The sequence below is a fragment of the Lathamus discolor genome, chromosome 2 (genome assembly GCF_037157495.1).
Source record: "Lathamus discolor isolate bLatDis1 chromosome 2, bLatDis1.hap1, whole genome shotgun sequence".
Taxonomy (NCBI): Eukaryota; Metazoa; Chordata; class Aves; order Psittaciformes; family Psittacidae; genus Lathamus; species Lathamus discolor.
This window is the reverse complement of record NC_088885.1, coordinates 17,698,179-17,910,174: the sequence shown is the minus strand read 5'-3', so window position 1 is coordinate 17,910,174 and position 211,996 is coordinate 17,698,179. Positions and strand designations below refer to the sequence as shown.

The 211,996-nt window shown below is 41.1% G+C and overlaps 2 protein-coding genes across 3 annotated transcripts; both read right to left on the bottom strand.

Moving 5' to 3' along the window:
• Positions 1 to 32,574: 32,574 nt before the first annotated feature.
• Positions 32,575 to 36,031, bottom strand: PRR15 (proline rich 15). 2 transcript variants are annotated; one of them, XM_065665963.1, is made up of 2 exons: positions 35,883 to 36,031; positions 32,575 to 35,425 (listed from the first exon to the last, which is right to left on the bottom strand). In XM_065665963.1, the coding sequence occupies exon 2, from the start codon at positions 35,414 to 35,416 to the stop codon at positions 35,048 to 35,050; it is 369 nt and encodes a 122-aa protein (XP_065522035.1). In that variant the 5' UTR covers positions 35,417 to 35,425; positions 35,883 to 36,031; the 3' UTR covers positions 32,575 to 35,047. The 2 variants fall into 2 exon arrangements, with proteins under 2 accessions (XP_065522035.1, XP_065522034.1); XM_065665962.1 differs by having other exon boundaries at positions 35,851 to 36,030.
• A 6,908-nt stretch (positions 36,032 to 42,939) lies between these two features.
• Positions 42,940 to 209,650, bottom strand: CHN2 (chimerin 2). Its single transcript, XM_065665960.1, has 13 exons — positions 209,452 to 209,650; positions 138,162 to 138,200; positions 130,814 to 130,869; positions 115,328 to 115,359; positions 112,180 to 112,293; positions 109,897 to 110,182; positions 68,067 to 68,144; positions 61,348 to 61,432; positions 58,753 to 58,926; positions 56,939 to 57,016; positions 50,036 to 50,173; positions 48,350 to 48,455; positions 42,940 to 44,787 (listed from the first exon to the last, which is right to left on the bottom strand). The coding sequence occupies exons 1-13, from the start codon at positions 209,498 to 209,500 to the stop codon at positions 44,616 to 44,618; spliced, it is 1,407 nt and encodes a 468-aa protein (XP_065522032.1). The 5' UTR covers positions 209,501 to 209,650; the 3' UTR covers positions 42,940 to 44,615.
• Positions 209,651 to 211,996: the final 2,346 nt, after the last annotated feature.

Sequence of the window (211,996 nt, the reverse complement as noted above, 5' to 3'; positions counted from 1 at the left end):
TCCCTGCCTGCGTACAAAAATGTGGTGGTGGTCTCTGGGGGTCGTTTACTTCTTCCAACAATCTTCATCACTTCTGGCAGCCTTTGAAGCACGTGCAGTAGATGATGCTTACACCAGCTTAATTGGTTCGGTAGTGCTGCAGACATAATCATCCTGTCCTTCTACTTATCAGTTAGTTTAGCTGCAGCACATGCTGGACATCTGCTATCTTCAGATACTCTTCATCTACATGTCCTGTTTTTCTATCCTGTTTTCTTACACTTATTTTTGTACTAAGGTCATAAGGACCTAAAACTACATCAACTACAACAGTTTATCTTATACAAGGGTTCTCATTGTGTTCTCTAACTGCACTCTATGTATTTTTTTTCTTCTGTGAAAAATGTACCTCAGTTATTTTCCATTACTACTGTTACAAAGCCATCAAACTTAACATTACTTAGAACTGATTCTACTTATTTGCAAAGGTTTGTATTTAATTTCGTGCCTCCTTGTCTCAGTACATGTGAAGCAAATGACACATGAAGTAAATGATACAGGTAATGGTGTGACATTCAGGTACTATTACTAGCCATGATACGGCAGGGCTCAAAAATATTATAATGGATAATTTCAGGAGGAATGGCTGGAGAGGGGAAAGGGAGTGTGTTTCAGTGGTGAGGAGAGCCAGAGAAACAAGCTTGCCATGTGCCAGAGTGCAGAAATGCTGCTGGACTTGAGTCTCACAGGGATAGGACATCTCCAGATATTCCTGGGAGGAACTTGAGTGGTTCCCTTATGTTTATGTGGTTTCTGAAGGCACCAGACTGAAAGCAGTCAGATAAGTGTATGGAGGGAAAGAATAGCTTCTGTTTGTGATATTCATTGCTTACTTTTCTTTCTCTGTAGCTGTATCCCTTTCAGACTGAACTTTCAAAGTGCAGAGCTAACAGAAAAATGGAAATGAGGAAATACAGCAAGTGTCTATGACCAAAAGTATTTCCCTCTCCCACACCGATCTTGAGCTCACTCATGCTGTAGACAGCACTTAAAACATGGAGATCAGTATAGAACAATGCACTGCATGTTTTTTTTTTTTTTTGTGGGTTTTTTTTTTTTGTTTGTTTTCCCCATAAAATCACTTAAAAAGCCTTCAGAAAATGTGTTCAAGGCCTCACATGTGTGGCAGGAGCAGTGTAAATTTGACTGAGATTTTTATCTCACTACGTTTTTTTGCAGAATAAAACTTGACAATGTATTGACAATAAGCATCAAAAGGAGAGGACTGGATTCTCCTCTTCATTCTCTTTCTCCAGTAATCCTTTTTTTTTCTTTTTTCCTTTTTTTTTTTTTTTTTCTATTTATGGCAAACTGACATGATAATTTCTGGGAGTTGGTGGCGTTACCATAGAAACAGCCTTGATTTGATGATATCACTGCAGGTTGCTGCTGTTATTCTGCTGTGTTCTAATTAAAATGAAATCTTCCTAGATACATTGCACTTAAGTCTTTGGGTGCTTTTCTAGGTTAGTGGACTGGTATAATCTCAGTTTTTCTTTTGAGGCCAAAAGACTTATGATGACCAAGACACCATTCTTTTCAAAGCAGTCTTTTTGTCTCAGTTCTGCAGCATTCATAAAACGCAAGTGGGCTTTTATAGCTAATAATAGTAGTTATAAGTGGCTTTAAGTGATTTGTGGAGTAAGAGTTGTAACTATTACATGCCACCAAGGAGCTGCTTCTTTTTCTCAACGTTTAATACTTCGCAATAACAATTGTTTTTCTTTCAGAATCTCAATGCACTTTCCATTATTAATTATGACTTAAGGTGCTAATGAATTCTGCATAAAAGCCAGATGTTCAAGTATCTGGGATAAAACTCTCAAGAGAAGGAGTTCAATTGCCTTGCAGTAACTGTCCTGGAAGTGTTGTAAAAGGCCTCCTTTTTAACTTCTTGTTTACATTCACTTCCCCTGTAGGGCACAAAAGAGGCTTAGTTGCCAATTCATTTTTTCTAGATACTGTGATAAAAATAGAATTGTGGGGTTTGTCCACTTGTGAATGATCTTAAAGGATGGAGAGGCAAGTGGAATGTGGTTACTGGAGCAGCAGGGTTGCTTTGAGGTTTTGTGACCTTGAGAGAGACCCACTACAGTTCTTACTGATGCAAACAAAGATGCCTCACCTTCTTTGGCAAGCAAAACCTGCTGTTGTGAGATTTGCTACTGTCCTGTTTGAGGAGACAAACCACAAAGAAAATAGCCCAGCTTTCATTCTCTGATTTCTCCACCTGTGGCAACCTAACCCACATCCCCACAAGCATTAGAACTTCTCGATAGAAGGCAACACGATTAACACTGCAACTTTAATCTCTCTTTAGGAATACTTAGATTAATAATCTTTTGCAAAGGAGATGGTAATTTATGAAATGGTAGAAATCCCACAGGTGCAACATCTATGAACAGAATTTGGGGCAAGATCTTTCTTTTTCACTTTATTAGAGACTCGCCATCAAATCCCCCTTCATTTAGTGCTTTTATTGTGTTTTTTATTTGCTTTTGATAATATATTTATCAAGTCACAATGTTCATCCACAGATAAATTCTCATAAATAATTTACCTAAATATGAGCTAAAACAGGCCAAAGCTGAACACATTCTTAGGAAATACTGGGAAATGAAATGTTTATTCTGAGGTAAGAGTGTACTGTTTATGGTAGGTTCAGAGAAGGCTGTCTGAGGATCCTAGATATGGCAACAGGAAAAAGATGTAAGAGTATTTATTCTCTCAGAAAGTGTTGCAGTATCCAGAACTGCCCAATCAGCTCATCTCATAAGCATGGCGTGCACTTCAGCTCAAAACCTAAATGAATAAGTAAACAGAACAAGCCCAGGTGAAATAATTTCTAATTGAGTTTCCAATATTAACAAAGACACACTGTGCAGAGGAGCAGCTGAGCACTAATCAGGTTGATTATTCTGGCATTTAGTGTTTAGCACCAGAGAGTGCAGAATGCTAGTCTTCCTCTGAAGCTGTGCAGGTAGCTTTCAGTTCCCTTGGCCTCTAGAGAGCTCTGCAGCAGGCTGGGTGCCAAACTCCACAGTTACCCTGCAGCAGCCAGCTTCGTGCAGCTCCTTTCACCAGCTGAATTAGCCTCAATACAAAGGACAGAATGACCCTGTAGAAAACAAGCCACCAGCACACAGCAATCAAACAACACCTCTGGGTTGTATTGGGCTGCCAAGTCTACACCAGCCAACCGGAAGGTCACTAACAAAACTCACTTTAAATGTTTCCAGGCAACAAGGTCATCACATCTTCACCGTTTATGCCATTTGCTTTTTACCCAGCAGGCAGTTACTTTGCCTTAACAGCTAACTTCTGCTTTTTCTTTGCCTTCTAGTAGTTTGCAGCGTATTGAATACCACCCTCATCTCCAGTTGGGAACCAGTTCTGGAGTCCCCACTAAAAAAGAAGGGATTTTGACTTGCTGAAATCAGTGATTTTACACCATGTGGCTTCTACCACAGCTATTGCATTTAATGTAGTTAGTGATCTTTCACAGATCTTTTTCTTTACTCATCTCTGAAGTCACACATCTCTTTCATTCTGATTTATAATGGATTGTGCCTTTATTTCACTCCCTTCTAAGATATCCAAATTTTTATTTTTGTATTTGAAACAAAGGCAAAAAATATTTATTTTTTAATTTACAATTCATAAATATTCTGTGAATTAAACAAAACTAATTTTAAAGAAAAACCTCTTTCTGAGTTTTGATAAAAGTATATACAGTTTGGAATAAAATGAGATTCATTATGCAACAATGTTGTGTTTACACCAAGTTCAGCTTAAGGCATCTTAGCATCATCAGTAAAAATGAATTTTGCTGCTTGGAGAAGAGGTCTGGGTTCTGCCTACTGCAGGAAAGGAGGAAGGGAGGGAGGGGAAAGACAAACCTGTGACGATGAGTGGAGAGGGCAGTTCAGGAGAGACAGACTTGCTGCTGCCAGAGGAATGGGTGAGGACGACAGCTACTTATTTTGAAATGGCTCATTCCCTGTCCTAAGCAGCAGCCCTGACTGGGTTTTCAGGCTCTGGCTTTGACAAAGTGCAAAACAAGGCCATGGGTTTCTGCTGCCCAGGGAGCTCTTGTCTCTGCTGCTTGTACTGGACCTACCTACATATCCAGCATTCACTCAAGAGTACAGGAAGGTGATGTTCAGATCCCTTCCTTGACTGACTTGGAACAAGGAATTATATTTATGTCTGATATTACAGGAGAGTACCTTGGTCAATGACTCAGGGAGTGTTTGAACATCTATCTGCTCTTGAAACTGTCCACTTTTTCTAACTCCAGTCATTGGGACTGGCCCTGGAAGTCACACATGAGTGCTTTGAACTGCACTGTTTGTTGCTTTCTGATCCAAAGAACATTTGAAGTGTACAAACAACTCCTGTGGGAAAGACACTGATGTAACTGTTTTGTTTCCATGACTCTGGCACTAAACCTGGATGTTGTTCATTTTGCCCAAAGCATGGAGTTGTTCTTGATTCTCACCTAAATGTCCATGTCCACATTCTGCTTTTCATCCAGTTCAGCACCAAACTGAAATTTATGTTTAGTTTTACATTATTTCTACAACATGATTTCACCTCATTGACTTCCACCCTTCTTGTAGTGGTTCATTTATTATATCTCACATTACTGTAAGGTGAAGGTGTTGCAGAAATTTGAACTGCACCTACAAGAGACAGAAGAAAGTGGTTTTCTTTGTTTCTGAATCAAACCCAGTTTTTCTTTCCTAGTTTTTAAAATTCTGCATTTTTCATGGAACTCTGCCAATCTGATCTAGTGTGTTTCTGCAACCTTAGGGCCCACACACGTGATTGACGTATGAGAGCTTAAGTTACTGCAAATCAGCTAAGCCATGGCAACTGTCCTGCGTTCAGGCTTAGCCCACAGCAAATGCAGTGTAATGTGAGTTATCTTAAGCCTCTTTCATGATGGACTTATCTCTCCTCTGTACCTCCCTGGGAGGCTGCTGGGTGTCATTATTCCAGCTGCACTGATTCGTCTGTTTGGGCTTTCTATCCCCCTATCCTGTAAGTAATTAAATCACCTCCTGCTACACATTTAACCTTCAACATTTTTCCTTTTATAATTCACTTTAATCGTCTGTTGCTGCAGATACCTTATCGTACTTTGCTCTTATGTGGAAGTCTGTAGTAAACAGTATCGGCTGGTTAGAGAAAGGTTTTCAGTACAGAGGAAAGAAAGAACAGGAGTGGATGCAAACAAGTCTGTAAACAAAGGCAGAGAATCCCTTTCCAAATGAATTCCTGCTGTATATCAGACCTCTCATCTTACCTGGCTGCTGATGCATGAGACTCCAAAGGTATCATCAAAAATGATGGATGAGGACAGAAATATGCACCCAAGAGCAGGAGGCTTCCTGCCAGATGCAAGACTGGTGTAGTCCTCCTTTGGCTATAGGGCAACCCTTGGAGTCATTGCTGGGGCTTCGGGCCACACATCAGGTGCATTTGTATTGCAAATGGTAGAGATGCAGATTCTGCAGCGAGGCACAGGTTAATGCAATGCAAAAAAGGGCTGGAAAACAGCTAGTCTAATTATTTCAGTTGTGCAACTGAAGTAAAGTGTGACTGCTAAGGGCTCAGATACCAGACAAATGAGCAGAATGTCTGTAGCCCATGCAGGGACTAAGAATGATCTACAGAAGATACTTGTGTTATTGTGTCTGCAGACTGGGACAAGTCCAGCTACAGCATTCAAAGAAACATAGCCTGATCTGAGTACCCTTCACTGCTGAGGCCTGGGGCTTGTGTGCCTCGCTAGGGGTTAAGTATGTAAACATTTAGAAAGGGCATGATAAAAGATAATACCCAACGATATGCTACATGAGTCTAAAATGTGTATATATGAAATGAAATACCTTGTATCATTGCTGGAGCAGGCCCAGAGGAGGCCATGAGGATGATAACCCCATCTCTGGCAGTGTTCAAGGCCAGGCTGGACAGAGCCTTGGGTGACATGGTTTAGTGTGAGGTGTCCCTGCCCATGGCAAGGGGATTGGAACTTGATGATCTTAAGGTCCTTTCCAGCCCTAGCTATTCTATGATTCTATGATTCTAAGATATAAGGAACTAAATAAATGTGTACAAAAGAGACTTACTGCTTGAGGGTTATGGGATTCAGATAGCTGGACAACTGACCACTACTTGATTGACAGTAAACTGTTACTGGTTGTCAACCTGTCTTAATAAAGTAAGCCTAGTGATAAATCTGGTGTCAAGTTGGGTGCTGTGGCTGAGCATGGCTGTGAGTGAATTTCCTGGAAAAAATAGAATTTAAAATCAATTTAGGATAGCCAATTGTAGTTTAGCAGCTGCACCCTGGAGAGACAGGAGCACAAGTGAGGGGGACCTTCAGGGAGAAGCCAGTGCATTGGGAGCCTGTGGAATGAATTCAGTTGAGTGCACTTTGTTCTTATAGCATGAAACACAACAGGTCAGAAAACAATGAACAGAACTGTTTTTGAACAAATGTCTTATCCATGTTTTCAGCCTCTGGGGCCTTGGCTTACTCTGCTAATACACAGAGGTAGAACTAAAGTAATCCTGACATCCAAGTCCCACTAGGGTCCAAACTCTAGGCAGCATTAAGCAACTTAGCCTTTTCCTCATCTTCACTCACTAGGTTTCCCCTAGTATCCAGCAGAGGATGGAAGTTATCCTTGGCCCTCCTTTTATTGCTAATGTATTGTAAAAGTTATTTTTATTATCTCTTATGGCAGTGTGACCAGATTTAGTCCCATCTCTGCCTTCGCCTTTCTAACTTTCTACATAACCTAACAACATCCTTGTACTTTACATAGGGTGACAGCCCTTTTTTCCACAGGTGATAAATTCTCTTTTTTACCCTGAGTTCCAGCACTATCTCCCTGTTCAGCCAGGCTGCTCTTGTTCCCCACTGGCTTGATTTTTGGCACACAGGGATTGCCTGCACCTGTGCCTTCAGGATTTCATTCTTGAAGTGTCTAGCCTTCCTGCTTCCCTTTGTCCTTCAGTAATGTTTCCCTAGGAATTCTGCATCCTAAACAGGCCAAAGTCAGCCCTCCAGAAGTCCAAGGTGGAAGTTTTGCTAACCTTCTTCCTGACCTCTCCAAGGACTGAAAATTCAATCATTTTGTGATTCCTTTGCCCATGATGGCCTCCAGCCATCACATCACCCATGTGTCCTTCTCTGTTGTGAGCAGCACATTTAGCCAGGCATCTCTCCTAGCTGGCTCACTCACCAGCTGGGTTAGGAAGTGATCTTCCACATCCTCCAAGAACCTCCTGGGTTGTTTCTTCTCTGATGTGTTGCGCTTCCAGCAGACATCGGGTAGGTTGAAGTCCCCCACGAGAACAACGGCAAGCGAAGAACACATCAACTGTAGTTTCACCCTGGCTGGGTGGTATATAACAGACTCAGGATATCAGCTTGGTTGGCCTTCCCCCTGATCTTTACTCACAAACGTAAAGCCTTCTCACTCACAACTTTGAGTTCAAGGCAGTCGATGCACCCTGTGACATACAACATAACCCAGCCACCTCTTTTTCCTTGCCTATCCCTTCTGAAGGGCCTGTAGCCATCCATTGCAGCACTCCAGCCATGTGAATCATTCCACCACTGCTGCTGTATAAACTGACCTATGGTCAAAGCCCCCAAATTCTGGCACTGACACCAGTCACAGAGACAGGAATTAGTGAGATTTTTCTGATGTAACCATTGTCATTGATTGTGACTGGCAAGGTCAGGTGACTACCTTCTGTAAGAGTTTTTATCTCTTTGACAGATTGCTCATTGCAGCATTGGGTCTGGGAAGAGAAGACAGTTGGCCTACTGCACTATTTCATTACTTTAATATTAATGAAATTGTATAAACACATTATAGTCACAGAATCACAGAATCACAGAATCCCAAGGGTTGGAAGGGACCTCAAAAGATCATCTAGTCCAACCCCCCTGCAAGAGCAGGGTAACCTACAGTACATCACACAGGAACTTGTCCATGCGGGCCTTGAATATCTCCAGTGTAGGAGACTCCACAACCCCCCTGGGCAACCTGTTCCAGTGCTCTGTGTCAAGGGAGTTGTACAGATTAGATGGAAACAGCCAAACATTGACTTAGACCCATGAACAGATCTTTATATTCTGAGACAGTTGCCAAAATTGTGACTGTTTTCATCATACTCTTCTACACAGAGAAATAAAATCTCTGCTAAACATGTTAAATTTCCATTAATGTGTATGAATATGTAAAAAGAAAAAGGGTTTGGCTTGACATACATATGGTTGTCATTATTATAGTTAAGTATACACATACCCAAACACAGGAGGATGCTGCTAAAGAAAGCCTATCCTCATTTTCTGCTTCAGTCTCTCAACATGGCTTAAGCTGACAAAAGGATTAATAACCTTGTCACATCACAGAGGTTAGAAGTCACAAATTGACACTGCTCCCATTGCAATAACTGTAGGAATGGGAATAAAGGCAAAGAGATGAAGAGACCATTTTGATAGTGTTCTTCATAGCTATTTATTCATTAAACCAGTAGAATTTTAAACACATCAGTTCATTGTTCAACCCCCTGGCTAAATATCATGTGCTTGAGGTAGCTAGACTCAGATGAAGTGCAAACGCCTCATGGTATGTGATACAAATCCCATCTGTGCTGATTCACACAGGCATTTTACAGCCCACAGCTACTCTTCAGCTCAAACTGCAGCAGCACATAGATCCTCGAGGTTCGTTTACCCCAAGGTCCATGGTTCATTCCTCAATGTACCAGTCAAGGCAGCAGCCTGCACATGAGCTTCCATTGCAAAAAAGAAATTGCGTGTGGGACCTTGATATGATTGAGAAGATAGCCTAGTAAATATGATTAGACAACACCACATCTTAGGCAAGTCAGCATCAGCAGCTTTTGATGTATAAGCTGTCCACACAGTGGACTGGGGCATTAACATTGAATGGTACCTTCACCAAGTAAAGCTTTACACTAATCAAGAAATTGCAATTGTGTGATAAATTTTGAGGCATAATTATTACAAGGTGCACAAATCAGGCAGTTTAGTCCAGCAACAGCTACATGAGTAGAGGACAGATAATACATTGATATGCATTGATATGCGTCTTTATTTCCTGCTGCTACCCAGTTTCCCTGTAGTTTTTATACTATTTAAGCTATATCATCTTAAAAGCAAATATGATTAACATGCTAATCATCATTCTGCTAAAACAAGGATGACCTAGTCCCTTGAATTTAGAATTCATTTCTAGCTAGCGTTCATGTGCACCAAGACCACTGTCATAATACAATATAATCCTCACCGGTTTGTATGCATGCATGAGTGGAGGAGACTTACATCTCCTGCACTCTTTAGGCCTGCATCCTGCCCACTACATAACAAATTTCAACAGTACCCTGCTCCTTTAAGCAGCAGGAAGCAGGAAAATACAAGTCTGGCATTCCTCCCAGGTCCTAAAAAAACACATACCTGGCTACACAGTTTAATGAACACATTCCAACTATGAGTAACATTTGTATAACTACATGCATGATAAAGCATTGGGTATTTTAGTTTTGTCACAGTACCTTCAGGACACGAATTGTTCATGCCATAACAGTGTGATTGTGACACTGGTAGTGGCTGCATCCTGAGCAGTTTGCTCTGATACCCAGGGAGTGACTGGAGCTGGAGCTTGCTTTCAGGTTTGAGTTCCAATGCTACTGCCAGAAGTTGGACTTAAGTGTGCAATCTGCCTTGAAAGATAAAGTTATTTCACAAAGCAGCAATCTTTATGTAAAATTCCCTTTGGGTATGCTCCTGAGAGGCAGCCGGCCCTTGCTGCTCAACAGGAAGCCTGTTGGTATCAGCAGTTTGGAGAATGGCCTTTGCTGAAACACAAGCCAGGATTCCCTGGCCAAGGTTGTCTGTGTTGGATCACTGCCTCAAAACAGGGTACAATGGGGCTGCAGGAGGCTCTTTATTCCAGAGAATGGAGGAAAAGTCATCTTGTGTATGTGTGTGTTTTTCAATCTTTGGAGCTGATTGCATTAGGTGATGTATGTGGTTGGTCACATCACAGTGAATTACCAACACGAACATTTCATGGCGATAAGGTTCATGGATCACTGGAGACACAAAAGACTTTCTTTGTTTAAGTGCCCAGAAAGAAGTCGCTGTCTGGCAATTTTATTTTTCCTTGAATAAATCACGTGAAACTAGAGACTTGTCTCCCACTGTGTAAGTGACATTTTAAAACTCTGGGGTAAACAGGAGAGGATTAATGATTATGCAAGCACTGCATTTCACAGAGGGCAGGATCCCAAACACCCTCGCTTTTGTTAGGTGGCAGATCAAAATCTGCAAAGTTCTGGATGAAATTAATTCTCATGAAATCCAGACACACAGGAGGGAAACACCACTTATACTGAACTCTGTGGCTGCGCCTGAACATACCATGTGGATCATAAGGTCCTGAAGATTGTATTTTCCTTCTGTATAATTGGCTTTTATGATCAATAAACAATGTGGAACGAGATAAGCCCTTATGATCGCAGAGCCCTCCAGCAGTACTGTGGAACACAGAATCAAGTTGGTTTAAAAATACTATTTTAAGATGACCTAGCTTTAAAGAAGTTGCTAGTTTTGATCCCAAGCATTAACATAACCTAAAAGTGACATGTGAGGTATGTCAGCTTTACAGAAGAATCCATGATGCTGGATTTGTGTGTTTTTCTGACTTTTATCATAGAATACAGAAAATATTTTTGAAATGGCAAACAAAAAGAATGAATAAAGTAATTGAAAAGTCATATTCAGTGGACTAAGTACATCAACCACTACACAAGCTACATAAGATGTAGCTTATCAAGTTCCTGTTCTCCCCTCTTTTAGCACTTTCAAGTTGACAGCTTCTTTTTTTGAATCAAGAACTTCACGTTTAAGCAATAGCTCTGCTAAGCTAGCTGTGGTAAATGGAAACAAACCAGATCACTATCCTACCATAGAATCACAGAACAGCTGAGGTTGGAAGGCACCTCTGAAGGTCATTTCCCCAGCTCCCCTACTCACACGGGGTCACTTAGAGCCACTTACCTAGGACCATGCCCAGACAGATTTTGAATGTCTCAAGAGAGCAAGACTCCACAACATTCCTGGGCAGCCTGTGCCACTGCTCCATCACCATCACAGCGATGTTTGAACTAGGTATCTTTAAAGCTCCCTTCTAACCCAGACCATCCTGTGATTCTATGGAAATGTCCACAGTCACGGGGCTTTTAGCAACCTGAGCTAATGAAAGTTTTTCCTGCCTACAGCAGGCTAGATGATCTTTAAAGGTCCCTTACATCCCAAACTATTCTATGATACTATGAAAAGTGTTTCCTGATGATCTGAGAGAGACTCCTGTGTTCCAGTTTATTGTCCAGTCTCTGGACACCACTGAAAAGAGCTCCATCTCCTGTATATCCTCCATTCGGATATCTGTACACATTGATAAAAACCCACTCCGAGCCTTCTCTTCTCCAAGCTTAAGCTCTCTCAGCCTTTCCTCGCATGTGAGATGCTCCAGACCAGGATACTGCGCTGGACCCTTTCTGCAAAGGCACACTGCTGGCTTATGTCCAACTCGTGGTCCAGGACTCCCCCCGAATAATCCTACCTCTGTGGCAATCATGCAGCTTACAAGTAACATTTATCAGTCCAGAAGAACCGTGACTAAATAATAGCACGCTAATTTCTCAGAGACTTAGCTACTTGAAACCCAGCCAGCTAAAAAAGGTTGACGTGCTAATGCAATCATTTCTATTGAGTTTTCTGAATGGTGATAAGTAAGAGTTGTGGAGTCCAGGAGGTTCCTGGCTTCGTAATAACCAATGTCAGTAGTTCAAATAATGTTATCTACTTAGGGGCTGTTTCTTGTAAAGCAAGGCATGGTATGGAAAGCTATGCCATGTACATTTCAAATGGTTTACCTCCTCGATTAATCCGCCCAAAATAAAAATTCATTTGATTGCATGATCCTTAATATTTACTTTGCATGTGTTATTATGGTGGTATTGTGATCCGCACCGTAGTTTCCAAGCTGAGCCATACACACACTGCAGCTACCCACAGGAGCTGAGAAATGACACTAACTCTATTTTACCACTGGGTGGCGACCTCTTAAAAATTATAAAGGCTGGAAGTATGATGCCTGATCTTTTAATTCCGGTACAACTAAAGAAAGTCAGACTTTGATACTTCTGAACAGCAGAGGCAAAGTAATTCTAAAGGAAAAAAATATCTAGAAGTCTGCTTTCTGAGCGTAAGACATCCCAGCAGATCTGGCTACACTGAAAACAAATCATTTTATAACGTCACCTGTGCCAAAGTGTTCAAATGCTGCAAAGTTTATTATGACTTAGAAGCAGCAAACAGCTTTCAACACAGCCAGATATAACTCACAGCTTTGGAGAAATGTTTTAGGTGTTCAAGGCCAGGTAGGATGGGTCTTTGAGCAACCTGGTCCAGTGGAAGATGTCCCTGTCCACGGCAGGCAGGGGGAACTAGATGGTCTCTAAGGTCCTCTTCAACCCAAACCATTCTATAATTCCACAAAGCCAAACAATTAGGTTTTCAGGCTTCACAGCATCACAGAATGACGAGTCTAACATGTAGCCTTAAAACACCACTGTCCGTACAGGAGCATTGCTGAATACTCTGAGTTCACTTACCTAGCTGAGCTATCAAGTTTATCAAATGAGAGTTAGGTGTAGGTTAGGTACAAAATTAGCATCCAGTCTTGCGTCCCTAGATGGGAAAGGTTTAAGAAAGTTTACAAAAGTGATACCTCGTGAGATGCATGCGTTATTGTACTGCATCTATTTGGAAAGGTACTTGTAGTTCAAGGATAATTCTGATTCATGTTGAAATACGACTGGAGAAGTCTTTTATATATAGCTGTGCTTCTCTTTAAGTTTTTAAGGACTCTTTAAAAACTCCAGCAACACTGAGCTCCACATTTGGCCTGGATGGCCCCGCAGTCCTGCAGCAAAACACCTAGATTTAATTTAAGGTGCCCACTACCTTTTCCCAACCCAATCAGGAGCCACAAGACATGCCCATTTCCTTTTGACAACAACTAAACACAGAGATATGGTTTTCAGTGAATAAGATAAATAAATTGAGCCCGGACTCTGCCAACTGCAAACAAAAGCACATGAGCAAAGGTTGGCACCACACCCGGCTGCCTTTACCTCTTTTATTTTCATTTAGTCAGCTTAGTTACAGCTGAACAGCTTGTGATATGCCTTCTTGCAGTCACAGGGCGTGCTGCAAAGGTCACAGGACCAAATGGACAAGGGTGTTTTTGGTTCTCCAGAATCTTCCATCTTCTGCTTATCCGAACAAGATAAGAAAATAAGTGCTGTAATTTTTTGAGTTCATAAGACAGTGTTCAAAGTATGAAACAATAAAAAAGCAATACCATAGAAGGGGAGAAAAAGTCCTTAGCTACAAGACTGCCGCTCCTCTACCAGGGAACTGTTTCCAAAATGTTTGTCCATATGTAACACGTCATTAGGACAGTAGTAACTGGTGCAAGGCATCTCACAGACTTTCTTCTTTCTTGCTGGCTTTTGGATTTCACTGGGAAACGTAACCCTCTGGATGCTGTGGAAATGCATAATCACCCTTCTGAGCAATCACTTGGCTTACAGCCGAGACATTCTTGCCTTTGCTAAGCAAAATGGAAAGGAATTATGACCACAATAAAGCGTTCAGCTTACTAATTGCTATTTAATTGCTGTTCAGCATTCCCAATGCATTAACTAGCAATGATGGTGTTACATAAATACTTAAAAGCACCAGCCAACTCTTTAGAATGCATAATGTGTCTGAGTGCATGTGTATGTGTGTTCACGTGCATGTTTGGTGGCACTGCACATGAAAAGGGTTCCTTTCCCCACGTTGCATGACACACAGGCATGAAGCATGTGTGTCCCCTCCATATGGATGTCCCTTACATATGGATGTCCCCTCCAAAGGAATAGCCATCGACTCTGGGTGGTTCTTTCCTACAGACTCCATGTCCCCAAAGGATGCATATACATTCCTACTCCAGAGTTCTCTGACAGTGGGCCTCCATTTCTTTAAGTGAAAATCCTGGGTTTTGCTTCCTCCCCCATCCAGAAACACCCTGTTCAAACTGTTCAGCTTCACTGGAAATGCAGTCTGAAAATGCAGCATGACAAAAAAAAATTAAAACAAAGGCAGAGAAGAATCATTTCCTCTTCTGTAAATGCAGGGAACAAGGAAGACAGGGAACTAATTAAAACCTGAAGAGATTCAGTGTTTTGAGGAATAGCTGTCAACAAAATCCAGTTCAGCTCTTGAAGAATGCTCATTTTTCCATGAAAAATCATTTCTATCTCTGCCTGCCTGCCTTGTTAAGAGCTTCTATGTACCAGGCCATCCACACACAGAGGACAGACCTGGAGCAGTTATAATCTCAGGATGGGTTAAAGACCATTCCTTGGGAATGTATTGGATGTGTTGGGGGCAAGCTGGTGTGACCTGTGACCTCTCTGTGTACCAAGCACCTCTGCCTTCATCCCCTTGCATTGTTGTCAATGCACAGGGAACAGCACACACAGGGAGAGCTGCGGGAAGTAATGGGACCAAGACCATAGGGCACCCTACAATGTACATCCAAAGCCCAGACGGTCAGTCTGAGGCAATGGCTTCCCAGGAGCAAAGTGTGGTTGTGGTTATAGTGAGCTGAGAGGTAGCTGCTGGGCTGCATTTCCAATGCTTTCAGAGCAGTACGAATCCTGAGAGCATCCTCAGCTTTGTGCACATTAGGAGCATGGACCTGCCTTTCTCATCCCCCCACTCTGTGTCTCAGTCTGGTACTGACAGGTTAACAGCTAATCCACATTATGTGAATCTTATTTGACTGTCCTCTGCAGGCGCTAATAAAAAGAAGAAACACTGATCCAGAAATCCCATCAGTATTGACCCATCAGTAACAGTCAAGACGCCTTCCCTGTGAACCATGCGCACATGCCAGTATTCCTCACCCCTTTCCATCTGCAGCCTCCGTTTTGCAGCATAAGGGGTGAGCCGCTATAGCAAGTGGGCACTGCAAAGAGCTGAAGAAGGACACTCACTGTGGGAGCACTAGCATCCGCAGATGTCGCAGTGGATATGGATGTGTCAGGTGTGGATGACATTTTAGTTAAGATAGGGCTAAGGACTATGTAGATCTGAATGAATTTTCTGCCACAATCTTCCTGTCTCATTCATGACAAATTACTTAATCTGCAAAAAAGGGAATTAATTAATTCCTTTTAGAACTCCTTTGGGGCAGAGACTTTCTGTCTGGGCCGGAGCTGTGTAGTACTGACTACCAAGAATTCTGGACTTATTGAGTCTCTTGACATGCCTGTAACATATAAAGAAACAATAATGTAGCAGTCATGGGAAATTTTCTTAGTAACCCATAGATTATCTGGTTTGAGGGATTATTTTGGTTATTGAATCTGACTTCATATATACCATGAATTAGGAGGTTTTCATGAACAATTTCTTGCTTGAATTAGAGCCTCTTTTCTATAAATAATTCTATTACCAGCTTAAAACTGAAACGATTTTATAAAAAATTACATCTTATTTATAATCTCAGTTTGCTGCCATCCCATCCCAGATCTTGTTATATCTTTCTCTACTAGATCAAGGAACCTGAGATCAAAGTTTTGTCATGCTGTGGCTCCTTTGTTAAACTAAATAGATTGAACTCCTCTTGTCTTACCCTATGAGGTATATTTTGCAGTGCTTTAATCATTCTTGTATGATCTTGTATGATCAGTCCTCTCTCTAATCATTACCAGATAAATGAACTAAATGTTCTTTTAGAAGTGGCTACACCAGTGGATTGAGGGAGGCAGTATGCCTTCCCCCGTCATTCTCACCTTTCTTCTGCTCACACATCAAGGTTTATAGTAGCTATTTTGGCCACTAGAAGCTTGCAAAGGCTTGCCCTTCATGGTCTGCTTGCCCTGTCATCTTCATAAGAACTAATTTTTGTTTGGACACACTGTTTGATGTGACCAGAAGACCAAGACTGGTCTCTATCTGTAACGTATCTTCCTCAGTTTTTACCCGCTCCCTCCAGTCTTTGCATCAGCTCAAGTTTCCAGCAATCATTAAGACTGTGAATTATTTTTTCTTCCATGTCATTGATGGAAAACGTTAAATGCCATGAAAATACAACCCAGTTCATCTGAGATTTTACTGGTAATGCAACCATGCAAATGTCCCACTGACACTCTGGACCTGTCAAGTTGTAACTACTAAAAATATGTACATTTTTTTTTTTAATTCTTTTAATAAAAACCCTAGGGTCTTTCCATGAATATTTCTGTGCATAAACCTTTTTTATGCCTTACAGGTCATACTCTATAGTAAAGGCATTTAAGGATCATTTTTTCCCCCTGCAATTTCTCCATCCTGTGTTTAAAACTGAAATCTAAATGCATTTGGAAGGGAGAAACTACACCTGTTCTCACGTGTCCTGTAAAGGGGCAGGGGCATAGCTCAGTAAGTGCCAAGACAGCACCCAAATCCTGTCTAGACGCAAGCCAGACCAACTCCACATCAGCAACAGCAAGGATAGCTGGGAGCAGGCTCTCCTTGCAGAGGTTGTGCTCCCAGAGGAGCACATATCCGCACCTAGGTCTCCCTGCTTCAAGGACTCTGCAGCCTCCCTCCAACCTGATAGCTTTGGCTTGCTCTTGGACTGCCACTAGTACTGTAACCAGCTCCTTAATTTTTCCATCTTATTTGCAGACACCAATGTTCTGGTGTTCAGACAGGACACCACAGGTTTACCCAGGCAGTTTTTAACCTGCTCTCCTTTTTCCATGAACAAGTGAGAAATCTGTGAAACCTGTTTGCAAGTAAGCAGTGAGAGCTTCTCCTCATCTTGTTGTAAGGGGACCCAGCCACGCTAGGGTGGTTCACAGCTGAACCTCTGAACTGAATGGGCAGACCATAAATGCTAGTTCTTGCTCCATGATCTAAAACTTCTCAGCTACAGCCTTCTGCTGCAATTTAATCACTGAATTTTTATTGCTAATCGCTAATCTGAGTTGGCAGATTTACTGCTCCAAGGCTGTGCTTGCTGCTGACAGATGTGAATGTGAATATTTGATGTCTCCTCAGATTTGTGCAGCTCGAGGGTGGGCACTTTGTTGCCCACTGTGTAAAGGAAACATCCAGGGACCGCTGCAAGTGGCTAAGCTAAGGCATTCCTTCATGTTGATTCATGCCTCTTTTAGGCTTCTATAGCTGCAAACTATCTGAACAGCATTTTTGCTTGGTTAGGAAATGACTGGCTTCAGCTCAGGCTGGAAAGGGTAAATGTTTGCGGGCACACTGTGAGTAAAGCACACATGCTGGTGTGAGATTTGGAATCCTCCCACACTGGTTTGTTCCAGACCCTGGAAACACCTGCGCTGGCCACTTCTTACAGCGCTTTTATCTACTGCTTCTTCAACAAAGCCACTAATTCCTTTAACATGCATTTTGCAGAAGTCATTTATGGCTTCAGCTTCCACAAGGCCAGATGGCTGCACTCCTCAGAGTCATTCTGGATAGGGCTGGGTTTTGGCACCTACATCCACTTACAAATCTTACTGCTGAGAAAGATCCTGCATCATCCCCAGAAAGAGGCTTTCCTCTGTATTACTCTACCTTCCTGCAGTACGTCAGGTATGGTGAAGGTGGTTACGGTCTTTGCTGGTGTCAAAATTACCCTAGGTCTATACAGGGATTGCAGTCATCCAGTATGTTTCCCAGGACCCAATAAATGCTCTCAGAAAGATCAACTTGGTATAAATTTCTTTCCTCAGTGGGATTGCTCCTCCTGTGTCCATAAAACAGCCAGTAGAGACAGATAGCCATTATTTCTCCCTTTACAACCAACTGCTTGGAAGGCTGGAAGGAATCCAAAGAGATCCCTGGCTCCAGCCTCCTGCCCTAAGGCAGTGTCAGCTGTATTTCAGGGAGGCTCTTATCTTAAAGCCGTGCATGGCAAAAGCAAACTTTCCAAGCTCTGCTTTTTAAAATGTCAAATCTAAGCTCCCTTTTTGTAGTCAAGACCTATTACTCCTTGAATTAGCTACCAAGGACGCAGGAAGCAGATTATTCTTTCTTGCAGCAATTTTGTAGGTGTTTCAAGACCATTTTGTTTCCTTCTCTTTCTTTTCCATTCTAGGTTAAAACCAGCTAACTTCTTCAGTCTGTCCTCATATATCATGCTTTCTAGGCTTCTGCTCATGCATATCAAGTACCTCCTGTAGACTCCCTTTACTTAGCCTCCCTCTTTATTAATGCCTGAAGGATTCAAACCTGGGTGCATGCTCCATTTGCCATCTCATCAATGCAGAGCAGACTTGAAGTATTGCTTTCTAGGCCACGCTACTCTTGATTCAGTGTTTTTTCTGCAGCAGCTTCAAGGCACTGTTGGTGGGTAAAAAATGAGACACAGTGTTTAGGGGACTCCAAGTATCAACATGGCATTCCTGGAGACAGGGGTCAGAATGCAACTTTAAGAAGAAAAGAGCTCAGAGGCCTGGACACAGAAGACATCATTACTTTTCTGTAGTTTTCTTGTTTTGCTTTCAGAGACTTCCTGCTGTTTCTGCAATGAACTGGAGAACAGTACATCAAATGCATTGTCAGTAAAATTACAGGGATCTTATGCTCATTAAGGATATAGACTCTTTGGTAAATTACTGTCATTCTTCACTTTCATTGACTTACTTCTGTAATGCAGTTCACCCAGACTGCAGCAATTCTCGCTGCCCTAGTTCTGCTACCGCATCCTGCCATTTGTATGAAGTCTTTGCACTACTTTCCTGGTAAGTTCCATACTACAGCAAAGTTCTTCCTAACAGCCATATTCCCATGGTCCTGAATGGTGATATCCCTGTAAATCAACAACTACCCTCCCCCTTGTTTTCCTTCAGTTCATTGAAATCATCAGGATGCTTCATTTGAGGTGAGCTGGATGGACTAGGAACATAGAAAGGATGCTTCAAGAATGGCTGAGGGAAATTCCCTGGAAAGCAGCAGAAGTTGTGTGGATAAAACCCACTGAAAATTGCACAGAATCACCTAAGAATCCTGTAAAGCTCAGTTGTGAGGCAGCCCTTGGCCTCTGGATTACGTGACAGGTTTTAAGCTAAGTGGCCAGTTGTTATTTGTAACAGATGTTTAATCCTAAAGGCTGCTGTTTGTAACTCCCTGAAAAACACTGTGACTACTTCCTGAATGTTCTGCCTACTTGCATGAGTAATTCCATATTTCATTTTACAGAGAGCATAAAGCAGTGTCACCATGAAAGGAAAAGGATTTGAAAGAAAGATGGGCTAACTCTTCGCTCCATCTCACTCTGAGAAAGCCTTTCTTCTATTGCCTTTCTTCATTGAAATGTTCTTCATTCAAAATAGAAGATGTTTAAACATATCCCAGTACTCCACAGAAAACACCAAGGGATTTAAACAGCTACACAGACATGAGCTGATCACTAGCTAATGCAAGGAGCGGTGACTCATGACTTGGGTACTCAACTCGAAAAGTAATTTCAAGGGACTGAATTTTCAAGGAGGAGCTCAGCTTTCTCTGAAAACCACAGCTGCCAAAGGAGAGGCAGAATTTACCATTCTAGCCAGCTCCGCCAGCTCTGAGCTTGGTTGAGTTCCAGGCTTGTTTTCACCCGCCTTTTAATTTCCTTTGGAAACTTCCCATCCATTTCCTAGGAAGCCATGTTTCCCATGCACTTTGCAAACCTCTGCAGGGCAGAGGTGAAGTTATATGGCTGACCAGGACTAGTCTTACCCCCGTGCTCTCCTGCAGCTTTCCCTCCTTGCCCTTCCTTTACTGTTTACATTCGCAAGCCATTTGGCAGGGGCACAAACTGGAAGTTTGGTCATGGGGATATTTGGCTTTGTGGGTAATTTTTGTTTAAAGCGGAGTGATTCATCGTCTTCAACCCCAAAGCCTGTTTGCTAAAACATCTCTAGTTACTGATCCTCTAGGTGAACCCAAACATCCATTTTCAGTAGCTCATAGTAGCGAAGGGCAGCAGCAGCCACCAGCTTTGCTCACCTCAAATGTCAGCTTCCAGCTTCCCCGAAATGCCGTACTCTCTCTCCCCCCTTTCAAAAAGGGAATGTAAGTTGATCAGTGAACAATGGCTTTGCTGTTGCAAGTATGTGAACTTCACCTACAGGGAATATTCCAGAGAAAGGAGTGATTTCTAAGCTAGCACTCAGGATTGCAGAAGGCGGCACTGTGTGAGTCACGAGCTCACTGGAAGTTCAATTGCAGAAGTGGTGTTTGCCAACAGGAACAGGATTGTAAAGAGGGAAACTCAGTTGAACTCAACCACAGCTATAAAAGGTGGTTTTTGTGACAAAATACAGAATTCTACCTGAGGGTCAGATACCCCTTTTGTAAATAATTGGTATGCTGTTAATACAAAGTGCAACATATTAAAATAATGTGAATATGCAACACAGCAGAGGCACGGACACAAGAGAAAGGTGCTCCACTTATGAGAGGAAGGCACTTTTGGTGCCTTTTGCCAGGGGAAATGTTTTAAACCACGTGCGTATCCTGCAGTGAAGTCTCCTCATTCTGAAAAGGTTAGTCTGGTGTCTGCCTACATTAGGTCTTAGCTAAGTCACATTTGTAAAACACTTGGAGTTCCTCACATAATGAATGGTACCACATGAATGTGAAAATGTGGTTGATCTCTATTAAAGATAAACCACTCTTTGGACTGGATATCCCTATAATAATGGAAAAAAAAAAAATCCTTTACTCAGCCCTCTTTAACACATGGGCTCAGGATATTAATTCATTCAGGTTTGCAATATTTTGTAAACTCTTAGTTCTTTGAAGTCATGTTTTGTTTTCAGAGATTCGTCTAAAACAATGAACTCTAATGCATCCCAAACCCACGGTTTAAGCATATCCTAACTTTTGAGATGTTACATATTTCAATTTTGTTGTTAAACCAGACCGATTGGTAACAAAACCTTGATCTCAAAGCAACCCTTTGACTTTAACAGAGAAATAACCTTTTAAACTATCATAAGTTCTGGCGCCAAGATTCTGCCATGGCCTGTGTTACGAAAATAATATAATCTGCATCAATAAACAGTACTGAGTTAGTGCTGATAGTCTGATAAGAGCATAGATAACAAGCACATCATGCCAGTTTATAATAGCTCCCTGCAATATATTTGCAAGAGAATGATAAACTGCTTGTATACTTTTTATAGGACTCTCATATGATAGCATGTATCACCCAGCACTATCTGATGCGTAAACTTAATTTCAGTGTATTTGCCTGTCAAACAATCAGGTTTATGGTGCCCACATGCAGTCACAGTGATCTGAGCAAAGGTCCATCCAGGCCAGTAGCCAGCCTCTGTGGCACTCAGTAGCAGATGTTTATGAAGAATAAAGTGAGTGCACAATTATATTCCTGCACTATACCCTACAGACCCTAACAATTTTGCTGGGGACTACCTGAGACAGAGATCTAACCCGTATCTTTGTATTTAATAGGTTTTGACGGGTTATTTTTACCTGCAAATTTATTCATAACACTTTTCTCAACCTACTTATATGCTTTGTCTCCACAGCACCCTATGATGATGAGTTTCACAGTTTAACTCATTGGCTATGAAGAACACATCCAGATTGCTTTAAAAAAACAGCTTTCTCAAATCTTTTGCATAGAGGGAGAAAACAATTGTGTCCTGCTCACCCTTCTTTGCTGTTCATGATCTTGAATAGCTGTGTTATCCTTTACTGCACTTTTTCCCAAGCAAATCTGTCTAATCTCATCTTGAACAAAAACCTTTCCAAAACTCTGATCATCTTTTCACCTTTTTCTATACCTTTTCTAGCCCTGCCATACTTTCCCTGAAATAAGGACCAGAATTGCCTTCAAACAAAGTCAAACTGTGGTCACATCATGAGCTTGCAGTTTTCAGTTTTGCTCTCTGTTCCTTTACTGATAAATCTTCACATTTTATTTACCCTTCTGGACTACCATGGACTACTGAGTTGGCATTCATGCTGAAATAGCCAACACAACAGTTTCAAGCTCTCTTGACTGAACAGTAATAACTTCTGGAGAGTTTACCATTGTAAGGATTGTCTTCCCTGGATCCATTACTGCACGGATTTTGAATTTTATCTGCCATTTTATTTGCCAAGTCTTGAGACTGTTGTGTAAACTCTGACTTTTATGAATAATCAATAGACTTTCACCTTGACCTCCGCTGACTTTTCACTGGGAGCCACTTCCTGCACTTGGGAAACTGACCATTCATTACCCTTTGGATGTTTTTGCTTTGTCTTTTGAACGACTAACGATTCATGAGAGGACTATTTCTCTTGTCCAATTTAATAATTTATTTCCCAAGTAGCAAGGGAATCATTCTGTTTAGATCTGGTTGCTGTGGAAGACACAACTTCTTAATCCCATGCCCTTTATATATTTACAGCCTCATTCTTCACACCCAGAATTAAAAGGAAATGTCTTTTCTTAAACTTAACATCTCTGGATCCTGCAGTCAAATCCGCATCATTTTATAACACACACAGTGGCAGCTGCACACTCAACTTAAAGCATTGGTTTGGCTGTATAGTCCTATGGTCCAATGATACCACAGTCTGGAAGCACAATAAAGCTATCAGTGTATACACCAGTAATTATTTGTTTTCCATGAGTAGCAGGAAATACAGACTTTTACACGTATAAAACTTGGAGCATAAAAGCAGAAAAACCTCAGAGTTACTGTACAGTGGCTGAGATCAGCAGGAACCATTGGTATACTCCACTGACTGTTAGATATCAGCAGTCCAATAAGAAAGCTTTTCCATCCTCAGCAGATTTTCTCAATTGGGAAATTAAATGTCCTTTCATCCACCAGCCATGGATCAGGATCAGCCTTAGTACATTACTACTTAAAATGCCAGTATAGGATTTGTTAATAGGTGTTGAGTCATGCTTATAATGCAGGTAACAATAAACACAGGCTGTCAACCCTACACTGATTCATTATTGGGCCATTTTCTCCGACTGTACCAAATGAGATTGCTTGCCCATCACAGAGCATACAACATGCATAAATACTTACATCCAAACCTGTTTTATGATGCATGTCACTTTTGAAGACATACCATCACACCTTATTCCCTTCTGGCAGATTACCCTGCTGCATCTATAACCAACACAGAGCATTTATGTTCTACTCCTTAGCTGCTGGAAGACCTACTCCTTCTACCTTTCATCCCTGATGAAATTTACAGTTGAAAGCCACCAGCACTTGCAGCAATCATAGCAAATGCACAAAGATTTAACTTTATTCCTCATGCTCTGGGTAGGGGAAAGAAGGGGGATTGGCTCAAGGTGCCTTCTTGGGTATTTTCAGAAGCAGACCATCAATCAGGTACTGGCCTTGTGCAGCCTGACATCACTTTCTGTGGAGCTGGCAGTGTGTGTAAACACACTGTGGGAGACATCCATCCAACAGCTTTCCTAGACCAGTAAAAAGCAGAGTTGTTTAACACATGAAAGAGCCAACTCCTCTCACATATGAAGATGGGAAATTAAAATGTAGATGATGTAGAAAGTTCAGGATTTGGAGAGGGTGAGAACGAAGGATCTTTTACCTTTACCTTACCTGGCAGCTACATACAGCTGAGCAGAGGACAGCAGCCACCACATGATGTGAATGGAGTTACCAGGGAAGGTGACAGAGCAGGGATTAAAAACTATTGGTGCTCACTGAGATTGCTCCAAGCCCAAGACAAAACAAGGCTGATACATTGAACTGGAGAGAGACCTGTGTGCTATTTCTTAAAGCTCTGCTTCTGCCACATTTGGCAGAGTGAACTGTTTGTCCCTAGTAGTGCCTTGAGCACCCAGACATCTTTTGTACGAGTGTTAAAAACATCAGATTAACTCTCTCTCCCCAAGGAATCTAATAAAATTATAGGCCAGTCTTATTCCTGATTTAATTATACACAGTACTCTTAAATTTAAGCTAAGTTAAGCTATTCCTATAGTGTATGATTAGTTGTGGATAGGAGACAGCTTCAGAAACCTCTGAAAGCTGCGTCTTTACCTGGGTCATCAGTGTCAGAAAGAAGGCCTGCAAACACAAAAAATTACCATTTATATGGCTGTTCCTAATGAATAAAGCTTTTAGGATATTTATGTTTAAAGTAATTAAAAACCTGATTAAAACCTCTTGGAATCTCATGGATGCGTTTTCCCTTGAAGTCCCAATCTGCAATTTCAGCATGCCTCTCAGAACCTTGGAGGACAAAGTGAGTGTTGAGACTAATACATCAAAGAGCAAGAGCTTTAAATGTTATGGAAAGCTTAAATCCTCCTCACAGGATCACTCCTGACAGAGAGCCAGAATCAATAACAGCAGCTATTATCAACGCCCAACACAAAGATTGTGAACTGCGTAAGAGGGTGAGAAAACAACTTGTGTGAGCAGTAGATTGAGCCTGGGATTCATAATCCATACAGGATAAAACCTCAGGAGTTACTAAAAGTTGGTGGTCTGATCTCCTTGCCCGGAGTTAGTCAGGCAACTTGCAACAACTCCTGCTGCACAGGAAGTCGTCGATGTCTTTAAAAAAAAACCCCTCAAACTTGGATTTAATTTCTTTTCCTTTTTTTTTTTTTAACAGATCTTGAAGTACTGATGACAGAAAAAAGTATTATTAGTGACTTTTTTCCCCTGGGTTTATTACGGTGCCTCAAAAAGACAGCCAGTTTCCATGAGACTGAGGCTGTTGCTGGAGACCATCAATTATAAGATTGCCAGCTCAGGAAAAGATCAATGTTAAGCCTATTTTATGTACACACAAAGGGGACTATGCAATAGGCAGCCTTACGCAGCTGGAGTTGTACAGGTAAAAGTCCCACTCTTCTCGCAGATTAAACTTCTACCAGGGCACTCCAGATCATCATGAGGCTACACCATAGCTGATACAAAAAATACTTCCCCTGGTAGGTAGGTTTAAAATCTGGAGAGTCACTAGAAAGAGTATAGGAGTGTAAGAACTGTCAGCTACTGCAAAAGGAAAGCTCCTGGAGCTGACAGGCTTGGGTGTCTCCGTTGGGAAGGAGGTTGAGGATGCGACATCCTCCTGAAGGATGTGGGTGAAAAGCTTTTCACATCAGCCCCTCCCTGCAGCAGGAAGGACATTGTCTATTGCTGTGTAATTGTGAATATTTTATTGTTTGAACATTGGACAGTTTAGCTGCTATAAGAACCAGCATGTCATGTCACCCTGCGAGCACTGGAGCTGGCTTGCTTTCTTTTTCCTGTTGAATAAGACAAGTCATTTTAAAGATACTTCATGTTCTAGTGCAGGCACAGGAACTCCTGCCAAGTACTCATTCACCCCTAGGAGCAGAAAGCCATCCCTTCTGCTCATGCAGCTCCCATGCAGAGGCATTCAAAAGCATTTAGCGAATATTATCTGCCTACAAATTGGTACACAATGTGCAAAAGTACAGGCACATTTAGATAAAACATAGCAATGATACAGCTCATCACAGCAGCTGCAAAAGGTGCCTGCTAGGCTTGAACCACAGAGGAATCAGCACTCACAAGTGCAGACCTTACTGTACTTTGTGTAAAGGGTCCTTGCTCTGGTGCAAGTAAAATGCATGACTTTTGGCCTGCTAGCAATCCCAGGTTCTCTAAGGAGCTTTGCTTTTCAGACTCCATTCCAGGCTGGGACTCCTCAAAGTTGAGGTGCTGGGCTCAGGTGGAAGTCCTGGGAACAGACATGACATTTTTGTGTCCTCTCTTTCTGCTGGGATGTGCTTTCATCAAGGCATGCTCCAGAGACCAGGATCGCCTCCTGAGCTCAAGGGCCAGCACCATTACTTCCACAGAACTTCATAAGGCTTACTTTTATTTTGCTGTAACGAGACAGAGTTTTACCAGGTCAGACCTAAGTCCACCTAGCTCAGTACCCTCTGACAGTAACTGACTGCAAATAGTCCCATGTCTCGTTCTCATTTCCTGAACAGGATGAACACAGGATAACTCCTCTGCTATGCTCTCCCACTTCTGACAAGAGACCAAGGCTTTCTGTTTGTGGTGTTCCCATCGGGGGGTTATAACCCCATTTCTGTGTTAATAGCTCTCCAGGGACTTTTCTCACTGGAATTTGCCTAATAGTTTTTGAGCCCCATCAACAGCACTGAGATAGCTAGCCTGACATTTAAAGCTCTTATCAAGGAACCTGGCTACCTCAGCTGTGTTTCCCTCATGCCTGAGGGGATTCAAATCTACCTCTGTCGGGAGAGTTACCTGAGGCTGCAGATATTCCCAGTCTGTTGGATGGGCAGGTTTCTCTAACTACCTGATAGAGCAAGGCATCTTCCTCCTCGGGCACACTTTTAATAGCCTCTAGGCATATTCAGAGTGAAGATAAACAGCACAGAGTAACAGAGCAGCTGTCCAAAGCAGAGCCATCAGCTCGCCTAATGAGCAAACACCACAGCAAAACTAATCTAACAGCGATGCTACCCCGCCATCAGCATTAAAAAGGACTATCAATGTGCTTTCTTAAACCTATCATTTGAGTGAGAAGTTCCCTACAGGTTGGGATCTAATCCATTAGCAAGGAAAAGGAGTCTCAGTTTTAAGGCCCCTCAGAATGTGTACAGCTTCTACTGGAGTGAAAGAGCATCTAGATCAGCTGCATCTTCAGGTAAGATACTGCAGCTCTCATTCACAAGAATTTCACTGGTGGTTCATTAACAGATATGGACCTTAGAGAGGGGGAACTCTCCCTAAAACATATAGCTTTATTTTATCACATAAAAATGTCTTCTCTCCAAGCTCTTTAGCCAAGCTTCCAGTGAACCACATCTCTTCCCAGATCTGTCAAACATATCCCCATGATAATATTACCACACTACTTAAAGGCAGATGAAAGCAGGCGGGGGAGCTGTCACAGCAAAAGGCAGCAGCAACACAGCTCCCACAAGCCAAAGCACAAGTAGCTTTGATTTGGCAAAGAGGATTCACTAAGACCTGCTCCTCCAGAATCCCTGTGGCACTAACTCCTCCAGCAGCGGCTTTTACTTTCCGTTTTGCTGGTTTAGCAAGCCTTGTTTGCTCTCAAGGGACTACCAGGGTGCTCCAGGAGAGGTGTGGTAGACTCCAAGCCTTCTCAGAACAGCGCCCTTGTGGAGTCACAGGGGGTGCGCAGGGATGCTCCAGCCAATGCCACCATCCCCAGGCAAGACGGGAAGGACAGCATTTTCAAAATGCTTCCTGCAGGTAACCAGCTAGGCTGATTTGCACAGGTCCACACCTAAATGCAAATCCTTCACACGTATTGGCGGGTGGCATCTTAGGAGCAGATACCAAAGGCTGGGTGTCTGATACCTCCTGGGAATACTTCACTTGCTAGTGCACACTGGCCATTCACATACGTAAGTTATCAGTCTCAGGAAGCCCAGTTTGTACTGCTGTTTTGGCTCGTCCCCAGACAGCAGACTTTTCTTGGTATCGCTTCCAGAAACCACGACAGAGCATGCAAATTCCTTACAGGACCTGCAAAGCCTTGGCAAGTGACCTTTCCCCAGCCTTGGGAACAAGCTGAGGATCTACATGGTGATGGTTCAGACCTAAAAGCAAGCTGAAATTGTATTGCTGGTTTCTGCTGTGGGTTGCAGGGTTTGGAAAGGTGTCGTATGACTGCTGCTTGACACGGGCATTTGTTGAAGTAAACGTTTTTAAAAAGAGCCTGAATAGCTCTTAATGAAATGGGTTTGTATTGTGCTGTGTGAGGGTGTGCCCATGCTGGCTGGCAAAGCAAAACAGGCAAAGGCCAAAGCTGTAACTAACACCGAAACACAGGGAGGGATGGGGGGCTCCACACACCTCAGGACTTACAGTAATCTTCAGCCTTTGGTCTTGTTCTCAGCAAAGACAAAAAGCACAAGAGGAGATTTCACTGGAGTTTCAAAGAAGTGGTTTAGCAGTAAAAGCTGATCTACACTCAAAGGACAAAAGAACAATGGCTCTGCCGAAATGCTACACGGCGCTGAGCTGAAACCACCTCACTGAGAGGCTCTGTAGGGACTAATTTTCGGTCAAGACTGGAAAAGATCAAATAGCAGCTGGAAAGCAAGAATATAGCAGGGAAGAGGGGAGAGAGGAGCTACACTGCTTCAGCACAAACAGCTGAAAATACAGAATAAAACCCCCACGTGTAATTAGGCAGCTCCTTTGCATTGTTAACTCTATTTGCCTTGGTAAATAAACGAGAAATGTACCTTTGCAACTGTCTCACCTCAGTGCAATTTTGACAGTTTTGTGTAACTACGCTCCCTCTTCTAAGAGGTTTTACTGAAGCTTAGATCCACAAAGGTACTGAGACACCACTGAAGCAGGTGGAATCAGACACCTCAACGTTTTTGTCAACGTGACCCTTTGACCACACTGGAAATCTGCAGCTGAACAAGGGGAGATACTCACACAACCACGCTAGTTCAAATACACTTCTTAGGTTATAACTAAATCGTTTTTCCTACGTGTACAAGTGGGATGTCAATGCCACAAATAAAACTACAGTTCCATTTCTGCCTGTGTCTGAGGTTCTCATTAAAATCCCAGCCATAGTTCCCAATGCACAGCACCACTAACTGTCCTGGAGGTAGCTGTGCAATGATGCCTAAGTTTAAATGATGTTAAAACTCCCATATATCCAAAGGTTCCTCTCAGGGATCTAAAACCTTAGAAAGTCCATTTGAACATCTTGCTACCACCTACTGCAGATTGGTTTTCTTAGGCACTTTCAGCACAGCATGGTCTCAGACTACATGTGTCATTCTGTTCAGGTACTTACAAGCTTTACTTCAGCCCTGCATCTTGAATTTCCTTTCTTTAAAGCAGAGGCGATGCACGCTTCTTTTCAGGAAGATGAAAGGAACAGTCTTCAGTGGTGAGCTCAGTTCTGCAGAGCTCTCCACCACTCCAAGGTATTGTTATTAACTTGAGCTTAGGTTTAGGCATAGGTCTTAGGAGTATCATTTTGTGTAAATATTTTGCAGGGGACAAGGCCAGCAGAATTCGGTTTTCAGCACACACAAAAAAAAGAAAACCAATAAATGAAACTAGAAAGGTAATATAGTGCATATAGTATATAGTGTATTTAGTATATAGTGTATATATTTTATATAGTATATAGTGATTATGATTCCTCACTGAAAAGGTAATTGATGGTAAACTATTACAGCAGAAAAGTAAAAACATACAAATGAAGGAAAAACAGCTGTCTATAACAGAAACACGTAATTTTTTAAGCGCTTCAACTGGTCACTTACAATGGGGCTTCAGCTTTCCAATGCTCATGTGGTTTCAGTCATGGTCAGCAATGTTTGCTGTTCTAATGTGATTCCTCACTTTCTCACCGTTTTCCATTTCAGATCCAATTCAGCAGATGTTAATTAATACCTGCGATAGCTAATATACTACCTAGAAGCATTTTTCATATGTACTGTTAGCCAGGTGAGAACAGACCATAGCTTCCCAGCCTTGCAGGAAGAATTAAACTACCTTTAAATGCCCAGTGTAATGTCTAGTCATTGGTTTGTCTCTTCCTCAAGAGAATGCCAGTGCAAAATGCTGTCCATGTGTCTTCTGCACGCCTGCCTATTTCATAACTTCTACTTCTGTAGCTGCTTTAGGGCCCACCAAGGAGACTTCTCTAGTATTGGTATGCCAAAAAAAGAACCCAAAAATAGAGGATCCAGAAAACAGGTTTTCTGTCTTCCTCGCAGAGGTCTGAGCTATATAATTTCTAGAAGTACTGTTGGTAGGACGTCTCTTTTAAGTTTACACCATGCTCCTAGTCCTGAACCCAGTGATGTTAAACAGGACAGGTAAACCAACTCTGATTTTTGGAAACCTTTGTCACTGAAAATGCACACCAAGATAAACACAACTAAGGATGTGCAGGCTATGAGGCTCCTTCTGTTCCCAGGTAGCTGTGTTTCCAGAATCAAGATCAAGGCTCAGTTCTGCTCCTGTTGACAAGATTGAGTAGGAATGTGCCCAGAAGCACATGCCGAAATGGATCTATTACACCTTTTCCTTTTCCCTTGGCCACTCTCCCATCACTGAGCAATTCTTGTGAGATGAGTGAGTAGTTTATCTGCTCGCACATTCACAGGCTGGGGATAAACCAAAGACCTGGATAGCAAAATGAACTTGTCAGCAGGGAACAAAAAAAAAAGTAAGCCACCAAAGTTCAAGTGCCCAGTACCTCTCATTTTTTATTCTAACAGACAATACATAGGTATGGTTCTTACCTTCAGTAATGCAGAGGAGCATGCTTTTTATTTCCTTAGTGTAAAAGAAGCTACCATAATAGCTAGTAACTTTGGATAAAGACTTTAGGCATGGCACACAGGTGGCAGAATATTCACAGCACACACAGGTTTGCACCTGAGAATCGAGCCTACTTCACACATCCCAAACCATCTGATAGTCTGGTAACTAATACCCTGAAAAACATTCTAACCCATTCTTACTCACACGAAACATGATGTTTAGATCTGATGAAGATTACTCACCAGAGTAAATTTTTCATTTAAAATCATGCCTTACAGCTATCATGGAAAACTGTTTGCTATCCCCAAAACACGTATTACCTGATGTTATATTGCTTTATCGAGATAGATGGGTACTGAGTCAATTTTGTAAGCTGCAGCTGCTAATCAATATGCTTTAGTTGAAGACTACATCCAAATATTGTTTCTTAGAGCTATTTGCGGATTTTAGATGTGTCATCAAGGATAAAACAGATAAAAAGAGACTACTTCATTACTTCTGGTGTTTATAAAATTGAGCAACTTTATCCCTTTTGGTTTATTCTGAAACGAAAAATCAGAGCCAGCAGGTCTCCCATCTAACTTACAATAAAAGAGTGATGAAGGGAAAAGGTTTGATTTTCAAAATGGTGTTAATTATATGGTTTCAAATACAATTCTATAACCAACCCTCTCTCACTCCAGCTTTTTTAAGGCATCTTAGAAAATACCAGGTTTGTGTTTCTTTGTTTCTTTTGCCCTACCAGATATGATCCCAAAAGGCAACAAAATGAGCTTCCAGTTTGGACCTGCACTTGAAACAGCTTTTCTTCCAATTAAATATAAGATGTTTAAATGAGCTAAATTAAACACTGGCTTTAGCATGCAGCATCCAGCTGTGCTAGCCAGGCTAAGGCTGGGAGTTCTGCCCTTCAGATTCTAGCCCTTGTATGAAGTTATCTTGCTAATGCACAGGTGACTTGGTATTTCAAGTATGAGCCTATCATTGGTTGTACTACAGTGAAAAAAGCAAAAAAAATACCCAAACCAGTGGATACCCCTCTCCATTCTTTCAGCTCAGTTTAAGTCATACCCTGACATAACATCTGAGGTTAAAAGTCTTGACGCTTTCAAGGCATCTATTCCAGCGTTTCCAATTTAGGATCATTTTCTGCAGGTGCTCCCTATAATCTTTGTTGAGGTCCAGACTGACCAGCCTACAATAGCAGGGAATGATTCACCAGGCAGCTAAGAGATTTATATTTAGTTTTGGCAAGAGCAGGAATAAGCAGGCATATACTTTGCAAGTGTATTTGAAAAGTTCGCTCTATTTACTAAATGTCTCTTTTTCTGCCCCAACCCTGCAATCCTTGGTAGTATCTAGAATTAATATCAAGAAAATTGCACTACAGCTGACGTAGCTGAGGTTGAACCTTGTCTGCTTATTTCCATTTATTTTGTCAATATGTCACTGCTTGCTTTTCAAAACAAACAGCAACTACTTTCTCAGCTGCCCTGTTTCCTACACTTACCTTGTGGTGCACGATCTTTATAAAGGAGATGAGGAAAATACCTATATTAAGAATGCCAAGAGGCTTTTAATAATTCAATGCACAGAAGTGCACTATTGTTATAACTGAGCAAGTATTCCCCAACACAAAAGAAAGGTTGAACTTTCTCCACTCCAAGGGTTAAAAAAAAATGTAATTCAGGTGCTCCATGAAATGCCACCTTTTTCTGTATCAGCTTTATTCATTTACATGTGTATAGATTAATTAAAGCTTTATCTGATGATCAGAAAAAAAAAGAGGACTGTTTCTGCACTGCAAGATGGTTATGGCCAACGGGGCTCCTCACTCCTCGCTGGCATACATGGGTCAGCACTAACCTAAAGATACTGCTGCGTGGCCCTTGCTCGGAGGGTGGGGAAAGTGAGACGAGGCAGTCAGCCCATTTTCTCATGGATCTAGTTTTTCAGTGGCTGCTATCAAATTCATTGAAGCAAGGATTTGACTGAGCAGGAAGATAGAATTACGTCTCCTCACCACAGCTCAAGGTCAGGATAAAGATGGAGGATGGCTGCAAGTCATTTTACGTGCATTTATTGATTTGGTATCCTGACCAAATTTCCAAGCTGAAAGGATTAAGTCACAACGAGTATTTAGTCACATATTAACCGGTATTGATATAAAATCTTAACAGCAGCCATCTCAACAGTGTACCAGACTTCTCAAATAAAACCCAAACTGGGAGGTATCTTGTGCCTTGGTGAAGACTGAAATGTTTACAAAGAGCAAACGGATGTTCACTGTAGAAAGAGGTACTCGGAGGTGCAGAAGAGAGGAAACTGTATTTTCACAGTAGTGTAGGATTAAAAATGCAGAAAAGCATCAGCATGAGATATGCAAAGCACTAGCCTGCATACTCAGGCCTCTGAAGATCTGACCCACACAGAGCTCGCACCAAACACAGGAGTAAGAAATGCACCAGTGCAGTATCTGCTTACTTGTTCTTCCATTTTGGACACACACATATAACAAAGGTTCTTTGGGCCCTAGAATACATAAACACAGGCAGATCTGTTCACCTGAAATAAATGTTGCCTTCCAAAAGGCAGTATGGCAACCCTGGCAGCAAAGCCACCCCTTTCCACCTCCTTTCCCCTAGCCTCAGGCTAGCCATAGCTGAAGTACAGCTCTTCTTCATCTCTCCCTCTGTTCCCAGGTTTTAAACTTCCCTCCTTCTCTCTTGCACCCCTTCATCTGAGGCTGCATTTGCTCCAACTGCTGCTTCTCAACAGAAGGATTTCAGACACCCCTTGAATGAAGAGGCTCCATGTAAGAAAAGCATCTCCAAGGAAAAACATTCATGAGCTCCCCACACAACCCCCCAGTTCTTTCCTTAGTCAGCATGCAGTCAGGAACATCAAAAAGGCAGTCCAGACCCAGAACCTTGTAGTTTTACTAAATAAGAAGAGCATATGTCCATACATTGGGTAGATAAAAAGCTTTCATGGAAACAGACTTGATGCTACCATCTTTCTGTCCTTGGGTTTCAGAGTCTGGAGGAGCAGCTGAGTGACAGAGCAGAAAGTAGGTTGTGTTTTATCACACAGGAGCTTTCAAAGTCCATTATGTATTATCACACACATTGAACCACGGGGCACTTGCCCAGATTGTCAGTGACTGTTTTACTTGGTATTTTCACCTGGAACTCAGCTCTTGTTTCTTTTGGGTCACTTTTTATTTTTTAATTGACCTTGAATCATTAGCTGCAGCCAAACAAAATCATAACTGTGTAATACCTGACTCCTAGGAAATGATTTTCAGTCTCTGCCACTATGGAATATCTTATCTCACATTCAGAAAAGGTCTAAAAAATAAAAAATATATTGGGAATGCATTTAAAATAAATAAATCAGTTGTTGCTACATTACTTACTATGCAGAAATGTGTAAATTGCTGAGTGCTTCTAGCAGAGTTTTCTCGGTAAGGCACACCACCAGTACAAATCTGGTTTATAGTTTACTTTGTCCAAAAATCCAGGAGCTCTCAAAAGAAGCAGACAGTTACCAGCGTTAAAGCACATTATTTTGCTGTCAAAAGAAATCCTGGGAATCTTTAATCTTGCTTCACAAGCCTTGGACATGGTAAACAGTAAAGAACATTTCCAGTGGTGCCCAAGCCTATATCCACATTAGTACAACCCTACCTGCGCTAGCCTCATCTCCCAAAAGAGAATTTACGTTTTATCACACAATTCCTTCATCTTCATTACACAAAAATCATGTGTTCCCCAGGTAAATAGCACGAATCGCTTGACAACAAGCTGCCTCCCTCTGTAACAGAGCTATGGGAGACCAGCCTCTGAAAACCCGTTTATCATTACACAGTAAGGAGAGGGAGAATACCAGCACAGTCCTGCTTTTTGCATATTTAAATACAACGTGGTGTGGGACATGGGCAATGCGAGCACCTGCCCCTCACAGTACCCCTCTTTCGACCCCTACAGGGCAAAGAGGATGGGCTCCCGGACTGTCATCGAATGCAAGGCAGGAGCCCACACCAGAGGTCCTCAGCCCTGAAATTAGATAAGAGCACTTTGTTCCCCCTCCTTCGATAAGACAGCGTGTGAGATGAGAGCAGCAAAGCGCCTCCTCGGCCCGAGAGCCGAGAGGAGCTGGCTTACAGGCCTGGGGCATCAGCATGTTGGCTCCTGGCAAGGGCTGGGGGAAGGTGGAGGGACCCCAGCATCGGCCCTGGGATAGCACCTTCGAGTCCGCTCACCACAGTGCAGGGAGTGGGGTGTTTATTGGTGTCATTTTAAGACAATCACAGCGTCCCGTCACCTGGGGCTTTGGTCTTGGCGGTGTTGGCGTGACACTGCACGCGATTCACTCGTCCATGCGGGGTGCCGGGCTTCCCACAATGGCTGGTCAGGCCGGGGGGGGCGCAGCTCCACGTTGCCAATGGGGCCAAGCGAGGCCAACGTGGGCTGTGGGGCAGCCGCGGGCTCCGGCCCCCTGCCCAGTGGCTGTTCCGGGGCGAAGCCCTCCTGGGCTACTCGCCGCCTTGGGCGGCCTGGCCCGCGGCACCGCCGCCGTCGAACACATCGGGGCTGTCGGCCAGCAGCGAGGTGCGCACCTTCCGCCTCTCCTTGAAGCGGCCCGAGTGCGAGACGCGGAGGCTCCGCCGGTTGCCGCCGCCCGCCGCCGCGGCCTCGCCGCTGCCGAACGGGACCGACTGCTCCTCGCGGCCGCCGGGGTTCGGGGGCTCGGCGGGGGCCTCGCTGGCGGCGGCGGGGGGCGGCGGCGCGGCCGCCGCTTCCTTGTGCTTCTTCTTGCTGGTCAGCGACTTCCACCAGGGCCCCGCCGAGCCGCCCTTGACGCCGGGGCGGGGGGCGGCGGTGGCCGCGGCGCTGTCCGCCATCTCGGGCTCCTGCAGGGAGGAAGAGGGCGAGGGCGGGCTGGCAGCCGGGCACACGGCGCACCGGGCCCCTCCGCCGCTGCCGCCCAGCGCCGGAGAGACGGGCAACGCTTCCGGGGGAGGCGCGGGTCTGGCACCGGCAGGCGGGTGCGGGGATGTCGGGCTGTGCCCCCGGCCGAGCCGCGGTGACGGGCTCCGAAGCGCTGCCCGCTTCCCCGGGAGGGGCGGACAGCCAAACCAAGCCCCGGGCCGAGCCGCGGGACACGCTCCCTGCGCTCACCGCTCCCAGCCCCGGAGTGGAGCCCGAAGTCCGGTACCTTGGGGCTGCTGCCTCCCGCCGGGACCCCGTGTACCTCCTGCGATGGGGCCTCCCTCCCTCCCTCCCTCCCTCCCTCCCGCCGGTTCCCGGCGCAACAGGTACGGGAGGCAACACTGACCTGCCCGCCGCCTGCGGGAGCGCTCTCCTTACCCCCGGGGAGGAGCGGCCGCCCCTACCGCTCCATTGCCGCGGCCGGGACGGAGGCAAGAGGCCCGCGGCGCGGCGGCTCCGTGGCCGCGGCAGGTGTCGGCCGGCCCCCGGCTCGCCCCTATGGGCGGGGCCGGCCTCGGTCCCCGGGCGGCTCCCGCTCACCTGCGCGGCCCCGCCGGGGCGGGGCGGGGCTGCGGGAGGGTCGGTGACCCCTAAAGGGACCCGCGGCTGCGGGGAGGCGGCGGGGTTTGGGGCTGAGGGGGTCCTTGTGCGGGCATAGTGAAACCGCGGGCCGAGCGGCGGGTGCGGGGGTCAGCCTGCGGGGCTGGCGCGGTAACGCGTTCTGTGCGTGCGCACAGCCGGTGTGCACAGGGGAGGGCTTTGCAGCGTTAGGGAAAGTAGGATTGTCTTCAGTTGCCTCTGCGAGAAAACAAGAGGAACGTAGCTGAGCCACTGAGAGAGGCAGTGCCACCTCATGTCTTCACTTGGGCCGGCTTAAAATTGGGATTTGAATTTCTGTGTGGTGATAGGCAGATTGAGAGCAGCCCAGCGGAGAAGGGCTTGGTGGTGCTGTTGAATGGAAACTGAACATGAGCCGGCTTCAGTGTGCGCTCGCAGCCCAGAAAGCCAACCGTATCCTGGGCTGCATCAAAAGGAGCGTGACCAGCAGGTCGAAGGAGGTGATCCTGCCCCTCTATTCTGCTCTTGTGAGACCTCACCTGGAGTATTGTGTGCAGTTCTGGTGTCCTCAACATAAAAAGGACATGGACTGCTGGAACAAGTCCAGAGGAGGCCATGAAGATGATCGAAGGGCTGGAGCACCTCTACTAAGAAGACAGCCTGAGAGAGTTGGGCATGTTCAGCCTGGAGAAGAGAAGGCTCCAGGGAGACCTTCTAACAGTCTGACAGTACCTAAGGGCGGCCAAAAGAAATCTGGAGAGGGCTTTTTACAAGAGCATGTAGTGATAGGACAAGGGGGAACAGCTTTAAACTGAAAGAGAGGAGATTTAGATTAGATAGTAGGAAGAAATTCTTCACTGTGCGGGTGGTGAGACACTGGCACAGGTTGCCCGGCGAAGCTGGGGCTGCCCCATCCCTGTCAGTGTTCAAGGCCAGGTTGGACGGGGATTTGAGCAACCTGGTCTAGTCGGCATTGGCAGAGGTGTTGAACAGATGATCTTTAAGGCCCCTTCCAACCCAACCCATTCTATGGTTCTATGATTCTGTGATACGGCCGTACAAATGTTTTTACCTTTTTTTATTAATCCAGAAAGGAGAAGGAAGATTTGCTTGTGCCATGCCATATGTTAGAAATGGTGATTTGTTCTTTGGAGAACTCTGCCCTGTAACACACATTTGGTGCCTAACACCCCTCCCATGACCTACACAGTTACTCAGGTGGAGGAGTTTGTGCAAGCGGTGGTATTTCACCTTCATCGTCTGCAGATCACCTTCTACTTGCAGCTTCTCTGAATAGCCCATAAAGATGTATGGAAATTGGTGACTGCAGGCTACTGAGGGAGAGGAGCCTGGGGTGTGCACTTACATTACTCTCTAGATTACTCTCTTCAAACCCAAAGGCTTTTGGACATGGATGCACACACCACTTGAAAGTGCTCTAAACTGTCTATTATACTAATATCAGCAGCAAAAAAATCTTTCCTATGGAATAAAACAGTAACTTCCAGTGAGAAAAGACAGACTTTTCATTCCCTCCTAACACATATGCAACTAACATTTTCTAAGACACATAGCACCAGCGCATTGGGCTTTCTTGGGCTAAGGACAGTAACAGATCATAAGGTCAAGTTTCCCCTACTGAATACGACCTACTCCTTTGCTACTTATTTGTATCTATAGAGAAAGAGAGCACCAGCATCTCTCCTCATCTTGTGTCCCAGGGGACTGCCTAGGAAAAAGGGAATTTACGGAGAAATAAATGTAGTTATTATTTTTAAAAGCCTTTTTCACAATGTTATTTGACATTTATAGCTTCCGTTCTGGTTACAAGCTTACACAGAACATTTGCTACTATATTACTTGTATATATTATTTTGATTACCATGGACCTGACCTCTTAGCTCACATAAAGCCAGACTTACATCAAATTGGTGCATTTTTTCCCAGTCAAGCCTGTTTCAAAGAGTCTCCCAGTGGAAGAGGTTTGTCCTTTTCGACACTGCTGAAAACAGGGTCTGCTGAAAAGAGACAGGCAGGTTGGAAAGCTTTGTAAGAGACGTGTGTGTGGGAGGGTGCTGCCTGTGTGTGTATGTGGTGGTGCAGAAGGACAACAAAACCTGCTCTGCATTTCAAAGTCACTGCTGGGAATCAGTCACAACATGCTGTTCCGCAAGATTGTCACTGAGGTTAGTGTTTATATGAAAACAGCTCTGACAGTGAAAATGTATGTCCTGCCCTTTTCTTGCTGCAACAGCACTCACTGCGTTCCTTCACTAGGCATAAATTTACAGTGTTGATATAAAAAGCAATCCACTCTTTTCAATACATGGAAGTCAGCTACTATACTCATTAATAAAATTGCTCCTCTATCATGGTATCTGAAGATAAAACTAAGGTCCTGTTCCTACAGCAGAACAGAATACGGGTATTTGTGGCTGTTGACACAAGTACCCTTCCCTCCTAGTTCTGCAGGCCCTGCAAAAACCCCAATTCATCTAATATCCATACTCCTGAGCAGAGAACCCACACACTGAATAGGGGAAAGGAGTTGATCATTACTGAGACCAGCACGCTGCAGTTTTTGCAACTTCAGTAACAACTTGGTTCTTTAGGCTTTAGATTTCCAAAGTCTGTCCCTGATCCCTACCTTAACTGTGAAGCTAATGTCTGTAACAACAGAAACCCCCCTAGATATTAACTGTCCTGTACTGACACTGGCCCTCCTAATACTGAGGACTGGGCAGCATGAAGTAGTTAAGAACACAGGTTCCTCAGTATTTAGGTACCTAACCTGTTACCTTGTTATGCATACCTGTGGAACCCCAATCTCTTAATGTTCTTGGGCAGCAGCATGTGGTAAATAATATGGATCTTCATGCACATTGGTCATACCCATGCCTGCCATACAGTAGAACAGAAAATAAGGTATCACCAAATATTACCAGCAGCAGCTTATGTTCTTCAGTGTCTACAGTTTAAAACCCTGGAGCTAACCTTACTCCTCATTCTAACCTTTGTATCAATAACAGATGGCTCATGCTTTCAAGAGAGAATACTCTGACCCTCACCTCATCAGGCCCTGCAGAGCTTTGATGAGCTTGGATCCTGCTATCCCCAAGTCTACTGCAAACTGAACCCTGACGGGTTATAAGTGAACTGAACTGGTTATAAGTAGCTTCTCTACTTATAACCAGCTTCTCATTTCTGTTGTAGCTTATAAAGCACTGGCTCCAGCTGGCACAAGCTTTCTTCCTACCTGTAGTCCTTACAACATCCTGCAATAATCCAGGGCCTTGAGGCTTTGAACTCCCAGTCCTGGCTCTAGCTATAGCATCAGCATAATTATATCCAGAATACCATGGCTTCAGAGAAAGATAATGTAAAGTATGGCCCTCATGCAAGATCCATTGATGTCCTGAATCTGCAAGCCCCAGAGCATTCAGCTATAATCACAGTTCTCTAAGGTTCAGATTTCTGAATCTTAGCCATGATCTTTAATCAAGGAATTAATCTCAACAGCTAAAGAACATAAAATGGAGATAAGATTGAGAGCATCAGTGCATGAGCCCTATAGTCTCCTCATTGCCTTTAGATAGCTGTGGGAGATATAGCAATATAATTCTGCTTTGAAGATCCAGTTAGATGGCATTCTTCTCCTTGTGTAAGTGTTTGTGAATTACCTTCCTACTCAGAGTTTTCATCAGTTCCTGGTTATTGGCAGGGGGGTCTGTTGGCACTCAAATCATCCTCCCTTTTCTGCAGACCTTGACTCTGTGCTTGTCAGTAAAGAAATAAAAGGGAGCTGGGCCTGTTCAGCCTTGAGAAGAGAGTGGGACCTGGTCAATGTATGTATTTGATGGGAGGGTGTCAAAAGGATGAGGCCAGATTCTTCTCGGTGATGCCAAGTGACAGCACAAGAGACAAAGGGTGTGAACTAAAACACAGTAAGTTCCACATGAACACAAGAAAGAACATCTTTACTGCATGGGTGATGGAGCATTGGAATAGATTTGTGGCCACACAGGTTCATGTGTAGAGCAAGATTTGGGGGGAGTGCAGCATCAAGGGAAAATGATGTAGCCTCTCCAGCTGCTGACACTCTGGGCAGCTTGAACAGCTGAAAGGCCCACTTGTGGGCCTTTCTGTGAGCCTTCCTCCCAGCCCCATCTCCTTTTCTGCCCCCTCTAGCCCCAGCCACTAGCAGGATCAGGGGAGCAGGCTGCCCTTGCCCTCTGTACTCTGCACGTGGGAGTGTGATGCTGGCAGCAGCTGAAGGTAGAGCAGGAGAGGCTGTCGGCTGTCTCCATCTCCAGGTGGGAGGGACAGGGAGAGAGCAGCAGCCTAGATAGGTTAGGAAAACGCTCTCCCTCTGGGTATGGCTGCAGGCAGGGCCCTGTGCAAACACAGTTAATCATCTCACAGTGTCTCATTTGTACTACACTGTGCAGTGTTTGAGCTTATCATAAAAGACACAGCTGCTCCATGTACTCTGCAAACCACTTTCAGTACCTACCTTCACTTTCACCTTCTCACAGTGGGACTTTAAGCCTTCCTTCAGCCCAGCTGTTGACTTCTGCCACCTCTCCAAGGTCTCACTAAAACCAGTTTTGCCCAACACTACACACACAGTCCCTCCTGTATCCTAAATTTCACAGTAATACCCAGCTCAGGTCTTTCAAGTACCTTGTTTCAGAAGAGATCCCAAACCTGATACATTCCTCCCCAGAGTCTCAGGCCATGTGCCCCTGCAGCCCTGTCTCCTTCATTAAGCATAAATGTTGTGTGAGCTTTGAGCCTGTTAAGTGTATAGCAAAGTGTAGTCTTACCTTTTGCTTAGAAATAAAATGAATGTGGTACCAGTTCACCCAGTTTTGTGCTCTGTTAGACCCATTGTGCAGCTTAATCTGACATCAGCTTGCAGAACGGTGAGTTGAGAGCAAAGCTCTGTCTGCTTTGTAGTTTCATTTTTAGGAAGTCTTCCTGAGGAAACAGTATCCGCACTTACACTCTTTGTTTCTCTTGTTTTGCAAATTCTTCCTCAGAAATTTCTGCATCCTTTGTCCAATTCTAATGGTATTTGACAGCAGGAGAGAGATCATTAAGTTTCACAACACTGGTGTCTGGGTAGAGGAGCCCCATCTCGGTGTCTCAGGGAAACCCTTCAACAGTTAGTTCCCTGTTTGGTTTTGACTGCCAGCTGCCTTTTCAGTACACTTTGGATTCAGGGAGCACATGCTGCTGTGGCGTTCTCAGGAAACAATTCCTTCACTCAGCTGCCCTGGAAGGTTTGAAATACTTAAACCTGACAGCAATGAGTGTTGCAAAGACAGGTATAAAGAAGAGATTTCAGCTGTTCCTCAGCACTCAGGGAAGTTGCCACCTTACAAACCATTAAGGTCAGGGCATATTTTAATAACTGTGGCTAAGACACCTCTGCTTTATGGGGGTCAAGTAGTCTCACCCCGCAGCTCCAAGCATGAGCTGTAAGGGGGTGCAGAGTTGCCTTCATCACGTCAGAAGATGGGGCTAGCTGAATGGCAGGTGGGATTCATGGGTGGGTGCCTGCAGTAAGGCACTGCCGCTGCACCCACAGCACTCCACCAAGGGTCTTCTCCAGTACCTGGAGTGGAAGAAGGTTACTGCCTAACACTGGGCTGCAGGCAGGCTCCAGTGCAGTCAGACACAGGTATCTCACATGCTTCCAGAGGAGCAGAGCTGGTTCCACTCAAGATGAAATGACTTAGCAGGGAAGTTACATCAGCTTGAACACAGCCCCTTGGAGCCTCTCCCAAATTACTCTTACTATTCTCTTGTAGTGCCCCCTGTAAGAGAAGTTATGCTCTTACTGAATGCTCTGAAGTAAAGGAAAGGTTTTGGTGTAACCCATTTTTTTCCTGTGTACTTGAGTATAGGCTTCCCTAAATATCCTTTTTCTTCTGTTTTAGCAGTGAGTTTTACAGAAGTAAATCTGCTGCCTTTTTATTTCCTTGAATGGTGGATCTGGAACAGAGACAATCCGATCTCAGAGGTCCTGTTTGGCCCCAGGAGCAGCAGTTATGGCCACAGCATGTCTGACATGAGATGAAGCGTGAGCACAAGGTGGTACTAATGAGGTATGGAGGGGACAAGGTCCCTTCACCTCCATGCTCAGTAGGCTGCTGAGGATGCTGGACATTGTTAAATCAGTTAGCCAAGACAAACATGAACAATTCATGAGATATTTGTGTTTTAAGATGCATAATCATACCCTTCCCACTGTCCAACAGCTTAGAATGTTGCTCTCTGAAGACACTAAGCATGGGTATTTTTAAACACACAGGTTTATACTGTCACTGAATCCTTAGGATGAGATGTGTGGAAGACCCCACATGGTGAGACATTTCAAAGCTACCAGTATGCTCATAGTAGAGGGAAAGGGAGAAGCAGAATGGCTTGCTTGTCTTCCTACAAAAAATAAATAAAAGGGTTCTAAAATACTGCTCCTGCCTTAAAAAAACCCCAACTCATTACTGAACTGACCAGAAAAAATAAAGAAAATCATTGGTAATTCAATAAATATTGAACACAAATGTTTGTGTTCAAGGGAGTGGAAAAGTGCTCCGATGGCATTTTTGGGTATTGGTTGGATTGATACTGTGATTCATCGCTCACTTGAAGTTTTACACAGAGGTGTTTCAGGATAGTCGCACAAAACAAATGTGTGCAATAGGCTTGGCTGTGGTAGTGTGGGCATCCAAGTGCCAGTCTGGAACTGCTGACGTTCAGTAAAACTGCTCTAAGTTTTCCCAGTAGGAAAGTTCCCAGCAATGTCAGGATCGTAATTAGCGATTGATTTTCATCTGGCAGCTTGCCATCTGGTCAGAGCAACAGACACCAGAACTCTTTAACACATTTAATGGGATTTCTCCTTCCATTTACACTATCATAAATTACAAAGCATATTTCACTTCACAAAATAAAACCATTTCCAGATCATTTTTATGACAGTATTAAGTAGTACATAACCTACAACAAATAGTCCTGTACAAGGCAGGAGGATCTATGGAAGTATTGGGAACTCAGACTATTTAGCATTTGCTCTGCAATCTGGGTTAATCTATCTAGCCCTTAGTTATTTCTCTAGGAGACGACAAGTTTACAGCCATACCCTCCACCTCCCTTCATTATCATAGTTACACGTATTTTTCAATTTGAATAGAAACATGTGCTCCCTGAAATAATTCAGGAAATGGCATCACTGAGTTACCAAGCATATGATACAAATGATCAAGATGAAGGGTTATTAGGTATTTTTTTGTACTGAAAATTGAGTTTGGTAGTAAAGTATATGTTGATTTTCTATGTTTGCAGAAAAATCTCATGCTGAGAAACAGTTGTAACATTAGGAATAAGTTGCAGTTAGACTATGAACTCCATAGGTCAATGTGTGAGGGGTGAAAAATAGTGAAATTTGGTAATAATTAAATTTACCAACCCCCACATTTCCTTTTTTTTTTTTTTTCCTTTTTTTTTTTTTAAACAAACCATTGGGAAACACATTCAAGATAAATACCTACATTTTTAGCAGATTTACTGTACATTTATAAATACAGAAACATGACAAAACAGAACTCACTTTTTACAGAAAAACCAAATCCTTCATATTGAACCCAAAAAAGTGCTAACTTTTCAACAAGGCCAGAAAATATCCAGTGTCCCAGCATCACTTAACTTACGTATTTCTGTAATCCAAGAAAAATCTGGCATGTGAAATTGATTCTACCACCAGGACTTTTCAGAAGTTCTCAATACTGTATTTTATATGGGAGTTAAAACAATAAAAGGAGAGAAAATACTGTGTGTTTTGGGAAACAGCAAATGACTAAAAGTGTACAGTCTTAGGATGCTAGTGCCTAAATGCAAAGAAACTTAAGGAAAGCTGGAATACACACAAGAAAACAAAAAATTCGTAATACAAGAGGTATGTCAGGATAATACTGCAATAGTAGTAATTGTTTTCATTATATCGTAGCAAAAATGCAAGAAAAATTATGTGGAAAATAATCAATGCACCGCATTGATTTATAGTTTGCTAAAATAAAATGCTGTTTTTTCAGCTAGGTAAAGTAAAAATATCTTTATAATATAGGTTCTGTTTCACAATTGACATATATACTTATGTCTCATGGAAAGGGAAATGTATAGGCGCATACAAGTAACACTGATTAAGTACCTTTTTGCTTCGCTAGCCATATTAAAATACGTTTTATGTTTCTTAATAAGTTAACAATAAAATTGTTTGCAACCTCTCAAAACAAATATACATCTGAGGCAAGGCAAAAGACACAAGATAAGAGGATTTTTTCTGACCTTTTTTTTTCCCTTCTACGAAGAAGCATATGTCTATGAGACACAGGCTGTCCCTAACCATTTTGGCATCCATCTGCAACTTTGCAGAAATTGAAGTGCAGTCAAGGAACTTTTTCCTTTCTGTTTGAAAAAATTTAAAGAGATGTTTCTCCTTCAAACGAATTGTTTTAAAACAAATGGCTTTGAAGATTTGCCTCTCCCTGTCTAAAAGAGAACATCTTCATTTTCTATTAAGATCTGCACAATTAACTTCTGGTACCGCATGTCATTCAGCGTCGCAAGGGTACTGTCCTCTGGAGGTCTCATTAAAGTAGGCCCAAACACTATTCCCAGGTTTTCAGCATTCATAAAATTATCCTTTTCATGCAAGGTAACCCTGAAATACAAGGGAAAAAAAGGAAAGGTAAGTAGCTGCTTACTTCTAGAAGAAAAGGATATATGCATCACATCAAGCATTGGTAGATAAGGACATTTTTCAGTAACAATTTTTACTTTCCCTCATTATAGTAACTGTTTCCACAGCAAGTCCAATACAGCTATGGTGGAGCTGAGATTTCCAGTGCCTTGAATCTTCCCTCATGTGACTCTTAAGTGATTTTTCCACCATTAGAGTATAAGAATTAGTGGCAATTGCTTTTTTGAAAAGCATAATCATGATTTAAATGATGATGTGTGGAAGCAGTCCCCTACGCTACAGGGACTACAGCTCTCTGGCACTTTGTGCTTGGTGTGCATCACACCAGAGGTGTGGGTGGGCTTCCCAAATATAAACCCAGATTTTATATTGATTACCAATGCCCCCCTTGCTCCCAGACATGCTTCCAGCATGCAGGAACCTACCCCTTCCCACATTTCTGCCTTGCTGAGTGCCTCAGGCCAACTAGCAGCTGAGTGATTACTTGTTATACTTTAGGAGCAAGCTCAATCCTGGAGCAGCTTGGAGAGGGGGCTTGCTGAAGTCAGGCTGCTACAAATCCCATCGATCCTTGACAGAAAAAAGGAGCACTTCTAGGAAGGAGCCCAGGCTGTTTTGTTCCCTGACATGGGTCATACAATATACGAATACAAGAATAGGTAGACTATGTGTGACTGGAGCAGAGACCACCAAGGATTGCCAAGCTGCAGAGAAGTCAGCCCTGACTGGAAAATCAGTCAGGCCTGATGGAAAGTGTGCTCAAGGTTTTCCTCTAGGTAACAGAGCTGGGCCACATCCGTGTTGTCCCAGCAAGCCTTTGGCATTCAGGTTTGGTTCTGAGAGCACTTCTGCACTGCAGTGTAGACACAGCCACAGTCCCTTGAATGGTCACTGTCCCTCCTGGACCAGATACTTGCTATTACTAAGTCCAGCATAAGTTCTCCGTGGAACTCCTCTGCCATGGTGGACCGCTTCTGGTATTGGAGCCAGCTCTCCTGGGAACAGCAGATACTGCCCTGGCCATGGCAATTCCAAGCTGGGCAGCAGTGGATTCACTCATGCCATAAGGGGATGAACAGGCTGAAACCAGAAGTAATCTGATCTTCCCTTGATTGCAAGGTCTTTAGATGATTGGGTCCTGCTCCTACTATTGGCTTTCTGCAAGGAGTGGCTCTGCCACAGAAAAACACTGCTCCTCTTTGCCTTCAGGACAGAAGTGCATTAATGGCCCTACTCACAGATGCATCCTAATCTTCTAGCACAGATACATTGGCTGGGCTTTGCAAGGAGAAAAGACAAAGCAAGGCTGCCACCTCTGTGCAAGAGTATGTGTAACATTCTGCTTTCTGTCTGTGGATGTCTGCAGCACAGATGTTGAACAGCTATTCAGTGCCACATACATCTTCCTAGCATCTCTGTGCAGGAGTGCTTGCTGGCATAGGGGGAAGACAGAGGAGATTCACAGTTTCACTGCAATGTCACTGTGGATGGAGCTGTACGTATTTCACCACATGGGGGTCTTCTCGTACTATCGTATTCCCTTCAGTTTTGAGCAAAAAGTTATCACAGAGATAAGTGAAAAAAAGCAATTAAGTCATTGACTGACAAACTCAATTTTCATTGCTGACATTGTCCTTTGCTGGATTTCCCTGTGCTTTTAACAAGAACTCAGTGCAGTTCCTTTTCTGTTGAGAAACGGTGCTGGTGTAGAGGCTGTGATCCTGCAGTCTTTACATAGACTCCTTGAGTGGGCATGTGTTTTCTCCATGCAGGAAGAGCCCTATGGGGGTGGAGTTGGGACTCTATGTTTAATCTACAGAACAGGATAGGCTGAACCTAAAGGATCCTTTCCTCTTTCATATTCAGATCTCTCAAACAAATTCTCTATAGGAACTAATATGCATAAAAAAGTAGGCTCTGCTTGATTCTTGGCTTAGCCGTGATGTGAGCAAACAAACGATTTCCTTGCAGACACTGAACGGTATGGTCTGGGAGAGGAAATACATTGCATGACTTGCAGGTATTTGAGAGAGAAGCTTGATCAGCTGTTTGGACTATTTCTGTCTCATCCATAGCTCAGCTCAACAGCTGAACCAAAGCCTGTGCTGCAGTTCATGAAAAAGAAGGAAGGCAAGTTAATACTTGCCTGTTATTGATTCTGTGTGCAAGTTGCTTGTCTACAGCTTCCATGGGCTTTCTTAAAAGCCAACATAGTTCATCCCTAGTTGTCCATGTGTACGTGCTGACAAGGGTTTATACTTGCACATCTCATTTCTGCAGAGTCCGAAGAAGTTCCGGCATGCCCCAATAACGTCTCATCGAAAGGAAAAATTACTCAGTTGTAATGACCTGAGCTGACTCAAAATGAGGAAAAGTCTTTGCATAATGAGAACCTGATTGAGCATGAAATGCACTTCACACAAGCTCTCTGATGGAATGTTACGTGACTTAAGGCCTTTTTTTTTTGCAGGTTGGCATTAACAGTGCAGAATGGTGCAGATCAAACCCAGAAAATACTTCAAATTTGCAATGTGTTGCAAGTGGTGGGACCACTAAGCAAAAATCAAGGATTTGCTGTATAAAGGGTAAGTATTCTATTCCTGCCTTATCCCCTTTTCTGTTGATTCTAAGTAGCACTACAAACTTTAACCAGAGACAAGGGTCATCTTAGGCAATGCATCTTTAGATGAAGGCCTGCTTTGAGATGACAGTGCCAGTCTTTACTCAGCTTTGATTTTTGAAAGCTTACGAAGAAGACTTCATGGGGCGTGTAAATACCCAAAGTAGCAAAGTGGAGTCAGCATGGTTTGCAAAACAGTTCTGCTTGAAATTAATGAAAGTGGGGCATCCTCTTTGGAGCACTTCCTAGCTTTTCTAGGTATCTAGCTGAAAACTTAGAAAACTCGGCAGTACACTCCCAAGTTGCTTCAGAAAATGAAATATAGGCGTTATGAATCTGTATGTATGCATTATGTATTCCTAAAGAAGCTTTGTAAAGTGAACGAGGCAGAGTGTGTTTAAAACTAAAACAAATATAACGGGTAAGGGCCTGTATTTCTTTTACTAGTCATATAAAAATAGGCCCTGTTTGATTCTTGGCTTAACTGTGATGTGAGCAAACAACTCACAAGAGACAGCTCTTTCCTTTTAGGGTTATCATTCAAGAAGACAAATCAGGAGGTAAGGGGAGGCAGAAGCAAAGCATGATCTAGTGACTTACTGCAGCACATCTAGTACCTACCATTCCAGTGTTTTTCAGATATTATCTGTCTCAGAAAAGCGTGACAAATCTCAATTAACTCTTCAAAGGTTTGCACTGATCTGCCAACAAAAGGATCTATGCTGTATATGTGCACAGCTTCCGTGCATTTACACAAACACAGCTTGTCTGCTGATTTATAACGTTATCGTTTTGGTGGCTGTGCCCTAATGGAAGCTTTATTGGCACTTTCTGTAATTCTCTCTTTCAAAGCAGAAAATTGTTAAGCTCTTCAAGAATTATCCTGCATGTCAATTAACTTACTTTTTGAGATGAATCATTAGGTATCTAAGTGTCTCGTAGTGAGCAGCAGGGAGTAACATCAACACTTCGTGTATTGCTTCTAGTCGTTCATCAGGATTGGAGATTTCTGTTAAAACACCAAACAGGATTAATGTTAATAGGGCTTTCCATTTGTAAACAGCCATAACTCAGGAAGCGAACTTATTATTATGGAGTCATTTACAAGCCATTGAGTGTGCTCAGAGGGATAAATATTAAACTCATAAACATGGAGCTTATCAGCAACTGCTGAATCCTCAAAGGAAAAAAAATGCTTTACAAAGAAGCCAGCAACAAAGACCACCCAATAGTTATCTTTATGGTGTGTAGCTCTATCTACAGGCTTGTATAGGTACAGTACCTGAGCTTTGTTAAGTGCTTCATAATACTCTGCCCAGAACTGACCCTCTAAAATCTTATGTAAAAGATTACTTCCATTAAGCTTCAAAACCAGATGAGAGTGTGGGTATATGCCTTTGGAGACTATGCTTGAATATGTAAGTTTAGCTAGAGATTGAAATGACATGGAATTGCATAAACAAAGATTTTTGAACATATTTAAATATGCAGGTATCAGTGACGAGAGAGCATCAGCGCTCATTTAAGAATCTCTTTAAAAATCTGATCAGGATTTACAAGTGTTTTACATGAAAAGTATAGATTCCTAAGCTGTGAACCGGGTCAGAGATATTTGCTGCATGACTTCTCATACAAATGGCACCAGGACCCCAAAATTTCAGAAAATTAAGAATCTCTATATCCTGCTTTTAAGAGATTGTTGTATTGACATGATAGGAATTGCTTGCTCTGGGCAAGTTCTTTGTTGGACAAGTGACAAGAAACAATAATTTCTCTGCCAAGGAGGGAGAGGACAGTGCAGGAGAGAGGTACCTGTGGTTGCAGGTGGGGTAAGCCAGAGGGGAAGGGAAGGCAGCACAGTCACACAGACAGACCACTCTTCCTGATGCTTATTGATACACAGGGTACCATTTCAAAATGGTTACGGATACTTTTTTAAAGAAGAAAGCATTTTACTTCTTAGGTACTTCAGGTCTTTGACATTTTTGCTAATAAACTGAGTTCGATGCAATCCAGATGGTGAGTTTTCATTAAGGACTATTATTAAGTGGAAGGCTGTGCCCTGGAGAGCAGAATTTGAGGCAAAATGGTGGGGAAATGGGGCACACACTCAAGGCTCCCACTGTTCACTCAACCCTTACCCCTCACTCCTTACTCGGTCTTGCACTGTCAGCCAGAACTGTGGCCATGACACCAGCCCTGGGATCCTCCCAGTGTCAGATGCAGTCCTTGCAATGGCAGTGGACATTCTCCCTCTTGGCACAGGATTTGAGTCATTTGCAAGAAAAACCCTATCCCAGGGCATGCCTTGGCTTCGCTGAAGTGAAGTACTGAAACCACACTTTCTGAAACTGCTCAGTTATTTTGATACCCTACGTTTATTTTTATTTTTTCAACCTGCATGGTGTCCCATCTGATTAGCAATTAAGCAACAGTTTCTGGTGTAAGATGGGAATAGCAGAGAAGCAATGAACAGAACAATGCCCTTGCTTCCCAATTTGTTACCTGTCTTCCTTTTCTTTAACATGGACAGCTTTATGGATGGGAAATGTAATTAAAGATTGGTACAAATTACTATGCAATACTTACTTGCTGCCTCTATGAACTTGGAATAGGTGTCGTAGGTGATCACGGGAATGGGTAAGTCTCTGAAGTATAGCTTCAGTGCTCCAGCAATGATGTTTATGTCTGGATAAATACTGGCAGAAATATCAGCCTTGTCACCATCTGGAAGAGGAGGAAGAAATCTTTTTGAAACCAGGCTAATTTTGGCTGAAGCAAGGCAAGGCTTCTAATGTAGATTTATTGTGTCCAATCTGACAAGAAAAAACAACCTGATAGCATTTGGAAGGCTTAAATGAAAATATATTGCTACCAAATTTACTGTATATGAATGAGGAATGGTAGGTTCTTTATCTTTTAGCAAACAATTTATTTGCTTACATCTTTTGGAGGGGCTGATGATTACATCAACAATATCTGCAGTTTACCATCTCACACATAATGTTCTAATGTTGGATGAAAAATCATGTTAATAATATATTTATTGAATTTAGCCCATTCAATGAAAGTAAGCTATTAATAACTGGTTCTGATGTTGTATTTTGTGTCTGCAGATCAATGCACAGGAGTGTGAGCCACTCTTTTCATTTTTCACTCAGGGAAACAGAGGCTCAGAGAAATAAATTTTCAGTGATCCTCAGGAGATCAGTGGGTAAAGTCAGAGTAAACATCCAAATCTTGTAAATCTGCACCAATCTATCTATACTGATTAGCTAGGAAGAAAGCTGCCTTATTTTCTGGATGTCCTCTAATCTCTTAATAGTTGACTTACTTATTGCAAAGATTTGAATGTAAATAGACATGCTATGGCATTTAGCTGTACAATTTATTCTGAAATGTGGATCAGAATTTGTTAAATGAATATGGATGCTTGTAATGCATGAAGAGTTAAATAGATGAATTATGCGACTGAAATGACATACATTTTGTTTGCCGCATACTGTAACACAGTCAGAACTTCATTATGAAGCACTTTTAATCCCATGAGCTTAACATTTACAAGTGTTGCTGATAAACCCTTGACCAACGCATGGCTTGCAGTGAGTGACATTACAAGAACTAGCAGTGAGGCTGATCACTGTTATTTTTCAATTTCAAATGACTACATCTGTTCTGAACTACCTAGTACCCTCATGCCCACATTTTTCTCCAGACCGAGAAATTCTGCTGTCCTCCCTTCCTGGCCCTTCCAGTAGGAAGATGGGATAGGACACTGGTCAGGCAGGGGCTGGGGCTGTTTGGATTTAACCCCTAACTTTATCTCAGGCTTCTTTGACATCAGTTATACCCCATGGTCCTTATTTCCCACCTTCCAAGTAAAGATATAAGCACTTTCCTCACAGGAGGTGGTGAAGATTAGGAGCATACAGTGAGTAGGGTGATGTGAGGTTCTGCTTGCTTGAACACCGGAGAGGAGTTTGTTATGTACCTCCCAGGAGGTGAAGCACAAGCTTTGGCTGTCACCACCGAGGTGCTGACATGCAGTAAAGCCATCGCCTTGCTTGTCTCTCAGTAGTACTTGTAGACATGCCCTGATACAGACAGATGAGTGGGTATGCTTGATAGATGGTGTCTAAGACGGTGATAAAGACTTTCACAGCAGAGTAAAAGAGTTTATATTGATTGTAGACATTTTATAGAAACCTATGGCATTAATCTTGAAGGGATATGTCCTGTCTGATGTATGCACATAATTCTCATTAAGACTAATAGCACTACATGGTCTCATCAAGAGGAGATTATATGCTTAAGTGTTTAAAACAAACAGCCTTTCTTGATGCAGCTGAGCAGTCTGAATACATCCATCAGCATTTAATTTAATACAGCATCAATAAGCCCTAGGAGGATGTTTACACTGCCCCAATCTTTTGTTTAATCCACACGTTCCAGGCACAGTAGCATTAGTCTTGTAAAGCTTTGTGTGGAGAGCTCTATTTAATTGATGGACACTGAGCACTCAAAATGCTCCACTGAAAACAGATACCTCTAAGGAGCCAGCAGCTGCATCAGAACAAATATAGGAAAGCAGAAGGTTGCATCTATTATCCAGGTCACCAGTATACTAAATGGAAGTGTTATTTATTTAGTACTTTACAAAGCAGCCCAGCAAGCTTCCTTAAAGGGGTACTTCAGCTAGAGGTACTTCAAACTACAGTGTATTTCTAGCATCCCTCTTACTTACATATTTGCTTACTGTAGGAAAAATGCATTAATTCCTAAGTCAGAGATTTTTCTCTTCACTTCAGAGACAAATACACAGCTATTGGAAATGCACTGAAGATTATTTTAAAGTGAGTGTAACAATGCGGCTGCTGAAATACTCCTACATGTTTCTGCAGTGGGTATGTAGGGGGAGGGAGATTTTTACTTTACTTTCACAGAATCATAGTTTGGTAGATTTTGGTTTTTCTTTTCTTCTACCTTTCAGTTTCAGCAATTGAAAGCCCTTGAAATTCATGTCAGTAAAGTCATGACACATGTTTCACAGAGGATCTTCTGCAGTAGCATACTGTATGAGCCACATCTATTTCATATGGTACCTTCTGCATTACCACCATCATTTTTTTTCACCTTTCAGTACAGTAACTCAGATTGTAATTTGTATTTTCAGTATCACTGCAGTGACCATATGTTCATATAATTTTTATAAAATTTTGTATTTTTTTGTTCATCTTCAGCTTTACAAATGTAATACTACTCAAACACTGTCATTTCTCTTTCCCTGTTACTCTGACTGTCAATGTATTTTGTTGTATTATGTTGAAGTTTGAACAGCTCAAGACAAAGAAAGTCTTTATTCTGTTCCTTAAAGGTTTCAGCTGACTTTGGACGCTATAGAAATATATATCAATAGTTTTATTAGAGAACAAAACAGAGTATTACATTCTTAAAGCCTCAGCTATGCTTTCTGAATACTGAATTACATTTCTATATAAGTGCCTTTTTCCTTAATGCTTTGTTTTCATGGCAGAGCCTTTGCCATGCTAACATGCTGCTTTGTGGGGGTTTTTTTTCCTTGCATTTGACAGGTTTTCAGTATATTGGCAAAAAAGTGCATATGAGTTAGGATGCCTCTAAGTACTCATGTAATATTTAACAGCATCATATTTTTAGCAAGTGTATTGTACCAGCCAGTCACACAAACAAGTGGGAGGACAGAATGCATTGGTGACAATGGCAGCTGTGTGGATAAAGTTCACAATGAGGGTTTTCTGGATGCTAAAACACCACAGCTCAACAATGCTGACAGAGAGCAACTGTCGTTCTACAGCACCAACATTCACCAGATTAAATAAATCCACATTATTCCCCTCCTTCTCATTACAAAAAATCACTAAAATGGAACATTGTCAGTGCCTCAGAAAGCCCAATGCTAATTTACAGTAGGGGTATTTACACTGCTTAAGGCTTTGGAAGGGAGTCTTAGTTTAGATCTCCCTGTTTTAAAACTAACTATCACAGCTTTATTGAGCCCAAATAACATTATGTGGGATCCCATTCTCTTCGTGCGATGTTAACTTTCAAAACTGCCTTTGCTTTTTTGTTCTTGCTACAATTCTTTGGAAGCAACAAGTGCGTGTCCCTTTGGCAGAGCAGAATTAGTCAGAGGGAGGGCTGGCTTCTCTGCACTGTGCCCCTTCAGCTGCACATGAAATCAGCAGGAGAGGTGGGCACCCTGTGGCCAAATCGGCTCTGCATCATCCCTGTATCATACTGTCTTCTGGCTGCTGTGGCTTGACAAAGAGCTTGGGAAATGAGAAAGCTTGATGGCATTATTTGAAGGGTGCATCCTGCACATTAAAATGAGAGGACTCCTTGCTTGTTTATTTTCAAACCCATTTATTAAAAGCTGTATTTCCAGAGATGCAAAAAGCACACTGGCATTCCAGCCAGGTGCCTGGGGACTGACTCAGAAAGAATGGGCTGGGAGGGAACTTTGTAATGGCAGCGTGCTCTGCTACTGCAGGCACCATGCCATATAATCCTTCTCATAAACCCCTCAACTTCCATTTCAAAACTAGTTAAGGTTTTTATCCCTACTCTTATTACAAGGTTGTTTCAGAGTTAAAAATGGTCTTTAAATTGTCAAACTAAATCTGTTCCTGGCCAGTGTACATCCTCTAGTGTTGTGCCAAGACTATCCATTAGATTAAAAGAGTTCTCTTTTCTGGTTCATACCCCTGCTTTCAGCTTCTCCTTTGACAGCAACTATCCCAAGCTCTGTTGAAACATATTTACCTTTTTGCTACACAATGTGCTCCAGAGATGTCTGAGCTAGTGACGTGGCCACAGATATGGCTATTTCTGCAGCAACACCTACCTATTAATCAGAACCAATCAGGAATTTTCCACTTGATATTTCAGACAGGTTTTCCTTTATTTTGCCATTTTTTACTTTTGCAAAAAATATGTTCATTTCCCGTGATGAATGTGGAAACAACAGCTCTGGAACCCCCAGAAACTTCACCTTATGGGCAGAAAGTGAAATTTGAACAAAAGCCTTCCAGGCACTGCTGGAGGTGAGACCTGCTACTTGGCTCTCAGCTCCCTTCTGTCCCAGCTCTATCACCTGCTTCAGAGATCTGGGATACTCCACATCCTTGGGATAGTCCACTCACTGCTGCTCTGGCTTCTAGAGCTAAGCACAGGTAACCAGGCAGCAGAAAAGTGATCCTCCTACTCATTGGGCTGGGATGCTAAGGAGCGGGGGGTGCCAGTCTCTGTAAACTTGGATCTGACAGGGAAGCAAGCCCTGAGCTGTCAGGGTGGAAGCATCTTGCCAATTCAACCTTCTGCCAGCTGACATCCACCTTCTAGCTGCACAGCCCTCAAGTCAGAACAAAAAGTGTAGTTTGGTTTTCTTTAACCCCTTCCTGCTAAAAAAAAAACCCAAACCCCCAACTCCTTCTGCTTTTCCATCTCTGTTCAGGGGAAAAAAAGCATTTTCAAAACTTTGCAGTTTTGAAAGTTCTGAGCTTCCGGTCTCTAGTCATGCAATTTTCATAACAAGGTTCCCTGTTCCACTGCTTTTAGCATTATTCATGGCAACACTCTCCTTTCTTAGCCCTTTTCCCTCATGAGACTGTTTAAAGAAAATTAAGACACAGCTTTTTATTAACTTACGCTCAATGGTTTTCCCCACAGCCTTTGTATGCAACTTGGTTCTTGCTTTCTCTGCTTCCATATTTATCCATTCTCTTTTTCCTTTGGAAATCTGATACTGCTGCTGACCTTACTCTTTCTCTTTCTAGGTGCTGCCTTCTTTGCCAGTAAATCACACTTTCTTCCTTGCTGTGGGTCTAATTCAAGTATGTATGGCCAGATTAGGCCATGAGCAGAGGCAATAATAAAAGATATGCTGTCTGTAAAACTGAACTGACTCCAATGGTTCAAAGCATTTGCAAAGGAAGTATAGCTGCAGCAGTATTAAAGTCATGCTTAGACATAAATCTCCATTTGCTTTCTTCAAACTCTTTCCTCTCTAACCTGTGCTTCTCCTTCTGGGTTTCATTCAGGTTAGATACTTAGAGGAGAATTAACACACAGAACAAAAGGGTTTGCCAGGCCAGGTCTACCTGCTGAGAACAGAGTGGGACCTATGGGGACTGTGACCCTCCCAGTAGCACTGCTTCACGTGGCACGCCTGCAAAATGTATCTTCCCATGATAGAAGTCATATATCAGTATGTATCTCTTTCACCTATGTGTGTTTATGTGTTTATGTTCACAATTGCATCATCCAAGACATTTTCAAATATGTGTTATTTTTTAAAGGATATTTCAATACAGCATGAAAACAGTCACTTTGGAAATCCCTAGTTGGAATTTCCAGTGATGTATTCATGACAAACCGTCTTCAAACAAAGAAGTATTCAGGCACAGTAAATGTAAGATGTGCCACCCATACGACCTTGCTGGTGCTGCCCAGACTCCCCTGGAGCTCCCTCACCGCTTGCCTGTGGGACCCCAGTCCCTTCCTGAGTAACATGTAGCTGTCTTCAGCTGCACCATGGCCATGCCTGTGCCTGGCCATTCACCCTTCTGGTCAGTCCCCTCACGCACAGGCTGACACTCTGGCTTGACTTGGACCTGCCTCATCTCCACAGGCTTACAATCATTGGACTATGTCAGTCTCCCTAAACATGTTACAGGTAATAACTGATAAAAATCAAGTAGGAAGGAAAACACTATTTATGGGGAAGCAGAAGAGTATTTATGTAACTTCTTAAATGTCCTTGAAAATGTACTTCTGTTGATGATCCATACTCTGCACCCACTTACATGTATACTTAAATGGGTACTGACACAAGAGCAGAGATTGTGTGCACAAGCAGAACCAATGTAATGAGCTAAATCATTTCAGAAGGGCTACTCGGATGGTAATCAGGCAGTGTTTTAATTATTAGATTTTCAACATGGTGTACAATTAATCTCCTTAATGCTCCTCTCATTTGTTGTGCAGATGCAATCACATGCACAGTGGTATGGTGCTTTCTACAAGGCTGCATACAGAATGATTTTCCAGTAGAAGTTCCTGGTTCTCATAACTAGATTATTGTACTGCAGTGCACTACTAAATCTACTAAAGATAGGACTAAGAATTTTTCCCCTGGTACTATCTAGGCTCATACCTGAACTAGGAGCCCAGGCCGTGCTGCTAAGTTGAGCAATCATCCAGTCCCCTGAGCACTTAGCCTTCTGCCTACCATTACTTATTGCTTAATTATTCCTTCCAACGATGAAATATGATTTCTTCTTATCAAAAGGACTACAGATTAATTTAAGAACTCGGAAAAGACAGGATGCTTTCTGTACTAATGCTTATATGCCTGTTTTGTTGCAATAGTACCTATATAAACCTCAGAAGAACTAAAAAGTCCTAGAACTGAAAGCTTAGATTAAAATTGTACAAGATTAAAAAATGGTATACCTCGATCAAAGGCCATTTTCACATCTTCAATGTGCTCAGTGAAGCCAGAGACTCTATAGAGGCCCTCGGACTTTAAACCTGAAACAAAAAGTTCTTGGTTAACTTAGTTTCTGTAACCAACATATATTTAGCCTTAAAACCAATAAAGCAAGAACAAGAGATCTAGTAAGTGCAACAAAGTATTAATTATAATGTGAAACTCTGGAGCATTTAAGGAATGACCAAGATAATTTTAAATAATTTTTTAAAGGATTAAAGAATTTTAGAATTCATGCTTCCTGATTTTGTTAGTTACATGGTTGATTATGTTAGAGGAAAATATTGCAATTTGCTAATGGTGGGGCATGAGATATTATCATGATTTATTCATTTTACATGGGAGATTTTCCTGGATTTGGCTACAATTAACAAAGCTTTAGAGGTGACCTTTCCTTTTACTAGTTGCTTAATGATAAATAGCAACGCAAGTAACAGACTGTCTTTCCCTATAAGCACGTTTGTTCCCAGTTTAGCTGTCAGCTTTTACTTATACACAAATTGATAGATGTGACGGATATTGTTCTTCTCCACCTCAGTATGTCCCTTCTGCTTGCACAACTCTCCCCTCGTTGCTCCAGACCAATATTAAATGCATGGCAGCCCAGCAGAGCAGGCAGAGCAAGGCAAGCAAAGTTACACACACATTATTTATTTTAAACCCAGAACTCCTAATTGTGACTGTGCACAGTGAAAACCTACTTATAAGATTCAATACACTTTGTTTTCTTCAGAACAAAATCTGTATCTTATGTAGTTCTATGGCAATTAAAGAAAGAAATTTAAAGATGTTAAAAAACCCGAAGCAGCCACAGATTTTATCTTAATAAATGTACAAGTGATTAGATCTCAAATACAACATAGCTCCCTGCTATATCATTGCAGTGAAGCTCTTCCGTTTTAGTCAAAACTATTCTATTTGTTCCTGCAATGATGATATAATCCCGGTAGAGCTTTACGGAGCGGTGCAGGGGATTTATTTGTAAGTCTTTGATTCATTTCAGTAGATGATGCGTGGCTTTGAAATCCCTACGGCTAGCATCAGCATGTTGCCATGCAGATTACTGGGATGCCATGAGTTCAACATTATGGGATACTTGTGCTGAAACTACGACTAACAGGGAAATTTAGGCAGCACGACATAGACATTTGCTTTCCAAAGCAAAAATAAGTGATCATTACTGTGTTGTGTTGGAAGGGATGTGGCATTTCTTCAATCTGTCACTCATCTGTGTACCAAAAACCTGTCAGAAGATGGAGTCTTGGCTGCGACATAACACCTGATCTATGGTATCCATCAGTCAGCAGCTTAGCATCATGCGAAACCCTGTGCAGTTTGTGACATACCACAAAATGCCACTGCCTGTGACCTCACTTATCTGATCACTTCTGTTCTCTTGCCCATAATGTCTGGAAAGGTTATTAATAAGGATTTGATTTAAACTGATTACTCTGAAATTGGAAGTGTCCCGAGGTATGTCAAAAGAAAATAATGAAAAAAGACACACAGACATGAACTTAAAGTTCACTTTAAAGTTCACCCCTTTCAGAAGTGTAACGTAATACATGTTTTGACATGTTTCAGAAAGCATTTCAGGAAACTGCATTACGAAATGCCATGATTTAATTTTACTACTTAATGGAAAGCAATGTATCACCTACACTAAGAAAACCCTCCTTTCATCCTGTCTTTAGTGCGCATGAGCATACTACCCTGTCCTGAGCTTAGCACTTAAGTCATCTCCATTTAATCATTCATTTAACCTAAGCACACAAACCTCTTGCTTCAATCTCTCGAATGCATGAGTCCACAACCATCGGCCTCTGGGTATTGTGGGCTTTCACTAGCGTGGTGAGATCGCAGCAGTAGACTCGCTTTATCCTCTTGAGGTCTGGCTGGCAGTCGTTGGGCACGTATTTGGAGCACTGCTTATGTACGTTCAACCCACAGTCTGTAAGCAAAATTAGCAAGGTTAATTAATACTAATGCTGATAGGTCTTATTTAACAATTTATTTCCTTGGGCCATATCAAGCAAGAGGCATAACTTCCCCATCAGTCAACAAAACTAGAATAAATAAAATGGAGATGAGAAAGATGAGCATGGAAATCTGTAAAAAAACTATGGTGAGCAAAGTGAGCTCCAGCAGAGCTGTCAAAAAGCTGTAAAACCTTTAGATGTCCCTCACACCCCTTTGTGCTGTCTGGGTCAGTTCACTGCCAGACACATAGCTCTAGGTGTTGCACTTGAACCCGTGGGACTTAACTACTGGGTATTATAGCCTTAACTACTGGGTATATATTAGCCTTTTATAAGATTAGAACAGTAATGATGGTCTTCTGCTGGCCAGCTTGTGGCTTAGTGCTGCTAATGGATGAAGGACCAAAAATTCACCTGAGCACTCAAACTGGGACAGTGCTTTGAGATGGAGTGCCTCCCCTCCCCATTCCTGCAGTGTTGCATTTTGGCTCCCTTTGCCACATCAGCAGTCTTCCCATCCCTGTCTCATCACTTTACTGGTGACTAAAGTGTCCCCTATATTTAGTCTGTAGGTCGGTTTAAGAATACAAAGTGCTGTGAAAGGCACAATGTAAAAAAGTGATTCACTTTACAAATGGTTCTTGGTATCTTACTACAGTGTCAAATCCTAATCTTGGTTGCACTAGTGGGTTTCTATTAACTTAAAGATCACTGCTTCACCTCCACAAATTGAATTTTTCTAATAGATTCAAATATTCAGCCAAATGGATTTATAAGCCTTAAAGCAAATGCTACCACTGTGAGTTACATTATCTCACATAACTCTGATTCCTAATTTAATGGCTTCCCAGTCATGCCCATCATTGACAGTACCCTTTGGGATAACTTCACACAACTAATATCATCACTAGCAAGTTACTTACTATTTTTTTCATGTAGATTTGTTACCTGAGCTATTAAAAATGTAAATATGACACTATTCCTTGCAGCACATTTCAGTGTTATTCTCTATAAAATATTAATCGAGCAAAATAATATAATCACTACAAACACACCTACACATTTAATGGAATTGCATTGGTGTTTGTGTGTTTTTCCATACAGTTATTACTGCATAATACATTATTGTTCTGTGAAATCTAAACAAATGTGAGCAGCTGCAGTCAGGAGCCTCCCTGTATTGTTTTCAGTGCTGTTCTCCAAGCATGTAAAGTTAAATACAAATGCATCTGTTTACTTAGAGTTAAATGTTTGCAATTTAATGAGGGAGAATGTTAGGTTCCATATTAAATAAGCCTTCTCATAAGTTTAATATTTTATGCATGTGAACAAAAACAGTGTTATGCATTAGTGAGGTAAGTTTTTGCATGTGTTTAAGATCAGATAGCTTGAAAAGCAAACTACTATTCCTCTTCCTCTTTTTTAATGTCCTCATATTCTTTGTGTTAGCATTATTCATCTACAGGCAGACCAGATAGCAGTAGCTGAGACTGCACTTATTAAAACTGTGCATCTGTAAAAGGTATTTTGATCCTTCAAACTGTGGTCTAAATTTTATGTAACAACCAACTCCTCTATCCAAGACAGGCAGACTTTAGGATCGGATATGTTCAGTGCCAATTTGAGATCAGGAATGCCTGGAGGTCAGGGCAGGGAGAGGTAAGACAGAAGCATATTCAGATGAGACATGAAAGGGATTGAAGGTCCATAGAAATAATGAAATCCCATTTGCAGTGCACTGAATACTTTTCCTTGCTGAATCCAAAAGCTCATGGTGTGATGATTATTGCACTTTATCAAGATGATTATTTTCCACAAAAGGAAAAACAAATTTTAAATAATTAAAGCACGATTAAAATGCTAATACAGTTATAGTGGCATGAGAAAACCAATCCTTCTATGAAAATGAAGGTTGCATTTTCTGCTTTCCCTCAAGGTGGGATTCTTCAGGCTTGCAGCAATGCATGGTATTTTTATAGGAAACATGTGACAGTCTTTTTGCAGACAAAGGCACTTCTCAGCAATTGGTGGCAAAATGATGAGTTATGAAGCCTAGTTGCCATTTCCAGGGCTTGTTTCTTAAGACATTCAGGGATAACTTGATCATAAAGATCAATCCTTTATGCTTAAGTTATCAACAAAGATCAATACACCAAGGCACACACATGACCAAGGCACTACCGAAAGGATGTCATCCTCAGTGACCAGTGGCTGATGGCTTCATTTCTAAACCAGCTAATGGGGTAAATGACAACAGTCTAAGTTACACAGGAGGATTTCATGCCTTGTTCTGTAAAGTAATCCCTACCCTGCCTCCAGCAGGGAGTGCAGGCTGGGGGCGGGAGAGGTGTCTGAGCATTTCAAGAGAATGACAGAAGATGTTGAAGGGCTACCTGAACACCTCACTCCCTGAGCGATGAGACCCCACATGAAGTTGGCGCAGTATTCACACCAGTGTGGACCTCGAAACGTATGGACCTGTAATACAAACAGGAGGGGAAAAGAAGAAGAAATGGGGTCATTGGGAGGCAGATGGTCTGACAGATGGAACAGCTGAAACAGATAAACAACAGCAGACTCAGGAGGAGTAAATCTTTAGCACACAGTGCCCACATCTTTCCAAAGTCTAGATGAAATAAACCACGGGAACAGAAATTTGCTTTGATCTTTAAGTTTATCTTTCAATAGGCTTAACATAACAGAGAACTGGGCTGTGTACAACATTGAAAACAAATCATTTCTGCTAGCTGACATTTTAGCTATAGCAAAGGGCAGGAAACCAGGTTTACTAGGCAAAGGAGAAGAAAGTAAAACTAATAACCCAAGGAACTGCAGCCAGTGCTTTTATTTGAGTAGCTCAAACAAAACAGGAATGTTTCTGAGATTCAAATGCTCTTCAGCTGATCACTTGAAGCTAGGGAACATGCAGTGACAGGGCGTCCCTTTGAATGCATCATGTTTTGGTTCCCCATAATCATGCGTGACCACAGATCCGGTGTGAGACCCATGTTCCAAGAGCACTGCTCAGGTTTGAACACATTATGACTATGGTGTTACATGTGCATTTCTATGCAACAACACTGAAAAAAACCTTGAGGTGATTGCTCTAAATACATATCAGGGGTATTTTTTATCATTTGTGCAGCCGCTCCAGGCAGCAGTTGGGTAACGATCTTTGCACACTGGAATCCTTTAGTGGTAAAAGCAAACGATACTCTTCCCCATTCTAGTGAGTGAACTGAACTCACAGAGGGAAAAGATGTCAGGAGGCTCTTTTTCAATAGACCAAACTTCATTTTGCTACAGTCCAAATATAAGTAAATAAGGAGGAATAAAATGGCCTGCTAACAGAGCCCACAGCTCCCTGGCCAGGTTTTGCATACCACCACTGCTTACTCCACTGCTTTTCCAAGGCTACAGTGGAAGACTCTTTTATTTAAGATGCATGTTCTGGTAAAGTAAGCATTTCATTTTCATTGAAACCAAGAGTAAATAGTGAGGTCTATATCCGTGTGAATGGATATGGTATGAGCTAGTGCTGGCCAGAGACTTAACTGAGCTTAACAAAACATAAATCATGCACACTCTGGCTGCTAATGCTTTCTTTTCCTTCTCTCTTTTCTTACCCGTCGGGTGGATGGCTGAAAGGCCACTTCCACCCCCTGGGCTGGAGAGAGCTGCTCTTTTCTTTTCATAGAGTTAAAAGAAATGGTCATTGCCCTTCTCAGGCAAACTTTGTGAAGTTTTAAGCCAAGCATTTGGCTTGCTAATGTTTTGGCCCCGTTTGCTTGCAGGATCACACCTATATGAGCCTGTACTCTTGAGTCCATTCCCCAAGAATGATTTTAACACAGACCTCTCTTTCTGATTAAAGATAAAAATGTGAGCGTGACCACAAATGACTCCTGACCAACTGCTCACAGTCAATAATTGAATTGCATGAATAAGCTTAAAGCAATAGTAATTCTTCCTCCCTTGTGACAGTAAAAGGTCAAAACTGGAATGTCTGACTGGCCATATTTGTTTTCTGAAAAGGTATTTTACCCCTCAGAAAAATGTGTCATCTTGGGAAGCAACACTTTGCAGTACAGTTTGAGATAGATTGACAGATACAGACACATACTTCTTTTGCATTCTATCTTATTTTTCACGGTGGGTAGCATGAATTTTCAGACATGGCTTTTAGTGGGGGTAAGCATTCATACCTAACATCAGCTGATGACCTGAGTTTCAGGCATACACTTTATGTGGCCTTCAGTGGATACAAAGCTATAGATACAAATAATTATGCCTGCATCTTCACCATTTTTAGACTGATAACCACATAATTAGTAGGTCTGCACCTGCATTTAATTGTGGGTGAAAATCATCTGCTGTGGGAAGATCTCTGTCTTCTGCTTTGCAGCCGTTTACAAAAGCCAACCTTGTGAGAGGAGGCTGTAAAAGCTCACTCAGGATTTTTAAAGCCACTGCATTTCACTTTTAATGTCCATCACAGTTGCTAGGATATTTGGGGCCTACTTGCTCACTTTACATAAAGCTTATTTCAGCTGATCTCACTGCAGCATACTTAGAAAATACCAGCTGATTATTCCTTGATCTCCGCTGTCATTAACATGAAAGTCATCAGCGCTGGCTGAGGGCTCCACCTGAGAAATGCTGACTGCATATCCTTCCCTTGTTCCCTTCTGTTTGGTGGCCCTCAAAGGTTTAGCTCTCTTTATTCATGCACTTCAGTTTTTCACTGATCAGCATTTCAGCTCAAATGGCCAGTTCCCAGCTGGAATGTCCTGTGACAAGCTAGTTTTGGTGGCTTCCGGTCAAGTTGAACAGGGAAATATTCACTATCTCTAACTGAAAAAGGGAGATCTTCCGAAGTTTTTAATAAAGGTGCAAAAAATCTCTTAAGATGCAGTTTTGAACTAAGTCTCTTATGGCTTGCCATTAATTTTAAAGAAATAATGGGAAGTCTGTTATGAACACAACACTCGAACGCAGCCCACAGTTTGCACGCAACACTTTTGAATGGTAAATAGGAATTTTGCCTGCAAGACTGGCCTCATTTCTATTTTAAACAAGAGAGGAAGCAGCTGGTCTTAGGTCTGTGAGATGGGTTTTTAGATTTTACCCCATCCTTTGTAACCACATCATTACAGATGGGCTGGGCTGAGGTGCTCTGGAAATGTGATGAAGATCTATTTATTACTGGTCCCTACCCCATCCTGCAGTCTTGGGAGACCTCTCTGTGTACACAGACCATGGGCTCAGGCTGCTTGGGCTACAGTTGATACATCATTCTGTCTTTGAAAAGAATTTACAGGGAAGTATTTCTTCATGTAAGCCAAAACATGATGTTTCAGACTATACATTGTACTTCTCTTGTTCACTCTTTCATCTTCTTTCCATCTTCTTCACTCTGTTTCCTTTCCAGCTCTTTCAATGAAAAATTGTTGCTTACATTCATCCTCTGTTCTCTGTGGGACAAACCCCATATTATGCTGTGTGACTCTTACTGCCTTCCTGTGCACTTTGGCCCTTTGGCCATCTGGTGCCTTTGCTTCCAAATAGCAGAATTCCCCCCTCATGCCATAGGTGCTATCTTGTTCATTTTTAGTTTGTCTGAGCCATTTTCACAGAGGAGAGAAACTGAGTCCAAAGTTAAGGAGTGCCAATATATTGGAAAAAAAAAAAAAGAATAATCCCTTAAAGCAATATTGCAGACACAAACTAAAACATTGCCTTCAATTGAAATGCATGGGTTTTTTTGGTGTTACATAGTGCTGGTTCTGAGACAATTTTATTGTTTACGTGACCTGGGTTTGAAAACTTTTCTATTTGGCTCCAAAGAAAACAAGTGTTTCTTCATACTTTCACCTGAATATATGCACATTTGTGCTCTCCTGTGGACTCCTGCTGAACCTGAGCTGTTTGCAAGGAATAGCTGACTCTGCTGCTATTTTTGTCTAAATGCATACACATGATCTTCATGATGTCTGTAAAAATGCCTCACCCAAACCCTTTGTTTCCCAGAAGCAGTGTTGATCTGCAGTGATTAATACAAGGAGAATTTTATCCCGGAGTATCCTTTCTCCCAGCAGATCTTCTGACTTGTATGCAATCAGCTGCCTTTACTCTGCTGGCCTGCCTGCAAATGGGATTTGCCCACGCCATACCAGCAAACAGGCACAATACTGTGGTAAATGCATATTATTCAGCTGTATTTGGCTCACTTATAGCAGCACAGAGGCCCTCTCATTGATTCTCAGCCTAGGACAAAATGTATGGAGCATCCCCAAACCCCACACTGCTGTCCTTAGGCACGAGGCTGGCCTCACCACCAGCTGGGACCGCACTGAAGTTGTCAGGTAAAGCACAACCCAATGACCCTGCTGGATCCTATCGGTAATGAGATGCAGGAGGACCTTGTTTATCCAGTTAGGCTGACACCCACAGAGTTACAGAAATACCGGTGTGTTTTTCCTAAGCAGGGCTTCAGAGATTCATTCTCTTTCCTGAGTTACGGTGTGTCTATGCTGGCTTATGCAAAGTTGTCCTGCCAGACAGACACCAGCTCCAAACCTAAATCCATGTGATTGCGTTGTATGCTCAGGATGAACCCAGATTAACAAATCAGTCTGGATACTAATCTTTTTTTTTGTTCATTTGTCATGAGTACCTTGAAATTTGGAAGAGAGGCTGAATGAGGAAGGGGATGCTCAGAGGGGCATAATGTGGTACCCCCATGCTTCAAACTCCAGCTCTCCTTTTTATTTTGTATTAGCTTGGAAAGGATGGAGGGAGAACTGTCCTTGCTCTGAATTTGTGCCTTGAGTCTACTTCTTTCTGTTGTTCCTTCTCTCATCCAGTAGGTAGGATCTTCACTGCATGGTCTACAAAAATCTCATCAGCTTTGCTGAAAATGTGCCCTACATTTTTAAGATTCTTCATGGCTAAAGGATAAGAGCTAAAAAGTGTCTGTTCATGAAGAATTGCCTATGACAAGATTATGAGGGACACTGACACATAACCTTTGTTCCTATGGAGTAAAATGAATGATACAATACACGTCAGTGTTCACTTAAAAATGGGGAAGACAACTCATTGAATGTCTGCAAAATAGCTTTCTCCTTCAGATAAATCCCATATCATCATGGCCTGAGTGCTGTCAAAAGCCATTAAGAATTTTGCCCCAGGACCCATGAAGCTACTCTTCATGATTTCTTAACCCTTTAACGTAATGAATATATTAAAGATATTAGATTTAAATTTATCTGTCTTCTAAATCTAAAAAATTCTACTCTAAGCTTCTACCCACATTTTTTGTTCTACAAATTTTTTTAATATATTCCTTTGTTTTAATCCATGTTTTAGTATATTCCTTTGGAAAACTAACGGTATTTGCATAGTGAACATATTTGTTCAGTAAGTAAATGTAACACTTTTGACTTGCCTTTCTGGACAATGTTTCTTCCCTAAGTTTTTTATTGCCTTTACTAGGATGAAACAATAATTTTCTCCTGTCAAGCCTTTGAATACATATATACATGAATCATGTGATTTTCCAGTTGAACTATGACTCTTTTGAAACAGAAGGGACCAGAGACTATACAACAGCTAGATTGTGCAAACGCAAAGTTAACTGGGCACATGTCCAATTATAAATCAAAGCCCAAACAGGGGAATTTTGAAGAGGAAAGAATGCATGGGTCAAAGTGGAAAAAAGTCTCAGTCATGAGAAAATATTTTCTCATTAAACTAAAATAGTTTTGATATTAAACGATAATGAGGGCAAAACCCAGAAAAAAATGAAAACTGGTTTAATCAAGCAAGAAAACTCAGAGTATTTCCCCATTTCCTTCAGTGCCAATCAGTGAGATAAATATTGACTTTTCTGTAGACTGGGTCAAGGAGGGAGAATGAGAAGAAGGATGCTATTATTTGCTTTTCTCACTAATATGAAATTATTGATTTACCAACTACAGCAGAAGCACTGCAGAGGAGCGCAATGTCTGCACAGTGGAATACATAAAAAAATACGAAGTGAAGCTCTTTTGCTAGACCAGGAAATCAGTGAAATAATTTTAATCAGTGCTCCTCCTTAATTTTTTTTCTTTGACAGGCCACAATAAATACCATAAAATTCTCTTTCTGCTAATGAGTTGAATTATCCTGACCGTGACCCAGATCAGCATCCTCAAGGAGCATTAAGTAAACTGAGGTTTCAAAGCTGAGATGCATTCCTTTCTTGTCTTGCTACAGCCTCTTATTCTCTCTGTATCCATCCCGATAACCATCAAACCACAATTTGACAGCATTAGACACAGTAACTGGCTGGCATACTCTGAAACCAGCACGGTCCTTTTGGCAAAACATTTTAGTACAAGCTGCCTGGAAGGTCTGTTTCCAAAGCTGAGTCACTTCCCTGCTGCAGCATGCCAGACACAGCACTTGGGGCAAAAAGCCCCAAGAATCTGATTTTGTATGTATAAGACAGTCAAAAGATGATCCATTTAAGCATCCCTGTGTTTGTCCAGCTATTTGGTTTAGTTTGACAAGCAAACACAAGCTCAGATCCTATAGCTCAGTGGGACTCTGAGAGCATTTCCTTAGCATATGGTGGTGGAACAAAAGCTAGGAAACAATACCACTGCTGTGCTCTGCTTTATTGTTGGGGAGCACCCCAGCTCCCTCAACTTCTGAAAACAGAAACAATCAAAATGTTTGCAGGTAAAATCCTACTGGCTTCTGACAATTGCTAGGTTTTGAAAAGGGGCCCTTTTCTCATTTAAAAATAGTTACACTGTAAGATAAAAACTATCAATATGAAGTACTTTGTTTCTGAACAAAAAAGAAAGAGAAGCTGGGCAAAAGGAGCTAAAATGACAGTCAAGTAGTGAAATGAGTAGCAAACCTGTTAGTTGGATTAAGTGTCTATGTAAAGACATATTAAGAACGCAGTCAAGAGGACTTAAAGCAGAAAGAAAAATGATCTTTTTCAACACTTTTCTCAGAGCTAATATAGATGGGCGAGTGAAAACCCCATCACAGTAGAAATCCAAATGTGAGGCATCTAAACAGAACTTTTTATCCAAAAATAGGAAGTTGTGCTTACCTTAAAGTTGTGTGCTTTTTCATAGTTGAAGTGGTTGTCATTTTGGGTTAAGGCTGCTCTTCTGACCAAGGAGGTGATCTGTGAATAGGCAAAGAGTTTCAGAGGTTGCCACAAAAGTGCCCCCTTGACTCCCACCTTCACCCCCAGGGCTACAGCCAGAAGCTCTTGGCGCTTCCTTGCTCGCTTCGACTTGTGAACAACAGCACAGTTTTTCTCATTTTCCAGCCACAGATCCTCTGAGAACATTGCGCTGGGATCCCAAATCTTTTCCCTGTCTTCCTCGGCGCCGGGGAGCCTGACTGTAGTCAGTACAGCACAGTTTGTCCAACTGCTTCTGATGTTAGACAGCAGATTTGAAGCAGCTGCAGCCCATTCTGCTGAGACCTCTGGCATGTGACTTGAATGGGCTGTCTTGTGGGACGGAAGGAGCTTCTGCATCTGAATAAGTAACGGCCTGTGCCGTGTGATTTCTTAAGGCAGATGTGTGCCTTGAACAATAGACCAAATTCATACACTGAGCAACTTTCCTCCCCACCTCCCCTCCCCGAGCAGTGGTCTCCAGCTAGGTGCTGCCAAAACAGACTGGGGGTGGGGGGTGGATGACAACGTTACAGCTTCACACCCAAAGGCATTTCCAGGGACAGATCACTTCAACTCTGCAGTGTGTTAAAAACGAAGAGACAAACAAAAAGCCCCAGGAAAGCCCACAGAAATGAATCCAATGCTGCATCCAATTACACTCAGACTTATCAGCCAGCAGTTTGCATGCCAGCAGATTAAGCCCTTAAAACCATGATGACTGTTTAATCTTATAGGGCTAAAAAATCTTTTCTTTTCCCTTTACTTTTCATATCCTGTACAAGGGGAAAAATCCTGCAGCACTCCAAGCATTAATAGCACTTTTATGCCATGTTTTAAACTACAGCATTTTCTCAGTGTGTGCTTGGCAGCAAGCAGCCAGCTCACTGTCACGGAAAGTTGAAAACCCAGCAGGTTAGGAAGCCTCTGAGCCCTGTGCAGCGCCCAAGCAAAGGCAGCAGGGGAGCTTCACATGGATTGAGGAAGCCCATGTGCACAGCCCTGTTTGCAGAACAGGGTCTGCAAAGTAGCAAGAGCAGTTGTCCTTTGCTCTGGTTATGTGCTCTATAGATCTGGAGCCCCGAGACAGGAGGGATCTGGACCCTGACCAGTCTGCACTACAGCTTTTAGTGTTACTCTGGTCACCTGATTCACTTCTTTATGGGCAGGCAGTTCCCCATCCCAGGACATAGAAGATGGGTGAGACTGAGCATCCCATGGGGAGCACATTCAGTGCCCCCACCCTGCCAGCTCCCCTCTCCTGCTCCCTTAGTGAGTATGCCCATTCTCCACTCATAAGAGGAAGATAGGGGTTACCTCCTCAGCAGAGCAGTCTGAGGTTTAATTCTCTAACGTGTGTCTAATGCTCGAGGTGCTGCGACAGGGCAAAGCGGCAAAGTAGGGGGTTACCAGTGCTTCTGGGAAAAACTGTGTCTTTTAACTAGAGACACTAAAGACCATATCAGCCTTTTAGAGTCTGCCCCACTTCAACTTACCCAGAAAATACATGAAATTAAAGTATTTAATTCACTTATGCTAATTTGCGGAGTTGAACATGACTCTATTTTTTACCTCAGGCTGAAAAGTCAGAAGGTTCACCTAATTCACTTACTCCACCATATAGACTGCCTGCTCTTAGTAAAAGCGATGTTTTCCTGATTTGAAAGCCCGTGGGAACAGATGGTTGGCTGTCAGTAACATCAGGCCATGCAATTTCATATAGTGCCCTACTTAGGGTTTTCAAGAAGTTGTGCAACCTTCAAAATCAGCTTCTAGGCTATAAAACGATGCACTTAGTTCTATGTATAGCACACTAAATTCCTTTCATTTCCAGGTAACCCACAGCAGCTCTTTTTATGTGCTCCCATCTCCAAAGCTTCTGCTCCCTGGCAGGGAGGACTTCTACACAACACCATTGCTCTCCAAGCATTTGCTGCCTGGCCTTTCCGCAGGGCTTGGCACTGTTACCTGACCACTGTGACAACTGATTGTGATGTTATGTATGAACATTGCTCTGCCTGGATGAAATCCCTGCTGCTCTTCCCATATGTCCTCCCACTAGTGAGTCCTGATTTCTGCTAGCTCAGGAGCTTTATCTGCTTTCCAGCAGAAAGACTATTGCTCCCCAGCTCGCTCTCAGTGTATATCAAGAGATGAGGAGTGCTGGCTTTAGGGATCTTTCTGACTCCAAAGGCTGCAATTTGGTCCACCACAAAGGATACTTTAGAGCAGCTTGAAGTTCTTACCACACTCCAATTTCTTTCCCCAGTACCATTTAAAATGTATTTACAGTTGTCAAGAACAAAATCTCCAAACTAGCTCTGAGTTGTTAAGATATCTCTGAAGCTGTAGCATCTAAATCCTTGTATATATGTAAGCTACTTTCTCTCTGACTTCCAGCATAACAGATTCAGAGAGAGGCTGGTTTCCTAATAATGCTCTAATATTTGCACTTTTGCCACTAGACTTATTAAAATCTCATTATATAACCAACATATATTATGTAACATGGCAGATTTGATACTCAAACTACAGGCTTATGATGATACATTTTGGAATTTCTATTTATTAAACTATTTTTGGAATATCAGTGTCATCCTGAGATCAGACGTTCAGTACTATACGTAATGGAAACTCTGAGTGTTCACACAGAAGCATTAAACTTAATAGACTTGGACGAGGACAACTCAGCCAAACCAGTTCATATGACTAAGGCAGATCAGTATTTACTGTTTATCATATATGAAATTATATTTATCCCCTAGATTGCTTTTTCCGCCTTGCTTGGGCCCTGTTTAGATAGCTGTTTAATGGGATCCCTTGCAAACACAGGATGTATACAGAAAGCCACAGTGAGTGCTTCCTTTTAAGAAGCTTAATCATAAGACTGGAAGAGGGTAGATTGAGATTAGATATTAGGAAAAATTTCTTCCCTGTTTTGGATGCTGAGGCACTGGCACAGGTTGCCCAGAGAAGCTGTGGCTGCCCCATCCCTGGCAGTGTTCAAGGCGAGGCTGGATAGGGTTTAGAGCAACCTGGTCTAGTGGAAGGTGTCCCTGCCCGTGGTAGGGGTTTGTAACTGGATGAGCTTTAAGGTCCCTTCCAACCCAAACCATTCTATGATTCTATACAATGCCCTACCAGGTTTGGTGTCTAAAATGTTGCTGTAAAACTGAGATGAGCTGGACCACATATATAACCTCTTCCCTCTCTAAATACGATGTAAACAGCAGCAATGACAAATTCACCGCAGCAACCAGTTCCAATTTACTGATGCCATAGGTCAACCCCAGTGCTCTCCTTCATTGATCTTCTTTTTCTGAATACAAAATTTACTGCACGTGGTGTCAACTCACTTAAAGAGGAACTGTCATGGTTTAAACAAAGTCAGCCATAAATCACGCAGTCGCTGTCTCACCCTGCAACCCCCCTCCCCCCACCCCTTGCCCTCCCTTTACTCCTGGAGGGATGGAGAGGAGAATCGAAAAGAATGCAACTCCCACGGGTTGAGATAAGAACAGCCCAGTAACTAAGGTATAACACAAACCACTGCTGCTAACACCAACAATAATAATGATCAAGGAAATAACAAGGGGAAAGAATACAACACCTCAGCACCAACCGACAGATAACTCCCCAACCTCGCCTGACCGAGCACTGACCGATACCTTGCCCAACCCTGCAGTCCCCAGCCCTTCCGGATAACTCCCCGTTACACCCTGGGCATGACGTGCTGTGGTATGGAATACCTCTTTGGTCAGTTTGGGTCAGGTGTCCTGTCTCTGCTTCCTCCCAGCTTCCCCTTCTCCCTGGCAGAGCATGAGGCTCAGAAAGTCCTTGGTCAGACTAAAACATTTGTGTTATCAGCTCTGTTCCCAGGCCAAAAGTCAAAACACAGTGCTGCACCAGCTACTAAGAAGGAGAAAAATGACTGCTACTGCTGAACCCAGGACAGCATCTCTTGATCAAGTTAGCAAGTTAGCCTGCAGCTAAGGAGAAGAACACCAGTGGCTAAAAATATTATTGCTGGCTGTCACTGAATGTCTAAGCTCGTGAAGGCTGAAAGGCAAATATTGGTTGCCTGCATTTTCAGACCAAAGGATTTCTGCATAACGTATGATTCTAATTTCCTAGTCTCTCTGTAAAACACATGCACTGCGTAGCAAATTGGGCATTTACAGCAAAATAAATGTCACTGAACCAGAATAATAAAAATAAAGTGGGGGGAGAAGGGCGACTCAGCTGTGGGCCATTTCCAGCATGCCTTCACAGAGTGAGCTGAACCACACCATTGTCTCTCCCCTCAAAGACTGGCGTCTTGTTCGCTAACAAAGGCCTCGGGGGTAGGAAAGAACAAATTGCAGTATGAAAAGCTTTCGGTTTTGTACATGTGGCATGATTTCTGTTGTAGTTGTGTGGGCAGCACTGAGAACTCGCTGGAAGCAAGCCATGGGGGATCTTCGCATGCCACCCGGCTCCTCCATGCCAGCGTCACCATGGCAGGAAAAGATGCTGGAGGAGCAATGGCTCTTCTCCTGCAGCCACTGCTGTGCCTGCCCAGGGCTGGCAGGGAAGGAGTATTCAATGGCATGTCCTTGGCTCACCGCTCTACCTGCCGAAGGGCACAACTGTTGCAGACAGGAGCAGCATGTGCATGTCTCCTTGGACAACACCACAAGCAAAAGGGAATTTGCTCCATGATGAGGCATTGTGACAAATCAGTGACTGCTCACTAACTAAATACACATAACACTGCACATAGATACAGTCATAGGTCAAAGAGAGGCCTGTTTCCTTGCAGGCACGGCGTACTCGGTAATCTGCCAGACAGATTATGCAAACACACCATGGAGATGACACACGATGCAGGAATCTCCCAGCTATCAATATTTTCCCAGTTTTCTCCCACGAGCTCTTCCCACAACGTACTCAGGAGACAATGCCAAAGAAGAAGCTGTCTCTTAGGAAAACACAGGGCACAGAGGGGAAATGGTGGTGGAGGCTGGTCAGATAAAGGCCTTTGCCATACCACACTGCCTCCAGCCTATGCCTCCCACTGCCAGTAAAAGGCTTCTGTGCTGCTGAAACAGTGGGAGGAAACAAACTCCAAGCAGAAAACACAGTGTACATGAAGCAGAGCACAATGCCTGCAGAGTGGCGCTTGCCAACCTGACCTTGCAAAACCCACTTGCCTAAGAAACCCTTCCTCTGCCGGGAAGGCTCTTGATATCAATTAGGTGAACAGAGACTGCAGAGGGGAGCAGCGCCAGGAAGCTTCCATCAGGACTTCTCTAGTCTTGCCCACTGAAAACCCAACAGTCTCTTGTTCCCAGCACAAAACTTCCTTTCAGGTGCGCTGGTGCTCAGTAAACTGTACACTGCCATTAAAAACAACATAACAGATGGTTTTTTTAATGGATTAAGACATAACTATGATTTTGACTTTTACTCCACTGAGTTTCAACTTTCTTTTTTTAATAACCACCTCAGACTCTGCAAGTCATGAGTCTGAGGAGCTACCAAAAATATGCATGAGTGTTTGTGGCAGCAGATGATCTACACTGAGCTCCTATTCTGGAGAGCCATCACCACCAATCACACTTATCTTTTGAGGATAACTCACTTCAGAGAGTAGGAACCACCCATTTAGGAGGACTCCTGCAGTAAATGCTCTGAAGATAAAGTTATTAAATTTTAACCTTGACTTTTAACCTCTCCTATACCAATGTGATTGACTGTTTATTAGCTTCACAGTGACCAGCTGTCATTTATATGTAATTCTTTCTGATATTTGGTCCCCTCTCCCGATGATAAAAGATATCATTTACCTACAGCAAATGGAAACATAATCTCCCTTAAACTTCAGATCCCCATTCTAAATCCTCCTCAAAAAGATTTTTCTCTATGCATCATCATTATTTTTCCCAAAACAATGTAGTGAACCAAAAGGTTAAATGCTGTAGAATCAGCAATGCACTGGTGAGACTATTATTAAAAATAGTAGTTGCTGTAAGCCTCTTATAGAGTATTAAAATATAATAAACTATTGTCTATTTTGGAACAACAACTGGAGGTTACATTGAGTGGTATGCAAAGACACAATCATCTCCAATTAAAAAATAATGGGTGGACTAAAACCTCTCGTGATGTCAGGCAACTGTATCATTTAATATGTTGTGTATTTCACTTCCACCACCATATTTAATATGCCTGAAATGGTATTTTGATTTCTTATTTTTATGAACTATTATAAATATGTATTGTGTTACAAACGCAATGTCAGTATCGAGGAAGAACCAGTCCAGAATTAAGGGAAGGATCTAGGTATAGTATGAACTAATTCAGCAATTCCCTCAAATAACCGTGTAGAGATTAACATGGTAACAGCAGGTCCAGCCTATTGGTTGCCTTGACTTCCTTTCCTCCCACTCTCTCTTTTATCCTTCCCAATCCATCTCCATACTTGTCAAGGTTATTAATGACATTTTCCTGGCGAAGTTCATGATCCTCTCTTCTGTGCTTAATATTCATGACCCAAATGGCAGCAGAGGGATGAAAGAGCGAGTGTGTGAACGCTAAGCAGGGCGGATGAGAGCAGAGCTGGACACTGCTGCCATTGCGGCTGCCACAGCAGAAAAGATACATCAGGTCTCCTGCGGTAGGGCTGGCAGGAACCGCTTCATCTGCAAATAGGACTTTCTCAGGGAAACTGCACCGAATTTACTTCTGAATTACTTCTTGTTCTCTGTGTGGATACAACAGGCAGTTGACTGCAATGCATGTGAATGAGTATTGTTATCACACTTCAAAATGACAGTGTGTCTATAATAACATCTGGTCTGCAGGCAAACAAAAATTCACACAATTTTTATCCTGATATTTGTAAAAAAATCAGCAGTGATCCCACTATTCTGTCAATGAAGTTGCTTTTGCTGGCAACAAAACAGAGTATTTTTCTAACAATATAGCCATTTAAGGATAGGATGGATGGATGGATGCATGCATGGATGGATGGATGGATGGATGGATGGATGGCAGATGTCTGATCTAAAACAGTAACCCAGACTCTTTTTATAACCAAAGGAGAAAAAACAGAAACCTCCAGACAGTGATTCATCCTTTTATATGACAGATCAAGTTTAAAATGGGTGAGCACGCATTGCCTCCTTGCAGCTTTCTTATGGGTATTACAAAGAAATTAGATGACTCAAGTAGAAACAGATAGATTACTTTAAGATATTAAAAATTAGCTAAGATTAATGTCTCTCCGAACTCTTTTCTATTTCTATAATGTATTCAGTATAAATTAAATAAGGGATCATTTATTTCATCAGCTTCAAATACACCTATAAGTAGTTATAGAGTAATAATTGTATTTTGTTTTGGTTATCAGTACTTCCCATACTTCAGACCTGACTAAGACTCATGCTCTGGCAACATGGAATACCTGGTTTACTGTATAATTTGTTACACTGCGTGTACTTTTATAGGGTTATCTGGGCTCATTGGATGAACTTCCACAAGAAGTATAACTATAGTGGAATCAGTTTGTAATTAATTCAGATTTCTGATGCTGACTATATAGGTAGCCAGTATTTCGACATTTCACCCACAGAGGAAATAGCCTAGCAATGTAATGAACTTGATGGGATATACAGTGGCCTTTCTGAATTAGGAGGGAAGTGACTCATGCTCTCTGCAATATGTGTGACTTTTAGTCAAGAGACAGAGATTTAAAAAAGTATCCTAAACATTGTAGTTTTCATCCCGACCCCAGTGGGTGCTGGCCCAGCACCATGTAAGCTGTACATGTACATGATGTGTTCATCTTTTTATGTTTTTGCTATGAAGCTCCTGCTTTCTGAAGAAACAGCACTTTGTTTAGGAAAGCCAGCTTGCCATTGATCAAAACTGTCATTGCCCTGCAAGGAGACTGCAGGGCTTGAACTAGAGCCAAACCTGCTGAGCTACCAGAATGAAGTGGAGCAGTTAACGTACTTACTTCCTGGTCTGGGAGGAGAGAGGAGGGCAAGAATGTCCCCAGTAAGAAAGGCGATGCCTCTGAGTGCTGTGCAGCACCCTTGAAAGGATGGGAATGGGGCTAGGGGCACCATAAGTGCAGCAGTCCTGCCCTTGGGGCCCTTTCAGCTGGCTCTGTGGGGTTGTCATTAATAACTGCTTGTGCACTGAAGGAGCTGGTTGGGCGCCACGCTCAATCACAGGGTTAAACTGAGGACCACGTTTTGTGAGACTGCATTAAGTCTGTTTCGTGTCAGGACATCAAATGAATGAGCTTGATAATAAATCCCAGCGCTATAGCCGGTGGGCATAAGGCCTGCATGTTTGACTGTATGCCTCATTACACACCTCAACACACACACACAGAGCACTGTACACAAACACCTACATCCTCATATTCGGGATAATTCTGATTTCTCTGCCTCAATCACTACTACACCCTACAGGCAGGTATTACCCCAGAGCAATACAGTAACCAGCTATCTGCTCTGTACACACTAAAACTTAACACAACAAATATAAATACCATACAAAAAATAAACCACATAAATTTCTTTTTTTTTCTCACTTCGAGTTCTGATACCCTGTGCTGGTGGGAGTAAAATTCTGTAAAAGTGAGACCAATTCAACCTTGCAGCATATGCTCCAGGCTGAATCTTACAGACCACAGTCAGAGTTTCTGTTCGTACAGGGAAGCAAAAATCCTCCCCTCCTCGGATTGTGACAAAACATGGAGCAAAACAGGCTTCAGGAAAGTTTCCCAGAAACCACAGACTCAGAGAGCAATGGGATTTATGTTTAGAGCCACTAACCACTCAGCAGAGCCAGCTGATCTCTGGGGGGGGCTGTAAAGCAAAACCAAGAAAACTGCCAGAATGTAAAGTATGCTGTGGAAGTCTTGGGAACCAACAGCAGTGCCCTAAGTTTTGCTCCAGCTCAAGAGAGCTTAAAACAAGGGAATTTAATGTGCGTTAAAGAAGACATTTATGTAAGTGAAAGAGAACAAATAATTTTCGAACCAGCAATTCATGAACCAGTGATCATCTTGTCTAAAGTACAATGGAAATCTATACAATTGTTCCTGGACAGTAACTGTTCAGGAGCCGAGTTTCAATGGCGTGGTGCTCTGTTCATTTAGCACTCACAGGGACATGGGAATAATAAGCAATTGGAAGGGAGGACAGTGCAATCAAGCATCAAGCATGCAAAGCATCAAGCAGGCATCAAGCAGCAAACAGGATTTTGGCAGTTTCTGTGTGGTGTGGAAGAGCTCTAAAGCTTTTCAAACCTATAAACAGTGTGACTGAGTTACACTGCTGCTCCGCAGGCAGGACACTTTCGTAAAATGCACAATAAAGGACCTAGAAATGTAGGCATGTGTTTTCCATCATCAGTAATATTTCTGTCCCTTTTTACTGCAGCATCTTGTGACTTCTTCCTGTAAAAACACACAAACTAGGTAGACAATCAGTGGTGAAAGGAATTATTCATGCCATTTAGGACACAAAGTATGCAATTAGCAAACAAGAACACAAGTTTTCAGTTTGAAAGAATACTTTTTAACAAGCAGGAGTCATTGTACTTTACTAAAAATACTGTACTTTATGTCTGAGAACTTCTATTTCAGTATCCTTTATGAACTGCATGGCAAAAAAAAAAAAAAAAGAGAGGGCAATAGGGAACCATTTTCCATGTGCGTAAGTGGAACTGTGGAATGGAAGGGATCACTGGCTTTGGTGCTGAGCCAGCCATGGCTGTCTTATGGCCTGTCTGAGCTAAGCTGTATATCCATGAATGCCTTTGCATCCCAGAATGTGTTCCCCTGAGGTGGGAGCATGCAGTGTTTACAGCTTACCCACTTATGAAGCATGTGCTTCTGTCCCATCAAGCTTCAAGGAATGTCACCCTGTCCATGAGAGACAGGGTCAAATCCAGGATTCTCATCCCAAAAGAAATATGACCCCTGGTACATCTCTGACTAATGGCTCCAAAATGCACGTTTGCTTAGAAACAGAGCAGGAATCCATGCAGACAAAAGTGGTGTGGTGTTAAAGAAAAGATAGGAGGGTCTGTACTCGACTATGATCATTACCTATTTCATTACATGTGTGAACTTTACCCCATATTTTATGTTTCCCCTTAGAAAGGTTTCTATCAGCTTCTGTTCTCCTTATGGACCCAGCACAGAAAAAGAATAGCTGGGACAGGACTAGTACCACTTGTTGAAAAGTAGAAAGCTACCTGCAGGAATGAGCAATTTCATCCTGTGGAGTATGTACCCGCCTCCAAATTACCATGCAGAAAAAGCAGCTCAGAGCTTAACCAACTTCTCCTGGATGTGGCTTCTGAGCCGCACTCAGCTTCCCTTTTCCCACAGAGGAGCTAGGGAACTACCGTGTGCTGCAGGCTGCACATGAAAAGCATGGTTCACTGCGCTTTTACAAGAGCGTGTTATAGGATATGCACTTGAGATCACACTCTTTGAACTTGTATAAAGTACCAGAATGAATCCAAGTTGTTTTATTTTCCCTTCGAAAGCACTGTTTTGTGTCATGTTTGCTTTGCCTGCTGCTTGAAGCTGGTTTTGTTACTCTATTACACTGTGGGTAAGTAGCAGTGTGCTAGCCTTGAAAACACACATGCATTCCCATGGCCAGTAGAGAGAAACTCAAAGACTGACGCCACTTCTCTGCTAGTGAATGAACACATAAAGGCTGCATAATCCATGTTTTATTTTCCTGTACAGGTGTCATTTGACCCTGATATCCTTATAACTCCCTATGACCTGCAGCCCGCTGGCCTCTGGTCTGAAGCAGCGGCTTTTGTTCCTGCTGGCACACCATGCACAGCTGCTTCCATCATTGTTTGGAGGGGGACAGATGGCTGTTCTCAGCACAAAAAGGAGATTAAAAAAGAACTGAGCAAATGACATCACTATGCCCCTTGGGATTTAATTCACAGGGCCTATGGGGCTATCACCAGTACAAACTCAAACTGCAGTTGGCTCTGCCCACGGAAAGAAGAAAGTTTGTGTTTCACAGAATACACGGCATTGCTTTTGAGAATGTTGTTTCCACCACCCTAATATTTATATTCTTTAACAGCTCTCAAGACAAGCTGAACAGACACTGCCCTATCAGCAGCAGCACGTATAAAGTATTCTCAAAGCAAGACTGATACTGTACCCTACCGCTATCCAGGCCTGTAGTTCAACTGCAGTTAACATGATCTAAAGCTTATTTATTTTGTTTCATTTGTGATGAGGAGTTAATCAGAAATGGTTGGGGAAACAGGAAGCACAAGGAGTTGCACCAATCCTGCTAAGACATTTTGTAGGTAAAACAGTTCATCCATAACTCATAGCCCCACTTCAGTCAATGGAACTAAACAACACAAAGTTTGAGTTCTGGAAGTAGTTGGCTTTGCAGTCACTTTTCTGCCTTGAATTCATTGCCAGATCTATAAAACCACTCTCAATTCTTCCCTTCTGGTCAACAAAGGACAGCAACCACTGTGGTGCCCCACAGTGAATTCTCTGGGGAACTACAAATACCTTCAATGGACTGTGTATACAGCGATCTTGTCCAGCTAAAGTATTTTCTGCAGCTAGTGTTTATCTGAATTTATGTTTTATCTTGAGTATATTACTTGATCACTGCTTGGGACAGAGGAATTTGGCCTCTGTGTATGCATGGTACTTGGCACCATCTGTACCAAAGTTTTTCTGCAGAGCAGAGAATTTTGCTTTTCAACATGTCTCACTGAAGACACTCATCAAAGTGGCCACGTAGCTGCTATCACCCTCTTTATGTTACTTACAGTACTAGATATGCAGGAATGGTGCCGTGTGAAGATGAAACCATTCCACAAAGAACAAAAAACTCCTTCAAGGTGGCTTTGGTTGTGTGGGTTTTTGTTTTGTTTTGGTTTTATTTGTTTGTTTGTTTTCCTTTAAGGAAAAAAAGGAAGCGATTTCTTCTTTCCTTGAGTGACTGGGAAGAGCAGAGATGCACTCCCGCACTCAGCCCGAGCTGGGGCTGGGACCTGCTACCCTACAGCACCACACCGCAGCTCCTGCCCCAGCCCCTATGGCTGAGCCAGGCTCAGATTAAGGACGGTTTTACTCCTAAGCACAGATCAGCATCCGTGGGAAATGTCACTGTCTGTGGTTTAGCTCAAAGAACCAAGCTGAGCCTCCTTCTTCCTGCATGTAACCACACAGAGTAAGGTTCAGATTATCCCCTTGGGCGCAGCTGTAGAAACCACCTCTCTCTGGGAGACCACTGGAGCAAACCCATGGGTTTGCACAGCTGTGGCCAGGGGATAGGAGCACAGAAAACCATGATGCTGATGAGACAAGAGATGTAACAGCTCCAACCAAATGTGCTCTGAGTTTTACTGTCTCAGCAATGCTGACGGCAGCATCAGCGTACACTAGAAGGGCTTGAACCAACAATGCACTGCACGTCTTCCACTAATTCATACCTGAAAGCATTCAGCACACCACAGAGTTAGACCAGAGGTTATGATAAAACAAGAGGGAGGACTCTTTGCTTTATAAAGTATCATCGTTTTTTACTTTGCTAATCTGAAGAGTAGAACAGCCTATCAGTCAGTCAGTACACTTGAACTTGGAGGGGGATTTTTCAAGGAAACGTGTTTTGTTACAGAACACGTGACTCATCAGACCAGGAACTTTACACAGGGAAGTTCTAACCAAGACCCAAATTCCCTTTTTTTTTTTTCAAACTGTGGAAACATTTAAGTTTGAAATATTTTAAAAAGCAGTTTTCTGTTTGCAGCTTGAAACATTTCGTTAAAAACAGCTAATAAAGCAGTAAATCCACTTGGAACAGTTTCAGTCAATCTAATTTAAATATTTTTCTGCCTTTAATCCTGCTTCCTCAGTGCTCAGCCATGAGACGTTGAGTGTTTTATCACAACTCACAACAAAGTAAGAACACAAGTGCAGAAATTGCCCTTTACTGTTATAACCCTCCGCTACAGTCCTTTCACAAAATGTTAGTTTCACAGGTGATCCTCTACCCGAGCAAAGTTCTATTCCCCTGCATCAGCTCAATACAGAGACACAGGGGCTTTTCATTCATTTTTTTCTGTTAATCTGTTGTTCCTCAGTGCTCTTCTAGTCTGCAGTGACAGCCTCAGTCCCACTGAGAACACCTTTTCTGCTACTAAAACAAAAGGCATGTCTCTAATACTTTATTAATTCCAAGCAGAGAAGCGTTTTGGTTGAAGAACGCAGTAACAAAAGGCTCATGTCTGAGCAGGCTGACCTGGATCACAGCCTTCTTCTGCTTTCAATTTTTCTCTCTTGAGACTCCAACAGAAAGACAGACTTAATCTAGCCAGCCCAGGAAGAAGGAACCCCACTGCAGCCATGCCCTTGTAAAGGCCTGTTGACAAGAAGCACCCGTGAAGGAATGCCTTAGAAAGACCCTCAGCTGTTTGTAAAGTATCACACTTCGGCCCCAGTGGAGGGGACAGACACACTTAATATAGAAGGCATTAATGAAGGATTTATTCAGTCAGGAGTAGACAATGCAGCATTTTAAGCCTCATGTTGACACAAACTAGTCAAAGATTTGCCAAAGCACAAGAAAACAAATAAATCAGATTAAATTGCAGTGAAAGAAACCTATAGTTCTATACATGTCTTTTTGGTGGCACATTTTCACACTGCATTAATTGCCTCCATTTACATCAAGTTCATTCCCAAATTAGACAAAACTTTCTTCTTTTTCTTTTTTTCATTGCAGCATTAAAAATAACAGCTTGTCAGCTCTACATTTTGAAAAATAGGCTGAGCACTGAATTGCCCATTCAGACAAAGTAAGTTAATTTATCACTTAAATGCATTTTCACTTCATTTTAAAACCATCTATTTTCTTTTAGCAGTTTAACAAGTTGGTTTACTCTCGCTCTAATACAGGGAGATTTCATTAAATGTCCTGCCATCTTCTATCAGCATCATCATGATTACATGTGGCCCTTGTTTAATTTTAATTCATAGCAATTTTTTGCAACTTGCCAACATGCATTCTTAGTAATTTAACAGAAGTACAAGATCAGCATGGAACACAAGCCACCTGCTTCCATTTCCCTTGTGCTCCGCATTTCCTTCGCTCCCCAATTTCACAGCTTTCAGTGCTGCATGGCACGCGCAAGGCACCAGACCTGGAGACTTTCCTGATGTATAGGATAAGGGGGCTTTTTGCTTTCTTACTCATCTTCTTCATTAACTTCAGCAGTGACAAAATGTTACAAAGAAAAAGGTTATCAGGCAACAGTTCACAAATCACCTCAAGCTTTACAGGCCAAACTTCAGCATCCTGAATTTGTTTGCAAGTTAACAGGCAAAACGTGCCTTACAAGATATGCACCACTTGCTCCGCAATGCTCAAACCACTGAAGAGGCTGCTGCTCTAGCAACGGTTCCTAGCTTGGTTTTTAGGAACAAGCAGCTTGTAGCAGCAATGGGACAGACCGTGGTGGCAAGGAATGCTTCTAAAGGAAACCACTGCAATCCACAGGTAGATGCAGGTTAAAAAAATAAAATGTCCTTACTAGATACTACCACTTATAAATGCCAAAGAGCAGGGGAGGGTGTAGTAATAACCCCAGCTGCAGGCTCTAGTAACACACGCCAAGCAGACACCAGCACTTGAAGGAGCAGCAGTAATCCCCTATAGACTTACAGGTTGCTTCATCACATCACCCAGATTAGCTTCCAAGTCTAGAGCTTGACTTTGCCACTGACTGCCACACTGCTGCCTCTATCCACATGATGCACTGAACGCTGGTGAGATAAAGCCCTGCACCTCTCTATCGCCTCAGCTACATGGACTCTGTGGGGCAGAGGCAAGGAGGAGCATCTGTCCCAGGGAGTCCCTGCTACAAAGAACCAGCTCCTGGAAATGAACAAGTAGTTGCTCTCAACTAACAACAAAGCCACTAAAAAGCAATTATAGCTTTTTCTCTAGCTGTTTGCCCCAACAGTCCAATCAATGATGGTCTCAACAGTATGAAAAACATACCTGTTTACTCATAAGGGGAAGAGTTAAGAACCATCTCAGTTCCAGGTCTCTACCCCCAGCCAGTAAGGGCTAGGTACCAGATTTTGGCACACTGTGTGCAAAGGGAAGTGATGAGGGGGAGGCATCACTTGTCAAAAACCACAGCAGTGTTAAGCACCAAACGAGATCAGAAGGGATAAGGAGATCACTCAGGGACAAGGAGATTAGCTCCATGGTTTCCCATGGGCCAATGTCATGGGAAGTTTAGGCTACAGGTGAGGAAGAACAGTGGTGATTCTGGCAGATCAGAAAAATACCAGTTAGGGAATCAGAAAGTTATCCTGAGCAGCCAGAGCTATATGACTGAAACACCTCCTACAAAAGCAGTGCATCAAAGACAACGTACAACTGCAGTACTTTCATTTCTTGTTTTTGAATGATAAAAAGTTCCACTTGAAAGGAAGAAAAATTCAGTGAATTTTCTGCTGAGACTCTTCCGTAGTTCAGCACCAGCTCTAAACGGGATCTCTGCCATTTCATAATGACAGATTTTCATCCTATGCATTTTTCACCTTCTGCTTCTTGCCCTTTTGTAATTGCCTGTCTGACATTAGAAGTGGGCCGTCCATCCTTCTGAATACTTTTAGGCCACTATTTTTAATGCACTTTTACATACTACCAATATACTTGTAATTTTCTGCTCATAGTCAGCTGAGATGGTCCCATAACCACATGAAACATCAAATGAGAAAAACACTTACTGAGCTAATTCCATTGGTAAAGTTTCATTTTTATGCTCTAAGGTGAACTAGAGAAACTTACTTTCTTTTTATTTTTCAGAAAAAATGAAACGTCCTCTATGGTTAACTATACAGTAATTCATGCAGTGAATCGAATAATCAGACACTCTAGCTTTACAGAAGTACTTTAATGTATGCTTTAGCAATTCTGCAGTGATTTATATTTACAGAAGCCCTTTAGGATTCAAGGGCTTTTAAAATGGCAGGGTCACAGAGTAAGAAGAAATTTCCTTTGTTTATTTGGTAAATGTGTACAGTCTCGCCATTTATTGTTCAGAAGAAACTGTCATCATATTTATCATCAGTAAATTTTCTAAAGTCTGCAAAATATCAACTAGCTGCACAGCTAATTTATGAAACTCATTGCTATTTTAAATCGTTGCTATGTGCTGAACAACCCATAATGGAGCGCATTGATTTTGACACCTAATTTCCTTGTGTTCATACTTGGGCAAGACTCCAATTGACGGAACAGACTATTTTTCAGTAGTGTTTATTATTTGCATTGCAATAGTGCACAGGAGCTTGAGCCTAAGGCAACAGCGATGCTAAAACATGGAGTAAGAGACCGTTCCCTGCCCTGAAGAGCTCACAGTCTAGAAAGCTGTCCCACCTGTGTAACAAAGGCTTTTTTTTCACACAAGAAAAAATACGAAATGAAACATAACCACAACAGACAAAGACATTCATGTTTAAGCCTGTGAAAAAGAATTTGCAAATATTGAGCAAGGACCCAACAGCAAATTACCAGTGTGTTTTAAAAGTGCACTATACATTACACCTCAGGTAAAGATCGTGTTTCTCCTTTGCTTAAGTGCTGAATTACTGATTAACATCCAAATGAAGAGGAGGAGGGAAGCAGAAACCCCATTTTAATTCACAGCTTTTTCTCCTTGCTGTCCCAGAATAACCAGATCCCTTATTTCTTTGGAGAATAAATCTGCACAAGTTCAGGAGAGAAATGTGTGCAACAATGGGCAGTCAATTTATTGAACTTTTATAAAAGTCTTGAGCTCTCCTTGAAAATTATAATGGGATGCAGATTGTTTTACAACCCGATACTCCAGTTTGCAATTCCTAACAAACCCCGAACTGCCTGAGAACCAACCCTTGCTATTGCAAAAGTTGCTGCCAACAACACATACACAATAAAATGTTTTTAGAACATCTACTGAAAAATCACAAGTATCTCAGTTCTAAATGAGCCTCTCTTAGACTTTCCATTAAAATAAATCTTTAAAATAACTTCCTAAGTATATAAATAGAGCGCAAACTAAAACATATCGGAGCCAAGAAATACCAAAGCTAAGAATTATCTGAAGAATTCCAGTACTGCCCTTCTGGGTACAACACGAATCTACCAACTTACAGACAACATATTTTGTCTAATTTTGTGTGTGTGTATATATATATACATACACATATATATGTATTTATAGAGTCTGTAATTCCATGGACATAATAGGAAAGCGTCAAAAATTAAGATAAAGGTGATAGTTTATCAAAAAGTGTGAGCGGATTAGACTTGGCTGAAAAGCAAGGTGGTTTCTTCTGTGTAAAATCTGTCATCTTTGCTTTCCAAAACGTTAAACCCCAGTGGAAACAGTGAGCTTCTGGTGGAAGGAGTTCTATGGCAAAATTTACTCAGTTTCAGGTCTGCCATGTCCGAGGAAGATCTGCCAGCCAGCCAGTGGTTTGGGTTCTCATCTTAACGGCTGACTGCCTGAGGCCCAGGGATCATTAACTTCCAACATAATTAGCCAATCTATCAGGCAGATTACACCAAGGCTGAGGATACCTAAAGAAATCCAAGGAAGTGGTGAGGTGTGAGTGCTGAAGATGGAGGTGTGATGTGAGAACACATATGGTCACTTGGATTGAGTATATTTTTTGTTTTGAATGAAATATTTCAGGCTCAAACATACATTTCCTGGAAAAAAAAAACAAGAAAGAAAAAGGAAAAAAAAACCCTAGGTGTTGCTGGAAAATTTCCACATATATCTAACCTGGACTCCTGCCGAAGGAGATAGATAGACTGTGCTTACTGGAAGAACCAGGATTAATTTAACGAGCAGTGGGTCTACTTTTTCAGCAGTGAAGGTAAAAATAAATAATGAGCAGCTGCCTACTTCACTATGCAGTGACCAGAGGCCTTAATCCATTTGATAGACCATAAATCTGCATGGAAACCAAAGAACAGTGGGAGCATTTTTATATTTATGAATCCATTATACTCATGTAATATAACATTACCCTATTTTTCTTTAATACATCTGCATATGTATATATCTTTCGATATGCTAAGCACATACAATATATATGCATATAACATGCATATCAGTATAGAAGCATCTCTGTATCTAAATTTAATTAGCTCGTGATATTTGAAAAACGTACTAGAGGCAAAAGAAAGACTTGGCATGCCGACTGGAGCCATGCACTGTAAACACCACCCTCACATACCCAAAGTCTGTCTCTAAACCAGACGTTATTGTGCTAAAATGTGTACAGGTAAAATACAATTATCAGAATATTTCATCAGAAATATGCAAATATTTAGACTTTTGGAATCACAGTTCTACCTATTACAGCCCCATACAACTGTATTTTTAATAGTGGATATATAGGGATAAAGTACAGCAGTTAGAAAGACTGCACGCATTTTTTATAGGGATTGAGGTTCATAGCCAAATTAAAATAAAGCTTTTATTCTAAGCAAAACATGTCACCTGCTCCTCTTCCTGCATACCACTCAAATGTTATTGTTGAAATAAAGACAGTGCTAGGAAGTATACTATTAAAATAGCTTTCTATCTCGAGCAGCTGCGTACATTTACTGTCAGCAAGTGTGTTAGCTAAATAAAAGCCTGAGCTGCCTACCAAAGGAAAAGAAATTATCTTTCCTGATATCAGCAATTAGCAGAATTTATTAGAGCTATCCCTTCTCAGCCATCAGGGAAGAATAGTGCCTTACATCACTTAAAATGCCAGCAAAGACACGATTTTTTTTCTCTCTCGTAAACTTTGCAAGAGACTTCCTTGCTTTACCCACTTTCAGAGTGAAGCCCTGAAAACATGTTTAGGTTTGCTCTTAAACATGCCATTTGCTTAGGATCAAACCTGGAGCAGCCACCAGAGACTCTGCAGGACACAGGTTGCAGCCACCACCCTCCTTGGTGGGGACAGGATGCTCAGAGCACCCAGCATCTGTGCTGAGCTCTCCGCCATTTACTTCTCTCGAGTGGTTCCCCATCAGCACCAGGAACTTTGCTTCTCCCATTTCCTTCTAACATATACATTTGGCAGGCTTATGAAACATCCGCTTGGCTGAGTTTGAGATGGCTACATTTTGGAGGCTGAACAGGAAGAAAACGAACCAGGCAAGATTGATCTGTGAACGCCTTTTTTAGGGGTTTGTTTTTTCCCCTTAAAATATCATTCCAGCTGCAGGTCATGCTTTGATTCCACTGTGGATCACCCACTGCGTTTTAGTTTTTGTAAAACAAGAGCTGTCACAGCCAGGCATGCAAGATAAATCGTTACAAGTAATAGATTAATAAATACATCTCAGAGAGATTCATTTTACACTACTTCAGGCAAACTCCTATTGATTGCAAGTTTCTAGGAAAAGTAACTCGCTTCCTTATTTGTCTGTAAAGTGCATAGGACACAGTGGTGCTCTTATAGAAAATAGATATTAATAACAAGGGAAAATATTAATAGTAATCCTCAGGATATCTGTGAAATGAGCAGATACTTGCTTCTGGGTGATGAAAAGCAAGTGACAATTGAGCACGGTCTAGGGAGAAAGCTTCCAAAGCATTTTCTGAAAAAGCTGATTCATTTTCCTTTCTTTTTATTACAATATTGTGACTAAAAATTTTGCTGCAACAACCACAATGTTGGCAGACCACTGCCTTACCCACAGAGGTAAGAAATGCTCTATTCAGCCACATTATGCTCTTAAAAAAAGCATCAAACACCCCCTGTGTCATTTGTTTTATTTGTTTCTTCCCATGACTTTATGGAACAAACTGGTGGCTATTTTTCCATCATGTTGACTTGCACTCAGTGGACAGCTGATTACTCACTATCATGCATGTAAATCTTTGAAGTGATAAGCAAAGAAAGGAATGTCCCTATTTACATCTAAAGTGAAATTCCAGCATCCAGCAGAACTTTAAAACTGATTTTTCTAGGGCAGTGCTTCTTTCATCTTCCCAACACTAAATATTAAAGAAGAGAGATCTGTCTTAATTCAAGATGCGCTCTGACCCTTAAAGTCTTATGCTGTCTGTGTTTACATGAGCACAGACTGCTTTTTTCAAGCCAGTTCTCATCATGCATGTTCCTCTCAAACTCTCTTCTAAGTCATAGAATCATAGAATGATCCCGAATGTTAATGTCCCTGCCTCATTCCCCAGCTCTCCAGGGAATCAGGAAGCTCTGTAGTCTGGATGCTGCATGACAATTTTCATCAAAAGGCTGGTATTATTCCCATTTCACTGGCAAAAGTCTGACTTGTTATGTAAATCTTTTCTTCTTTTTGGCACCTAATTGAAGTTGCAGCTTGCATTTCTTTTTTAATAACATTTAATAGGGTATATTATTTTCTATATTCAGATAACAGATCCCATTACTTTCACCTGCATTTATTCAATACTCCTGCAGAATCTAATTTGTGCTCTCAGTAACAGAAGTAGCCTCATTAGCCTCTGAACATGTTTGAGCTACTTGCCAAAACGAAATGAAGGCTCTGGGCAGGGATGTAATCCAGCCCGTTGTGCAACTTTGAACCAGTTTCATCACTGCAGTAGACTTTTTCCCTTCTCGTCACATGCCTTTCACTTCCATAAAGAGCAAGGCAAAGCCGCCCACAGTCACCCACGGACCCACAGCCATGACCTAACAGTCATCAAGGAGTGGAAACAGTAGAAATTGTCGTCATCTACAGCTCTGTTATTCATGGAAAGCAAACTTTGGAAATTCTTCCTGGTTTTAAACTGCTTGAATCCAAACCAGGGGCAGCAGCATGTTTAACTACATAACCATGCTGAGCAAAGCGTGCTGAAAGAGGCAGAAGCCACACAGCGAACAAATGAGTAACTAAAAACTCTACCATCATGTAAACACACAGATGGGGTTGTACTGGAGAGCCTTCGTGTGGCCTTCCCTAGCTTCCCCTCCTTTGTGCCTTCAAATCTCTTTTAATGGTGACTATTTTTCCTAAATTCTTTGTACTCCTGCAGCAACATGAACCCCTTTCCCAAGCTAAAAATACGAGCTGCGAAAACCCAATGACCCCAACATTAATCTGGTTAGTCACCCGGACTGGACCAAAGCTTAAAAACCCAAGGACAGACATCTGCAGTATGAGCCAGCACAGTGACTGCCAGCCAGGAGCAGGTGATGACTTTGTGGGTGGGTCAGTCATGAGACATCATGAGCGTGAGGCATCAATGAATTTTCACTACTTTTTACTGACAGCAGGGCAACGATGAGACTTTGGACCCAGAATTTTTAAGCCCTGTGAGGGAGAGAGTCATGGGGTACAAACACCACCCTGCAGGCACCAGCCTGAGCCCAGCCTCTTCTACCTTCAGGCTGTCTCTGTTAAAGTGAGTCATTTGTTGGAACTGACCCTCCTCCACAAGGGGCTGGCATTTTTCAACAGAAAAACCACTGTGTAGAGAAATTCCCATTGAACTGATGTAGCTGCGATCTTTCGCGTTCTGTCAAAACCTTGTACTTACCCCCAACTTAATCTGAGCAGTTTTCTGCAGTCAGAGAAGAAAAGCCAGCTTGACATGTGATGTGGAAACCTTCCAGCCAAATGGCTGACCAGAAGCATTTGTGGGGTCTTTTTCAAATGGAGAAAACCAGACATTAACCTCTCTGCACAATCAAGACAATAACTCACTAGGAACAGTCTCATTAAAGAAGTCAAAGATTCACTTCAGATGATTCACAAAACAGATTCCCCTGAATGATACAGTGATTACTCAGCTACAAAGATAAGACACACTCTGAAGGCCCTTCTTGCCACTGCAGCAAGGACACAATGTGGGCTTCTCAGCCAGGGACCTAACCGTATCACGGAAGGGTGATGCCCCTTGTCCACCCCCCAGAGCCTTTACTTTGAAGGATGGAGGTAAAAATGGGCAGTTTCACAGGGATATCTGCTAAAGGAGGACAAGGTAAGAGATTCTCTTTGTTTTATCCTCTGTAGGTAAAGATAAGGGCACTTAGCCACTTCCAAAGCTGCTATTCCCAGGTGCTAGAGACAGTAGCAAGTGCTCTCCTCCCTTCAGTCCACCCAAACAGGAGGAGAAAGCTGGGAGCCACATGTTACTCAAGAGCATAAAGAACAAGCACAGTAAAACCTTTTTTTCTCCATCCCATACAAAACCACCAGCCACTTTCTGGAGAGGCGGGAGTCAACCACATCACAGGTTCAAATGAGCAGGTCTCAGATGCTATCAGTGAGGGGCTCAACTCACCCACAGCCACATCATCTCCCAGCAGCCATCAAGCAGTAGAAGTTGTACTCAACTACAGCTGTGGCATCAGGGAAAGGCAAAATCTGTTTTTTTTTAAGCCACCTGAAGCCAGTCTGTGGGATATTATAAGTATGCAAGTTGCAAGGTACCTGGTTAGCTGTCTATAAAGCATTCAGAAGGAGTCTGTGTAGCAGTGGTGGAAACCAGAGGAGCTCAAGCAGTCAGGTATTTTACAGAAGAGGTATGTTTACAAAGATGGGTGGAAGGGAGAAAGAAGAAGAGATGGGTCTTATCACTGCATTTACACTCACAGGGTGGTTAAAAGCATGTGTGGAAACTGTACCTATGGAACTTAAAAAGTTATGAGTAAAAGGTAGTACCAGCCTCTAATCAGCCTGGTTGCCTACAGAAATGTGCTTGTAGTGGCAGTGCACGTCAACCCGTCTTGCTGCTTGCCCTATCTTCTGAACCAGCTGGCTAATTTTAGCTGAAGTTGATGGAGCAACAGACAACTGAGTTTCATGAAATTTCATAGCTGGATGGAGGTGAGAGATGCAGTCTGAGCTCCTGTGCTCTCTCCTGCCCAGCCTGGAAGCAATGGTTTCTGTCTCCATTGCACGTATCAAAAAGGAAGCGTTGAGGGGAGAAGAGGGTACGAAAAGGAATGGGGCTGAGGAAGAGATGTGTGAAAGTTCTGGAGGGATGGCTGGGCTTCCTACCAAAGTGGGAGTAAGGTGTGCAGGAAGATACAGCACAAATGAGTAGAAAATCCCGTATCACCCATTCCAGTGCTCACATTAAAACCCAAAACCCTTTAAGTGTTTTGTGTCAACCACAAATATCTGGAATTACAAAGATTTATTCTCTTATATGTTCACAGATTTTAGTGCTTAAAATTTCAAGGCATTGCATATCTTTGCTATGGGACTCCCTTTAACCCCTTTGTTGCTGGTCCTTCTTGCATCTTCTGTGCTGCGGCAGAACGTGACTGTTTTCCTTTGCTGTACCGGTGCTCCATAGGTAGAAACCAGGGTATCTGTGTTGGGGTTTCTGAAGCATAAAGTGGGAAAAAGCCAAAAGAAAGTCTTTTTCTTGTCCTGGGAAGGCAAGAGGGGAAACAATGAGGAAAAATAAAGGCGGCACACAATGTTTTTTAGGATGTTAGCTTAAAGAAAGGGAAAAGAAAAATTGAAGGAAAAATTGCAGCAGGGAGGTGAGGAACTCCAGTGCATCAGATTGGAGAAGAGATTTTTGGTTTCTCAAGTGATGTTTTTATTGCAGAATTTAAAAAGAAGGATCTTAAGTGTGTTAAGGCAAAATTCCTACTGGGGGGTGCTTTTGAGAGACAATTTTATTTAGCGATTGAATTTGCAACTGTTGCTGACTTTCTCACAGCCAACTGGGGCAAAAGTTGTCTTCAGTGTCATTTTCTCCAAGATTTCTCAGAGCAACACCTGAGAACTCTGCAGGCAGTATCCCAATGTAGGACCCTGCTTGAAAGACCCTGTATGTTGGAATTCAATGTGTTTGGTTGCTGCCTACGAATGGGGAAGACCGAGAAGAAGCACAAAGCGGTGTTCCCAGTCATGACAATTCCGCTGCCAGAGAACAGGTGTGTTAATCTTTTTTAATGGAGCAGCTCTGAATTGCCTTCTTCCCATCCAGATCTCTGCTGTCAGCAGTACTCCTCCTCTACTTTCCATGCTCCTCTTCCAAAAAAGCTACAAGTAGAAGAGCATGGAGGCAGCCATGCATGCTGCCTCATGAGCCTCAGCTTCAGGGAAGGAGACCCAACAATGTGCTGGGTCTTTCATATATCTCCCCAGGGCATTCTTCTCTCCAGATTCTCTGAAGAGCTCCCATTTCCACTGGGACATCTGAAAGAAGGTAGCAAGGGCTTAGCAACCTGGTAGAGACTGTCTGTTCTGACGTTGCTCTGATTAATCCTGCTGTGGCCAACACAGTGTGATGTCCAAAGCTCCCTCTGCTAATAAGGGAAAAGCTGAGATTGCAACACACTTGATGTGAAATACTAAAATATTCCCTTTATGAGGTTTTTGCACACACAGCCTGGATGACCTTGCTGGGGAAGATAAAAAAAGGGCAATATCGACAATGCCAGCCTTTTTTTTTCTTTCCTGACTACCTGTGTACATGAATACACTTTTTTTTAAAAAGGGTTGTTTTTCTAGGAAAAGATAAATGTTATGGACATAGAATTCCCTAAAAGTTATTGTAAGAAAAAAAATTTGTATGCATATATATATATCATGACCCTAAAAATAATGCTTCGAATTCTGCAATGATTTTTTTTTGGCAGGCAAGTCTTACACCAGCCTCAAGCTGATGCAAGCTGTTGGAGAGCCAGATCCAACAGTTTCTTAATAGAGAACTTCTTTTGCCTAATGTAATTTTCACATTCACATATTACCGACATTCAGTACTCACATAATAGTTATGCTATACATTTGGGGCCAAATATAGTTTTATTTCTTCATAACCTTGTTCCTTTAAATGATGGCAAGTGTAGCATTTGTTACCATTCCCAGATGTGTTAAAAGGACTGCTCCTGAAAATTAATACTGTAGCTTAGTATTAGCTGGATCCAACCCTTCATTACATGTTATGTATATATTTGTAAAATATGGCCATTTTGTTCTGAATTTGAAGACTTCTTTCCTCTTGTTCCTGTGCCTTCAAGGTGACTTAAGACAGGTAAGCAGGCAATTTCTGTAAATCCTTTAACAATTCACAACTTTGTTGAATAGTTTGCTTAGGAATGTGTCTACATCTTTAATGAAAAGCGAAGTCAATGGAACTAAGATCTGCCAATGGATGGATCTTTATTTCATATTTTTGAGCTTGCCTTCTTCCCTCTTTGCTTCTCTGGAAGGGATGTCACTTGTCAGAAGAAATTAATAATGCTCTGTTCTTTAGCAATAGCAATAGGAAGCCACATTTCTTACCATGTGCTTCTCTTTAGAACAGAATCTGGATAAACCTCAAGTCTCATTCTTGCCAAAATTATCTGCCATTTCATCCTGTGCGGGAGATTTATGTTGCAGAATAGGGACTGAGGCTGACCTCCTGCCTTTCAGGGTGGTATCCAATGGGTGGGGAAGATATGCAAGTATTGAATAGGAAGAGGTACAGATAAGAGCTGGTGCTACACCCTCTTCCTTCTGTGGGATTACGATAAATGCCACAACACGGCTATGATTTTTATCAAGTCTGGTCATTCCACGGACAAGCAAAGGATGAGGCAATAGGACATAGTTTGGGGTTGTCTCTTTGCAAGGTCCAGGTACTTGAATTTATTCTACTTTCAGCAATGGCCTGTTGTTGGAGTTTCCCCTTCACTGAAGGGTGGCCATGTCAGTAACTTAATGTCTCTTACCCTGGGGAAAACTGGTGGTGTACACAGTACAGGAATACAGGCTGGTTTCAAATCACTGCTTTCCTATCCCTCTTGCCCAGTGGAATAGGCTGACTGTAGAATCATAGAATAGGGTTGGAAAGCACCTTGAAGATCTAGTTCCAACACCCTGCCATGGGCAGGAACACCTTCTACTAGACCAGGTTGCTTCAAGCCCTGTCCAACCTGGCCTTGAACACTGCCAGGCATGGGGCATCCATAACCTCTCTGGAAATAATATTGGAAAAAATAATACTAAATTTTATTTCTTCTCCCTTTGACCAGAGCAGCAGAACCTCTCCTGAGGTGACAGCACAGCACCTGCATTTTTAGAAAGTTAGCAGCACAGATTTAAAATAGAGGAAAAAATGGTTACTGAGGTAGGACATATTTTCTTATACAGACCACATGGTCAGATTCAGCTACACTTCTTTGTTTTGAAGAGTCTGCCTCAGATGTGGAATATAACCGTGGTAACGTTTTTAATTTTTTTAGAGGCTACATTTCCACAGCTTCTGGCTTGGACAGTCTCTTTTGCCAGAACAAGTTCCCTGGACTCCTTTATTACACCACCAGAAGTTCTCAAGCTTGATTGTGAGAGAAAAAGTAAAGACCTGTAAAGGCAAATAGATTGAATGGAAGGGCCCAAAGCTAAGGAAGTTAAAGCTTGAAGCACCATTACCAGAGATAGACCCATGAGGAGTTAGCAAAGTCATAGGTGAGAAAGCTGCGAAGTGTTTAACGGAAAAGGATGCCCTGGCCTTGACTACAATGCCAGACTAGGCCTGGTCCTGTCTTGTCACAGACACTGGCCTTCAGTGACAGTTCCACTAGTACAAGTATGCCCCCTTAACATCCTCCCACCAGACCCCCTCCTTTACAAAGTGACTTTTGAAGGCAGCTAGACATACAAAATACATCATGCATCAATATTACTATTCCAGATAAACTACTATGAGAAAATATTTAGAAAACTACCCTATTACCATAGCCACCTCAGTGACATGTCATTCTCAAACAAGACAGAGCTGTAATTCCATCCTAAATTCACTGTGCACTTTTGCCTTCCTATCTGTGAATGGAAGGAAGAAAGTATCTGCCTATGAAGCCATATGTGCAATGGTGGCAGAGATAAGGACATGGTGGAAGCCAGGAGAGGGGACTTCACCAGCTGCTGAGATACTAACATTAATTCAGCTGGGTACAGCATTTAACCCTACAGTGATAAAGAGCAGATAGTGAAGAATGTCCAGTTATTTTGGCTAGCAAATGCCAAACAATGGGTTTTCAGTACACTGGGCAACATGACCACTGACAGAGCAACTGCTCTATGTAGAAATGGTGAGGCAGAAACCAGCTCAAAATCCTGGATTCAAGTTCAACAGAATATGTGCTGCTAATGGAAGGAAAACTGAGAAGGACAAAGAGCAACAACATGCTTTCTGGGAGCAGAAAGACATCCTCTGATGCTCTGTGTGACAACTGTTTTCATTAGGTACAGTGAAAGCCAGCCCAAAACCCCCAACAAGGCATCCTGCTGAAAATAAAACAGATAGTTTGAGGCTCATTATTGCATATTTTGCCTGCACCTATCTGTTGGCTGAGAATCCTTTTGTGCTAGGTTTCTTGCTTTTTAACTATATCACACACAGAGATGAATCATGAGGCATAGACCTGTCAGGCAGCAGACTAATGTCATCACTCCAGCTTCCTGGCTGTCAGGTCTGATTCCAAATAACCTTTTGTCTTCTTGCTCCAGCTACTAAATTACAGATCAAGTGAAAAACATAATTATTCCCCAAAAGGCCATGGCTAACTTCTGAAAATACACTGAACTGTGAACAGAACAACAATAATAAAAAGATAAGCTAGGATTACCCATGGTGCATAGCCAAAATGCTCCATGGTCCCACATGTGTTATTATAGAACTGTTTCCTATTTGATGATTTCTCTTTTGCAGGGACAAGCACGTTCTCCCTTCCCCCTACCATTTTTAGTATAATTTTTGTATTTGAAGTCTTGTGAAAAATACATCTCCCCTGTTGCAGTAAGTACTTTGTTATTCTGTTTCTGAATCCTACAGTATTTGGTGCTGTTTTTTCTGAGATGATGCAGAACTTGAGCATTTGCATTTTTTGAAGTAAAATTATTCCTAGCAGCACCTGGCAAGGTAAAAATAGTTGGTGGTATTAAAGAGTGTAAACCTCGACAACTGTTAACTCATTCTACATACAATCAGAAAGGCTGCTGATGGCTAAAATTTTGTCTCCTCTTTCTTATTAATGTCATGATTCTTTCCTTTATTCAAGAATCTGAACTCATGTTTTAAAATTAAAATAGGCAATAAAATGGAAAATCATTAACATTTCAGTCACTGCCCCTTTATTTGAAATCTTCTACCTCAATTATAATTTGCAGAACAATCAAATTCACCATCCCCATCTGTTTGCACCAAAGAGGGTTGTCCTGAATTAGAGAAGATACGAATATTTATTACTCCATAGATAGCTCACACACTAGCCAACATGGTGCTCTCTTCCCAAGTTTGATCTTGAATTCTGCTGCAAGTAAGATGTTCTGCTTGTGCAGTAGAAAAATACTAGATACTAAATTGAACCAAATACTGATATATTCCCATTACAAAAGTCTACTTAAAAGACACTGTGGTAGATTCTGAGCTCCATGGGTGTTTTAATGTGTAGCGCTTTAATCTCCCTCTTACTGTCACCCAGTAAGAATCATGTACCAAGATCTCCAGGTAACCTGGTCACAGCACTAGCCCACATGCTCTGTGAACTGCACTTGAGCTGATGTATGACCAAGCCACCTGAAAGGGCTCTATGAGCTGCCTACACTGTACCTGCCCAGTAGGCTGGCTCACCACAGCCCCAAGGCACTGGACTCTGTAGATGTGTATCACAGCATACTTGTCCACATTTTTAGTTCTGGGCAGCTCTAATGGGAAACCTGCATACCTTGACCTGTGCTATGCAGGCTTCCTCGCATTTCAACACAGGCAGCGTCATGCCTTCATTGTAAGCATACACTGTGACCTACAAAGGAAGGAAAGGCTATGTGTACCCTAACTACTTCTAACTACGTTTTTGTTTTTATTAAATTTGCAACATGAAATTTAGTAAGAAATAGAATAAAGGGAATGTCTGAAGATTTTTTATTTTCTCATGAAACTCAATGCCTATAGCTAGATGCTACAGAGCTTGTACACTGCTCACATGTGGAGAAGGAAACTTAAACTACTGAATTGAGAGCTTATTAAAAAAACACTCATGGAAAATTTCTCTACAAAGCATCACATGGAAGTTATATGCATCCTGCACTGAACACAGTGCCTCATAAGAAGTAAGTTATATCAAATGATGACTTGACTTTATTCAACTGTGATTCTGCCAGGCCACAAAGAAACCACAATCCAGCCTTTTCCCTTAATTCCTAGTTCTTTGAGGTCTACAAGAAATCAAATGATGTGAACAATGTCCTTGAAAATGCATTCTCTTTAGTCCAATTTCTGCCAGTATACTTCATTTTCAGCCATTCTGAAAGTGCCTTAAGCTTTGTCTGTAAATTCACTTGGCCTGACATTCGGCAATGCATTATAGACTAGATGGATTTAGGGAACTTCACTGACTGGATTAATCAAATTAAAGGGAGAGGAAGAGGGAAATAAAAGGAAATAATTTTTTCCTTTACTTCCTAAAATATATAAATAAATGGAATTCATTTATTTGAAAGAGTTGCCCAGATGTCTTTCTATGTACTTGTATTGTAAACCACAGCTTTGTGAATGCAGCCCAGCAGCAGCAAGGGAGCCAGCCAGTGTGCAGGACAGCAGACCTCAGTTCACTGTCTGAATTACACACTGGTCTATTAGTGTTTTCCTGAGAGCTGGGAAAATTACAGACATAAAAAACTTTACACAATATAGGCATCAAAAGATACTACTGAAAATGAAAATAGGCATAAATTCATCTCTGTGGTACAAATCTGAGTAGATTCTCCTGATGAGAGAGCAAAGGTGCTTCGGATACATTTTTGATGTCCTAAAGCAAACTGTAAGATGTTCAGCTTTTGCCCCGCCACATTCCCTGGCATCAGATAATTCAATAGCTACAGCTTACTTCCTGTGGGTCAGGAGAAGATGGAAAAGAGAATGGGACTTTCTTTTCCCCTTGAAGAGGACAGGCATGTCTGGGGCACAGCCAGTGTCAGACGAGGAAAGGACTTATCCCCATAATCATGTTCTCATAGCAGGATCTATTTTCCACTCTCCTCAGCCCTGGCATAATGAGCACACCCCAGTTCAGACCTATGCACTTAGCTTCCTTTTTATACAGCCTGCTTTTTTTGTAAGAGCTTGCACTGAGCGGCTATAACCAATTCTGTTGATTTAGAGGTCCACACGCAGAATCATAGAATGGTTAAGGTTGGAAAGGACCTTAAGATCATCTAGTTCCAACCCCCATGCCATGGGGTTACATGAGTTACATACATGAGTGACAGCAGAGCTGTCATCATCTTGGATGACAGGAGTCGTCCCAGAAATTCGGCTGCTGGTGGATGGGGACCTACAACTCCCAGGGAGAGCTGCAATAACCTATGCAACAAGCAGCATGGATTATCTCCTGCTCTAAAGAAGATTATCTTTGCAGTATCTGCAGTTAGTCCAAGGTATCTACTTGTCTTCTGTAAACATCCATAGGAAGAATGAAGAATTTTTAGAACAGACACACTAAACATGGGGTTTTTTTGGTAGAGACTAAGTGATGGCTGTGGCACTGGGTCTTCTCCAGGATGAACCATGTAAAAAGGCATTTCTGTAAGGCAGTTGTATTTATTCTTTCGTTGATGGAGAAGCAGAAGCATATGGAAAAAACTGGAGCCTGGCTGAGTTAACAGCTGTTACATAGACACAGAATAAAAGCATATTTTCTGCTTTTGGGTATTTTATCCTAACCACTGGATATTACTACTTAAAAAACCAGCTCTGAAATCAAAAGCTGTGTTCTGCATTCACATAAGCAGAAATGTTAGGTTTTCTTAATTTGATTTTTTCAGTGCATTATATATTCTTACATTCAGCCTTTCAGACAAGTGAAACAAGTAAATCATACCATGTCTTTGCATATTAACCCCTCTCACTATTTACAAAAGTCCTCTGAGACTGGACTCTGTATGATCATTGCCATTTTCACATTTTCCTTATTGCACGTGTAATAATCTGCATTTATACAGTAATGACTTTAAAGCTAAAGACTAACTTTAAGGCTGAAGTAAGCAATGGTGTCCGTGTCAAGACTTTAAAGAACAAGATGAATCCTGCTTGTTATAAAAAGGCATCAGGTGGTCATGTTCACATGAAACCACACTCATCACACAAGCATAAATGGGTGTCAACAGTGTATGATACCCTAATACAGTCCCTAGAAACTCTAAAGTAAATATGCCACCTAGTGTTTAATTGGGACAATTTCATTCATAAATCATCTTGATCAATCCTCTCAAGCTCTTCCCTACAAGTCTAGATCACACAAAATCTGGCAGAGGCATCTGGATATGCCTTTCCTCCTTTGTTCCCTTCTTCTCCCCTGAAAACCCCTCACTCTAAAGCATTCTCATTGAAGACGTATTTTCCTCCTCTCGCTCCTGATGGACCCTGCCAAATGGCCAAGCTACACTCCCAGCCCATCTTTTTTGTTTGAGAAACCCACACCTCAGACTGCTGCAAGAGATGCAGAAGGCAGCAAGAACTGACACAGGAGGGTCACCCCACTGTTAAGATCCCAAATATGCCCGATGACTTCAGAAAAGCCGCTTCGTACACATGATACCTGGACCACCACATAAGGCAAGGAGTGCACCTCCCTGCCCGCAGGTACTGGGCACAATCATTCCAGGAAGCAGAAACACTATTTATTCCTGGCTCACAGCTTGCCAAAATGGGATGAGTTACCACAGTGATAGCTATTGTTTTGCTGGTGAACAAGCAAATAATCAGGGAAAGAGGCTTTCGAAGTGTAACATCTCCTCTCTTGACAAGCAGTGGAGACAATTTCTTCAGCATCTATAGCAATGTTCTTCTTCAGCTCTAGCCCCTGCTTAATAGTGACACACCTGGCTTAAATACAATCCCCTTGCTCTAGACAGAAAAGATACTCCACATACGTGGCTTGGCTCCTTTCATGTGCTTAAAACAAACCATTAGTTGTCTTCTTACATTTTCTAACTGAGACTCTCTTGATGCTTCTGTCATGGACGCTGATTATATCTCTAAGGATTACATTCCTATACTGAGTCACATTATAGCATGAACTGCCTGGAGTTTTTTGCAATGTCTTTTTTACACTTTTTACAGATCAATAAAAACCTTGAGTTAAACTCCTGTCCCTGCCATACTTCATCAGCCACCTTTCCCCAGCTTATCAAGTTGCTGCCTATCTTTATTCTTTGCTTGAAATTCCTCTACCTATTTTGGTCCATGTGACCACGTTCCTGCGCCAACCAATTTGAATTAATGTCAAGAGTATGATTTCATGAGACATTGTACTACGCTGCTAAAAATCCAATTATTCTGCATCTGCTGCATTCTTTTCATTCAGTACTTTTGTAAATCTATCAAAAAGGCAATCAAGTCTAACTGGCAGCATTCATTCTTTATAACTCACGCTGACGACCATGCGCAGTCCCACTGTTCTCCGTGGCTGAGAATACATTACAAGAAAAAGCCCATTGTTACAATTCATACTTTTCACACCACAGCGTCTTCTCTTCCAAATATGAGCAGTTATAAAAACTAGTGGTTCCTCTGTAGTCAAGCCTCAGCAGAGAACCCTGTAAACAGCATGTGCTTTACTGTGGCCATTACTAGCTGTCACCCGGCCCAGGCTGCTGCCTTCCCCTGCCTGGCAGCTCTGCCAGCCCCGCAGCTGAGAGTAATAGCTGCTGAGCCAGCCCAGAGGACATCCTACACCTGGATTCCCAGTATCCCAGCTGCAGGGTGAGGATGCAGGCTGCTGAGTCAGCTCCCCGTGGTGATCAAACAGGGGATATTTGCTTGGCCTGGCACCTGACATCACTCGAGTGACCACATGCCTAAGGGGTGAGACCCACGGCACCCTGGGTGTGGAAGAAGATACTTAGTGGATATGACATACACGTTTTATGCTCAGAAAGGATAACATCCTTGAGCATGATGGGACAAGTGCCAGTCAGTGTGTAGGAACATAGCAAGCCAGGCAAGACCTTCCTTGGTGGGTGTGCAGAGTATATGGAAATAGAAAAACTTGGTGCATTTTAGCCAGCATTAAGCATTCCATGGAAGCCTCCAACATCAGGATCACGGTTGCAGTTAATTTCTCAGTAGTGAAGCAGTGATTCTGAATTGAAGGTGGAATGTACCCTGGTCCAAAGGCGAGAAATCAAATAAAGGCTCCTTAGCTACATTAGTAGGATGTATACATCTAGACAAGATGAATCAGAGGCCAAGTAATATTTTTTTTCAGGCACAGCAAACCATGGAGAAATAGGACTAGAAGGTACTTTAGGAGGTTTTTCTCCAGCCTGCCTCAGGTATCAGTGCTACCTGTGCTGCTTCTCCTAGATGCTTCCTAATGTGTTTTTATGCCTTATGACAAGGGAGATTTTGTCACCCTCTCAAGCTCTCCATCCCAGTGTTTTATTGCTCTTCCTTTTCTTCTCTTAATAGCTAACCTGCAATGTTCATCACTGTATTTCAGGCCTCTTCTCTTGTCCTCTTTCAGAATCTCTTGTCCTGTCCAGCATTAAGACAGAGGACAGGATATATTTTATCTTATAATTAGCCAAGCAAACATACGACCTAAACAAACATGTCAATAAAAATAGTTATTTTCTAAACAAAACACGAAGGACAAATGTTAGTCACTACTTAAACACTTTCCTTTTGACACCAGCTCCAAGTCCTCCATTAACAGAAGTAAGTCTCTCTCTTATTCTCAACACTTGTCTTCCAAGATCAAAACATGGCAGTTTAGAGGTGCTTGTAAAATTCTAGTGCCTATTCCTACACTTCACATGAGACAATCAAATACAGATTTTTACTTAAAAAAGGGGTTTTAATTTTCCAGTGACTAGACAAATGAAATGTTTATGCTGAAGGCTCCACCTCAATCCCTAACAATACTAATTTAATACCATCAAACTATGTAAAGAGTATAAAAGCCAAAACAAAACCATATAAGGCTTTTATTTTTAACACATCAAACTACGCATGTTTTCATGCAACAGTCATTTAGCTTTATGAAAATTATTAATATGCTCATATCAGGAAAATACCCCAAAGATTAATTAATGTTTTCAGCAGAGCCTAGCTGCAGGTACAATACTGTACTTGAAGAGCCGTGTGGCATTTGCCTTAGGACTACTGTAGTATTTCAGGTGTATCAAATCACTTTTAGTACTAATCTGACACTCTTCATTTGAGATAATTTCGATCTACAGTTGCAGTATTCATGTATGAAGTTTTTGCATCACTTCCATTTGGCTTCTTTTCTAAAACACTGGATTGCAAAACTTCTTGGTAGCAACAAACTTTATGTTTACCTTGGTTCCATATGCTTAGCAGTGCCCTGACCTGCTCCAAAACCCAGTGAAACCACTGGAAGTCTTCCCATTAATTTCAGTAGCATTTGGATCTGATCATATTCATCACCTCATGTCATCTGTGTAAATAAATCAGTGTTGCTTCCAACTCACAAGCTCTCTTCAGGCATAATCATATCACTTTTTCTGCTTAAGGCAAAACTCATGAATCCTAAGCTGACAGTAATAGCATAACATAAACCAGGAACCTGGAGAGATGCTAACAGCTCAGGGAAGCAATGTAAGCAAATACTTTGCAATGGAACCTCTTTTTCTCTTGATTCTCTCAATTTCCATTACAGTAAAAATGAACCCAAATTATTCCTCTTGGAAATCCTTGCCTGATCAGGCAAAACACTAGGTAATAGTTAAGAATGCCACAGTCAACCGCAGAACAGTGTCCCTTTCCCTGTGCACAAACATATACAGCCAGAGGGAAGGAATTAGAAAAGATACTTCCCATTATTTTACTTTGGTAGCTTTCTTGTTTTTATTTCTTATATATTGCTTATTTCATATTTATGATGCTTTAAACAAAAAAGGAGCTATAAAGAGACACAACTGGAAAATACAAAAGAAAGCCAAAACTGAAAGGCAAACAAAAATGATCAGCTGGCTATATTTTCAGTAAGATGGTATTTGTCACTTCAAAATATAAAATTGTTTACTAAAATATATGTACTGGTAGATTTGCTGTATTCATATAAAATCCTCCTCGCTGTGCTATAACACCAAAGAATATTCTGGATGAAATCACTACTGAATAGCTAACAGTTACTTAAAGAAGACAGCTGGGTATGTAGTCAAGTAGTCATGTCAGGGCATGCAACAATTAAGTACGTACATGTAGTAACCCGCGTGTAGAATACAACTCTTGCAGAACAAACCTGAGTGACTGATGAAAGGAATTAATTACTTCCAAAGTAATTTTGATGTATAAGTTTGTTGCTTCTAGCCGCAAAATGCCACACACCTTTTATCACTGCAAGTATTGCTGAAATGTGCAGATAAAGGCCACCTTCCTGTACAGGCTTTATCTATTACTGCTCACCCGTGTGGGGTCTGAGCCTCTTCCAGGCAAAATCAGTATTGCCAGGCAGAGGTCCCCTATGAATTCTGTGGCTATGAATACAGGAATGAGACTGTAACCCCTAATAAAAGAAGGTGGCAGGTTGTTAATGTCCCTGCCACTTTAATTTGTTCTGACCAAGTGTGCTGCAAAAACCAGGGAGCTAAAGGCAATCTAAACCACACCAAGTCAAATCATCAGTGTGGATCCAGCTCAGAGTCTGCAGGAACAGATGTCTCTGCCCTCCATCTTCTTAACCCCATGATCTGCTGCTGGGACAGTGCAGTGCCCTGCAGCCCTCATGTGGAAGGAAATGATCAACATCTGGATAGACATCCCAGCAGAGAATTAAACACTAGCTACCAACCTGTAATGGGATCATTAGAGGTTTAGAGGAGCTGCAGAATGGGAAGAATAATGACTAGACGAAAGACTGAGGAGATTTCTTTATCATTGGCTAACAGCAGTACCTGTAGAAAATTCGGTGAAGAGGCAAAAATGGAGTGGTAAGATGAGGCTAAAAGGCCTTCAGAAAGGGACGTGGTGTGAATAACAATGTAGAAGTGTAAATACTTATAAAAATTGAACCAAACCAGAGGTTCTCTTAAAACTGGCTGCCTCCTGTGCACTTCTGATATAAGGAAAATTGCAGTGCCCTTAAAAAATTTAGTTCCATAACTAGATTACATCTTCAATTAAAGGATGTTAGAAAACAGTCTTTCCTGGAAGTCCTATGTTTTCTTTTGTGGGAAACTGTGTGTGAGCAGCATGACTAATGAGGACAGTCATACCAACTACAACTTCTAACAAAGTTACTCTTCCTTTTCTGTCACCTCTGCCTTAATAGGAATAGCTTTCTTATCTCTCTATTATTTGTGGAGGATTTTCTGCTGAGGAAATCTACAACCTTCCAGATTCTGCTCTGTGCTTATCATTTCAGCTCTTTAGTTCTAGATGCAGTATTAACTGTGGGCTCTGTTGTTTTCACTTAAATGCAAACATTTAATGAGTTCAAGCAAAACAGATAAAGATTACCATGTCAAGCAGCAGCACAGTTTTCTGCGCTGTCCTGCTGTTAAGTGAAGAGTCCACACACAGCTCCATCCGGTTTAGCTCAAACTGCTACATCACTCTTTATAGACCATCATGGTTAAATGCCTCTTGCTGCTTCTGGCTTGTACTTGCAACCAGAGAGTAGAAAAAGCCCTCCAAAAAACCTCGTATTTCATGTACAACCAGTATGTTTGAACTGACTGAGCCTGATCCTACTTGGAGAGAAGTTGATGGGAGCTTTGCCAAATCCAAGTGGAGAACTGGCACTGACAAAACCTTCCTTAATCTTTACTGTGTTTACCAACAGTTTGTACTCTGTCAGATAGGTTAAGAATATCCTTTTAGCAAATACCTTAAGCTCAACCACTGCCAAAGATATTCTTTAACTCCAGCCTGCTGTTCTCATCATGTCCCCTGTGACAACATGAATACTCAAGAAGCTACAAGGCACCCCAAACCAAGAAACTGCTCCTGTGTACGACCAGCATAGTAAAGAAACTAAGTGTAGGGCACAGCTTTTGCCTGACACAGGGTACAGTTTCAGAGCAATCCAGTCCCACTCAAAGCATGGGGTACCTGTGGTAGTGCACAGGGCAGGTCACAGGAGTAGGAATGGCAGTGACAGAGCAGGGAACTCTCTCGAGATGGTTTCTCATCAGCAACCGTGACAGCTTTTACCTGATCCAAGCAGTCATGAAGCCTCAGCCTGCATTTACTTACAACATTTGAATTCTTTGAATACATTTTCCCAAATTACACTCACTGGGATAGGATTGGAAAGGAAGATTTTTTTTCTTGCTGGGACACACAGATCACTGATGCAGTAAGGGCAGCAGTTGCAGGATAACATGATATGTGATAGCAATAAACGTTTCAGAACTACATATTTTACTGACAAGACTACTGCATTTTTTTTTCCTACATGTGAAGATTAATCGCTTATACAAGTTACACTTCTGTGTTCACCAGCAATGTGATTAATTACAATACGTACCAGTACCAGGTACTTATCTGCCCGGCATCTTCTAGTATGTGTTCATTTGCCCCAAGTACAGCATTCCATAAGCAGAGTAAACACAAAGCAGGTGATCACAACTTGCCCAAGCTTAAATCACAATCTAGGCAAACAACATGCAATTTTCAAATGTTCTTTGCACAAAACCCCCCTTCCTCTATCCAAAACCCTTTTGAAGCTGGATCCTGTTACAATGACAATTGCCTACACTGCTAAGAAATATATCTGCAGCATGCTGTTCTTTCACAACACTTCATTCCTAAAAATCACTGCAGGTCCTTTCAGATTAAAGATCTGTTAAATTATATGGACTAAAATTTGGACTCTGTCTACAAAACTAGCACTTCTTTAAAGTCAGACAGAAATAGCTTTTGGATGAAACATTGGCATTAAGAATCTCAAACCATAAACATTTTCTTAGGCCTGCTACAAAAAATGTTGGACAAAAAGGCATGAACAACAGCAGCTTAATCCAGCCCATGTATCACACCCCCCTTCTGGAATGGGCATGACTCCACTAATTACAACCTCAAAGGAATTATCATTATGGGAACAGACAGGTACCTGAGGCAATACTAAGACACTCAGCCCGCATGCTAGCCCCTCGTGCCAGCCCGTGCCCTGGTGGCCCCCTTCCATCGACCTACCCCACGGGGAGCGGCGGCACTCGAGTGATTGAGACATGGAATAATCTCTGCTGCCAACGTGGGAGGCGACAGAATGAGCAGACTCCCCGGATGGTGCTAACAAACCCGCTAAGGAGACAAACGCCTTCAGCTGCACTTTCGCACCCTGGAATTGGTTTCAGTATAAAACAAAATCTCACTTGTAAAAAGCCTAATCTGTAAGAGGATGCTTAACCTTAGAAGCACTGAATTCTCACCTTCCTCCCAAGAAACAATGGGAGTTTCTGTCCTGCATGTATGGCTTTCCCCCCACTGTTTCTCAAACAGTCAAAATACCCCGGCCAGCACTTTCAAATAAACGAGCTCAGTTACCAAAAAATGCCATTTGACTGGTTCAACTGGCCAGAGGAAACGCACCTTAAAAAAACCTCAATGATTTTTCACACATGCAGCAAAGAACTTACTCTGCAGAAAAACGTCATTCTGAATATTCATTCACTTATTCCTAAAGGTCTGAAATTTATTGGAGTAATTGAAGTGGGTGAAGGTTTCAGTTTGTGGGCAAACCATGGCCTTTGTCTAAAATGCTGTACAACACATGATGGCCTCAAGCAAAACATCTGATACAGCTCTCTCTCTATCACTTCCCCACATTATTTTTATATTCTAGAGGACTTCTAAAGTTTATATAAAAACAAACATCAAATTCCCTTTATCCTCCTTTGTCCCTGTTTGCTGACAGATGCTCAATATTTCACCAGTTTATTCCAAAGCCCAGGCCATACTTTATCTGAGGTTACTGTGAGGCACAAATGCGAATGATGACCCTTGGGTCTTTGTCTTCTACTAAAACCTCTCATGAGCTTCCCCCAGGAACACATGAATCAAAACCAGACAGAGTAGGCTTTTCCATATAGATTTTGGTGATTTTTTTTCAGGTTTAGTTGACATAATCTTTTATCACATGGATTTGCATGAGTTGATGGAAAACCACCACTACCAGTAGAGAAACCCATTAGGAGTCCTAAGCATCAATAGTAAGGCTTCATTTGCTACAGCAGGTCTTCAACCTGTGAGCAGAGTACCTTGCCTTTTTAGCCCTCCTCCTCTTGTAGCTGGGATTGCTCCTACTTCTCCTGGCAAGGAAAATATGTTAGAAACAGCTGCTATTCCTCCTTCTGCTGCTTCCCCTCAGTGGGAGGAAGGCAGAAAGGGTTGCCAACAATGTAATGGCTTAGCTGGAGCCAGCTATTTTTACACGACAGTGCAGCCATGCAGCCCAGTCTTGCAGCCTGCAACTGCCTGCACGTATGGAAATCTCGAGCACTAATTCTTGCAGGGTAAGGACCTGTGATACTGCCTTTCGCACCACGAGCCACCTTGGAGGTAAATAATACTCTAAACAATTAAATTTCATTCAGCTACAAAACAAAAGATCTAATCACTAAAGAGGTCCAGGGGTATATTTTCACTATCGACAGCAAGTTACACCAAATGCAAACATTTCATCATTTTTTTGAGCTGTCTTCAGAAAAAAAGTCTTGCCCTCTCCTTTGTTCTGTGCTCCACTCATACGAGGTGGATCACATAGGAGATCTGACTGAAAATTCAGGCATTTTTTCTTCTGGCTGAGTTAGTTTTAATCTGGAGCCATTTTCTAGTGTCACCTACTGTATAGCTGCATAAAACTGTATGTCAGCAAGAAGATGGTGGTGAAGGACAGAGGGCAGGGGTCCTTTCAGCTACAGTTTGCCTTCTGTTGGTGTAAAAGAGTTTTTACAGTAATTACTCAGAACTGCCCAGCCTGAAAAACAAGATCCAACCCCAAGCACAACAGAAAACACGGTCAGCTAGGAAATAGACGGTACTAGAAAAAGCACCTCTGAAGTCTTTGAGAGCACTGTGAGAGATACAAAGGACCATTGCTCCTCAACTGCAAGAACTGTGAGTAAATCTGAACACAATTCTGAAACCGTGTCTTTTCCTTGTAAAAAAAGAAAAAAAACAACTAAATTTTTCCTGATTTCTCAGAAAATGTAGCATGATTTTCAACTGTCATGACTGCATTATTTCACTATAGTCATGTAATAATATTTACAGTCATCCCAATACAGTCCACTATTTTCTCGATACAAAAGAAACTTTCCCAGAACACCCTCTGGGCCATTCTCCTACCTAAACAAAGACATCTGCCACACTGCACCATGTTTATTTTTTACTGTGCCTCAAATAAAGTCAAAATTCACCTTCTGGTGCCTATTACAGCATACAAAATCAACCAGAGTCCAATCGCAGGAATCAACTGAACGAGCACAAAGCCTGTCTTAATGGCATCCACTCCTCTTGGATATTGCAGCACCATCCAATTGAACCAAAACCTATTGACATCAATGGATTCATTCTGAAATAAAACCTGAATGGCCGACTTGTTGCTGTGCCACTCTCCAAAGGACTTCCCTGTGGCAATACGCCTTCCCTAAAAAATGTCATTGTTAATGGAATTAATTTGTTTCTATGTCAGGTCAGTTACTCAAGCAATTTTTATTACTGAGAAATCCAAACCAGTATGTAAACAGATATGTGAACCCAACAGATAATTATGCTAAAAATGTCCTAGAGTAATGAGGGTACATACAATAAAGCTGATGTCTTTTCATGCTCAATATCACTATATGACAGCAAATTCACTCTCTGCTTCCCAAATACAAACTACCTCTAGTTGCCAACTAGCTAGCCAGCACACTGAACACTAGAACACTGCAGTGGTATGCTTACAGATGTCAGTAAGTCAATTTAGCGCAAACACCAGACTCAAAAAAAAGTTTTGTTTGACAGTTCTTACTGCCTTACCACCTGGGAAATGAAAATACTCACATGTCACTGCTTACAAGACCGTTTCTCTTATGCAAAAGAATTTCTACTTTTACATCTTCAAATGGCTGCTAACTGCACAAAATTCTCAAGTTATGATCATGTAAGTAAGTTCTAGCCCATACAATGCTATGGGATACGGATGCGTGAGAGAAAGAGATCAAGGAAAGCCCACTTCAAATGAGAACAGCGAGAAGAAAGGGAAGCAAACACATAATATCCCAATTTCAGACCCAAGAGAAGAAAGGAAAGAAAACACACAATATCACAATTTCAGACCCATCCACCAAAGACTTGGTAGAAAAGAGGAGCTTTGCACTGTGAATGGAAAGATAACAAACTTGAGCTGTGGTGAAGGGTCAGTGGGAACCAGTTTCATCATCTTACTCTATAATATGCTTCAGGATACATGGATGAAGAAACACAACTTGTGAAAAATTTTAGATGCAGTTCCTAAGCTAGATGGTATATATACCTATATTTACACAGTGAAAACGTATGCATTTGGTACTTATTAGAAAGCTTTCATCATAAGCCCCGGTCAAATATTACTTTGGAGCCAACTGCATTAACAGGATGCAAACTTTTCAGTGGGATAGTAATACTTAATGCAGTATAGAAAATTGAAACAGGTCTTTGGACAAAATATTTTTTTCCTCTCAGATTTGGCAGAAAGACTGGTATTAATTACCAAAATTTTAAGCTCAGTACTTACCTTTTCAACAGGGGTATTTTCTTCACTCATTACACTTGCTTTTCTTGATTCGCTTTTTGTTCTACTCAGCCTCCGGGACACTTTTTCTCTAAGCAAAGTGGCATATCCAATGTGTTCATAGATGGGGTTTGTTGTCATTTTGGAAATATACTCAGAAGCCTTTGTTTCTATATATAATGTTATCAAGCCATCTGTAACCAGATCGTGGATTGATTCGAATCTTTTCTCCCCAACAAAGTGCTTCCCATCATAGAACAACCTATAGTTCAAGGTCTGATTGCCAAATCTGAAAATACCAGAAAAAAAAACAAATGAGGGAGAGAAGAAAGAGAGAGGGAAGAGTGAGCATTAATACTGGCAAAACTCTCAGGAGATAACTTTGCTGGCAAGTCTATGTCTGCATTACATATTGCATATGTATGTGGCTGCAACTGGATCTCTGTGGAGGGACTAACTTCAGGTTCAAACCCAGTCCCAAACCTCACTGCATCACATGGACTGGGCTACAGAACTGAGGCCAAGTCTTTGCAACAAGTTATGTGACCCATATGTACATGTCTTAAATCTAAATCCTAAAGGGACTGCTGCAGTGACTGGAAAGGTATGTTTGCATTGACAAGACATTATACCTGGATGTATAACTGTGTAAAGGGCTCTTCCATCCAGAAACATTTTTGAAGTGCAGAAAGTGGATGCTCAACCACCATGGGCATATTTACAGTCAATGAAGAGAGATGAGAATCTCTAGCAAGTCATTCAAATCCTAAGGGTCAAATCACGCTCTGTCAGGAAGTCAGGGAGACGGAGCTCCTAATTCAGGGGCCCAATTAAACATCCAAAGTACTGTGGGATAACTCCGGCTCTGTTCATGGCAGGTGTAATCTATGGACTTTTTCTAAAGTGTTTTAAAAAGCAAAGTGCTGTAGTAGCACATTCAGTTTATAACACCAAGGTTGGAATCTCATTCTTGATTAACAGATTCAAAGATACAACACTGAGTTAAATGGTCCTTATAGTGCATCAAATGTGCCTGTCTCTGCATACTTTGTTAGGCATTCAAATAAAACTGTTTAAGCCTCTTATTTTTTTCCCCACAGTTTTCATATAAATTCCCAATTTATAATCAAATTCAGTTTTTGGTTCTATAAAAAGGATTTAGAAACCATGCTGTTGTGTCAAAACAAGAGGCACTTTGCCATAATCCCCATCCTTCAGTAGTTCTTATTCTTTATTTTGAAATTTCTTGCTAAGACTCTAAAAAATTGTGTTTGTTCTTTTTCAGCTGACAAAAGTTGCTTTTAATTTACACCACTTTTTATTTGGCATGACTCACCAGCTTTTCCAGCTCTACCATCTGCACATCAATACAAATCCTGAGGATGGTTTCAGCACTGTATCACAGCTACTTGGGGTAACTCCTTAACGGATTTTTCCTTCTGGCTTTCCAGCAGAAGGATAAAATACACAGACTTTTATTTTGTGCATATCTTACAGAAGTAATTATGCTACAAAACCTGCAAACTATTGCCAGGGAGACTGTTTTGTCAAAGCCCAAAAGAATATCTTGTCCTCTTGCCGCTAACCCACAGCAGCTCTAAGACTGTTGCATGGGCAGGTTTTGAATGGCACATCTAAAGCCAAGAGTGGCTGTATCTTTGAGGAAGGGCACCTGTGTGGGGCAGTGAGGTTGTAGCTTGGGCTCCCACTGAATTTTTCATTCAGTTGAATAGCAGACTCTTATTTCTTTGAACAGCAGCTTCCCATGCTTTACACTGTATTGTACACAGCAAGCTTGAATTCCAGATAGGGAAGAAAACTGAAGTGCAGTATGGTCCTATGACAGCTGCACAGCCACTGGACTTCATGATTTTCCAGGTTTGTCCAGGAATTTTTTCGTGTACAACACATCACTGAGCTCAGAGGACAACTTGGCTGTGTCCTCTGCCGGCACACTCTCCTGCTCTGTTCTCACTCGTCTCTTACACAGTTTTAAAGGAGAAGCTCCATCTTAACAACACTCACCTCTAGGTAGCAAAGATTCTGAAAATGAACACAGTCTGCTTCTGAAAAGGGACTTCCTAGCCAAGCGCTGATGGAGTGGCTGAATTGCTGCAGTACTGTGATGGTCAAACTGCTGCCAAAAGGGTGTAAAATACCCTTCTGATACCATGAAGTGTATTAAATAAGAGTGGACATAGACTTTGCTCAAAAGGGACTGGTATAATCCCCTCCATTAAACACATTTACATTTGAACTATAAGCCTTCATTAAAACATCATTTACCTGAGAGCAAGAGTATAGCAGCCGGGTTGCCGCTGGCTTTCTCTAAGTATATATGCTCCTTCTACACCAGCAAGTATTTCATCTGCTTGCTCCCGAGAAATGATCCCATGAAACCTAAGGGAAGATATCTCAGTGATTTACAGAACAAACCAACCAGAAACACCTCCTCCTCCACCCCAAGAAACCGTTTCAAAACTTCTGCACTGTGGAGCATCATGGTCTAAAAGTGGCAGGACAGCCATACAGCATTGGCAGCAGCATTGAGACAAAACAAGAATTACTCTGTGTATGCAGTTTCAGTCAGCAAAACACTCAACTGCACCCAAAGATTATGTTCTGTAAATGCCCCATCTTTTCACAGCTTTTCTTCTCTAGCAGTCTATGTCCCTCTTCCTTGTTTCCTTTCTACAGGCCCTACGACAAAACTGAAAACTAGGCACAAAGACACTATATTTTTAAATGGAGGTGACTTAAAATTAAAATGAGAGGTGATCCTTGCTATCAGTGTGCTTTATTTTTATATTAACATTGCTTCCTCAAATTTATAAGGGAAACTGAGACAAAAAATGGCAACAATTATTCAAAATTCTATTCTGCATATATTACTTCAATATATGAATATAAGAGTAGCCTTAAGAAAAATACTGTTTTCTTCATTTCAGTGAGTTCTGCATTCAGTGCTGGAAAAAAGCAATGCTTCTCTGATTCTTCTGTCATTGCTATTTTAAGAAAGAATAGAGGCCCTAGGATACAGAATTAACCTTACAATAATCAATATCTAGTGGTGATCTTTCCATAAGTACAAATGCAGTCTTTACAGCAGTTTAAGTCTTAGCTCCTATGCACATTTTGTTAGCTGGTAAGTCTCCAAGGGTCTCCTCAGAGGTTCTGAAACTCCCTATTTTTGCTGCTGTCTGAAAAAATAGAACTAAGACGTACTGGCCTTCAGCATTTTCTCTTTTCTGACAAAACATATGAAGTGGCACATTTCTAACACTGCCTCTGGCTTGGCAGTGAAAGAGAAGAAAAACACATTGGATGCAAATGCAATTGTTCCGTTCTCTTTACAATGTCTTTTCAACTAATACATGTTGGAAGTATTAGGTTTAGGTGATCTTGACTTTCTAGTCAAAATGATGTAAATTAATTCATACTTTCTGTCTGTATTGGTGGGGACACCCTCATTTAGTGCCACATCCAAATTGAAATGAACATCCCCTAGATGACATAATTTAAGCATGTCTTTACCAGTAAACTCATGGCAATTTGTAACTTTAGTTAAAAACAACGAGCATAAAGTTATTTGCTCAATATAAATATAGCAGGTTTTAGGTTAGATATTAGAGAAAAAGCTCTCCTGGTGATCAGTTTAAGAAATCACTGGGACAGGATACATGGGGTAACTGTGAAATTTGTTTAACCATGGTTGGATAACCACTGGGTAATCCAAGATTTCTCAGGGATATGTTTGGTACATTCATATAAGGATATAAAACCAGCTTGTACATGGTACAAGATCTCTTGAACTCAGATGCCTGCCTCTGACAGCAGCCAACAAGAAATGCTTATGGAAAGAGTACATGGAGCAGTGACATATTTCTTTCACTTCACATCCCTGTCCATCCATCACTGGTTTAGCCAGAAGTTGTGTACAATCAGCTGTGACCTTACCCTTCATGAATCTCACTTCTAAACCCTTTGGTATCTTTATGCTTTTAGCCTTCACAGCAACCAGTTGCAATGAACACTGTGCATGTCCTTCTATTGGACACCCACTGGGGAAGATCTGTTCATTTTCCTCCTATGGTAAGAGCTGCATCCCTTTGCTCCACTGTTGCACTTCGCTGTACCTTTAATTTCTTCTATAACCTTTCTAAAAAGGAGGGAGGAAGAAGGAATAGAGAGGGACCAGAGCTACATGAACTATTTAAAATTAAGCCATATCATAGATTCATATAGTAATATAATTATGGGTTGTTCAATTTCTTTCCCTAGAAATCCCTGATTCTCTTTCCAAGCACTACTGATCGCCAAGTCAATTGCCTTTAGAGGACTGTCTCTGTGGTTCTGAAATCTTTCTGAACAATAATAACCAGTGTGATCTTGCCTAGTAGGCAGGTTCACTGCCAGCCCTGCTGCTCCACAAACCCTGAGTATGTCAACAACCAGGCAGATTCCTGGATAAGAGACTGTGGTAATGGTTTTACACATTCTGTTTCAGGAAGTGTGATGGGTTACTCAGCTAGGCACTACCTCCAGCTCTGCAGTACTCTGGTGGCTATATCTGAAATCCTTGCTGATAATACTTAAAAATGAAACTTCAGTAACTATGGGCAAAGCTACTGGCTCTTGAAGTTTTTGATGTTAGAAAAGGATCATTAAACACAGATGAAGTGACTGGGATGGAAGGAAAAATAGAATATGTGATCTAAGTAATTTAACTAGCTATAATGGCTAGGGCCTCAGCAGATTACTCTAGCAAACACCAAATGCCAGATCTGGGTGGCTCCTGCAGTGGCTGTGCCCTTTAATTCCACCTGCCCTAATTTTTATGCCAATGCAGGATCCAGCCCCTTTCAAGCCATTTTACTGGCAAGAAGACTGCTAAGCACAAAGGTCCATTATTTTCCTCACAACAAAAATACACCTCTTCTTTGGATATTTTGTCCTTCGTAACTTTAGCAGGGAGGATAGCACTTACACATGCGGTAGCACATACGCATATTTCCACAACCTTGTAGGGTGGTGAATGTATAGGAAGTCACACAAAATGGTAAGAGAAATGGTGAGAGAAAAGTGTCACGCTTCTCTCCTCTGTGGGCCACTGCAGGATGACTGGGAGGTTTAAGCAACAACCAAAATAAAAGGAAGAAATACTCCAGACATTGGTTTTTTACCAAACTGCCCTGAGAAAAGCAAAATAAACATGCAAGCTCACAGAGCAGCACAGTCCAAGGATTATGAGCAGCAGTACTGGACTGTAACATAGCTAGATTATTAGGCTTTGGTATATTTCACTCCTAGTTGACATGAAAGGTGAAATAAAATATTTTGTTAGACCTTCGTTGTGTCTTTTTTTTGTGCGTGTAGTTCAGAAACCAACTACTTTTGGATACACCCAACATACTTCAAAGAGGAAAATACTTACTCTCTTCCATAATACTTTGGTCTGTTCTCCACCTAAATTTTGAAACAAAGGAAAAAAAATATTAAAAACATACTTGATTTTAAATAAACTATATAAAAATCAACTGTGTTTGGTTACTAATGAGAACTACTGCACCCATCTAAGCGACAAAATTCTGCAGATTCAAAACGCTGACTGGAACATGACTACGTAGTAGAGCAGAAAAATGAAAACACAAGAGGTAGTTTTCTTGATGGATTTCTGGGAAGAATAACATGTATCAGTGGTGGAAAAGTAGAACTACACATTACTGTATAAAACCTGACCAAACAGATAAAGAATAGTTTGCTGCAGTTTTGCCCATCTAGTATTTATAAAGCAAGAGTATTTTTGCTACACTCCCTTTAGCCTCTTAAAAACCCTTTTTTCCTATATAAGGTAACTGCCTGAGGATAAAAAGTTTAGCATCCTTGGGAAAAAGCAAGGTTTCTGGATTTAGACCTCATCTTAAATTCCTTGAAGTACCAAGAACTTGCGGAGCAGATCCAAAGTATGCTTAAGGCTGCTGGAAGGACACCCGCCTATTAAGAGCTTTGAACCCAGATTCATGAACGCCCCGTTGTTACCGAGGAACTCCGGCTGCTGCTGGCGCTCGCAGACGGTTCTCAGACCCCAGTTTTAAGGCAAATTCTCAAGAAGTGGGATTTTCTCAGCCTTTCCCTCCGTCAGGCAGGCCTGCCCGGCAGGGGGAGCCCCAGGCCTTTGCGCTGGGGCTGGTACGCGTTTCCTCTCCACCGTCGGGGCTCAGGCTGCTGTTACACATCTGGTCACCACAAATGCGTTTTCAGGCGGTTTTCAGACGCATCCATAGATACAACCAACTCATTTAAGTGTCTTTATAAAAAGATGCTGCCTCTCTGCCCAGCTATGGCGCTTGTCGGTAGCGTCACCTTCCCCGCAATGAGTTTTCAGGTGCTCTTCAGGTGCATTCATTGATAAATCCACTCTTTAAAGTGTCTTTGTAAAGAGATGCTCTTTCTCTGTCCAGCTATGGTGCTTGTCAGTAGTGTCAACTTTGGCTGGCGTTTCATGTGTAAGCATGAGAGAACTAATGCAAGATATGCATGAAGTCTCCTGATTATTAAAAAAAGGCACCTGAGTGAGTGCATACCTGAGTAAAGCTGTCCACACCAATGGAATTACTACTTCATACACACTGACACGGATGTAGAAAAATTGTAGTTTTAAGACTTTCATCCTTTAGTGTAAAACCAATGAATTTTCACCACTTTATCTGATCGGAAACAAGTGTTCTTGTTCTTATTTTGATTATATCACAGTATTTAACATATAAAAGCTTCAAATTGATGAAGGTTTCCTTATTTCTTCATAGCAAATGCACAAAAGTCACATTCTGGTTCAATATACACGCCACACACTAAACCGGAGCAGCTGACTTTCTACCCTGCAGTCACTAGGGCTACAACACAGAGCAAGATGAACAAAGTCTGCACAAGATAATGAGAATCTTCAATGGAAGACTCATGGGAGTTCAATAAAGTCCTGACTGCGCTTCTTTCCCAGCTCGGCATTTCTTTTCTAGCACGGCAACTAACAATAGCAGTGTCACACCCTTGAAACTCCTGCCTAGGAATAATACCTTGATACAAACATTTCTGAGCTCTGAGGGGCAGGAATAAGAGGAAAAAGCAAGCAAAGAAGTGAAGAGAGAGCAAAAATCAGAGGAAGTGCCAAGTGCAAGCGCTGTGTTTCTATGTGCATATATGGCAGGTCAGATTCCTGTCCTCCTTATAGACCTTAATGACCCCTCAAGCATATATTTAGCTGGCAACTTAATTAAAAAATGGGTATCAGATGCTGGGTTAAGTAAGACCACCACAAAGGCCACTCAGTACATTGAAAATGGTGACAAAAAGATAAACTTTCATTCCCACAGAAAGCCAAATAAAACCTTTACACCACAGAAGATGAAGCGTGACTTTCACCTTGCATTCAGAATCTGCTTCTACTTAAAAATATAGATTTTTCTCGATTGTATGAATACAGAGAATAAATCCCAACACTTTTGATCTCCTTCGGAAAGAATTAACGGCACTGGCACTCACCCTCAAAATTACCTGCAAGCACAAGTTTCTCCACTATTGTATATATGTAACTGTAAAATCAATCTGGAAATGACTGCCTGTGTAAATGAAGGTACATTTTGTATCCTTCTCACAACACCATTTATACAAACCCAGAAATTTATCTGTGAAATTTTTCTCATTAAACTAGCAACTGACTGAATTGCCCTGGACACTGTGATTTCCATTTTTTCCTGCTGATCATAAGCTAAAAGATTTGCTCTTCTGAGAATCCACACAAAGCCTATCAAATCCCATATTCTTCCTCTTCTTCCATAAAACAGAAACCTTTATTCCAACATTTTTAGCATCCATGTGTCTAAAATAGCCACAACTTCAGCTCTTGGCTTTATGCAAGAAAGATACTGTAGTATTTCCCAAAATGGAGCTCCAGATCCGCCAACCCATCTAACTGCCCCAGAATCTAAAAATCCTCTCTTGTGCTCACTGCAATCTTTAACCTGAAATAATCATTTCGCTCCTAACCAACTTCACCAATAGGAAGAAACACAAGGAAACAAAGTTAAAGCAAGATAAAAGATCAAAATAACATCAGGGTCTCTAGATCAAAACCAGAATGTTGGACTGAACTTGGAAATAAACCAAAAGCCTGCACTATTGATAGAGCAGGGGCTTAAAGTATCAAAGGAGCAGACTCTGTACAAACTTCAAGGGAAATTCTATATATCCCAGAAGGCAAAGGTGACTGCAATTCAGTTGGGATTAGCTTTCCCTCTCCTGCTATAAATAGGCTTGCACACACAAAGTCAGGCAGATCTGCCTAAGAGAATTCTTAGTGGTGGAAAGAACAGAAAATCCACAGGTAGAAAAGTGACTGTTTCCCAGTGGTAGGAGGCCAGAATAACCAGCTTTATTCTGAGGACACATACACTCAGGTTTTTTTCAAAGACCTTGGCTATGAAGAACACTTTGATCACTTTCTGTATAGCCTTCACAATTTCCGTGTTGAAACACGGGCCACTGCTCCCAGGTTACCAGCTGGTTTTATCCATCACTCTGGCCCATCTCCCTAGACAATGAGCAATGGAAGAGATCAGAGTTTTGAATCATTTAGAACTCTTCAGCTAATAGACAGAAACAAAGTACAAAACTGAGGAAAATTACATAAAGCAAATAATAGTGAAAATATATTTTGTCTTAAAGACCTCCACAGCTTGGTTTTACTACTCCCATGCAGAGGATAAATTAAATGGGTTCTCTCTCCACTAAAAGTAAGTGGCAGTTATCAATTCAAATGTGAGATGGTAATTTCCTGGTTTAGAAGAAGGTCTTATTGCAAATCTCAGACCAAAAATGTTGCAGAGCTGGCATTTCTGACCGTTGTCCCAGAAACCATGGGGAAAACCCCGAAAATTACTACTGAAATTCATAGTTGTATAAATTGTGAATAGCAATGAATGCCAAAACTGTTGAAAACTAAAGTGAAGTTGACTAGGAAATAAGATGTATGGTGAAGCAGCCTAAATCACTACTAATCCAGTACTCTTCAAAGCCAATGATTCAATGACATCTAATCTTTAAGCATGCTCAGAGAGAATGAAACTCAGCACAGCTCTCCTGGCACTCTCCAAAAGCTTTTGGAAACTTGTGTTTGAGAGACTCTGCATACTCCAGCCTTGACTCTCAGCCTGCCAAACCTGATTGCCTCTCCTCACCCCCAAAAAATCTCCTCACTTGTACACTTAGTCTAGTTTTACGAGTTTTTTTACAATGCCACAGCATATTCTTCAAGGTGTGGAGTTAGTCAAACTGGGGTTTGAAGTCAACACTGAGAAGGAAATAAGTCTTCTTCAAAACATACACTAGTTATCTAAGCTAATTCAATATATTATGTTTACACAATTTTGAAGTTTGCTGTATTTTAATGCCACGGGATTTGTGGCTCCTCCTTTGGCCAGGATGGTTTAGCCCTGGCATGACATACTCCTGCTAATGTACAGATTATTATATTAAAATCCTACACTACTCTGCAAGATAACTCATCACAAAACTACTGGGAATCATGCAGGCAGGAGGTGAGCATCCCCTAATGTGATAGATTTTCATCACAAGCATTGACATCCAAGCCACACTGCAATGAAGATTTGAAGATACCCTGAAGAATTCTTTCTGCCTAAGTACTGCCACAGAAATAAGATAACTCTAATTTCAGAAAATTTAATTTCTCTTCAGCTTCATTGAACTGGACATATTTCCTTACGCGGTGGCCAAAGCTGAAATCTAGAAATGTTGGAATGAAAATTTAGAAATCCCTCTAGGACAGCAATCTGCCTGTAATTCAGAAGGGCCAGCATAGCATAACATTGCATAGCTACGTATTTCAACCACTGCCTTCACACATCCATGAACGGTATATTAAAGGGGAAGGGAAACAATAAGGTGGGTAGCTGCACCTGGCTCTCTGTTCTCTGCAGTACACAGAAATTGCAGAGAAACAAGATCCAAGAGTTAATAACATCAGTGTGTTCACTTAGGGCAGGCAGTGAGGCATTTCCCCAAAGGAAGTTTCATCCGATGTATTTTCTGTTTTGAACAATCCTAATTATTTTTCAGTAATTCTAGTTGACTAGGAATAAATTCGTTTTTTAGCTCAGTTTGACAGAGAGAGAAATAGAAGAGTTGGAAGAGAAGTTTTCAAGACAAGCCCAGTAAAAACAGACTATATAGTTCATTGTCCGAATCATTCAGCTTTTGGCAGAATTGTCATAAGCCAACTGTAAACTTTAGCGTTCACAATCAACAACCAAAAAGGATCAAGGACAATTGTAAGCCTCCATTAAATGTAACAAAGTAAAAAACTATGCTGCATTTCATTACTTCTGTGGGTTTTTTGCATCCAAATTTTTCTTAAAGAAATAAATACTTTGATCAATTAGTATGTCTAACTTGCCCTCCACATAGGACACATTATTTCACATCAATAATTCTTTAGCAATTTAAATTGGGAGAACATTCTTTCTGAAAGAAAATATTTATCTACCTATTTTACTGCCTTTATATGACTTTCTCACCATTACCTATGAGGCTTTCTGGCACCAGTGTTTTCATTGGTTTTGTGGAAAGTATTATATCATAATGCTTGCTGCTAATTTTGTTAGTATGAGTAGCAGCAATGTAACATCTGTACTCCCCAGCCAAGGACAGGCCAATTATAGACACTTGCTATGTACATACAGAATGAAAATATGGTCTTCTCCCCTATGATTTTCAGTCAATGGCATTCAGCATGACTGATGGGACAGGCTTCATTTGACAAGCCCATCCAGCACATGTAACTTTACTTCATGAGTATGTTCATGTACCTTGGCTACATGATGAGGGAGGGGCAAAGACATTCCTCAGAAAGAAACTGGCAATGCACAAGCCCCCAGAACACATTCCACCTGTGCTGCCCATGTTTCAAAGGCTCTCCAGAGAGAAAGGTGACATGAATAATTTTGGAAGTCTGCATCTCCTTTGTCATGCAGTCACAGAGCCACAGGGATGCCAGCATTACAGCCACTCAATGGATGCACTTTCAGCCATGTGACTATGGTGTCTGCAAGAAAGTAGCTGGAAGCAAGATGTCAAAATCATTCAGAATACCAGAGGGGCAACGACTAGACAGGTTCCTACAGAAAAGGATCCTGGCATTGTTACAGATCATAAAATGAACATAAGTCACTGATGCTGTCTTGCAAAAACTGCCCAAACCAGAATGTCCTACCAGGGTATAAAAACAACAGCGCAGTCAACAAGACACTTAGAGCAATCTTCTCCTTGCAATATCCACTCAGAAAGCCCCTTGCTGGAATACTGAGTGTGGATTTGGATACCACATCTCAAGAAAGACTGAAGCAAACGGCAGGGATTCAGAAATTGTGAAAGACATGAAAAGTGGTTGGCCTAAAAAAGCAGGAGAAAGAGAGAAGCTGTAGCAGACAGGTAGGGAAAAAAAGCCGCTTTCAAGAGGCTTACTAGGCAGAGCAACAAGTAATAGGCTTAAACTGCAAAAAGAGAAGATAAGAGTTTAGACCTTAAGAAAGTGTTAAAAACAATTAACAGTAAATAAATAAGCAGGGATGGTCATGAAATCTTCAATCTTGGAAGGGTTTTAGAAGAGGCTAGGCAAATACCTCCTGACGCAGTGATGACAACCTCTTGCGTTTCTTCTGGCCCCGAGAGACCACGATCCAGCCTATTCTCTCTCTGGACTCCTCTCAGGAGACAAGGATTAATAGGAAGCAGACTGAATAGGTTGTATAAATTACATATAAAACCATAATAATACCATGTCTCTAACCACCTCTCTAAGGCACTCAGGAGAGAAGGCAGCAGGGAGAAGGCGGTGGATTGACTGAACTGTTCTAGAGGAGAAAACTGAACCTTCAAGTGATAAACTGGTCACTGCTTCTCTAAATAACAAAACTAAATTTAAATCTGTCGGCATAGCAACACACAAAATTGTGTTTGATATCTTCTAACAAAATAGTCTGCAGTAAAATCTAGAGCACTGGGTAGATCGTAGGAGTGGAGTTCACTACAGGGAAGAAAGAATACAAAAGGAAAGACAAAAGTGAAGAACACAAAGAATGCTTTTATTAACTGCTGCTCAAAGCTGCACAGCTTCTCTGCTCGGATAGCATGCTATAGCCGACAGAGAAGGTAAAATGCCTAATGACCTGTTCATAGGATAACGCATTGCAAAGAAACATACAAAGCTTAGCAGCTGTGGCTGTTACTGTGGCACTTCCTGCAGGCTGGTTGAAACTCAGTCAAGGTTTTTTCTATCGTTTCATTTTTAAAAACAAAGAATTTAAAACTAATTGGGTCTGCTCACTTGCTTGTACCAAACTTTCAAAATTGCTGCTTTAAGACACCCTTTATGAGGGTATTTCTAACTCAGGTTTGTTTCCTATCTAGGACCCTGACCAAACTGTCCAGCAGCCAATAATCAATATACCAGACAAAACACTATAAACTCCAGAAGGCAGCAAAAATCTCCTCCACATGGACATCTGCTATTGCTACTAAACCAGAATACATTTCTGTATATATTCAGGTCTAGCAGAAAAAGAGCAAGACTGAGCAAGGTATCTTCTCACCTAGTAAAGAAAACAATGTGCTCCTGAACATGAGCTAAAATAAACTTAATCAAGAAGGCTGCTGCTGTATAGTCAGGGGTGATAGGGTCAGGTTCAAACAACTTCAACTGCAAAAGCAGGAGTCATCTATTTTATTATGCATCTTGCATTCACATAGTAAGGGCATCATTAAATGTAAGAGGGAATATCAATGTTGCCTTGAATGCAAGATGAAAAATTTGAATATAGCATTTAAACTGTTCTCCTTTTTTTCAAGGATGATGTGTTGAGTCATTTAAATGGGAGGAAAAATATCCCCAGGAGCAGCAGATAAATGCAGTAAGCCACATCAATGCTCTAAATGCTCTTCGCAATTCTGCAACCAGTGAGAAGCACTAAAACATCCCTATGACACATGCCACAACAGCCCACAATGCAACTGCACAAAATTATTGGTGTTGTGTCACCTACCTTAAAGCATCCTCGAAAGTCATGCTTCCTAACCAGCTCACTGCTACGATTTGATGCAAACATGTAGCCTTTTAGGAAGGTTCCCTAGTGAATCTGCTTGTGAAGTGCCAAACAAATGTTTATAACCGTTCTGCTGGAAGACTGGTTATAAACTCAAATATGAGCTGAAGGCGTGGAAGGAAAATCAGGAAACAACCCATCAGAACTGAGAGTGGATGGGGTATGTGGAAAATGAGGAGAGGACCTTGGATAAACCTCAGTGTAGCATCATGGGTGAGAGGCACTACCACTTAACTACACTAGGAGAACATTACTGCGTGGGGAGAGGGTAAGGGTGAAAGCAAAAATACAAGGAAGAATAATAATATTAATTCAGTTTATCTCCTGTTGTTGATTTTATGAATACTTCTGCTCTGTGCTTGTGAACCACAGATATCCTCTTAAGTCGGGATACCTGCAAAGTCTGAAGGGAGTAAGAGAGCTTCGGTAGTGCTAGCTATCTTCCAGAATCTGGAGAGATCCTATTAACTCCTCTGCAAAATACTAAGTAGGAAAATATTTATTTCCCAAATGCTGAACAATATGGTAACTTACAGATGCTTTCATTTCAACAAAGCTGAATGTTCTGATAACTGTAAGACATACTACTCACAAAAACATCTCTATCACATACACACACACATGCACACACACACACACTGATTTGTTCAGGGCATTTAAAATGTGTCAGTATAAAAAAGACATGTAATTGGATGATTTGATCATTCTCTGTGTGTGTAGCTAATATACATACACGTACAAGAAGTGTAGGAAGCAAGACAGATATGTAAAGTTTTTATATTTATCCATATTAGAAAATACAAAATCATCAACTGCTCAATATTCTGTTTCTTGCCTTAAAAAAAGACATCACACACCTCACAAAGTATCAGTCATAGAGCAGAGACAGTAAGATCCCCTTCTACATATTATTTAACCAGACACAAGGAATACTGTCCTAAGTTGGATCAGATATGTAAATCTATAAAAGCACACAGCATTTTCACCTACACACAGGCGTATTCATAAACTTTATCTAGGTTGAGATATGAAACAGGCTTTCATTTATTTTGGCTTTAAAACTACTTACATTGAACATGATGTCAAAATAAAAAGAACTAGATGAAAAGAGTGATATGTAACAAGGATAAAAGGAAGTAAAAAATTAGGAGAATAGCAAATACAGACACACACACACATATCACCCACTTTGAAGGGAAAATGGAGAGGAAGGGTGAGACTTCCCAGAGAAGCTTTCAAACAAAGCCAGAGGGATAATTAGGAAGTTCATCAGTCAATAAAGACAGCTACATACAGTTTCTGCTCATTAGTCGGAAGTTGCCATCTTGTCTTCTAAAAAGACGGCTTTAACTTTTCCATTTCACAGTGATCTTTAAATGCACCAACTGGTTAATACCAGATTCCTCTGACAAACATGAACAGCAGTCTAATTTGCAAATCGTAACCTAGGACATTAGATATCAAACTTGATGAAATTCAAGTGGAACAGAAAAATCTCTTCTAGTTTTGTTTAGCTGCAAATACTTAAATGAAATATTTACTATCATGTCTGCAGAATAATTAGGAAGCTTTCTCCTCCATTCAGTAGTTAATGGACCGTTAAAATGAGAATTATGTGGCTTCCTCTGAGTGTTCCACCACCATGCTACTGCAGCAAGGTGAGACTTCATGGACTCTAGGAGAGATACTTCCTGTCAGTCCTTAGTGTGCCTCGAAAAAAAAAAACCATTGACAACTTTCTCTGATGTGATATATACAAAGGAATTTTGGGCAAGCAATATTCCAGACTCTCTTCTTCCTTTCATCTACTGCTGCAAATCTCAGGCATTCCGTGGGACAACATTCATTATGGAGATAAAGATAAAAATTACACTGGGTGTAACCCCACATTTTTAAACCTGACAGGAAAACCTGCCTGTGGCCAGTTCATAGGAATGCCGGATACAATACATTTTGACATTCCACAGCTCCTCTGCAACAATGTAACTGAAGACACTTCCTGGTCTTCAACTGTTTTCAGCCCTCTCCAGTGCCACCAGGCTTTCTAATTTCACTACGAGTTTCAGCTGAAGAACTTTCCTCCTTTTGTCAATGCCTATTCAAAACTGCTCTTCAGCTTCATTTGTAACCCACAGACTACTGCCGTGTGCTCCTTGTTTCTTTTTGTTTCTATCATAAAGTCAGGATTATAAAAACACAATTAAAGCATCAGCAATATTATAAGAATTTGAAGATATAGGCTCCATTAAATCTTACATGTACAAACATTTTCATTAATGAAAATAGTTTTCGGAACAATTCTACTTATTTTCACTTAATTGGCTAATGGGATCTCTTGGTGCGTCACTCTGTGTGTTGTAAGGTTTCTTTCTAAGGAAAAGATAATACAACATTCTGAATTATCTTAGAGAAGCTCTCAGGACAGACAGTAAGAGACACCTTCTCATGGTAGTGTCTGACTTTTTGCAGTAGAGTGGTTTGAACAAGTGCCATGAAAATTCCCATTTACTCCCATTATTCACCACCAATTTTATGGCCAATTTCAATGCCCTATTACAGCTCTCTAGGACTACCACAGTATAGATAATGCTCTTAGAAAGATGAGGACAGAGGAAAAGACAAAATCTTTGGCTTGTAAAGGTCACTAAGTGAGCAGAATAAGGGAATTCATGGAAGACTTATTGAAATGATTAAATAGTTATCCAGTCAGGTGTACTCTTAGCAAACATTTTACTAAGGCTTAATTTCACCAACCTTGATCAAGCTTAGCTAATCACAAGCTTTTTTGTATGTACAAATACTGAAAAAAGAGCTGACAAAAGTAAGCAGCATTTTGAAAGGACTTTTCAATATTGCTGTTGTCTACATGATACTCTGCTAATTTCTTTGTTCTTAGCTTGAATCCTATGCTTCAGAAGAAACTTTGAGGATGACTGACTAAGGAATAATTTGCAGTGGTTCAGTTTTGGATGCCTGCAATGATTCTGTATATTCTCTGCTAGTAATGTACAAGATGGCAATGTCATTATAAACTTGCTAGTGACCATTTCAACAGTTACGCCCTATGAAATGCCACTATCTATATACTTGTTTCTATAAATCTGGGTAATGGATACCCAGAAGGGCAAAACAGCTCCTGACCCTCCAGATAGTTAAAGACTCTCAGCAGTACAGTCTGAATATGCCATCTTTATTTTAGTCTCCTACAATCACTTAAGCAAAAAAGGATATATATATAGTGGGTTTGGTTGTTTTTTTGTTTTGTTTTCAAAGAGAAGCCTCCCTTTTGTTATCAGTTGCTTTTAAACAAGAAACTGTCATTTTTATGCTTTAAAGGCAAAGACAATAATTTCTACCACTTCTGACACAACCTATTTGGAATTCAGAACGACTAGGAAGGCAATTAACTGACATTTTTCTACATAATAATATAAGTTAGGGCTCTAAGGCTTTGTCTACACTAGGGAAATTTAGTCGAGCTTCTCACCGTTGCTGACACTGGCTTGGCCAAGGCACTGATAGGAATATTCAAGGTCTAATGCAGACAAACTCACCAGCCTCAAAAATTGCTGTCAGCAATTAAGGCTTGGAACAGAACAGGAAGAGCATTCATAGGCATGAATATCTCTACACAAGTAATTTAAAAACTCATGGGTAAGACTCAATCCCTCTTTGAAGGAAATTTTTAACAAGCCTACTGTTTAACCAAAAATATACCCAAATAATGTCACTATCCTTCCTTAACTCTTTTACTTTGTTAAAGACTCTATTTCTTTAAAAAATATTTTAACTTTGATTAGTCTAGTCCTGGAACATTTCTTAAAATTAAGCATCCTTTAAAATAATATTTTTGAATAAAACCGAGAAGTTGAATGCTTGACTTATTTTCTGAGAGTGTAATTTTTTTATCAGCATTGCTGTAAATGTACCCTAAAAGATGCTTTATAATATGAATTCCTCACAACACAAATCTGAGTTTTTTGTGCCCGGTATCACACTTGCACAATATTTAAAAGCTACTCCTCCACCTGAGTGGTGGTTTTAAACTAAATTTTCTCTATTTAAAAAATAAATCATTAAAACATTGCTGGAAGGAATATGGTTACAAATGAGGATATTGGCAGAAATCCAATGTTATTGGGAAGGTAGGATATTCACACTAGTCCCGCTGCTGGTGGTGATTAATTAAAAGCCGTTAGATACCTGAAGCACTAACAGTTCATTCAATATGATTCCCATTGCAGGAATGACCTGCTTTTGCTGACAAGATATTTATGTGGGGGAAAAGAAAAACAGAAAGGAAAATAAAAATCATGATAGCAAAGCTCAAAGAGACAAAGATAGAAATGCTCATGTTTTATTTACAGTCCCAGCTTTTAGTCTCATGGTTTGCATATCACGAGAGGTGATCCCTGTCTCCAAAGTATAGCTAATCAAGAAATCCACACAAATCAGATGGTAGAACTGCAGAGATCTGAGGCTAAAACCCCTGTGACTATGGAGTAACAGAGAGGTAATGGAAAAGCAAATGAATGCAGAGAATCTGGAAGACGGCAATGGAAAAGATTGAGGAATGATGAAAATGCCAAGTGGTGAGAGAAAAAACCCAATCCTCCAACCCTTCACAAGTTTATCTGTTGGTGTTACAGATTTTGTTCGCAGCAGATGCTTCAATTTTCTTGCAAACAGTGCAGAATTTGGCAGTCATGAATGAAAGACATCTTGCCATAGCATGAAGGATTTAAAATTATTTGCAATCTTTACATTTGTCTGAAGCAGTTTGAATCCTAAATTATACAAGAGAACGCCCTCCACAAAGTCCAGTTCCTATGATATGCACATGGAGAGATAAATCTTTCCCCTGTCAGTCACACATCCTGCTGACACCTGCTCTCCAGATGTTGGATGAGCATCATGTTGCATACTAACTAACTATCATATTGCCAATTAATATATTTTCACATACATAACACAAAATTGGATTTTGAGATCTTTCTACATAACTGGCAGAAATTTAGGATTAACAAGGCATCATCTTTGGTGAGGCAAGCCTATACAGTCACCAGATTACACTGAAGTCAAATGAATCAAGAAAAACAAAACATCCAAAACACCCACCTTACAGTCTGTGTACTAAGGAAAAGCTAATAGGTGCCATAGGAACATGGTGCTGAATTTCGTCTCCATCTGTGATGCTCTATAAAACCAGTCTGCATTTCTACTTTATATAAAACTGATAATACGAACCACAAGGAACAATGTAGGTATCAGGACACCCCACCTCCCCAGCTGTATGTAAAAATAAAATACATCATCAGTGCTGTAATGTTTTTTTTTGCTCTTGGGTCAGCAAATCTGAGTTTCTAGCAATCAGGTTGTGAAGACATATAGTTAAGCTACACAAAGATCCCAAATCCAAGTAATGAACCCAAACAAAGACCACATCTGTGGGAGTTCATACTGCTTTATATACATACCCCTGAATAAAATCTCTTATTTTCAGCTGTTTAACTAAATTAAAAAATAAAATAAAATCAAAATGAATCGAAATAGGACTCTTCAGTCAGTGAGGTGAGCCACTGAAAAAGGCTTATTAGTCAGAACCAAACCCAGGTTACGTGAATTAGACATTTTTAACTTACTTTGTCATGTACTGCTTTGCCAATTACATATTAATTTAGTTAATATAATGTGATCTTATCTTCTTTCTGCAAATCTTTGCGAATTATCTGAATAGGCCTTCAAGCATCAGGCAAAGGGAGCAAAGGGTAAGTTCAGTTGTACCTAACATGTTCTTAAATCTAAGGAAATAAGTTTAGAACAGCACACTGGTAAAGAGTTCACAGCTTCACACTTACTCCACTTACTTGTTTAGATAAGCATGTTTCTAGCACAAGAATACGATTGCTACTCCACCTTAAAAGCACATTTTACCTTGATTCGAATTTTCACTGATGGAGGCAAGATAAAAATACTTTAATTTGAGTTAGCAAAATAAATTTTGGATCAAACTTATTCAGACTAAGTCACTTGTATCCCAACAAAGATGAGTTCAAATTGTAGACAAGGGTTCCTAAGCATTTAATGCTTATTAATCAGATCTTCTCAAGACAAGTTGCTCCTCAACATAGTGCCAGCGTGAAACAGACAAATAAAATACTAGGCAAATTGTTATCTCACACAAATTGAGAAACTCATGTAATGCCGAACCAGAAGTAAATAAATTATTTACCTGAACTATTTTGTACTATATCACTACTATTTTAATATCTGTCATGTGATATTCATTTAGTAAAAACCTTAATGTCCTCTCATTTAGAGAATACCAGCCTCAGATACCTACCTAACATTAGTTTTGCATAAGAATTTCAGAGAGGAAGGTCTTGCTAAAACCCCTTCAGCACATGTGCACTGAAGTCCCACAGGACTACAGTATGCTCCTTCTCCCTGAGCCTTCTCTTTGACAGGGAGAAAGGATGACATGAGGATTCACCCACCCCGGTGTTTTGCTTGTCTTTCTCAGCATCCTGCGTTATATGTCTTGGGACCATCCTGAACTGACGGCTTGAAGACTTAGGCCAAGACCCTGTCCTAAAACAACTGGTAGGCAGCACTTGAGGGAAAAATGCAATGGCCTCTTTGTTAAGGCACTTGGTGGACTAAGGAAAACCAGATTAAACTCCTGGCTTCCAGTGGATCTTTTTCACCACCCTGAGCAACCACCTACACCTTGGTACAAAACCTCCTGCCCCACACAAACCTGTTTTGAGACTGTATGTGTTAATATTTGACAGATGCTATGCTAAGGCACCACTTCCATAAGTACACAGTGCAGGAAGCAGGTCAGAGCTCACAATGTTTGAGAGAAGAGCTATATATCACGCTGATGAACCGTAGTTTCTATCTTCTTTCACATCATCTTTTATACCTTGTGCAATCTGTTCATGCGTTTAGTATTTCTATTGCTAGTATTACATGTCTATTTGCACAAAATTTGTCCCTGACATTATAGAAGATAAAGCTATCACAGTTTTATTGATTGAGCAGACATCTACATATGTTTTCCATTACTATTATGCCATGCAGGCTGAGGAATTGACAGATTTAACTAAGTAGAAATGGAGAAATACAGAAAAAGAAAACAGGAAAAAAAAAAAAAGACTCAGCCAAACCTGCAGCCCTGCAGATTTCTAGATATCCTATAAACTTAAAGTTTGTACAATAGAATCGAGCCCTAAGGCTATCATTTCAGTATTTTCACTTGAACACAATCCTTAGCAGAATGCCATCAACAAACTGGAGCTACGGGTATCATGTTCAAAAAACGTAGATGAGGCCCTCAATGATATGCTTTAGAGATGGACTTAGCAGTGCTGGGGTAATGGTTGGACTTGATGATCCTGAAGGTCTTTTCCAACCTAGCTGACTCTATTGCAGGAAAAAATCCACCTTCGTTTTGACAAGGAAACACAAAACTTTAGTTGGTATACAGAAAAGCACGCCAAGCAATGATTAATGAGCATTTGCCTAATGAAATGGCTTCTAGTGGTAGAATGAGGCCTCCATGCCTAATTAGCAAATATTAATCTGCTTTAATTAATCAACTGTAAGAAAAATGATTCTATAAAATAATGGCTTAGAAAAATTAAAGCAAATACTACCCGCAGACTGTACAAAAGATTTTTTGGTAATCATATGCTGCTGACAATTCATCAGCTTTAACAAGGTAGAGAGAAAGAAGAACTGACCTCCCGAGGACAGATGATTCTCTTGGGACGTGGTGCCTCTTGTTGCAACTGATACACTGTCAAACACAAAAGCATACAGATCATTAGAACATGGCAACACACATAAACTTTTATTCAGATGAGTCTTTTTAGCCAGAGGCTGCAAAGGAAAATGCAAATGTAAAGAAAAGGACAGAAAACGGAGGGATTTCAGTGTAGCTAAGTCATTTATATGAAAATTGGTTGTTGACCTGCACACTAACAGAACTGATTGCTAGTTTAATTTTTAGAAGTGTTATCTCCTTTTGTACTTGTTATTACGTCTCTATAACAGGGAAGACCAGCTAGAAAGATTTATTAGATGTATCTCAGGATAAAACCTTACTTTTGATATACCACGCTGTAACAACTCAAGAACAGATTGCATACCAGTAACACCAGTATTTTTTTGGATAGGCCATGAAAAAGTTCAGCATGTTTGCAAGGGTTCACCACAATTTCATAATTTATTTCAAGATCTGCTGGCAATTACTGCCTGCAAGCAAGCATTCCTTTCAAAGCAATTATGCCCTATTCAAATGGCCCTGGATCAATTTTGCGAATCTTCTGAGGGCTGGAGGAGAGAGACCTGAGGCTAGGGGTAGTCGCTGAATCCTGGCCCCTAGCCTCTTCACTGCATGCATTTAATGAGATCCTCTCCTTCCTTTCCACTCCAGAGTCGTGAGAAGAAGCTGACATGCAATGACAGTAATCAATTCCAGCACAGACAGACTGTCTCTCTGTAACTCCAGTAAAAATCCCAGAGGTTTGGCTTGCCTCCCTTGAGAAAGGCCTTCTGTACGCTGACCTTCTTGTATTTGGAAAGATCATGTCGTGCCTATGAATTCTTTTAAAAGACTGAGTTTCCAGGACAGGGCTCTTCACAAGGCTTGTGAAGCTCAGAATTATGCCCTGAAAGGTGGTAGATTATGGCAGGAATATAAATGCCTGCGGGTTTTACAAACACAGAAGCCCTGTTGCATAAAGTGAATTGAAACGATGTTTTACTTTTCAACACCTGCCACGTTCTGCACCTTCTCTTTAAATGGCGCTAGGGCTATGAGCAGTGAAATTCGAAGAGTGAAGTCCTCAGCTTGCTCCCGGGTTTGTCACTGAGGGGATGTGAAAGCTTTTGGGGGCTTCTGTTCTCTGCTAATGAAAAAGTGGAAAAAAGCATAATCTCTTCTTTTCCCAAACCAAACTTCATCTCTGGTTCTTCAGAGGGAAACAGAAAGCATTCGTGGTTTCTTATATTCCCTATCAGTTTTAATGCATATGGATGTGATCCAGTTCTGAATTCACACTAAAGCTTTGGATTTAACCTGCATCATTCATCACTGCCAGATCTCCCACTACTTTTCCTGATAAGTTTTGGTCTTTCTTACCTCTTACAATTCAATGACTAAGATTCAAAACGTTCCTTCTACTCTTCTGTGATCAAATGACTTGTGTATCCATAAGAGTTGCCAAGAAAAGCGTGATTTTTTTTTGCTTCAAAAATCACAGATCGCTTTTTAAAACTGATTATTCTGGAGTCTAATGTTATGATTTTAGAGTCAAACTCTGAATGCCTGAAATCAGCAGAACCGCTGATTCAGAAGGTTACTGATGCTTAATACTAAACATATCCAAGAGGAAAATAGTAACTTTTTTTTTTTCTCCCATACATTTCCAGTAGAGAGAATGAACTCTAAGGATTCAAAATATTGCAAGAATATTACTGCTTCCCATTTAAAGTAAAAGATCTATTTCCCCAATTTATTTACATAAATAGTAATTAAAAAACCATACTTCATAAAAATCCTATTTTTCAATAATGAAACCTGTTAAATAGTAACTGACATAGCAAATTAAGCTAGTAGAGCTGTTTCTAAGATAACCTTGATTGCTTGGTGCAAAACAAGTTGGTCTGAAAATCGCATTATGATGTGCTACATTTGTAAGAAATGAGAAGGGCAAAGAGCTCTCTGAAATGACCAAAAGGATCTCTGAAGCCGATAGCACTGGGGAAGCAAGGGTGGAGAGAAGAGTCAGCATTTCATAAAACAAAGGAAGGAATGACTAATAGGAGAGGGCAGATATATGAAAGACTTGAAAGCAAATACAAAAACCTGGATGCTGATAGGATGCAGTGGGATGAATCAGTGCAGGGATTTGTGATGAATGCAAGGAAGACAAATCATCTTAACAACTGTATTTTGAATAGACTGGGAAAGGTTGCTGTCATTCTCAGAGAGGCATGGGTAATTAATCTGCACAGTAATCTGAACTGAGAAAGCTATCTGATTCAGAAATACATCAGAGAAAAATGTAGTAAGATTATTACTACACAAATAAATAATAGTAATAATATATTATATTATATGTGACTCTAAATGTGCAGGATAAGAAAATGTCCCCAAGTAACAAGCATGATTGAGATTGTGAATGGTGGTAATCACAGAAAACATCATGAATGGGAAATGGTTTTCTGGGAAAGATAAAGAATTCAGATTTGGCCATATTAGCTTTAAATTGAAAGACATTAAACTGACAGAAAGACAACCCAGTGGAACTGCTGGAGAGAGATGCAGAACCATTAGACAGAGGGAGAGAAGACAGATTGGGAGCAGGAAGAAATGACTGAGAACCACCAGTGGCTTTGTGGTAAGGGATGCCAAGCAGCTCAAGGAGACAAACAACAGAGAAAAGTCATGGCATACAGCGGCCAAGGGTACCCAGAAATGGCACACATCAAGGCAAGGGTGGCGGAGATAAAACGGCAGTGAAAATGTAGTCAAGAGAAAAATGAGGAAAAGGCAGTACCTCACAGACAAAAGGTGTTAAGGAGGAAAGCAAATGTGACCCTACCAAAAGCTGTGCTCTTCTCTAGAAAGGTTCTCTCCTGTTTCTGCTTCAGATAATTGCTGTATGAAAGCCTGCTAATGGGCTATGAATACAAGTGCAATATTATGGCTAAGGTGACTTCAGAAAAATGTGCCCTACAGCTAAGTTCCACTGAGCATAGACACTTCATTAAATGACCTCATTTTCAGAAGTGCTGAACATCCTGCAGCTCTGCCTGATTTCATTATACACTTTAGCCAAAGTGCTGGGCACTGGCTAACATCGGTGAGACCCCAGCAGGGTCCAGGGGACAGCCAGAAGTTCAGAAAGCCTGGGCCCTTCATTTACTAGCTTAAATGGCAAGCAAGCCTTGCCTTCCTGGCTCCCCCCTTCCACTCCTGAAAACCTTAAACCAGAATCCAATGTATAAAGATACAGTTAACTGAAATAATTAAAAAAACACACTTATTTAGGACAGTGGTAAGCTGTGATCAACATCCGACCCAGTCTATTCCAGCATTTAGAACTGACAGGCAGGTTAGAGACAAACCCACTCTGATCATAAAAAATACGATGCTTGAACATAATGATAAATTATTATTTTAGCCCTGAGAAAATTAACCTTATAAAAAGTCAACTTCATGCAAAAAGAAAATGTATAATTACTGCTTAAGAGAACAGCGTCAGTCTGCGGTAGCATTTTGTTCAACATCAGATGCAAATGAAATGTGCGGTAATACTACACACTAAATCTGAGACCTAAATGCAGCAATATGCTGCAATATTAAAACACAGTAGCATTTAACTGGTCCTTTAACATCTGTATCAGTTTCATCATTCAGGCAGTTTGTCAGACTCCACAGTATCATAATCACCTGGGAACTTAGAAAGTTAACAAAACTTGAATTTATTTTTTAATTTCTAGGGGAGCATTAATTGGAGACGCAAAGTAACCAGTTAGAATACGGATCTCCTGTTCCTGCTAGAGGATGACTCTTGTCTCATGGGATGAATAAAGGAAATTCTACAATCAGTTTTAGAAAGAACTCTCTAATTCTGAAATCTGCTCTATGAAACAAACAGATGATGTACAAAAATGAACACTTACTCCTTTTCTGACAGAGAAGAAGGCCATCACCAATTTCTTCATACTTTTTTCATTCTGCAGTTTGTCAGGAACTCAAGCTTTCTCCATTAACTCACCTATGACTATTGTTCAGTGATGTTCCAGCAGAGAGGAAATATTCGTATCATCACTTTTATAAAGCAGCAAAGAAACATACTGCCTTCTCTCTGGGAACACTTCACACAGTTCCCTAGTTTTTCATCCTCGTCCTCACCTCGGGCATTTATCCATGCGCTGAGCTTGAACAATATGAGCTGTCCTATTTCTGCTGGATTACTCACATGCTTAATTAGGAACCTAAGTGCCTGGCTGAAATACAGCTTTAATTTCTAGCAAAACTGAGTTTCAGACACTGTGCCTATTATTTGGTGAAGGGCAGAAGGCAGAGAAGCTTTGTGAAGAGCTGAAGCGTGGCATCAGCTGATGCTCTGTGCCTTGCCACGTTGCTTCACGCCAGCAAACTGATATTAAATAATGCAAATAAACACTGACGTGGCATTGACATATGATTTGCTTAGCACATGCCAATCTCAGAAGTGGTAAAAGGAGAAAAAGAGTGGTTTTACATCTCTTCAAAACCCAAGCACGTACATGCTGCAGCTGGAAGTCAAAATGACTACACTGTTTCAGCACTCAAACAAATTGCCTGCTCATCACATGAAGCAGGTAAGATCTTTGGTTCTGTTCTAAGAGAGCACTGGAACAGGTTACCCACAAAGCTGGCAGAGGCTCCACCTCTGAAGGTTTTCAGGACTCAGCTGGATAAAGCCATGGCTGTTCTGCTCTGGAGCTGACTGCAGTTGTGCTTTCAGCGGGAAGCTGGATCAGCTCGCTCCAGAAGTCCCTAACAACCCACACGTCCGTGATTTTTATCTTCCTTTCTTTGATACATCAGTGATGGTAAACAGTCAAAATGCTGTTTCATGCAATATTCCTAACACACAGCAGAGTACAAGAATAAATCTGTTATTGGGTATTTATTTGTTGATCTGTCACTCAGGTATAAATGCAATTAAATCCGCTACCTAGAGACTGCTGGCTGCTAGTACCTTTCCAGATTTCTTCCCCAAGTTCCTTCCTGGTAACACAAAATCATTCTTGCCATTTCTTTTGTTCTCTGTGTCACAGGGCTATCAGAAAAAGTCTGAAAAACCTTGTAATCTGTGAAACCTATGCACCTTCTAACAATTCTTCACAAGCGAGTATCTGAATTAGAAGTGTCCGTCTTTTCCAAATACAGCTGAAACAAGCTTGCACATTATGCCAAAGGGTAAGGCTTGGATTCTGAAAGCTGCTCCACTTTGATCGGCATTTGCCCATGGGTATGTGCAACACTTTAGTTGAATATTTTGCCTGCATAAGCAGGAAAATCTGCCTTTGTTTGAGAAGCTACAAGGATTGAAACCTTGATTGTGATGTCAATACAAAGCAACATAGTGCACCTAAATTTATCCAGGACATAAAAAAGAAATCAAAACTATACGCAAAGTGTCTTACTAGTATGTCAAACTTGTGAAGTTACTACCTAAAATACACTGAAAGTAACTGTTAAATAGGCAGCAAACACAAGCTGCTAAGAGTGAAATAATACATTAAAACTGTGATGGGAGAGGACAGTTCGATTACATCATAGACTAATGCTACAGTTGGATGTAACCTCTGTAATTAATTTACCAGATTGGTATTTTCCTAGGAGAGTAAAGAAGCATACGTTACCTAATACTGCAATGAAAAACGCATGTCTGTGGCTTAGCAGTCTCAGCACCAAACCTCTGTAACCTTAAACTATTTTCTGCATTTTGGAGCTGCTTAAATTTTTCCAAGGTCATTCATGCATGGGGTTCAGATGCTGAGGCCATACTTTTTCATTACCACAATATTGGCATCCTACATATATCTGAACAGGAAATTATATATGCATATTCTGTTAGTTCATTCTGGGGTTTTATCTTCTAATTTTAAAAAAGTTTTCTTGGACTATGTGTAAGCTATCAGGCAAAAGTAACCAACTTTTTCACTGCATGCCAGAGATCTCTGCTGCACCAGTGGGGCAACTAAGAGAAGGTGAGTAAAGGCATATGCTATTCCCTGACTTCTCAGCAAAAGCTTCCTTCAAAAGAGGAAACATCTGTCATTTCAAATCCTGGTCTCAGCAGAGTCAATGGGAGCTTTTCCACTGATTTTGAGTAAGCCAGATTTCTCTGCTAAAAAAAACCCGCTCAAGTGCCTGCTTCTTTACAAGTACCCAGCAAAGTACCCTGGAATGGTCCAACTCAAATCAATACACTTTTGCTGACTTTGGACTTACACATTCCAAATATTGCAATAACAACAACAAAAAAAGCCTCTAGAAAACTGTTCTGAGAAGCAATTTTTATAATTTAATGGTATAATCAAATATTGGTTGAAAAAATTCCAGTCCATTTTAAGGCAAAATATCATTCTCGGGTAACATAGAGGTTATGTCTTTGAAGTCAGCATGGCTGTTTAATGTGCATATAAGTGAAGTCAACAAGTTTATTCCAGTCTAAAATTATACATGTGCATGCATGTAACTACTGTGATCCTTGTCTTTTTGTAGTTCCATTTTGGTAATGGCACTGTACTGAATTTGAAGCTGCCCCAATAAAAGAGATGAATTTTGCTTAGGATAGTTCTATATCTGAAAACAGCAACCACCACCACCACCACCCCCAAACCAAAAAACTCAAAACCCAAAGGTACCATTCCATTAAATTTCAAGTAAGGGTTTAAAATAAAATGGTTGAATTTAAAGGCCATCTTTAATAAGGGTTTTAAAAGCCTATGTTTTGCCTTAGATCTATGCAACTTTACTAGAAAACACATTTGGAACAAAGCAAAAAGCATAAAATATACACTTCTGCACTGCAGTCTATGTAAATGATTTTTCTAAAAGCAGACAGGAAGGTTCAAAGAACTGATAGTGGTGTCTCCAGCTTCTAAACCACCACTTCAAAAACTGGCCTCTACTGCGAGGGATCAAAAATATTATTATTATCTTAGAGCAATCTGGTGACCCACGTCAAAAGACAAGTATACTCAAGCCTGACCTTTAGTAAACACATGAAGCATTAACCTCTACCTCTGGAATCCTTCCTGAAAATCTCAGCAGAGAAACCATGAAACCCAGGATCTGAACATTTGTAAGGCAACCCAGAGAGTCTGGCACTCATAATCCTGTTGTACTCGCTCCACAGAGAATCAGAAAAGCTCAGGTTTTGCTGCTGTCTCATACAGTAACTTCTACAACCACCTAGTACATTTATGTCTTTTTTTTCCTAAACAAAGAAAGGGAAAAGACCTAACAGTGACACCTTGCTAAGGTACCAAGGTTATTAAAAATTCTTGTATACTCACAGTATGATTTCCATATTGGAGGCTGGTATTCTTCAGCATCTGAAATAGAAGTAAAAAGAAGGAAAGAAATCAGTCAACTGGCCACTGGGTCAAAGTGTCAGCATGCATTTTTCTGCTGAGAGACCTCAGCTTGTCAGCAAAATTCACATTTCTTTCCCAAGAGACATGCTAGCTCATTTACAGTACGGTTTCCTATGTGAGAGAAGAATATAATCTTCAACTGCGGATGCATTGTGCTTTTTCCAAATTATTCAAATGTACCATGAATTAATTTCTTACCAATTTGCATAGAGATTCCTGACTCACCAGTATTTTTAAAATAATTAGCTAGACTAGTAAATACATTATTTATTTACTTTTCTTGGCACAATAAACCAACAAATCACTACTGCTTTTCAATCGGGCTTTTAACCCCACTGTTAAGATTTTAGAATGAGCATCAATGAATAACATATGCCTTAGCTAAAAAGATGCTCAGCTCAGGCTGGACTCCAATGCACAGAACCAACAGTTCCAAAACCAAGATTCAGTTACACATCTTGAGCCCACTAGACTATGTAATTGGCATATTTTCCAGAAACTGCATCAGCAAAAATACTAATAAAAAAGTTATCAAAGACTGCAAACCCTGCAATTGGAAACAGACAATTACTGCCCATATCAGTTGAAGGGGCACAAAGGGAGCTGGTGTCTTCTGTTAGTGTAAGAGTTGTATGATGCTCATTGGCAATTTTTTTTGCAGAGGGAATAGAGCTTCTGTGTTTAAAAGTGTAAGTTTCTGGGGCCTCAGCTAACTCCCCCTTTCCACAAGTTAAAAGCTCAGCAAGCAAAGGGGTTTCCAGGCTGGGAAGCAGACAGGCTCAGCTGGAGGGCATGGTGAGTGTATGATCCTGCTCCACAGGGAGGTTCTTCCAGCTCTCTGCAACAAAGGCTGCTGCTTCAACTTCCAGAAATCACAGCAGAGGCCAAGCTTGAGCAGCAGGAGTTAAAGTTACCATACACCAGCCACAAAGGGTGGGGTACTGGGTACTAGTTTGGCTCTGAACTGCCATGTTGCCAAACACTTTGAAGAGTCATTTATGGGGGTTATGTCATTAACCTCCGAATACTGTGCAAGTTAATTAAGGTGTTTGGTATTTACTGAAATTCTACTTAAGTTATGCTAATGTAATTCAATTATAGTTGCATGGTTCATGCTCCTTGTCTATTTATATACACACAACCACTTTAAATATATCCCTGCGAAAGTCTGTTTACTACGAATGTTAATCAGTAACTACCATCTACCACTTTTAACTCAATTGTTTTAAAGGAGGGTAAATCACGCAATGGTCACACTTACTGCCTGGAATAATATCCTGTGACACTTTGCAAATATGTTGATTGGGAAACCCATTCAATGCCAGTTTCAACTGTACCCACTTCACAACTTTGGCAAAATGCAAAGCACTCCCAGACTGACAGAGTTATACTGTAGTGTGGCAATCCAACAGTAATTAGCTTGAAAGTTCATTATACAGAAGGATTATTTTAAATTATATGAAGCTATTCATGAGACCAGTGAAATTTATTCATGCAAAAGCTGACTAATTTTTTTCTCCTCTCACGTTATAATTGTAATATACTACTTTTTTTCTCCCTATACATCTGTTGCTCCACATATATTTACCGTAGCACCATAATATTGTGTATTAAATTCCTCTGTTACACTTCTGCAAGAGAATTTCTGGATTTGCTTGTTCACAATATATTTTTCTAATAGGAGAAACATTGATATAATGCAAATATCCAATTATCTACACTCGTGACTTCAGAAAAGGAAATAATAGCGAGAGAAACAATTCAAATCCAACAGGTATCAGTTGTTGCTTTAGTCTTCCAAATTATTTAGAAAGAGCACAGTAAATTGAACAGCAAAAGCTGATCTACAAGTGGCTATAAAGTGCTTCATTAACTTGAGAAAAATTGGTAGTGTGGAAACACTGCAGCCTAGGTGGAGAACAATCACCCAGGAAATAGTCATAATATGAAACCCCCAATGACTGTGTTAGATCTGTCACGGTTATGAATCTGTCAGCCCAGGAAAGAACAGACAAAACAATTCCTCAATAGTTAAAACCATTCTTAAGGGCAGCACACTTCAAGGAAAACCATGGGTCACTGGCTCCACATTCACCATGCAACCTCCTCTGCAATCCCTTCAGCTGATAACATGTCCCTAAATGACAGGGAGCAAAAACCCATAGAGGTAATAGTATTAATATTGTTTATTGTCAAGCTAACATGCCTGACATTTGATTGCATCCATTTGTAGGGTAATAAGGAACCACTAGTCTAAGTACAACCTGGAGACAGAGGTCATGCTTAAGGATCAGGGAGATGTTTAATGGAGCCCTGATACAGACCTCTTACTCCTTGTGGAAGGAGGCCACTGGGCCTGTCTACACATGGGACATGTACAGTCGAAGATGCCATTCTACATGGCTGTTGGCATGGAAATTAGCCTCAGGACAGCAATTACGATGTCTGAGTCACCACAGAAATACATTGACTCTCCTCTTTGAATGATACAATCTTAAGACTCCCTAACTAGACCAGATTAGACTAAACTTCAGCCCTTCTTAAATCAGAGGTCACATAAGACAAATCCTACTTTAGCAGACTGGTTTACTACTATTTGCCATTTTCTAAGACTTTCATTCTGCTCCTTTTTTTATTAGTCCTCTCTTGTTATAAGGTAGCTCTACTCATTAAATCATACTCCACTCTCCATCACAAGGTTTAATACAGCAGGTTCACAGAAGTTGCCAACAATAGTTTGGGTGGTTGGATAAGTTACTACGCGACAGTTGAACTCCCACAGCTTCTGCTTTCATTCCTGCACACGGCAATGGTCTCAGACCTCAGTTTTGAGGCCGCTTTGCAAAAATCAATCAATCAATTAGCCAATGAATCAGTCAGACTTGGCAAAAATGACAAACGTCCACAATTGATCTCTCATTAAATGATATTCCTACCATGAACTTTGATCATAATACCTATCACAACTGTGATTGGCAGCATGGGAAAAAGGGTTCACTGAAGTACTCTCAGGTGATATGACAGGGTCTCTTCAATTGCTGTTTTCTTGAAGGGTTCACGCTTTTGTCAGTGACTTCCTGTCTAAATGCAGAAACTGAGACAGCTGAGGTTGAAAGCAGTTGTCAAAGGAGAAATTCAGAGCCCAAAATCAGTATTAGTTCTGAAAAACTAAACAAAATGTCCAAGGACATCTATGAAACACCTTTCTGAGTCTAGAGAGACCTGCTGTAAAAGAATTACAGAATGTCTAGTTTAGGTCTTTTATATTGTTTTGACTCTTACCAATACTGTATCAGAAATGACCTTCCAAAAAGGAGTACTCACTGGAAAGGGAAGAACTGGCAAAAAAACATGACAGACTTCCACAAATAGAGTACAGGTGATCTTGCTAATTGAAAGCTTTGAAACATACAAGTTGAGAAGGTTAGTATTTATTAGACAAAAAAAGGAACTAGAAATTAGTTGTGTGCTCAACAGAAAGGCACAAGGAATGGTGAATGCTGACTCTTGGGTAATATTACAGCTACCAGAAGGTTTCTCACTGCATGCATAGTTGACATGAAAAGATACTGGAGAAAAATGTCAAGCCAACTGGAACTGGAAAGTGGGAGTAAGGAAAAGCAGGTTAGCTCTTCACTTTATTTGCTTTACTCTTCACAGACTAGAGAGGATGAAAAGCATTTTAGGAATAAAATATTTTCATAAAGCTGATGGAGCACAGTAAAGCTGAATAAGTATAAAAAGACTACAGTAAAGGGAGTATGAAAAGCTGGCAAAGATTTAAGCATCCAGATAAAAAGTAAAACTACATAAGATATTTTTTTAAAGAAACATGATGACAGAAGACAGCACCTCTGTAAATAATGGACAGTAAATGGTTAATGCATTACTCAGCGAAATTCTTAAGCAATTTCTAAGAAATAGGCTTGCATTAATTATATAGTAAGTGAAGTTATCCATGGACTTCAAAGTTTGTTCTTCACTGTGCCTGGCACTGTACCAAAGTGACACCTTTCTGGATGTAGTTGTGAAAGACACTGGAATGACTAAATTGCTTTTTACTACTTCCTTGTACTTTGTGAAGATGATGATGTAATGCCAATGCCTGTTGTTCTGATAACACTGACCTAGCTAAAGCAGGTCTAGTAAGACATCAACTAAGATAAAACTTTGACTTTTCTCACTACCAAGACCGCTAAGAGGAAAAAAGAAACTGTTTTACAGGAAGGATCACAAATTATGTCATGTGAATCAAATATTTCTGACTTATAAATGGCATTTCTGATTATAAGTGGAACAGTAACAACTATACATACTGTACCTATATGCCATGCCCAGTTCTAGGTATTCTAAGAAGTATTAATGATTTCTGTTCTAGGAGAGACTTATGTGGACTAGTAGCAGGACAGCTACCAAAGGGGGACCACCATTCTTTGCCAATTTCTTCATAGCCACTGTGAAAGAGGAAAAGATTTTTTTGGGTTTTTTGCCTTTGTTCTTTCTAAAGGTTTCTAAAATCTATTCTGCAGTTCACCTTGGAAGAACTGCCACAGTTAGGATGTTTTGCCACCATTGTCTGAAGTTCACACTTCCTTTCCAGTAACAACTAATTTTAAAACTATGACCTACATGTGCAAGAAAAGACACTTGTGTGTGAGGAAGAGCCAGTTGGCTTACTGGCAGTGTGCAGATAAATAATACACCGGATGAACAACCCTAGTTACTAACTTTTTTATCTTCTATTGTTATTTTCAGGACCAAGACTAATAATTATTAGTATTTGAATGGCTTTTGTATATTTCCTTTAAAGATATTTTTCACAGTTTTACTATATACGCTTTCATATTTTTAGCTTTGCTTCCAAAATATTTAAGTATATTATTAATTCAAATTTTTATTGTTTTATATATAATTACATATATAACAATAACATATAACTGTTGAGTAAAAGGACATGTGAAAGATGAAGTGTTTGTACTCTTTAGGCATATATAATATTCTTATATTTTTCTTCATACAGCCAGAATTACAGTATACAATTGACGATAATGGGAACAGACATCACAAAATCACAAAATGGCTGAGGTTGAAGGGCACCTCTGGAAGTTACCCGGTCCAATCTCCCTGCTCAAGCAGGGTCACCTACAGCAGGCTGCCCAGGACCATGTCCGAGTGGTTTCTGAGTATCTCCAAGGATGGAGACTCCATAACCTCCAAGGGCAACCTGAGTCAGTGCTCAGTCACCCTCACAGCAAGGAAGTGTTTCCTGATTGTCATGGTTTAAACCCAACCACAAACCTCGTTCACTCACTCCCCCCACTTCTTGCCCTCCCCCTGCTCCTGGAGGGACGGAGAGGAGAATCAAAAAGAATGCAACTCCCACGGGTTGAGATAAGAACAGTTTAGTAACTAAGGTATAACACAAACCACTACTGCTACCACCAATAATAATAATGATGAAGGAAATAACAAGAGGAAAGAATACAACACCTCAACACCAGCCGACCAATAACTCGCCCCACTCCCCCCAGCCGAGCACCGACCGATACCTCCTCCAACCCTGCAGTCCCAACCCTTCCGGGTCACTCCGTTACATCCTGGGCATGACGTGCTGTGGTATGGAATACCTCTTTGGTCAGTTTGGGTCAGGTGTCCTGTCTCTACTTCCTCCCGGCCTCCCCTCCTCCCTGGCAGAGCAGGAGGCTCAGAAAGTCCTTGGCCAGACCAAACATTTGAGCAGCAACTGAAAACATCGGCGTTATCAGCACTGTTCCCAGGCCAAAAGATCAAAACACAGCACTGTACTAGCTCCTAAGAAGGAGAAAAATGACTGCTGCTGCTGAACCCAGGACACTGATGTTCAGACAGAGCCTCCTGTGTTTCATTTTTGTGCCCATTGCCATTGGCCATGTCACTGGGCACAGCCTAGCTCTGTCTTCTTTGCATCTTCTCTTCAGCTATTTACACGCTTTGGTAAGGCTTCCCTGAGCTCTCTCATCTCAAGGCTGAACAGTCCAAGCTCTCACAGCCTTTCTTCATAGGAGAGATGCTTCAATCCCTGTATCACCTTAGTGGCCCTTTGCAGGACTCTTTCCAGCACGTCCATACCTTTTGTACTGAGTAGCCCAGAAGTGGGCACAGAACTCTAGGTATGGCCTCATGAATGCTGAGTAGAGGGTATGGATCACCTCCCTCATCCTGCTGGCAACACTCCTCCTAATGCAAAGATACTATCATCCTTCTTTGAGGGAAGGGCACACTGCTGGCTCATCTGCAGCTTGGTGTACATCAGGGCCCCCAGGTCCTTTCCTGACAAGCCATTTTCTAGCTGGGTGGTCCTCAGCATATATTAGTGTACGGAGATTAGAGTGAAAGAATAATAAGGGGGCTTCTTTGATAAGGTCAGTTCTACTTCAACACATTAAACATCGCTGCATTATTTAATTTCCACTCTGTGCTTAAAACTTATCAATTATAGAAGCTCATTTTCATTTTATCTGAACCCCTAATGGCTAATCTCGTGGATGGAGAAGGGCTATTTTCATTTATTTTGCCCTGTCACCAATTAATACATATGCATACACAGCTATCTCATGTTGCAGTCATTTTGCAAACTGTTTGAAACAGTCACTTTTTTCTAGGTTTGATTGTCACTTGGTATTATGTGTTTGGGCGTTATGATTACTACTACTACATAAAGTAACTGTCCTCACAGGCACATCTGACTACACTTTGAGAAAGAACACTCTTATTTTTTAAGTCGCAAATAATCAAACTGTCAGATGAGCACCTCTCTCTAACTCCTGAAAAGTCACTGCTCTTTTGAAGAGCAAAATTAATTCTCTTGCAGATAATAATTAGAGATGAAGCTGTTGAAACATTTCAGTGTGTCAAAAGCACTGTTTAATGTTTCATTCAGAGCGCACAGTTGCCCACGGAGGAGCCTGTAGTTGCCAGCTCTGTTGCTGAACTTTCCCATCATCGGTACAGGGACAGCTAAAATATGGAATGAGAATTCAGCTCTTGTTTTAATGAGACACTTCAACTTTCAGCATAAGGCACAGAAATGAAATGATCAAGTTGTTTATTTGCAACACAGTTTATAATTGGTGTATTAATTCAGATGATGGGTGCTTCCCACTACACTGTTCTCTTTTTAAAAAAAAAACAACCCTGCAATATTGTGTAATTTAAAATGTCAAAAAATGCTCACAAAAGGGTTGGAGTTCTCTCCTGCACAGCAATTAGACTGAAACAGTAAGCTTTTAATAACCACAATATAAATTGACAGCTACTTTGTATCTTTTGCTTTTGCCTACCATAAACTTTCTATTAGAAGCCACTGGTGTAAAGGTAGCTCATTTAGTCTGTTCTACAGATCAGAGCCTTTCCAAATTACACTCTCTCCCACTTTTGCTTCAGATTTCAAAACACTATCTTTCCACTATTAGGCAGGTGGTCAGTCCACACATACTGGCAGTTTGCTACAGTGCAGATGAAAGACCATGCAAATAGGTAAATCTAGTAATTTAGAAGAATTACCAGGTATCAAATAAAATAAGTCTGTGAAATAAGTGAATTATTAGGGACCTCCTCCAACAGATCACAGGAGACATGAATCATTTGAATCCATTGCTAAACTTCTAGAATAAAACCTGAAGGACCCATGTTCTGCAGTTCGTAAGTGCTGTTCAGCCAGCTATGACCATCCATTTGGAGCAATATCACACTTAATTAATAAACCTGCCTATTTTGCACAGATTTAAAAGTGTTGGAAGTATTGTTCAAAATTTAGAAATGTAAAGAAGGAATAACAGGGCTCTTAATAGCAATAGGAGAAGTGTAAGAGGTAAAAGGTATTTTGCACAATTCCAGTTTTAGAAGTCTCTTTAGGAGACTAGACTTTCTTAGGGCTACGGTGTGGGGCTCAAGAAATGGAATTAAACAGGCTCTTCCAATGAGCAAAGAACATGACAGGTGTCTAAGCAAGCTGATGCAGATATTCCTAATGCTTGACATATTTCCTGGGGACTATGTAAGGTTTCATAGTGCGTACAGGTATTCCCACTGCCTAATCTTAGGCAGTTAAGTCCTTTTTAGTGCTGAATCCCACTGAATCTATTTGATCTTGGATGGCATTTAAAAGCCCCCATGATTTAGGTGCTTTGAAACATTTTATTCATGGAACAACAAGGAAGAATTTCTTCATGCAAGTCATTAAAGGTTTACGTCTAAAAACTAGAAAAGTAGACAATGAAAAAAAGCCTCCCTTATGTTTAATTGCCAAAAATCTGTTTAAATTAATAGCTGCCATTAAATTTAATCTGGTCACTAAAAATTACACCCCAATGCTTGTTATCATTCTCCATTTTAAAGCCAATGTCAGTGTAATTAAAATGTAACAGTTATTTTCACATTTTCGTGTTTTAGATCTATAAAGCTGAAGTATCGAGACATTAAAATGGCACAATCAGGGCTCTGCATGACTGAGAAAATGACATTTCTTTGGTAGGAATAAACACACGACATAAATTAAATCGCATCACATTAGCAGACCTCCTATCTTATACAGATATACTTTAGCTTCTAACTAAGGACCAGTTAGTTCCTGGCTAAAAATCAAGACCAGATAATCAGCTGGCACAGAAGAGAATAGCTCAGCTATTTTATCACTGTGCAGAATGTGGCAATGCATTTCCAGTCATTTACTTATTGCATCCTAATCCCCTCCCTTAAACCTCCAGCCAGTGATCCCTGTGCTCAGTGGAGCAGTCCAGGCATTGTATGAAAAAGCATGGGACTGAAATAACCATAATAATGCCAAAAAAATATGGCATTAAAAGGGTCACCATGAAGTATTTCAATTGGAGCATTTATGATGAAGCAGAGTCAGCACATTCCCTGTTCCAGAAATGCACTCACACACTGACATGATGCCCGTTTATCTGGCTTGTCAAAGGAGCCAGCACATTCCCTGAAAACTTATAAACCTTCAGCAAAATCCAAATCATTGCTTTTGGTAACTCTGTTATTTTTGACATGTGTCATTTTATCATCCCTCTAAGTAATGGCACAAGTTTTTTTGACTATCCAAGGGTATGGCGTGGTCCTAGTCCTGCAGTTGACTACGGAGGCTGTTCTACAGCTTCTCAGAGATCACTTCGATCTTCCCTATCTAGCCCCATTTTTGCTCTTCTCTGGTTATAGAAATAGAAGTACTCTTGAAGGCTGAAACTGTAGCCTAACTGAAACAAGTGGAAACCCAGTAGGTCATCTCAGTCACCATGTGATTCAGATAATTTACATTGATAACTTCCAAAAATCACAAAATGTGTTGTACTCAGCACAGGGGCTACTCACATACACTGGGGACCTTACTGAACTCTGCAGCCTAAACACAATTTCAAGCCTCAGACATAAGAGATGAGAACTACTCTGCCATCCAGCGCAAGCATAATGACCTGCAGGAGAATAGAAGTTTAGCAAATAATTAGACCTTTCTTTGGCTTCCTTTACAGGTCTGTAGTATTGCTGCAGTATTTGCTTCTATACATTAAAACATGAAAAACAGGAAAAACACCACCCACCTGCAAAACATATTCATCATTCCCACAGCTCTCTGATAAAACTCTGAATAATCAGGGCTCTCCTAGGATAAGAGACAATACTCTATCTGTGTACTTCCTCTATTACAAAACCATGTTATTTTTCTTTTAATTACCTTCTTTGGTGAACAGTTTTAAGTGTGTAAATTGCATTCCATGCCAACTGAATTATTATTTTACGTGAAGTTCCTTGGATCTTCAGTTTATCTCTTTTTAAAAGTTAGTTTTGATATCAGCTATATCAGAGTGACCCACTTTCTGTTTAACTCTGTTGTACAAATGGACAAACATTTTGCAAGCATCTTCTATGATACCACCACCCACCATTTAACTGCTCCCCAGCTATTGTTGTTCCTACAGCTGTTGTTTTGGTTCTAAAATTTGGTTCTATAATGATATGTTTATGCTGACAAGATTATGTCTTGTAATGCCTTATGCCTATGTAACTACACTTCCCTCCTTGCAATCTTAGCAATAAAAGAGTTACTACCAGTTTATAAAATCACCAGAAAACCATCATGGACTATTTCTCCTCAGAAGAATACGGTTTGTGTATTGTTTCCTTACTCAGGAGGAATTTTAATTGCCCAGTGGAAGTCTGTAATTCTTCCAAGAGCTTTTTACTGCAGCCTAACGCTTTTACAGTTGATAATGAGTTCCTACAGTACCATATATTTGCAAAATACCATGTATGACACTATAAAACTTAAAATACACTAATGTCTTCCACAAGCTTTATCAAACTAACCAACAGGGCTGTGAAAAATAACCCGATGCTTGGGCATGTGTGACAACTTCACTTTGCAACTGGCAACGTTGATGGCATTTTCCCTAGAGAACCACTGGTTAATGGCATGTCATATGAGGCAAATCCCATGGATCTCTAATACTTTCATCATCAAAACAAATCCAAACCAGTGCTCATAGGACAGCTGTACAAGTGCCTCCAGTGGCACTGAGTGGGAGGACAGAATTTAGCCACACTAAGGTGTAGAGGAAAAGTGACTACAGCCTGGCTAATATCCTGATTTCCTACTCTGCAATTTTTAAAGATGCATACAACACAATAATAACACGTTTAAGTGTCTCATAACACACAAAGCTTCTGTATGTGTGGTAGGTAAATCAAATACAGTGAAAGCAGTAATCCCCATGTAAACATGGATTTTGCTTCTATATTATCAGATAGAGGCTGTTTTTTCTTACATAAATCACAAAGGAAGTGGAAAGCTCACTTTTTTCCTGTAACTTTTCTGGAATTGTTTTTCACCCTTGTAGAAATCACAGGTTTGTTTCTTACCCTACTTATCTTGCAGATACACTCAGAATACAGTCAAGCCAGTATTTAAAAGCTCATCCATCAGATCACTGACCAAACAATCGGTATGTTAAGGAAAAAATACCATCTTCCTAAGAGTTATTTTTAAAGATACACACAGGTGCCAGAATTTTGAACAAACCCTCTAACTCATTCCACTAAAACACTTTGTGTAAGGTCAATTAATTATGAATAAGCCTATGGTTTTGGCACAATAATATTTAATACATTTCATGGCAGAGACACAGAGAAAAGAAGCAACAGTCATCAAAAGCTTAGCAAATACATTTGCTTTAAGTTTCCAGCAGTTAAATAATAACCAATATTCTGCACAATATCAGTAAGCAAGTACAGTTTTTACTGTGATTTATACTCTGAATAACAAACAGTTTAGACATCAGATATGCTGATCTTTTTCTGTGGGCTAAAACCAGCAAATCTTTATGACCTAGCACAGCCTCCTCTTTAAACAGCAAATGAGTCAATTCTTTAAATGCTGTGACATAATCATGGCCTTGACAATGAAACCTGACTAAAAGCACTGCAGAATTATAGGAGCCATTTAATTCCTGTGCCTCAGTTCACAGGGCATGTATGGAGGTACCAGCATGCTGGCGGATCAATAACTATGGACAGAAAATAAAAGCTTTTCATCAATTGCTTCCTAGTAATGAATCCAAGGAGAGCTTTGTTCCTCTGATAACATACTAGTCTTCATCTAACAAAACAAAGCTCATGTTCAAGTAAAAAATGACTCCCAAAGAAAGAACGTGTGTCTACATGCTCAGAGACTCAAAACTGACTAATGTTACTCCGGAACACAGAGAAGGAAGAACAAAACAACTTCAAGCCTTTCCTCTGGAAAGATCTGGCAAATCTCCAAAGCTATATGATCCAATTTTTTTAGGCTAAAGGGAAGGGTTGCTGCTGAGCAAGAACTGCAAGTCTCAGTAGCAATCACCACTCTTCAGTTCTGCTCCCATCTTGGAAGACACAAAAGCTGTGTAAAAAGATGAGCTAATGCTCTCATTTCCAAACCATCAGAACTAGGATGGATACATCACCTTGTAAAGACATTGATCCACGTGAAACATTTGTTTAAGGTTTTCCTGCTTTTCCAATATGTACAGGAAAGTCAGAGCTTGTCAGATCATTCTAGTAGCTACACCTCCTAAAACATAGGTTTTCTTGAGAATCCTGAGGCTGAGATTGCTGGTTGTCTGTGGGTTTATTGGCAACACTTAAGGTTTGTATCTAATGACTAAGCCAGTGTGCTGCACTACAAGCCACCCCCAATAAAGCCGAGTTCTTGCCAAGTTTTTGCTTCATTTCATCAACATTATTTTATGCTCACAGAGAGACAGTGAGCAACTGTGTCAGCTTCGTACCTCAGGAACTATAAAAATATTCAACAATTATGAAGTATACACTTATTTTAAACACTTTGCTTGTGCTTGTTATTTTCAAGAATAGTTGAAGGTAAACCAGGCTGAGGGATTAAATATACTTGCTTATGACAGCAGAAAATAGACCTGAATATTAAAAAGAAACACATCTCGGAAGGCAAGCACAGTGAAACTTAAATCCAATTTGTAAGATAAAAGCTTAACCGGACCACTTACTATTGCCATCTGATAGCATTCAATATAGCTTGAAGTTCATTAATATGCTAGCTAATGCAAGTACAGTGCATGTATACAAAATTAATTCTATTAATTTCTACATTTGAAAAATCTACTGAAAGAGGAGGAGAATAATTATAAGGCAGTCTTACCCATCTGTGGAAAAGGCACAGCAAAACCAGTCTAAACCTCAGAAGAATAATTATCCCATGAGACTCCCACCTCCTGGGAGTGCCCATTATTGTGTTAGGAGAACATGAAACTGACAGCTATTCAGAAAGACCTCCAGAGCAATTTTGGCTTAGCTCTACTGCTTATCTTACCTTGTCATTGCTTTAGAATATATACAGGCTTCCAGCTAACTTACCAATATTATATTTTATTTTATTTTTAAGTGAGCACTAAATGCTTCTTTCACAGCATATACTTTGCCTAACAGACCAAATGTTGGAAAAATGCTTATGAATCTTAAATAAAAGGCTATTCAAGTTTAAACAGTTTTATAGAGTAATAATATTTCATTTAGATCTGCCTACTAACTGCTGATTGTTTAGTTAGATTAGGTGGAACTCCAAATGAGGCAGAAGCAAAGCATTTTATTGTCATTAAATATTCACATTATGGCAGCATTTAGAACCCAAAATCAGGTTTGGTGTTATGTCCAACTGCTAACAAGTACAGTTTAAAAATAAAACACAGCAGTTGCTGACCTGAAAGTGCTTGTGATTATAGTGTGCGGCAAGCATCCAACAGATAAAAGGCAAAGCAAAAGGGTAGCAGGAGGGCTATCCATGTCAGAGTCATAAGTACCAGTCACAGCATCCTCCCAGCTATTAAGAGAACAGTTTCATCTGAATGCTGTACAAAGATAGCTAGAAAACAGAAGAAGATGGTATGAAAAAGAAATGAAGCAAATTTTAAAACCATGGAGAATCACTAAAAGACACTAGGGATAAATTCAGCTGATTTATTAATACATTAGGAAGCTTTGCTTGTAAATGTTGAGAAAATTGGTGGAGATTTAGTTCCTTCTGAGAGCATAAGAAAAACCAACCTCAATATATTTACGTTACATTTTTACTGAAGTGACACATCACATAAAGAATAACATTATTCTAGATCAAAGTTTTGTAATAACTTATTTCTACCAAAGAGTGAATTATTCTAAAGCAAACTGCAGCTCACCCTGAGCATATCCTTCCTTGCTTAAGCTGCACCAGAGAACAGCACCTGACTTAACTACAGTTTCAAAGATACGCCTATATCCTTTTGCTCAGCAGTTTGTTTTCAGTGCATCATTTTATCCAATGCCAATTTGCTTTCACCACTGCTGTGTGAAGTCTGGTCTAAAGTCCCCAAGTGGTAAACATTTTCAATAGAGAAATGCTTCTTTTCTGAAACTAATTTATTGTCTAGAAGAATCACATTTCCTCCCAGCTTCTTGCTCATTAGGGTCCAAAACTCAGTCCCCACTGAAGTGAGGAGGCCAGATTTGAGAGCAGTCATGTGTATCTGATGAAGTCCACAATACACACGATTGGTGCCATTAGACAGTGAAATTCAGGAGAATGCCAAGTTCTGCTGCAGACAATTTACGATGACATAACCCTTGGCTAAAAGGAGCTGTGAAATGTGAGCTTCCATCTAACCACCCAGCGGCCGTGCACAAAAGCACTGACAAAAAAATCAACGTGAGGTTGTGCTTCATGATCATTAGCTGCAAATCACACCTCCCCAAGAAATGCATTGCAGGTGCTTTTAATATAGCAGGAGAGCTCTGTACAAGTGCTAATGTCAAAACACTCACTTGAAAATGCTCCGTTGGTTTTATAACAATGGAAGGGATGACTGATTAGGTGTCAGAATGGTTTGATGCCAGCTCTGAAGAAAGCCTTGCAGCTCTTACAATTTCACTTAAAATAGGTTCAACTTTAACTTACAGTGTCCTTCAAAGTACAGGTGTCTTTTTGCACCAGATCCAGCTGGGATTTCATAGCTGTTCCCTGACTGCTGCTGCTGTAAAGGAGTGTTAGCCTAGCAGGCATACTACTTTTTGCATATCCTAGACTGGTGCGCTACATTCCTGTACCACTTATTCTGCATCTAAATGACTATCTTTATTGTCTTCTAACAATAGCTGACAAATACTTGCACGGTTTACTTAAGAAGGGCTACAAAATATGTATTAGCTTTAGAATATCAAAAAGTGAAGAAAGACAAGGAGCTACTGGAGAGGGTCCAGTGGAGGCCACAGGGATGATCGGGGTCTTGAGCATCTCTCTTACAAGGAGAGACTGTGGAAGCTGGGCCTGTTTAGTCTAGAGAAGAAGAGACTGAGAAGGGATCTCATTAATGCAGATCAATATCCCAAAGGTGATATTGATGTCAGGAGGATAGTGCCACACTCTTTCTGTGGTGACCAGTGGCAGGATGAAGAGCAATGGCCATAAACTAAATCACAAGAAGTTTCACCTCACCATGAGGAAGAACTTCTTTACACTGAGGGCGGCAGAGCACTGGAACAGGCTGCCCAGGGGGGTTGTGCAGTCTCCTTCTCTGGAGGCATTCAAAACCCACCAGAACACGTTCCTCCGTAATCTGCTCTAGGTGGCCCTGCCTTGGCAAGGGGATTGGACTGGATGATCTCCAGATCAACCGTAATGATTCTGTGATTCTGTGAGTGTAAATGGGACTAAAGTAGCATAATCAGCACTAATGAAATACCACCTAGGAGGTAAAAAATGAAGGCAGTCTACAACAGAGTGAAACCCCCATGATATTCTAATTCAATAAAGATTTTTATATCTGAGTGTGCCAAACATTGATTTATTAAGCTTACAATTGCTTCATTGATTTCAGTAGGGTGGGAGTGATTTATTTCAGCCAGCGAGCTGTCCAGAATTATATATAAGCATCATAGGTTCGAAATCCGAGTGGCATGGTGTTAACAGCTCAGTACCAATGATTAGAATGTATTCTACATTAAAGTATCAAGAACTTATGTTTATCAATTATTATAATTTTATTCATGCACCATACAACAGTAGACAGAGCCAGACACTCTGATTAATCCCTTACAGCCCAGAACTCTTGCCACTGAAAAGGCACTCAATCTTGGCAGCCATGACCAGATCTACAGAAGTATTCTCCTATGACAGAATTTACATGAACTGCTAATTCAGTAAAGATTAAAATGACCTACAGAGCTACAGAAATATATTCCCCAGACTACCCTGGATGAACACAGATTCTGACCATCACCAAAGTAAGTATTTAACTTCATCTTAAGTATTTACTTAATGATGAAGAAAAGGCACTAGAAAAAAACTCTTTAAAAGCTAAGCTAAAAACCTACCAAAATCTGAGGCTAGAAGCAGTATCAAACACTTTTTAACTAGGATCCATTTTAAGTCCAGTTCCTTCATCCATAAATATTGTGAAGATAACCTTATTTCAGAACTGAAACCTGAATCTTTACCTATATGAAAGTAAAACACAGATGCTCTGACACAGCTCAGGGACATACTGGTAGAGAACACTGACATCTGAAAATGATAAAGGATGGTTTTGAAATTAAAGGACAATACTGAAAAGTCAGACATTGAGTTTAATTTCTAACTCTTCCAAATGCTCCCTGTTTTACTCTCCATCCCTGTAAGAGGGAGAAAAGCATCACAGTCTTTCTCCCAGCCTCTCTGAGCTTTCCTGGGGATGGAGCCACCTTGCCCTGAACTTTGTGCAGCCGCAGAATCTCAGTTCAAAACTGACCTTTAGACATCATCATAAAATGAACTACAAATACTTCTGCTGCCTCAAATAACAGAGCACATTTCAAAACCAAGTAGCCCTGTGTGCTGGAACAAAGCAGATACAGGGTAGGAAGACAAAGAGACAGAAGTAAACAAATCCAATCTTCAGTGCAAAGTTCAGTGGAGTACAGATTTCCAATCCAACAAAAACTGCCCTGTAGTGCTGCAGTGCTCTAACAGGGGACACAGAAATTAGTGGTAGCTGTTGAGAGCACCTCTGAAGAAGGGTATGGGGAAGAAAACTGCTGTTGCATTTTGAGTCTCAGGAGCTTTCCTTCAACATTTCCAAACAGAGATCTCTGTAGCAGGCAGTGGAAGCTGAATTCCTGCCCTCCACTGTGATTTCAGCTGCAACCCCTCCATGGAGAAGGAACTATGAAGCTATACCGTGTGCGGCAGGAAAACAAGAAGAAACTTAAGTGGCTGTGCTTGCACTTGGTGGCATGTCCCAAAAAGTGATGGCTCCACACCTATCCCAAAGCAAGGAGGCTAAGCAGGAGAGAAGGAAAGCAGCCAAGAAAGCAGCCGGCCTTAATTCCCTGCCCTCACTGTGGCCCCTGTGAGAAGAGCTGCTTGCCCAAGCAGGCTGGCAGCATGCTGGCAGAGCACAGCCCCAGCAATCTGCTGGATCATACCTGCACCTACCAGCTACCCTCTAACCCAGTGCTTTAATGTGGTTGCTGCTCTCTCACACTACCTGTTTCGGACAAAAAGAGCAGGTCAGGTCAGGTCAGACAAACCTGCTATTGAATGTTTTATCTTGGCGGTTGTTTATTGCTTTCTTTATTTTGAGTAGTGCAATGGTGCCTCGGCGGGCACTGCTGCCTCTCCGGCTCATCCCATAAATGCTTCTGCATGCTGGACTAGTCTCATCTCACCACCTGCTTCTGAGGGCCTTCAGTTCTGACCGCTGAGGTGTTTTCAGCCAGCAGCTTCACTACATCAAACAGTTATTATCACTCTGAGCACTCTTTTCATTAGCCAAACATTTCTCTCCACTCTTATAAGTTGAAACCACCACTTCTACTTAATAGAATAGCAATTAACTTGAAATACTTGGCTTTTTACTGCAATGCATCACTCTTTCACAGTCTGATATGCTAATAAAAATTGTATGCTAACATAATGTATAAAATATCATCTCTGATTTCAAACCAAACCAAAATTTATTGGCTCCAACAGTGCAATACTGATCTACGCAATGAATATTAATGCATTAACATATGTAGCGGAGTCTTATGCCATTGGGGAACTAAATCAAAGCGGAGCAGACCATACAGTGCATGGGAGAAAGTCTGTTTTTCTGTTTCATTAGAATTTCAGTTCTACTCAAACCTGAATGTAGCTCCAGACTGAAAAGTAAACCTGAAATGTTAAGGTATTTTTTGCTACATGGCAGCTCTCATACTCCATATACCATTCCTCCAACCCACTAGTAAACAAATTAATTGGCAATCTTGCCAACAAAAATCCCAAGTTATTTTACTTCTTCTAAGGCATCATTAGCAATTATAGGATGCTGGCAGGACAAATTATGCTCTCAGTTATATCTCTACAACCCACCTCTCTCCTGCTTATGCTCTTAATCCTTACCCAGCTCCACTGAAAATGCAAATCTTTACAATTATGACTGTAGGGATAATGGTACATCACCATTGCAGTAAAAATGCCCATTTACCTCAATGGTGCTTAAACCCCAAGCCTTACACTGCATGGATAAACATAAATTAACTGCAACATTTAAATGTTTAAGCTACTATTGAGCAACCACAGCCAGCAAACAGCTCTGCTAGACTTCAGAGAGCTACACCCATCCATTTCATGCGAAAAAGGAAGCTGATGCAATGCAAGATGACATGAGAAAGTGATGACTGATTTAGCTCCTCATGAATAACAAAGTACTCCCTAAGTCGGCAAAGAAGCAGATAAGTGCAGGAAGTAACTGAAGTACTGAGACAAAAGTTACCAGAGGAAAAAGAAAATAAAAAAAAGGAAAAAGAGAAGAAAATTCCAAGTATGGTGGGACAAATGGAATTATCCAGGAAAAAAAAACAAATTTCAAACAGCTGTACAGTTCAGGTGTCTCTTCCAGTTTCAAGTTGTGTACTCTTCTTTTTCCTGTTCAAACTGGACTAGGCCATGTTTGCCTCACCCACTTCCAGAAGCTATTGCTATATATTCAATTCCAGCTCTATTCATTATTCATTTACCAATTTGGAATTTCATCTTGCAAACAAGCCGTTATTGAAAATCTTTGGAGAAGTGTCTCTTGTGACCTTTGAGATGGCTTCTTAAAAGAAACATAATTCTGAAATACAATTGTGCAGCAGACCTTGCACACTGATGTCTCACTGAGTAAACTGAATTAAGGTCAAAGTCAACCGCTCTTTTGTTACTTTGTTGTACTAGAAACTAACCCAGAAATAAGCTATTTCAGCTTGAATAAGAAATATTATTAATGAAATAGCAGGCATGTGTGCTGCCATTAATGCATTACAAAACAAACAGATGCGCTGAAAGTTTGATTTGAAAAAGCTTTCACAGCATTATTTATTTATCCATCCTATCGACAAATTCCACTGGCTAATAAAATGTACTAGACATTCACTTGAACTAAATATGTATAAGAGAAAGTTTAAAGTATCAAGATATAAAAGTCATAATAACAAAAAAGTGCAATAGCAAAGGAAGACCAAATGCCCATTTCCCCCAACATGTTATTTCCAACAATGACCAACAACACTGGCTCAGGGGAAGAGTTTGAGAGGACAACCAAGCCGAAGGAGGTTCCTTCCCACATAGCACCATCAGAGCTACATCGTACTTATTGACTCTGGAGTGCTTTGGACATAAACAATCCTATGGCATACATTAGGACTCGCAAGGAATAACCACAGGGAAAGTCTTACACACAAATTGCTTTTTCTTAACTATAAAATACAGAATGCAGCCAGCTGCCATTATTTGGTCTCTGAAGTGAAAAATACGCAAGCTGCAGACAGGTTCACATCCTATATTTCAATTTTATGACACTTTAACTGCACTGAATTCAAAAGCAGTAACACTGTAGTATAACTGTAAAAACATTACGTTGAACCAGAGCAATTCTTCTGAACAACATGGCATTTTACACCAGTATCCTAATACAGTACATATTTATAATAGAGTGCCTGGTGAGATAAATTAGTCATACTGTAAATAGCCATCAGGGATATGGAAGGTAATAGCTTCTCATGACCTGCTACATGTGTACAAAAGCAGGTGACTGAAATGATGTAAATATTAAGATGGTATCTCTAGCAGGCACTCCTCTGCCCTGGAGGGAGAGCGATGGAAACACTGTCAGTGCAATTTCAGCTTCCCTGTGCTGGGGGAAGCTGGAAGATGCAAGCTTCAGATACATATCCTCTCCAAGTAGTTCTGCTGGTTAAAAAGGCAACAGAGAAGGAACTAAGTGTTTGGTCACTAGGGGATAACATCAGGAAGGTCAAAAGCCAGCTACAGCTTAATTAGCCAGCTATACAAAGGGAAACAAGAAGAGCTTCTGCAAGCAATGCCAGCAGCAAAAGGAAGTTCAGTTAAAATGCAGGTCCAGAGATCAATGGGACACACAACCCACTGACAGGCAGTTTGGAAAGGACTGCTTCCAGAACTCTGCATGTAACTCTACAGTTTGGGAAAAGGATGGGCAGTTGACAATTGGGAAGTAACTGCGTAGGGACTCATCATTAAAACTACATGTATTTATTCAATTACCCAGGGCTGGATGGGATTCATCCAAGGGTGCCAAAGAGTTGGCTAATGTGATTATGTAGCCATTATGTATGAAAAAATGCATGCAAACAGGGTAGGTCCCCAGCAGTTGGAAAAATGCTGATATGCTTCTTTTGGGAAAGGCAAGAAGGAGGACCAAGAGAGGGAGCCAGGCCAGTCCCTGGACAGGACAGGTGTCCTGGTTTCATCTGTAACAGTTATTTTAATCCTTCCCAGTGGCTGGTGCAGTGCTGTGTTTGGTTTTAGTCTGAGAACAATGCTGACAACACACTGATGTTTTAGTTGTTGCTCAGTAGTGCTTACCCTGATCAAGGGTCCCTCTTACTCTGCTAATGAGGAGGGGCACAAGAAGCCAGGAGGAAGCAGAGACAGGACACACGATCCAAACTAGCCAAAGGGGTATTCCATAACACAGCACATCATGCCCTGTATAGAAACTGGGAGGAGTTACCTGGAAGGCCCATATCGCTGCTCAGGTTGGGCTGGGTATCAGCTCATTGGTGGTGAGCAATTGTATTGTGCCTCACTTGTGTTTATTGTTGGGTTTTTTTTCTTTCCCCTTTCAGTTTTATATTCTCTCCCCTTGTTATTTCCCTTATGATTACTATTAGTAGTAGTAGTACTTTTATATTATACTTTAGTTATTGGACTGTTCTTATCTCAACCCATGGGGTTTACATTCTTTTGATTCTCCTCTCCATCCTGCCTGAAATGGGAGGGAAGGCAGGGGGCTGGAGGGTGGGTGAGCAAATGGCTGCACAGTTCTGAGTTACCACCTGAGCTTAAACCATGACAGCAGGGAACATGGTCCTTGGAGTTCACTTCTAGACACATGAAGGACAAGAAGACAATCAAATCCAGTGCCTGATTGAGCTGACTGCTCTAACAAAATTACCTGCTATGTGGATGAGGAGAGAGAGATGGATGCAGTATTCCTTGACTTACTGGGGTTTTTGACACTGTGACCCTCTCATACTCATTTGCGAGTTGAGGAAGTAAGAGCTAGAAGAACAGGCTCTTAGGTCAGTTGAAAATTGGGTGGTTGGATTGCCAGTTCTGAAGGCTGATACTCAATGGCTGTATAACTGCTTTCCAGATGGCAATGAGTAGAGTACCCCAAAAATCAATAGCGAGCTGATATTGCTCATTACCTTCATCAGCTATTTGAGTGATAAGACAGACCCCTCAGCAACTTTGTGGGCAATAGTTAATTACCATTTAGCAAAACACCTCCCTGAGAGATTCAGTCCAGAATGGCCTTTATAATATGAGGACTGGGACAACAGAAGCTTGTTGATGTTCAACAAGAAGTGCAAAGTTTGGTCTCTGAGGCATACTAACTCCATACGTCACTGAAGGCTAAGAATCGACTGGTTGTGTAGCAGCCTTGCTGAAATGACCTGAGGGTCACAGAATCATAGAATGGTTAGGGTTGGAAAGGACCTTAAGATCATCAAGTTCTGACCCCCCTGCCATGGGTAGTGATGCCTCCCACTAGACAATGTTGCCCAAGGCTCTGTCCAAACTGGCCTTCAACACTGCCTGGGATGGAGCATTCAAACTGCCTTGGGCAACCTGTTCCAGAGCCTCACCACCCTCACAGTAAAGAACTTCTTCCTTATATCTAACCTGAACTTCCCCTGTTTAAGTTTGAACCCACCACTCCTTGTCCTGTCGCTACAGTCCTTGATGAAGAGTCCATCTCCAGCATCCCCGTAGGCTCCCCTTCAGATACTGGAAGGCTGCTCTGAGGTCTCCATGCAGCCTTCTCTTCTCCAGGCTGAACAGCCCCAACTTTCTCAGCCCCAGGAGGTGCTTCAGCCCCATTATCAACCCCATGGCCCTCCTCTGGACTTCCTCCAACACCTCTGTGTCCTTCTTACATTGAGTACACAAGAACTGCACACAGTAATCCAAGTGGGGTCTCATGAATATGAACCAACAGCATGCTTTCTTCACAGATAATACAAGCACCATAAGAAAAGACACATTACCTACAACGAGAGGTTAAAGGAGCTGGGCTTTGTTAGTGTGGCAAGAAGAAGGTCAGAAGGCAAACTAACAGCAGCCTACAACTGCTTAAAGAGCAGCTGGAGTGATGACAGACCCAAACTCTTCTTGGTAGTAGCAGACAACACAACAAGGGGCAAACGTCACAAACTACAGCTTGGATGGTTCAGATTGGACAAACACAATTAAACAAAATTCCATTCAAAACAATCCATCTCTCTGGGCAGCAGTGGAACAGGTTTTCTACACTAACGTGGACAAAGCCATGGTTCATCAGATATAGTTTTGCTTCAAGAACTCCACAGGCCCCTTCCAACCAATTCTATGATTCAAAGAAAAGATTATTGCCCAGCTCCCTTGCACAGCCCTCCTGCCATATGTCTTAGCTCCCCAAGTACAGCAAGTAGGGTTAAACAAAGCTCTGTTTTTAAAGCTGCATAAATTAACCAAGCTTGTTTCAGATGGAACAAGGTCAGGAAACATCTTAAACAAGCATATCTGTGGGAAGATCTGAGAAAATAGTTACTTCCAGCAAGCCAGCCACGATAAGCAATTGAGGATGGGCTGGAAAAACAGCTGCAACATGTTTCAGTGTTGGTAATAGCTGCTATATAAGTAGCTGCACGCTTCTTAGCTTCTGCCAGGATTGCTTCCTGAGCATGCCAAGAACTGTATACCTTCCACACCTCCCGGCAGTGCCTCTAAAGTTTCATATCTTGCCCTCTTTTTCTCCTGAATCCCAGCCAAACAGGCAGGTCCAGCTCACTGGCACACATCACATTTCACAAACAGTGAAAACTCATCAGATCTGAAGTTCAAAATTTATCACGCTTCATCCAAGCAGAAATGGCAACTATGCTGAACACAGTCTTAACATCTCAGCCAAAAGTCTCCAATAAATGCAATTTAGAAGCTGATTAACAAGATCCAGCTATCTGATTAGTCAAGTTCCAGCACACACAGGTATACAAAGTGCAATGGTGTCATGATAGTGGATGAAGAGGCAAGAATAGCCTAAACTTTAGCTAATAGCTTCTGATGGTGTGACACTGGCAGAGATAATACAGTGGCAGAAAGCCTGTCAAAAGCCATGAAGAATAAGTCAGGGATACCATGGGATGCAGTGCTCGGTATATTCTTTCCAAAGAAGATAAAATCAACATTATCTTATTCTGCGTGAATCTGCAACAGAAATGATGGGTCAGACTGGATTGTCTTTTATACTTGAAAAAGATTAATCTGATCTAGTCTCTGCCACTGCTAAGACATACCTGTGCTTTGGAACACCTGGACACAAACCCACTAGTTACTGGTAAGCTGCTGAGACAGGCTGGTTTGATCATTCCATCAGGCTTTGCACGGTGCAAAGACTGAGCCCAGTCAGAGCAGGCATAATGAAATGTTTCTAGGGATTTGTCTCAACTTAGCCACCTAGAAGTTGTGCATCTACTCTCAGCTAGTCGTTTAGGATACTTTAATAGTCTAGAGAAATGCTTCCAGATATGTTTGAGTCCAGTGTAAGATGGATGGAATAAACACCCTCTTCTGCTCCCTTCCCCTCCCAAAAAGGCAGCTGCATCTTCCACTCCTACCATAGGGAAAAAAGTCATTCCAGAACAGTATGACAAGTGGTCCACCATGGGGAAGGTTTTGAGGGGATTTTCATCTCTACCTCTACAGCACAGAATCTGCTATGTGACTGAGTACTAGGAGAGAATATAAAAGAGAGATATTAGGAAACATATTGCTTAACTAGATTTTGAAAGGGCAATTATTCAGAAGTCAAGAATTTCTCATGCAAGGTTATAAAGAGGTTCTGAACGTGTCTGTGCACAAAGCAGATGCACAACACATATATGCATATGCACGACTTTATCTATACAGCTCAGAATAAGGCTGCACTTTCAATTGTCTAAAACTGAATCCTATTGCCCACATGAATTAAGAGAATACTCTCAGAGAAAAGATCTCATGGGATCAATTTCAATCCCTGGATGAATACACACACATCAAACTGATTTCAGGGGAGTGCAAAATTTGCCCCTCAAGATTTTTAATTTATGGGAAATTACCACAGGAAATTAATTTCCAACCCATAATATAAAATTTTGCCACATATTTTGTTGTTGCTATGCAAAGTTCCTATTAATATTAGGATCTCTACAAAACATGCCAAAGGAATTTAACGTACCTACCATGAAGAAAACCCCCCAAAGCCCCACTATCTGTGTTTTATAAATTGGATGTTGGCTGTTGTGTAGCTCTGCTCAAAAGTTATCTGTATCAGTACTTATTTCAACTAAGAATTCTTTCAGCCATTTTTTAAAACAAAGGTAGGAAATGGGAACAGAATGGTAAATAATTAAAATTATTTCTTTTGACAGAGAGACAGGAAATCAGTGTTTTAGTTTCTAAATCCTGAGTTTAAGAAGTTCCCTCCATGAGGAAGGGAATTTTTAGGGGGCACATGTTTCAACAAAGTTGAAAAGGGTGACACTAAATGAGAATTAGCAACACTGATTTTGATATCAGAACTGTTTTTTTCCTTAAATGAGTTTCACATTTTCCTTTCCTTTACTGAAGATGTTCTCTCCATTCCCAGGTCTGCAGAAGGTCAGGCTACCCTCACAAAGATGGCTTTAGCCAAAAGGAACTGCCACACCACCCATTAGATCCCCTAAAGGCCTTAACATAGGCCTTTCCTCAGACTAGATACTTGGGGATAGATTTGTGGCATAGCTTTCCGTTCATTTTCCAAGAGGAACACTTCAGTGAAATAAAATTCACCAGCCTGTAGGTTATTCTGCTCCACCGGGGAGGAAAACAAAAGGAAATGCATAACTCTCCTAAAAAGCCATTCAGTGGTCAAAGACCCACTAATGACAGGGAAGGAAAGAGAAGATTATTCACATTCCTGACCCAGACTTAGCTTTAATTGGTTAGGATGGCTAAAGTAATAACAATGACATGCTGCTTCACTTGGCACTTAACACAGTGAAACATCTGGAGGAAGAAAGAGAGAAAAATAAAATACTAGAGCATTGTACCTGATCTTGAATCAAATCCCATGTATTACTGACAGCTCTCTTCTTTCAGACCCATCTAAGTGCTTTTTGCTATCTCCTTTGTATTAAATAGAACAGCCTTTTAGCCCTTTTTGTAGAGATTAGTGTGCAAGGGGTAGAGGTCAAGACACAGACTAAATGTCATTAAAAGCATAACAACGTACAGGGTCCAGAACATGTAAGACCATGAATTGCTCCCATGACTGATCATTTTCAGAATTGACTACTGTTAAAATTGAGGGTACTTAGCACTTATCAGAACTGAAGCTGCGTATAAAAATACAGTGCTGCTCTTAATTGCAGCACTCGGATCCTCCTGGGGAGGGTCCTAATGACCACGGATTTTGTATGCCAACCTATGCTACCCTCCTAACAGGCATTAGCTGTCCTCCCTCAACTAACCCTTCCTTGCAGCTCCTTTTGAAGAAAGGAAAAGGCCACACAGCTAAGCAAGAAAAACCCATACCAGTAACAAAAACTTAAATTACATTTTAAAAACCACTCTGACCTCAGCACAGCTACTGAAGAGTCTTCCTCACTCCTAAAAATAGTACACTAAATTTTATCCAATTACACCTCAACGTCCTATAATCTTTCCTGAAAACCTCCTTTGGAAGAAAATAAAATCAGAATAGTGAAATTTCAAAAAGTTCTTGTAGTTGGTCTAACAATCATCAGTATTAACTGTGTAAGCATCTAACCCTAAAATACTTTTTGCAGTATTTTTGTCTAATCCTTTTGAAAAGCCTGTCTTCCTCCTGCTCCTGCTTCTCCAATCCTGAGATACTCTTACAGCCATAAACTTAGAGGAAAATGGCATTACACACACTTTGCTCTGCATTCACAAGGCCACTGCCATTTGTTCGATTTAAAAAAAGCAAGTAATTATTGTGAACTGCAAATCAATCAGTATTTTACCTTTCCTCTCTTGGCTCTTCAGCATTGTTTGCTTACCAGTGCTTTCACTATCACATGTATACTAATTGGTAAAGCTGCTCTACAAATAAAAGTGTTGTGAGATGGTGAGAGGTTTAAAAGACAGACAGAAATTGTTACTCTGAAATAAGTTTTTATCTAACTCTCACCATAACTTAACCACTGAAGTACTTCAGCAGTGAAACAGGACAGAGTGTAAAACAGGCATGTTTACTTACATAAAGGCTTCTTGTGCATTAACTGCTGTATTACTGTCTTCAGCCAAAGTGATCTGGTCATTTTACTAAATTTCACAGGACACCAGGCCTGAGACTCTATAATGTCATATATATCACACCCTTATTTTCACTAATGTTTTACGAAAATGCACCTTTTTGAAAAGCAGTCAGTGTTGACTGAAAGAAATCAAGGGTTAGTCTGCACCATCTCCCTCGCTCATTTGTCCTTCCTCACATTAAACTGAGTACTTTGTTTCTACTTTATCTGGTTTCTGTTTCTATTACTCATTTCCCACTAAATTAAAAAGAGCCTTTAGCACTCCCTATCTCCTCTCTGTGGAGGAATTTGTATGCTGTAATCAAGCTTTCCTTCAGACTCCTTGATAAAGTGAGCCTGATGTGTTTTTCACATTTATTGCATAAGATGCATTCATTACCCAGGCCTCATACCATTCTGGAGTCTGTCTCATTTGCTGCTATCCTTTACAGATTCCTTTTCAAAGGATATGAGGACTGACTCAGTACTCTAGTACAAATTCCACCAGTGACACACATACCGTAAGTCTGCTTCTGATGGTTACTGCCCTACTTACGCTTTCTCAGAGTTTATGAGCTCAACTTGCCAAAGTCTCTCTCAAGCTTTTTCACCATCACCCTTCAAAAAAGTCCCAGTCACTGCTTGCTGGGACGCTGTAGCCCCATTCTGACACAGTCAATCAGACAGCTCCCTTTCAGGGCTTTTTTTTGGATTGGCTCAGCTTGTCCAGATGAGCATATTGCTCCATTCAACTGTCTTGTCTTCCTCGTTACATATAGCCATGAAAGAAATCAGCAGCAATTTTGTCTGCTTCAAGATTACTGATCAAAGCTTCATTCCTCTATAACCCAAATAGTCATAAAACCAGTTCAGTCTTTATTCCTCACAAGTACTTTGTGGTAAATGCCTTATTACTTTCCAAACCTATTTGGATCACCACATTAAAATCTGTTTCATATTAAAATTATAAAAAATATCTGAAGGAAATCAGCAAAAAGCAAAACTAGGGCCAATGTCCTGTTTTGTTCCAGCTCTTTTCATCACTCAGGCTATTTGAAAAGCCACAAAAAACCCATCTCAAACCTACCGGAGTTCATTGACACTCAATAAGCAGCTTAACTGTCATGGAGCATATAAAGCAAAACCAGTGAGAAAGAGAAATGCAACTGTACTGCACTGAAACAACAGCAAATAATGCCAGAGACATACTTTTAATGATAGATTTACTGTGAAGTGCTACTGCAGCTAAAAACATGTTGTGCAAGAAGATTGTCCAGATTCATCTTAGTACTCTGTCACCTTGCAAATGAGCATTTTGCAAATCCTCATGGTCACAAAACCACAAGAGTGCACCACTCCTATTATCCAATGCAGGCATATTAAAAGAACTTTCTTAATCCACTGTGTAGTGAAGGAAACAAGTTACCAAAGAAGCAGTAAAACCTAAATGCTCACCAAATATATAATTGGTAGAAAGGCTAATAATTTTTCTCCTAAGTTGGTGAGAGTTAATCAGGAGTTAGTCAAGAGCCTCTTCGCATCTTAAGGACTACAGAGTTTTAAAAGCCACTGAGATCCTACAGTGCAACTGATATAAAATATGGTTTCAAGCTGCCAAATATCAGTCTGAAGTCAGACTTTGAATATCTCAATGTTTTTCTCTGAGCTAGTGTCTTAAGGTTAGCCTTACGTTCTGCCAGCTGCCTTCTCAAGAATGAAGGTAAAATTTGTGACTTACCCATGTGAAAAAGGCCAAAGCAGGGATTTAAGAGTTTGGTTTATTAGATTTAAAAACAATGTATACTGCCTCCAGCCTAGCTGGCAGCTAAAGAAGCATGAGGGGTGCAGGAAATATTACTGGGGGAGAGCACGGGAGATTGCTTTGAGGCAAGGGAGCACTGAAGACCACAGGAACTGCAGCTGCAGATATTGGGGTGAAGCACATGGTGAGGAGGTGAGGTTATGCAGCTCAGTGGGTATGTTACAAACCCATAGGAAACCAGGTTTCATTGCAGTTCTGCTCATGGAACAACTCGTTCTTGATCATCATGATTGCCCAATCAAGGAAGTATTATATTCATTCTCTCTTGTGCCAGACCTCACCGGCACAACTGTACATCTAGCCAAAAACTTCATTCATTGTCCTTTTATTCCTTCAATTGTGAATCATCTCCGCGTTTGCATATTCATGCCCAAGCCTGCAATTAACCATCCAGCCACGTTACTCATGGTTAGAAATTGCTAGGTTCCTTCCTTATTATTTATTTATTTTTGCTTGGGCAGTGAAGATACAGTAAATAAATATCAATTTAAATGGTATTCTACATACTCTCTAGCCTACACCTTATTATTAACAGCAAGTGATTGGTATCACACTCAGATACAAAGGCAACATCCTATGACAGAACAGCCTCTCTGAATCAGACACTAAAAGACATTTAAGAACTAATTAAAACTTGGAACCAAATGAAAGGAAAAGCAACATGCAAATCTTTCACCAAAAGCTTGTATTATAAAGCATAAGTGTTTACTTAGCAAAATACATGTAAATACTTATGTTCAGGTATAAAGTATTATAAATGAAGCATTCTCTTCTACAGGTTCTCTCTTCCTATCAGCATCAGCACAATGCTAATTGTTCATATTTCTCAAATACTAAGGACTTACCCCTGGAAATTTGATGTTAGCTGTGATTTCGTCCCTGCTTCCAAAATAGATTCTGAGTCCTAACTTTTTCACTTTAGAGACTTCCAACCAAGTATCCTCAGAGCACCAAGCTGTTCACTAAAACTGGGATACACTAATTGTCAGTTGCTCTTGAAGTCACTGCTTTATGTCAAATTTTCATCTCCTTTTCGTCAAGGGAAAATAACCATATACATTCAGTGCTTAGGACAGTTCTTCACTGTACTGGACACAGCCTTGGGCAACATGGTCTAGCGTGAGGTATCTCTGCACATGGCAGGGGCAGTGGAACTAGATGATGTTGAGGCCCTTTCCAACTCTAGCTAGTCTATGATTCTATAACCCTAGAAGTTCAACCGCTTAGTTATTCAAAATACCCATGCAACAGATTCACTCACTACCTCACCAGCTCACCAACTGCCTCACCTTGGATGTTTCATGCTATCAAAGTATACTCAACTACAGTCTTCAAAATGTATTCGGTATTTGGCTTTGATTATTTTCAGCCCTGCATTTCAGGCATTTTGAATTACTGGGAACACTCTCCACTATTCAAGTCTCTCGAAGAGAGGCGATTTGAAAGTTACAGGTAAGGTAACAACATTCCCTTACACTGTCAATGAACATTTTGACTACAATCCTAACAACATTCTCGTAAATGTGATTACTACATAGAGTTGAAAGAACTTGAATAGCTGTGTTTTATACAGACTAAGATTATGCTGTTACAGACTGAAAACAGCAGCTTCAAACACCCACAGTGCCGGGGGAAAAAAAGGCAAAGGGAGGCTCCTCTTGTACCTAAGAAGCTTTGAAGCTAGCAGCATTAGGGGCAGGTCTAGACTAGCATAAAACCCTTAAAGTAAACAAAAAACATGCAGGTAAAATTTGAGACTACCAGCCTTTATGGTTCCTCTTAAAAGAATTATTTCATTGTTGATATGCTCCACTGCTTTCAGAATCAAGTTTCCTATCAAAAAAACTCGTGTAGCATAAAAAAAAAATAATACGAAACATGATAAAAAGAAATACAATTAATATCTCTGGGTTGGTTATTTCACAACACTTCAAACTTCTGACCTCTCAAAGTCATATAGTCATGTCTTGCTTCCTTATATTAGGCATTAGAGAATAAATTACACGTATTTGACTTACATGTAAATGACAGATGCACAGGCACATGGAACTAGAAGTCAATCTATTATAAAAAGTGTTCTCCTGACTGCATTGTAAGTATGGAAACAAAAACTTAACTCCTGCAGTAACACCATATGAAGGAGTAAAACAGAATTTGTGTGACCCAGTTTTGGCAAATTATTATAATATAGATTACACATTAGATTTTAATTTTTAAACCAAGAATGAAGCATTTATTTCCACTTCTCATGTCCAATAGAAGAAATTAACTTTATAGCAGCTTAATAAAAAGCTGCTTAAAAAAAAATCTTAAAAAGAAATTACTTAATAGCAAATAGGGAATTTGTCACGGTCTTGGTACCTTGCGCAAGAGACACATGGTAGTTACACTATTACGGATTCACATATCCCAAAACAGTAAGCAAATCCATCAGTAAATCATCCCTAAACACAGGATGAGGCTGTGCCAAACTGTTCGAAGTTGGATTATTGAATCTGGAATGCCTGATCGAGCTGGGAGTGGTGCTAAGGCATCTGCTCAGAGATAGGCAACCACAGTTTCTTTCTGCACAGTTATTAATTATAGCAGTATACACTGAAGTATCTTTCTCGCAACAAGTGGAGTATGATCTATATGATGAATTCTGAATTCTTACTAAAAGAAGTTCTAAATTGTCATTTTAGCTTCTATTAGCAGCCCTTCCGTGATGAAAATGTAGCTAATATTGAAGTTGATTATACCTGCCTCATTCCTTAAGGCATTTGTCTGAAATACATGTAACAAAAAACACTTTTCATAGCATGCAAATGTATGCTACTGTATAAAACATTCAGGTCTTTCTTAGTTGAAAGAAAGATAGAGTCTTTAACACACCCAGTTCTAACAGGTCCTAAAAGGCAGTGAATCTTTAGAAAGGACCTTTCTGTTTTGAAATGTAAAACTCCTTGTCTCTTAAACTGTCTTTGCTCTATGCTTTTTTCCATTTCCCAGTGTCACCCACCACCATACTAATTAAGTTCAAAAAGCTGCAGACACTTTCTGTTTCTTCCCCTATCCAAGCAGTGCTCATGTGGTGCTACTTCTTTGCAATGTCCTTAGAATCATCTCCTTTCCAAAACAAGACAAACTCTTCTTCACATCCCACTGCCTCCCATCTCAACTGCTCATCTCTTCAACAACTGTAGGTCTAGCTAGACCATATAAGAGAAGGCTGCTTCAGTACAGAGACTTCTGGAGTGTTCCAGGGTCCACAATGCTCTAACAACCTCTGTCTGGACAATGATTACAACTTATCTTGACCTTTTGTCATTGGAGATCTGATTCAATGTTTTACAGACTTTTTTTGCAGTAAGACCTGTGCAGCATGCTTCTGATGTGTATTCCCTGCACTCCCAAACCTCCTGCTGCCATATGCAGTCACTGCTGGGAACACAGAAAACACAGGAGCCATTTCTAAATAGCATCTTAACATACAAAAATCATGTTTTCCATGGGTGAATAATACGCAGATTGTGCATATGACCAGAAATTTCAACATATTCTTTGGTTTCACATTCTTGAAAAACCTGCAGTAGTTGGTAAATAATCTCTTTCTCCAGCAGAAGAATTGTCACTGACTTAAGCCACACCGTACAGTTCACAGCAAGGTGGTTTTGCTGAGCAGAGTGCGAATGGAAGCAAGAAACTGCATATAAAGGGCAATCTTTAAAGATGGTGTTTTAATGTCCTGAAGTATCACAATCATTTCTGCCAACTAAAGTCTTTGGTATTACACAGGACATAGATTAAGAATGAATTAGGCTTCCTGAAGCAGTAAATGGTGCTTTGTGCAGTGATCATCTCACAAGGTTCCCAGTCCCAGATTGAACACTCTGAGCAGTATGGCAGTAAAACATTAGACTGTAAGACAGGGCTAGTCAAAACCTTCGCCAGTCCCAAAAGAGATGTCCATGTTAAAGTATTTTTAAGCGAAGCTAAAATACCACATCTTCCCAGTTCTGTTTTCCTGTGAGACATTTAATCACTAGCTTTAAAAAACAGGATGCAAACAAAACTTATAGAGTTAAAGCATGCAGGGCTGCACATGATCATTTCCTGTTGGGCTTCAACAGCTACTTCTGTGACCCACGCACTAAGCAAGAACCAGTAGGAAATGTCAAGAACTTTTCCACTATGCAGAATTCAAAGCAGATTTTCAGTAATAAATACCAAAGCCGATGTAGCTCTCTTGGATTACACTGTTTTGCAAATTACTCTCAATGTTATTAAAAATTTATGCTTTTCTACTACCTGAGATTTCTGGTTTTATATGATATCTATACCTATTTAAGTCGTTCTAAAAATTATGAATTTGGAACATTTGTCTCCTCTGGAGGTAAATATGATTTTAATCTCATAATTAAATTTCAGTAAATTGGATATGTCTTCAAAGATTTGTTTCATATGGAGGATTCTCCCTTTAGACTGCTATCTGCAATTTGCATTGTACAATTACTACTATATATACTATTACTACTATTATATATTCTCCTGCTAAACAAGTAGGAGATATGTACATGGGACACACCCCCTAATCCGTGCTTTCAGATTTGTTTTGAAATCTTCCTGTTTTTTAACAAGAAAGAGCAATCATCCTGAGAAGTGCCAAGGTATTCCATTTCCTCTTGGATACGGTGCTATTATTGTTATCTTTTCCCTTCCCCACCCCCCACCCCATGTTATAAGAAACTTTAAACTTTATAGCGTAAACCAAAACACCAGTATTTTGTCATCAACGGTCTTGCAAAACTAAGGTGACTAATATATCAAAGGCATAGCTCAACCATTCCCTTCACTGCAGTCAAATGTTGCTTTAAAATCTGTCACTAAATTCTATCGGTGTATGGGTCAAAGCACTAAAGAAACCTGACGCAGTACGTCAGCACTTGAGCACCTATTCTGACCCAGTCTGGTACCACCCTCAGAATGCTACTTCAAACCCAGTCTTTGGTTTTACTCATATACAGTCTAAGGCTGCAACAGCTGCTTGTGTGAACAACACCATTAGTGGGTTTGTGTATTACAAACATTGTTTTTCCAGAATAACTTCTTTCATCTTGTGGATAGTGAACAGTGAACTCTATCCCACATTACAGAGTATTCACCTTCATTAACTTCCATTATTTATGGGAGCGGGGCTACTCTGCAACTACCTCCTGCAGCATATTCCCTAAAACTTCAGATTTGGGCACAAGGAAACATACAACTTTCAGCCAAAGCACTTGTAGATTTTAAAGGAAAACTGAAATGCAGAAAGCCCCCAGACAAACAGAAAAAGCCAGCATGGGCTTGGGATGCTTTGAAAGTAAATACCCGCTTCCTACCACTAAAATAATAGGTTTCTTCTTTAATCTCATTTACTCCTTTCTGCTACTACTCAAGTGTCCAAAATTTCCTTTCTTGCCCTGCTATTTTTGCCTTTTTCCTACTTTCTCTATTGGTTTATTCTTCTACGTCCAATCACAAGTAATTTTCTCCATTTTCTTAATATTTAAACTCCATCTGTTCATTTTTCATTTCTCCATACCCCTAGGTTTGTATCAGCCTTTCCCTTTAAATTCCCGTTAAAGCTAGTGAGCATATTGGCTCAGTGCTGCTGCTGGAAAGAAGTTAAGAGAAATTAAGGAGCAAAATTAGCTGTTTAAGCATTCCTAAAAATGTTGAATTGCTGTGCTTGTTAAGATCTAAGTAATGCAAAGGTAAATGCAAAAGTCCCTTATTTACATAAACAGCAGGAAGAATGTATGAGCATTAACATGCAGAACATCTATCCATGAACTCCGATAGCTTACAATATTGCTTATCAACTGAAATTACAATCAGAAGAATGAAAAAAGATCTGGGACATAGAGATGGACTTCATAAAACTCAATAAATTCCACTTGGAAAGTGGGCCATAGTCCTGTAACTTTTCTGCCTCCTTAGTATTTCTCCTGCTCACTCAATTACATTCCAAGCTCCAAATTTTGGCTAACACATTTGCATATGCTTTGTACTTCAAAGGCTGACTTGCTTATTAGCATAGCCTAGTTCCTGTTACTTGTATAAATACCTACAAACAGGAATCACATTGATCTGGCTGCACCTGATTTCCATTCTCTATATTGGGAGTTCTTCAGATTCAAGCTCTAATTTTGTTAGTTAGTTGAAAATTTTTGTGGGCTCAGTGGTATAAAATGTTGACATCAAAACAAATAAACTAAGATACAAAGATTAAGAGAAGAAAGAATTTGATATGATTTTCAAACAGTTTGAAAAAAGACTTCACAAAGAATTTCACCTAAAGAGAGTTTGATTTTGACAGAATTAATTTTATATATTTGAAAGTGTATTAATAAGTTTACTTCATGTAGCCAGGGGTTTTTTTTTGCAAGTCAAATAAAACTGATAAAGTATAATCTATAGTACGCAGGTCAGGTAAAGTGCACATACAAGCCTGCTCAGCTCTAACTCACAACAATATTTAAGGCCCCAAAGGTAAACTCCAGGTGAGTCTTGTGGCCACTGAGAAGCTGCTGAATCAGACCTTTTAAAACATCCTTTAACAAAACACTGTGAGGATTTTATGAAGATTCTTCCTCCTCAATCTATTCAGTCTACAGCCACTCCTTCCTCTCCCTGGGTAAGGAATCTTTCTTCTGCGAAATTAAAGTTTTGGTCTTTTTTTCCTGAAAGAGCACGTACTAAATGCTTTCTGATGGCATCACCGTTTCCTGCCACTGACCATAAAAACTTCTCCTGCAGGATGGTCAGAACACTACATGCTGGCAAATAGGACAGAAAAGAAGCTAGAACATTTTCTCTTGGGGTGGGGGGAAGAGGATGAAATTAATTTTCTGGGGGTTTAGATTCTCCCCTATGACATACATTTACATTCATTTTGGGAATTCTTCTAGAACTTCTCTGGAACTGCCACCTAGTCAAGGCTTACTCAGGGTCATCATTCAATAACAATTCATTGACTCTGCCCATCTCTAACAGGAATGCACTAAAGATGATGGACAGATCATGGGCCAGGGCCTATGCCATCTATAAGGGCCCAGTACTTCCTCAACATCCCCGTTTTCTCAGCCTATTATAACCAGCTGTGGCCACAGAAAGCCCATTCAGATGAGGCTCATCCACCCGACATATCATACATTCTCCTCAGTAATGCACTTGACAAAGCCCGGGCAGAGCTGGGTGTGTTGAAAAGTGTGCTTTCTACTGGCTTCTAGCTAGAAAACAATGTACAGTTATTCACTAATTCTAATACCATAGGACCTAGTTTGCAGAAACCATATATCCCATGTCAAAACAAGAACAAAGAGAAAGTTCCAATTTCTTCATAGCTTCTACTGAGCATGCCGTCACGACCAGCATCGTTATGGAAATGAACAGCGCATCCTTTTGGAAATGCATTGACAAGCATCTCTTTAATCTGAACTCCAAACTCAAGATGACTAATGGCAATATGCCCAACATGCTTGTGTACTAAGCCAATAAATGAGCCTGTCAACCCTGCATTTTATTCTGTGCCATAGTCCCCTGTGCCCTGGCTTAAAAGTAATTTATTACTAATCAACAGAGAAGACACAGCAAAGAGGAAAAAGGAATAAACTTCAAGTGTTCAGAAATTAGCATATACATTGCTTGAATGGCACCACCTTTCCTACTAATCCTACTATAGGTTTTAACAGGAAAAAGGCCTTGTCTGACAAATGTTCATTATTAAAGGAAAAAAACAAACAAAAAGCCAAACCTCTCTGCTTTCTGAAGTGGAATGCAACACCTTATCATTACTTTGCATTTTTTGAGCCCTGGTTTAGCTTGCTGGTTTAATTTAAGTTTTTTTATTCTTACATTAATTTTTATATGTCAAATATTACCTTTAGCATATATATGCGCTTGGTGCTGTAAGAGAGGAAATGATCTACATATCGGGTAAATGATACTTGAAAGACAACAAATGACTTAAAATCCAAATAACAAGAACTAACAAAAGTACTGATATATATATATCTATATAGATATAGATATATATATTCATTTTTTTGCTTTTGTGATATATCAATTACATTAAATGGGATTTTTTTCCTATGTGAGGGCAAAGCTGCTTTTAGAAAACAGAAGTGTGCAGTTCTTCACTTGACATCACTTTTTCTGGAAACTAGCAAAAATATACTTAGGAGATGGATTGTTTGTTCTTTGGATGGTTTGCTGCTAACAGCAACATATGCAAACAGACCACAAACTCCAATCACTCTTAAGGTGTGTGAATTCTTGTCATATTAGTATTTCCTACCTTGTAATTTAGTCATCAGTGCCTGTTAGTCAACTTCTAATTTATTAAGGACATGTTTACAAGAAGATTCATTCCACAGAAAATTCACATCAAAAAGTTAATCTGTCAAAATGGGTAATGTAGGAATAGGTGATACAGCTATCACATACTCATCACACATATCAGGGGAAGATTGCGTTCAGCTGCAGTTTGAAGAGAAATGCACTATAGATGTTGCTAGTACACCGCCAGATGCTCAAATTTCTTTTAATGGAGTTGAGTGGAATAAATTTCTTGAAAAACAGTTTCATATATGCTGAACCAAGCATTCCAGAAACACTGCATTTCCTAAGAAGTTAGCAAGCTTTTTTCCCCTCAAATAAACAATCCAGCAAGTCAGAAAGTTTTCTTTATAAATTTATTCCATATATAAACAGAACGCTCTAATTTGTAAACAGCGTTTTTAAGTTCACAGGCTACCTTTTCAACCCCTTTGTCTTGGGAAGCCCTATTTATATACCCAAATTAACAAAACTGAATTTGGATTTTTAATTCCTCCTGCTGCTCCAACACTCATTTCCCTCAGAAACTGATCATAACATTGATCAATTACATACTTGCGGAGGAATGGCCAAAAAGTTGTTCAGTGGAAAAGGTCCTGGGGGTGCTGATTGACAGGCACTGAACATGAGCCAGCTTCTGCCCACACAGCCAAGGCCAGCAGCACCCTGGCCTGTATCAGCAGTAATGTGGCAGCAGGATGGCAGTGATCATCCCCCTGTACTGAGCACTGGTGAGGCTGCACCTCAAATCCTGCGTTCAGTTCTGGGACCCTCACTACAAGAAAGACACTGAGGTGCTGGAGTAGGTCCAGAGAAGGGCAACTGAAGATGGTGAAGGGTCTGGAGAATAAGTCCAAGGAGGAACTGGGGTTGTTTAGTGTGGAGAAAAGGAGGTTCAGGGGGACCTTGAAAGGAGGATGGAGAGAGGAGGTAGCTTGTCTCTTCTCCCAGGTAACAAGTGATAGGACAAGAGGTAACGGCCTCAAGCTGCACCAGGAGAGGTTTAGACTGGATGTTAGGAAAAATTTCTTCAAAGAGAGGGTAGTCAGGCATTGGAACAGGCTGCCCAGGAAAGTTGTGGAATCACCATCCCTAGAAAGTGTTCACAAACCATGCAGATGAGGCCCTCAGTGGTATGCTTTAGTGGTGGACTTTGCAGTTTTGGGGTAAAGGCTGGACTGATGATCTTAAAGGCTGAACCCAGGACACCAACCTAGCTGATTCTATGAGTCTATGTCCCTCAGTTACTGAGAAAAGCAAGTGTAATGCTACAGACCTCACAGATTTTGCAGGTCAGTTAAAATGCTGTATTTGCAAAAGCTTTGTTAGCTTTACTAAATATATGTGAAAAATAGTACTATTTATATTGTTAATTTGTACTGATGTTTAAATGCCACTGGGCACATAAAAGATTTTTTCTGAGGTCAGACCCTATTCTCAGTACCCAGCCTGGACGGAAGTTTGAGTGCTACCTATTCTAGGCAGCTGACTCCTCCACCATGACTGCTGTGTGCAGAGATCCTGGCAGTCCTTCCAGTCCCTGCCTCCCTCTGTCACAGAGGTTTTGGCTAAATATACACACACACATTTATCCACCCTTCAAACACTTCCTCTTCAGTTCAGTGCTTCACTGCACACAAGGAAATGTTTCCATTCACATCCCCCTCTGTGAACTTGACTTGCCTTTACCAGTTCAAGAGTCTTCCAACCTAAAAAGAAATGATAGGTACAACTTCACTTTCTGTTATTAGCAGTTTGTATAAGCTTTAAACCATAACCTAGCTTATTTCTTAAAACCATATGTAAAATTGGAATAAGACAGACTCAGTGTAAAACTACACTCCACCTACAAAATCCGAGTGCTACACTTGATCGAGCTATGTTTAGGTCTGCCTGCTTTCCACGTTGAACACATTTCCCACTACAAGTGTGTTCTCACCAGCCCTCCTAAAGACTTCCTTTATGTAATCTGTGAAGCATGACTTCTACAGCCCCACTTGCTCCTGATCAATGGGTCATGGTTCACTTATCCTGCTGCAAATGAGGCCTTTATCTCAAAGCTCCAGCTCCTTCCTCTCTTCTGGGCTTCTTCCATAGGAGACTGACACCATTACACAGTCTGCACCTGCACTTCAAGGCCGCAAGGCAGGAAAGAGTCAAGAACAGGTAAGTTTGCAACTGCTGACATACAAGATGTATCAGCTTGAACAGGCACTAATAAAAGAAGGTCACGTAACCTGCAAATATCGCCTTAGCATTTTTCAAAGATACTCCTCTCCAGTTCTGTTTCTAAAAGTGACACATCAGACATGAAAGAGACTTCCCTACATTACAGAATACATTGCATCATGCTCAAATAACCTCAGTGCAGTCAGAAAATTTCTTCCTGGAGAAATGACCCAATTATAGGAAAGAAATGTAAACACCAGCTTTCCCTCCTATGCCACTTCGTTTCTGAGAAGAGCGAATGCTGATTACACTTATGTATCTCAAAGACAAGTTCCCAGATAAATTCAAAGACATAAATTTCACAGCACAACAAATATTCACCAGTTGAAATGGTGTCAATGAAATGACTTTTATTCTCTTCACTTTCAGTTTTTGAATGTTACGGTACATGCAGAAGTTGGCAGATACAGCTACATAATAGGCTTATCTACATATAAAGGTAGTCCTCTCAACTTGATCCCTAGCTCTTTGGCAAGATTAGATGAATAGTTTAGAAATGAGGTCTGGCACTCCACAGCAGTGCTCTCCCATTTGTAAAAACTGGGGAGAACTCAGGCACTTCTTGAACATACCTTGTCCAGATGAAACTCCACTGGGACCAACAGTGGTTCCATGCCACTACCCATAGGTAAGGAAATAAATTGTTTCCAAAGAGAAGCTTCTTCCATTCTACACTCTGCTACACCATCGCAGCCCCTCAATAATCTCAGAGCATGGGGCTGGTACAGACTGTGAGACAAAGAGCTCAAAAAAAGGTCACTTTTGCAGGGGCCTCCCAGCAGCAGACAGAAGGCCTCATAAAGAGTCCATTTCACACCAAATGAACTCACAGTCTGTAACAACCTTGAAAGATTCCTAAGAGCAAGCTACACTAAACCGCTCTGAAGGCATTTGGTCTCGCTACTTTTAAGTCATGGGAAAACTTAGCCATTCATTGTGGTTTTAAGAAAGAGGAAATTGGTTTTCAATGCTAGAATAATTGCTTGCTAGCTAACAGTACATATCTCATGGCAAAATGTGAAGTTTGAATCCTGTTTTCTGATGTTTCTACTCAACCCTCAAGCTCAGGCCAGTTAAAGACATACATGCTTTTGGCATAGTTGCTATTCCCCTACATCCTTTCTACCAGACTCAGTCAATACCTCTGATCCAGAAACCTCAGCAGAAAAGAACCTGTCTGTGATTCATTTATGGATAATTTATGGATTGGAAAAGAAAGCATTTTAGAAACATGCAAATACTTAATCATATGAAATGCATATATTGAGCAGTAGTGCCGAGAAGTAGATTTATTCCTGAAGCCCTTAAGATTCCAGAGCTCAATGATACTGAATGCTGTGGCCCCAATTAGTAAAAATACTTACGCACAAGCTTTGTAGTAAGTACCAGTATAATCCACTGAAGTTTATGACAAGCATGTTGCCTCAAACAAGAAAAACTTGTGTTGAATACAATAGGAGTTCTGTCTGTGACATGGAGAGGAAGGGCTACCTCAAAAAAAAGGAATCCAGTATGTGAGGGTAATACTGGGGCTGAACGCATAATCTTTCCTATTCAGATAAACCTTATTTGCCTGTTAATGAAATTCTGTCCCACCTTTTAAGGTGTTTTCAGTCTGGTGCATATAATAAAGTGAATACTGCATCCATAAGATTTCAGGAGATGAGCTGCAGAACATTTAATTCTATTATAGTTTTATCAAAAGAAGCTCCTTTCATTCAGTTAAGGATCAGGAAAAAAAGCACTCCTAATCCAATGACTCTAATTTTAGTAATGGAGACCTAATTTAATTTTAGACATGTACATAAAAGGATACTAAAAAATGAGACGTATCAGTGAAGGTGTTGTTACAAGTACTGTAAACAGCTGTCTGTTTTCTCTCATCTGTCTTGAAGCCCTGTGTGAAAATGTCTTCACTAAAACTGGTTCCTTCAAAAGCAAGCAAATTGTGTAAAAATACAATAAAGTTCATAGAGACATACTAACGATCCACACTCATGCTCAGAATTTCAAAGAATATCAGAGGCAATTAACTCATTACATTTTAAAAAGTGATTAGTTTCCCAATAAGAGGAAAAACATAATGCTGTCTATGGGATGAAATCTAGTGCCCATTTTCTTTTTCTACATCTCCTACTTGCAAGAGACCTGATGCTGCCATCCCAAGTTAATAGATTTTTTTAATGGAAATAAGGCTCCCACATACACACAAGAGAAAAACCTTGCCAGCAGCTTGTAAGACAACATTAGACACAGAACGACAGCACTAGAGCTATTAGTGATGGTGACCCAGCATCACTGCTCTTGCACTTGCTGGTCATCGCACCAAGCCTGCATGAGTTGCTGCTTGAGATTATATAAGGTGCACAATCACTAATCTAATGGCCAGGGCAAACAGAGGGATAGTGGTTTGAAGAAGGTATTCCCATCCCTTCAAGCGCTCCTGGACTTGTCATCCTTTGCAATAACATGTAGGCATGGTGAGGGGCAGAGGAAGGCTAGTAATACAGCACTCTGGTTGCTACATCACTTGTATTCATCAAACATGTTAATGTGCTAAGAATGTACTAATTACTGCTTTCCCAAGACAGTTCTTCCTGTTAATGTCTTCGGTTTGCACAGTGGTCACTAGCAGCAGCAGCTGCCAAAACAGCAGCAGTAACAGGCGTGAGTAGTTTCCCTGTGAATTTTCAGGCTACCTGTTTTCTGCATTTATCTGAAAGCCTGAACCATTTCACTGTCAAATGCTGCCTATTTGGTACATCCAAAATATCCTAACAAATTACTTATGTCCTGCATCAAGACATTCTGTATCATAAAGATTACATTAATAAGCACCCTCAATACCCAGCCAATTTCTAAGTATGGTCAACCCAGTAACTTGTCAATAGGAATTCTCTGTCTATGATTAAAATCAAGAATTTTTATTTTTTTTTTCAATCAGAGCAGATAACACAGAATTTGGTCTATTTTCTATCACAGCATTGCTCAAAGATAAAGCCAGGAGCAAAAAACAGAAACTTGGCTCTCAAATAAAACAACATCCTACCAAACACATGTGCTTCAGATATATGTATTCGTATATACTACTTCAGAGCACTCACATAAAGGAACAAATTTACTCTTAGAATTCATACTGCAATATATAATCCAAGTCTGTAACGCATACTACAAAGCCAACCCAAGCATGACTCAGACTTGTTTCAAAAGCATTTTGATTCTTTTGACAATCCGTAAGAGGGAAACAAGCAACTGGTGATACAATTAATTGTTCATGTGTCAGATTTTTATTTTGATACTCTGATATAAAATCATCTACTTTGAGTATTTTTCAAATTTGTGGAAAAGACAGACTTTCAGCTTCCCCTTAACTGCTGCTATTGAATGATTTTACCCTTTTTTGCAAGCCTCCATTTACTCAAGCTTACTCCCCACAGTCAATAGTGACTAATAAGGAAGGCCTAATGAGCTTAATTCTCTCTTTCTTTTGTGCTTTTAAACAAACAAAAGCCCATGCTTTCTTCCTTCTATTCAGCAGCAGAAAAGAAGGGGAGCCCTGGCAGCCCAGGACCAGGGTAAGGACAGATGACAGAGTGGCAGATGGAATCCTAATCCCTAGCAACCTTCTCCCACACCAGTCCCCTTCCCCTCCCCAATTCTCCATCCCTTTCCTATTAAAGTCTGCTAAAACTGACAACCTGTCTCCAACATCTCCCCCCTTCCCATCCACAAAGGCCAGGTCTGGGACCTCAAGAGAGGACAGGGGAGGCAGAGGGACCGTGCAGCTGAACACTACAATTTCAAACAGAAGGGAGAGAGGAGAAAAGGCATCCTGGCAAGAGGGATAAAGTGGAAAATGAAAAGCAGGATAGGGAGGAGAGAACGGATGCTTACTAACTTCTGAGCAGATCAGGAGACTAATGAGATTTCTGGCAGAGTAGGACAGCAGAAATGCGCCTAACAGTAAAGTTGGTCAAACTATTTGGAGACTAGAAACAACTTCGTGTAGAGTTAAGAAACAAACATTTTTGACTAAGTGATAAACGGTAAGTGGCATCAAAATGACCTCCAGCCCTAGCAACCAAACCTTTTATTTCAAAGCACAGACTTATATCTATTATGCTTAACACCTTTTCATAATACTGTAAGAAATTTGTCAGAAACACGCAGCTTTGGCAAGGATGGAGAATAATTTCTGCAACTTCACCTCACACAAACATCTCTTCAAACAGCCCTAATTTACATAGAAATTTGTTAATGAACATAAGGAATAATAGGAGGGAATAGCCAGAAAGCAAGTCCACTCCCCCTCTGTGGGCCACGGTTTCACTCCGCTTGTGTCTGTCAATACACCAGGCCTCATTTTCATCTAAAATTGGTGTCATGCTGCAAAATGTAGTCATTCTCTTTAAGAACTGCAATTATTGCTGTGCTCACATGCAGCAAAGCACCATCTGGCCTGTTCACAATGCAGGCACAATGCAGGAAGAGTGAGAGCTGATGTAAATGGTTTTCCAGTAATGCTGAATTCCTCCATAAAAAAGCAAGGACACTTGGATTTCAATAATTACTCACGGAATCAAGCACTCTCAGATTTAAATGAATACTCAAGATTTTTTGACAAACCCTACTATCTTCTGTTACGTATCAGTCAATATTTCAGGGACCTGAAGAATCACTGAATATTAGAGTTTGAGTCTGTCTGGATACATGTGCAAAATTTCTGAAGGAATACTGGCATTCCCCTAGGCATACTTCGCTTACAAACATCTATTCCTATTCTTTTAGTTAGAGCAACCTATGGATTATTAAAATACACAGGAAATAATACCGATGCATACAATCCTCCCAGTAAAAAATCATACAGCTAGTAAGTGCTTACCATTTTTTGCAACTATTAGCATTTAAGAATAATTACAACTATTAACATTTAATAATGCTGAAGTTAGTATTTCAGCTATGCCTCCATGAACAGTGATAATACGTTTAAAATAAATTGCCCGCTACAGTCACAGAATGCATTATTGAGCATATACTGAATGAAGCTGGTCACACTGATAGCAGTTCCTCCTCTCTCCTTCCCTCCCCTCCACTTTGGAAATATGGGAGATCAATAGTGATGTGATAACACAGGCAAAGGTACACTGAGAAGCAGTAGTTTGGATACAGTGGCAAGCTTTATACTAGAGTTTAGGCATGGATCAAGCAACCGCCTTGGCAGCAAGAGCAACCCAAGGTGCTAGCAAAGGTGGTAACTCCAAAAACCAGCTGTCACTGCATTAGCAGAAATCTCACAGAATTATTTGTTCCAAAGACGTTGTCATCTCTTGCACTGCAACTTGATAAAAAAAAAAAAAAAATCACTGCTCTTGGCAAAGCCTGATGCCTTCCCAACCAAAATCAAGAGAGAGAGAGATGCTCAGTGGATTTTGGATTTGTCCCAGATCAAAATGCAGAAGTACTTGGGAACAAAGTTTCAGTTTGGGGCCAAAACTGATTATTATGCTTAGCAGAAAGCAAGTGGCAATTCACTTACCAAGCTGCCACATTTTAACATTTTGTTACAAAGAATTAAACTTGCAAATTTCAGCATAACTTCGCTGTACATGTGAAAAACAAAACAGTAAGGACTACCAACCGTAGCAAGTGTGCTTTATCTATGAAAATTTGCGTTCAGACTCGGATTCAGCTCACTTACCCTGAGCCATCTGACACTGCTACAAAATCATTGAATACAGCTCTTAAAGAAATGAGTACTGTCTTTTACAGAGTGATGAACTCTCACATCAAATACCAGGGAACATGGATGAGACCCCAGCTGTTAAAAAGCCAGAACTTGAGGCTCAGGGGGAGAAGAGAAAGCAGAGAGGGACCTTGGGAGTTCTGGCTGTGCCAGCTTTTCTTTGTCCATAGAGAAAACCCAGCTAATGACTATTAAATCACAGTATATGCCAAGGTACTCCAAAAGATCTCATTTGATAGGGGAAAAAAGCCAGCATTAAACAGAACAAGTACAGCAAGGAACAGACTGGGGAAATGAATAGGAAATTTAAAAAGATAGCATATTATTTGTTTCCAGAAGCACAGCACAAGATGCTGGATACAGCAGGCATGTCTACCATTGTTCAGATGATGTCTTTGTTATGAAAGTAATGCAAGTTTTTGTGTAGAATATAATACACAACCAGGACAGATAACTGAATTTCACATCCCCCAGCTGACTTGTCTGCAAGTGGCAGTAATATAAAAATTAGGCTTGTACAGATTGTTTCCAAACACTTCAACAAATATTTACACATATTAGAATGCATCTATTAAGTTTATGAAGATACACTGAAGGCTAGTGAAGTTATTTTAAAACAATTTAAAAATGCTAAGAAAACAGTACTTCTGGAACAACAGCAACAGATCTGCTAAATGTCAGTGCGTAATAGCGACAGGGTAGAGCTGCTCACAATTGCAGCAAGAAAGCATCCAGTGCATGCAGTCTGAAGGATGATTTACAAACGTTCTCTCTTATAACCATAAAAGGAGGAGAGGAAATCTGATGGCCAGAAATAGAACCACTGTAAATTAACCAGGGGAAAAAAAAAATATTAGAGAAGTACACAATAAAGGAAATGGTTAATAAAAAGATGGGCAAGCAAAAACAAGGCCAAAGAACTGAATATCAAATTAACATGCAGGGATACTGTGCAAAAATGCTCTGTAAAAGATGGTGCCAGGCATGAACTAATTGCTGAGATCAAGGAAACCCCAAATTACTGTCCTAGTGCTGAAAGACCCTCTGTGAAGGAAGGACCAAGTTATTTCATCTTGCAGACTTGGTCTGCAGATTAAAGTCAATGACACCTATGTACCTTTTGGACAGGGTAACAGGGTATCTATCCACGTCTTAATGGTGCTTCGAACGCTGCATGTGAAATCCTGGTTCTGCCCAAGCCAATGGAACTTTTAATTCTGACTTCAACAGCACCAGGATTTTATCCAAAATTTGCTATAAAATGTTGGCTATTATTATTTAAAAGGACTTTTAGGCTTTTATACTCAGTTACTTCCCAGACCAAATTTGCTCAGACTGTAAATCAGGAAACAAGCAGGGATGTGGAAATCCCACTCCCTTTTTTCTGCCTTGAGCAAAGAATCAGGATTTGACCCAAACTGACACTTTTGCTTTCTGTGTTAACAGAGAAGCACCAATTTCATTGTTACGGAGCTAAGACGGTTCTTCATGTTAGCACTAATAGGAAACTGCAAAGAATTATCTAGGAAAAATACACCTGGAACTTGAAGGCTTTCAGACATAAAAAGTTGACATTACTATATTGCAATTTTTCCTAGAATAGCTATTCTCCAATATCAGCCACAGAGAATTCATTATAGACACATAAAGAAGACGAAATTAAAAACCCACACACAAGATCATAAAGAAATATTTCATGGTATCATTATCCCTTTTATTAGGCACTTCAGAACGCAAAAGGAACTGTCAATATTAACATTACGAATCCAAAAACAAACATTCAGAAAAGCTGAAATTACAGACAAAACACAAAAACAGTTTCCTGTTTTAAACAATGCTGCAAAATAACACGCTGCTAGCACTATTAGTGGGAGATAACTTCATGCCAACATCGTGACTTCTCCATATGTCAGTTAAGACGACACAAGTTGTTAGTGAAAACTTCCAGAGTGCTTTACAGAAACTCGGGGAAGGAGTGGGGGGAGGAAGAGGAAGGAAAAATCCTAACTAATATACACCAAATTGTTTTCAGAACAAATAAGACCTCTCAGGAATACATTACATAGAATCATTTAGGGTGGAAAAGACCTTTAAAAATCATCAAGTCCAACCATTAACCAAGCACTGCCAATTCCACTGCTAAATCATGTCCCTAAGCACCACATCTACACATATTTTAAATACCTCCAGGGATGGTGATTCCACCACTTCCCTAGGCAGCCTGCTCCAATGCTTGACAGCCCTTTAGGTGGAGAAATTTTTCCTAATAGCCAGTGTAAACTGCCCCTGGCACAACTTGAGGCCATTTTCTCCTGTCCTATCACTCGTTACCTGGGAAGAGAGACTGACACTTTTCCTCCCAGCTTGCAGTGCTTGAAAGGACTGATCCTATCTTGCTCCTAACATCTCCAGTGCAGAAGTTGTAAACGTGGCTCACTCTGTTTTGCAGAAATCCTGGTTCTTAACAGAAATTCTCCCTTGAGACAGTTTGTAATTCTTATTATCAGTTTGAACCTGCGTTTGTCAGGTATGGTCCTCTTAACATCTGTAAGAGGAAAAACTAATGTATGAAACTTACCTCAGCCTTGCAACAGTCATTGACTGGGATGCAAACAAATTATATTGTAAAACGTAACCATCATCTCTCTGTACCTTTTTCAGCTTGGAGACTGAATGACATTTTTATTGAACGTAAATCTTATAATGCTCAAAGTCTAATATTTTATAAATCGCTCTTCATGCTTTGAGTGCATTTGCAAAGTATTAAGAGTTCAGAAATGTTTGCAAAACAGTAACTGGGAGCTTCATTGCCCATATTTGTCATTCAAATGTATCTTACAACCAAGAAGTAAAAACACAGCTTTGCCATGGGTGAAGAAGGCGTCAGTCCATGCATTAGCATCAGCTACCAGGTTCTGGTTTCTTGTTTCCCTGTCATGATCAAATGGTTATACAGTTCCTTCCCTCCATGATATCAAGACACTATCTGCTGTGTTGTAATTTTTACAAATCTATGTTCTGTTATTTCAAGACACCGAAACTAAAAGCATGTCTAGACAGAAAACTGTGGCAGATTCTACCTCCACCGCATTCTCAAGTCTTAAAACACAGCTACCGTGTGATAGACTTTGATGATAATCACAGCTGCTCACAAAACATCTGTAATAAGAAGTGCCAAGTCTGTGTTCAAGGCCCTTGGTTTAAGGGTGACAATAACATCATCCTCTGGATTTGCACTGACCTGATCTTGCACCACAGTGTGCAAACTCCACGTGTTGTCTGTGGCAATTTTTAGAGAAAGCCATAAACCAGCACACTGGATGGTTCATTTCATGACCCATTTTACACCAGTGGTGGCAGTGACTTCAGTATTGGTACTGAATTCCCCCTGGGGTGCTTGCAGCCTGCTCAGCTACAGACTTTTGCAGCAGTAGATGCTTCCTAACCTCCTCTGTCGACTTGACCTTGCTGTGTGGTGTAAGGCTTTGGCAGCAGTTAAGCCACATTCCTCTTCTAGTGTATTTGAGGCAGTGAAGTGTCTTAATTTCCTGACTGATTAAATGCCTTCCATGAACACAAGGTATCAGCATCATCAATCAAACCAGCTGGTAGTGCCTGACCTGGCCCCAAAAGTGGCACTCTCTTGGGAATGAATGGATGGCTTTAACAACCAATCACTTTGGTAAATAGATATAATTTAAGGATACTTTAAATTATAAATACTCTTATTTTGATCTATCTAAAATATAGATACTTTATTATTGCTAAGGTAAGTCTCAAGATGAACTGGAAAAATTCTGACTTAGTCACAGGAATATGAAGTTTCTCAGTGTTTTATTCACTGAGTTTAACACTGATATTAATTCACAGAACCATAGAACAGTTAGGGTTGGAAAGGACCTTAAGATCATCTAGTTCCAATTCCCCTGCAATGGGCAGGGATGGCTCGCACTAAAACATGTCACCCAAGGTCCTGTGCAACCTAGCCAGACATACTTCAAATTCTAATGAATACATTTTATCCCCCCTTTTTTCAATGTATGTAACTAATCAGACTGAAAGGGATCACATTCAGTCACTCATACAGATGTAATAAACCAGGTTTCACATCTCTAGAAAGTTGAGTTTCAACTTGGTACCAATTACAAAATGACAGTCCCTCCTTTTCTCACAGGCAAGTGAAACTTACCATAACTTGTCAGCCAATTGCCACTCAATTTAGCAGAGAGTTAAAGATCTTAAAGACATAAAGTTCCTCTAGGTTTGATGAAATTACACACCTAGGCAGAGACTCAGTGAAAGACCCAGAGAACTCAAAAGCTTCAACCCAACTGTGTTAGAGGGAAGAACCTCACCAGGGACATCATTCTGCAGGTGGACAGATGCTCCTTCTGCTTACCTGATGGGTAAACGCACAGTTCCTGACCAGTGAGTAAGCACATGTACAACTAGAAACTAACAAAGGACAGGCTTTTGCTCAACTAAGCCCAAAAATATAGAGGGTACTGAAAGAAGAAGCTTACAGTTTTGTGAGGAGGTGGAAGAAAACAGGGAGGGCTGCAGGGCGTTGGATAAAGGGAAAAATATGAGCACATATGTGAGGGGAAGGCAGACAGGGACAGCACCTGGAGCATTACAACTGTGGTCTCCATAGGATGTAACTGGGACCTGGTGTCATGGCAGTGGGTAGTTTGCATGGTTTAGATGGTTCAGGATAAATAAGGTTCAGATGACCCTCTATTCACAGAATTTGTTATTTTAGTCCCCATCCTCCAAGTTGTCCACCTGAAATTTCCCCATAAATTCCTATTAGAAGTACGTGGTTTCAATCCAACCAAAGCCTATGCCTGTGTTATCCCAGACAGCAAATAAAGACTGTAAGAACAGCTAGATGAAACACACTATTGAAACAGCTTATGGAAAACAAAGTAATCACAGGCTTTATCCTCATGATCCAAGAATACCACACAACATTTAGCCGACCAGTTGAGACATGCTGTCACTCCATTTTGATGATGCAATCAGCTCTACACAGTTGATCCATGTACTATGTGGGGACCTGCTGATAAAAGTGATGCTCTGCAAAGGCAGAAATGTCTATCCATATGGAGCTCATTGCAAGAATGAGCCTCTCTTTACACTCCTGGTTGGATTTCTCACTTATGCTCATTAACTGTTATTGAGCATTTGCAAGGATCTAATATTCTGAACTATGGAGCCAATTCCACTTTTACTGCTCTCCAAAGCTTTTCTACTGTTCCACCAAAAAGGTTCCAGATATTTAAGTATAATGGGCATTTACTGCCTGTTGTAAAGATTTAGAAGTTTTATGCTTTTCAAACTGCTTTCCCCAAAAGTGTAAATTAACATCTGTGTCATCTCTGAAATTCCCTACACAGCTATTTAATGTATAACGAACTGTTTCTCAAGATTCAATGGGACCAAAGTGTTTAATGTAAATAAAAATTTCATATTCCTTATTTTTTATCATGTCACTGAAGAGTGTGCATCTGAAAATTTAAACTTATTGAGTTACCGACAGATTAAAAAGGTCTGTAGAACATATTTAAGTTACAGGGATTTGTTTCCTAAAATAACCTGGTTTTAAAGTTATCTTGGTTTCAGCTGTGCAATATTTCATCATCTGTAGATGTTATTCATCTAGAGCTGCTCAAGAGGACAGTTTGGGTTAAAAAAAGAAAGCAAAACAATCCGAAAACGTTGAATCCAAGGATTAATAATTAACCGGTTGCTAGTAACTGCTTTATTGAATAGGAAAGACAAGCCGTCAGCTGCACAGAAATTCACTGTCTTTTTATAACCCAGGCAGGATGAAATATTGAACCTGAAAATTGGCACTATTTCTCCATGCAGAAAAGTTTTCTTGGCAGTAGCCCAAGTTAATACAATAGGTCACAGAACATCGCTGTTTCCAGTCCACTGTTTCAAAGAATGGGGAAAAAAAAATGATAGAAAAAAGACTGCATCCTTAGAAGAAACAAATCAAGTCTTTCCAGGTAAACAGCAAAACAGGACTCTAAAACGTTCATGTACGTGTACACTTTTTCTTACAGTCCTTAGGCGTAGGGTATTGGTATCTCTGTTCAATAAGCACATTTCATCCAAACAGTGGAGCTCCAGCTCACATACGTAATTAAACACAGTGTTTCAGAGACGCTCCAACATTGTAAGCACAAACTGCAATTATATTTTATTTTTTTTTAAGTATCATTTCATCATATGCTTGAAATTACATTTTAATATTGATGCCGACGGCAGCCCATGAAAATGTGCACCTAGACTCGCAACTTTGGAATTTTATGGCTTCTCGTAATTTGGTAATAAACTCTCCTTAGCACCATTTTTGTTTTGCTTGCAATGCAGGATTATTGTCCTTTTTTCTCAGAAAGCTGCCAGCATGGTCAGCTGTGCTAAAATAAAACATCCACAGATGCTTTATCAAAAGGTAAGAATGGCTCAGATACTAACAAAATCCATGTACAGTTAACGCAATGAACACTGCTTCCTACATGAAAGGAATGAGACAGGCACCAAAAGATTTTACAGTTATGACTGAGGGGTGGCAAGAGGAGGATCTGAAGAGAAAGGCACGGGCACTTTGGAACACCTCTGAACAGCAAAGCTGCAAGAAGTGATACTTTAAGGGAAAGAAAAACTCAGGTTTGGGGTGATACCTACTCAGATAAGGAGAGCAGAACCTTGCTAAGCAAATGCTAGAATGAGATTTCTGCTTTTCTTTCTGCCCTGTCTCTCTAACAGTGCCAGCTGCCACCTCACAGAAGGACGAGATGAGTGCCAGAGCTGCATGTGGCGGCAGCACAAGCAGGGACCCGGAGCAGGCAGCAGGCTGGGACACCCCTCTCTCCAGCAGCAGCAAGCCATTCAGTCTGTTCAAGCTGCCTCCTGGTTCTTCACCCTTCACTCTGCTCTAAATCAGGCTTATTAAACCCTCTCTCTGTTTTCTTACACATCTTCTCTAGCACTGGGGATTACCGTGAGCACAATGGAAATGGTGGGCGATGGTGCTGGGCTTGCTAAAGCAGGAGAGCCACACAAAGAGGGGCAGGTGCACTCAGGAGAAACATACTCTCCAGGGATATGCCTCAGGAAAGGGAGAGGTGAGAACACATAATCCCAGTCAGAGGAAAGCCTCTGGGGTGGCGCCTCTGCTGCTTCTGGGAACAGACCTCCCTAGCCATTAACAGGAACAGATTTCAGTGCAGGCTTTTCCTTACCCAGTTAACGTAGAGCCACTCACCTTAAAACTCATATTAAAAATATTAATAAACTATAAACAACCTGAAACCAAGCCAGGACTTTGGCACACACCCTGTACCTGTTCATGTCATGGGCAAACTGAAATCAAGTGTGACCAGCCAAGAAGAGGTGCTCCTCAAAGAAGGGTATTTCCAGGCTGTTCGGTCTTTGCATCTTACTCATGCAGCTGAACTGTTCCTTTGCAAGGTCTAAAAATAAATTCGCTTTCAGATAAAGCTCAATGGTGTAAATTTCAAACACATAGAAGAAGGTTCAGAAAGACAGCACAGAAAAATATTGTATTGTCATAAAAAGAGCTGACGTTTGAAGTTTAAATAAAAAAGTTCTTGGAGCACAATTCTTCTTGCTTGGAACAGGTCAGATCAAGATTAATGGCTGGCTAATATGACAGCTTTTGTGTACACGTATATGTATACTGACTCTATTAAATTCAAACAAACTGCATCATTTTGGTCTCAAGGAAGAATGCCTGCTCACTGTTTCATCTTCTCTAAAATTCTTTTACCTTCTTTTATTACAATATTTAAAAATCACCAATCTTGCTGAGTTTTAATTCCCTTTGAGCAGCAGTGTCAGTGATGCCCTATGATGCAATCCAATTACCCTTACATTTTCTGACTAAAAAGCTTTTTCATTAAAAACAATACCACAGCTGAGTGACAGGACTTTACTAAGCTTGTTTAGACCACATCAGTCCACACTTATTACGGCCCTTCATTAACACTTACTGACTCCTCAGCTGGATCTGTCACAGTCGGCTGTGACACAGACAGGCAATTTTAGGAGAGTGCTCCAGCTTCTTCCAGGAATAAAGTTTGCCTACTTTGGCTCTTAAGAAAGAATGTGTCTAATTGTGTAAGTTATCTTGCTAAGTCATCTAGATCCAAACTCTAAACCACAATAGCTCAAACCCTTGAGACCTCACTTTCCAGACTTCCTGGGTGCAAATGCAGCTTGGCTGCCTCTCAGGCAGTTACAGGGGCTGGAGATGGTGGCATTGCAGCTGAAGGGACAGTTTCTGCTAGCTTAGAGCCTGATAAAAACAAACAAAAAACAGTTTTGACTGCCTAAGTTCTACACTTAGAATTATTCTTCCTGTCAAGAATGATTATCTGCTCCCTATCTGCGATGAACAGACACACGTGCTTACACATTCACACATAGTTTTTACAGTTTGGACATTTTTAATGGGTTTGTAACTGTAGGTAGTGTTGATACACATACTAGGAAATTTTGACAGGACTGATAAAACCTTCAAAATCTGATTTTTAAGTCACCCTGGAGGATACATTAAATCTTGCTAAAAGGAAGCTAGCTAAATGGGGAAGCTAAGAGAGTTAAACCTTCCCAGGCAGTATGGCAAATAGAGATACCACACTGGGGGCTGAAAGCAAATACATGCCACACAGCAAAAAAGGATTTAAGAAAGTGGAAGAGGAAGCATAGCTGAACAGCAGGGTGCAAGAGGTTATCAGAAGCAAGGCAACATCCTTCTGAAAGCTGGAGTCATGTCTAAATGAAGGAAGTAGAAAGACTCATGAGCTACTGCAGGTTAAGTAAATAAATAACTAAAACCGAAACTGAAGGAAACTCAAACCACAATAAGGCAAGCCAAAAGACAGCCCGAGAAATAACTAGCAGAAGACATAAGAATTAACAACCCCTTTTTCATGTACAGATGCAAAGCCTGCCAATCTGGCTTATAGATGATCAAGGGATAAAAGCAGCACTTACAGCAGAAAATAATCCAGTATTTTGAGCTCCGCATACAAAGAACCTAGAGGCTGGAGAAGCTGCCACATCAGTACATTTCTTTATGAGGGGCTGCTTGGATCATCCATTTCAAACAGAAGTTTCAGTGGACAAAGCTGCAGAATGAACACCTGAACAATGGCAATTTGTACAGATCAGATGATACTTATATAAGTGTTCTTAAGGAGCTCATAGATGAAAAAGCAGCGTGACTGACTTTTAAAGCTGCCTCAGGATCAGAGGACTGCAAAACAGCTAACATCATGCCAGCTTTATAAACGGCCCCAAGTGAAACCAAGAAATTTCAGATAGCCTGACATCCGCACTGAGCAAATTGGTAGAAACTATTACAAAGAACAATATCAGCAGATACATGATGATGTTGTATTAGGCAAGTGAACACAGCTTTCATAAAAGCTTGAAAATACCACAAAGAAAAGCAGAATTAAGGAACAGAGAACAAAATGATAACATCCAAATCTCAGTGCAATAAGTATAAGATGCATCGATCCCTTTATGACTGCCTTCATTTCTGGTCTGTTTTTGTAAGAGTACACTAGGACTGGAAGAGAGTAATAGAGGATAATGTGGATGACCAAAGATATCCCATACAAATATCAGTCAAGCAACTGCATCTCTGCAACTCTTCAGGTTAGAAAAGAGTTGACTGACCCTGTGATGAAGGGCTCTATGCCACTTAAGATTTCACACATGTATAAAAAATTAATATTCTCTATTTCTTCCAATAACAGAGGTAGGGCGTATGAAATTAACCTAAAAAGCAAGTGAAAAAGGTACTTTTTTTTTGCATACCACATTCAAACTCTGGAGCTCTTTGAAACAGGATATTCGAGTTTACACAGAACCACAGAACAACTAACCAAATTCATGAAATTAAATAGAAGAATCTGTTAAACTCAGAGTGAAGCTCTTCATTTCAGGAAGTTCCCAAGCCACAGATTTCTGGATGCCAACAGAATATTCTGCATTTGTCCACACATTTGTCCTATTCTTACACTCTCTCCTCAGCAGGAGACTTGATGTTGGTTGCAGGTGGGAGGAAGACAGGGTGCTATAGCTAAGCTTGTGACCAGCTCTGTATAGCTCTTCCTACACAAACATGCTCAGGTCACTGTTCTGGGAGCATGCTTTAGCCGTCCAGCACATGCAAGTATCTTGCAAAGTGACCAAGAACAGGGAAAATGTAATGGCCACAGTCACCTTAAAGGAATATTGTTTGTTCCCCTTCATACTTTTTCAGCTCACCTACCTTCTGCTACATTTATTCTACTGTTTCCAAAGGCAGGGAAAGCAAGGACCAGAATGAGCAAGATGTTATAAGAAAGTGATGCTAAGGGTAAGATGTAGCCTCCTCCTACTTGTACCATTGTAAGGCTGATTTCTATTTTCCTCTTACTAGGGCTGTCCAAAGAAAAATTATCCCTGACAATATAAGCACAACAGTAAATACTATAGATTTGGACATTTAGTAGCGCATTTGTTTTGATTCCTATTTGCACTAATGGGAACTTTTCACTGCTCTGATAGGTCAACTAGCTCTAGAATTTGAGTTCTCACAGAAAACTTAAAGCTAGATTCTCGGATGGTGAGACCCAGCTAAATTTCCCCAAGGTCTGGTTCCTTAGGATTACAAAGACCGGCGTGTTTACTAGGCAGAAGGGTGGAGGTCTGGCTGTTTTGGAGGAGCAGTGGGAGCGAGATGAAGACAGACTAGGCTAAAATCTGGTTTGGCTTCAAGTAATAGCCTCACTATACAACTCTCAGTATTTCAGAAAGCTGGTCCAGGCCTGAAGGCGAGTTTCTCATTCTTTTGTAAAGCTTCCTCAAATGAGAGCTGGCATCTCCCATTACATGGACTGCAGGCTCCGATAAATCACATGCTACAGTAAACTGAGCTGACGACCGAGTCTAACCCATAAGATCATATTTCTTTAAGTTTGTCACAACCTGGCAGGTAATCAGAAAGAAAATGCCCTTGCTCATGCACTTACAGGAGGCTTAGATAGACAAAAAATCCCCCAGTCATTCCCGCTTGACATCACAGTCAGACTCAGTATCTGCAAGCAACGAAAACATATTCATGGTGGGAAAAAATCTGTTAAAATAAAAAATGCAAATGCTTTCAGGCTTGCATGTCGCTGATACTTTGGAAAGGTTTTGTGCGCCCACGATGCTTCTCCTTTCAAGGGTGGCAGGGGACACGTCCAAATTGTTACCTCAGCAGCTGCTATTCCAAATGGTGCTCATTTGAAATCCCAGAAATGAACAGCACCAACTTCTTCAAGTACATCACAGTGAATAAATCTGCTCTGAAATGTTTACTAGGGAACAGTCTGATCATCGAGGATGGGGAAAGTCAGTGTAAGACTAAGAAACTGTCAGAACACAAATCCAGGATAAGACTGTTCATATCATTGACATTACTTGTCGTTAAGTGGTTTAATTGTAAGTCTACATAATCATAAGCCTAAGCGTAGAAAAGCATTACATTTGGAGGAAGAGAGTATATATATGAGAAAGGAGGAAAAAAACCCAAAAAGAAATCTAAATTTTACTGAGACAAAGCATGTCCTAAACTGATCTCACAAAAATAACCAAAAATGTATAAGACAACTTTGTGACACACTATTGTATAAAACCAAAATAAGGCAAACAATACTAAGGGGGGAAAAAATAAAATCCTAAGTATGTCTCTTATATGAGGCAAAGTTCCCAATGAGGTCCAGGGGGCACCTCAATTCATCCCCCAACAAACTGAGAATGCTTCCGGAAAAATCTTTTCCTTTTACTCCATGTCGATTTTAATTTTAGTCCCTGGTAGAAGCTGAGTTGTTCCATTTTTCTGCCTAATTTCTTCCCATTTATTAAACAGATGTTGTGAAGATTAGTTAAGTATTTAGAGAATTATTTTTTTTAAATCATGCTCTTATTAAGCTCTTTATTATATATTATAGTATATGTACCGTACTTTTGAAGTTAACACACGTCTTTCAAACCCTAGAGAGTGATGGAGTTTCTCTCTATAAAACACATGCCTTTCAGATGAAATTGTGTACACTTGTGTTTTCTAGGCACTCTGGATGCTTTCAATCAATACACTACTGCCAGGAGTCAATGTATAGTTTTCTAAAGCTGCTTAAGAGGTGAAGCTGAAAGCCTTTTCCTGTAAAGTAAAAGTAAATTACACTCCTCAATTACACTCACAGTCATTCTATATTGAGTTTTTTCTTTCTTAATATTTGAAAAGTCTGTTTTGATAAGCTTATTATGCATATTGATAAGACAGATCAATTAGTTTGAAAAAAAATCCACCTGAACCAGACTCCCTCTCATTTGCACCGTTTAGGCTGCAGTACTTGCCAGTAACTGTGGATAATATACATTTTAAATTGCACTTTTCAGTGAATATATTTATTTCTGTCATATCTGAGCAAGAGGAAGTGACTGTAATAGCAAGTGATGACACACATTCATCAAACCAAAAGAGATCAAAAGGTCTGAAACAAATACAAGAAAGAAAAGGCTTTCATGAGCCAAAGCCCTCTGCAGCAACTCTTTGAAGACAACGCGCCTGTTCTCTCTAAGTTAATAGAATTAAAGGAGAAACAGTTCTTAGGGGGTGGGGGGCAAATTCCTGCTATTTTCCTAAACATTCTTGTTCCTATTATTTTCTTTAAAATACACGTTTTGATGCATGTAATTAATAGTGGTGTGCCAATTCTTCACCATCTTGACTGTATTTTACACTCACTCATGCTCTAGCATTCTTCAAGTTATGAGATTTTGGGGGCCCAAGCTGCCATTTATTCTGTATTAAGAGAGTTACCAAGCTCCCTGTGGCCTTTCCACGCAATCCCTCTATAAATGTATGTCAGCAGAAATGAACAACAGTAATTATAATATCCTGTTCAACAACATTCAGCAAAGTAGACCTCCAGACCTGACTGCACCTCTTAAATGCGTGAGATGAATGCTTTCAACTAATAACAACCTGCTCTGTTTAGCGAAGTTTAGAAATGAATCATCTTTGTCTTCATGTTGGTTTACCCTTTTACAGTTTAACCATCATGGGATCCGCTCCTCCTAAACAACACAAACTAAGTACAAGAAGGAAAAAACCTTGAAAATGGTGGGTTCAGGTTTAAGTTCCTGTCCTGGTTTTACATGGGATACAGTTAATTTTCTTCCTAGTAGCTGGCACAGTGCCATGTTCTGGATTTAGTGTTATAATAATGTTGATAACACACCAGTTATGAAGTAGTTGTTGGGACGTAGTGTTGCTCAGTAGTGCTTACTCTAAATCAAGGACTTTTTCAGTCTCATGCCCTGCCAGTGAGGAGGGGCACAAGAAGCTGGGAGGAAGCAGAGACAGAACGCCTGATCCAGACTAGCCAAAGGGATATTCATGATTCCACAGCACATCATGATTAGTGTACAAACTGCAGGGAGTCACCCAGAAGGGACCAATCGCTGCTTGGGTCAGGCTGGGTATCAGTCAGTGCGCAGTGAGCAATTGTATTGTGCATCACTTGTGTATCCTGAATTTTATTCCTCCTTGTCTCTTCTTTCCTATTATTACAATAATTATTATTGCTATTGTTATTATTTCTATTATTATTATATTTTACTTCATTTGAATTATTAAACTGTTCTTATTTCAACCCTTGGCTTTTATCTTCTTCCGATCCTCTCCCCATCACACCTAGGAGGGGACAAAAAGTGAGTGAGAGGCTGCATGGTACTTAGCTACTGACTGGGGTTAAACCATGACAGTCCTTTCTGGCACCCAATGTGGGGCACGAAGGGTTGAGACACAACAGTTTCTGACATCAAGAGTGCATTATGTCTCTGAGAAAAAGGGAGAAATGAGCTTTCAAGAATACATCAAGCAGAAAAGAAAAAAAGAAGAGAGGAGTTTAGCATCACTTGACAAATGAGTACAATTAATGCTGTATTTTTACACCTTTCGAGTCAGTGATATATATTACTATAACTTAACTGAATAGTATTCAGGAATAGCTTATTTTTTTTTTCCATTATAGCTCCTTAGACTTTGGTGGGTTTTTTTTTAATTTTTATGAGCAAAAAAGCCCACATATAACCTGAGAACATCTGCCAAATTTTGTGTTTCAAGATTAAACCACAAAGTATATGTTGATTTCTTAAGTTGTCAGTGCTTAAAGATTTACTGTTACATTAATCATTAAAAATAATACACTTAACTCTTTGGTTTTGCACTTAATTTTTCCAGGTTTATTTTTAAAATCAATGGTATAAGGCAATTTAATGGATTTCAGAGGAAATTTCTTGGGTTTTCGTTCTTGGAGCTTATTGAATGAACTAATCCATCACTGCTGAAAGGAAATAAAACACCTGTTTATAAATGCACAATAGCACACTACCCAGCAATGCTACCCAACAGCATACCCAGAGAACCTCTTTGTGTTATATTCACGATATTCTTTCAAATTGCAGGAGAAATCACTCAGACTGGAGCCAAGTAATATGGAAAGGCATCACAGTGGTCACTCCAGGCACTGTGTCAATGGAAACGCAGCTCTCAGAGTTCCATAAACCCCTGAAACCTCCTATCCCAGAAATCATACTGTATCATGTGTGTCCCTAAAATGCTCCTGCAGCATAAGGATACTTCTTCACTTTGACAGCCAACTGTTGGTTCAATAGGAGCAAATACAGTTATTACCTAATTTTTCACAGACAGTGACTGATGCTTTCAGGTATGCCTTAGAGCTCCCCTGCTTGTGTACTCACTCAGAAACACCAGATGAGCCCAACATTCAACATTTTGTATCAGACCTTAGGCTTTTCTCTCACACCTGCTTAGACATATTCATCTACTACCAAAATGACCAGAGGTTCAGCATTAAAAACCCTATCAAATTCTCCCTCTATTAAATAATAGTCTGATGCTGCAACCTACTTTGTAAATAGAGTTCAGGATCCTGTATTCTTCCTATTATATAACCCGAATAAAAACATCTCTTTTTCTTGTCTACATAATTTTGTAAATTTTTACCAATCTGACATCTACTTACCTCCATCCTCCAGTTCATCTGTTTTATTTCTTGATGATTTACCTATTTAATGCTGTTTTTAGTGTCATAATGGAAGAGGAGAAAAAGCATGCCTGTCAATCACTATTTCCACAGCTTACATTGTCTCCCAGCCTCAAGCATTCACTCAGGAGCACTTAAGTTTTATCTGTGACAGCCAGTTCTATTTAAGTCATTATTTACCATTATTCTCTAAACTTAAGCAAAATTTCCAACATACACCAATATGTTAGACACAAATGAGCATGAGGAAGCTTAGAACCGAAATTTGTTTTTCCATTTTTGTTAAGACATCAAAGGGTTTAATATTCTTTCAGTAAATAAGTTCATCAACATAAAGCCATCTAACTACATGATTCAGATTGCAAAATAAAACAAATACAGAGCTATCACAGCATGATGCTAAAAGCTGTCCATCATCGTGCTTTGCCTGGCAGGAGATCAGGAGTTATGAAAAGTACGCTTTCTCTAGAAGCAGGCATTTATACAAATTAGGTATAATTTAATACTTGTACATAATCCTTGGAAATTCATCACCAATGATTTGAATTTTTTTATATATATGTTCTTATATGTATATATATGAGTGATGTAAATACACTGAATATTAAATACATTATATACCAGTACTTGGAGGAGGAGAGGTTTACTATGTAGCCTATCATAATTTGCCCCATCCTAAGAGCAGATGTTGCTTTAATGGAAACTGCATAAAAACACTCAGACAAGCAACTGCTCAGTCCTGCAAGCTGCTGATTTACTACCTCAATGCAGTGGGAACAGAAGGTACCAAGCAGCTTGAAGGGTCAGGCCTTAATACCTTGCGCTGATAAAGGGTGCTGCATTTAAAAAAACCAAAATCTTTTGCAAATAATTAAATCAGGTTTATGACGCTTCTGTGCATTACACAAGTTTGACGGCAACATTCAGCTTTTTGTGAAGCCTTAAGTCTTGGAACTTTGAGGAACCTTATAAGAGAAACTGTGGTCTAGCTCTTAAAAGTTCATTAATGGCTAGCCTTAATATTGGAATAAAAAAAATGAACTGTGATCCAGCTGTAGCCAGCTAATAAATCAAGCTGGGTCAGATGTCCATAAAGCAAAAGAGAAGAAGCTTTTCAATCAAAGGAAGAATGAGAATTTGAGACAAATCTATACACTGTTCTATACAGCATGCTATTAGTAAGATTTTCCTATCAGGTCTCCTTGCAACATAGGTGTGGGTTTTGTTTTTTGTTTTTAATCTGCAACACAGAATGTCAACATCCTGTATTTCAAACCATCCTCAAATTTTTCCTCTCTTTTAGGAGCTCTTTGCTACAGAAAGCAGGACCTATAAGTCACAGTGTGCTGCCTCAGCAGTAACTCTGCCAGCTGTACCAGTAAGTACAGCAAAGATCAAATCGGTAGATTATCTCACACAGTGACTATCAGTGGATACCTAAAGTGTAAAAGGATACAGCAATCATATAGCACATATATTTCACCAGCTACCCAGCCTACATATGGCTCGGGGACTTCAGACAGAGGTGATATCATTGTGTTTTAACAGCAGTGGATGGATCTTCCTCCTGTAAAATTATCTAAACGTGCTAATAGCTTGCATCAGCCACTAGCATCACTTATTTTCCATGCCAACAAGATCCACAGTTTCTGTATGTCTATGTTCTAGGAAGTAACTAACCGTAAACTCCTGGCCGGGATAGGGTATGGCTCACTATTAAGCTACACATGCTCATACACAGTAGAGCTGCTTTGAAATGGGAGATATAAGGGCTGCCACCGTCTGTGGGACCACAGCACTGTGTAATGTGCAGAAATAGTACAGTGTTACCTGCACACAAAGGTAGGGTTCAGCCACACAAAAAAATACTACTGCCTTTAACAGAAACCGTACAGATGCCCTGGAAAAGCTGGAACTCAAGGATCTGTCCGGGTCTCTCATGATACCCTCATCCTCTCTTTCCTTTGGGCACTTTGATGTAATTTATTGGTGAATTAAGGCATAATCAGTGCAGCTTCATGCAGTAGAAAAATACTACAACAGATACTCCATGTCATGGCAAACTTAATGCTGAAAAAGCTGTTGCATTTTTTCTGCTTATGAACACAGAACAGGCCCTCTGGCACACTACATGCTACTGGAGCAGAACCATCTTCTCCCAGGAACTTCTGCCTGCCTTTGCAGTGGTTATGCTCAGTATGCCAGTACATGATGTGTACTTGCCATTTTTCTTCCTTGCCATAACATCAAGCCAAACATTTAACCAACTGATCTGTCAAGATAAGACAAATTTTTAGCAATTAAACATCTGCTCAACAACTGAACCTCATTTACAAATTGAGGTCCCCATCTCTTCTAACATTCAGTTTTCTTCTTTGATGAAATAAAAAGCGTAACACCACAAATTCACTTCATAACATGTTGAGTTTTCTAAAAGCTACAAGCACTGCTTAAAACAGCTGTCATGGTTTAAGCCCAGCTGGTAACTCAGAACCACGAGGCTGTTCGCTCACACCCACCTCTCCTCCCCTGCTCCAGACAGGATGTGGAGAACTGAAAGAATATAAACCCCATGGGTTGAGATAAGAACAATCCAACAACTCAAGTATAATATAAAAGTACTACTACTACTAATAATGATAAGGGAAATAACAAGGGGAGATAATAAAAAAACTAAAAGGGGAAAGAAAAAAAACCCAATAAACACAAGTGATGCACAATGCAATTGCTCACCACCTGTCAACTGATACCCAGCCCAACCCAAGCAGTGATCCATCCCTTCTGGGTAACTCCCCACAGTTTATATACTGGGCATGACATGCTGTGGCATGGAATACCCCTTTGGTTAGTTTGGGTCAGGTGTCCTGTCTCTGCTTCCTCCCAGCTTCTTGTACCCCTCCTCACTGGCAGAGTATGAGAGATTGAAAAGTCCTTGATCAGGGTAAGCACCACTGAGCAACAATTAAAACATTGGTGTGTTACCAGCATTGTTCTCAGACTAAAGCCAAAACACAGCAATGCAGCAGCTACTAGGAAGGAGGAAAAAATAACTGCTAGAGCTGAAACCAGGGCAACTGCCAACACGAAGGTGAGGAGAAAGGAGAGGAACAGCTACATGACAAGCCTGTGAGAAGAAGCTGAGAAATGTGACATGACACACAGGTCGACGTAGGTGACACATGATTTACTGGTGATAAGCAAGTGTCCACCTAGTACTTTCTACTCTGTCAGTAATAATACCATACTGGAGACACCTTGTCTCGGGGGAATCGGACTGCCTGATGAAGATATTCTCAGAACAGATGTCTTGTTTACTGAAGTAATACTTTTGTGATGACCTTGATCAATACTATTGATCAATAACACCAGAAGCAAGGCGCGTGACACTTGCACATTCTTCTGAATTTAAAAAACCCTTTAATCTCTCCTTACCTTACCAAACTCATCAGCCTGTGGTGTCAAGTTTCAACCTATTCCTCAGTAAACTTTAAAGCACGTTTATGTTACAAGGACACTATTACAACATCAGTTTCCTTCTACCAGGATACACTCACCCTCCAGCCCTGGGATTTAGATTATTGCTGAGTAAAACCGGGTGGTGAAACTATTATTGCTGAATTGCTCATGATTCATAGTTGGTAATAACCACCTCCAAATGTAAAATTCAAATTTACATCCTCATAATCAAAGGTCAGAAAGAGACAGCAAGAACAGGTCATTATTCATCGCAGTTAAAACTACACATTTACACTAGCTACTTTATATAACTCTTAGACAAACTGTGACTACACCTGTAAAGAATGTGATATATACAGAACTAAGGATTTATAGCTTCTTGTATAAATCCTGCTGCATTTCCCTATAACAAAAGCTTTTTCATGCAATATTAATGTGCCATTCCTTAACACACAGTTCTCCAAATATTTAGTCTCCTAAGTGTCTCTTCTTTTTGTAGAAAAGAAGAGCAAGTGACAACAGACTGGCTCCCCAGCATGGGAACACCTTCTGCCAGCACTCAATGTTGCAAGTGAGGCGAATCCACCCACTGTTGCTCTTTAGCCAAAGGTATGCACATAAACAAAGCAACTTAAAAAAAAAACCCAACACAACATTCTTTGCCTAAAACGCCACGTTTAAGACTTACCTATGTACCACAATAGCCAAATTATTATCATCTAAAAGATGTAAACCACTACGAGCATAGGCGTACAAGAGGACTCTGTGCACAATACTCACTAAATTATTTCTGCCTACAAATGCCCAGCATTTGGCATATCTAAGCCTCCTTAGAACCATCAGACAGAAGGCAAGAACTTATCAGTTGAACTGGTATCCAGAAAGGTCATCATCATGACAGCATGAAAGACTGTTTGTCTGATCCTCCACATATGTCTTTTGAGACAAGCTGATCTGCAAGAATAAGAGGACACTTGCTTTACAAGAGTACCAATATAAGCTATATAGTGAAGCAGACTTGCATTGTACCAGTTTCCAGGCTATTTTATTCTCAGTAATCACAGCCTACACATTTAGTAACTAACTGTTGAACCAATCACTACATCAGGATGGGGTACTTTGGCCTTTTTCCCTTTTGAATTTTTATTATTTTTAATAAGAATGGCGAGTTCATTATAATCACTAAGTACAAAAGACTTCAGCTTTAATTTAGACCAAGAACAGAAGCTTGGCATGAGGAACAGAAGTAAAAAGAACTCTTATTGCTCTTTAAAAAAATCAAAAGTAGCACCTTATCAGCATAATGGCAGCATTATTTAAAGAGCTTTCATGTGCCATTTTCATACCACTATTTCTATTAAATCATTGAGAATAAACATCTATTTTCATTTACTAATCTTCTTCCCCAATTAGAATCTCTCAATCTGTGTACAATAGTAATTTCATTCCTTTTCACTTGCTTGCATCTTAATTAAAATCAGCCTATGTTGACTTTCATTTTTACAATACGCCTGCCTATTTCACATCATAGCACCTTCATGACCCCTAGGGAGTCATGAGCCTTTAATATTTTATTTTGACCTTGTTAAGTTACTGGAACCATCAAAGATTTTTCTTCTTCCCTCAGTGAGCATTTTTTTATCCTTCTTGAAATACAGTGTGTGAAAACATGTAGATGAGAATGATGCTGCCTTTAAACAACATAAACAGGATGTCTTTGTTCATTTAATTAAAAAAAAAAACCAACACTTTGTTGCCTTTCAGTTTATTACAGGAATTAGTTTTTTAGCCATAAACTTCATTCTTATTTAAATGAGGATCACTGCTTCAATGATACTTAAAGGCCTTTTCCCCTGCACTTCAGGACAGAAAAACAGGTTTTGATCTTCAATTAAAAGAAATAATCATCAATAACTGGTGATTTATTTAAACAAATTTAGAGCAGTCTTCTACACTGCTATAGAGTACCACTACTCAGGTATCTGAGTTTACAAAAGCAGAAGAATGTGGGGAGAAGCATTTCATTAGAGCAGCAGGCACAGCTGAAAACTAAAAATACGTTGATAAGACACACAAATCCTCCTCCAGGCCTGTAGCAGAAATTGCCTATGCATTTCAAATCTATCATCTGGTCTCATAACAGGTATTACTTGAAATGCACACAGCACGTGCAGAACCACCAGTTCAGATGGGAAGCAGAAAAGTGCAGAGCTATCCTTTCAGCCTAAAACCTGCAAATTTATCTCTGGAGCTTGTAGACCACACAGGATATAGGGTACTGGCATATACATTTACACTTTGCCTTGGGTCCTCATCTAAACTGTCCTAATGTTATCACTCTCACGGCACAGAAGTTTTAGCCACTTCATACTGGCTTTAGATGGCACAACTGCGCAGAGGCAGAGATGTCCAATGCCTAGGAATACTGCTGTGTGGAGCCCAGCTGGGAAGCATGCCAGGTTTCCTTCACAGAATCATAGAATAAACTAGGTTGGAAAAGATGTTTAAGATCATCAAGTCCCCAGGACTGCCAAGACCATCACTAAACCAAGTCATTGAGGGCTGCATCTACACAGTTTTTGAACACTTCCAGGGATGGTGATTCCAACACTTCCCTGGGCAGCCTGTTCCAATGCCTGATCACCCTCTCCATGAATAAGTTTTTCCTAATATCCAGTGTAAACCTCCCTTGGCACAGCCTGAAGCCATCACTTCTTGTCTCATCACTTGTTACTTAGGAGAAGAGACCGACCCACATCTCATTACAACCTCCTTTCAGGTAGTTATAGCATATAATGAGCCTTCTCTTCTTCAGCTTAAACAACCCCAGTTCCCTCAGCCCTTCCTCATCATCAGATCCATTGCCCTTCTCTGGACCTGCTCCAGCACCTGAATGTCTTTCTTGTAGCAAGGGGCCCAGAACTGAACACAGGATTTGAGGTGTGACCTCAGCAATGCTGAGTGCAGGGGGATGATTGCTGCCCTGGCCCTGCTGGCCATATTATTGCTGATACAGGTCAGGATGCTCTTAGCCTTCTTGGCTGCCTGGGCACAAGCTGGTTTGTATTGAGCAGCCGTCAGTCAGCACACCCAGGTCCTTTTCCACCAAGCACCTTTTCAGCCACTCTTCCCTAAGCCGGAAGCATTGCATGGGGTTATTGTGGTCCAGATGCGGGACCCAGCACTTTGCCTTGTTGAACCTTAGACCACTGGCCACAGCCCATCGATCCAGCCTGTCCAGATCCCCCTGCAGAGATTCCCCATCCTTCAGCAGGTCAACACTCCCATCCAACTTGGCATCATCCACAAATTTACTGGGGGTGTACTCAATCCTCTCATCCAGATCATCAATGAAGATATTAAACAACACTGGCCTGAAAACCAAGCCCTGAGGGATACCTGTAGTGACCAGTTGCCAGCTAGATGTGATACCATTTACCACCACTCTTTGGGTTCAGCTCTCCAGCCAGTTTCCAATACAGCAAGAATCCACCTATGCAGGCCATGAACAGCCAGTTTCTCCAGGAAAATGCTGTGGGAGACAGTGTCAAATGCTTTACATACATCCAAATAGACAATGTCCACAGCTTTTCCTTCATCAACCAGGCAGGTCACCTTATGGTAGAAGGAGCTCAGGCTGGTCAAGCAGGACCTGCCCTTCATGAACCCCTGCTGACTGGCCTGATCCCTCCATTTTCCCATGGAAAATGTGCTTTATGACCTTACTTAGGATCATCTGCTCCATAAAAAGCTCCTTAGAGAAGCAGAGGAGGGACAGCCACAAAGGTCTTTTCACTCAAGCCTGTATTTAAGTTCCAGAAAGCAGAGCCTCAAGTTCATCAGTCGTGTACAATCAGTATTTGGCTACTGGGTGGAGGAAACTGGAGGCAGCTAGTGACGAATCAGGGGAGGTGAATTGTTTGCCAGGAAAAAACTGAAAAGTTTCAACAACAACAGCAAAAAGTTTAAAAAAAGAAAGATCAGAATGAGTGAGAATAAGGGTCAATACTAAGATGGGGAGCAGCAAGGGAATGTCTATTATAAGGAGAAAGCAGCATGAAGAAAAACTTAGAAACATGTACAGCCCTCTTCAGAGGATAGGAAAGAAAAGATGCTGCTTGTGGCTCAATCATCTAGGGAGAAGAACAAAACTCAGGTGCTTGCAAGAAATACAACTAATAGATCACCTGGGCATGTGCTATAGAAGAGATTACAAGAAAGTAAAGTGGAATTCCCAGTGGAAGTAATTATAATTTCAGCACTTCATATGCTGTGCAGATTTAGCCAAGGTCTAAAGAAGCATACTTAACTGCTTATCATGACCACTTTCTTCCCTCAGCACAGTATACCTTTCTCCCCCAGCCACCTTCAAGTGCAACTGTTGGTAGTCAGAGCAGCTTAAGTTTTATCACCAAAAGCAGAAGCTATATATGAAGAAATACAATACAAATACCCATGGCTCTCCCGTAGATTTTGTTACCAGTGAATGCTAGCTTACTGAAAAAAATCCTTCATAGGCTCCTGTTAGATGGAGCCCTTGACAAGCACCTAATATTATTGAACCTATAATTAGCAGCCTCACAGTGGCTGTTGAAATGAGCACACAAACCACAAACACAAGCTCTGAAGGAGAGACGCGTAAAGGAGCAACAAATGCCTAAGTACGAATACTTGCTTTACCATCAGTTGATAGCTGAAGTCATAGCTCTCCATGCACATTAGCTGTGCAACAGCTACAGCTAACCACAGTGCCTTGTCACTGTGCAGGTAGTGCTTATGAACGACTGCTCCAGAACAGAACCAAATTCGGTTATAGACACAAGTTCAAGCAAAGACTATACATCCCACTTGCACATTTATGGAAACTTAAGTGGGCAAGCAGAACATCTACACCAAAAAATTCCTGCGCAGCTTTCTCACATTAAATATATTTGAACTGTTTATCTTTTCTTTCCTCATTGACATGAGCTGGCAAGAATTGAAACAGAAACATTACATTGCAAATGGTTGTCTGCAGGAACACGTTCTCAGGCTTCAGCAGTCAGCATTCATGAGCTGACTTACCCCCCTCCTGGGTCTCATGTGACTACATTGTTCCTACAACACATCTGTACTCAGCTGTAAAGAAGAGCAGACAGTGTCCACCTCTAAGGTAGGAGAACTATCAGTATTTTAAGAAAGGTTGGTAAGAGATAGAGAAATCATCCCTTTAAAAAAGCAAATAAAAATTTCCATCTGCCACTCAAACTCTAATCTCCACTACTATCATTCAGTCAACAAACCTTCTTACTCCTTGTAAGACAGATTCTAGTTAACCCTTGCCTTTCCATACAGGCAACAGAGGCTAACCAGACTCTTGATGTGGACAGAAGGAACCTAGAGACACTCCAAACTACAATGTGTTCAGATGGGCCAGAATCTGCCCATCAGTCCAACTTGTGTTCACGCACAGGAAGTGAACCCAAATTTGTCCTGTGCATGGACAAATGCTAAACTGCTCTTAAAGATGGGAAAAAGATCTGGCAATACATTACACAGCTTGATCAAGGCCAAGCATCAAGTCATTGATAGAGCTGAGTTCTACAGTGTGGTAGTTTGCTATCAGTCACAAACTTCACTTCCTTTTCCATTAGTAAAATGTATTGTGGTACTATAACATTCCCTCTTCTGTGGAATAGAAGTACTTAGACTATTTAGAAGTCATCATATTGGTAAGTTAAACATACATATAAATTCTACCAAATTAAATTTAACAGCAAGACTGTTTGGTTAGATTATGTAAACAACATGCTGCAAGACTTGCCTAGTTCTGAGAACGGAAACCACAGACAGACAAAATACATCTGGATACAGTCAGATATGGTGTGTCTGCTAACATTGGAAACTTCACCGTGCTGCAGTAAATTTAACTTTTGATTAGGATGTGCATAGAAGAAATGCAGACTGAATGCACTGAAACAAAAATAAAACCCACTCCAAGGTTGTAAGTGCCAAGGGCACTCAGTTATTTTATGAAACACTTGACAATATTTATTAGTAGTATTACTGTGGCATCGAAGAGTCCCAAGCATGGGCCAAGGCTCAGCTGTGCTCATCCTTGCAAAAATACAAAACAAAAGATAAACCATGAAGTGCTTCAGCCTGTAGCTAAGGGCTTCACACAACACAGGGTACTGTCAAGTGTCCAAACCCCTGACTTTTAAGTATCTACATCTAAAACCCAGAGCTCAGTTCCTTGGCTAGATATTAAGTTTGGTGCTAGATTCACCTGCTGAGCAGGAGGACATATGGAGTTAGCCAATATCCATTGCTCATACCAAGGATGTGCCTGACCTCCCACCCTTCACTGCAGTGCAGGCATTTGAACCAAGACTGCAAAGGAGACACATCTGTCAGTTCTGGAGGCAGATCCTGGAACCTAGATTCAGTAGAGCCAGAGGGGATTCAATGGTGTGCACTCAGCATCCCTTCTCCAGACGCTGTAACAGTACGCAAGAAAGATCTTGAGATCCATGGAGCAAGGAAGTTATGCATGGAGTAACATGCTCCTGCAGCTTAATGGGTAGAGCACCAAAGAAGAGAGACCCAGGATCCTGTCTAGGCTTTTAAGGTTGTTTCTGGTTTCATCACCTAACTTAGATGTAAAAATACACAAATGATCCATAAAATGAAAATCCCACTGCCTTAATGAGTACCTTAACTAACAAAATGTTGAGCTGGGTTGCCTCTTCCTTGTTTTCATTCTGGTCTTGCAACTCTTGCATTGTGAACGTGAACACAAGGCAGAATTTCTCATGCCTATTTCTTTCAAGTGCTTTCTAGTTAAAGCAGTCAGGGCTTGCAGTGTTTGTATTTTTTATTAAAAGAATTGGAATAAATATTTACTTTTAGGACCCAGTTATTTGTTTGGATCTGGCTGCAAGTGCCGCATGCTGGAACAGTGACACAGGATAAAGTTATGTAAGTCACATACACCATCTTTAAATAAAACCCAAAACAACATAGTTGCTCATTGCCTTTTAAATTTATTTCTATTTTTCTACAGTTGTATTGATAGTCAAAGGAGCTTGCCTGCTTTTCACAGCACATATTGCTATGTTTTAGAAGCACTCTTACAAATTCTCAATCTGGCACCTCAAATAAAACACTGAGTCACAAATCCTTTGAACCCCAAAGTTGTTCATCCTTCTATTTACTCCGTCAGCCCACTAAAATGCCAGGATAGTATTCCTCTCTGCCAATTTCTCCTAATTTAAATATCAAAATAACTGCTCGTGAGCTAAGCAGCAGGCGGTGGTACCGTTCTATCACTGCTTTCAATTTCAGGCTGCCTTGCCTAGAAATGTACCGTAACTTTTCTGTCTTCCTGCAGGTCCGCAGAGGAGCCGGAGGGGCAGCAGGACGCCCCACACTACCTCCCATCACAGCACCCCAAAACCCAGAGGTGGCACAAGCTTCTCAACCGGCGCACGGCCCCCACGGCAGAAACCGTGGGGCGTTTTTTCACCTGGAGCATTTATGTACCCGGACAGGGAATTTCACCGTTCCCAGTACTGCAGTAATATGGCATCCCAGTATCAGAACCCCCCGTGTGCCACGATGCTCACCGAGGGGCACGTCGGCTAGCCCCTGACCGGCGGGGCAACCTAGTGGCCCGCGCAGGACCCCGCGCCGAGGAGCGATGCGGAGCCGGTTCTGCTCCGTGGGGACCGCGGCAGAGGACACCCGTCAGCAGGGCGAGGTGGTCTCTTAATACCCTCGGCCACCCAACCCTCGAGGCGGGTGCTCCCAGTAACGTGCCGGCCGCGGAGCAGCGGGCGCGCCCCTTCCCGAGCCGGGAGGGAGGCTGCTCCCCCGGTGAGGGGGTCCCCTAGCTCCCGCCCCACACAAAGGCACGGCGGGGAGGCGAGCCGGGCCCCTCGTCGCCTCTCCCTTCCCGGCTGTCCCGGCCCCGGGCAGGGGCGGGCGGGACAGCGAGAAGCTCCGCGGACAGGTAGCTCCCTGCTAAAATGGAGGGAGGGGAGAAACGCGGCGCCCTCCGGAGAAACTTACCGGAGGAAACCGACGAGCCGGACAGACTGGAGTTACTGGATGCTGCCATGGTCCCTCCTCCTTGCCTCTTAGCTGCGAGCACCGCTTCGGCCGCCGCTGCTGTCCGGCCGCCGCTGCCGCCAGCCCATCGCAAAGTGCCGGAGCTGCGCCGCGCCGAGCCGCCGCTGCAGCCCGGGCTGGGCTCCCCGCGCCGCCGGGGAGCGGGTGGCGGCGGCGCCCCGCCGAGGCGCTACCGGCCGCTCTCCGGGGCTGGGCGAAGCCGCTCGGCAGGTCCGGGAAAGGGCCCCGCGGCGCTCCCACTGCCTCTGTGCGCCCGGCGAGCGGGGCTCACCTTGTGACGGGGCAGGGAGAGCCGCCCTGCCCGCGCCTTCCCTCGCCGCCTCCCTTCCCTTCCGTCCCTTCCCCGCCTCCTCGCGGGCAGCGCTGACAGCCCGCCGGGGAGACCCGCTGCCGCCGCCCGCCGCAGCTCCCCTCACGCACACAAAGGAAGCGGCGGCGCTGCCGGCCGGGCTGCCGGCCCTGGCTCAGCGGGCAGGGTGGGTCCCGAGCGGCCGAGCTCCGCCAAGCCGCTGCCAAGCCCCTTTCCGGCCGCCGCCGCCCGGCACGGGGCTGGCGGCGAGCGCGGCTGCTGCCATGTACCGGCGCCCGTCCCGGCGGCGTGGCAGCGCCTGTTGAGCGCCTCGTCCCGATGCCCCCCTCGGCGGTGCCGCAGTGTGGGCTCCCCGCGCCGCTGCGCTCCCACTCCCTGGCCCCTCCGGCAATACCCTCACCTCTACCTCGGAGACCCCCGGTACCGCTCAGCTACGGCTGGAGCGGGGCCGCACACCTGGGGCAGGGCTTCGCCCCTCGCCGCCCTTTGTCCACCTCCTTCCCCTAGCGGGTTGCCCTCCTTTCTCGCGGGTCTCCTCTTCCACCTAAGACGTGCCCACCTCCACTTTTCTGCCCTTTATTTTTTCTCCTCCCTCCTTCCTGTTTTCTTACAAACCCAGGCCAACACCAACCCCCTGCCAGGTGCGCTGCGGGCCCCGGTCCGGCCACAGGTAGGTTCAACCCAGCTGCCTCCTTCAGCAGTGTTCCGGGGCCTGGCGGCTCTAGGGGAATTGGGAGGGAACCTGCCGGGCAGGCTTGCAGCATGCAGAGGGGATTTGTGACAGCCTGGGCCACTGCCCCGTGTCGTAATGGGCAAGTGGGAAAAGAGGAAGAGCCGAGAAAGCATCACTTGGAGGCTTCCTCCTGTTGACAGTCCTTCGTGCTCCTTTCGCAGTGGTTTATCACCAGCCAAAGCCTCCGTCGCGTTTTGTACAATGAGTCTGCAGGAAGGTGGTCAGCTGCCATACAGTTTGTCAAAAGCAGAGTGGCAAAGTCTTGCTGGCACAGGATCTGTAAGAAGCTTACAAACCGTTTGCCTTGATGATTTATGAAAGCCTTCCACGTTTCATAACAGTCTGTAACACAAAGTTACTTCGGGATGAGCGAGGAAGCACATTAAACTTTCCTTGGCAGACGAAGCCTTACCCACCCAGCTCCAGCTCCGCAGCGTCTCGAAGGAGCACGCAACCCGCCTGCCCTCCCTGGAACCCGCACTCGGCCGCTTCTCTTGCTCCCAGAGCCAAAATCAGCCCGGGCTTCTCAGACCCTGCAGTCGCTTCCCATTTTTTCCTCTAGAAAACAGGTACAGGGACCCCCTCTAGCGGCAGAGACACCACCGGCAGCGAGCGGCGCAGCGCGTCCCGCACGCCCTTGGGATTGATTCCTGCGTGGAGCTTCCGGGACTCGGCTTTCCCAGGCTTTGTTTTGTAGTGACGGCTTGCTCCACATGAGCAGGAGCGAGCTTTAAGCCAAGCTTTCGCACTAACTCTCATTAATCTCTAAATTGCCACCTGACGGATTTAAAAACAGGACAGGCATGTCACTGCTTTTTGGTCTTTGGCCACATACTTTGTGTCACGCATTTTAAAGATTGAATGCTGAGGACAAAACGAGAAAGGCAGAAAGTTCTTTTATCTTCTGGATTAGCTCATAAAACCAGGCCGATACACAGGATGTAGGAAAATACTGCAGTAATATGGTAAATGTCAAGACTGCCCTAGTAAATTGTCCACTTGCAGAGTACATGATTTTCTGAAGTGGTATTCACCCATCTCCTACATGTTGTTTTTTTCCTGCTCCTCCTGCTTTATCTTATCTAGCTATATCTTTCTTTGCCTCCTTGTGGTCCATGTCTTCATTTCTCCGTCCGTAATCTAGTGCTGTCTTGCCCTCATGTCTCCTCAGCAGCTGCTGGAAACCTGTCTCATAGGATCAGTGAAATACGGTGGCGTTAACAACCCTGGCAGAATCTGCAGGGAAAGGGGTAAATAACCTAAAAGAGAGAAAACCCTCTCACTCTGTTGAGACTTTGCAGACAGAAAAGAATTTTAATAATTCATTTTAAATTATCTTCCCAGCCATAAATCTGGATAAAGCAAGAGAGGAATTTCTTCAAAGAATGACTATTCCAGGTATTCCAGTAATTGCAAATGGAGTATTTTCTCTCTATAGTAAG

Excerpts from the sequence above, each read along its gene's own strand:
- PRR15 (XM_065665963.1), bottom strand. The coding sequence starts at position 35,416 with ATGGCGGACAGCGCCGCGGCCACCGCCGCCCCCCGCCCCGGCGTCAAG.
- CHN2 (XM_065665960.1), bottom strand. The coding sequence starts at position 209,500 with ATGGCAGCATCCAGTAACTCCAGTCTGTCCGGCTCGTCGGTTTCCTCC. Across the intron at positions 112,294-115,327 it reads CCAAAGTATTATGGAAGAGA|GTTTCATGGGATCATTTCTC; the intron begins GTAAGTATTTTC and ends ATCTTCCCTTAG. Across the intron at positions 48,456-50,035 it reads CAAGTTCATAGAGGCAGCAA|AAATCTCCAATCCTGATGAA; the intron begins GTAAGTATTGCA and ends GTGTTTTAACAG.